Here is a 244,355-nt window from a genome sequence, read left to right as displayed (position 1 = left end):
CGACGCCGCATCGTCGCCGAGCTCGTGAATTTGTCACGGCGCTGATAAAATTTCAAGCTCGCACTCTCGTCTGATTATTCAAACTGACTTCACCCTCCGTTTTCCACTTTTCCCTTTTCCCTTCTCTAACCAGGGCGACCATCGTCTGACGAGAATTCGCGCCTATTATTACGGACGATCCCGTGAAATCCGCGAGGTTTGCCGTCGACGATCGTTATTACGGCCGTGCGCGCGTGTCTCTGTCATTGTTATCGCTCTTCTCATTGTTATTATTACCACCGCCAATTATCACGCAGGTTTTCATAGCCGAGCGGTTGAGAAGCTGCGGATTAATAAGCCAGATTCGCGTTGGCGCACGAGAACCCGAGGGCGTCTTCTCGGTGGCATTAGCGGGATCTGTTCCCGACAGTAACAGTAACAGGATCGCGGCGCCTTCCCTTTGAAGGAGCCGATCGGCGTGTGTGCGGAAGCGAGAGGCAGGACGACGGGGGATGTATATCCTGTTAATTACACCGCCGTCTCGGATTTGCCCATGACGTCAGATGTCCCGAGCAGCGCTCTGTCTGCTCCCTGACAGATCTCCAGAGTTGCCTTTCCGTCGCGAATTATGGCCGATTAATAGTAATCGCCTGCCTGCCTGCCTGCTTGCCTGCTTCTACTTGCCTGCTCGCTTTCCGATCCATAAATCTCGGACGAGATCGAGACAACAATAAACCGACGAGGACAATCGAGTTGGATGTCTCTCTCTCTCTCTCTCTCTCTCTCTCTCTCTCTCTCTCTCTCTCTCTCTCTCTCTCTCTCTCTATTTTTCTCTCATCTAGTAATCCCGCTCTACGATTCCGCTGGGTCAAATCTTACTGTCATATAAATTTAAGAAGAATGTTCTATATATATATTCGAAAAAGTATGTAGTCAAACGAGCCAAAATTTCTCTAATCTCTCCTCGCTCCTTTTTCTTCAATTGCGCGCGGCAGTTATGGCCTTTATCGGGCCATATAAATCGATAATAACCAGATATGTATCCTAATTTGACAATTTCGCTCGTCAATTGACCCTTTCGCGCGAATATCACGGTTCAGTGTAAAATAACGAGGGCTCATTATGGCGAAATAATTAGACAAATTCGGCTTTATTGGGCAAACGCATATCTCTTGATTCTATAAAGCGACGAACGCTCGCTCGCGCTCGCACGCGCACACGCGATCGATAAATCCGCGGGAGAAAAATCTGTAGGAATTCAATCGGCGCGTCGACAACGCGCGGACATTCATTCGCGCCAGACAGATAGGCCTGCGAAATTTATTCGCGACCTGAAAACCTCCGCGTCTGTCAGTCACGATCGACAAAATCGGGGAAAAATCCGCGGCACGCGAAGAGAATGCCGAAGCGACGTGACGCGAAATTATCCTCGGCGAAAAATTATCTCCGACGCTAATGCCGAAACGACGGCCTGTTAATCCGACGTTAACGGGGCTCATTATACGCGGACATTTCACAAGGAATAAGATCTCGACGTCACGTCGGGAGGGAATAGCCGCGCAGCGTGCCCGAGGCCGATCGGTGAATTACGTAAATTCGCGATTTTCGCGCGTATCCCACCACGCTATTTCAAATATTTGCGCGTGACTTTTCGCACCGCCTAATGTATCCGACGAGATCCGGAAGTGGCAGCAACGACGGAAGAAGAAGTAGAAGAGTAGAAGTAGAAGAAGAAGAAGAAGAAGAAGAAGAAGAAGAAGAAGAAGGAGAGTCTGTTGTACTTGCGAATTTGCGGCCGCGTAACTTTATTCGCGGCGAGTACCCTCCCTCAGCGACGAGGGCTTAAACTTTCCCGCGAGGAGAACGATGTAGGGGAAGGGGCAGGGAGGGGAGAAGGAGCACAGGGAAAACTTCCCTTGTGGAGGAAACGTTAACGACGGATTTCCCGAGAGGATCAATAAAAGAGGGTGATTTCCTTCCCCTCGCTCCCTTTTTAATCGCACGGCCGATCGATATTTCACGCTGCGTTTGCGTATTTAACGACCGGTTAACATTCTCCGCTTTTCTACAAGATTTCCGTATGTAGAGATCCGTTGTATATTCCTTGGGAAGGGGGAAGGAGAAGGAGACAGAGGAAGAGATAGTGAGAGAGAGGGGAGGAGAGGGGGGGGGGAGGAGGGAGAGAGAGAGAGAGAGAGAGAGAGAGAGAGAGAGAGAGAGAGAGAGAGAGAGGAATATTGTATCGTATAATTGCAACAGTAAATATAAAGTCGCTCGAGCTTTCCTCGATTTCGAGAAATATCGTGGAAAATTACGCGGAAACGAAGAGAGTCCCGCCAACTTTCCTTTGTATAAATGGACGCCGCTCCGTGCGATATCGATCTCAACTGATGAGAGAATCGACTAACTTTTTTCCAGTTTGAAAACGAGCGGAAACGAAAGATTTGCCCTCAGGCTGTCGTCGCGAGAAATCGGCGACGGGAGACGAACCTATCTCGATAATGAGGTTCACTGGATATAAATATCGGGTAGAAGCGTATAAATCGTGTGTAATCATGTAAGTAACTTATAAATAACACTCTTCATATATAAAGGTTCGAGTATACATTTTTTAAGACTTGACAAAGTTTTTTTTGATCGACGGCGTGGCAGGAGAAAGAGATTGGGCAGGAATGTTAGTTGAATCATTAGTTCGAAACTGTACTCAGATTGCAGTTTATCTTATTTTCCCTTTCGGTGCATTCCTTCGGATGCGTTCAGTTCTTTCGATGCATACCGATGCATTTGAGGAACGTAAAACATGCGTAGTAAAAGCATTCTTTTACAAAAGCTCCCTCGCGCTCTTCTTCACACGCAAACAAGTCTCACGCATACGCGCATATTCATATATACATACAATTTATGCTTAAATTCATCAGTTTGCGCTCGCAAAAATTTGCGTCTTTTATATATATTTACAGAAATCTATCATATTTATTTTTAACCCCTTAAAAGCCATGTCAGAACTTTCATTTAAGGCAATTATATTCAGATTTATTTAAAAATTTTATCAAATAATTCCCGTATTAATACTATAATTATTTAACAATCGATAATTTATTTATATAAATTTTGAAATTAGATAATAAAAAATAATTTGAGAGAAATTATTTGTGTTACGCATATATATATATATATATATATATATATATATATATTGCACTGATAAATAGAATATTCAATACACTAACACTTTGCAAGAGGTATATTGTGTATATTATTAAAGTCATTTTACTTCGATAAATATGTAATAATTAATAAGATCTTGAAAAATTTCAAGAAGTAGATTATTTCTATTATTAAAATTATTTTCTTATAATTAACATAACAAATGATAAAATTTGAAAAATATTCTGAGTAAATTATTTTACCGTTAAAGTAATGATATATATCCTAACAAATATTATATTATAACAATAAAACTTTTAGCTCCGTCAGAGAATGGCCGTTAATGAGTTAACGTAATTAATTTATTTACATTAACATCCATTGTATGCGCTGACAACTTGTGGTTTTTTTTTTTGATTATCACCAAGTCGCAATAAATATACATTTATATCATGTGATATATCTATATAAGTGACTAAATTATACTTATGCTTATAAATTCATTTATACATATAATATGTACAGTAGCCTCTTTGTACATTGAAAGTTCATTTATCAAAAGTGAGAATGACAATCGATAGTGTCTTTTGAACATCTTTTCTTTGTGAGTTATTTCGAAAATAATTACCGATTAAAAAATTATTACTCGAATTATTTTAAATTATATTCGATTAATCTATTATTCATATACATATATATATATACACATATATATATATATATATATATATAAATGATAATAATTCAATATAAGTTATTTGAAATTACTATAGATTAATTCCATATTAATGATAATCCGATAATCATACTTAATTATGTGTTAAAAATCAGATCATGATTTAATATCAATATCCAGCTGCGAAACCATAACTGTAATCCCTTTTGTAAAAAAAGAGAAGCGTAAAGGGAATATCTAAATTTTAAGCAATTATAAACTACATATCTCGTCGTTTTTTTGGTATTTCGCTGAGCAGTATTTCGTTAAAACTTAACGTCTACGGACCCTTAAACTACCGTTCGATCACATGTGGCAACAAACACGATAACCGGCAAATGAATTAATTAGCCCCATACCTAGGAGAGTACAGTAATAGTCTTTTTCCTTCTCGAGAGACGACTCAATTGCGACTTTTGCGTTAAGCTGCGCACTTAAACGAAGGGAAATCCTACATTTCTGGCCAATTTAATCGGAATCGCAACTGTAATTTTTACATCGATTCACCGTCGTGGGCGAGGGAATGCAAATTTTAGCTCGATTAATTGCAATCACAATTTCTTTTTTCACGCAATCGACTCGCAGTCGAGCGTAGAAGAAAAGGAGGATCGATTCTCCTCTCGCCCGATCAATCGCGAGATACTTCGCGGTACTTCGGGCGAGGGAGGAAATAAATTAATTCTCACCGGAAAGCTCGTTCAGAACACATCCATCCGTTTTCTTCGAGACGCACTTCCTCCTATATCGCCTCGGCCCGACTCTACGTCTTTGAAAACTACAGATTTCTAGATCGCAGCCGAAGGCTATAACTTCGAGTCCACTTTGTCGTTGTTCTGCACGACTTGCGAGGAGTTCTCGCGAGCGATACAGTCGCGAATGGCCTGCAGAATGATACCTATCCGGCGATCCAGCGCATCCAGATGGGGTTCCCAGAGCACCGGGGCCACAGGGTCCTTGGCCATGCTTTGACGCATTGCCGCGCTCAACCGTGTAGGCCCGTTGTGGAAACTGCAACCAGGTATCATGTACGTAAATAAACGCGCGCGCGTGCCCCACAAATTCTACCTGTGACGAACTTGAGAAAACACGTCGTCCTCAATGTCTCTTCGGTCATCGCGTTTAGAAGCGTGACATTTTTTTCGGATACTGCCGCGTGGAGATATAAGTTCCTTCGATTCTCATGATCGATTCGATCGCCGCTCGAACTCGAGGATCTCTCGCGTCTCTTCTTTTTAATTTCGCCGAGTCCTGCGAAGGACTCCCCGATGGCCAGGGCGTCGAGTGAGACGGAAGCAAAGCACTTCGAGAAAGCCCACTTTTATCCACGTGACGCGCCGGAATGTATGTATGTATGTGTGAGTGTATGTGTGGTGTATATCTGTGTATATGTGTGTGTGTGTGTGTGTGTGTGTGTGTGTGTGTGTGTGTGTGTGTGTGTGTGTGTGTCATCATATAAATAGAGCCGAGTGTCTGCTCGAGCCAATACTTTATTCATTGGCCCCGGCGACTCGAGGAGGCCTCCATTATCGTTCTGAAAGCTTCCAACCGCTCTCGCTTGTTGATCTAAAAACCCGTTTCCCTGCCTCCTCCCCTACCGTCCGTTCTACGTAACTCTGAAAAGCGTCTCGGCTCTGTTATCAATCCCAAAAGCCCCGGCCCCGATATTGTTTCTTTGAGAAACGTTCGATTACCGTCGGATAAACGGTACGTCTCTCTCTCTCTCTCTCTCTCTCTCTCTCTCTCTCTCTCTCTCTCTCTCTCTCTCTCTCTCTCTCTCTCTCTCTCTCTCTCTCTCTCTCTCTCTCTCTCTCTCTCTGCGTCTGTTCTTTTTTTTATTACCACTATGAACGGTTAAATAACTCAACGATCTATTATTACCCTGAAAGCTTCGAATCTTTATAATTTATTCGTCTGTTTAAAAGTGGCCCTCTAAAAAATGTGTCACCATGCTATTAAGAGCTGCTATTGCTTTCAAAAATGTCGACCTCGATTGTTTTCCTGAAGAATCTTTGATTACAGCCGAGCTGAAAATAGTTTGCTCGCCGCTATATTGGCAATTACAAAATGATAAGCTGTTTGAAAATTGTCTCTATTTGTCTATGGTGTTTTATCGGATCACAAATTATATGAATCAAATTTTAAGAAGAATTTTAAAGTTTCCGAAATCTATCATTTTATCAATGTTTCTTCAAAAATAAATTAATTACCGCCATCGAAATCATTTGAGATAATGATTCCTTCGAAACTATTCTTTAACGATGCGTCATAGCGTGTAAAGTTGATCCAATGTTATTTTCTGAAAAGTCTTGAAGAACATTCAAATTTATATCTATTCGAAATAAAATCCACGACATCTCTGTCTTCATTTTACGAAGAATAAGATCTCCCAATCAATTTGCATCTATGAAACTGAAGCGGATATTTGGCGGAAAGATCCTCCGAAAAGAAAATCCTACAAAAAAGAACGAGACAAGTCGAGCATTTGGTGAAAATTGCATTTGGATCAATTTCGCTTCATTGTTATCTTAATCACGCGGCCAATCGGACGATCTACTGCCATGCAAAGCATGGGCGAGAACATGAACTAACAGACGGAGAAGAAGAATAGAAGAAGTCGTGATCAGCGAAACGGCAGGAAGCAATTATCCCGCGTAACAACGCGCTTAATGGACGACGTGTGGGCTCTTTCGAGGCTGCTCTGCGCGCGCGTGTATGTATGTGTACACATGTATATGCATATATATATATATATATATATATATAGACGTGTGTAAATATATTTTAAAATCAAAAGGGATCTTCCAGCGTTACAGTTTCGACGTGTAGCGTATTCATAATCGCCAGCGTGTTACGAAGGGTCAAGGGAAATTTCGAGCGAAACGCGAAACGGGAGCGATTGTTTCAACTCGGGGGGGGGGAGAGAGAGAGAGAGAGAGAGAGAGAGAGAGAGAGAGAGAACAGCGCGATGGACGATGGCGGTGTCCGTCGATCGGCGATGAAATTTGCAATTCGGAGCAGGGTCGCAAATTCTTCGATCTCTCGAAAAAGGGAGGCAGCGGGTGCGAGTAGAAACTTTACGATAAGGCGGATATATACCGAATCCGCAGCGTTTTATCAGAATTGCCGGCCGCTCGTGAATCTCCCGCTTTGATGCGGATTCAGGGGGACGTTTTTACGGGCCACGATAAATTCGATGTCCGGCCGATCGGCCGGATTTAGCGGACACCCTGTACACACACGTATAGCGCGATCTCGCACGGGATCGCGAGAGATCATTCTTCGATCGAATTCAGTGGAAAATTTTGAGAAAGTTTCACCCCAGCGTGAGTTCTCGTCTCCGGCAAGATTGATCCTTCCAATTGAAAATTTCGCGCAAACCGACCGAGTTGGACAATGATAATATCGTTCGCCGTAATCTATCGGCTAGTTAATCAACCAAATTGTCATATCACCGTAATTCATTATTAATCGCGACATAATGACGCTGTAAATGATACTATTGTATGCATTGGCTTACCGTAGTAGGGTACCGAGCGTGCTCTGCCTGATGATGCAGCACTGCAGAAGCGGCGCCAGGATGGACGTTTCGTCGTGGAATGGTCTGCCGAAGCCGCGTCCGTGGTCCAGGTACAGCGTGAAGCTGTCGTTGCCGAATAATCGGAACGTCTCATAATGATGGCGATCCATGTTGCCCGTGAGGAAGTCAAACACCGACATGTCCATGAGGTCGAGCAGTCGCCGACCCTCGTCGTACGGCGAAATCTCTCTCACGAGCGAGCAATAGTCGGAATCTGCAACAAGTCGCATTGATTCTCTTGTTAGTAAGAACACTCGCTTTTCCCTCGTATACAATTAACCGGATAAAATTTATACGGAGAAAAAAGATTAATTGAATTAGCGTGTCAATGAACGAACAGAACGCATGTTGTTTTAAGGAGACGACTTCTGTTTCCTCAAACCGATTTCGCCTCACCGAAAGGATCGGAAATCGTCGTTTTCGTCAACCGGGATGCGTTTGGTTCATTAATCGCCGCGCATTAATTCGTCCAATCTTTTCTCTTCGCGTGTATAATAAGTAAATATATAAAATCGATATAAATCGAAGAAATATAATGGATACAATTATCCATTTAATTATATCTCATGTGTGAAATATTACATGTGACTAAGTCTCTCACCGTGTTCCCACTGAGCTTTCTTCCGTTTGTGGTAGCTTCGGCGCCAAGGATGTCGCCACGCTTTTCGGCTGGCGAGAATCTTGTCGGGCAGGAAAGCGGCGAAGCTACCCTCGAGACTGTCAGGTGTGCCGCACACGGCGTGCGCTGTATCGCAATAATAGCTGCACTTGCCGTGGAAGCACAGGTTACCGGCGGGGCTGACGAAGAACGTCTTCAGCAGCTCGCCATCGGCGATCTGGTAGAACTCCGTGGTGATGTTGAGCGTCCGGCCGCTCACAGGCATCGTCCTGCGGAAGTCCAGTAGCCTGCGGAGAGAAAAATGCGGGGGGGATTTAAAACCTTTCTGGAGAGGAAGAGAGAGAGAGAGAGCTAAACTTTCTCATATCGAATGCAAGCTTACCTGTCCAGGTGAAAGGACGCGATCTCGGCGTTGTGCCTCTCAAAGTCCGTAAAATAAAAGTGATTCGGCAGTGTCTGTTGTTCCCTCGGAAACCTGCAAGATCAACGACGATTCGGTTATAATCGCGACAAGAGGGTGAACGCGTGAAGAGCAAGCGAAGAAAGGCCAACGCGTAAATCTACGATTTTGCAAAGTCCCCCCCCCCCTTCGCAATTACGGTCTTCTCGACGAGGATGAGTCAAAGAGATCTACGAGGGTAGTCCCAGAAGTACCTGACCTAACAAAGAAAACACAAAAAATTTGGGAAAAAATATCTTTATTTCTCTACATAGTCTCCTTTTAGCTCAATACACTTTTCCCAGCGATGTTCAATAGCTTCGATACCCTTTTGTTTATAGTGAGGATCGTCGAGCTCCTCAAAATAGCCATCAAGCCACCTTGGTCTATTGTTTTGACTGTTCCTTCGTCTCAGGTGTGAAGTGATGGACCCATATTTCATCCATGGTTATGAATCGGCTTTATTGCTGCGAAACTTCGCCTCGAAACACTCGATTGAAACATTCTCACGACGCTGTTTTTGTTCCAATCGCGGCGCCCATCTTGCGCACAGCTTTCTCATGTCCAAATTTTCAATCAATATGCGATGTACAGCACTTTTTGAAATGCCTACCATGTCTGCTAACTCGCGCACTTTCAGTCGACGGTCACATCCAATACCAATTTGTGGGTTTTCTTCACCATTTCTGGTCACTTCATTTGGTCGACCACTGCGATGTTCGTCTTGGCAGCTCGTACGCCTCGTCGTTTAACCCCTTCCGTGGCACGAACGCACCGGTGCGTCCAGCCAAAATCGTGCCGTAAGTGGCACGGTTAAACATTTAGTGAATTTCTATATTTTGACCTCAAATTCGGCTTCAACGACCAAAAAAACTGAAGTATACAAATTATTGAAAAAATCCGCCCCGTCATTTTTTGTGGGACGGTTTCAGCGCATTTTACTGAATTTTGCTCTGCCACGGAAGGGGTTAAACTCTGCCACCCAATATTTTACTGTTGTAAACGAAGGAGCAGACTCCCCCAGAGTAGAATCTAGCTCCGCTTTCATATTGGTTGGAGAAATGGTGAGGCCTTTCAAATGAAAGTATTGTATCACATAACGATGACCAATTTTTTCCATGTTTACAAATTCACCGAGAGCGTTCACTATTGATGGCTGCCAAACAAATACTAAACAACGTAGCGTCGTCAAACTTCAAACTTAAGCTTTATAAGGTTGCTACTTTCTACCATAGTCATTCCTTTCAAACAACAACCGCTATCTGTACGTCAGGTCAGGTACTTCTGGGACTACCTCGTACAATGGTCTCGGGACACCCTGTGTAACGGCGGGAGTATGCCCGAAAGGAGCTCGCGTGCGTAATATTGCGGGAATTATCCGAGATTGCTATATTGCGGAAGATTAGGGCGAATTTTGCGGCATCATTCGGTCGCTCGATATATCCGTCGCGTGACTTGGCGATCGCCCGTATACGTAACGCCAATTGTTTATCCATCTCTCTACCAATATTATTTTTGTACAGGGTCCCGCTGCGGCTTCCCGAGTTATACTTCGTAAGACGGAAACTCGATTATCTTTTATGGGGATAAGTCTGATAACTGTAAGTCTCGAGAAAGATGATAATTGAGTCATTCGATTCTTGGCTAGACAGATAGATCCTCCTTCGTACTCTCGATCGCAGCCAGCCAGTCACAGCTCGCTCGCTAGCTCGCTCGCTCGCTCGCTCGAGATTCATGCGCTCCGTTCGTGCTTATTGTCCTGTCTCGTGTATACATATACATACACACACGTATATATACCGCACGCGACTCGTAAAACCCGCACGAAGATCACCGGGTAAATATTTGATCGCGCGCTGTGGAGTTTGCGGAACTCTCCCGAAGCTTTCTCTTTCTATCTCTCTCACTCTCTCTCTCTCTCTCTCTCTCTCTCTCTCTCTCTCTCTCTCTCTCTCTCCCACTTTCTTCCTCTCCCACCGCTCCCTCTCTTTTCCTCTCTTCGTCCTTCGTTACTCTTCCTCAGGAGAGCTTCTCGGGAGAGAAGCTCGGGACCAATAAAAGCTCCCGAGCTTTCGTATTGTCCCTTTGCCACCGCTCGCGCTCTCCTGCGACAAATAAATTCGTTTCTCTTTTTTTACGTTTTTTTCTCTCTTTTTCCCCCTTTGGTTCACTTCCGGCTGCTCCTGGAGATCGATCGAGCATATTATTCGACAACGCAACGCCATTGTATAAATCTCAGAAAAACAATTAATTTCATTTCCATCGCAGTTAATTTCGTCGCAGCGCGTTGCAACCGTGAGCGTTACAGCGGCAAACAGGCGATAATTATCGAACGATTTTGATAACAAGCGTGGATTCGTAACGATTGTTATATTATGTGCATTGTTTATAATTACATTTAACTCGTCCACTAAATAAATAAATAATTAAGCTGTACAGAATTGTATTTGGAAATTATTAGTAGAAACGATGCGAATAATTGCGAAGCTCGTTAAATCGTAGCGGTTAAAACGTACCGTTTCAAGCTGTAAGAACGAACATCGTCCCTTTCTCTCTCTCTCTCTCTCTCTCTCTGTTTCTCTTTCTCTCTATTTCTCTCGCGCTGCAAAGCCAATACTTATTTTATATCGACGATGCGCTCTTCGCTACGACACATCACACCGAGTATGAAAAAAGAAAACAGGAAGAAAATCGCGACGCAGCCGTGAAATTTAAACATATCAGAGGCAGCACGCGGCAAGCAGCACCGAGTCTCGCGACGGTACAATATAAAGGGATTTTCTTATTATCCGCGCAGGGCGCAATATCCTGAGAGGAGACCACGGGAAAGTCGGGAAAATTGTCGGACGAGCCTGTCGCACCGCATATTGCGACTTTCTCTTCCTCTTTCTCTCTCTCCCCCCTCTCTCTTTCTCTCTCTCTCTCTCTCTCTCTCTCTCTCTCTTCCTTTCTCAGTCGTCCCCCCGATGGTCCACGAGTGGTTGGGCCCTTTAAACTTCCGGTGGGCCGAAGACTCCACGATAAGTGGGCGCCGGCTTAAACTCCGGTAATAAGTTCGCCAATAAGTTCGCCGGCAAGTTTGCGAGAGAGAATTTCGGACGAGATTGCGCGCCAGCCGCAATAAGCTCTCGTTATACTCGCTCGGACGACTCGCTCTCACGCCTCTCTCCCTCTCACTTTTTCTCTCGTCTCTTCCTTGCGCGTGTGACGGGGAAAATAAAAAAAAATATACATGTTTATGTATCCGAGGACAAAGAAGTATAGGGGGTATCTTTCGAAATTCGCGAAAGCGAGGGCACTTGAAATTGCTCGTCATGTCACTCGAGGGTTGAATCGTCGTGTTTTACGAGCGAGAAACGGCTCGCACGGACGGATCGCACGATCGCGGGTCGCGACAAAGCCTAAGGAATCCAACCCCCTTAATGAAGAGTGTCATCACAGGCACAGGTTGTGTGATAAGGCATTTGGAAGAAAAGGCACGGAACAGGCACGCGCGAGACAATAGCTCGGTGTGTGACGTATCATTCGCGAGGAGAGCGACGGACGAGAGTGAGAGGAGAAAAAGATGAGGACGAAGGGGCGGGTGGGCGATAATGAAGGGGGCCGCCCGCCGGTTGCTCTCACGGCACGAGACGACGCTCGGGACACCACTTATGTAATTGCGCTCGTAATCCGATCCGCGTAACTTCGTCGAGTGGGAAAAAGCGACGGAGCGAGACGAGACAAGAGAGAAAGAGAAAAGGAGCGATTGAACGAGTGAGCGAGTGACCGAGTGGAGAAATTTATCCCACCCTCGAGTGCAATCTTTCGAGACATACGGGCAAAAAAAAGGATACAAACCGGATCGCAATATGTTGTGTGAACTCCGTTTCCTTTTCCTTCCTTTTTCTACCGCGGATGTGAGACAATTTGGGCTTAATATGATAGGATATTCGTGAGCTTTAATATCTCTCTCTCTCTCTCTCTCTCTCTCTCTCTCTCCGTGTGTCTCGTTTCATCCCTTCGTGTAATGCCTAAGCACGCGGCCCGTTTCCTCCCTCAGAAATACGTTATATACGATTTCGCGGCGTGCGAATTCAATGCGGCTCGACGTTTCAGTATTAATTTGAACGCTATCGGGACGTCGCGACGCTCGACGTTACCGGCAACAAACTGCCCAAGTAATTTCGCGAGCGCTGCCTGCCTGCCTGCCTGCAACTTCGAGATACGCCGAGAACTTTGCGACACCAGAAGCCCCGCCGCGCCGTGTCGTTCGCGAGTCCGAACCGACCTCTTCCTCGTAATTTCCACGCGATCGCCTCTAATTAGCGCCATAATCGCCCGCCAGTGTTCCATCACACCGCTAATTGATATCGTCCAAATGGGATATTTTCCCCCGAGAGGCCGACGACGGGGACGTACTTCTCCGTTGTATTATGTTAATATCCTTCATACTTATTATGTATGCAGTTGAAGACGACGGAAAGAAGGACGTTAATAGGATAAGAGTGATTAAATATGCATGCTTATATCGAGCGTGTGCTGATTGCACACTTACCGCATCGGCTTAAACAGCGCCTGCATGTTGTCGCCGTAATCAATTATCAGTTTCAACTGCGTACCGCCATCCTTCTGACCTGCAACAAACAAACGAGCAAATATTTAAGCAATACTGTAATAATATAAAAAAATATAACGCATATAAAAATGAAATATAGAAGTGACAAAATCGCCTTTTTCTAATGTAAAAAATATATTCTGATATAGAAGATATATATTTTACGATAATCTAATTACATTATTTTTTATTTTTGTATGTGGTAGTTAATCCGTTTATTCTCCACAGAGAGAAAATTTCAGTTCGTGCGACAGAATGGGGCCAAACGACGACGACGACGGTGACGAGAATGACGAACTTGTTATCGCACGACCGAAAATATTCGTCTGGACATAGGGACTCTCTTAAAACTCGCTTGAGATAACTGAGAACAATCGACCGAACAGGAATCTTTTACAGGAATATTTCTGTTCTTACAAACGAGTTCTCGTCTGATCTCCGGACAAACGGAAATCGGTTATATGAACTAAAACTTTGTTCGTATAAAGAATAGACGAGAGAGAGAGAGAGAGAGAGAGAGAGAGAGAGAGACCACGTATACAGAAATTAGAAAATATAACGGGTATAATTAATACGCAGAAATATTCAACATAAAGTTAAATGCAATATGATATAAAGTGGAAACCGATGTATTATTACAATAACGACCTTAATTTACTGAGAGAAACAATGATAAAAAAATTATATAATAATAACGATAATGAGCGATAACTTATATATTCTGGTAGAAGAAAAAACTACTGCGCGGATGGCTTAATTACCGTTAGATTATGACTTTTCGCGTTAGCGATACGGGATAATTAGGGCACTGCTAATAAAGCACCATTAAGTCATTACGTTCCACTTCAGCCGCGTCACGCTACGAGCAAGCTTTAAGTAGCTCGAGTCAATAATTTGCTCGACCAGGCCGATAAAGCGCGTCCTTCCGTCCGTCTAGCCGCCGAATTAATAGGTATATATATAATTTACCGTGTGTTGTTGCCGCCGAGCGACTGACATATACAGGTGTATTAAAATGATGCGAGGATGTCGATGGAACTGACATCTATCATATTTTGCGCTTAGATAATAAATGTCTATTTCTTCGAGTAATATGCTAATGCGGACGTCTATTCTAACATTGTACTATATAATATATGTTTATAAATTGTTTTATTATTTAAATATATATTTATCTCAAAACGAATTTAAAGTTTCTCTCTCTTGAGGATTTTTCACTCTTTATAATTTTACTCTTTGTAATTTTAGATAGATCTTGACTGTGAGTTACACTAAAGAGGGGAAAATAATCTCGCTTAAATTATTATTTTCAAGTGGTCTTCGTTGTGCTCATCAGCGCAAATTTGACACTTCGATCCTGCCAATTCAGCCGAATGATAATTTTTACCTTCTACTGACAGTGCGCTAACTAAATTACCATCACCGTGAATAATTAGATCAATCATAATGAGGAAACTAAACCCGTTGGTCTCCATTATTCACGATCGACGTGAATTAGGAGAGAGTCTTAAATATTTCGGCCGTTCCGAGAGTTCTGTCTTATTACTAGTTCAGCAGTATCTTTAACTTTTTAATGCGTTGCTATCACTGTCATTATCCTCATCGCCAATTGTTCCTCCCTTATAATTTTACAAAAAATCAGCAATTAATATGCCGCGAAAGAAACTCGAGAAGTAAGAATTTGATCAAGCGACGATTTCAAATAATGCGTGCGTAATCGTTCACGTAGTCGTTGTACATAGTGAATAAATTGACGATATTGTTGAGAGCGTTATAATTATTTGATGTACCGAGGAATATGTCACGTTCAAAAATTGCGATAAAATCGGAGTGCGGTAAAATCGGTGGGTCGGTCCAAACGATTAAGGAACTCTCGAGGGCGAAATCTATTTTAGATCCATATTTTACGTAGAACCCCATTTGTTTAAGCCCCTTAAACACACTTCAATTTAAACTCGCATTTATGCTTCACGCGCAAGAACCGGTACTCACCGACACGCAAGATTGGCTTGGTCGCCATTTCGTACAGCAACTGGTCCACGTACTTCGAGTCCTCGGGGTATAACTCTAACCTGGAGATCTGCAGGTGGAACTTCTCCAAGGTCGTGCTGTTTTTCCTGCAACGAGTCAAAATATTCGCATGAGATTCATCCGCATTAATAGGTCGCGGATGATGTACGACGAATTGCAAGAAAATACGCGTTATAAAAATAACATACAGAAACAAAGAAATAATATAAGCTCTCTCATTATAACGCGTTATTAATAACAAGACAATGGAATCAATTGAAATTAATGAAGATATTTCTTTACGCTTAAAATCCACCTATGAGATTTCCCGCATCGGCCCGCATCGCCCGCGTTAACAGGCATTGATTTTCCATGAAAAACGCTGTCACTACTTTATACATCCAATATACGCGATAACGTTACACAATGATATGAACGCGGAAGAAAAAAATAAGAAGCGCGAGAGAGACATAAACATCGAAATTTCATTCGTAATGTTCGATCGTTTCTCGCCAGGACGAACGACATTCCGCGGGTTATAATCGTCAAAACTTTATGACGCCGCGCACGATATCGAGCCCTTAGGGGTGGTAAAGGGAGAGTGCGAGGAAGGAAGCGAGAGGGGAGGGGGGAAATTGGAAAGGGTTGCGACGATCGTGAAAACATAATTCGTACGAGCTTTTAAAATGCATGAAACGGCGTCCGCGAGCCACGGCAGCCTGCGACCCTCGTTTTACACGCCGAGGGCGAAAGAGCCCTTATCTGCCTGTGTGTTAGGTTGCTCCTCTTTCTCTCGAGGGAAGGTTATCTCCGTAGGCATACGCACTCACGTATACGTGCGTAACGCGCGCTTTTCTTTCGAGACACTTCTCCTTTTTTCAGACCCGGAATGCGTTAGAATGACAAAAATCGTGTGTACGTATTATCGAAAAGCGCAAACGAGAAGACAACAATCCATCATTAAATCTCTCCCTCAAACTTGTCGATACTTTGTATGAAGAATTAATTTAGCCAACAATTTACCAACATTGGCGACATTATTAATCCAAAAGCCACGTACACGTGTTTCTATTGTGTGTGTGTATCATATAATATAATAATTACGCGGCTACCACATAATAACAAAATAATAACAATTGTTAACAAGCGTTACAACGAAACGTTAATAGCCTTGATCTTAATGTTTTCCGTCGATTAATTATTTTCCTTACTTCCGAGATTTTCGATCGCGTTTCGCGATATTTAATTAAAAAATTCACGTCATTTCAACGACGGGGACGAAATTCCTCGGCATAATTTTTCGTGTGCGCGAAACTTTCAGCGGTGGGGAAGCAATCGCGAAACTTAAATCAAGTAATTTACTGCCGTGCGCAGAGGCCGATTGCAGAGATTCTTTTATTAAAATTCATCTCATGACCTTTCGCCGCCTCCCTCTCGCTCTTCTTGTCGCGACCCTCCTCCATACCCCCTTCCGACTGTCAACCTAAAATCCGAGTACTTGTCGATATCCAGTTACGACGTGTTTCCAATAAAAATCCGCCCACTTTCGCTAAATAAATCATTATCGCGACGTCACCGAAACTCTCCCGGTCGCGTCTGAATTTTTCGTCGCACCTACCGGACGTTGCGAAAACGCAGGTGCGCAGCTAGACTTTACAATTAAGAAAAGACAAAGATACGATTGGGATAATTAGCATTTAAAATCGCAATTGTAATTCGAGGCGGCGTTTGAATCTGAATAATAACTCCAAGGTCCAAGGATAATTCGGAGAGATTTATATCATGCCACTGGATGGTTGGTATGCCGTGAGAACTTCGCTATAACGCTCCTCCGTCTTTTCCGAAGGAAAGTCGACGCGACACTTCCGGACAAACATTTTTCATCGTCGCGAATTATTCATCGGACCACACATCTTGTATAAATTACATACATGTATACGTATATATGTATACTTTTAGTTATATCTATACTGTACAATCGTACGTATGTACGTATAATTACAACTTTATAACTTGCTAATTTGCAATTGTGCAATTTATAATTTAATGTTATTCGTCAAATGATCATTTAATTAAGTTAGTTTAGTTTGATAATAGTGTATGCAGAAGGTATACGATAGAGAGAGAGAGAGAGAGAGAGAGAGAGAGAGAGAGAGTGTGAGAGAGAGAGAGAGAGAGAGAGAGAGAGTGTGAGAGAGGGGAGGAGAGAGGGAGAGAGAGAGAGAGAGAGAGAGAGAGAGAGAGAGAGAGAGAGAGAGAGAGAGAGAGAACGGAAAAGTACACGCGGGAAATTTTCGGATTTCAGTTTTAAACCCGTATCGTGCCGTCTCAATCGGAAGTCAAATATTTGACGATATACCTGATGGAATATTTGACAAGTTTGCCTCCAGTTCTTGAATATTTATTTAACAAAAGTCCCATCGCTCGTGCCGACGAACATGATACCGCGGATACGAAGCGCAAACAAACGCAATTATATTTCGTGCAATGCAATCGAATTACATTTAATTATTCTCGAGTCGCGTTGAAACCATATTTTTAAAGAGTAATTCCGATTTATCCAAATCGTCGTCTAACGGCACTCGTCAGTGTGATAATAAAAACCGCTAATTATCGACGACGACGACGTCGTCGTCGTCGTCCTCGTCGTTGCCGTCGTTGCTCTGATCAACGGATTATCAAGTTCGAACATACGACGGGCTGATTAGGCTTTTCATGATTAGGCCACTCTCTTTGTCGACGTCTTCGCGACATCGTCTTGTCTCGAACTGCGCAAACCGAATCTTGCGCCGTAGATTGAGTTCGGGAACACACGTGCGAGCGAAACTAATCCGCGACTTCTCTTTGCCCCCTTTCACCACCCTCTTCGTTCACTCATCCCCCTCTCCTCCTCTGCCATTCCTTTCTCAACGTCGACGTTGGGAACTCCATGGAGACTTAGATCTTAAGCCTGCTGCTTCTCATGTATAACGCGTAGCTATCCTGAAATTAGCCGACGAACGAACGAACCGTCGCGACCGACGGATTATTCCCGTACGTATTATTGGATTCGCGCGGCTACTACTTGGTTTCCGTCGGTTTCTGGTTTCCCGAATTCATGGATCTCTCGGGGAGAGCGTAGAGGGATAGAAAAACAAAGCGAGAGAGAGAGAGAGAGAGAGAGAGAGAGAGAAACTTTCGAATTTTGTTTCACACCAGCTCGGTATAATTAGACTGATAATATAATATTACGTGTGACAATAATAAATGTTATCTTGTTTACTTGCGACGCGCCATCGGCCGAAAATAAGCGTATCGCGTACCACAACCGTATCCCGTTGGAGAATTGGCGAATGATTTCTCCAATTATTACTCTCGATTCAGCGATTCAGCGATCGATTCGAATTCGTAGATCGTCGATCGACTCGCATTCGCATTAACGAGCTCGATTGATATAACGCGCCGTATACAATCTCTCTCTCTCTCTCTCTCTCTCTCTCTCTCTCTCTCTCTCTCTCTCACTCTGGTTTCTTGCGCCACGCGGGCACCGCGTATATACGAGCAATACGACCGGTGATCGCTAATGCAATTTCATGGTACATACACGTGCAATAACGAAGGCTTAGGTCACCCTTTCATGCGTTTGCGTCGACTGATTGCGTCTTGTCCACGCGCGATTCGCATTTAATTCGGTTTGCCGCTTATATTTTTGCGCACCCCTGCTCCTCCCACTGCGCTTCGCACTGCGTCCGTCTGCCGGTGTTGCCCGATTGCATTTCCGTCTCTGATTGCGTTTCCGTTTCTCCTGAATGTACTGGAGAAGCGAGAAAGGGCGAGACTGAGTTCCTTACGCGTAGAGATTACAGATTGCTACTTCGATGCCGAATGATGGAGATCATTCGACGAGTTAATTGTTACAGTAATGATCACATCGACGATGCTCGGGAGAAGGATATATGGCCTTTCTGATAGAACAGCTACGATTTCGCACAGCTCCCTGGTGAATGTAATGCCATTCTTTATATATATATATATATATATATATATATATATATATATATACAGGGTGCTAAATTTCAAACGTAACAGGTCTCGAAATCTCGAAAACTATGAAAGATATTAAAAAGAGCTAAAACTAATGCGTGTTCCATGTGTGTGTTTTATCGACCTTTGGAAATTTCAAAATTATTAAATTAACAAAATAGTTAGGGCACTCTATTATAGTAATATATCCTTGATAGTAAATGAAGTAAAAAAGTCTAGTGCTATTTTTTCTTTCGACGAATAGTTAGCGAAATATCGTAAGTTAGATGTTGAGAAAGTTACCAAGTTTTCCTTAAATATTTCAAAAAATATTAGGCAAATAAAAAGATTTTCTCAGACAAAAGTTGTTAAAATTAATTGGTAGAAAAAGAAGATGTGATAAAAAATTGGGCTTTCTATTTTAAAAAATTAAGTTGACCTTCAACTGACCTTGAAAATGCCCTCCAAATAAAAAACTGATAATGCCATTCTCTTTCCCCTTCGAAATCATGGAACACGTGTTTTAGCTTGTTTTAATATCTTTCATAGTTTTCGAGATGTTTTACCTGTTACGTTTGAAATTTAGCATCCTGTATATATTCCTGTATATATGCGTACATGTATATGTATATGTATGTATATATATATAATTTTCGGAAAATAACGCGGTCCACGTCGGGAGATTCTCAAGTGACGCTGACCGACCGTCCGGCGTGGACGGCGGCGATGCATAATGCATACGATGCAGCTTCTCACGCGATCTCGCGAGGAGGAAATATCACGGCGACGTGGAGAATATCAATCCCGCCGCGGATATCAATGGCGAATCGGAAGCGGAGATGTCGCTTCCTCGCGCCGATTCGATCCCCGGTATAACGGGCGTTCTGACGCTTCTCGATGTCGTCCGATTCACGTCGCGGTAGCGGAGGATGGTCTGTCCTTAAATTGCAAACAAATCGTTACATCGCGGTTGCGTCGCGGAGGGATCAAGAGTTTTCAACTTTCGACGAACGAGTCGTCGATCGCAGCTGCTTTGTGATCCTAGCCTCGTTGGTAGGCGAGTTGGTTATCGCGATATAAGATAGGAAAATTTTCAGTCAACCACGATTAACGTCGACCGACTTTTGCCGGGAAATTTTCTAATTGCCCCGCAATTAAATGATTCACAACGATGTAGTTATCAACGGCTCATATCGCGCTGTAATAGTTTATTACGCACTGTTGATAAATCGGGACATCCTCGAGCGGTATATCACATCCCGTCGCGAACAAGTACAATAGCAATAACGTCGTATAACGGAATAGGGACGTGTGGAAGATTTTATATCGAAAACAAATAAAAGATGAGCAGGCTTCCGCCCGATGGAGAATTGTCCCTAAAATTAGCTGCGGTCGACGCGGTAAAAGAAAATACACATTACAAAATCCAATAAATTATAGCGTAATTAAGCAGATTGAAGGTAAGGCAATTGCCATGTAATGACGGTAAAATTTAACATTTATCGGTAAAAATTATCATTTAACATTTATAAATCGCGGCGGAAGAGGGAAGTTGTTCCCGATGCGATTCGCGAGCGGGAAATCGCGGAAAGCGCAAATACAGGAGATGCGCATTCTCTCCCCGGTCCCGCGCCCTTCATCGTCGATTTCCACGCAGATGCGGATGCAGGTGCACGCGCATTGTCCACGGCGGCAATGCTGCGCGCGGGCTTATGAAAGGAAAGCTCGTATCGCATTCGCGGAGAAATAATTCAGCGACCGTGGACCCGGTCGGTCGCGCGGGCGAATAAGCGACAACGATCCGAACATTTAAACTCGCGCGTTCGTCCGCGCGAGTTTGTTAATGCGTTTCGACTTACCGAACGAGCGTCCTCTCGCGTCTATTCGTACGTTCTTCGAATTCTATCCCCGTAAAACAGAGACTCCAAATCCGATTTCCCTTCCTTGAGTTTCGGAGAATTAAGAGTTTTGTCGTCGTCGTCGTCGTCGTCGTCGTTGTTGTTGTTGTCGTTGTTGTTATTGTCGTCGAGTCGCGGCGCTTCGATCTTTCGACATTTTAAACGAAAAGTACCGGCTGTCTCTTCCCCGTGGCGAGTTCCCCCGCCCGCGCAATAGTATCGACCACCGCGTCACTGCGAAGTATCGCGAAAGGGCCGACATGCATTTCCCTCAGGAGGGTTACACTCCGTGTAAACGCTTTCGTGCGACCGTAGTCCGCGCGCTATCGCGGACGCCGCCGTCGTGACCCCGTGCCGGGGATACCAGCGGGAATAAGTCATTGTTTTGCGTAACAATGGCGCTATGTCGTTCCCGTCACCGGCTCTATTTCGTCTAATTGAATTTTTATTCGCTTGTCTTCGCAGAGAAATTGCGATCGTCGTCTCTTTTATCGAGCTTGCTTACTTGTTGTTCGCTCGCTCGCTTGCTTGCTTGCTTGCTTGCTTGCTTGCTTGCTTGCTTGCTTGCTTGCTTGCTTGCTTGCTTAGCGTGAATTTTTGTTCGTTTATGAAACGCGCTTTCATCGCGCAAAACAGTATCTCTCGACGTCGTCGATGTCGTCTCGACGACGACAACGACAAGGAGGAAACGTTATCGAATTGGTCTGACCGCGCACGTGATCATTTTCGCGAAAACTTCTTTGCACCGCCGAGTAACGAGGCATAAAAAAAATCGATTGAAACTGTTTCACTGATGCAGAGTACAAATTTTCTGTTTTTTTTTTTTTAATAACACATCCTATATATGTATACGTAATTTCAGAACAATATGACTTTATGCGACTTTCATATCGTTATATGATACGATTCGTATCCTAATCGCTGGAGACATGAGGACGAAGAACAGGAAGAGAAGGTAGGAGGGGAAAAGGTGAAGGAAGAGGGACCGGCTCGTTCCGCTCTGGAAAACGGAGACGCATTTCTCTCCCGGGGAAAAGCCATTTTCTCGCCTCTCGCTGTTTACCTCGGCTCATCTATAATTTCTATTCTCCTTGTTTACGGCGTCCCCTCTCACGACGCTCTGAGAATCGGCGCTCTTATTTCGTCGTTCGGCCCAATGGGACACACCCCGAGACATTCCTCCGTGGAAAATTTCGTAAATTCACGCGGACGACGATTTTCCCACCTTCGACCGAGCAAATTTCGGGAGAAAGATCCGTTTCATGCAGCTTAATTAAATGAGCGTCCCCCTGACTGGTACCGCGCGCTGCGCGATTATTAAGAAATAAGTTATTAATTTTATACATACACACATGAAATATGCCATTATGTATGTATTGTTATGTGTATGCAAATTTAATTTTTTCTACAATATAGGATCGTATAAACTGCAACTCTCAAACGCGAGCAATAAAGTCGTGTTTTCTTTTTTTCTTTTTTTCATAGTAACGTTCGAGAAAGCTTGATTAAGTTTGATAACGCGCTTCATAAATCTAAAATTTACGGTGTCCGTATTCCTGTAAATCAGTTTCAATATTAGCGAGGCCAGCAAAATCAATCTCACGTGTTTCTCTTCGCTTCAATCCACGATCGACTATGACAATTTGGACAGGGAATAGGCGGTTCTGTTTGCCGGAAACGGAATACAGGAACAGAGAGAGAGAGAGAGAGAGTGAGAGACCTCTGTTGACCTAATTTCGGCTCATTGTGTATAAACTGAAACTAACCGAGCGAGGATCCGGCGATCTATAGATCTATAGATCGCTGTCTCCATGCGTGCTCATGCCGTGCGTATGCGTGAGTGCACACATGCGTATAAACCAACAAGCTACCGTAAATGTAACGTAAGAAAACGGGAATCATAAATCATACGAGCGCCGAGTCCGTGGATTTGCGTAGATTTAGCGAACTGATATTTCGCAGCGACCTTCGATCGCTGCGACAAACAAAATTGAAATTCACGATCAAATTTGATTAGCGTACGGCGTCACGAGTAAAGGCTTGTCGGTTCGAACTCGGCCATCTTTCGTAACGCGAAGTTTGCTTCATATATCATACTGGCTTGCTCGTTACTTTTATCTTTCTTATTTGATAAGCCGTGATAAGAAGCGGTAAAGCTTGTTTACGACGTCGTTGCAACGGAAAATGCCATTTAGTTTAAGGCATATTCGCTATAACGGGATTTTTGTACATTATATTACTTTATATTATCAAACATCTTTTTTTTCTTTTGTATATCAATTACACGGCACCTCTGCAATTATAATTGCAACGTGTCACATGAATCGTGCATAATTTTTTTATAATTTAACTTTGCGTAAATATATTGAAAAATTCTCAAGTAACGCGGCGGCGCGGCGGCGGCGGCGACGGCGGCGGTGGCAACGCGACCCAATAACCGTGACACGATTTTCCCGTGGCTTTTCCACGCTCGCGTGCGAATTCGATTGTTCCTCTCTCGCCGTCTGTCGATACTAAATTCGCGCGCGTTCACAATTGGCCGGAACAAAGTAGCGAGAGCCACGTGTGGACAGACATACTTTCGCGACGTTGCTCGACACGCGACGCTTCGTTGGAAAATTATGTTCCCCCGTGCTTCCCCCCCTCTCTTTCTCTCTCTCCTCACCTCTCCCCTTCGCTATTGTGCACATATACATATCGTCGTGTATATACACTGCGTATATTTCACATTTTATTCCGACATAAAACACGAAGTGTCTCGTAAAATATTCACCTTTCGATGAACTTGCCTTCTTCTCCTCACAATGTGGAATAACGGGGAGAAATCGATCGATGTAAAAAAATGAGTTCTCGGTGATATGCAAAAAATGCGTGATAGCACGCATATGGATGTATATACGAGAGCGAATACATAAATATGTGCATCTTTGTGAAGCCTTTATTATCACGTGTAAAAATCTATCGCGCGACACAACTTCCGCAATTTTTCCGCGGAATGGGATGTATGTATAATATTCGTATATTGAGTAGAAGTACAGTTATGTAATTGCGACACATATTGTAGGATAAACTGGATTAACGTATCCGCGAGACTGGACATACTGGAAATACCAGTTACAGTTGTTTGACCAACACTATCGACGCGAGATATGATATGAATTATCCGATAAAGTAATTGCGGCTGATTTCCGTCGTTCGGAACGCGACTTTCTATTACGCGCCAATGTTTCGCACCGCTCGAAAGAATTATGGGATCGCACGATTCGATCGTTCTATATATTGTATTTTCATATGCAGATGAAGTAACTGGAGCAAAACAATCTTAGGAAGAGTTCACAACAGAATAGTTTCTAGCATTAAGGTCAAGTTATAAGATTAAGTTAAAACAAATTTAAGAACTAAAACAAAATTAAGAACTAGACTGAATCATATACTCGAATTCTAAACAGAGCGGATCCTCATAAGAGTGAAATTATATGGAAGTAATAAGTAAATAGGGTCTGATAGAAATGAAATATAATAAAAATGAGAATAAGCTGAACTTACTCGAAAATGAAGTGAAAGTAACGACTTAACGATAATCTCGATGGGAATTTAACGATGCAGCAGCAGGAATCGGATTAAACGATGTGCTCCGATTAATCGAATTCTGGCAAAAATTGGAATTCCCGTAAAAATAAAGTTAGAATAAATCCTAACGAAAACCAAGTAAAAATTAGATTGTATCGTGCTCACACATTTCACGGGAGAAATTTAAAATCTTCACAAAAATTAAATCATATGTATATACACACGAGAGTATAAAAATTAACGAAAAGTTTAATTAAGTTGCACTTGCGTGCAACTCTCTTCAAGATAGATAATATTAAGCGATTCAATAGCTATGAGAGTCCTAGTGAAGATTTCGAACAACTCCATGCACGAAGATTTCAGTAATAATTTAACGAGCGTTCGCCGAAGATTCCTGCGATCGTTATGCATCGCCTAACTAGCTCTTTCTTCACGACTCAATGATTTTACACTGGTCACCGATAAACGTGAATAAAGCAAGAAATTAAAAAAAAAATTCCGATGTGGTTTCACGATTTATCAAGGCACGAAGAGCGCTCATCGCTTTCGATTCATTTTTTATCGGAAAATATCGTTAGTGCCGCGCGCCATTAGAGCGGATGTAACACCGAGGAGGCTGGCTTTTACAATCGCGTTCTCGTTAGCATTGCGACCGAGCGAACGTAGCGTGAAATACGTCAAGCACATGGACACGAGCGATAGGAAGTGTTATACTTCGCGGTTGATCGACCAGTAGCTTCTTTTCAGCCTGTTTTACCGTTCAATTGGCCTGAAGGAAATTCAAATTTAAATTACGAGGTAAAACTGAACGCGAAAATCTAACAGAATAAATCAACTTTCTCTCTCTCTCTCTCTCTCTCTCTCTCTCTCTCTCTCTCTCTCTCTCTCTCTCTCTATTCTGCTTTTCTCGTAGCTTAATCGTTTTTTTTTGTTTTTTTGTGAACGATCGAAATATACGGAATATGATGGAAAAAACAACGGAAATCCCTTCTTCCGTGTATAATCGTATCGCTTCGTATTTTATGCCGACATATACGTGCGAGTTTTCAATACTCCCCGACCCGATATTCTTCAGTCTCCTCATCGATATAGGGGGTTTAACATCGCAGTGAGGTTTAACATTACGGCTATGCCATCCTCTTGGACTTAGAGGACGTAATGACGCCTTTGGGCTCGTCCAAGCCGTAATTTACCGCGTAAAGAGTATACGCCGCGGCTTTTTTCAGGGCTTTCAAGCGTCGTTAATAGGCCGGCGTTTTATCGTAAAAAGGATGGAAAAGATAAGGGCGGAGGGAGAGACGGGGGAACAAATATTTGAGGCGAAGAGAAAGGAAGAGAGAGAGAGAGAGAGAGAGAGAGAGAGAGAGAGAGAGAGAATGGATAAGCTATCTTCTGTGGAAATTCAGATCGCCCGCCGCTCGTCTAACGGGTGACGGCGAAAAAATCCCACGCTCTCTCGCTGGCACAACAGCGGCTCTGTGAGATCGGAAGCTCGGATCTCGATCTTGATCTCGATCGAGCGAAATACAATACCGATACCCAGAAAAATGAGAGAAATCGTCCGTCGCCTTCTCGCAGTCTGTCGACGGTTTATGATGCTGTTTTTCTTCGTCTAAAAGGTAATTGGAGCTAATTAAAATGCAAAATGCGCGACGGTGGTCCGTGAAGTGAGATTTCTCGATAACGCGGGATTCTCTTTCCACGGCTCTTTGTTTTTCTTCTTCTTACAGTTCCCCTTCTTCGCTACTCACTTATTATCTTGCGCTGACGTTCGTCTGTACAACTAAATATCACTCGCACGATTTATTTTTTTCCCCGAAGCGCGTGAGTCGACCGTTCAGTTTTTCGCTCCATTCTTTGCAGAATTTCTACAGACTTGATTTTTATGAGAACTCTTATGTTATCTTTCTTTTTAGATCGGAATCAAGATTACAGTATCGCGATGTTACGTTGTGTGCCTCTGCGAATTTTCGATCGTTATCTCGATGCGACGATGCAACAGGTAGGCATTCTTCCGCTGTTGCTATTTCGCACTTGCCCTGCCCTCGTCGCTCCGTCCACCGTCGCTCCGGGCGGGAAATATAAGCGGTAAGGTCCATTTAATTGTTACGAAACAAAGAAAAGTATAACGCGCGCTCGCTCGTCACACTTTACGAGATATTTCTCGGATATTTAACTTTGTATTTTACCTTAACACACATTTCGCCACTTTATTTATAGAACGGTATGTAGCGACGTAAAATGTTATTATCAAGTATGAGAACAAATAGAAATAACATCTTGATCGTTTTGGAGACACCAGATGAATTTCTCTTCATTTCGTTTATTCGCAACGAGCAACTTAAAGTCAAATTAAAGAGATATTAACATCGGAATTTAACGACTCGTATCATAGTCCAGGTAATTTTATTGATCGTTACCCAATCTGGGAGAAATTGAAATTTTCAAGGAATATATTTATAAATATAACATTATGCATAATTACAATACCGAATTGGTCAAATTGCCAGATTTGCCAGATTGGGCAAACGAAGAATGCAATGTAGGGAAAAAAAATTAAATCGCTTTACCAGCTTATAAATTACCACCGAGTTGGCAATTCGACGGCATATCGGTGACCAACATTCGATAATTGATTAATTAATTAGACATCGTCAAATCGCGATACGGGTTTGCAAATAATCACAGCCGGCAGGCCGGTTGGCAAACAAATGCACAAACGCAAACAAACGACGTTACGTTCCACGAATTTTAATGGCAAAACATCGACAGATTCCGTGTGACGCGACTTAAATATTAATTAGTTTATAAATTTAATTGCGTGCATTAATTCGCGCGGATTTTTGCGAAATATGTCATCGTCGGCGAATGCGTGTTGTTGCACAAGCTGCATTCCGGGAATCGACCGCAAGGTGACACGCTCTAACACAACGCGTGACGAGTGGACATATGCTGATGACGCATTTCCTCTCTTCGTAATTCAGCGTGTTCCAGCGCGATCCACGGTTTCGCCACACGATAACACAGCGCTACGTCGCGATATGATACGATATATTCCGAAATAAACGTGAGAAAATATCAATGGCAGACATCTATTTCTCCTTACTGTCAATTTTGCATTGACCGTTTCTCGGCAGACTACAATATCAACAATAATCATCAAAGATTCAAAGAGGGAAGTCGTAAACGCGTTGGAATTGCGATCGATGCGATTCAACGATGGGCATTTTTGGAAAAGGGAATTTAACATGGTTATTTTTCTCGGTGCACACACTCTTCCCTAACGTGGGTCCTTCGCCTAACGTGTGATTTTACTAGCTATCATTAATAATCGCACGCGTACATCATCGCGGAAATAGGGCGGCGCCGCTGCAACTGCAATCATCGTGCTTCCGCCATCGTCGCGTAATCACGCTCCCGATGCATCGGAAACTGAAGCGACCCTCCCATCTCGCGACATTTATACAGCGGTAATTTCGAGTCACAGACAGGCAAGTTCACCTCTCTCCGCTCTCGCTCTCTCGCTCTCTCTCTCTCTCTCCGCTCTCTCTCTCCGCTCTCTTTCTCTCTCTCTCTCTCTCTCTCTCTCTCTCTCTCTCTCTCCCTCCCTCTCTCTCTCGCTCTCTCGCTCTCTCCCTCTCTCACTGCCCTGTGCGCGATCTGTTAATGAATTATATAAAAGACTTTACCGTTCAGAAGAAAAATTTACAAAGTTCACGACAACGTGTCTGTCGACGCACATTTCAACGTCGGACAATATTAAGTTTGCACACAGTGACTTTTTTCAAGTATTAACAAACAAAATCTCTGTCTCTCTCTCTCTCTCTCTCTCTCTCATCGACATTTTCCATATTTAAAAATGTTTTCGCAAATTCGGTTAATGTTAATGTATCAGAGTGACGAATACTGCGGTAAACTGCATTCGGAACGGCGTTTTCAACGTTCCGAAGCTTAAGGTTAAAGGAGCCAGAAAATTTCGCCGACCAAACTCTTTTTTCCCAATTTCGTCCAGTTCTTCACTACGAAAATCGATCTGTTCTAAAAATATCGTTGGAAGATAAACTAGCGCATTAAAAATTGTGCGACCTATGTGGGACAGCGATTGCATGGAGCGGGAGACGAGGATTGTGCAGATAAAGAAGAGAGTTGACAAAATTTAGATAGCGAACGAGATGCTCTTGTCATCTCATGTTCAGTCTATACGTACTATCTCCCGACAACTCGACCATTTCGACCGAAAATATCGTTAGAAATGCGCCAAGTGGGAACTGAGCATTCCACGCGGAACAACCAATCGAACAGACCCGATAGGGCGATAGGGCATTGTGAGTATTCTTCAGCGCGCGATTATAACAAAACGTAATTCGTATGAAGGCGGCATGGAATAACGCGCACCTGTACCAACAGCACTTGTGTACGTTGTACGTTGTACACGAAGTGTGTACCGCGACAGGTACACACGCCCACACATCCACACACATACGCGCGTGCACGTCGAGATTACGTACGTTCGTCCCGACTGTCATCGGTATAATTGCGTTTGCAAACGGCAAACGCACTCGTGCATATGTGGCAACTCGCGCGTTCTGCAACGCGCGTAAAGTCGCGTTCACATCGGAGAAGGGAGACGAGAGCAAACGGACCGATCTCGCTATCGCGGTACGATCGTCTTTGACTGCACACGCGAATTTCGAAATTTCTGACGAATGGATGCGCAGCGCGCGGTGAAAATTAAAACAGAAAAAACGCTGATGACGGTCTACGTCATCAGCGATGACGCTGATGATGAGCTGAGCCGTATTCCTGCGAATTTCCTCGTTTAAATATGGAGACTTACTTCACTCTCCCTGTGTGAAAGAGAGATATCCACTCACCTGGGTGTCACCTTCCTCAACTCGGCGATCGTCGGGTTGTATTCGTGATCCTCGCCGCTAATTCTCGCCACGCCTTCGTCGACGTTTATCCCATAGCCGTTGACCACCAGATCGACCAAATCCGGAAAGTCATCGTGCTTCCTCGCGATCGACGACGACGACGACGACGGCGACGATGTCGGTGGCGTCGTGTCCGCCTTGCCGGATTTTTCGACGACGCCCGGCGTCGCGTCCGCCTGTTCGCGACTTCCGTTCATCCGTTGGAGAAATTTTCGCCGGAAGTTGTTGTAGACCGTATCGGCGTCCGGCCGCTCGCCCAGCTTGATGCGCGCATGACTCGCTACCAAATGGTGGCCGCTGTAGCCCAGGTCCATCTGCAGATCCATCACGAGCAACAGCGTGAACAGGATGGCGAATGCGCTGAGCGCGAGCACACACTTGTCGCGAATGCGAATCATCCTCATTTTCAGCTTCATCCTGCCGTCGTCCGTGGACCTCGGTCGGATAAACGGCGCACGTGGACACACAGGATTGCCTGACCGATTGGAAGACTTTTGTGAATCCTTTTGGCTCGCTCGTTGGTTATTCGAAGCTTCGGGATCACGGAGCACCTTCGAAGTGGACGAATGGTCGATGCCTGTGACGACAAGTGAAACGGTTAAGCTCCCTTCGGGGACTTGAAATTCGGTGGAATTCGGTCCCTTCAAGGTCCCCGGCGGCGGGATTTCTGTCTTGGAGACTGGTGTTTTGGAGGTTCTCTGGGCAGTTTCTAGCTCAACGACCAACCCTCTTCGGGTGTTATCGGAATCATCCGTCTCGATAGATGGATTCAAGGTTCCTTCGGGACTCTTCTCGTTATGCGTGCGATTGAGCACACGTTCCGATACACTTCCGGTAGACTTCACAGCAGAATCGAGTATCGAGTCTTCCGCGGAAGTGCCTACGAGCTGCTGCGCGCAAGAGGGAGTCCTCCCCTTCCTCCTCTCAGAGATCGTAATCTGCTCTTCGGGTAGTTTCACGATCAACTGACGAGGTTCCGCGTGTCTTCTCGAGACTGCAAGTCCGCATCTCGAATTGTACTTATCGGTTGACCCGCCGTTATCAGAGCCCGCTGACTCCCGACCCAGCTGATCCTCCCCCTCCTCCTTCACCTCCTCCTCCTCCTGCTTCTCCTTCTCCTCTTCTTCTTCCGGCGGTGGTGACCGCTTCAGTTTGTGTCCACGTTGCTCCCGCAACGTTTTCTTAGGATCTTGTAAAGCCCACTGCGAATTTTCCGGTGGAAGACGGCGTCTGTGAATAATCGCCGATCCATAAGAAAGACGATCTGTCGGTTGATTGCTTCTGGTCGTACGTTTAAGCCTCAAAGGCGCCACGGGCTTCGCACGGGCTCCTGTTTCTTCAATGATAGTTGAAGAACAAAGGTCCTTGGTAGATGGCGAATTATCTTGAACGATCTTTTCTGCCGGCTGCGACAACGGAATGTCTGTCTTTTGAGGTAAGAGGCAAACTTCCACAGTTCCCTCAAAATCTTCCTTTACCAATAAGCTTCTCTCTGCGAGGATACTCTTCGGCAAGAACTTAGCTTTCTCCTGCGTATTATTTGCCGTCAATCGCATTAGTTGGCCAATCGAAGTATTATTCTTCCTCGATAATAATGGACTCGTTCGATCATTCTGCTTCAGCAACGGTGGATTCTCCTGAATATCGTTCCTCGCATTTGCTCCCTCTTTTTCTGACGGTAAACGCCGTTGGTCGTTACTATCTGGCGGCAGTGCGCTTGGTCGATTACTCTTCTTCGGTGGCAGTGAGCTTCTTTCAACTAACGTATTTTCCCCGTTGCTCTTCTCCAATAGCGAAGAACTCACTTGAATATCTTTTCTTAAATTTCTCCTGATACCTTTTCGCCTTTCACCTTCTTTCTTTTCTTCTTCTTCTTCTGCTTCTTCTTCTTCTTCTTCTTCTTCTTCTTCTTCTTCTTCTTCTTCTTTCTTTTCCTCTAATATCAAACTCCGTTGATTGCTCTTATTGTCTAATAACAAACTTTCTCGAATATCCCTCTCCAGTGACAAAGGACTACCTTTAATATCCCTCCTTCTAGACCTTGGACTACAAAGTACGGGCTTTGGGCTTCTGTGACTGTGGACACTCTTCGGCGAATGACTCTCTCTGAAGCCCCTTAGCAACTTGTCGCACCTCTCACCAACATTCTCCCTCAGCAGCCTCTTGAGGAAGGATTCTGCTTTCCTAAATCTGCCAACAGCCCTCGAAGGATCATCCAGCCGATTCGACAGCTCGAGGGATCCGTCTATTAACCTTCGCTCGAGATCGCTCGACTCTTCTTCGTCATTATCTTCGTCATTATCTCTGAAACTGGATCCTTCGCATCTCGACTTCGATCTAGACCTCGATCCTCTACCGCGATCGTGTGCGCTATCTGTGGATGTCGGGCGGCCGGAAGTCGCTTTCTTCGCGTTGCCGGGGTCTACACTTTCGGAACATCTCCCGTCGGCCAGAGCTCGGGATCGCGAGAGACGATAGATCGCGGCGTCTCGACGCCCAGAAGTTAGCGCCTTGGACGAACGTGCTCGCGGACGGATCACTCGGCACACTCTCGATACACGCTCGCCTTTTGCCGTCGCGTCAAACACTCGTGAAAAATGCGGAGAAGCGAGAATTTACCGCTCCGTTCAGTTGGTCGAGCGCCCGATTAGACGTCGAGCGACTCGACTCTTTCTCGACGACCTGTCGTCTGAAACACAAAGAGAAAAATTGTCTCGAATATATGTTACGTTGCGAGAATTGCATTGTTGTTGCGTTACCGCGTCAAGCTGGCGCAATGGTCCTAAAATTAAATCTGCCTGAGCGAGATGCGCTCGAGATCTCTGCCGCGCCGCGGAATGCATGAAATAAACGCGTGTGTAAATGACACGTGTAAAATAATATATATATACATATTAATGCGTCTTTCCTCTGAATCGGCCTTTTAATTGCGAATTACTCGAGGATCGTGAAATTGAAAAATAATTATACCGCACGATGTACCTGCGCCACATGGTAGATGTGTAATTACACAAATTCACGTTCGATGCGCGGAAGCTTCGTGCTGCAACGTCGTTCTCCTTCGGTATTTAATCGGACACATCGCGTCGCGTTACGAGTTAATGCGTCGCATCGCGGTGCACCGCTGGCTGTTTCGCGTGTAATTCAAGTCGATAACGAGAGCCAGCGTTATTTTTATACGGTGCTGTCCGTCGCGTTTTTCCACCGTGTTATGTACCGTTACCGTAACACGCGCGCGCGCGCGCGCACGCACACACACACACACACGTGTGTGCGTTCACTTTGACATTTATATCGCACGTTATAGCGTGCGAAATCACGTTATAACGTGTGAAATCGGATAAGTGTAAGCATGCGGCGTGATGCAACTGTGATGTAACAAATGTATATTTTTACATTAGAAAACACACACGGGACGGATCCCGTAATCGGCGATACGACCGAGATGATGCTTCGATGAAGGGGAAAACAGCAAAAGGAAACGCATAACATAAATTCGAAGGTGCAGAGCAACGTAATGCATTTCCTGCATACCTGCTACGTGCCCGCTCGTTATGAAAGAAATTCAAGATACGGATACACGTGCGTCTAAACAAGATGGGTGGTATCTAGTTACTTATGTAAACTTATGTTCGGCGTACACGCACGCAACGCGGGATAGACGCGACGGGAAGAATCGGCTTTACGTAAGGAAAAAAATCATGCGCGGCTCCATTTGGAGAAATGAAGGCCGATGGTATCTCTTTGGTATCTCGGAAGTGACTTCCATCCATGGAAGTTATGCTGACCATGAGATCAGAAATCGCGATCGGAATTGGCGATCCGAATGGGCACTTACACCGTGTAACGCAAGAAGGCGAGCACGCTCGTTGTAAGTCGATGGCACGGCTGCATGTTGCATCCACGAGAAATCCGAGGCGTTCATTGAAATTCCGCGCGTCCCGCCGCCGATAATAAAGACGACCGTGTGTATGCGCGCGCGCGCGTGTGCGAGAATGTGTATGAATGTATAGATTGCGTACGCCGCGCGTGCTACGGAGATGTGTCTTCCATTTGATGTTTCTCTTTGCGAAAGAAAATGGACGCGCGGTCCCAGTCAAAGCTCCGGTCAGCGAACGCATGATTGCACTTTCCAAATGACTCAGCGAGCCTTGTTGCATCTCATTAGCGGCCGACAATTAATTAGCAATTATGTTACAGAATTGCGGGTTGGAATACCAAGGAGAGGTCGTTTTCGAAGCGAGTCTCGAGAGGAACATCTTCGGGAAACGAAGATTGGGCCGCGTAAAGCCATGCTCTCTCCATATATATTTTTTATACATCGATATACGGACCACCTTAGCATAAATAGTCTTAGCATCCAGCGCGCAATTATGTTGCTAATATTTTCTGTAACGGTAACGTACGTGTATTTGTTTCCGAACGTTAACATAAAGTTTAAGTATCACTGTGACAGACACGCTTTGACACATCGTTCTCGCTTCTTTGAATAATCAATAAATAATAAATCAATACTGCAAATTTCTAATAACCTAGTTACATGGCACGTTAAAGCTATTATACTGGCCTTTGTACGTTAGTTCGCTTACCTATCGTGCTCAAAAGCAATTTGCATTATCCTGGCAATATATATTTCAAAGTAAAGAGAAAAAGAAGGCTCACTCTCACACACACACACACACACACACACACACACACACACACACACACACACACACACACACACATATATACATGCACACTAACGATAGCGAGCGCGCGTGCATACCATCTCGGTTTTCCTTCTCACAGAAGCAAAATGGACCGATATAGGGATACTGAATTATGCAGCTTCGCTTCGATACGATGCCATTTGTGCTCTGTGTACATAATATATAAAACACACTCCCGCGTCTAGATATATATATATATACATATATATACGTATATCTATATATCTATATATAAAAGCCTCCTACCGTCGTTCCCGTCGCCTTTATGACACGACTCTTGCGATAACTGTAATGGCCACTCTCGCAACACGAAGCACCCCATTACCGTCACTCTATTTCACACTTGATATCCACCCCCTTGCATTCACTCCCCCCCGACTTCCCTCCGACCTCCCTCCGACCTACCACCCCCCTTAAAGAGCGCACCTTGACCCGGTGCGAGCGAGCGAGAGAGCGAGCGATAAAATGTCCGTAATGTCGCGCTTCTGCGCACGAATCCTTTTATCGGTACGCCGCCGTAGGTCCTCCAGGAGCCATCGATACAAGCCGGATTGGCTCGTTACATACACGAAATGTCGGATTCCGCGAGTGTCAGTCTTACAAAATCCAAGACTGAAAGCTCGCAATACGAGCGGCGTCTTTACACCTCACCGAGACGACGGCAAATCGAGAAGGAGATCGTAATTTTAGCGAGCCGTCAAAAGTCGTAGACGTCAAATTCCCGGCAGAGAAACATTCCCGTTGAATTTGGAACCGGGACGCGAATGGACTGTAATGTTGTGTGCTCTATCAAAAATTACTCGAAAATCACCGGGATACAGAAGTCACATACATTTCATATGCAACGATCCGATAAATGACACTACTGTTATATAAAGTCGGTCGTTGAAAACGATATTTTGGTCGCGGATGAACGCGACGCGATGTATTTCTTCGTGATGCAAAATACCAAATGCAAATGTAAACCATGAATAAGATAGTGCGTGAGCGCGATAGACGAACGGACTTCGCACTTCGTTCGTCTGTTCGTTCTCTCGTTGTTAAATAAAAGGAGTTTAATCTTGGGATCGACAGTTTGTACGACCTTCCACTCTATTTAGCTGAGCGATATCTCGATTATTTCATTCTGGATATATACTCTCCTCATCCTGTTTATATATACTTCCTCCTAAAAAAAAAAACAAAAAAAAAAAAGTGGATCACGCCACGCACAGATACTGCTTTCGTTACACGAGATAACACCCCGTAAAATCGCAGGCAACAAATGCAAATCTCATCGGCGATGAATGTTCCTAAAAAGCGAAAACAAATCCTATAAAAACAGAGGCAATGAAACGTTTTTTTTCACCGACGTGATTTTTAAGAGAAATTCGATTACGCGGAGAATTGCGACTCCACGAAATTTTCTTCCAGCCTTCTCTCTCTCTCTCTCTCTCTCTCTCTCTCTCTCTCTCTCTATCCCTTTCTCTCTTTAACTCGGCTTTTTCGCGCTTATTGAATCTTACGCGGAATTTGTTTCGTATATACGACGACGTAGGCAAAAAAGGGAAGAGAAAAAAAAAGCGGTAACCTCGGAGAGCGCAATTTTCAACGGGCATAACGAGCCTGCCAGCGGCACGCGCTATTTTACGCAGCAGTAAAAGAGAGGCAGATTGTCGGTAAAAAATCGTAAAAAACGAAATGAAACGTCGACGTCGTATGAAGAAAAAGGAAGAAGCGGACATGCCGCTGATAAAACTATTCATACATTATGCGTATTTACGTTCAATGTTACTACTACGTACGTGTGCGTTTGTGTTTTATTCTCAAACGTTTAACGGTGAATAACGATCAAAGAACATACGAAAGAGAAATGATATCTGTGAAAAGTGTACCGTTGCAAAATATCCAAAAAAGTCCAAGATACTCCTCCATGAGAATACGTAAATAATTAAATTACTAAAGTTATCGGAGAATGAAAAAAGAATTACCCCAAGACTGTTAAAGTCGACTGGAAAAAGCGACACGTAAAAACGGTTTGCGAAACAGTTCGGCCGCGAGAAAGAATTGTTCGCGCGCGCCAAAATTTCTTATCGTGCCCTTATCACGCAAATAAAATTAGGGCGGAGTAGCATGGTGGGTGGAGAGTTAGAGAGGGGGGATTAAGGCAGAATTTGTATCTGCGCTCGCGCAACAACACGAATACGAGAGGCGTTATCTTCCGGTATAACGGAGGGCGAAGATTGCAAGGAAACTGCAATTTAGAGCCAGCTCGAGCAAGACCGGCTCGTTAACGCCATTCGACCGCCAGTCGAACAAAAGATCCTCGCCTTGTTATATACAGGCGGTCATGAAAACAGCTAAACCTTCGTCGAATGCACTTGTCGGGACTGCGGTAAGTGAATACGCGCGCGGTATATAAAATTCAAATTTGTTAATGTTTATTTTAATGTCGCAGTTTTATTCCTCGCATTTTCATTCGTTTATAATTTTCCGCTCATCTTCGGCCTTACAGTTGCCAAGAGCAATGCTAGAAATTCGCCGCTGTGTGAAAGGGATCGCAATTTCTATATATACCAGGTATGTCGGTAATTACTTTCCGGTTTTTGTAACAGATGTCACTAGCCATAAGTATGCAATGTTATGATTTGATACATATGTCATTTTATTTTACTGACATTAACCTCAAAACTACACAAGCTACGTTCCGCCAAAATAACAGCGTTATAGATTAATAATTTTTTGAAAATGTCGAGTTTTGTGCCTGAAAACGTGCATTTCTGGCACGCATTACTTTTCTTGTCAAATCAAAAGAAAAAAGCCGCTGAAAGTCATCGTTTGCTGGTAGAGACTTACGGTGAGCATGCTCCAACCATAAGAACATGTGAAACGTGGTTTCGACAATTCAAATGTGGTGATTTCAACGTTCAAGGCAAAAAACGTCCTGGTAGGCCGAAAATGTTTGAAGATGCGGAATTGCAGGAGTTATTGGATGAAGACCCAACACAAACTCAAAAACAATTGGCAGAAAAGTTGAATGTGAGCCAAGTAGCAATTTGTGAACGATTACAAGCGATGGGAAAGATCCAAAAGATGGGAAGATGGGTGCCACATGAATTGAATGACAGGCAATTGGAAAATCGAAAAATCGTCAGTGAAATGCTGCTTCAAAGATATGAAAGGAAGTCATTTCTGCATCGAATAGTAACGGGTGATGAAAAATGGATTTATTTCGAAAATCCCAAGCGAAAAAGATCATGGTTATCACTTGGCGAAGGCGGCCCATCGATTGCAAGGCCAAATCGCTTTGGTCGCAAGACCATGCTCTGTGTCTGGTGGGACCAAGTTGGTGTCGTATATTATGAACTGTTGAAACCTGGAGAAACAGTTAATACTGATCGCTACCAACAACAAATGATCAATTTGAACTGTGCATTGATCGAAAAACGTCCACAATACGCTCAAAGACATGATAAGGTGATTTTGCAGCATGACAACACGCCGTCTCATACAGCAAAACCAGAAGTGTTGAAAGAAGTGTTGAAATCACTTGGATGGGAAGTTTTATCGCACCCGCCGTACTCTCCAGACCTGGCTCCATCCGACTACCACCTTTTCGCATCGATGGGGCACGCGCTTGCAGAGCAGTACTTCGCCGATTTCGAAGAAGTTAAAAAATGGCTCGATGAATGGTTTAGCTCAAAGGAGAAACAGTTCTTTTGGAATGGCATCCATAAATTGCCTGAGAGATGGGCAAAATGTATAGAATCAAATGGCCAATACTTTGAATAAATATATTTTAACTATCCATTGTAAATAACGTGTTTTCTTTAGCAAAAAAACCGGAAAGGAATTACCGACACACCTGGTAAAACTAAAATAAAATGTCTCTCTCCGTACGATAAAGATCAAAGTTCGAGTTCGACTAATTAATCGCGTCGGCAGGCATAAAATCCGTCGCGTTGGTGAAAGTAAGAGTCGCCATTTTTCGGAAACGCGTCGCCAGTTCCGTCTGGCTCATTTCCCTTTTTTCTCTCCTTCACGAAGCCGAGAGCAACGAGAAGCAAGACAAACACAGATTGCATTCGCTTGCACTTTTGCTTGCTTGCACTTCACCGCCTGACTCGCTCGGCCAGTTCGCCATCGCTTTCCTCGACGCGGAAACCTGTCGGTGCGGAATCTTTTCGCGCGCGTCTCGAGGCAAGTCTCGAGAACCGAGAAACCACGTTCGACATTTAGCAGTCTCGCGCTAGAGATCGTTTCTACCGCAAACAGGAGACCACGACGACGGATCGCCAATGTCCTAAGGCTCCAAGATTCCCGCCGAGCCACCGAGAGTCGCGGATGGACGAACAGACGGAGAGAGAAAGGGAAGGGCTTCTTAGCGCATATATTTCATTTCATTTTATAATAAATACCCGTTTTTCTTTTATTTATTTCTGAAAATTTATATGATTGAAGAAAAGAGAGATCTCCGCCGGATGCAAAATTATTTATGTACAACACACACAGCCTTCTCGAATTAATTTTACATCTGACACAACAAAAAACAGAAAAGAGAAATGTTTTCCATTCCAAAAAATGAAACATTTTCAAGAAAAAATATCTGATTGCACAAAATTGCGCGACAAAAGATTAATTGCACCTCTCTCTCTCTCTCTCTCTCTCTCTCTCTCTCTCTCTCTCTCGGCTGCATCGAGTCGAATGCACCATCCGTTTTGTGTTCCTTTCCCGAGGAAACCCCCTTTTTTCGACGAGGGGGTTGGAGGAAAGAGGAGCGGTTCTATCAAACGACGCCGGAACATCCCCCGGAATTTCACCCAGATGCTGTTTTTCTGCTCGTCGGCATTTCAATGAGGCACCCCGACGCTCTTATGGGATTAGTATGTACCTTCCCCTCCCTTCTATTCCCCCTGCTCATACCCCATATCCTTTTGCCGCCTCGCTAACGCGGAATCAAAGATAAATCCGAAGCCCTTTCTATCCTTTGCCCCGGCATGCGTTAAGGACGTGATTCTCGCGAGATCTCCTTTGTCACGTCGCTCTCCACCTTTTTCCAGTGAAACGGAAAAAAGGAACGGTTCGAATAATAAATTAATATTTGCGTCCGCAAAAACGACGATGAGCCCAAGCAGATTGAAGCCAGGTAAAACACAATTTCGCAATCGGAGTTTCTCTGCTCCCGTCCGAGTGACATTTCATCGAGAAGTGTTTGGCGGTTCGTTTATTTCCGCGATTGGATTTCGCGCGATCTCCGATTATTGTTCTTCGATAGTAATCGATTGCGTCGCGACCGACTAAGGTGCGCGCGTCTTTAGGCGCTGCATCTTAAGAGACGACCCGGTGCGAGGCAAACCTCTTGCATAATCCGCGCGATGCACACGTGCTCGCGCATAACAACGCATTATCCGCGCGGACTGCATGTATGCATGCATGCATGCATCTCTAGTCTTCGCCTCGGTCGGCGCTGCTGCGTTGCGCGTCTCGTCGAGCTCTCGAGGGCGTTCGCGAAAACGATTTCACCGGCGCGGAACGCCGCATCGTCGTTGCATCGCAGTTGCGTCTCCGTTGCATCGCCGACCTTGTCGCGTTTTTTTCCTTTTATCTCTCCTCCCCCTCTGTCTCTCTCTCTCTCTCTCTCTCTCTCTCTCTCTCTCTCTCTCTCTCTCTCTCTCTCTCTCTATCTATCTATCTATCTATCTATCTATCTATCTATCCATCTTCTTATCGTATTACTACAATTGCAACTGTTTAACGCCGCGAATTACGATGATAATTGCAAATATTTCGCAAGTCTCCCTTTCTCTCACTCTTTCTTTCTTTCTGGGATATCAAATCCTTACCGCGTAATTATTACTTTTATCCGTGCATGTACACGTTCTTTAAAGCATGAAAAAAGAGCGGTGAGAACAGAGGTTTCCAAGAACCGCGAAACTTTGGCGCGCAGCGTTTTCCTTTTAATTACGAGAGGCGCGAGGAGAGAAGGATTTCGCCTTAAGGATTTCCTTGGCAGAACCTTTCAACGGCGCGTCACTACCGCCTTGTTATTTTACCCCCCTTCTTTTTTTTCTCTTTCCTTTTTTTGACCGCGGGTCCTGAGCTTGTCCTTCCTCAAAGTCGGTCTCTAGATGCGAAATTATCTCTCAGTGTATACCCTGTAGTGAAGACGAGAGCACCATTTTTATGAGCGCAAAATAATACGAGGAAATGCGGGATATCTTCTAACATGTTGAGATGCACGAAGGTGCAGTTAAATGAACGTTCCATAGAACACACCGTATTAAAATTCATATCCCAAAAGTTGAGCCAATTTATAACTAAATGTCAAATTGTTAAGTCTGCAATGTTATAACATGAAAAATATCTCGATTATCGTCTCTCTCGATGAAAAATTTAATCATGTCAATTAGACGATTCCGCGTCATTATTATTAAATGTAGCAACTAGGACCGTCGTTTTCTTTGATCAATTTCGATCTTACTTTAGTCGATTAGTCGAATATTGCTTCGTCACTTTCTGGTCACTTTATTTTCAAAAAGAGATAAAGAATCGATTATTAAATTGATTTGTAATTGAGTAGATATGAGATAGATGCGAAAGCAATTAGTCGGCCAATATAAACGTCTGCACAATGTCTGAAAGACACATTAATAGCATGAAGACAAACTACCTCTCATTCTCGACATTTTCAGTAAAAGAGAATCAATCTCGAATTAGTCGATAGAGATCGGAATGGGAAAATTAAAATAGAATTCAGTGTTCCTTTGGAATATTCTTAATAATAATATCCTTAATAATAATAACAATTTAAGTTTTATAATGTTTTCAATTATGTAATCTACAAATTGTAATAAACGACTAGAGGATAATAGAACAGAGATACGAAAAATAACAGATAAATAAAGGAACAAATTGAAATATGATGTAGTAAAGCTCAAACCAGAATTAAAGCAAAAAATTATAACATGAAAAAGAACATTGAAAAATAAAAAAATAAGCCTCTTAGGTTAATATTTAAATTATTATTTCAAACAAAAATAGAGAGAATAAATTAATCATAAATGAAGAAAACAAATTAAATAAAATAAATGTCGCTCAAATAATTCTCGGTTACGTTACGCCGCTGCTAAATTTAAATAAAAACGGTATCAAGTATATTATTTAAAAATCGTGTTAAATGTTGTAAAATATGTACGACATCAATTGACTAATTAAACTAGCGCGCGTGTCATACGTTTGTTAATTATAATATTGTAACATATTTTAAGTTAACGTTAAAATTGCTAAATCAAATTATTGAGAAAGAAGAACTCACCAACTGTTCTCGACGTTGTCTCCCCCATGATTGGTCCAACCGCTTCGTCGTTACATGCTGTTAATTCGGAGTTAATTCAAACCGGTTAGTTGCACGCACACGTGTTAGTCATCTGCAAAACAAGAGCACTTGTATGTAGGACCGATAGTTACGTGGTATAATACAAGTTGTAGTTGCAAACCATTTCTCACCAGATCTCTGTTTCTTTCTTTTTTCTTTTTGTTTAATTAGGAAGCTACAGAAAGTTTCGTGACGCGCAATCTATTGTAAAAATTTTACTGTACTCGCTCAAACATATAAATGATAAAAGTGCACTAAGGTAAGTTTTCTGTCTTTATATATATTATAATTTATAAAATAAACACTTTCCTCTCTGCATGATAGACACGCAACGTAATAATAATAATGTTAGATTTATCGCTACAGACTGCGTACCCACTTATTCATTGAGATTATTTTTTATTTTTTTGAGAATTGTAATGGCGAGCCGTAATTCCTGTAATTCCGATTAATCATCGTCGATCCGAGTAACCAGTAGGCGATGGACCGAGCATCCATCACGGGAAAGTGTTTAATTCCGGCCGCCATGTTGCGACAACATCCATCAACGTATCGTTAAACAACGCGTTGGTCGCGCTGATAAGAGAACGCGACAAATGGCGATAAAAATCCTTTCACGCAGCACTATCTCGTCGTGATTAGAAACGAAGTCGGGCAGGAAATAGTTCTCGTCAAATTTAATTCAATGCGACTTGTTGGAAAACATAAAAATTGAATTAAACTTTGATTAAATTTTACGAACTTTATGATTCAAAACCGATTGAATTGCAATGTAGAGAAAAATTAACGACGAAAAGGACGATGAAATGATGAGAAAAGAGGGATAGAATTTCTCTCATGTAAAACTCATATGAAGCACTTTTAAGAATTAAATTTAAGATTATTTACAAATAAACTCTCTAGATGAAGTCAGAGTGTAGGAAAATTTTTATCATTATTGTACCTGTATCGCTCCTCGTTATGTACCATATATATTATCGCTTTTATTATTATTAATCGCTTTTTTCTTGTTAAAGATGTCCTTGTAAGTTGGTAGATGCCTCGGGCATCAACGACTCTCACTTTCGTGGAGTGTGCTTCGGACTTAGATAACAAATTCCAGCAACAAGCTACTCTAAGCTTATCCTAAGCACCATCTACTTCGCATCTTGTTTCAGCCTTATCTGCATAATACCAAGCGTTGTCATCATAATAGCGTTGTTTCGCATTGATGAGGCAAATATTACAAGTCGTCGCGCGAGAGACATCAGTCTTCTATCAAAGATTTTCAGATGTTCCCGAGAAGAATACACGTGCGCATTCAATAGAACCTCTAATGATATTCTCCACATTTCTCGTAACGCACCGAGTCGTCAGGTGGAAAAACCTGTGCTCGTTGCGTGTCTGGTAGAAAGAAAAAAGAAATAAATAAAAAAATAAAAACACAACGGCACGAAGATGGGAAAGCTGGTACGGGCGACGGCAATTGGGGTTTTGCTCCGGTTTCTTATGCAAACGACTAGTCCTTTCTTTCGTCCTGCGCGTCGGTTAATTGCATCGGCGCGTTTAATTGTCCATCCCGTAGAATGCAGCGGCCGTAAAACGTACGATTAAGCGCGCGGATATTCGTTTCGCCGAGACGCGCCTCGTAAATTCACGAGATCGCTCGTAAGGCAACGCGACCCTGCGAGAAATCCCATTGTCCCCATAAACGTAAACACGGAACGATCTTTTTTCCGATTTTACGTGGCAGTCGACTCGATCGATTTACACGGTTCACGAATTCGGCATTAAATAATTATCATGCTCGTTCGTTCGCTCGTCTGTCCGCCCATTCATTCGTCCGTTCGTTCGTTTATTCGTTCGATCGTTCGCCCGTTCGTTCGTACATTCGTTTCAAACATACTCTCCCCCCGAGCGATTAACTTCGTCTGCAATATCAATCTCCATTTACCTTCTGTCACTCCCTGATGATATTATTTCAGCAAATAATTTGGGAAGACCGACTCTTTTTATATATTCGGAACAATCTTTCTCCTCTTATTGTCACTGTTACGAAGCGCTTTTCAAAATAACTCATCCCGTTATAAACAGATCGCGTGTCCCGCCGCCCGCAGAGAGATTATAAAAGCGAATAGCGCATTTCTCACGTCACGCTCTCCTTCGCTGATTTGACGATCGATCGTTTTATCGGCCGGTTATTATTATCATCACGGATGCTGCCTTCGTCAGAGATCGAATTGTCTCTCAGCCATTAATCCTCAGCGCGATCCGTTACACTTTCTCGGTTTCCTGGAAATTCGCGTCTTCGCGAAGTGAGATATCCTCTACGAAATAAACATCGTCGTAGTAAACGTTTTTCCTCCTCAATGGAGATATGCGCTATGTACTATACAGTGGCATGTTTTAACTTGAAATTTGCGGTACTCGCCGAGAGAGGTGTTAAGACAGTCTGCCGGACGGCAAGAAAGCAACGTACTATTTTCGTCGAGCACAATTAGCGGTCGCGATTAAATTGCCGCGCGCGCATTGTTTCGCCTCGAAATAGCGCGCATTTCGCGAATTCGCGCAATTAAAACAGACGCTTTAGTAAACAAATAGCGACGAGCCGTGCTATTGCTTGTGTGTTTGGAGATACACACAACGGTGTAATGCGCGTCAACGCGAGCGCATGCGAGCCAATTATCATGCAAATATTAATAACGCAAACATTAACGTCGACTCGACTGACGTTTTGTCCCACTTTTCCTGTCTGTCTGTCTCTCTCCCCCTCTCTCTCTCTCTCTCTCCCCCTCTCTACTTTACTTTTTTTACCCTTTCACGAAAAATAAGCGCGGTTTATCGATCTTCCGACGCTCTAATAATTTCCATTTTATCTGTTGATTCTTAAAGAGAAACAGCGCATAATTGCATTTGTTTGTTTAGCTTGCTCTATATATATATTTGAACTGCCGTGTAACTTGAATTAACGATAAGTTTACATCAAGGTATGTGTGTGTGTGTGTGTGTGTGTATATAGTCGTGTTAATATAGTTATACGGTAAGAGCAACGTGCGATTAACCTCCTGCTTATATATGCGTATATAATCAAGTATAATACTGAGTAATTCTACTTAATTAATTAATGAATCCGCTAATTAACTCCACCGCTTATCACGATCGCGCTATTAGCACCAAGTCGTAGATTTTCTTCCTCTCTGGAATTCAGCGGCGAGTAAACGTAAGGGAAGGAAAAAGAGATGACCTTTCAAGGATCAACCGGCCGAGAAGAATCAATTTCTCGACGGAACGAAGCTTTTCCCCGGATTGACTTTCATCAGTTTCTCAGAGGGTCCTTGTCGGTTCCGAAAGGATCGACGAATTTGAAATTCGACGTCGCTAATAGACACACGTTCGTGCGAATTCACGTTCGCGTTTCTCTCAAAGTCTGTCGATCTGCCCGCGAACGGGAATTTTATTAGATCATCACATGCGACATTGAAGAAGGAAGAAAAATGGATATCAAGATATTATATCTTAATAGTCGCTCCGTTTGTCTCTCCCGACCCTCCTCCACGATATATACTATTCGCCTTCGGAAATTTCGAAAATGAAATGAAATTCCACGAGAATGTTAAATCTCTCGCGCTGACATAAAGTTCCGCGGTTCGATCGAAATGAACTACTAACTTTCGGTCTCGTTTAGCCAGACCTTGAGACGATCGTGATCCGCCTAGATGCTCGAGAAGGATAACTCGTACCCTTGACACGTCACGACGACAATGATAAAGTGATGATAACGGGACGAGAGACGAGAGAGATAGAAGATACGTCGCCGTTGTAATAGCAGCGGGTACAAACGCTGGAAAATAAGGAGCGTGATAACACGCACAGCGACATATAGTTCCGCACAACGGAGCTTATCAGAAGCCGGTGCAATGAAGAGTCCAATGCTTTGCAGCGACTTTAGAATTATAACATCGACAGAATTTAAAAACAGTTGTGTTAAAACAAATATGGAAAAATATAATATTTACTTATTATCTCACCGCCTCGGTCGAATGATTTTTATGATTTCGATCGTTTTTAAAAAGAACTTAAATTTTTTGCGAGTTATTTCGCTTGCACAAGTGGCATTCTTCGGACTTCTCAACTGCCAAGTGTACAAGGACATGTATGTGTAAATACTTATCATCGAGCCTTCGGTCGACTCATTAGCCAAAAGTTAATTAAGGCTATTTAAATTTGCTATCTTGTGTGTGTGTTTTTCTTTCTCGAATGGCCGTCAATCAATCGCCTTATCAGTCGCTCCCGCGCTCAGGCAACGAATTTAACCCGCCGCTCTTTTCTTGTGAGCGCATCGATGGCTCGAAACGGTTCGACCGCGGAAAACTGCAACTTTCTTATATAAGAAAAAGGAAACGACAAGGGAAAAAATAAGAAGCAACAGGAAGAAAATTCCAGAGTTTGAGCTTCCCGATTAAAAAATACCTCGATAAATTGTTTTACTCGAGTGCTCTCGACGCAACTTCCTCTTGAATTCTCTATTAAATCCTCTCCTCCCCGCGAAAAATGTAAGATCTCTCCTTTCAAAATTCCCGCGAAAGTGCTGAAATCCCTATTTCCGGTTCGATATTTAATTGGTGCTATCGCGCGACACCGCATGTCGAGTACCTGATGATAAAAAAAAAGAAACAAATATAATTGCAACGAATTGACACGAATCACAGTGCGACAAAGGATCGTCAGGTCCTTAGAGTGGGAAGGGGAGAGACAAACAAATGCTTATCGTTTATTTCTCTCTCTCTCTCTCCCTCTCTCTCTCTCTCTCCCCCCTTCCTCTCTTGGTGAGCTCACGATCGTTTATGAATTATTTATCGATCGTTTGAAACGTGTTGCAATGTCTTTGTCTGAATTGCTCGAGTAAATTTGCGTGCTAAAGGAGAGCGCAAATTGCAGGAAAACTTAATTGGGTGACTTGGCGAGAGTCTAGTAAAATATAGCCCGGTAAAGCGTGGCATTGCTTAAACCTCGGCCAAAGTCTTTGCGTGCAACAGCGAAACAAAAGATTCCGAACGAGACGATGAAATCGCATCTGCACTGTTCACCGAAATAAAGCAGAAGGCCGAGTGGAAAACGCGAATTTTACGCTCACTGTAGCATCGACAAGCGTTATAAGGCGCTTTTCCGCGCGCTCGCGCTCGCACTACTATCGTTGTTCTCGGCCGCTTTTCTTTCCTCTATACATATTATTCCGCTTCGATTCGCGAAAGGTCGTTCCTCCTTCTCGTTCTCCCGCGAAAAGTCGAAAAGTCGCAAACAAGGTGACGCGGCGCTTCGCGAACGAACACGAGATAATCCAGTCGCGCCTTTTCAGTTTTGAGAAAACGCAGCACCGAGTACTCAAAGAGTTTATATTATACAGAATATAAAAAGCAACGCAAAATTGATGTGAAAAATACGTTATAAGGATAGGTTGATGAGTTTTATCCGTACAAATACGTAATAAGGTGAGAGATGAAGAAATCGCGAACCGAGTCGAAGATCGCTGCAACGTACAGTATATATCGGCTCTCGCTAGAGAATTTAGCTCCACGGTGATTTCTTTCGCTTTTGCACTCTTAGAAAAGAGGTAAAGACGATGAGATATATTTTTGCTCCCCCCCTGAAGATTGGGTAAATTTTAGACAGCACGGCACCGGCGCGGCGCAGAGATAAAGTCTCCGAAACAACAGAGGCAATAATAACGGCAACACGAGAGAGACGAGAGTGTTTCTTCGAGGAGTCGTTCCTGGCGAACTCGTATCTTGACGATAGCGCTCCGTCCGCGTCATCTGCTCGCGCGAGCGAGAAATTGCGAGACGAGGGTAAACTTCTCGCTCCTCGCGCGGAAAAGTTTGTCACGGCCAACTGCGAGCGCGGAACCGAGAAATGATCACGAAACCAAGAAATGATCACGGAAGCAAGAAATGATCGCGCAACCGACAGAATCCACGAACGCTTACGCTTCTCGTCCCCAAGTCGGTCCCCAAGGATCCCAAGGGTCGTACGCAGCGTAATTAATTGTCGAACCGGAGTTGTTCGCGTTGTGGAAACGTCGCAGAGCGTAATTTTAAATAACGGAGATTGTTTTGAAACGATTTCAGGAATATATATACATTTAGGAGAGAGATATACATTTAGATTTTTTTCTTCTTTTCTTTTCGAGTGTACGCTTCGGGAATAAATTCTTCGATTGCGAAACGAATCGCGAAACAAATATGAAAGAAAAATAAATTTCCGAAAGAAAAATAGAATGTCTCTTGAAAAAATCGCACGCGCGTGCGTCGTACGTACACTCGGGTCCTCTTCCCTCTCTTTTCCTCGTTCTCATGCCCGAGTCCGAGTAAATGCGCGTGTGGATCGCTACAGTGGATCTCGCAGTTCCGCGCCTGTTCGTCTTAATATCCGTGTCGTCGTGGGTGGACGAGATAAAGCTTAATCAAGAAGGAGGCGCGCGCGACGGCCTTATCCGTCGCAAAGCGAGACACATTGCGGTCGCTCGCTCGACACCGACGATACGTGCGTCGCATAATGCCAATCATGCGAATATCGCACCACCGACCGCCGCCTCTGTCGAGTGATGATACTCGTAAATTCGCCCGACAACTTTGTTCATCCATGGACCTCTCGTTGATGATGATGGCCGTAGTGGTCAGGTGCTGGCACTCGCAAGAATCTCGCAGGTATCGCGCAGGAACAAAAAAACTCAAATTAACAAGATCGATTCGCGAACCGCACGCAAATGAGGAGAGCTTTCTTCCATTTTCGCTTAGAACAAAGCTGTAGTCTAGTAGTCTAATTCTTAATATTCGAGTACCCCTCAAAGAATCCAAGAGCTTCGATGCTTTGTTACGTTGTTAACAAATAAAAAAACCGAAGAAAAGAAAACATGGAGAAACGCGTTACGCGAAAACGTACGGACGATGAATTAAATAAGCGCGACCTTGGGTCGCTTCACTCGCTATAATGCGAGTAATTAGCTAGCGACTATAATCACCGTCTGTTCAAACAACGAGCGTTGAATCCGAAGCTAAAACGGCTGAAAATATATCACAAGTACCAGCAAGAAGTGCTGTCCCTAATTAACAAGCCACCCGTGAGCAAGCGCGAAGAAAAAGTGATGAGAAAAGAAGAAAGGAAGAAAGAGAGAAAGAAAGAAAAGAAAGAAGAAAGAAAGAAAGAAACGAGGAGAGGAGATACGCTATCAGGTGCCATTGTATTCTTTTGTATGCACAGGTGCGCGTTCGGTGTACGCATACATTACATGCGAAAATGTTTAGCGAGCCTCAGTCAAAGATGGAGCCCCTATTAAGGAGTCGCAGGTATCGTCAGTATCAGACAGATATGGAGTGAAAATATTGGATTGAGTCATAAATAAGTCGCGACGCAGATACGGCAAATATTAATTTGTTTTCTTTTTCTTCCGAGCACTCGCACGCAGGAGAGGTCGAGAATCCGCTGCCTACTGAAATGGAAATCGCAAGTCGTTATTTGCCAATGGTGAATTTATAATGTTAAATGCGTAGGATTAAACTCTCTGTATTGTAAAACATTTTACATGCGAAAATAAATAAAACAAGCGGGAAGGAAAAACGGTTTGCGAACGCAAATTTCTCAATTACGAAACGCACCGTGCGAATAAACACTGGTACAAAAATATTCCCGATCGATTCGAAAAAGTACGACCGACCGCGACTGTAATTTTTTTTTATTTCTCTTCTTTTTTTGCGCGCGCGCAAAGGTACACTCCGGACACAAGCATCAGGAATATTTAAGTAACGAAATCAAAAGTGAAAGCCTAACTGCAAAACGAACCACGTATGAGCGCGGGACGAGAGCAATTTGGAAAAATACAACTGACTGCGGCTACATTTTTGCGTGCACACACGTAGATGCGTGTGCTCACACATGCCCGAGCATTTATTGTAGCTCACGGCAAATAAACGCATATTGCTACTCCTACATCATAAATATTATTTTTCCTTTCTACGCACGCTCATTCTACGCGCGTGATAATAATTGTTGAGGCGCTCAATAGCATCCGGAATCTGAAATCTTTCTTGAATTTAATCTTCTATCAGGAAGGGGGATAATTACATTCTTAAACAAATGTCGTAACGTGATGGTTGACACAGAAATAAAATAATCGACATATAGTGCAAAGATTGTATCAATAACAAATCATTTCTAATACAGTAGAAGCATGTTAATGAATAATATAGTAATGTCAAGGAACTCGTAACTGTAGAACTGTAGAAATTAAATAAATACGTATGTCGCGTTAGAGGCACGAGTCGTTGGACATACGATATATCATTACGAAATTGTAATTATTATACTTTGCAAATTTTTTATCAATAGGGTATCACGTTGTAAGAACGTTGGAAGAAAATGCATTCTCTCTCTTTCTCTCTTTCCCTCACCCTAGGGAATCAGGATTCCGGCCAGCTGGAACTATTCTAGATCGCCGGTTCTATTTTCATAGAAGCTCGTGCTTTACACACACCCCACTCTCTTTCTCTCTCACTACGAATCTCGATGGCCGTGAAAAACTCGAAACGTCTTTTCGTGTCCCCGTGTTCGTCCGAATTCTCTCTCGAGAGACAAAAACGTGTTCTCCGCTTCGTTCGTAACGTCGAATATCGTGTGTACTTTTTTCTTTATGCCTGCATAAATCAATACCCCTAGTCATCTCGCGCGTGTAAATATTAAAAAGTAAGACCTACGTATGTACGTGTAAAAGTGTATGCTTCACGAAATGTCTCGTATCCGACATATATTTTATTCTCCGATACATTTTCGACATAAGGCACAAATAATAAGAGCGAGATTTAAATATAAAATACGATTCAAGAACGAGATGCGCGACTGATCGCTAATCGCAAAGAGCATTGCTCTCTTCGCGTCAGTATCGCGAACGTTACTGGGAGTATCGTTGAATTTAATGAATTATAATTCCACCCGATGAGTCTGATTAATTGCTCCTCGCTCGTGCGTACTCGTTCCCGAAGCGCGTTTTCCTTTCACGGACGACTCTTCGTTTTCCGCGCAAGAGCTCCGGCTCCATCGCGTCCGCGTTTCATTAATCCACGGAATTATGCAATCCACAAGTCGCAAAGCGATAAACGACCGACGCGTATTATTAGATTCCGCCCCCTGGGCCTCCCCCGAGCTCCGTGAGCAACGGAGAAATGGCATTTTAAACGTGGGCCGATTTTCTCTCGAAACTTTGTCCGATTGATTCCAATCGTGAAAACCGCCAAGAAATTCTCTTCAATTAACGTTACGAACTTAACTGCTTGACATACACTTAATTAACCTGTTCTCTTTTCGCTATTTGACCAGTTTCTATTTTTCATACGCAACAACTCTCCATTAGTAAGTCCGTCTCTTCCTCTCCCCCTTCTCTCTCCCCCCTCCCCCCCCTCTCTCTCTCTCTCTCTCTCTCTCTCTCTCTGTCTACCTCTTTCTACCTCTTTATCCCCTAAAATTTTCAAAGTTCCATAACTCTGCATCAACACCGTTAAAAACACATTAAATTTAAACATACTTTATATTAAATATGTCAACGTGCGCGATCGTGTGCGTTATTATAATATAAAACCATTGAGTCATTTATCGTATAAAATTGAATCAGATGATCACAATAACTACAATATTATGATAATGCGATGCACACAATTATAACATTACAAGTATGACGGCAATTGTGTGTCATAATATTCGTTATGACACACGTTATGACACGCAAAAGGTAAGTTCCATAAATTGAACGGTGTCTATATTAAAATGGAAAACACTGTCTCATTTCGAAACACAAATACTTGTTTCGACAGCCGCTTTGTGGTGACATGATGAACCGCATAATAACGTCAATTTACTTGACGATGACGATGATGACAACAACGAGCGATGATAAAAAAAAATACCGAACACTCGTTCCAATGTTTACTCCACGGAAATAATAGAACGAGAGATGCAGTTAATTATAAAATTTTGCCCTGTCAAATTGTCCGACGTAATTTAATCAGTTTCCTCCCCATCGCGGACTATTTACAGGAAAGTTAGTGCGACCTTCTTCGAAAGATCGTATCATAGAAATATTCCGTATAGCTTTGTTGTTATAATTGCTACGTTTAAACACAATTTTAATATAATATATATATATATATATATATATATATCTTTTTATATAAGTATCTCAGGATTCTTCATTCAAATAGAAGTGTGGCGCCAATGCCAATTTTATATGATTATCATTATTAAAATTCTGAATTTAAATAATTTTCAAGAAATTATTTCGAGCGGAATATTATTCTTGGCCGGGGTGAGATCTAAAATATACAAAGTGTTCAAAGAGAAGAGTGCCAACAGAGGGAAAGGGAAGGTCTAATTACTCTCGTAGAAACTATAACCGCGGCTAGAGAGGGGCGGGGAGAGGGAAGAGAGGGTGCTTAAAAAGGCTTTCGTAATTAAAATATGAATAAACATGCGTTACTTGGCGCTTAAGACGACTTTTCCATGAATTATTTATCGCACCGTATTGTTTTCTTCTTCCGCGAATTAGCGATGCAACCTGCATTTTGCGCGCGAATATGTAAAATTATTATTCGTGTTTGAAGTATGCATCATCGTTGACTTTATGACCGGAAAAATAAACCTCCCTGCTTCGAAATTTCGAATGTTATTATTGCTCTTGCGCTCATAGCCCGGAGTTCGTAAAAACAAATCGACTGGATCACCCTTTCCCGGAGAAGTATATGCTACCGAGATTTAATTTCCGATTAGATTTCCGCGGTAATTATTCCGCGGAGCACCGTACCGTAGCAATGTAGCCAAATGAAAATTTAGCATCTTGTACACAATTCTCCAACAAAGTTTCCGCTCTGGGAAGAGATGCCGATAGCCGCTGAATCAAGTGTGTCGAAACCAAGCGGAATGATCAATTTTTTCCACGAGGTGCCACTGAACGTTACAAACTTACTTCTCCTGATAACGCTGATCGTGCCAAGTCTGACTTGCCGCGATAGGCGCGCGTGTGCGCCTCCGACGAGAAACAACGAGAACAGCACACACAAATCTCACACTCGCGCGATCATCCTCCGGGCTCACCTGAAATTCTCGATGACGACAAGCGGCGTCGCGACGCCGCGAACAATCGCGAGACGCGCGGGCGTAATGTCGTACGGTCGTCGATTCGATTTGAATCGCAGCGAGACGAAACGCACGACCCGGTTTGCCGAGCGCGTCACGCGATCACGCAACATACAACGATGTCGCGAGAAGCGGAAGGCGAGCGGACGAGAACCTCCGAGGGGAGAGCACCACGTGGTCGTGCGGTTCTCGAGATAGACACCCACGTACGACAGTATCCTACTTGCGCGGCGACAGCTCGCTCCGTACTGGCGCGTGGAAATGCCGCGCGCGCGTTCTCGCCGCTCTCTTCACCCGCGCTCCGGCACGCCGTCACTCCCACCGTCACCCTCCCGTCTCTCGGTACCTCACCCGTACCTCACCATGAGCTGTACCTTACAGGTCCCTCAACCAGGGTGATCATCCCGCGAGGGTGAAAACCTTGCAATAGTTTAATTGTTAATGTACGTAATTTATTGAGTATTTCTGTCTCGAGTACGGTTTGTGATAATTAGCAGAGGCGCGGACGAGTTGACGGTCGAGTTGTGCACGAACGATGTGCAACGAACAAGCGAAATTTCATCGCCAATCCATTTTGCATTCTGCCGCCTCTCAGTTTTCAAAAACACTTTGCGTCTCTCACCGTGCGACTCTTTCCAATAAACAATGAACATTAATTGGAAACGATTTTCAACGCTCTAAACATGTTTATTCGAATACAAAAAGAACGAAGAAGAGAACTCGAAGGGAGACCGTTTTCCCAATTACGTTTCACGGCTGAACTTTACCGTTCCGTGAAATCCAGCCGGAGGAATGTTCATAGCTCGTAAAAAAAAAGGTATTACGCAGCACATTTGCCGGCGAGTCGAATTTCCAATCACTTTACCGTTTCGGAAACGCATTCGACAATGACAAATTACCGCGTTCGCTGCGCGAACTCCACGTTATTTCAAATCCCACTTTTGTACATCGTGATGTGCTACGAAATAATATTCCGTTCTACAGGATATTTGTTTTAATAATAACAGTTGTTTCCCATAATATTTGTAATATTCTCAAATTGTAGCTAGGCGTGTAATAAAAGTTGGAAATTGAAAAAAGAGATCGAAAATTAATTACATTTTTACTTGCGTTGTGGAAAATTGTTACGTTTTCTATAACAGGAAGAAAATGAAAGAACAATTTTCTATTTAAGAAAAGAAGAACAATCTCGCGCAACATTACGTGGAAATAACACTTCTAGCAATTCCAGTTACTTTTTTCCAGCAACACTTTTTTTCTACGTTTCTCGCAACACGATGCCGAAACACACTTCATTAGCGTTTCTCTCGCGAATATAACCTAAGGGAGTCAAGGCTACACGGGGCACGAAGGTATCAGTATCACGTGAAAATTTACGGCAAAGCGAGATATTATTATCGCAAAACGTGGAAATTGGTCCACGAGGAAAAAAATGATAAAATCGTATCTGTTTTCGCGTAAATTTACGCGCTGACATTTGCGGTTCTTTTTTCCTCCCCGTATCTCTCTTTCTCTCTCTCTCTCTCTCTCTCTCTCGCTCGCTCGCTCGCTCGCTCGCTCTCTGTCTCTCCCTCTCGCCCCCGCTTCGTTTCTCACAAATCTGACACAACCTTTTTCCACAAATATTTATTACCTGCAACTCGATCATTTCTATTTTCCATGTTTACAGGATCTATTTGCAGTGTCTATTTTCTAACTATCGAACGTTACGCTTTGCATGTTTTATCGCGGATGACGTTGCATCGATAAAGAGTTTGCCTTGGGCGCGAGAAATTTTTAAGATGAAACAGTTCATGGAGGTAGTTCTATAGTCGCAGCACTGCGATGTAAAGGTTCGTGAAAAATTAAACGACTAAAGTATTAGGTTAATCAGAAAGTTCATTCTATTTTCTTTAAAAGAATATTTTTTTTTTAGATTCAATTTGAGGCTTTAAGTAGAAGAAGTCTTCGCCTCTGTGAAAAATATTAAAAACTACATTTTACTATGAAAAGAAAAATAGAAGAAAAAGAGCGAGTTTCAAACTTCTTTAGGTATACTGAGTGAACTGTAATTACAGTCGAACTTGATAATTCGTTTTGAGGCCAGTATAGTGTGATGTTTGTATTTTAAGTCTGTTTCATCCTCTTTCAGTTTTCTGCGGACACTCATGTTTCCGTAACCGTGAAAAATTTATTAGTATTGACGTATGCTATATTGAAAAAATGATGAAATCGCGAAACGAAGAGAAATTTCTTTTTCAAAAATAAATAGAAAATATATTCAATATATATTCTCTCACACATATGAACTTGTGTTTTCTTTCACCTCTCTCATAAGTTTATTTAATAGAATGAGATATTTGTAAAAATACACATGTAAAAACAACATATGTAGAAAACGAAGAAAATTTTTCCAATACAGTCATTGGATAAATTAATTTCTTTATCGAATGATAAGTAATCACTTTTAGCATGGTGTTTAAGGTGGTTTTTAGAGAAACGAGTCGCTCATACCGTTGAAAAATTCGATGGATGCGACGCGACGAGACAATGGTCGCGAAAAAGTCGATTCACTGAGCAAACAGCCGAATGACCGAATTTTCGCCGCGATTTCCGGCGTATTTGCGCGGACTTATACACATACCAAGTACGTGATCGAGATTCCGCATTTTCCCCACGGTACATCCGAAATGCACGAAAAATTTCAAAGGTATGGAAATAAGTCTATGCATGAAATACGCTAGAGAGAGGTGAAAAAATTGTATTTATATGATAGTAATAGTTAACAAAATATAAATAAAGTGAAAGAAAATATATATGTATATGTGTGTGTACGTACGTGTGTATACATACGCGTAATTTTGAAAAAGAATGTCTGTTACGATTATATTTATATTTACCACAGGTTGCACTTACATTTATTTATAAAAATGCGCATATTATTTAAAAAAAAATTTTATTCGTTCGTTCGTTTACGGATATTCGGCAAATATTTTCATAATTTCTCGCGATATTTCGAAGAACGCGCAATGAAGAAATAAAGAAATTCACAAAATGAATTTACACAAATTGCACTGCGGAAAGAAAAAGAAAAATTAAATAATGAAACGAAGCACTTAGATGCATGTTCTGTTTGAACAGGTTCGCGAATTATTCTCGTACTTTTATTCTATTTGAAAAAATCTGTTTTTCGAGAAGCTTGCTCCGAAATATTGTTTTTCACGTCTCGCGGCGATTTATTAATTAAATATAAGCCAGCATGGCGCAAAATATTATGTAAATTCTTGTTCGAAACACATGTAGAACTTCCCAGTGGAATCTCGTTTCTCTTTGCCAACAAGGCAGATTATTTTGGAAATAAAGTGTGAACATCGAATATATAGCGTGTATCTATTATTGTGTAATATGTATTAATGTGAATTATATATTAATACATTATCTTTTATATGTGTATGTACGCGTAAAGGTAATATGTACGTGTATGTTTGTGTGTAATATATGTACATTGAGCAACATTTATGAGAGAGATGTTTCTGATAAATTTGAAGTCAGAAATAACAGATCGAATTAGAGGCGACTTTTCCTCAAAGAAAATGCTGAGATATCTCATTATATTTCTCAACCTTACAATATTTTTATGATCAAACTTCGAGTTTTAATTCTATGGAGGCATATTTAAATCAATGAGGGGATTTTCAATCTGTTTACATACTTGAAACTTGCAGCTCAAAGAGCCCCACATTTTCAATCGCTAATTAATTTCAGACTGTCGATGCTTGGACACTTTCAAGGTCAAGGAAAAAATGTAGCACTACGTTGATCGTTGAATTATCCTTTATTCGAGGATAGCGACATTCATCACGAGCAAATAACAGAGATATCCCCGCATCATTTAAACAGAACAACAACTCGAGGTCAAGAGGAAAAACTGACGTTCTCTCGGATGTAGATCGGCATATAGATCATCAGAAGAAACCACTTCGAAAAAGTAGGACGAAAGGGCTCGGGTTTGGGCTCGATCCCTCAAAAGCGTACAATCTTCGGATAAAAATCGCGAGCGGCCGTAAAAACGGCATTAAATTCAAATTGCTCGTATCCACGGCGGCGAAAGTTTAAGAGATGCCCTCGTCGTCGTCGTCATCAAAAATAAAAGACGGAAGAGAGAAGGAAAGAAAGAATAGAGAAGCGTCGTAAAGGCACCGCGACGCAATGTGTATATTACATCGATGTACAGAGTGCTTCAGCTAGAGAAAGCTGATGATTCTGCGTGAAAAGATAAACCCGGATCGTAGAATAAAATTTTTTTTTCGTACGAGGCTTTGTCTTCATTTTACTCCGAATAATTCACTTGTTGCAAAAACTAATGAGAAAAAATGATATATTACTATATAGTGTATTCGATAATACCGTATATAAAAGAGAGTATCTCTTGGAACTCTCGGTCGGAATATTAAAATACGATTTAACGTCGACTTTGAGATACGCCGATATAAACGAGCTTATTCATACGTGTATCGACACTAACTTTGTCGATGAATTTTTCTTCAATTTGGATAATTGCGATACAAGGAACGAATCGGTTATGCTTGCGAAAGAAATATTATTTCCATTATAAAACGTTTCCTTTCCTTTCTTTTCTGCTCCTTTCTAGGAAATTGAATGTTTCTAATATAGTAGCAATACATTACTATGTTTCTCGCATCTGTGATAATAAATATCATAACTAGTATGATTCATGGTAATTAGAGTCGCATGCGGTAACCGATAAAATTTTTTTGTAAATAAATATTTATTTTAATCGACGGACAAGAACTAAAATATAATTGGAGATAATTGGAGAGCATTGATTTTACCGACTATTCTTTCCAGTGATATTATCGCCAGTATCCGACATTAACCTCATTTGAAAGCAACCGAGATATTTTATTATATATACCAGAAAGGAATTTCTTATGCTTATTTAAGATTTACAAGATGAAAATATGAACAAATGCCTTCCAAACTTTACACATTAGTTTTACTTGAATTTATACCCAGACTACGTATTTTTTTCTCAACGTTCCAAGCAAATCGATCGTTTCATGTACGTACAATATGTATAACCTATCTGATATTCGTGAAAAAGATAATACATGCAACTCGGCGAGCAAGTCGCTTAACGCAGCCTCTATTTTATCGGTACTTACCGACTTATCCTGCGGCAGATCGAGAGCATAAAGTAGAAAGAGACCGTGGAAATTCCAAAAGTTGTCGTAGCAACTGCGAGCTTGCGAGCGATATCTTGTCCGACGCTCCTCACGATGTTTCGCAGACAATTCTCCTTCGACGAGACGAAAGCGCGAAGAGCACCTGTTTGAAGTTCGAACCGCCATTACGTGACGAATGTACGACTCGTTTTACTCGGCACTCCGAACGACCGAGGTTACGCGAGGTGTTGTTCGCTTCCGATAGCTGCCGACGATCGACGCACGAAATTCATTTCCCGCACTCGACACGGTTGCTCGCGCGCAAAATTTGCTTCTGACGAACCGAAATCGCGAAAGGCACGGCACGACTCTCAAACTTCGAACCGACGCGCCGCCGCCGCCATTCTTTTCAGAACTGGCCACCTCACGACGGGTTGCAATATTCAAAGTATGGAATGCGCGCGACTTCATTCGATACTGTGGCGCCGGCGAGATACTAATAAAGACCGTTGGGATCTTATGGGATTCAGCGAAAATCGAAAAATCTTTCGATTTTCGCTAAAATGACCTCGTAATTATAATCGCGAAAATTTAGCGGTTATATCGGTGTGCGAGCACAGGCGCGTTGCGGCGAGATGTAAGAGCGGCGAGGGGAAGAACAACGCGACACTGCATCGTGTGTTTACTTAAGCTCGCTGTTTAATGATATTTCGCAATAACACGCGCACAAAGCTCGTTTTAGACATTCCTGAGGACGATCATTTGGCCGTGGTACTCACTCGCACGATGCATCAAAATCGCGGCAGATGCGGAAGAGCTTCTCAAAGATGTTACGCAGCGCCATGATCTTTCCAATCAGCCAAAAGGCTGAACATTGCGGCGATGCGATTCTCGAAGTATCGAACGAGCGTGTCGCGCCAAAGCCTCCCTTTCGCGGTGATTGGTTCGTTTGTCGAAAGTGGCGCTGAACGTTGACGTCACACAGTCATGTCGATTCGGAAGGTAAATTAGTAAGTTAGATCATATTAAATAATAAAGAATGTAATAAAAGATCTTTCAATTAAATAATTATAATGCAGGGGAATATTTAGAAGCGCCTCAAATATATCTGGAATACGATTGGTACAAAAATCTACTTTTCAGTTCGTCGGTGCAACGTTAGATGGCGAGACAATCGCGACAGTATTTCTCAACTGAACCGTTCACGTTATATTTTTACACGATCTACGATCGAGAATTGAATGACGGTTCGGGCGGACAGATCGATTGTGGAACACGAAATGTGAGCAAGTAGGTAAATAAATGAATTGCAAATCTCAACAATACATGGAAAACTCGGGATAGAAATACCAAGCAGTGGATATATAAATGTACGAGACATGCTCTGTGAGATGAAATGTTTCTACATCATGTACGCACATATATGTATATACAGTGCGCTCGCATAACCTTTCACACTCAATTGATATAATCATGGCATATTGCGATAAGATACAAGTAGCGACAACAATTTGGCAAAATTTGAAAAATTTGTGATCTGCGAAGATGATTAAGGAACCCTATTGTATAAGGAACTTGTTTAATACGAGCGATTAATTACATAGTGTAGCTTCGTTGAAGTGCCGAGCTCTACATAACGCTTGTAACAATTTTTCAACGCTTACAACACACACGTAATAACAGGATCCAAGATGGGATCCGAGCAGAGCTCACAGGGTGGCAATCAGAATGCCAATAGTGGGAGAGCAAGGACAGGTCAGCTGAGACGAGGCAAGAGTGTACCAAATCGTGAACGGGTACCTGAAGATACCCCACCAAGATGCACCAGCCCTGGTGCAAGCATCTGTTCCGACTCTGATCTACCATACATCTCCTATACAGTCAACCGACCTATTGGAGATTCTCCAAAGATGACAAATAAGCAATCGTCACAGCTCTATCGTGGCAAGAGTCTTGGTGCAGCAGAGATCTCTAGACGGAAAAACAGTTTGGGTGGCATAAGTCACGGGTAAGTTTGAAGAAAAACATATAAAAATTCAGGCGGACAATGATAGGATCGATCAACAATTATTTCAGTGTCCTTTCTTGAGATTTTTAAATTTTATCGGTATTTCTCTGTTTCTACAGCCATAGACAGAAGAGTATGTTGCAGCAGGATAAAACTCAGCATAATATTGTTGTGGTGAAGGCAGCTCAGGCGGACCCAACAGCTGATAAAGACCCAGACTTGGTACGATTACAGAGTATACCAATGTTCCTACCAATCATGCGCGGCACGCTGAACTTACCGCCGGGTGTGCGCGACCCAGAGGTACTCGAACGTCTCGATCCCGTCGGCCTGTTCAATTTGTGCGCGCGTTATCAACATCACTTGAACACCAATGCGCAAACTGTGGCTGCCGAACAGGCTGCTCTGTGCGCTAGCATGGAGACTGACCTTGCCAAGATGTTGAATCAAGCAGTAGAGCGGCAAAAGAGGTTTGCCAGGTTCGCTGAACAGCTGAACAAGGTGCACGAACTTAGTCGTCAGCTCACAAGGTGTCACTCGCAACTCAACCAGACTCTTGAGAGCCTCGAGACGCTCAACAATCTGCTGCCAGTGGAGGAGAGACTGGAGCCTTTCGTCTGGACCACGGGTTAGGGAAGAAAGAATCGGAGCGCGAGGAACTTCCTTAAATGCATGGAATTTTTCCTTCGTGTTGTGTAAGATTGTTTCTTTTTTATGAAGAGATATTGTTTATATTTCGGATTACGTTAAACCCTTTTACGATTATTATATATTATTACATTTTAGTTCCATTTCTCTATAATCGAAGATTAAGTTTTGTTACATCTATTGTTATATTTATTATTTTTATTTTGTGCATTTTACAAGATTGGTTTTCAGTATAGAGTTTATGACCAAAAGTTAAGAGTTAATGATTGATTCATTTTTATTTATTTTTCTTTCTCTTTACCAAGGAATGTTGGAATCCTTTATCTTAGTCCTTGTAAAGAGAAAAAGAAAACTGCTTAGATATATATATTTTGCTGATCTTAGTTTTGTAATAAAATGTTGATCACAATCACACTATATAAAGGTTAAAAGGAAGGAAAAGAAAAGAAAACAGAAAACGTTGACTATTTCTATTGTTCTAACAAATTTGTAATTTCACGGAAGAAATTTGTATATCTGTGTATTCCTTATGCACAAAATATCGATTTCCGTGGGTTATAACGAGAACATGTATTATATTATCTATTTTTGTGTTAGCCCATGTAATAAAGACGAGATTTATTACGAAAGCTAACATTAAATTGTGTATAGGTGGTAATTATACGAATCGACATGAATTATACAAAGATAATAGAGATAAAACAAAATGAAAATTTGAAGCATAAGAAGCACAACCGAAACGGACAATATCTTCCTCAACGTACCCTAGTTGTTTATGTCGGCCAATCGCTGGGACTTAAACTGCCTGTACGCGGTGATAATTTCGTGTTGCTGTCTCTCCAATTTTCTCCTTTCCGCTATAGGCAATTTCTTCCTCTTCCCACTGCGATCAATTGCTTTAGAAGCAGGAGCGATTTTCTTAGGTACTTCCAATAGCGAATTCAGCAACAAGTTCTTCGGCTTCCTCTCCTCGCCAATGATCGCCTTCGTCTTGAACTTCAATACGGGAGGCGCGTGAGCTACTTCCCCGAAAGCCACCTTGTCCTGAAATCTTTGAAATTCATTGTCGTCATCCTTGCCCCTCCGCGTTTTCTCTCTCTTCAGACGCAACTGCAACTTGCGCTTTTCTTTCTTCGTTAGGACTTTCGCGCCCTCCGTCGTCACCTTCTTCTTGCTTATATTTTTATGCTTGGCACGTAATCCCTCTATATCGTCTTTGTCAACTTTGCACTTTGTCAGACCTTGAATTAGACCAGTTTCTGGATCACGTTCCACCTGTACCCCATACTTCTGCTCAAACGTTGTCTCTTTGAGGAACGCGTGCGTCTCCTTGTTCACCCGATGCCAAAATTGTCGTTTAGATTCTTCTGGTTTCTGCTGAAACACTGGCACAACTTTTTCCGGTCGAGCGTTTGGATGAGGATTCGCCTTGTTGTCTTGCGAACCTACGCAAATCAATGGGTTCTTCTTCTTCTTTCGTTTCTTCTTCAGGTTATCGCTGTGCTTGGCGGCTTCCTTCAGTCGAATCATGTGCTCCAAACTTTTGGGAATCGCCTGCTCGTCTACGTTCTTCGGTGGATCATTCGTGCGCGATTCTAACCTAAAATACCCACTCGGTTCGCTCAAAGTTCATTGCAGATTTTTCAACTTCCTCGCTTGAAACGCATTCGGGAAAAAACAATAGTTAGTCCGTTAGGGATCAATCGATATATAGAAAGTGACCGGTAAATGTCCTTTCGAACGATCCGCGATATCCCAGCGAGAACGGAGCACCCAAACTTTTCTAGATTGAGGTTAAGGACGACAATCGAAGATTGTTCAAACGAGCCAAGCTAATCGACAAAGAGGAGAACGGTACTCAATGCGAGGGCAGTACAGTTCGCTTATTATTTAACGTATGAAGATGCTCTCACTGTTTGTGGCACGTTTATTCCTCGTCGAACGTTCGTTCGATGCCGCATCGTGCGCGCTCGTTTCACTAGACGGTTGTGTTTTCCCGAACGCGGCCGTTTTTCTCTTTTCACTGACGGACAACTCACCCGGCCAGACGTTTGGCACGCTGCTTCTCGGGGTCCTTGACACCCCGGTGTTTCTTCGCCGGTATCTTGCGACCCATAATAACGCAACACGCGTACCACGATCGTCTCACGATTACAGTTTGTTTAACTCGACACGTGACGCGCTGAGTACCCAGCCGACCGCGCGCTCGATGCGCAATCGGATCACGTGACCTGCGCGCAATCAGCTGATTTTGACAGCAACCCAGGGCTTCCTTGTCCATGTGTATGATTTAAACTCCCTTGACAGGATGATGCGAAACTTTTGAACTTTTCATTAGTAAAAAAAGGGGGATCGAATCTGTGATATAAAATAATATACGTGCTTACTTGTTAACGCATTAAAAATAACAAGATCGTACTTATTTAAAATATAGACGTATCAAAGTTGACAAAAGAAATGGGATTTTCTTATCTATATTCACGGATCTCCGAAGAGTTTTTAAACATCAAATTCGGTACGTGAAACTCTATTTGCCTCCATTGTTCTTCTTTGGAAAATATCAATGTCGACTTTATTTAATATTCAACGGCACAGTATTTTTTTGTTGTTGTCGTACACAATATTTTGTAATAAATAACAACGACGAATCGAGCGAATCTCTATTTTCAGATGTGACGATCGAACAACCGTTGATCCGAGACACCCCGTGTGTAAAGACGAGTGGTGGGATATTTGATGGCTCGAATTCGGAGAAGCGACTTCTGCCTCAGTTTGCTCGCATCCGAGCTGGCGCGAGGTTGTGTTGTGTGCTTTCGCTGCAAGTTGCTCCCTTGAAAAGCATCCCTTTCACCTTCAACCCTCTATCTGCCGGTCACCGTGTGTTCTTTTCTTCGCGCTGTGGAAATTACACACACTGGTGTTTCTCGCAAGAAAACATCCCTCAAGAAACGTGCACAGTGAGACAGTGTTAAGTGAGAGAAGTGATTTTCGTGGCTGAATCTATTTTCGAGGCGAATCTCGAGGATTTTCGTGGATGGGTGATCATGACGATGACGAGATATTGGATGCTATTAACGTGGCTGCTGATAATCGGCTGCATCCCAGGTTCGTTTCATTCATCGGTATCGCGTGGAATTAGAACTGACGCTTACTTTGGAAGTATAATTGAAACATGTGACACACTTCTGTTTATTGAAGTTGTGATACAGCGAGAAATCTCGGAGAAGGAACGTTGTACAATTTATCCTACAAGTCATTCGTAATAAAGGAAGAGGAAGCGATTGTACGACCAACAGGAATTTTGTCGAAACTAAATTCACAACCCACGCATCGCTCCATTTTGCGCTCATTTAATTTATGCGGTGCCCCGTGCGTTTCTCCTCGAATCACCCCGTATATTAGAAAATATAACTACGTGCACTATTTCTGTCCACGTGCTTTTACTCGCTTAATATAGCGGTTACGCTGTATCACTTTTACACTGCTATCGTTCCGTTTCCATTGCTTGCGAAGAGAACACTCGTTCGCTCGCATTCTTATCGTTTATTATTTATTTACGTCATAAATAGATTACAGCAAGAAAAATGTATTTTACATTGCTCAAGTGAAGATTCCTCGCGTTGATTTTTAATCATTTGGATTCACATTTAACATTCGACCAATTTCAAGCTCAATTTTAGTTTAGTTAAATTAATTGTCTCTGCACCAGAGAGATGTGTAAAATTATCGTCTATTATTGGGAAATTCAATATAACGTAATTCGAAATAATAATTGGAGTGAATAATAATAATAAAATGAATAGAGTACGAGCACATAAGGGCACGGGAAAGAGTTGCCTTCGGTGAAGGCAATCTCGCTAAAGACATGTGCGAGAAAAAAACGTGACATGCGCGGGTTAATTATGACCTCTTCCAAATTTTATTGTAACGTGCACCACACGTGTTAACCAGATTGGTTTTTGAATATACGTGCACGACCCGGTTTATTTATAGGATCGCAGACGATCCTCTTTAAGGCCATCTGTCGTTGTTCTCCGATATCGGGTCACCGATATTTCTTTCATTAATGTATTATTAAAGATTTTTTTAATATTTTTTTTTTTAATATTTATATTTAAATTTTTAAATATTTATATATTATATAGAAACGCGCGTAGACCTATATGGCACATGTAGTATGTAAAGATCTAAATATTTATTATTTTGAATCTCGATATTAAATTGCCCACAGAAACATTCTATTTTAACGTTAAATTTTAGACAATGAATAATAAATTAATAATAAAAATGTCACGCGAGCTTTATCGCTCGCTTTGAATCGACTTATCCGAACATTTGCGCGAAAACACGCGCGAACTTTGATCCGAGAGGTGAAAATGCATGCAGATCTAAGTATGCGTGTAAATCTCAAGAGAGGGAGAGAGAGAAGACAGGGAGAGAAAGGGTGAGAGAGGGTGCTGCACTTCGTATGCACACACTTCTAAAAGCAAATAACCAAGGAAAAACGCGGGACCGGTGACCCACTTCGGACCTCCTTTGTAGCTCAAAGCCTTCAAAAACGCAGCTTCAAACGCATTTGAGGTTTTTTTATCCTTTCTGCCTTTCTGAAGTATTCGTACAGTGTGTACGGCAAAAATATTTGAGATATACGTACATTACACGCGAGATTTTCACGAAAGAAGTAAACATATTTTTATGGAAATAATTAAATAACAGTGAGATAAATCGTGTTTCTATCACGCGCGATTTAAACAGTAATACTATAATTTACATGTTACATCCTGCATTATGTATGCTCTTTATGCTTAACACATTAATATTTATTACCGGAATTTATATTATACTAAAATTTAAATGTCAAAATTATATAAAATTTAACATGTAACTGTAATATACAAATTTTATTAATTAATTTGACCTTTGACCTAACTGCTTTCTACTTTTTTTTCACAGGGTCACAGCAGCTCATCATCAAGAGTATCAACGTGCCAGCAGCGGTGAAAATCTGTGAGATTGATCATGTGATCCTCGATTGCGATTACGAGTTAGAGAACACGTCGAGGATGGGGTTGGTGGTCAAGTGGTTCTTGGACAGCGATAAGTTGGTGTACCAGTGGATCCACGGACGAGATCCTTTGGCCGCCGAGTCGGTCGAGAAGTACATTGATCTTACTTACAAGGCCAGCGATGATCCTTATACTGAATATCGAGCAATGAAGCTGAACAAACCGGGGGTTGAACTCACTGGTGATTACACATGCGTAATATCAACTTTCGAGGACGAGAAGACGGCAAACGCCTCCATGGTGATTTATGGTAAATGATATGTCGGATAATTTTCCTGATCTCCGAAATTAATATTCTCAGTTAATATTCTGTTTTATATTATTTATCGTCAGTTATGAAACATCTCTCTCTCTCTCTCTCTCTCCTCCTCCCCCCCCCTCTCTCTCTCTCTCTCTCTCTCTGTACACTGTCATACGGTGTCATTTATATTCTTAATTGTTATTCTGTTAAAGATTATCGCAGAATAATTATATTGTAATTTTTATATCGTAATTACGGCCTCTAATGAATTGATATTAATTACAAAATACATGTGAAATACACAATAAATATGCACAATTCTTGCGGTAGCAACGGAGGAAATTTTCAATTTTGGATATACGAAGAAGACTATAAAGGAAGATAAAGATGGTCTGGAAGCGACGTGCATGGCCAAGGGACTTTATCCGCAGCCAACTCTCGATATCTCGGTCAAGTGAGTAAGCCTTTTTATGACACTATTGAAAGATTTCGAGACTTTATCAGTTTCTTGTTTCGTTCTTTTTTGTTTGTCTATTGTACATAACAATAGACTGATTTTATTATTGCAGAAAATTTTTATGGTAAAAATATTTTGCAGACATAACGACTTTTTTCAGATAATAATATTAATAACAGATAATATTCACAGAGATTTCCTAGATAAGCAAGCAACAAAGCCCACAGTGACGGTACGAGAAGATGGACTTTATGATATTCTGTCACGAATAGAATTATTGGACGAGGAGTTACCGGAAGCAACTGTGACCCTCGAGTGCACCCTTGGCATCCCTCGAGCAAACTACAGCGTGTCCCAAATGACCGTCTACAACTCGGGTTAGCATTTGTGCTACTTACGCTCTAACACGTCGCATTGATGCACTAATCCTTAACGGTCCTTAACAAATTCTCAAATTAATTACAGTAAAATAATTCTCTGCGGTCTTTTCCAACGCGACGAAAGTTTGTTAATAGCCGCTTTAAAGAGCTTGTGCTTAACTAATAATACATAATTTACTTTTGCGCTTAAGTAGGAGCGACTATGCTTTATTGACAGGGTGCGAAATGTGGTGTTTGTTATGCAGGAACGGCTACCACCACTTCCGCTACGGCGATTCTGCAGCATAATACGGATATTCAGGCCTTAAACACCTCGAATCCCGATAATAGTGGTGGTAAGATCTAAGAAAATTAAAGGAAAGAGAATTTTTCACTTAACGCATCGCCATCATCAACCACCATTCTCCGCAATCAGACCCCGAGAAATATATTTCAGTCAAAACTCACGTGCTCGTTTCGTGTTCATCTTGTTCGAAAAATAACGTAGAGAAATAAAACTTCATTCATTATTTGCTAATTAACATCGAATTAATTCATTAAACTGTCGCGTTAGTTTTAATGTAGGATTTGGATATTCATCTGGCATGCCTGCTTTGCTTAAAGAATAACGTAATATAAGTTGAAAAATACATAATAAATAAAAATATAACAAAAAAATTACAAAATAGTATAATGCATGAAATTAACATAAAAATAGAAAAGATCATATAATATATATTAACATATATCTTAATTTGGAAGACATGTATATATAAACATATATATATATATATATATATATGTATATATGTATGTATGTATGTATGTGTATATAAATATATGATATATTGATTACTCTTTGTACAACGTTTGTATACTTATATACACACAATAATATATGCTTTCCTTTTCTTTCTTTTGTATTTAATGTATATTTTAATTTGGTTATAGGTAACTTCATGGATCACAAGTCGGTCGATTTTCTCCTGTTGCTGATGCACCTGCTTCTTTTCATCCAGTTTCATTAATAATTAATACGCTTAATAGGTAAGATTGGACGAATAATTGCGCCCAATTGTTGGTGCCTCCACTCGACTTTCGAGAAAAGTCAGTGTTTCTTTTTTTCTTTTCTTTCGATAACAGTTACAGTTTTTCTATTACAGACTTCATAGTTTTCAAAACTTGCAAGATACAAGTAAATATGTCGCATCATGGAATTTATTCGGCCTAGATTAATAATAATATTCTTCATAATGAACAAATCGTACATATATAATAATAATAATATAATAATAAGATAAAAGATAATAAGAAGAAGAAGATGGTAGAATGATGTACATAAATGTATACAGAACATTTTGTTGCATTTTTGGTATTTAAAACGCGACGTAATTTTATATTGGATGTGTTATATGCACAAATCGTGTAAATAATATTTAGATACATTAAAGTGATTGTATTCACATGTATATATACATGTGCATCATCGATTAATGTTGGAATATTAAATTTAGATATTATAACCAAAATGTAATAAAATAATAATGCATATCACAGTACTAATTATAAATAAAATATAAGATATATAAAATAATCTCTTCGATACCGAATTTTCCTTTTTTCAAAATTTATTTTCCTTTAAAATATTACCTAAATTATTCTCTTAAAAATTAATCAGTTCAACTATTCTTTGAATTAAATACGCAGGTATAAAAATATTAAAATTGCAATTTATTAATTTTTTATTTACACAATTAGTTATTTCAATTTGCTTAAATATTAATGCGACAATATTCAGCCGCCCTATGTACAAAAGTATTTCGTTCATTTCGAACTGCGCAGGAATGGCTCGTGTAATGCTTTATAAAGTTTCTGAGCTTTATGCAGACCGAATCCCGGGCACAGGGCCAAAGTATTCGGTTGCGCTCTCACTATATCGTCCAAGGTGCCAAACGTTGACAACAGAGTCATTGCGTCTGTTTTATTAACGGATCTTACTGTGGTTAAGGCACCGATCAACTGAAATGCATATAAACTCATCTCATAAACAAATATAAAATTCTATTAAGTAACATATATAAAAGTTATAAGTAAAATATTAAGTACATTTTTATTTCTTTTAGAAGTAACTTTTGTTGTACACTATTGTGTTGAAATATTTTTATTAAAATTGTTGTAAATGTTTATGAATTTGTATAGTGGGTGAACAATTAAAATAATTCAAATCTTTTACCTTTTGATGAGGTGCACTATCGCTGCGTTCCATGATATCGTCGGGTGGTTTAACTTCGTATCTTTTATATGTTTCAATAATTTTCCCAGCATCTTCTGCATTCCATGCCAACATTATCGTCATATCAGCGAGAATAGATATCCTTGTTAAATGTTTCAAGACATGATGAGGATCGGCAATATCTACCTGATTATATTAAACATTGTACAAAAATTAAGAATAAATGAAAAAGAAAAAAATTGTAATATGTATTTTTATATCTTTGTTTTTATTCATTTATACATTAATTTATGATTATGAAAGTTACAAATTTAATGCAAACTATATGTAGTTTGCATTAAATTTGCATTTAGACAAAACTGTTGAATATATTACAGTATTTAGAAGAGACTATTGAATATATTAAGTAAAAATATATGTAGACATATATATATACTAAGTAATATGTTTATATGAAGATACAATTACTTAATCATATTTACCTGTACCAAGAGTACTCGTAGATTATAAGCATTGCCTAGCGACTTGAGTCTTTCGTGGATATAATCAGGATTCAATTGATGATAACGGATTGATAAAAAAAGTGCACAAACAGTTCTTCCCATTACATAATCTGGCACAATGTTTGAAAATTCCCATGGAACATTGGTTATAAATTTTAATAATGGATTTCCTTTCTAAAAGTATCACTGGCTGTATATATGAATTAAATTTGGAAAATATTTGACACATAATAAAATGTCATTACCTGTTTTGGACTAACAAGAACAGCATTGGTTCTACCAGAAATTGTTGCAGTTGAAGTTTCAAGTGTAGAATTTGAAATTGGTTCTTTAAAAAACTCGGATTTTTTTAAGTTGCTAAAGGCAGCTAAACAAAAAATACAAAATTATTTAAAGTTAAAAACAATTATTTTTATTTAATATATAATTAAATAATATAATATAATACTCACACTGAAAGGGCGTATCTTTAATTCGTTTTGGCGGAGAAGAGTCATTACTACCTTCTGAATTCTCCTCAGCGTTATTCATAACTTACTTTCTTCTTTCTCTCGCTCTTTCTCTTTTACGTTCTTCAACAAATAATCTCGCATAAAACAATAATGTTGTGTAATTTTTAATAGAAGTAATTAATTAATTCGCTATTGAGTCACATATCTGAAAATAAAAATCGGTTCAACCATCGTCGAATCTACCACAACTTAACCTCACAAATGATATATATTTTGTGACTTATTATTCTTGCTCGATAATTCAGAAAATCAAGGATACAATCGTTTGCATTTACCTAATATTTATCGATATACGGTAATAATTGATATTTACTGACAACTGCTAACAACACGGCCCGCCATTACACACGCGATATCACATCTTGTCCTTTTACGTCATGTGAGTCATAAAAGAAACTCTGATATCGCACACCATTGCATATCCGTATATGTTCTGTTGCAGGGCATAACACGTTAAATGCATAGTGTCTAATTGAAACTAGAAATCTCTGAAGCAGTTTCCGCTAATAGCTTCAGTCTCTCGTGCTAATTGTCTCTATAACTAATATTCTAAAGAACTATTTTACTCCAATTTTAAGAACACCGGCGTATATATCATCATAATACTTGAGGTTATGAAAACTTAGAGCTACAAGATTCTGTCAAGTGTGTCAGCCGGTGTATCTCATACGAATCTTTTTATGAAAATATAATTAAGAGCAATATAATATAATCTATACACACAATGACTACATTAAGTGGTTTTATGGAATTCTTCCAAAAAGGAAAGGTAAGAACTGTGCATCGTTCTTAAATTACAAATAAGTTAAATTATAAGATATATTTACCTGAAATAAGCTTCGAATAATATTAGAATAATATATATTAACTTTCATATACGATGTAATTGCAGACATTTCGGCCAAAGAAAAAATTTGCCCATGGAACATTACGTTATTCTTTATATAAGCAGGCTCAAGCTTCCCTTAATTCTGGTATCAATTTAAGAGCTGTAGTAAAATTACCTCCTGGTGAAGATTTAAATGACTGGATTGCTGTTCATGGTAATATAAAACATAATGATGTAACAATTTCCAAAATGGTATTTTCTATTCTGAAAGATCAAATCATTTACTTTATTTTTTAGTCGTTGACTTTTTTAACAGAATAAATCTCATATATGGCACAGTATCTGAGTATTGTGATTCAGCATCTTGCCCAACAATGAGTGGTGGAGCACGTTTTGAATATTTATGGGCAGATGGTGAAAAATATAAAAAACCAACAGCACTACCAGCACCACAATATGTGACTCTCCTTATGGACTGGATTGAAGCTCAAATTAATAATGAGACAGTTTTTCCAGTATCAACAGGTTATTGCACTGTTTAATATTGCATATTTTTTATTTTACTTTCAGATATATATATATATATATAATATTTGATATTATAGATGTGCCATTCCCTAAAACATTTGTACCACTATGTAGAAAAATCTTGACTCGTCTGTTCAGAGTGTTTGTCCATGTGTACATACATCATTTTGATCGCATTGTAGCAATAGGAGCAGTGAGTATACCTAGTATTCCACAAATATTGTACTTTCACCTTAAAGATATAAAGGTTATTGATTAGACATACTATTATTCCAGGAAGCACATGTTAATACATGTTATAAGCATTTCTACTATTTTGTAAGAGAATTTGACTTGATCAATACTAAGGAGTTGGAGCCATTAGCTGAAATGACTGCTAAAGTTTGTAAGGATACCGCCTCTCCTACTCAAAGTACAGCACCATCAAACAATCATGCCAGGTAGTTATTTTATAATTCATTTAACAAAATTAATAATTACAAGTCACAATAAAACTACAGAATTATCCCGAGAAAATAAAATTACATCGCTTGGCGATAAAATATAGATCCTAACATTTTTCAAATCATGCATTATACGTGATAGTCATTTACTTCTGATATTAATAGCACTTTAGAAACATGATCTTAATATTGTTTTATCACTACAATTTAATGATACATCAATTAGTTTTTTTACTATCGACTTTTTACTTCAATGAAGTGATTTACGTCATGTATCAAGATTTATTTGTGCATTTTTACTATACTAGTAATGGATAATATGTCTTATTCAATTTTGTATTGCACTTTCTTTCATTGGAAGTAACATTTAAGAAAAGTAATAGGTTCATATCTTCAAATATGTAATTTATCATTTAAATACTTCAAAAAATAGTCCCAAGATACATACATGTTACTTTTCTAAAATTTATGTTTTAATATATTTAGCAATGTGCTTACAAGACAGTCATAAGTGCAATATCTAAGAAACTTCTGTATGTTATGTGATTCTATTTAATTACATATAAGAATTAACAAGTAACATTGATATTGTTTAAACTTTTAATCTAAGAAAATTTATTTCAATTTTTTTTTATGGAACATCAAGTATTTAATATTTAGAAGATAATATATTCGTGGATCCCAGATACTATGTTTTATCTAGTTTTCTCGTTCAGTATCTTTCTTTGTGTATATCAAAATACTATCTTAGATATTTAGTTTTTCAAAAGTTACTCAAGGATATGAGTACGTATTTCTGACCCAATATGATATGAATATTAATTACACGAGAAGTTTAAAAAAATTAAATTATTATTAAATTATACATAATCTGCGATGCACTTACGATTAGTACTTCAAGCATATGCTTACACTAAAATATTAGGCTCATTTAGATCTCTGATATGCATAATGGAAGTAGGTTTAAGGATGCTATTGCTCATTGTTGCTATAGATTAAGTATTTAAGCATTTGTGTGCAATGATATCAATATTATAAACGAGTGAAAAATATCCCAAATTTATATAAACACAAAGGAAATAATTTCTTCCTTTTTATCATAATTTTATATCTATTTATACGATAAATTTATTCTTCTTAATCGATACTTAATATAGGACATTTATATATTATATATCGTATGTTTTTTATACAATTTATACTTTATCGAAATTTATATCGAAATCTTGCTCTCTATATCAGATCTAAAAATGTCATTTATGCCAAAGCTTATTGTATTTATTATTGTATTACTAAGTAATAATAAACTTGTATAATGTGTATTAGTATAAATGTAAATATTTGATAATTTTGCGGTTTTTAAAGATTGCTTTTAATATATTTAAAACAATATGTTTACAAACCATAACCATAATTATCCATGTCATATACAGTCTACTGCAGAAATACAAATCTTGAAGTATTCAACTTTCTTTATATATATATAGTGTGATATACGTGAAAGATTCATAACAATATCAATTGTATGTATTATATAAATAAACATATATTCCTGATTATTTATTGCTTAAATATACACAATTTTGATTGTGTGAATGAATAATAAATGATAAAAAATTATTTCAAACTTGAAATTATTTTTATTTTTCATCATAGAACTTAACGACGAATCGGATGATCCCTCTTATTCTCAAATAGTTGACTCAAAAACAAACAATCGAATCTTTACACATTACGTATGACATTTTTGTATAGTACATACAAACATAATGTTGAATAATTATTCGAAACGTATTTTCGACTGTATATTTATTTCGCCAGGCAGTATACATCAACGAACATTCACTTCGTACAAGTATTTCAAAATAAAACTACAATTTCATATAGGAAAAAACAAGATTTATAACGTTATTAGACATATGCATATTGTAGTTTTATTTTATTTCTAATCGATGCGCTAAAATTTATTAGTAACTGGTGCTTGGAAATAATTACATTCTGAGCCAGTACATGCCGGAACGAATATTGTTATAATCTAGCAAATTTTCAACAGGACCAACTGCCGCGATCACTGGACAGTGATCGAAAATATATTTCATACCAACATCACGAACAGTTTCAGCAGTTACACTCTGAAAAATAAACAATATAAAAATTTATATCACATCTTTTGAGAAATGTATAATATTGTAATGGATCTCATTGAGTGTCTATGCATTTTATATAAATCTTTAATGCGTATAATTCAAACTACTTACGTCTATCCTCATTTCGAGCTCATGAAGCGGGATACGACGGTTATAACACAACATCTGACGACCAATATCTTCGCAAATTGCGGTAGTGCCATCTAATTGTAGAAACATGTTAGTTTTGAGAATATTTTTAGCGCGTGCTACATCTTTCTCAGTGACTGATGTGCATAATTTCATCCATTCATGCTGAATTTGGCTCGCCATATCATCACACTTCATAGGATCACATACAAAGTATACACCCCAGAGACCAGTATCCTACAAAATAAAAGGGCCATAAATTTATATCAATATACGTCAATTATTAAAAATCATAAATGATTTTTAATATTTTACATACATAATGACAAACATTCAATATATACCTTATAGCATGTGTTAAAACTTTGATAGCTATGACACAGGCCTTCCTCTGCGCAAGCTTTAGCTAAAGTGCTCGCGTTATTCACACCTCCGCCTTGACCACGATCCCATGCTCCCATAAGAGTATTCGCGACCATGAGAGGAATGTTGTCTGCATCAGGCCATCCAACACCTTTTGCCAAAATACTTATTGATTATTATATAAAGCATTACACTGAATTTATCTCGAATAAGTATTATCCAAGTACCTTCGACAGCGATCGCGATATGGGCAAGGGGAATCGTATCATCGCGAACCCTTATCTCAGAGCCAGTATAACGACAAGATTTAATGTAATCTGGAATATCATTATAATTCGGTTCTTTCATTTGACCGAAGTGCTTCTGAGCCAGTTCAATTAATTGTTTATGATCTACACCACCAGCACCAGCCAATACGAATCTATAATAAGAAAATTACACAACTGATTCTTCCAAAAGTTTTACCAGTATTTCATTTTAACTGAGTGTACTTCAACAGTCACACAGGAATAATTAAAATTTTACCTAGTTGGCCCGTAGTGAGTCCTTACATATTCAAGAAGATCGTTTCGTGTAATACTTTTGATATTATTAGTCGGACCCAATATTGTTCGTCCTAAGGATGTACCCTGATAGGCAGCAGCATGTAAATGGTCAAATACAACTTCTTGCAGGTTTGTCTCAACTTCCTGCATCTCGCGCAAGATTACACCACGTTCTCTTTCAATCTCAGTTTCACCCAATTTTGAATTTTGGATAATATCACTCAGAATCTCAACTGCTTTTGGTACATCTTGCGACAAGCATTTTGCGTAAAACACTGTTTGTTCTCGACTTGTGTAAGCATTTAAGTGAGCTCCCATGTTCTCTATTTCCAACTCCAAATCAGTCTGAGAACGTTTGGTAGTTCCCTATTAAAGAAACAATTTATCAGTATCGACAGGAGACACACCAATCTATAATAAGCGAGGCATAGTTGTATTATTACAAAGTTAAATATATAAAATTATGATGAAATTATATAATATATAGAAACACTGATTGTATATTAAAATTCAAACATTCTATCTATCTTAATCATAAACAGAATATAATTTTATATATATTGTTTCTCGTTAGTGACGCTGCATAGTCTACCTTAAAAGCCATATGTTCCATGAAATGAGCGACACCATTATTCTCATCTGTTTCATATCGACTACCAGAATCGATCCAAAGACCAACAGTAGCTGTTGCAGCTCCACTGTCTTCGCTGGCAACTCTCATTCCACTGTCCAGAGTTGTAATTCTGGTAGCTGGTTGATTGATGAGTGCTTCTTTTAGAGAAGCAGCAGTCGAACGCCATTGTTTTGGTATCTATGCAAGAGAATTGTTCATGTGTCAATACCAATATAAGTTTTCAATTAAAAATACAATATGTAGCAATTTATCAAACCTCAAGTTGTAAAGAGTTAAGTTTTGTTAATTAATAGCAACATATATATGTTTATATACATATATATGCATTGTTAAATTTTATTTGTATTAAATATCAAATATTAAATCAGATCTGTCAAATACTGTGAAGTTGATTAAGATGTACATGTAGTTACATTGAGGTTACAAGTGGATGTAAGTACTCAAGCGTATTTATCGATCTGTTCCACCTTAACGTAAGTAACTTAAATTGTCAGTCACTCACGTCGTCCTTGCATGTTACACATACTCTAAAACTATTATTTTATTCTTATTACGTAAGTAGCCAGTGCAGCTGACAAATCTCACTATTGCCTCGATCGAAATTCATAAGTAGCTCGGTCATGGGGATAAAATTGTATCACGGTACAATGATCACACATCATGAGGGTGTAATCCATTTTACCTTAACCAGACTGGTTTTATTGCTATATGTACGCAACGCGCTGCTAATTTTTAACAGACGAGTAGCCATCCTTCCAATTTATTCGATGAACCTGACGAGACTTATCTCGCTCACAGTGGAGAGAAAATTGCGAAGGTTCGATAAACGAGATGTCGTTGTATGCCAACTCGGAGTACGTCATCTCGTAGCGGTACTATTTACAATTCAAACGCCGATTAGTCGAAGTCGCGATCCTCAGCCACCAATAGTAATTCGTCGTGGATATTAAGCTGCAGGAGGGAACAGACGCGCCACCAGTTTTGCTCCATTTCGTAGTCGAAGCCTCAAGTATATACGTAACAAGTTTCGGTTTATTCTGAGCGAACGTCGCCATATTTCACAGACCCAAGGAGAAGGCGAGTCACGCCATTGTGCGTATCGTATGTAAGAATTATCATCGATTGCTCGAGCGTTACTCGTAATTGGGTGAAGTGTACCAAGTGTTGCGACTCTCTTCGACGGCGTCGTCGTCTCACTGAGAGTCTGGTGCTGAATAGTGGCGACGAATTACTGCAGCGGGTAATGTTTTTTTCTACAACGCGTTACGGCCATTCGCGCGCTCTCGTCCGCAATAAAGATTCCGCGTTGCAATCTCGCCGGGATATTAACTCACGAACACATGCTTCTATCGAAGATATATCATTACGGTCGAGATGTATTATTTTGCACAAGAAACGATCTACAGCTCGCGAAGCATGTGCCTGCCCTCTTGTGAAACAATACGTTTTTTGCATTAAGAAGCACGTTGCTGACACGATGCGTACAAAAGCTGCATAGAATCGATTCCTTTTCTTCCTCATTTTTTAACTTTCTTCCGCAGCACTCAATAACTGTCGGACAAAGAACTGAAATTTATGAAGGCAGGCTTTGAAGGCAGGAAGTTGGAAATATTCATGTATTGATGATCAATACTTTTCATGTTGCAATAATTCTTAACTAGTATATATAATACCTCTCCTGTTTTTCTGTTGCGTCGTTGCTGAATAAATAAATAGCCAAAATATGATGGAAGAAATCTGTGTGATTAAAATTTGCTACTACAAGAAAAAGAAAGAAAGAAAAAATGTGTACGCTGTCTCAGCTATGCAAGCACAAAAAATTTTACTTGTATTGAAATTTACTATCGTATATAATTCCATCGCATGCAACTGTATTCTATAATAATGTATAAAACAGTATGAAGAAATTTCATTGGTAATTCATAGGAGCATGCTTTTATTTCTTTTCAGGAATTAAATACGTGTACAACATGTATAACAGCAACATTGATCCCTGGGAGCCTGGCTATGGGCCGGAAAGAAGAAGTCACAATTCCGACTACGACTACCGTAGTGACTATGGCAGCAACAGATCCCCGGAATACACAGAACACCGCGACGTCGACCATCGCGATAGAGACCATCGTAGTCCGGAATACAGAAACCACCGTGGGAGAGACAGGGACCGCGAGAGGGATCGTTCGCGGGATAGGAGAGACCGTAGCAGAGATGATCGCGATCGCAGCTATAGAGACCGGGAAGATCGTTACGGACGGCAACGTGATAGAGACTCTGTGGAAAGGGACAGGGACAGGGATAGGGACAGAGACCGGGATAGAGATCGTTCTAGACGCGACAGGGATCGTGATCGAGATAGGGACCGGAGGGGAAAATCCGATCGAGATCGAGATCGCGATCGTGACGATGATCATAGCCGGGAGAGTTTGGACTTTGAGCATGACCATGGTCGTGCTTATAGCTCGTCCATGGAAGGAATCCACTACAAATCGCAATCTCCTAACAACACCATTATGATACGTGGACTCGCTCAACACATTACTGAGAATGACGTAGGTTGTCAACTTTGTGGCCTGACATAGTGGCCACTCGTGAGCAGGCGCTACCGAGAATGCTTCACTGTTATTATCTTCTGATGTGTGTATCACAGGTGCGGCAAGACATCCTCAACTGTGGTCTCATGCCCAAGGATATAAGGCTAATTCGAAAAAAAGATACAGGTAACTATTGTGATATGTTGGAAGCTTTAACATCCGTACGATGTACCTATCTTGCATATCAGCTGATTTGTTACTTGATGATATATTATTGCGTGCCATCGAATTTGTACGATCGTTAGCTTCTACTGAGTTCGCATTAACAGAACATGCGAGAGATTGCTTGAAGTTTGCAAGATACAGATAGATCCGACGAGGACGAGATGCAATGAACTACACATGAAGTGACATCAGTCGAATTCAAGAAGAATTTCAAGAGATCTCTCGCGTTCTGATGTGGTATTATATAGCTCTAAGATTTTTCGTTGATTACATTTCGATACCGATCGCATATCTCAAAATTCGTAGAATTTTATTAGTTCGAATATCGACCACATTAATTGATCATTAGTAGAAGGTAAGTTCGCAAAGAAAATGCAAGGGGAATTTTGAGAAGAGAAGAGCATTAGGTTACTTGCCAAAGCTGCATGAGAGATAGCTTAACGAGAAAGTTTTATTTATGAGAGCTTACACTCGACAGTGCGTACAATTTTTAAAACAAAATCTACCAACCAATCACACCTTTCTACACACTTGGTGACAAACTCGTAGCTTTTACGAGTAATGTCGTGTACAGGGATTGTACAGGGATATAATGATCCTCCGATTAGTACTCTAGTGCTTTACTTTAAGACATCACATCCGTCAAAGACATTACTTTAATAGCGGTACAACCCTATTATTGTTCCTCTTGCGATCTTGAAGCCTCTCAAAATGAAGTAAATGTAGAAGATTCAAGGGTAAACTCTTTAAGAAACAGATACACTTGTTAAGTAATGAACTTCCTAAAGATTTACAGGCTTGAATTTTCCTCAAATTGATTGAGTGAAGCGTCATATTCCAAGCAGAATGGAGATGGTTTTGCACCGCTGCTAAAGTAATTAATTTTCCCTTCCTTCTATCCTTCTCTACGCTCTCTCTCTCTCTCTCTCTCTCTCTCTCTCTCTCTCTCTCTTCCTCTCTCTCTCTCTCTCTCTCTCTCTCTCTCTTCCTCTCTCTCTCTCTCTCTCTCTCTCTCTCTTCCTCTCTCTCTTCCTCTCTCTCTCTCTCTCTTCCCCCCTCTCTCTCTTTTTCTCCCTTATTAATCTTTAAGTTAATTCGCTACCACACAGAAACTACGCTATGCAATATACAATGAAATACGATATAATTTTCACACGTTCGGGATCGATTTTTCTTATCGACGTCTTTTTACTCGTAAACGTCGTTCTCGTCCGGTTCTCGTGCGTAGAAAGGTAATTCGGAAGACCAGAAAAAGAAAAAGAGGAGGAAAATTTTGTTCCGGCTAGGTCTCTCTGTAGACGTTTGAAAAAAAAAAAAAAGAAGAATGAGAAAAGAAAAAAAAAAGAATTCGGTAATGCAAAATTGTGTGTATGGCATTGTCGTTTTTTCTTTTTTTTTTTCACGATCGGTGTACTGCGGTCTCTCGCACGGTGATGTAGAATTCGTTCTGCTGAGATTTAGGTAAATGGAATATGAAAGCAAGCGACGAAGCGAAGAGACACTTCGTTTGAAACTCGATCTGTCAATGGTGCTGTGATTGCCTGCCCTCTCAGAGTAGAGACACCCAGGCAAAAACGTGGATTAACTCTGGATATGTGTGTATTTGCTCTGTATAGGTGCTTCGCGAGGTTTTGCATTCGTCGAGTTTAACGCGACTCAGGAGGCCGCACGGTGGATGGAGATGAAACAGGTAGAAAGAAGTTCAATCCAGATACCCAACCGATGCGTTGCACGCGTGCCACCGACTGCCCCGTGGCGGCAAGGCACGGTAACGCAGCCCTCTGGCCCTGCCCGTGGCCACGGCTGTGCACCTCAAATCAAAGTCTATTTCAATCTTCCGTACCTAATTATTTATCTAGGAATCCCCAGATATTTTTGCAGACTTTTCTTATAACTCGCTCGCTCGCTCGCTCGCTCGCTCAAGCAAACACTCGCGCAATGTCGGATTATATAAGTTCGTTGTGTTCACCGCGCGCGCGCGCGTGCTTTTACCTGTTCTCTGTCTGTCGTAAAGAGAAAAAGAAAAAAAGAGAAACAAAAAGTAATATTCTCCCGTGGACTAACGATGAAGATCAGAGAGAAGGGTCATTCCAGTCGTCTTTATGTCGTTTCGATTGTATTACGTATCTTATCGCATTTTCCGGCATGATACGGTTCATTTCCGCGCCACGACTTTTTGCTACGCGCGTTCATCCGCTTCTCTGTTATATTACTATACTTGTAGTCTTTATTTCTCTTGTTTCATTTGGTTCTTAATGCGATTTGTATTGAAAGTACCTGCGAGACGCTCCCGAAGTTTGTCTCCAGACATGCACGAAACTCTCTTTCGCTCTATCTTTCTCTCTCTGTCTCTCTCTCTCTCTCTCTCTCTCTCTTTCTTTCTTTCTTTCTCTTTTTCTTTCTTCTTTTCTTTTCTTTATCTTATTCACATACAAAAGTTTACACGCGCAAGCGATCGTTGCGTTGCTTGCCTGCATTTTCTTTCTACCGGAACTTGTAAATTGTTCGATTGTCCGCGTAAAGTCGCGCATGAACACTCGGTCCACAAACGGTGTGGAATGGCCCACGTTTAATACGAGCCCACGAGGCTTTATTGAATATCACCGTTCGCTCGAGACAGAAAAGCTATGAAGTAGAAAAACTATAATTTCGTCAACCAAGAAGGAAGTTTACGGGACAAACAGAGGCCTCGAGAAGACGTTGGACGGGATAACACTAAAATTCTCTGTTTCAGGGAGTGCTGATGCTGCAGGACCAATATCGCGCCCTGATGCAGTACAGCATACCAAAAGAGTGCCATGTAGATAAACCGCCGGCGAAGAACACTCAAGATTGGCACTGCGTTAAGGTACGAGTCCCGTTTTTTTTTTTTTCTTTCCTTTTTTCTTCTTTCACAAAAAAATATTTATCGGCGAGTGCTACACAATGTCCTTTTGCTTCCTTTGTAGTGTGGAGCGCACAATTTTAAGAGGCGCGAAACTTGCTTCAAATGTTCCGCCTCGCGAGCGGAGAGCGAGGAAGGCGGAGAAGGTAGCGACGAGATCAGCCCACACCCCACCAACACCGTGCTCTTACGTGGTTTGGACGTGTTAACCACCGAGGACTCGGTTCTGCAGGCGATGAAGAATCTGTCATCGATGCCGATACGTAGTATTCGTATCGGCCGTGATTCTCTCACGAACACGTCTCGCGGCGTGTGTTATTTAGAAATGGGCAACGTGGTCGACGCGATGTACCTGCACACAGCGCTCACGAAGCAGGGGCTGGTGGTGGACGGCAGGAAAGTGGAGATAACGTACTGCAAGCTCCATCAGATTAATAACACAACCGCGTGGAAGTCCAACGATACACAGCCGCAGAGGTACACCTTGGACGACGTCGCGCAACTCGCCGAGTACAGCGCGAATCTGTACGCTAAAACGCCCGCGCAGAAAGCCCACTACCTGCAGTATTACACGCAGTACTATCAGAATCAGATAATGCAGGGCTCAGCGATCACGCTGCCCTCCCTGAATCAGACTGACCGTGTGAATGCGGCGGCGGCGGTGGCACAGTCCGCGATACAGCAGTTGCAGGCCTCTAGGAAGTTAGGTGAAACCGACGACGTGAAGGGACGACCGACGCCTACGGCACCATCCAGCACGACGTTAGCGAGCGGAAGGGTTCCCGCGCATTCCAGCGATGGGAAAGTATACTGTGAGTCCTTGAAGAAATCAAAACAAAAAAAGACAAAAGCGAGGGAAAGAAAAGAGAGAATCATTTATAGAATCATATTGTGAAATTTTGTGAAAAGTTAACTTGTGCGATATTTTATTCTTTTAGCCGTACCGGACGTCAGCACTTACCATTACGACGAATCGTCCGGCTACTATTACGATCCCAGCACGGGATTGTATTATGATCCAAATTCACAATATTATTACAACAGCCACACACAACAGTTCCTTTATTGGGACGCCGAGTCGTTCTCGTATCAACCAGCCAAGGTAATCGGAAGTTCAAACATAGAGAATCATGTGTCGTTATAAAACGTATAGTTGAAAAAAAATGTAACAGTTCTAACATGTTCTAACTTGTAGACTACCGCAAGCACGACTCAAGGAGCTACGAGCAGTACCACGATCACGGCAACGGCGAGTAGTACGGATACTGTGAGTACGGTTAGTAATCAGGCTACGACCTCGTCGGCCGCCAGTGCAACTCAGGAGGCGGCGAAAGAAGACGAGAGCAAAAAGAAGGACAGCAAGCAGGACAAAGTAAAGGTAGCGAAGAAAATAGCGAAGGACATGGAACGTTGGGCGAAGACCTTGAACCAGAAGAAAGAGAACGCAAAGAGCAATTGGAACTCGGAATTCGCCGGCGCGGATGGCAACCAAGGTGTCGGAAGCGGCGCGGCGGATGCAGGATACGCCATTCTGGAGAAGAAAACTGTCGCAAATCCTTATCACGAGGACGAGGATCAAAGCGGTAACGGCTTGGTAGCTGCGTACGGCGGAGGTAGCGATACCGAGGAGGAGATCGAGGATGTGCAGCAGGAGGAGAAGCAGCACACAGACTGGAGCAAGCTGGCGTGTCTACTCTGTAAACGACAGTTCCCGAGCAAGGAAGCGTTGATGCGGCACCAGCAATTGTCCGATCTGCACAAGCAGAATCTGGAGAATTGGTATCAAGTACGCGGTCTGGATCCCAATGATCCGCAACAGAGGAACAACAAGTACAGAGATCGTGCCAAGGAAAGGAGAGCGAAGTATGGTGAACCCGAACCGCCACAACCTAACAAGTTGAAAGAAAAATATCTGAAAACAAGAGTGGAGGAGATGTCGGTGTCGTATGAGGAACCCACGAGAGCCGGCATCGGATCCGACAACGTTGGCAATAAATTACTGCAAAAAATGGGTTGGAGCGAAGGAATGGGTTTAGGAAAATCGAATCAAGGTAGAACGAGTATAATCGAGGCCGAAAGACGAGTGCCTACAGCCGGCTTAGGAGCGAAGACTTCGTCGTATAGCGCGTTACCGGGCGACACGTATAAGGATTGTGTGAAAAAGATGATGTATGCGCGGTATCAAGAACTATCTGACACGTAATACGTAGGACAACACATCAAGGATGTATAAGACAGATTATATATATATATATATATATATATATGTGCGTGTATATGTGTGTATATACATATATATATATATATATATATATATATATATACATACATACACATATTCGATTTTTTATAGACATGATTACACGCTCATATATTATTATCGTACGATAATAATTACTGTAATAGCTACTTATACTGGTAACTGCACAGTGATAGCCAATTCTTGGGACTGCAGAAATAACTATACAGTTATTTCTTGTACCCTCATAATGCAGAATTCTGTTACATGCTTCACAGATGGTGATATTTATGCAGAATCCTATATATTACGAGAAAGAAAGCTCTTCTTTGAAGTGTATAGGCTTCTTGTCGGAATATAGACACGCTATTTTTTAATTTTATTTATACAACGTCAGAGTGTGTATCGCTCGAATTCAGTGATAAGTATCTAATATTTCTCGAACTACATTGGCTAGTTCGATTGGCTTTCTCGAAAGATACACCTTCCGCCATTATATACGGAAAAGATGAAACACTCAGTCAGGTAATGAAAATGCCGTATCATTGTGCAATGCAATAATTCTTGCCCCAAGAATAAACTATGTACAGTTGAGTACCAGTGGTAAAGTTAAGCGATTATGAAATCTGACTCTTTCAGTTAATTTTTTTCGATTCTGTATGTATGCCATACAAAACACAATATGTTGTAGATTAAAAATATCGCGAGACATGGTGTTATATATATATATATATATATATATATATATATATATATATATATATATATATATATTCAGTGACTTAATAAGCAGCTCATACGACAGATAACTAAAAAATACCACCTTACCGTGAACACGTTATACACACGTGACATAGAAATACTCGAATTTTTTTAATATGTGCTGCAATCAGAATAACATCACTTTCTTCGCAAAAGCATCGTTGTTAATACATCAATTTCACAGTGCTTCTGTTAAAAAAAGAAAAAGTAAAAGAAAACAGATAATTCTGTCTTATTGTTGTACGTCTGAATTTACGCGTTATGCACATATATTTATTATATCATAATGAAATCTTTCTAGTTTCATACCCCTATCTAGTTATAATAAGCGGGATATAAAGGTACACTGAACGAGACAATTTTATTCGTGTACTTTTTTTTCTTTTTTTAATCGTTTTTGCCTCATTTCGATGATCGTACATTGCACTTATCACACTATACATACACATCTCTAATATAATTCTTACAATTTATTGTTATTTTTCTAAAATCATCGTGAAGGAGAATCATGTATTAAATAAGAAATCGAAACAAATTAATAAATGTAAATGCGGCATTATTGCTTGTATATATTGCACGTATAATTTCTTTACACACTAAACTTTCCAAACTTGTTTCGCTAAATTAGGGCATCATTTTTATTCAAGACGTATTTTCCTTTTTTAGGGTGATCTCGCGAAAAGATTACGATATCTGTGAGCAATAAACTGCAACATGTGTAATTTATAATATATTGCGAATAAGATTTCGGGTCTTTTTTAAGAATTATAAGAAGAATAACTCGATTTAGTAGTGCTTTTAAGCAAACTTATATCTAGAAATAAACAAAGTATAAAATCTTTTTACATTCGTTTAAGATCTACTTGTCTTAACAGACATTATAACATCTAGTAAGTAATATCAATATGCAGGATCTGCAACTTCCATATTGCTGCAGAGAGGAATGAAGCTAGAAATAATAAATACTTAAATATTCAAAGATAACGGTGAACAAATTTCCATATAGAGTATATCCGCTGAAAAATTTCGACATTAAAAGTGCAGATTCTTAAAAGTATGTTCTCTTCAATTATTAAACATGTATTAATTTTACAATATATTTTATCGTAGTAACAATACGCTTAGATTATTAATCGTTATTTTATCACTATTATACTTCTGTTTACATGTCCAGGAATGTAAAACAAAATATTTAGTACCTACATATACTTTATTCGCGGGTTTTATAGAAAATCAGATTTGTGTAGTAATAAATTAGTGCTATAAGTATCAGTAAAGACTGAGCATTCTTAAAGAGTTCTCTAATCCAATCACATTTATATTTAAATATTTACAAAAAAATACTTCATCAAACTTTATTTTATCTCTAAACTCTTCGTAAAAACAATCGATACTAAAATCATTGCGCGTGAGTATCATACAACATAAGGAACATATAAGGACTAGTACGTACATCTTTGGTCATGAGGTAAGCATTTGTGTACTAAAGGCTATAATAACATACTACGTAGGCAGTCTGTGAAAAGTTCTCGACCTGACATACATGGCATTAGAAATTGTCAAACTACAATTGCATTGGAAAGTGGCATCCCTGATATAAACCCATGTAAAATTTTATCCGATCTGTCAAATCATTCGAGTAGTAGCACCAGTTGAGAAAGCTTTGTGCAAGATGGGTGCCGATGGATTTGCTAACAATTTACCAAAAACGCATTCGAATGCGTATTTCTCAAGCGTGTTTGGATCGTTTTAAACAAAGTAAAATGGATTTCAAGCGTCGTTTCAGAACTGTTGATGAAACTTAGATCCACCACTATATACACCAGAGCGGAAAGAACCTTCCGGAATCACACTTTAATGATGATGGTATTGAATTACTGGAAAAACGTTGAAATAAATGTATTGAAGTTTATATTGAAAATCAGTAGATTATATTGAAAAATAAAACATATTTCACGGCAAAAAAATTTTCTTTCATTGTTAGGCCGAGAACTTTTCAGACTGCCCTTGTATAATTTGTATAGAATAAGTTTGTACCATACCCTCTCTTATCTGATAAATGTACCGTGTGACCAAAATCTTATAAAATTAACTATATATAACTTAGTACAGTAATTATTTAGTAATTTGGACAGCAGTAGGTATCTCTGAATGATATTGCTTTCTCTCATTCTAATGAGTTACATGAAAAGAATGTTTCCTTATGATGATTACAGTCTTTAAACCTTATCACTTATATAATTATATTACGCATTCTTTTTCAAAGTTCTGTACAAACTGTTAATTACTGTTTATTGCTGCTACCATCAATATTGATGCTATTGGAAAAGCATTTGTAACTGTAGACTCACACGTACTACAAGATGTTTGTTAAAATCCTTAAATTGTAATTGTTTGACCTCTTCAATGCACAAAACTTTTGCAATACAAATATTTTCAGCAGTAGTAAGTATTGTTGCATAGCAGTTTAAATACAATATTCTGTCACACACAGCATACTAACAATTATGCGTGTTTGATTAAGCTAGCAGTTCACTCTGTTTCTAAAAAATAGTGTGATGCTATATCATAAACTTATAACCATAGCCTATTTAAGAAAGATATGTCATAATATATTGGATAAAAAAAACTTACATCTATTCTATAAGTTACACATCAGCCAAAATCCAAGAATACAATGGTCGTAACTGATGATTTAATACTCTGTACTCTAGATTATTCAGTCCATCAGTGTCGTATCTTCGTGCACCACTCTCTAAATTTGCGAATCTCGCAGTGCTAGGTGTCTCCTTTTTATGCGTCAACATGTAATACTGTGCCACGTTGGGTCCAAAGCGTGTGATCTGTCTCAAAAGCGAAAACAACATTGAAGAAATTAATGTTCCTTAAAGTAACAGCGCGTACCGTTGCAATTATGCTGAATTATATATCAGACCTGAAAGCCTCTGGACTGTAAGCGATTGTAAAAGTCGTCGTCCTCTCCGCCCCAACCATAGAAAACATTGGAAAATCCGTTTACTCTCTCAAACTGTTTCCTCGTTAACGATATCGCACCTCCGAACAAGCCGGTATAAGGTAGATTATATCGAAAGATATTTACACTGGAGCTCATGTGCCTGGGCATCTTGGTGCACGCATAGATATTGTCAGGATTTTGCGGTATCAAATCTATATCTTGAAAGATGAAACAGTGAAAGTCGTTGATCTTGGTAGCTTCGGCATAACCGACATTGAAGAGCTTGGCGCGATTGAATTCCCGCATCGGGCTCTGCTCGATGACGAATATTCGATAGTCCAGATTCTGAGCCTGCAGAAACGGATGTATATAATTCATAAAAATGGTAAGCTGACTCTGCCGATTGCGATAGGGCAGTATGATTGCCACGTTGAAGAGAGGATGGCAGCTGAGGGGCTTCCACTGACCACCCGGTAAGATGCCGAGACGACGAGCCATTGCCACCGGGTCTTCTTTGGGATGTTCCTCCGGATATAACAATTGCGACGGTCGTCTACCGTTTACGGGAATCACGCAGGAGTTGTCCCTCGGCGGATACGACCTCTCCATCTCCTCGTAGATGTTCTCGGTCTTGATGAAGGTGTAATGGGACGCGAATCGGGCCGGATGAAGACAGTAACACAGCACGAGTATCGTCGTCACGATGTAAGACAGCCCGCGCGCGTAATTGTAGAAAAACGCGACGAGCATCTTTATGACGTTGACTAGACCCCTCATCCTAACCTATACGTGACTGCCAGATAGACATCCAGTCAAAATAACCGGTACTCAGAGGGACGCGTCAGATACGCGTCGTGCTTCTCGAGCACGGTTTTCGTATGAGCACATGCGTGCCTGCCTGCTGGTCGATGGATATGTGAAGATTTGTATTTTTACAAAATTGACAGTCAAGACAGAGGATTCCACGACAGGTGGAAAAAATTGTGCAGACGACAGATGAGGTGCGCTGACACGCGTGCGCAGATGCTGGGACCGGGTGCGTAATTTAAATTTTAGTAACGCACGATGTGATGCTGATAACAAAGGCTTTTTATGCAATATCTTGAAAATTATTTTTACGTTTGCTTAACGAGCGATAACGACGAGTGATTATAATTCATAATTGGCACACAGAGGGACGTATCTGTACAAGTGATAAGTGATACTTTGATGAAAGAATCATACGACTATTTGTCTCGCATTGCTACCGTATGCACGCTTGAATTCTCTTTTAACGATTATCATCATTATTTCGTTTATCTGTGCACTTTTTGCTTTTAACGAATATAAATTATCTTAAAAAAACAACATATCGCGTATCTTACGACAAAAAATGCAAGAAATATGCACGAGTCTTAAGGGGGTTATCAGATAACACTTTATTTAAATCTCTGTTAGTAAGTTAACTTGAATAATATATAGATTTATATTGGCCATTTGAAATATTGGCAAAATAATAAAAACAAGCTATGCAAATAAACATCTTTGCACCAGTAAGTTAAATTTGTACGATGACGACCATTTGTTGTATTTACACATTATATACATTTGTCAATGAACCAGAATCGCTCGCGGCTCTTGGTCCTGTTTGATTTCCACCTTGGGTACGTTCAATCGGTGGAAAACGTTCAACACGTCTCGCACGAATTTATCCATCATAGCCTCGGTGTGCTTCGGGGTAGGTGCTAATCGCAACTTCTCTTCGCCCTTGGGAACCGTAGGATAGTTTATAGCTTGCACGTAGTGTCCTTTGTCCCTTAACAAGTGATCTGCTATCTGACTACATAACAGTGGATCTCCTATCTGAAAGACAAATGTAAATTACACAGGTATGGTCGCCGTCCCATTGATATTGCTCATCTGTTATTCTAATGAAGCGACTCGCTCACCTTTATCGGAATGATATGCGAAGGCGACGGCTCTAACGGAAGACCAGCGGCAGTAATAATAGATTTCATATAGGCCACGTTTTTTTGATGACTCGCCCTCAACGATCTGCCTTCGTCCGATGCCAAAATCTCAACAGATGTCAAGGCTCCGTATAGCACGGTAGGTGGCAGTGAAGTTGTAAAAATAAAACCAGCCGCGTAACTCCTTATCATGTCTATCAGATTCGACGAGCTAACGATGTAGCCGCCTACGTTGCCGAATGCTTTCCCCAAAGTGCCAGAAATAATATCCATCTTAGGCAGCACCCAGTCCCTTTCCCCAATACCAGCACCGGAGTAGCCGTACAAACCGACCGCGTGAACCTCGTCGATGAACGTTATAGCGCCGTATTTGTGCGCGATGTCGCACATCTCCTCCAACGGAGAGATATCGCCGGTCATGGAATGCACCGTCTCGAACGCCACGATCTTCGGAATACTCTTGTCTACCTTCGACAGAAGCTCCTCCAGGTGTTGCGCGTCGTTGTGCCGGAATATGTGCTTCGGCACGCCGCTGTTCCTAATACCTTGTATCATGGACGCGTGATTCCCAGCGTCGGAAAATATGTGGCAGCCCGGTAAAATTCTTGCTAAAGTGAACAAGGTAGAATCATTGGCGACGAAACAAGAAGTGAAGAGCAAACCGGCATCCTTCTGATGCAGCTTCGCCAGTCGCTTCTCCAACATCTCGTGGCCCATGGAATTGCCGGAGATGTTTCTCGTGCCTCCGGCACCGGCACCGAATTTATCTAAAGCCTTACGTACCGCGTTTGTTACCGCGGGATGACGTGACATTCCCAAATAGTCATTGGAACACCATACGGTGATAGGTTTCTCTCCCCATGAATATTCCATGGCTGCTGGAAAATTCTCAGCCAGGCGATTCACCTTCTTGAACACCCTGTACGAATGATCCCTCTTCTTCCGCATAATCTGCTCATGGAAGAACTCCTCATAGGGGAACTGCACTTTCTCCTGCCGTTCCTCCGTAGAACCCAAGTTGATAATATCTTCCTTCACTGCTGAGCTCGCCTCTTTGACAGCATCCATTTCTTTCGACAGGAATGGACATTGACTCTCTACACTTGGCTCTACAATTGGCTGGGGCTCATTGGATTCGACCATTGTACTGAGTAACCTTGACATTACTGGACAATGCTGTCGGTAATTCATAATCACTGATGATCCGTAGTTGCGAACATAGTTTGCAGGCAAACGAGTCAAGAATGGGCACGGCATGATCTTCAAAAGTTCTGAAAATATACCGAATTATGTAACAAACAATCAACATCATACATGATTAAAAATATATTATAAAATATTTTTTAAATATCTCACACACATATAATATAATAGTCCAAAATAATGTATAAACAAGTTATAGGCATAAATAAAATCGCAAAAAAGCATATATGTATGTGCACACATATCATATGTAAGATAACATACAATCATATATGCTGATAAAAATATAAAAACAACATGACAGTGCTATATTGAGTGCTCAAAGTTATCTCGACTGAATAAAAACCTTTGAATCGAGTATGATAGCAGTACTCTAAATTATCTTAGAAATATTACACAACATCTGCATGCAGACAGAAATCAGACAGTGGAAGCATAATGTTAGGTAACTGCAACAATCATTGCTTTATATTCCAATACGAGAGCTCTGCTTAGTGACCCTTGTCCACTTCGTGGGCAAAATGGAAGGAGGAAAAAGAAAGTGACAGGTTTGTAACATGACGTAGCACCTGTTCGTGCCTCGAAATGGTCAATGCATTACCTTTCACGACGTTGGCGCTATAGTAATTGTAGGTCTGTCGAAATAACTGTCGAGTCAGCTGAAAAGAAGATGCAGATTGTAGATATTTGGAAATTCCTCCGGTATGCCTCGATGACGGAAGATTCGAATGAGGAAGTTCAATTGGCTACAAGAGCGTGAGAGAAATCTTAACCTTAAAACAACCTCTCGCTCTGACAGCTTAGTCGCAACTGATCGCAGATTCGACGCGTATACGTAACTCGAACTAGCGTCTATCTAGCAGATTTCGATAAAAATTCAGGCGTCTCGATCGTCGTTTCCACTTGTTTAAAAGCAAGATGTAAAAAAAGATAATATAATTGTTTTTCTTGCAGTATGAAATAAAAAAATAAAAAAAAAATTAAAAAATGCGGAAAGGCCAATGAGAGTCTAAATTATCTATATATCAATAAGGCGGATGGTTCATTAATATTAATTTCTTGTTTTTTGCATATAATATACAACTAAACATCATGACATTGCATACGACCGATGCAAATTAATTCACCTTCTTTACCGCCACTTATTATGCGAAGGACATATGCTGACGATGCAGAACGAATTCTTAATTAACGAGCTCGGTTCAAGAATGTCAGAGTTTTTTTTTGTATATGATTTTATATATGACCTTTTTTATATATGAATGTCCCGCAACATGATATGATAATTCATGTTGCAGAACGTTAAAGCGTTATTGCTTACGTCACTAACGTAAGCGACAACGCTTTATGGTGACTAAACACTTTTATATTACGAAATTGACATATCAAATACCTCGATATGTATGAGTTACGCATTATAGTCAAACATTGATCACTCGACGGATAAATTCATATCAAAATTACTGTTTCAAAAGATGGAGTAACTAAACTTAAATTTATCGATGGAGTTCCTCAACTCGTTAAATTCATATTGTTTATGATTACATATTACGATTACGAGCGGAGCCTCGAGTAAAATTAAGTAAACGCGCGTAACATTGTCAATAATGACACACGGTCAGTATATGTAAATTAAACCCTAAGCACAGCACAGATGTCCAGAGGACGTCCAGAGTACGTCTTAAGGACGTCCTGGTGACGTTTCTTCATCCTCAGGACGTCCATATCGGACGTCCCCAGGAGATCATATGTTGTCTGGGAAGTGACTTACCATGCTTATTAATAAGAAAGGCAAACTTGATAGCAAGTTAATAATTGACAATCCTTTGACACGTACAAACACAAGAATGTCTTGCGGTCGGTATCATCAACACTTATTTTGGGTTAGTTTTGCCTCACGTTCTGCTTTCAACTATTAGTTTTAAGTAAGATTTTATGAAAATTTGACGTTTGAAACTAAATTTTTCAATATACCAAGGAAAATGTTTTTTGTAAAATTCTTAAGAACCGCATAATTTGAACTTTTTCAGATTTGGGAAAAAAACCGCAAGATCTATCCGCAAAATCCGCAAAATAGTTTGCGCGAAGCAACTTCTACCACGAAGCTATCGTGACTAACCAATTTTTCAGATGGTTCGAAGCTTTATAATATAAACGAAGCCTCGCTTAAACGTAACGACACTTGCCTCTCGTCGTAATTATTTTGTGATGATATAATACTGACGTTTACCACCAGCAACTGGTGACCTTTGTCATTGACCTTTGTTATTATGATTTATATCTCTATAGTTTATTTGTATTACATGTAATGTTCTTATGGAAAGTCTCATATTAGAGAAAGTCTAAATTTTATATTGACCCTACTTGAAAAGGTATAGTAATACTTTCTTTTCTTTCTCTTCTTAGAAATTTATTATTCTACAGAATAGAATAATAAGTCCACACGTATATGCATAATGACTAAGCATATTTTTGCAGCGTTACACAAAAGTAGGTGGAAATTAAAATGTCTCAAGATTGTGTCCCCCACAAAAACATACCATTGAATCTATGTGGAATGTACGTTGCATTAATAACGTGGAATCCATGTGGATTTCACGTGAACACAATGTTCCTGTTCTCGTGGGGTCTCTAGTGAAAAAAAAGCGCAGATTCGGCTATGAACGCGTACGAGAACAACATGGAAACGTCGGCAAATATATTATAATATTTCCTCTTTCCTCTTTGGGAATCCCATTGAATATGAGGAAATGACATCAATTGTATTGCGTAATCGTGTCCCCCGGGAAGAACCGTCATGATGAAAATAATATGGAAATAACAGTACATTTATGAGAATATTTCCTCAAAAAGAAAGTGTTACGAATATGTTATTTTATAACATTTTCTATATTTTTTAGAGTGGATATTTGTGCACATTACTATATCTTATCACTTATCATTCAAAATATTTGTTTCTCTCTATTAAAATATTTATTACAATAGTATTTATTTCCATCATAGAAATAATTCATAATAAATGCTTTATTGCCATTATTTGTATAAATGTTATTATTATTACGGAACAATTTCGATATTGTTTACCGATAACACAACAAATATTTTCACCAGTAATAGATAATCATATTTTCTTCATCTTGGCTTTAATATAATGACTCTTGAAGGGTAACAGCTTGCTAAGCCAACGCGGATAATAAATAATATATTGATTGTTTACATGGAAAAAAAAATATATATATATATATTTTAAGACGAAACGCAGAAGAACACCAGTCGCCATCTCTGTGTCCCTTTAACAATCCTATCTAAGTAGTTCGAGCACCGACGAGACACAAACGCCTGTCACACATATCTGATTACTTCCGGGCCTCTTGGGTCCCCTTTATCAGTACGAAAATTTATCCAAGGCTGACAGTCTTTATCATTACCTCGTCGGTGGTTCAAGTCTCTCTCTCTCCCTCTTTCTTTCTCTCTCGGCTCGAATGTGGATCGAGTCTCAGCTAAACTTCATGGAGACTGATAATTCTGGTTTGAAATTGAGCTAAAAATTTGATTTTACGTCTCAATTTTCTGCGTTGCTCGTCGCATCTATTTGTTGATTTTATTTTATTTATTTTACGAATTTACTGTGGTTTTATTCATATGTCGTTCGTGCACACGAACGAGATGAACGCTTATGCGCATACGAAGGTATTTATCGCTAAAGGTTTATCGCGCGAGAGATTTCCGTTTGAAAACTTTTGAATCGGATCTCGAACGCCTGTAACGCGCGACCGTAGTGCGGCTGTTGATCGAAGCGAGGTCATGAAATCTAGGGAAGAAGGATTTAAAAGGCTGCGGGCGCTTTAAACTCGAGATCGAATTTCGCAGATGCGCACGTGGTGGTGTATATTGGCACGCAATAAAGTGCGCGTCGTGCGTCGAGATTTGCGCTAGGCCAGACCAGGTTATGTTACGTTGTGTTTATCACTCGCGCGTAGTGGATATAACACGCGACGATGAAATAAATAGACAACACAATATGACCTTTGGACAATTATACGCGCTGACTGTTTTCCCTGCTGCGGTGCAGCGGTGCATTCGCGTGACGTTGCGATGATTTACTTCCCGTGCAACGTGATGATGACCTGTCGGGGAGTGCAATGATTTTAATAACGGTAATGATAGACTAATAGAAAGTTTGCGTGTGAGATTCGTCATGGCGAATGCGAAAAATGAGGTGAGTCCGTGAACTATGTTGCAACAGCTTTTATCTACGCCGTTGACGGCGTATTGCATGGGTGCGTGCCTGTTACGACATAACCTTCTCGTATGACAACAATTGAAACAATAAACTCAAGACACTTTAAAGAAATAACAACACAAATGGATCAATGGGTTGACAACGATGTACAGTCGCTGTAATATGAATGTTACGGTTTTTGAAGGTAGAATGCACGTACGCACGCATGCAATTTTGTGTACAATTTTCTTGTGTACATATCCCTCAAGAATATAACAAGAATATTTCGGTAATAACAATGACATTTGACAAAACTATTATTTTCGTTGTGTTTGTAATTGTTTTCCTTTCTTCCTGCAGGAGAGGACGGTTTTGGAAGCAGAAACAGTCTTTTTATTAATGAAAAAGGGTTTCCCCATCTCTCGCAATGTGAGGGCCCAGTGGTTGCTGGAACATTTAGATTCTGTGATAAGTACACAGTATCCGAGTGTAAAAAGTAAAGAAGCGCCAGAATTGGAGATTGTATCGGTGCTGCCAAAAGATAAGCCTATAACTTGGTCTATAGATACTAGCCATCAGTTTCTTTATAAAGTTATTTCCACGACTTCAATTATATTCCTTGGGCACAAGTACAGAATGGTCTTTAGTTTAGACTTAAGTCCGTCTCTTGCTACTGTTGTAAGTAATGCAAAATATATATATATATATATATATAATTTGTTGTATATTGCTTTCATGTTAAAGTTCACGTAAGTTTGATACTTCTTGCAGGATATACAACATGGGGAAATAGTGATTGATGAAGTGTGCCTGGCAACGAAGCAATGTTTGGAAGGTATAACCAGACCAGTAAGTAGCTTTTTGATACTCTGTAAATGTGTATAAAAGAAGGAAAGAGAAAAAGAGAGATAGATCTTAACTCACTTGTATCTATAGTTTACGATACCAGGCAGCAAGCGCGTGATGCAACCTGAAATTTATGTGACTGTGATAGCTCATACGCCATTCTTTACGAACCCGGCGCAGCAAGTACTGGTGCAAGGGTGGTTGATCACCGCAGATAATGTGAACTCTCTAACGCAGTACGTCGAGAAAAAGCTGTACGAGTTGGAGGAGAAAGTAGCGACCGTTACTGCCATAGCTAATCAGCAATTAGAACATTTAAGAGCAGAGAGCGAGCGTTTGGTGGGAGGGCTCTTCGAGGAGAGCGGTAACTGCTTGAACAAAAGTAGCAGTAGTTGTACAGCCAATATTTCCATGGTTTCGCCAGAAGCCAGTTTTGTAAATATGCTGAGATACGGAATGCTAGCTCTAACACTCTTACCTGAGCACAGCTGCGCACGTGAGTTTGCAACTTATAATTACATTTAATGAATCAACATGTTGTCCGTAATGCACGCATTATGCAAAGAAAAAGAAAAAAAGAATAACTCGATGAAAGGAGCAAAGAGTAAAAAGATCCTTACAAACTTGCAGATATGGTGATAGTCTCGGACGGTATTGTCGGAGTCAAGGACGTTCACGCGTTAGACTCTATCGTGCAACAACTGCGTGCAACTACGGTTGCGTGCAGTTTTCTGCACGTAGGCAGCGCGTATCATCCGCATTGCGCGGACGGTCTAGTGCCATACCAAGATCTGCTGTATTTTATCGCTGCAGCCACCCTCGGTAGTTATATGTCTTTCAACTCATACTTTGTACGTAAATCTCTCATCTGTTCACCGCCGCGATCCGATCGCTCGCGTAATGTTAAAGTTGTGCTAATTGTGCTTCCTCGCTCCCGCAAAACCACAGATACCTACGCATGGGACGGATATGAATCTTTATCACAGGAACTTTCTGTGCTGGCAATTATATCGAGATGTTCCCTACGATAGTACGCCGGATGGTCATGTCTGTTGGCGAACTGAAAACAATTGCTTCGACGAACATAAAACCGATCAGCTGCTGAGGAAAAAGCAGATCGACGACAAAGTTACCTGCACCTTGAGCAGCTTGCTGTGCTGCCGCCTAAGAGAAGGATACTTGATAAAAAGAGCCACCATACGAGACGACGTTCTTGAGATCAATTTCGTGCTGCTGTGGAAAAGCAACGTTTCGTTGGAGTACCTGGTTACATGCCCGTGGTCTTCGAAATCATTGTCGCAGTCCAATGTGATACAATACGTTATTACTATAGAAGGTAAGTACACGGCAATCGTGAACGTGATTCGTTGAGAATGCCGAGTCGCGGTCTCCGAGTACTCCGATCACTTGGACCTGGGCGGCTCAAACTCAAGCCCGTTTTGCTTGCAGCACCGTATGAATTTTTACATGACATTACATGCATGTCGAAAAAGCCACTCAAGTCGAATTATCGCCAGGGTGTCGTTTCTTGTTTCTGGACGGCATTGACATCCTTGACCGAGAGCGACAATACGTTAGCGCACTTCAGTTGGTTTCCAGGATCCGGTTGGACGTGGTACAGCGTTCCAGACACCATCAGAAGCGGGATGCCGGTGTTCTATTTGTCGTCTTACCCGTCACCAAGTACAGTACAACTTAGGTATCTTAATTCGCTTGTATAAGATTAATACGCGTGCATAACCTGAGTCTAATGAACATATCATCGCTGTGAGTCCAAAGTGAGAAGCGCAGCTACGACATAATCACGTTGACATAATTCTGTACTTGTCGTTTTAGCGACGCCGCCTGCCCACAATTTGGGCAGATATGGCAACCAGTCGTCTCTCTGGATCCGCTTCAGTGGGCACGCTGGATGCATACCCAGCGAATCACGTTAATCCTGTCGTACGACAGGCCGTTGCCGAGGCATCTTCACCAAGCGAATCAGAGCGGTCGTTTCCAATGCGTTCAGAGCCGACAAGCGGCGGCCGTCTTGTATGCCATGCTGAAAAATTGGGCGACTTTCGTGCTGATTGAAAACCACACGTACGTCCAGTTCATATACAGGGAGACGGAGAAACCACCGGTGTCGTTCTCGTTGATCCGCATTAATTGCAAGGCGCTCTGCGTCGTGCTCAATATAGCGTTTGCCGGCGGCACCGAAGGTGTCGTTCGTCATAACGTGGTGGTAGATCTCGTGGACAGATTGTCCAAGTTGGCGTTGCCGAACAGACCGACGGAGCAACGGGAAACTCCGTGTTGCACGATAATACACAAGTCGCTCGAGAGAATCCTCATAAGGTACGAGCGTATACCGAACGATTTGAGCATGGTCGTGTTCCCCGATGGCACTCAGCCAACATGGACTAGGACTGCGCCGATACTGGGTGGTAGTCTGACCACCACCCTGTCCAGATACTTGTATCACAACCGATGGCTGTGGCATGTGAAGCGACCGTTCGTGCAAACCATCCCGGGCATCACTTTGCCAAAATTGAACATCACTGCGATCGCGAGGATACTCTCCACGATCACAAAGTGAATAGATGTCACATTTTATTCGATTCATCTTGTCGGGATTGCGCGAGACATGACAAACGGTCAATATCAATCAATGTTCCGTTTTTCCGCAGAATACGTTTAACGGAGGGCTTCAATTTTGCGTATTCGGCAGCCGGCATCACAAATATGGTGTTGGAGGTGCAGATGCAGGGCTTCGGGGCAAACAAGGAGTCGTATCCATGTATCATACAATATATTTTGTTCCCGCCTCACGCTGTGTCGAGCACGACGCTGGAACGTGATAGCGGCTCCGAAGAAGATACGGAAGAAGGTATTGAATATTGTCGATCGCGATACATCGTAGATGAACGATGGAATTGTATATACGACTAATGGACGCTTGTTTCAGGCACCGCCGACGGAGAAGCGAGTATGCAGGAAGATTGCGAGAGCTCTAGCGAGTATCAGATTGTGACGGAGGTATGGATCGAACCTCAATGCGGCTACGTACAAATGCCTACGCAATCGACTGCTACGTATATGCATCCTCTGCAGTATTATCAGTTACCAGACGCGGTGAGTAGACACATTCGTGACAATTCCTGATAAAAATTTCAGTGTCATTTATGTTGAGTCATTGACTGACGGAGCAATGGTAACGGCAATGCGCGCGACTAATATGCTCGTTGGCGTTGTCTTTTTCACACGGATATTGACGCCATCGGATTCTTAGCGGATATCTTCATGACCCCGTTTGATAATTATACGTATTTGGTCGCGAGAAATTTCTACCACTGTGACATGTAGCCAACGTCTAACGTATAGTTCGTAGTCTACTATAAAACATACGTGAAACCTGCTTGAATTGATAAGGCACTGCTGATTCTTTGAATACGTCTTGAGAGCGATAAGATATCTCCATTCGATAGCTCCGCGATATATGATTTATGAAGGCGCAAAAATATTAAAAATTTTTACACCAATCTTGAAAATGTTTGCGTAACGTGTCTCTTCTATCTTCAACGACGTGTTCTTAATCATAAACAATATTCTGAGAAAATTCTGTGATACCATGTATTCGTGCTACAAATGACACGCACAAGTAGCTACTACTTGGCTGTATATCGCTCATCGAAATTACTCAATTAAGTTCATGTGAATCCTCGCTGCGTCCATAAAACTGATCGATATATCATTTTTGTGACTATCATAATCGGTTTCACGTTGATTTTGATTTCACAACTTTGTGGAACGCACGAGTGCTTTCACGCGTTATTCCTATATCTCTCTTGAACTAACTTGATAATGCTTCGTGTGGTAACACGAAAAAATTATTCCGCCGTAAGATTGTCTAAAGTGCTTTATTTTGCTAGGTACTGAGTCTATCTGACAGTAAACATCGTTCGGCTGATACCAGGTTCAGCTTGGTCTGTTCCCAATTCGAGACGTCCGTATCTCGTAATATTTGACTGCTATGCTTGTCGTCGTCGTTGTCGTCGTCGTCGTCGTCGTCGTCGTCGTCGTCGTCGTCGTCGTCGTCGTCGTCGTCGTCGTCGTCGTCGTCGTCGTCGTCGTCGTCGTCGTCGTCGTCGTCGTCGTGGCACCCATCCGCCTTTCTTTCAGCTTTTCGGCGGAAACGCGCTCTTTCTTGAATTCTTTTTTCCAGCGATGTTAGATATGAGCAAGGAATACCTTATTTGCTCAATGATACGTTAGGTCTAGTCAAATCCAGTTTCGTAGTGCATCTTAGTAAATATTAAAACTCCCCAATGCTTCTCCAGGTACGCACTTTGCGATTCTCATGAGGAAAGAAAGGAATATCATGTTGAGGCAATGCGCACAATAATGTTAGGACAATTCGCGTAAATATCTTGAACGTCTTGACTTCGAGGCGTAGCGCGCAATGTAGCTTTATCTTCAATCTTATCTTCCGATTGATAGTGACGCTTATAAAATGCTCGTATGCACCGTCATTCGTGAAGGACAATTAGGACTAAAAAACACATACTTTTATGTGTGGAGCAATTTTCTTACGTGTACTCAACCACACACATTTGTCACGCTGCGCTGTATTAATTATTAAATGATAATTATTAATTATTAAATGTATTAATTACATTAATGCATTTTTATAAAAAAAAAAAAAAAAAAGCTTTCTGTAGTTTCTGTATCTCTGCTATCTACATCTGAAAACTTTGAAAATAATTTTAGATTTCTTTCTTTTCTCTTCATTGCAGTCTTTTTTGACTAATTGATTTGATCTCATCTTTAGATCGCTGCAATATGCGGAGCATGTTCTGCAAATATGCTCGACAATAGATACATTTGCAATTTGCTCTCTCGTGGCGCGAAAACACAAGTCTAGCATAAATTCATGTTAACTAGATAACAGTTATCTGATTTGCTCGTTACCTGGAGAGCGTTGCTAATCAGAAGACCAAACTTCAAGGTACACCGTGAACTGATATTCCGAATTAAATTTTATTTCACGAAAAGAAATCGCTTCGTCAGTTAGCTACGATTTCCGTTTTACTGTTTAATCAATCTCAATCTTTCTGAAAAACGCACACAGCGCTTCCACTTGATCCTTCTCGAATAGCTGATGACGCATCAAACGCAAATATTCAACTCGTCTCTGTCTCTCCCTCTCCCTCTGTCTCTCTCTCTCTCTCTCTCTCTCTCTCTCTCTCTAACGGAGAGTTCAACTCGACTGAACAGTTCTCATTTAAAATTTTCTATCCACATCGTTTCAGATTCGCTCGCGATCTGTGTGCCAATTAACAATCACCGTCGAATCTACCCATCCCTATCTGTATTCGTAAGGAGAAGCTAAGGGGGAGCTGCGTCTGTCATCGAAAGTTGTTATCGTCACATCGCGAATACCGCAAACATTTGTCTACGCGCATTTCGCAAGGACGAGCTGCGGCAGGTGATCTCTCCTGTCATATCGTTTTTCCATCGCTCATTTGCATGCACCTCTGCCGCCGGAAGGATAATAGAAATAGCGTATACGAGGAGACTGTCGACGGGCTGTCGTCTCTCGTTAGGATCCGTCTGGACATCAGCGCGCGTATTCTCCTCCGACCGGCTTCCAGAGCCGACCGTGAGAACTCGCGGGAGTCTGATCGTACGAGAAAGACACGGCCTCTCGTTTTCGGCGATGTGGCCGTTCGCGTTTCCTGTGATCAGAGAGCGAGCAAAGGTGTCTATCACCACGTATCGTTATCGTTATCGGGGTGGGGCTTCGGTATCGATGAGGGTCCTCGGAACGAGGTTTTCCTATCAGTCGCCTCAGGTATATATAGGGCTCAATACTCGCCCTGCGCTCACTAGTGGATCGGGATTATCTTTTTCACGTAATTCGAGCGTCGTGTATCACTCCGAAGTCGCTTATCGCCTGGCTCCCTGGTGACGATCCTTTATCGTGCTCCGTCGCACGCAGATCGGAAGTGATCGTAGTTCTCATCGACCATATCGTGGCGCACAGCCACGATCCGCTCGACGTCGTCTTCGTCTTCGTGTCGCGTCTCGAGCTCGTCTCGTCTCAGTGACAGTGAGACAGTCCGCGAATTTCGTTCGTAGTCTCCTCCGGACCGGAGGAAAGGTACATCTCGGCTGGATGGTAACACCGTCTCGGCCGTTCGGCGAAGGGGGCCCGGCTCGACGGATTAAAGTCTTCGTTTCCTTATCATCAGGTGACTCCGCACGAAACGGGAGATTACGGCGGAGAGCATCATGGTCGGCCGTCTCTCCGACACGGAACGCATCGTCTTCACCGCCTCCACCACACGCACCTCCTCTCTCGCCACGGTTCTTCTGTCGGATTCTCATAATATCGCGCGACTCTCAGTTGGAAGTGAGGATCTAGGCATTGAGCGGTATAGCTCTCCCGATTTACTTGCCAGATCTAACTCTTCCAGCTCAGGGTCGCGCGGTTCCACGTCGTTCTCGCGTGGGGCGCAGTACTGTTGTTCTTTAGGCGAACGTCCTCCACGTCCTCCATCCGTCGAGTTTAGTCGCGAGCCAGTGGGTATCACGGTTCAAGTGGAGAAGTGGTCTCTACGCTTTGTATGAAAGTGAGATTCAACTCCTCCAACTTATTCCTGATCCCCGGTAGTCATCGCAAGCAGGAGACTCTCTTCGATCCGGTTGTGCTCGACCTGTGAACACCTTTACCTGCCTGCCTCCGTGATTATCAGTTGATCGCCGAGCGACTGAGTGCTGTTAACAGATAGACTCTAATCACGAGCTTCGTACGAACTTTTTTCTCTTTGTAACTAAATTAATTAACGTAAATCACGCAGAAATTAATTCTAAAACAGGGCGCATGATACTCAGAACCTGCGGCAGAGCTTAGGCTCTTAAGTAGAATTAGTCTCGAATGTTCAACGTGCACACGACACTTGCGCGGTGTTACGACACTCTGCATATGCTGTACTTTTTGTTGATTAAGATTAAGAATCTCGAATGTACAAATCATAAATTAAATATATTATCTTTACGGTGTGTGTGTGTGTGTGTGTGTGTAACAGTGATTATATGCGTTCTACACAGAATTTTCTTGGAATGTTTGTTTATTATCATGTCGTTTGTGTACTCTTGTCGCATGTCGTAATATTAAAATTGTCGATAGCTCATCATCAATCTCCTGTCTGATGCATTCACTGTCATTTCTGTCCGGCCAGATTGCCCGAGTAGACGAGGAGTGTATTAACGCTTTGATGACCTTAGAATACTTGAGCCTCTTGAGCCAAGTGGTCCCGGCGGAAAAGAGTACCGAGATCGTGTTCGGGCAACCGCATCAAGGAGTCAGGTATTACGGCGCCACGGACACCAGCGCGGAGCGTGCCTCGAAATGTCCCGACCCGGCCGAGCTCTTCGAAACGACGCCGATCATCGACGAGAGGATCCATCCGAAGTACTTCTCGTTCGACACTCTGAGCATTTTGCCCAAGTGTCAGCAGGCGGAACTGTTGTTCTCGATGTTCGCTGATGGTTAGACTTTTTTGTTTTCTCGAAAACGACGAAAGCGACTATAAAGAGGCTTCCCTCTTGGAACACACAGTAGAGATTAGCAGGTGAAATTAGGAAGAGGAAACAGCCTTATGTATTCCTGTCTTGCTTTGCCAGATTCGGTGCGTATCGACGAGGACAGAAATAGCGCGAACAAAATTCTTATGGGCAACTTCTTGGAGCATATCAAACAGTTGCACAACAAAGAGCTGCTGCTTACATCGGCAGAATCGCAGAAGTTCACTAGGATGCTCCTTAGCAGGCCGCGTGAGAATGGCCCGCCATTGCCTTTCTTTGTGCAAGAAGGTACAATATTAGACTCTTTAGGACGAAATATATTGCGTAGAGGGATCTACGAGATACGACGAAAAAGTTACAAATAAAAACCTACAAAAAGAATCAAATGTTAAGTCAAGGTGTGTGTAATAAACCCAATTATAAATCTCTGTCCGCTGCGATCCCTTGATTGAATGGACCGCAGGCGAAACGGATTTATTTCTAACGTTTGATTTTAGATTATGCCCGACATAAAATCTCTCGCCTTTGATTGCTGACGCTTCTTTTTACATTCTGGATTATCACATGGGATTGATATTATATTTTTTAATTTTTAATAAGAATGAGAACTAAAGTTGCAAAGCGCGAAACGTTTGTTATACATTTATAATTCACTATGTCTGACTTTTTGTTTCATCAAGCAGACATAATTTGTGTTATTACGCACTTTGATCTAGTATTTGACTTTTTGTTTTTTTTTCATTAGACTTTCTAATCACAATGCACTACCGCTGCATTGATTTATATCTCTGGTTATTGCGTAAATTTCACCTCTTTTAAATTACGTGCTGAACATGTGTGTCTTGTGCATTTTAGAGAGGAACTATCAGGACGATATTTCAGATATTTACCCGAGATGGAAGTGTTTTGTTAAAGGAATCAGCACAACGCACGTCATTCTCACGATTTTACCAGCGACCGAGAAAGACGTTCGCTTGATAATGTATCCCGCGTATGTGAGCGACAATTGCACGAGCAATAACTCGGAGAAGAATTTCGAGTCCGACATTTTCGATCTCGACATGAACGAAAAGATACTATCGCCGACTTTGTGCGCGAAGGACACGAACGTGTCTGACTTTCCGATCTTTGAGCGCAGAGAGTCGAAAATCTCTAGTCAATCCACCACTGCGGATAGCATGCCGAAGGCTAACGCGGAACAAAACTTTGCTAATGCCGACAACGGGGGGAGTCTCGTTATACCTGTATACGTGTACGATTGTTCGTTAGCGTTGTTAATCGACGCGCTGGTCAGCCGACTACAAACGCCTCAGAATAAAGACATCTACCAAGATCACACGTTCAAAATTGGCCAAGAAATTTGCGAGGACTTCATTAATCTCAAGCCGGAGGGCAACACGAAGCCTTCGTCTCCAGAGCCGAAGAGCGAGGATTCCGACAATATTTCTAGCGGTAGGACTAAATGCGTGAAACTCGTCGAATGTAGTTTTCACGCAAATACCTAAAGGGATAACGTGATGGTCGTATCGATATTAATAAGTTGACGTTTTTGACACGATTCTTTTCTGTACTAGATCAACGAAGTTTGATGGAGCACTGTAAATTATTGAGCTTAGCTCATTGTCATTGTTACGTGGTTGCGGTTTACAAATCACTGGCGCTGCAACAGTCCCTGAGCTATGAAGACATGGAGGCTGCTGTGGAGCAGTGCGAGGAAAACCTGATTGAGATTAACATTACGAATTACGTACGATCGGTCTGCAGGCACTTGAGCACGTTGCCAAAGGGCAGTCTGCTCGATCAGTTGAAGGTCTCCGCTTGCAATGACGTCAAGCCGTTGCACAATTTGATTAAAGACAAGTTCAAGAGAATTATGGCGGTCGCTTTTAGACCCGTACCCGTTCATCCGGAATTTTACTACTGCTTACCGTCGTGGGTGTCTGACAAAATGGTTCGTCTCTTTGTATGTTGTAACAACGTAATCGACAGGATTTGTGGATTTCGATGTTTTGTGAAAAGCACGTTGCTTTCAGGAGGTTGTGTCGCAAAGGACAGATAGCGATGAATTCACGTTTCACTCTGAAATATTAGATCCAACTCTAGATAATTCTCCTGGTCAAGGTAGATAACAAGTGGAAAATATTATATTTTAAAGATGTGAACAATTATATCGAGTTTGTATCATACGTATCTTTATTGTTAGCGAATCAAAACGCCAATATCACATGGCCGGCTGTAAATCTACACAATCCCGCGAAACTGTCTCACCGTGACTCCACCGAGTCGCTCATAAGCGATCTGCAAGAGGAAAATACATGGGACAAGGAACAACCGCTCTTCTTGCAACTAAGTTGTTCGATACATTTTCGTTCCGAGCTCTCTAGCATACCGGTCAAAGTGGTGCCTACTTGCTTCACCGAGATTATTCAGAGGATAGATGATAGCAAAGAGAAGGACCTCACCGAGCAAAGTCTGGACGATCTGAAGATTACTTTGGACATCATATGTCTGAACCTCCCGAGGGAAGTATTGGAAGTATCGCTGGAACGTTATCCCGCGTTAAGAGCGACGTCTTACTGTAGCGCATCGCCGTTTGGTAGCATGCGCACCGACAGCGGTGGCAGTCCGACCGCGAACGCAAAGACTGAACCGATGCAGGAGAGAATGCCGAACCTGCCGCTGTATCAACACAGTGCAATAATCAGCTTGAAGGACGAGATCGAGTGGCTGTTGCGAGATGAAACTGCGACGGCGCTTCTGGACCATCCGTCGCCGAATGCGGATACGTTGCGGTTCATAGCGCACCATGTGTCGGATTCCGCCGGCAGATCCAGCTGTTCGCTAGATAAAGTGCCCTTGCACTTTGTCTTCTCGTCGGAGAGCAGTGCGCCGAAATTTCTGAAGGAGTTGAGGAGCCTTCAGATCGATAAGTACTGCATCTGTCAGGAGAGCGATCTGTTTTACTTTATTAAGAAGCCAGAAGTAATAGAACCTGAAGTGAAAATTGAGGCAGAAACCGATGTATTGCACATAGACGTAGAAGAACCGCAATTAAAGGAAGGTATATAGTTTCATGGTTTAATTAAAAAAAATATACATATATATATATATATATATATATTCGAAATGACTTTTAAAGATGTAAAATTGCACGTTAGGTTCAATTGTAAATACTTGTAGCCAACAGCGTCGAAAATATCGAGCAAGAGGAGACATCAGTGGCTGCAATTCAAATCAACGGACAAGACTCTGGAGATACGCCAGGTTATTACTCTGAGATCTCGAGTATAGCTGAAGGGAAGCATGGGACGGACGACGGATATGACGGTGACAGCAGCAACTCCGAGGACGACTTCCAGTGGTTGATAGAGCTTGACAAGCGCAGAAACCGTCTGCCGAATTTCTGGCTAATCCTGAGCGTCGAGAGCAGCGACGTGAACGTTTACTTTCACTGCAGGTTTGTGCTCGTTCGTACGTTCGTACGCTCTCACAGCCTGTACTTACACCTGTTTTAAAGGCGAAGAATTGTTTAAATGGCACAATTTTGCTACAGGTTCTTAGAACTCTCTTCACCGGAAGTGGACCGTTATTCGCAGATACAAAAAATGCTGCTCGCCCAAATCAAGGCTATATGCCGACGAGTGAATCAGTTTTTGCTTTTACAAAGTCTTCACGATACTCGCATATGCGATCCGCTGTTGGAGCCAGAATCCAGCGAAGATTACACCTGGAGGGGTGAAACCGCCGGCGGCGAGACCGGTAATCTTTTCCAAAATCATGCCTCAGCTTCGCCAGGCATGTTCAGATGCCCTGTTATTTGGGAAGAACCCTTCAACCTGCATCCCCGTCTCAAGACGGGACCCGGCAGGTCCGGATTGTCAAGAGGGATCACAGCGCTGCACGGCGTGCTGAATAGGCTGTCCGTCAACAACCGAAACAACATGTTCGTGTATCAGGAGAATAACGAGAATGTCTTCTACCTGCGGCTTCATGAACAAACAAACGACGGGAAGTCTCTGCAGAATAAGCTGTCCGAGAGCGACGAGAAGTTGGTCGTTTCGCGCAGCAACAGCGTCGCGTCCTTGTCACGAGCTAAGGGCATAGGTCTGACCAACGATCCCGTGATATCGGACGACACTCGACCCAGAGTTCGTTCGTTTGGCGAGAAAGAGTCTGATATATTGAACAAGACCGGCGACTCGATCATCCTGATGGTACACGGTATATCGGACGCCGGTCCGGAAGTGAAGCGGGATCTGGTGCAAGTGTTGCAAAATCGCCTCGACGACGCGGTGCTGGAAGTGCTGTCTGTGATGCTGGCACGCAATCCGATGTGCAAGCTGACACCGGCGGACGTGCACTTCATACAAAAACCGTACAAGTCTCCCGAATGTATAGTGCAGCTGTCCGTGCAGCCGCACTGTCTGCCTCGTATAGACGCCCTGGGCTGCTATTTGAGGCAGAATATATTGCAGTTCTTATACACGCCGAAATACACGGACCTCGGGATGAATCATCATTTTCAGGATTACTCGCCGTTGGACGGCTCGAGGAAGACAGCCGCCGAGTCCGACATCTTTCTGTACAACCAAAGCTACAACTCGAGCGGCAGCAAAGGCATAGCTTGCATCGCGTTAGCTATCACCGTCGACAAAGCAGAGCCTTCGAATGGCAAGTCGAACGACAAGCTGGGTTTCCCCAAGTCGTTGAAGCCCGAGAATTTCGAGGATATCGTGTCGACCACCGTCTACGACCACAAGAACAGCTCCAAGCCAAGCGCGGAGACGTTGATCGAGTTCCGAATTTGGAAGCAGGGTAGGGTGAACTTGGAGTCACTGATCCTGAAATTGTCATCCGCTGTAAAGCACGGCACTTGGGACCTGGTCACAGAGTACAATCTCTTGGCGACGCCCTTGACGGAGTCAGAAGACGTCGCTGATTCTTCGTCAGTGGTCAAAGAGACTGCAGTGGAGAATAGGGAGACGCAGACACCGCCCGTGAAGACACCGCCGCCACAATCGCCGAAAACTCCTGACGATTCGACGATCGATCAGTACGAGCTTGGTGAGGAAGGCAAGTTGAATGAGATATATCACACCACGCTGGCGCGGTGGTTCCAGTTTGCCCTGGAGATGGGCGTACCTGCTGTCAAGAAGCACGAAGTAATTATTCATCACAGGCATGCGATCCCTGTGATAGTGAAGGAGCTGCAGAATCTCATACGTTGTCAGGATCCGGACACATCCAGTAGAGTCTTTGTTCTGCAAGATCGACAACCCTTTCTCAATCAATTCGTCGTTTCCCGTAAAACAGGTTCCGGCACACACAAATGGCCCGAGAGTATCCGGAATAAAGTGTCAACTGAAGGTAACGTGAATCGAGAAGGCGCGGATTCGCCCGTGTACGTGCCGCGTGATTTCAACAAGGACGAGCAGGCAAGCTGCATTAAATGTATCTTGATTGCGAGGAACTTTTGTCAGTGGAAGGCGTCTTCGAGTAGAAAGATAGATCCAGAACTGCTTGCTCCTAAGGGTTAGTTGAACGATTTCCCCTGAATTCACACAGATCTCGCTTGGAATTTTATTTATGATTTTATGTTACAGATCAAAAACAATTGCAGAAATTTAATCCGCTGATATCGGAATCGAATTTCGTGCCTAGGCAAAGGATACTGCTAGCTGAAATACAAAGCGACAATGTAAGTGCTCATCACACGTTAATATTAAGGTACAAGGCACGACGATTGTCACAATTCAGATAGTCGCATACGTGATGTGCTGTGTATTTTCAGATAATAATATACATATACAATTGGTCGAAGGAAAAGTCAGAGAAACTGATGAAACAAGCAACTAGTTTGGGCACGTGGCTCTCCTCCAGGTCCAGTCTATTTACCAACATCAATATGCAGAAGCTAGGTATATTCCACCACAAGCTCTCGCGAGACCCGCAACAAAGAGAACACGGCTCCCAGTATTATCAGATCACCGACATGGAGAGTCTCGCGAAATTTCCCAGCCAGTCGAGCGCCGACAGCAAGGACTGGACGCGGTCGAGCAACCGAGCGCAAGCGATGAAGAACAGCGCGTTCTCGTGGACCCAGGTTGTCGGGCAAGCGATGCGCGACGCGAAGCCGAGCGCATCTTACACTCTCAACACAGCGGATCCAATCGTGAAGGCTGCTTACGACCTACAGGACCTGCGACATCGCGAGAAGAGGGTTAAAGGTAAACTTTGCAAACTGAGCAAAAATATGTATATTTATTTGTAACAGATCTGTAGTGCGCGCTTGTGATAATGTGTGGTCATCGTGATAAGAGAAAGTTTCGTCGTCACACACATGAGTGTGTGACGCTTATGTGAAGCAAATGTGTTAACTGAAAGATCTCGTGGAAATTCGCAGAGGATCTGGAGAAACTGTACGCGATGTGGCAAAGTCGTACGCCTAATATACCGATATCGCTGAACGCTTCGAACACGTTCAAGCAGTACTCCCGCTTGATACACTTCTGCCACACGCCTCTGCTCTTCTTGCCGGCCTGGCGTTTACAATCGGCCGCTACGAGGGATCACTCGTTGACGCCGCCGTCGTCTCTCTTCAGTCTGAACAATAACAACAACGCTCAGTCACCACAATCACCACAAACGACGCAGCCAAAGCAGAAGGCGGCCAACACGATGTTGATCAAGTGGCATCAGGAGCTCTGTAAATCGATGTTGTCCGAGTACAAGCAATACTTGCAGATCTTGGGCTTTAATCCGATCCAAGTGGAGTCGTCGCATAAAATGTTCGTACGAATTCAGCATCGTTCGGTCGCAATTTCGCAGAGTTTCCACAGAGTTTCACTTTCACTTTCCTTTGCAGAGACGAAGAGCACGCGCAGCAGCAATCTTACTACCTGAAGAAGTCGATGTTGGGCGGTATTTTATTGTTCGAAATTCACCTTTCGCAACCGTTCTTCATCGTCAAGTTGAGCATCATCGAGTGCAATCGCTTGCAGACGAAGACCAGTAGCGGTATGGTGAATCAGGTAAAGCGAAATCGAATTGTCTCGCGAGCTCCTCCGTGCGTAGGACGTTTCACTGACGAATTAATGAACTCCTCGCAGTTTGTACTGAGCTTCGTAGACGCTTGCGACAAGATCAAGATCAATATGCACTTGCACTCGTTCACCTACGACTTTCATCTGCGTTGCATTCACTCTTACATCGCCGGGACCGGGCCGTGGTCCTTACAACAGGGTTATCATCTCACTCACTTCCTGGACGACTTCATTAAATACTACAGCAAGGCGCCGAATTACGCCAGGAATCTGATATACAGCGGTGAGCCTCGACAATTGCTAAAAATTCTCTTGGAACTACCCTGCGAGTAGTCCAGCAGGATTTTTCTTCATTTCAGACGTAATAACGATACGGAACATAGCGATACCCGCGCGCACGTTGTACTCGTATCTGCTGTCGCACGACAAAGTGTACGGTATGCGTGTGATGTCCAGCGAGCTTCAGGAATCTCACGACAACGAATACGTTTTGATCAAACTGCAAAGCACTCCGTTGGTTAGCTACTGTGACGCTCAGGACACTCGGTACACCGACGACTTTGACGTAGCGCTGATCGTATCGCGTGTGGAGCAGCCGGCGCAGTTGGAAAAGACCGAGATTACCTTGAAATATTATCTCATGTTAACGAGCAAGAGAGAGCTGTACCCGAAGAGAGAGGTGGAGAACAATAAGCTGGGCAAGTTCAGGACAGTGTACAGCGTAGGCAGATCCACCAACAGCTCGTACACGGACAGCCCGGTAGAGTCCAGTCCCGTCTCGCCGATGCCGCCGTTCGTGAGGGGCGATTCCAGGACGGAAATATGCGTTGATCAGCAGCAGATCGATAAAAGCCTCGATTCCAACGGCGGCACGGTCACCAAAGAGACCAACGAAACCAAAGACGCCGAGATTAAGACAGCCAACTACAACGTTCACAACAGTTTAGCGCCGACGCCACCACCGGTCCCCAATTCTCCTCTCGCGCAGAGCTCGAGTATCCCGAACGCGACGTCGACGAACATGTCGACGTCGTCGCCACATTTGGTGCAGATTCGCCAGGAATCGGTCAATTATCTGGGTTACTACTCATCGCACGAACAGCTGATGCAACAGCTGATCATGTCTCAGGCGCAAGCGGCTCGCCAGCACATCATGAGCATGGTGGACCGCGGCGCGTTACAATGCAGGACGCATTTACTCTGGGACAAGCTGTTGGAGAATAAGTCCACGATGACGTACGCCGAGTTCAAGGAACTTTGCTCGTTGGCCCACATCGAGTCCCTGCCGAATCTGGACCCCAGGCTCCGTCCGCTTGTTAATCAGCCGGTCTCATGGTACCAGACTTTGTCCAAAGTCTTGCAGAACAAGTATCAGGAGAATCATAAGCAGTTCAACACTTCCGACGGAAACATCACTCATCATCTGATACTGCATCCGACTCTTTTCCAGGCGTTTATGATGCTGACGATTGACTTGCACGCGTCGAGAGGAGTAAGTATTCCAAGTGCATCAAGGATGTCGTCAAGGATGCGAGTAGCCACAGCATGTAGATCCGATCGATCATGGGTTGGTTTTATTTTAGGATCTGTGCGCAGTTTATCGAAAATCCACGGAGATCAATGTGCCGATGAACATCGAAGACGTCTACACTCTGATCGAAGGCTTCGTGAACGCTTGTTGCTTCCACTTGTGGATGGGCCTCTGCAACCAGTGATAACATTCCTACCGTACGATGCGACGATGGCACACTGCTTCTCAAGTTTTTTGACGTACTTATGAAAATTTTAACGCGCAGCGTGTTTCATTCGCACTCGATTTAGCGAATTACCTTCCTACGATGTCGAACGAGCGTCACGGCGCACTAGATGCTAATATATTATGGATTATTACAACTTATACGAGAAAGACTTTGTAAATATGAAATATATATTTTCCTGTTACATACATTAATATTCTCATGTAGTTAATCGAACAATAATTTATTCGGTAATACACAAAATTAAACTATCTTTAAAGGGAGACTAAAATTGTAACATCGCGTAACATCATCGACGTCTGTCCATCAAGGGAACTGAAAAAGTTAGTAATTAAGGATTTCGCAATAACAAAAGAACGCAAATGTTCTTATAATCTTTTTTTTTTTATATAAGAAATACAACATTCATTTTATTCTGCGATTCCTAATCAATAATTCCCTAACAATTTCGAAAGGAGCTCGATAATTAATCTTATAACGGTGCCTGTACGTGTCTCGCCAATATTGTCCCGTTCGATGTGTTTATAAAGTAATGTCTGTTCAACTGTAAACTTTATTTCGTTAAATCTCAAGAGAAAAGAAATTACACATGTTTAACATCACATTTCGAATGATTAATATTAAAATGATATTTAATGACCATTACTATTAATTAAGAATTAGTTACAATTATTAATACTAGTAGTGTACAACCATATATCTTTTTTTTTCCTTTTACGGGGGAAGGATAGCGTTTGTATTGTGAAATTTTTTAGGCTCAACATCTCCACTAATTTTTGTTCTCTCTCTCTCTCTCTCTCTCTCTCTCTCGCTCGCTCGCTCGCGCTCTCTCATTGTCACTTTCTCCTTCTCTCATTCTCTTTCACTCGCACAGGCACTCATTCACTTATGCTTTTGTTGCTCTTTTTCGGTAATTAACCAGGCCACCGTTGCCGTTGCCACCGTTGTATCACTATTCAAACTATCGAACCGGTTAAAACATATCGCTGGTTTTTAAAGTGCAGTATATTACATTCTCTCCGTCCTATATTACTCCTTATGACAAACTAAAGTACCTAACTATTACACTTATGCGTGAATCTTATCCTTATCTTACTCATAAAAACTAATCCTCCTTATCCTTCCTTGTAGGGAATTATCGTTAAGCTCGGCGCTTCTTCCAAGATCCTCCACAACAAAATAAACCCTAGCTTCGGGTATCATTGAAACGTTATTCTCACGTAATTACACCATAATAATTAATTATACGTATATACATATTCGTGTATCTATATGTATATATCGAGTTAAACATTTTCCGTTAGATCTTGATTGAAGACCAAGCGTGTCGCCAGAATGTCACCGATTGGACTGCATGAACGCGCAATTATACAAGACCGAACTCTCGCAACGTACTCTGAACAGGCAGGACAACACATGTACGATAAACTGCTTAGTAATATACGACAACAGCGTTTCGCACGAACTTGTGCGAATCCGAGTCCTTACTAGTGAATTGCCTTCATAAGAACGTACCAGTGACAACTTATGCAAATCCGAATCCTTCGCTGCACTCGTGAATCGCCTTCAGCAGATTTGTTCGCAGTTTATCATACGTCTCGTATACTGGCAAATCCAGTTGATTGAAACTGCAATTTAATAAGTTTAGAAATATCGTCACGCACGCTCACAAGGAAATGAAGAAAGAAAAAAAAAAAGCATCTATTTCTATAGTTACCAAGTATGGGCAGAAGGAAGCCTATCGGTCGACCTGTCCTCTCTGTGGATCTGGAACTTCTGCACACCGTTCATGCCTTCTAACGCGGCGAAACCTTGCAACGGCACTTTGGACGTACCAGTAACAAATTGCAAGAACTTTGCACGGTCCGCTTGATCAAAACCGCGTAGTGCACGCCAGAACCATTGAATCTGCGCAAGGTGAAAGTGACAAAACAAACGTTAAGTCGACGAATCGTTCACGTGTAAAGTGTCGATTAAGATATAGTAATAAAAGAAATACAAAAGCGTACCTGTAGAGACGTAGCACTATACTTATGATACTCGGTGTTCGCTTTAAGATCCTCGATATCTACATTAGGCAAGCCGCTGATTAACAGTTCAAGTTCTTGTTCGTTAAATATAGAGATCAGTCGTTTGGGTATAATATCGTAAAAGCCTTCCAAGAATGCGTTCAATCTACGGGGAGGAGAGTATAACAAATATATAAGCACAATACGTAAAACGAGGCAAGTTATCGAAAGTGAACACTCTCGACATTAGAATCTTGAATTCACTTACTGTTTCCGAATTGCTCCAGTCATCTTCATTTGACACACCAGTCTAATATATTCGAGTTTCGTCTCTTCCGTAACAACTATATTATGTCCATTTGGTATTAAATCTCGTACGTCGTTGACACCGAATTCATTGACCTGAGAGCAAATAAGAAAGTATCTTTAGGGATATCTCAATGTGAAATGTGTACAAATCAAGTTATACTGAGAAATAATTGTCACGTTACCTCGGTGGAGAATGTTAGTTCGTATCCCAAGTCAGAAATGTTATGCTCCGTAAGATAGACGAGTCCTTTGTAAAAACTATAATCTTCGCTTTCCATGTCTGTATGTTTCACGAGTATGCCGAGTATATGTTTGTAAAAACTACGCGTGAAGTAGCATTCTAATAATTTGTTATCATAAATAGCTTTAGCTGTAACAAGTGGAGCAAGTTGTTAAAGCCATTCTTTTATACAAACGTTGCGTTGCAAATTGCACCGAGAACTTACCGATTACTCGACCTACGAACTTATAATAGCACAAATGATTAGGATTACAGTGCGAAGAGGAGTTAATCATGTACGTCACTCGATCACCAGGGCTGACCGTGAACAGAGCGTACATAGGGTTGAAAATTTCCCTCGAAATGATCACGTACCACTCTCTCAACAATCCTCCCGCATCTTGACCTTCCTCGCCTTTCATTTGAACGGAAGAATAAATATTTTATTTAATATTTGCCGATGTTTGTGTGTTGGCTCGTGCAATGCAGTTTATGCAGAGCGTCGGAATAAACAAAAGTGTGTACCTTCAAAGACGATGTAGAAACGATTTTTCCATTCGTCAGCGTTCCTTCGATGAAGTTCCCTAAAGGAATCTTCGAAAACATGACTCCTACGAACGTGAACCGCCAATTCCTCCCTGCGGATACCCTCATCCATTCGCTCGAGTTCTGTTCTGAAATAACGTCTCTTCACGTCGAAATCTAATACCCTGGTGTGATCCACCAATACGGAGAATGGACCATCTGCCAAGTGTGTAGTTGTTTGTCGTAGGATTTGATTCAGTACAGTCCTGTGCGTTTCTGAAAGTGGGGTATATATACATAATGTTAGATCATTAATATATACTTAAGCAGCACAAACGCATAAGTTTTGCTTATTGCTACAATCAAAACACATACCGGCAAATTTGAGGAACTTCAACTGATCCGGAGGCAACGTCTTCTGTGGTGCAGGGGTTATATCCCAGGATGTGCTATTGGTGGCTTCCGTTTGTGAAGTACCTTCATTGTCTGAATATATCGGTGATACTGGCGCCAACTCTGGTACAACTTCTCGAGTCTCGCTATTCGTATTAAGGTGGCGATCGCGAGATGTACTCGACGAGGAGTGTACCAGGAAAAACGCTTCTACAGCGGGCTGCAATGTCGGATACATAGACATGCGCATGGAATATATGCAGAAAAAGATTCGCAAATAAACGCAATAAACGAATATATATAATGATACAATGTGACGATAAAGTTCTTTTTTTTTTTTTTTTCGAGAAATCAACATCATGTTTTACCTGTAAAACAAGGACGGCATGGTGATCGGGCGTGTACTCCAACTCGAGCAAGCAAGCACTAAGTGTTTCCCATAAATTGTCTAATACTAAACTCTCACTTAAAAGAGGAAGTGCGGCTTTCTCCTCATCTATAAATAACGAACAACGAATTTAATTATATACAATAGTAACAACAAGATTTTTAACTTACCATTACGAGAAGACGTCTTCGAATTGTCAAGATTTGAAGAATTCGCTTGCGTTGTATCCATAGGAATGTCAACATCCGCAACATTCTCGGCGGCTATATAGAAAAATATAAATTTCCGATATAAATGACTGATTTCAGATAAGTGATGCAGAAAAGAAATAGAAACGTTAATCACCACCTGTTTCTGGTGCATTACTCGTTGTGCCTGTGTCCATAGCTGTTTCTGATGCTTGGTTGGCTTGAAAAGGAAAAGAAGTTTTAATTAATTTATTTAATTTGTAGCATATTTAATATAAAAAAAAAATGGAGAAATTTAACAGATTCGAACACGCAACACTAAGCTATAAGGATTTCGTTTCTATGTAATACCTGTTTTCTTTGTGTTTGCTAAACGTACAGCTTCTCTAATTTGCACAATGACTTTAAGTATTCTCAAGAAGAATGCCTGACTAGACGTTTTGCTAACAAGAGCGGCCATTGATGGCAATTGAAGGTCACTTCCGGCTTTAACTTTGCTTGGCGCAGTGACAACTACGTTCTCGTTGGTGAATCTAGAAAAGAACCTTTCGTGAGTAAACATACAGACGTATGTATATTCGACGTGCTTTTTTTACATTTGAACGTAAGATATTGCGCGAGTAAAGCAAAAATGCTTTACCTATCTAACAGAATCCCTCGGCCACCGTTTCCACCGGTACTAGTAGATGGTTGGTCTTCCAAGGAATTCCTTCGACTTAATTCACGATTCAAAACTTTCAGCTCCATCATCAAATCATTGATATGTTCGCACACCATATTTGCCAGCTCCATTGCACCCTCCAGAAGTAACTTCAATATCTAATGAAAGAAAAAAATTGATGTCCATGTTACCTTTTGCTCAACGCTTTTATATCATACGAATTTACGTGATACAAGAATGTCGTACCAATTGTCTTGTAGGATCTGGACAATGAGACAGATTAAGTAACAATGCTGTCGCATCTTCCAAACCCTCCTCAGAACAACTCTTGCTAGTCAAAACCTGTACAGCAAGTTTCAAATGGCCTTCCGGTGCGGCGACGCTGTGTTCCTTATTGACTTCAGTTTTCTTGTTCTTCGTGCCTTCTTGCCGCCGATAAGGATTCACTTCCGTCAAGCCGATGGAGATTAAGGACAGAAGGCGCAGCAGTTTGTCCGTCAGTTGACTGCTTCGTTTAATCACGGACCAGTTGAGCATCGAGATGAGTTGACCAAACGCGGAAGCCTCGAACGTTGTTATTCCGTGTTCCGGTTCGTTTCCTAGATTCGTATTAGAGTGAGTCCGCGCGACCGACTTTCCTTTCTTGGACGCGCACGAATCTAGTTTCAGTAGCATGTCCCAGAAGTCCGGAAGATCGCTCCTTCCTATCTTTGACGTCGACTTGCCCTTCGCACCGCCCTCCTCTTTGCTAGCATTTACGTCTTTCTCCTTATTACTATCTTTATCATCTGACTCTTTAGATTTTATTGGCACAAAGTATCCAGGGAAACTCTTAGCTAGTGATATCAACAATTCTAAGGTATGCCTGTGATTTAACAGAACAAAACATAAAATTGTATATTTCAACGTTTATCTGTATTCAGCAAGCTCAAATAAAGCTTTTCAAGTTAACACACTAACCTGCAAACTGTAGGCGCTGCCTGTGGGTGAATAGCGATAATATTACCCTGCCGCTCAGACTTCTTACCAGCGTGACGTATTATATGAAACACATTAGCTCTGCAGCCGAGTGCAGCGTCGATACTGATATTCAGCCACGATTGCGTGTTGTTTCTTTGGTCAAATATCTTTGGAGAACTGTAACGCGATTTGTTAATACTTATTTATCGTTGCAAAGAACATATCGCATTTGAGAAACAAAACAAAAAGCGGGCACATCTATCTTACCATAGATCCATGGAAGGTAATAGCCCTTTTCTCTTAAATTTTCCGCTAAGATCTGCTATAATATCTTTGTTTTCGTCATTACTTCTTTCCATGATATTCAACAGAGCTTTTACTACCCATTCTCTCGTACTGCCATGATAACAGAGGTTTCTGATTACTCTATGTAATCTGAGCGTATTAATTTTCGGCTCATCTACAAAGAGTAATACTAGCAAACATGCCATTGACTCGTGATCGAGTAACTGTCGCCCTCTCAAACGTAGGCCAGCACCTTGGTGCGCTATGTTTGCATCGCCACGAGTATTCCAGGCGCTCCACTGAGACCTCTGCGGTACTGCATGAATAGCGTAACGTGTACCACCACCTCGAGCTGTCGAGACAAATGTTTCGACTTTTGCATAACGTTTCAACGCGAAACCGTTTCATTCATATATTAATACTGATGGTAACGTGTATATTTTGGACTTTGGCAACACAGTACGTCGTCTATCGGACATATATATTGCCAAAAATCTTTATTTAAAATTTATTAAAGTACTTATTGCAAGCTGAAATTGTTCTCTTTTTTTTTTCTTTTTCGTGCATAATTTTGAACTATAACAGTGCGCCCGCTTGAAAGACGCTTGGTGTTACTGTCAGAATTAACGTATTATCATACCCTTGTATCTGATGCGATATAAACGACGCACGAAGACTCACCTCTACCGGAATTCCGCAAGATGCTAGAAAGAGCAGTGTTGCCTTGACTAACATGGTTAAGAAATCTTTCTTGCATCATATGTCTGTTACGTGCTTCCCACTCTCTTCTCAAATTTTGCGCTTCTTGAGCTAATTCTGGCGGTAAGACGGATATTTGAGATTCTTCCATATCTGTCAAAATCTGTAGAAACAAATATAACGTTGGGATTAGCAATCGAATGTCATTATGGAAATCAAGGGAAATAAATTTCATTGACGAACTGTACTAACAGCTTGTCGAAGGGAAGGTTGTAAATTTTGGAAGAATGCTGCAGCGTCCACAGGATCCTCTGGATTCGCCGAAGCAGCTGCATGTCGTTGTTGCTCCATGCGTTGCTGCGCTAAGACTTCCTCCTGAATAGCGGGCGGCAAAGCGGCTAGAAATTCGGGATTTACTTCAACCGGTCCAGTGAGTTCCTCGACTACAGCGGCACGTTGTCTGATGCGCTGAAGCCTGTCAACATATCGTTTTAATTTTAATACTAAGACATTGACACGAAATTGCCAGCCAGTCTCAAGTAGAATTAAAGATCTTTACCTGAGTTGCTCGGCAATGACTTCGTCACGCATATCTTCGGGTAAAGCAGCCAGAAATGATGGATCTACACCATCTGGCAGCTGTTGCTCCTGAGGTTGCCAATTGGGTGGCGGAGGTTGTTGTTGTTGTTGTTGTTGTTGCTGCTGTTGCTGTTGTGATTGTTGTTGCTGCTGCTGCTGCTGTGGCTGTGACGGTTGTTGCTGTAGCTGTGATTGTTGCTGCTGCTGCTGCTGCTGCTGCGACGATTGTTGCGACTGCTCCGAGGTCTCCGTGTTGGAGGTAGTAGTGGTGGTAGTGGTGGTTTCGGACGTCGAGCACGTAGGGTCTTGACTGACAACGTTAGCACTGCAATGGATATTCGTGTTGATAATCTGCCTGCAGTCAAACTTGTGCTTTAAGCCTTTATCACTCACTTTCGTTCAACGCTAGACTGATTGTCGTCCGTCAAGAGTCTACGGATCCAATCGGCCGAATCACTACTTTCCCTCGACAGATCCTCACTCGTTTCCTGACCAAAATCTACTACAATCGGTGCAGCGGCGCGATTAGATGACTCGGTGGTATTTGTCGATTCTGCGCTACGTACAGGCTGCCCTGTTGAAATGAGATGCATCGTGTGTAATGGTTATACGATTTTGATATTCATGGGAATATAGACAAGTCGCGAGCAGCGTTGAAGCTGACAATATTCTAAAAAGAATCGAGATAGAATGATTGAAAGAGAAACGTAATTACAAGACAGATATGTTCACGCACAATAACCAATTCGAAACAATTCGAACGTTCTTCACCATGACCTCCTTTGTACTGACACACGCGTGCGTGCATGCACATATATATATATATATATATGCACATATGTATGTATATATTACTTAATCTGATAGTTGCTTCCGACGTACACGGTCCCAACACTGAATCGACGATACTCTCTGCGAGCTCTAAGGTAGGATTACGATTTGCTGTACGTGGGTCTCTGCTCTCGGACGAGGACGATTGGTCTTCTGGCGGCGGCGGCGGCGGCGGTCGTTCCTCGTCCTCTTGAACCGTTACTTCCATTTCACCTGTTACATCTAGTATGTAAAAGACATATAGAAACACGCCATGTATGTATTATCGAGAAAAAAATAAATAGAAAAAAATCGTGTGCTCTATTTCTTTCTTTTTCTCTCGAATATTGCGAATATACCGATTATGTCCTCTTCCGGTGTGCGTTCCTGCCTCGTTGTTTCTACGGTCGTCTCCTCGCCTGCTACGAGCGGAGTGGCGTCGGTTCTTTGTGACGTGGATGCGGATGATCGTTGTTCGTCCATCTGTATCAAACTGGACGAACCGGCTGAAATATTGAGAGAGCATAACTTGAAGAGCAGTGTGAACGAAAATTTAAATAAAAATACGTGCATAGAAAATGCATTTACATTCTGTAGTATTTAAACGTTCCTTCTCGTCTTTGCTGTCCTTCTCATTATCCTTTTCAGATCCATGTTGTTTCTTACGCTTTTCTTTACGCTCAGCGAGCTCGGCGTTCCTGTATTTCTCCAATCCAGGTATCAACTTATGGACGACACCTTTTCAACGAAAATTGAATCAGTAAAATCAGTAAAATTATACGAACGCACAACGTAAAAATCGCGCATCTCGTTCTTACCAACGCAACAGTCTGGTTGAGAGTCCCCGTCTAATTGCTTGCTCTCTTCGATCCACCAATGCAACGCGGTTGGTATATTATTCAAAGTCGCGGCAAGGCTTGGTCCAAAGAGATATCCGGATTGATCCTAACAATCACAATTTTTAATTTTAGAGAAAATATTTTTTTTGTAAACAGTTGTTTTGTAAACAGCTGTCATACACACATGGCGATGCACATATTATATATACGTACGACATAATCGATTTGTTCCTCCTCTTGATTAGTAAATATTCCTAGTCCGTTATCCATGACGACAACCCGCGTGTCTCTGAAGCTCGATGCCAACACTTGACTAGCGGACAAAGGAAGAGTCTGCGCGGCTGGACCCAAGAGCCTAAATCATATTAAAGAAAAGAAGGTACAGTTAGATGTATCGCAAGTTAAAGTAAATACATTTAACATTTTTATACATTACTACTATTAAGTATTATACATACTATTAAGTATTCAAAATATATCAACGTACCTTTGCAATATTACAGGAGGATTCGGGCTGCGCGGATTAGACAACTGGAGATATTGATATCGTCTCTGTCGTAGAGCACGTTGAGATCTGTTGCTTGCGGTGTCCAAACTTCCTTGCGATATCAATAGCGGATGAGTACTGATACCTGCGCACACGAAGAGACATGATTGTTCATACAAGAACGTGTGTACGATCACACAAGAATGAAATTTCTTGAGAAAACTAATATACGTAACACTACTCTGTTTCGTTCTCTTACCGTTGTTCTCGGAAACAGTGGGAGGTTCTTCAAACAGACCCAATGGTAACGGGAATGTGGTGTTCCATGTGGGAAGACTCGGCCTCGTAGTAACCGGCGTAGACGTATTCGCGATATCCTGATTTTCGATATTGTGCTGTATCATAACAACATTGCCACCATCACGTTCATTAGACGGGAACATACGAAACACGCCACCTTCCCCGGCGTCCTCGTAAAATTCTATTCCATCCTCTTCATAATTGGACGAACCTTCCTCTTCCTCCTCTTCCTCCTCTTCGTTCTCCTCACCTGCGATAATAATATAAATGGGATTAAAAGATATACGATCTTTCTACTTCGGCTGGCATTGTGGTGTATCAGGCTGCTTTATCTACCATCGTCTTCCTCTTCCTCCTCCTCGTCCTCGTCGTCCTGCACTTCGTCCTCATTATCATCAGATGGATTGCTATCGGAGTCTGAATCGGAGCTCATTAAGTCCTCCTAAAAAAAGAGAGACTCATTCAAAGTGAATTCAGAAATTAAGATAGGAAGGAAGCAGCAATTATAAAGAAAAAAAAAAAAAAATGAGAAAAAGCGACGTTACTCTTACTGTAGTATCTCGAGTGGGATCAAAATCGCCCTCTGCATCACGCATGGCAAGGCTCTCGTCGTCAATGTCCATTGGCCTATGAGGGCGGGAAGATGGTTCTTCCGCCACGGCTGAGCCGTCCCTGGAAAACATTACACTACTTGATTATAAGTACTGCAGCCTTCATCGATCTAAGGGCCTATCAAATAAATGAAAGATTCGCAGAACGCGTGCAACACATAAGGCAAAAGAATTCTCACTTAGAAAAAGAACTCAGAAAAAGAAAGGCATTTCGTGTTTAAATCATCATGAAAAAGTCCGCACGTAGAAACACTCAGTTGATAAATCGTATAATCCAAAACAAAAGATTCGGTTTTAGGCAAACACACACATGTTACAAAAGAAAATCGCATAAGATGCAACCTGTGCGCGCCAGTAGTGTTTCATTTCTAAAATTAAATGAAAGAGTACATCAATATATTCAATTTACTAATGTTTCATTTCTATTAAATCAATTTACTAATGTTTCATTTCTATTAAATGAAAGAGTACATCAATATATTCAATTTACTAATATCATTCGCCATATAGAAATTACTGTTAGTTACGGCTACAGGCACAGGCTTGATCAAACTCAAAGAGAGGCTCTATGGAATTGCATGACGTTCGTCGGAATCTGATTATTTTCATTAATTTGGGTGTCGCGTTACCTCTCGAGAAGTTGGTCCATAATGTCTTCCAAGGCCGCCTCGTCGCCTTCCTCGTGCACTTGACCCTCGGAAGCCGGCTCCAAACTTTCCGCGGTCACGGAAATGTCGTGCTCGGTATTTTCCGCGTCCTCGTTGGCCTCTTCGCCCACGGCGTGCGTAGCTTCGGAGGTCGTCGTGCCGGTCTGTTCTCCGATCGGTTCTTCCTGGACTGTCCTGTTCTTCGGTTTGGTAAATTTGTTGTTAACCGCTCCTGGCATCGGTTGATTGATGATGCGCGATAAAGTTTCCAACGGCTTTAAGGCAGCGTTGATCGTGGCGGCCATGTTTGGGCTGGAGAGATCGAGACTATGTGGAATCTTGGCCAAGTCAGTGATGATACCTTTCCTCAGCATTATCCGGACAATATAATTGACATTATTGTACTGGTGGGCTTTCAGAGATGCCCTTAGCTGAGTATGCGACGTGGGTGGGCAACTGTCGATCATAGTGGAGATCAAGCCGATCAGCAGCTGTAATTGCGCGTGCTTCTCGGAGCTCTCGGGAAGCGCGAGTGTCCTCGTCAAGGCTGCCTTCACCTCAGTCACCAGAGTCGTTTGCACATCCGGCGAATGATTGCACGACGCGATAGCGGCGATCAACATTCGTGCCATACCGCTGCAAGTTCGATCGCTAGAGTTCTCTGGTAACATGGGTAAAAGCTTGTCAAGCAAGAACGCCAAGGCTGTTGTATCCTCGGCCACCATTTCGCTCTGCCCTGCTCGATACGTATGTTCAGTGATAAGACTAGCCACTGCGCCGTAAGACCTAACAGCTTCCGCCAATATCTTCAATATTGCAGACTTCGTCAGCACGGGCTTCTTCGCTTCCTCCGGCTCGACCTTGCTACTACTACCGATGTCGGTGTATATCTTCAAGGGAATAATTTGTGACACTTGATCGTCGTCGTCCAGAGGATCGTTGGTAGTCGTTGTGTTGTTTCGCAGCACGTCTCGCCGTGAGGATGTCGACGACGTCGCGTTGCCTATCGCCGAGGAGGATGTCGAATGCGATGACTTCTTCTCGGGGCTCGTAGGGGTTATCGTTCCGTCGTCCGACGAGATGGGCATCGGTTTGATTAACGCATTCAATAGGTCACGGATAACACCCACAGATACTTCTTCCACCATCGGCAATGCTGGAGAGTGACTAGGAGGTAAGGCCTTGACGACCAGTCTATTGTCGACGTCATCTTCTGAAAAACGGCGAAGATACAATCGGGATTTCATCGGGCTTGATCGATCTCGGTAGCCTGTAGAAAATCCGAATAAACGCGAAACTCACTTTTCAAGACGCTTATGTCGACTCTGAGGATATTTTCGCACACTTCTTTGTACACTTCCGGGTTACGGCAAACAGCGCTACTGATCTGGCGAGTCATGAAGAGTATCTCTTTGTACGCGGGGGGTATGTTGATCTGCGTACGGGTGCGAATAACCTGGAACAAGGAAGATATAAACGATACATCGTTACGCGCGTCGTTAACATTAACATGGCGTGCGCGCAATTGTGCGAGCAAATACCTTCTCCATGGCGAGACGAAGCGTACGCGGCTCCTCCAGAGTATGCCGTATCAACAAAGTACTGAGATTTATGCAGCCAGTGAAGCTGCTCATATGCGTCATCTCGAGAAGCAACTTTACACCACCTTCGCGCGCGAATACCTCCGCATTTTTGTAATCTCTCGTTAGACGCAAACACACTTTCATCAAAGCGTGTAAAGCGTCTCGATCGACGGGGATTGCCAACAACTTCACACACGCACTGTAACAACGTTCATAAAGTAAGACTACAATTTATTTCATCGTGCCCGGCAACGTGCACGTGTTTTACAACTCTATAGGCTCTCTCTCTCTCTCTCTATAAGCTCAAGTTGACCAAAGTCATTCCGCTCTACGCTCTACGCTCTACGAAGTATGATTTTCTAATCACGCGTAACAGAGATCTCTCTTACCGTACGATACTCGGCGCTATGCTAGGATCCAATCCTTGCACCACTGTGTTCCGTTTTTCCTCTATCGGGCTCTCATCGGTGTCCATGTTGGAGTCGGAGCCTGAGCCACCGTCCTCGTTGTTTCCAGTGTTCAGTTTGAAGCACATCGTGATAGGACGTCTGTTGTCAGTATCCTCATTTACCTGCGTCATGCAGGAGAAAGTGATGAGATAACGACGCCGACTACACGAAATCCGCACACTCGACTCGCCAGCCCAATACGCGTCGTTGATGATGCGATTGTTCATCGGTGAATAGAGAGTCCATTTGCCGGTACTCAAGTCAAACCATTTCCACGCTCTGGTTGTGACCTTGTGCATCAATTGCTTCCGCTTCGTCAGTATGGCCACTTTTTCTAGACGGTCTATCAGCAGTAACAACGGTGCCAACCACTTGGGCGTCTTTACGCCGCTCGTCGTTGCACCACTATCCTTGTTGTCCTTTGCGAGTCTGTTCTTGGTCGCGGTTAGAGGACCCTCGCTTACAACCAACAATCGCACAAGTTTATCCAGTATCGCGCACTCCTCCACTATCTGCGCACACGGCACTCGCATCTCCTGGAACGTGCCCTCGAAGAAGAGGGTGTAAAGGTAGATCCGACCAGCTACTTTGTTGGCCTCCTCACATTCCACCAGTCGTGTACCGGCGTTTTCGTCTTGACCCTCGGCGATCTGGATCAGATGATCCACTAGAATGCCGATTTCGCGTATCAGTTGCCGCAGCATGCTATCCCGCCACTCGTCACCGTTACGCTTCGTGATGGTCACCAGGAGATCGCAAATTCGATACACCGTGTCCGGCATGAGGTCCAACAGATGTAAACACTGTTCCAGGGCGCTGTGCGTAAACTCGTCTATATTCTCCGTTATGGTGGTCTCACGACCGAACTCTTCGATTCCCACGCCGATTTTGTGCGCGTCCGGTGAGTCCAACGAAACTGCTATCGCATGCATGAGATCGTCGTCTGTTTCTACATCCATTACCTGTCCACCAACGTCGTTCAGTGCAGCATCAGGCCTACGAAGGGTTGCAGGGTTTGTCAGGAGATAATCCGTCGCCTGTTCGACCGTCAATGTATGCATCAATGCTTCTATACAGTGTGCTCTGCTGAAGCCCATATCCATCAGTTGTCTGAGGTACTCTGGATTTACATCTGCCTCCGGCTCATCTCTACGGTCGGAAGTGCCGCTTCTAGCGATACCGCTCGTTCCGCCGCTGCCACTCGCTACTGCACCCTCTACGTTCTCCTCCTTCTTCTCGGTGCGTTCCTTAATGATCTTCTCTCCTCGCAAGATATGTCGTAAAATAGACAAGATGGACTCGGTCATGCGAGCGCCGTAATTCTTCAGTGGTTTCTTGCCCCACATGAGCATCACCGCCTCAAAAGCCTTCTTGTGTATCTCAGTGAGATACTTGATCGGCTCAAAAGGAGGCTCTTTGAACATACCGCTACATTTGGCTGACACGACGTGAGGTGAATCCAGAATGGCTTTAGGATTAACCATTTTCTCGAGCAACATCAACCACGCGTCCAGAAATTCACCAGTACCATCGGGTAAATTTGGGTGTTCCAAACCCTCTGTTAACGCAAATTGACCACCGCCGGACAACGCCCAGTGGAAAGTTGCGAAGAACGAGCTTTGGCCGTCCGAAAGAACAAACTTGTGAAGCATCAGATGATAAGGATGTCTCTTTTCGTCGAACAGCATCGGCGAGGTAAATCCAACCGAGCAGATGAGAAAAGTCAACTTGAATTTCGGTATCGGCGACGGAGGTAATTTGTCCCACGACAAACCGCGTGTTAATAGACCATTCAAAGAGGAGGCAACGTTCCTCGCGGCCTGTGACGGAAGAGCGGGCGTCAATGGCATTTGCTGTCCTCTGCGTTGTCTAACTGGAGAACCCATACACAATTTGACAAGTAATCCAAATAGTTCTGCAAGTGCTCTGCCAAGTCGCGACGACGCTCCAAGAAGTGGCTTGATATATTTCAATTGATAATTATTTGGTGATGCTCTCCCGGTGCTCACGTTTGGCTTGTCGTCTACTTCCATCGGTACTGGTGGCGGATCTGTGCTGAGTGCCTCCATCGCTGTGGTCATTCCGTTGCTGCCCATATCCGCGGACGCTGTGCCGGACCATGTGGACGATTCACCTTCGGTTTTCAATTCTGGGGGCATCAACTTGTCCATATCTTCTTTCCCGAACTCGCATCCAGCTGGGATAATGTCTTCGCTACATAACGCGAGTAGCAACGTACTTTCCCAAACGAGGGACATGTACAGATCGGACAAACCATCAAGGACGGCTAGACCAACGTCGGAACCCCAGTGATTCATGGAGAGGTTTCGTATTTCGCTTTGGCTGGTGCGACAAACGTGAACAAACATTACCACGTAACCATGAGCAGCGTTCATTGCGTGCAAAAGAGGTGTCGCGGTATCGCTCGTGAACGCTGTTTCAAGATTCGGTGCTGACGCAAGTTCATGTAGCAGGACAGAGCCGCCGGGTGACTCCATATGACTATGAAGCGGCTTCAGTAAGGTCAGTACTTCGTTCAATTGGGACAAACCCGTCTTGAGAACTGCTGGCTCATGTGCAAGGTTCTGCCAAACATAAATGTTGTCATTCATGATACACAATTTACACACGTAAAAACGCTTCAACTTCAAAATAAAAAATATATATGAACTGAACGTACCAGAATACTTTTACACACTGATGCTACAGACTGAGCTGCTTGAGCGACAGGGTAATCCACAGGTAAATTAGGTAGACCCAAAATCGAGAGCAGCGGTACAAGTCCTTTTTGACCAACAAATTCTCTACAGTGGTCATCGGTCGAATTATTGCTAAGAATAGCATCCACAAATTTCATAACATTGTGAATGTATTCAACTAAAGCAATAGGAGTTTTTTCCCTTGGTTGAGGCGGAGGCCCAGGTTGTGCGGGCGACGGCGATGGTTGTTCCTCGCGTTGAGGATGCGAACTGGTGCTTGCTTCCTCTTCGTCTTCCTCTTCCTCGTCACTGCTACTACCACCACCGCCACCTCCGGCACCACCGGAGTCTCCTACTCCGACGCCCACTGACTGACCGGAGGATTGACGATTTCCGGTGGTGATATTCGATGGTGAATTGTCAGATTTACTAGCGGCACGCCAGCATATGTATCGAGGATCGCAGCCCAAAACGCATAATTCTTCAAGTAACTGGAAAAAGCAAACGCAGACGTATTTAGAAAGTAGATGTAAAGTTGAGGTGTATTGAGGAAGCGCACACTTGCTACTCGCCACAAATAATACCTTGATAATAGCCTGAATGGCGTCCACTTTTAAACTTGGTTGATGCCTCATCAGCTCATCCATTGCATTGCCTAAATTAGAAGCTGTATCACCTAGTGGATCGGCACTTCGTCGTCGACGCATTGCTGACAGATAAACCGGAGAAAGAAGTACTTTGAACAGTCGTTCGAATGGTCGACGCTTCACAAAAGATTCGAGACCGCGCTGATTTAAACATAATGCACTGAACACATTAGGTAGCGAGCCCAATACTTCTCTAGTGGCAGGAACCTGAAACATCAAGTTTCGACGAATTGTCAGATGATGTTGATGTACTCTTCTCGACAACGACAATTCAACACTCACTTCTTTTATGAGCAGAGCATGGAGTACTACGTCAGTCAAACCGTTGTCTTGTAGAGACGACAACAAGGAAGGTTCTTGGAAAACGTACACAGTCACGACATCAGTAGCGAGTAAGAATAACGATGGCCCGTAATATTCCGAATTACTTATGATGTGCTTCAAAGAGGACGGTAGCGTACCCTCCATGACATGTCGTATACTGTCAGAGAATGCCGGATCTTGAATTGCTTTTTTGAGGAAATTTAGCATTGACTTTAATAACGCTGCTCGTTGCGGCAAGCACGTCTTGCCCGTCTTAGCGGCAGAATAATCCGGTTGCTGTTCGCTTTTTTCATCCGTTTTAGAACTCATATTTTCATCTTCCGAGAATTCCATAGGATTAGAAGACTCCTCTCGCTCGTCGAATGTCTCGTGTACGCGTCGTGAAGTGGACGATTCTTCTTCCCTGTCCACTGATCTCTCTCGTGAAGTTTGCGGAGTGTCTTGATACAGCAACGGTTCTATCTCAAACGGTTGTTCTTTTCTACACACATTGACTTCCATGTCTAAACGGTTAATGAAGCTTGCCAAACCGCCATGTGTTTGAAAACCTTGCATATCTATATTGGTTATCAAATCAATGACGCGTACTGCTCTCGTCACAAACTGTAAATGAAAATGAAAAAAATGCGATGATCCGACGTTGTACATAGAATGAATATAAATCACAAGTTGCGTAAATGATTTCTTTCAGTCAGTTACAAAATGCGGAGAAATATTGAGGAAATACATTACCGAATCTGAATCAAGTATTACCGTAATGTGTTCCAGTTCACTGCCCGGCCAATTTATGACTTTCAAAAGACTCTCCATCATACCGCAACTAACAAGTGCTTCTCCACCTGCTTCATAACTAGCGAGATGATACAAGAAACTAAATAAGGCTGTCGCAAGGGGCAATGGAAAAGGCTGTCCGTCCGATTGCGGTGAGGTCAACGTCGTTATACATGTACGGACCAAAACCGGGAGGAATCCATGATATGAACTGGCTCCAGTGACATCTATTATCATATTTAAGCGCGAGCCTGGTTTCCTGAAAGTAAAGGTTGGCATCATATCACAGACGAAATAAATTTGTCACCGTCTGGATCAGAAGTATCTATACTCACTTGGGAAAATGTGGATTACGATCCAAATGTATGATACTTGTAAGGGTACGCAAGGCTGCAGCACGAATTTCAACGAGATGGGTGTGTGGGAGTTCTAATAATTCAACCAGTTCCTCAAGAAGTCCAGCATGAAGGAGACTATGTGCATTTTCCTGCAGCGCATTGCTATATACAAGCACGGATAATGCTTGAAGTCGCGCTTGCACGCATTGCAATCGTCTCCGGTAATCCGAAAAACTATGTGCCAGCCTTATATGTGTCAATAAAGCCATCTAAAAACATGTCTCGAGATTAAAAATACCATCCAGTATGTCATATCCAATGTTTTTTATCTCTTTCCAGTTATGCAGGAGAAAGAGTATCTAATGGATATTTTTACCTGTCGTTCCTGGGGTACGTTGTAGACTTTCAACAAGTCATTCATGATCTGTGCTGGGGTTTTTCCAAGTTTGTCAACAGCTTCTATATGTATATATGTTACAAGATTCGCTTGACCAACTTTTTTTGTACTAGGAAGCGATGTACCGGTTGTTGATGGTTCCGATACGGTCGGGTTTTCCGCATAAAACTCAAAATGTAGCGTGGTAGCACTTGTTGGAAATGGCTATAAAATTAACAATGATAACAATATTAAGTTACATCGCATTTAATAATATCATTTTGCATACAATTTTTTTTTTATTATTTTGTAGCATATATCAATCACTTACCTTTTCTGGATATTCCTTACAGCATTCTGCTAAGCCAAAACCATTTTCCTTGCCTCCCCAACTCTAAAGTAACCAATTTATTGTATAATCAATTAACGTATCTTTAAAATACAAGTTAACCTAAATTATCACTAACCTCGGCCAGATGATTAAGCCTGCTGAGCAAAGCTTGCCGTTTGTCACTATTTAGACGTGTAATAAAATTACTGCGTTTACTAAACATGTACAGGAGATTTAATACACCGAGAACTACATGCATGTCACAGCTTGATAACAAAGTAACCAAGTGTTCCATGCTGTTGTACAAATGCCGTGAGAATGAGTGCTCAATCAACAATGTTGTGAAGTGAAGAACCCAGAGAAGCAGTTCCTTTGCCTGTATTAAATTAATAATCATATAAATATATATATATATATATATATACACAATACACATTGAGTACATATACATATACATATGTATATATACACAATATTTTTTATACAATTGTGTATATAGTTTTAGACTATTATACAAAATAATATAGTACATATTTTCCCATCGGCTCTTATGCTAATGAATAAATTATTTATTAAACAAACCTCTCTATTTTGAGGAAGATCACATGCTAATTCCCATGGATTATCTGGACTCCTTGCTGCAGCCTCTTCTAAAATACTGTCACTGAGATCTAAGACATCGATCCAATGAAACAATTCACATTTCCCAAAGGTCCATGCATCTATTTGTTTGAGCTCCTCTAACAGCTCTGCATGAGAGCAGGAGCGTAGCTTGTTTATAAGTGTTTGACATTCTGTGGGCTAAACGTTTATTATATTATTATATCATTAAGAAAATAATCTAAAATATTAATCTAAATAAAATATAAATAAATTTAATCTCCCTCCCATCCTTAGTAACCTTTGTATAAATTAGTGACACTGGAACAGATATTATGCAAAACACTTACCACTTCAGAAGTGCATTTTTTCAGTCTGCTGCGATCAATTTTCATCTTGATGTATTAGTGTATTTTTTTCCAAATTTAATATCTAAAATACAAATACATTATTGCAATTAATATAAGTATGATTCAGTCATGTAATATTGCAGCCTAATAAATTATACTTTTACTGTATTCTATAAATATTGTATGATCCTAAATTATCATAAGTAAACAGTGATAAAAGTAGTACACACGTATAGACACATAATGAGTTATTCAGTTAGAATATCCTCAAATTCATCTATTGAAGTATACAAGAAGTATATAAATATAAGATGTTCTTGGATACAAATGCTGTTATGTACATTTATTTGATCCTTACAATAAAATAGAACATCTTATAGATTATTAGTTCTTGAAAGCAAACTTCTCTGTTTGTACATAACTAGACGAACTACAGGAAGATTTATATACTACAAATATACATTCTGAAACTATGTCTTTATATATCTAAAAAGCAACCAACAAAATAGCTTCAAATTATAATTAGAATCTATTTAATATTATTATTTGCAGTTAACAGATAGAACATCACAAAACAAATTATACATGTTTGATTTTATGACCTTAAACTTTCGTGACTTTCTTATAATATTGTGTACATACTAAATACAGAAGGGCAGAATCAATAAACAAAAGCAAGCTAGGACAGGATCAAAAATACAGGATCAAATAAATTGAATTATATAGCTGGTAACAAACAACCACATTATATGTACCATTCTTGTACAAACTCTTGTACAATTTTGTCTCTAAAATGCGAATGTGTAAGCCAACATTACGAAATCAGTTGTAATATAAAACTTGGGAAAACTTTCTTAACTCTGTAACACTGTTCTTACTTAAACAATAAACCAAGCTCATGACTTTCTCTCCCCCTCTTCCCCCCTCTCTCGCTCACTCTCTTTCTCTCTCTCCTTGTCTCTTCTATTAAAGTCACTCCTCGCTTAAACGCTCCTATTTCTCGCGACGCTTACACTGCGGAAAAAACGCGCAACGCGAAGGACGAGGTGACGCGTAGATTCGGCAGATCGAAATCACGCTTAATCTGCACAGTCATCAGCGAGGATGCGCCTAACCTATGCGAAGCAAACGGTAAAGTAACAACAGAGCCTCGGCGGCAGTCGCTCGCACTGCTACATCTCGTTCGTGCCCTCGTAAATAAGCGCTGAAGGTGAGAAGAGGCGTGCGCCGTTTCGAACAGTTAAACGGAAGAGGGTTTCTCTCGCGCGAATCGAGAGAGAGACAGAAAAAAACGTCGTCTCGCGCGCGCTCGCGTACATGGCGAGAGAGAGAGAGAGAGAGAGAGAAGATAGATAGAGAAAGGCGAGAACGAGAGAGAGAGAGAGAGAGAGAGAGGAAGAGGAAAGAGGGAGAGAGAGAGAGAGAGAGAAAGAGAACGAGATCGAGAACGGGAAGGAGAAAAAGAGGAAAAAGGGCGAACCAGCGACGTATCTCACCTGGCGACGAGCCGCCGTTCCTTCGTATCGCCAACTTTACTCTGTGATAACGCGGTGCTGCTTGCACTAGTCTCGTCGTACGTCCGCAAGTTTGCGTTGCCGATGCGCTTCTTCACGTCAAGAGCGTGGCGATGCGGCACGGGCATCGCGGTCGCGTCGAACCCGCGAGCCTGATAGTACTTGCTTCTCCTGTTGCTGTAGCTGTAGCTGCTGCTGCTGATGTTGCTGCTGTCGTTACTTCTGCCCTCGCTTCTAACGTCGCTGCTGCATCCACCGTCGTAGATCCTTGTCTCGTCAGCCAGCTTTTTGTCATTAACGACTCGCGCGGTCGCACGTTGATACGTCGCGCGACTCCGATCTACGACCCGACAAAGACGGCAGGAGGAACGAAACAGAGAAGGAGTAGGCGAGAACGATCGCCAGAGAGGGGGCCAGTGGTAGCAAGTCAAGGAGGCAGGGGGCAGGGGGAACCGGCGAGATCGGGGGTGCGCGTCGAACGAAGAAGGGCCGATAGCCGCGGCTCAGATCTCTCCGCGAGGCTCGCGGTCACGGCCGAGCCAAAACAAAACCGCGAACGAGCACGGCCTGCGAAGGCAGGCGGCCACCTCTTTTTTTCCTCTCTAGTACCGCGCGACGATGCCGATCACCGCCATTTTAGCGGGGCATTCCACACGACGGATCGTCTCCTCTTCTTTAACCTTGGCGCACGGACTGGTCCCCAAGAACCGACGTTTCTCTCTCTCTCTCTCCCCCTCGCTATCTGGCTCCTCTCTCTCTCTCTCTCCCTCTCTCTCTCTCTCTCTCTCTCTTCCTCTCTATCTCAATCTATCCGCTCGGATGCTCGCGCGATCACAATTTTTTCTCAGCGTGGCACGGTCACTCGGTGTGATCGCGATTGCTGTTGCACCGTTGCCGAAGAACACACGCACGCATGAGATTCACGCTCGTCGGAACGATGTATACGTCAATGCGTGTTATCACGCTGTCTCTCGCGTTCGTCGCGCGCGCGCGCACGCACCAACGCACGCACTCTCGTTCACTCGCTCGCTCGTGCCGTTAAACTCGTGCGCACCTCTTCACCAACGATGTTATTCACCTCACCTCACCTCTTCATCGTGAGCACACGAGTAGTCGCGTAGTCATTTGCATGCCGCCGTAACAGTCGATATGCGCGGTAATCGACAACCGCCCACAAAAAAAATGAGCTATGGAACACGACAAAACGCCTCTCTCGTCGCGTCGAACGATACAGAACAATCTTCGAGCTTGCGTGTCAACCTCTTCGAATGCGACCGCGACGATGCGCGCTACCGCGATGCTTCCGAATGGTTACCATTTACGTGCGAATACGACGAACCCGCCGTGTACGATTGCGAATCGGCCGTAAGGTCACCGACGAATCAGCGCTCACCTCCGCCACTAATGATGAGTTTGAATTGCGCGTGACACCTTACACGATTGGGACGCGTCACCATGTCTGTTGCGTCACGTAACATGTAGCCAATTAACTTGCAACATTTTATGAAAAGGATTACGCGCTGTATGAATAATCGCTCAAACTCGCCATATATGAAAAGAATGCGCTAACATTGGTCATTTTGCTTCGTTACACAAATAGAAGCAATTCTGAAAAAAAATTTAGCACATCGGAGGTATCGGATATTCAATCCGATATTTCACGGTAATGACATACTGATTGAATCTTTAAACTTAGAAACATATTTATTTACTGAGTTTTAATATTTCACTAAAAATTTATACATTACAGTTAATACAATCTGTATTATCAAAGAAATAGGCAAAATTAATTTATTTATTAATAATTACTAATAAAGATAAATTATAAATTAATAATTATTAACAAAAATAAACGAATAAGTTTAAATATGAGAATCACTTTTTTATTTTATACTTATCGATAGATTCAAGAATAATGTCAATTATGGAAATGCATGGACCCAACATATAAGATGTCGTTTTAGAGACTGGATGCAATGTCCCCACACCATGTAAAGCACAGTGTATTTTATCCAGGTAAAAGTCTACGTTACTCGCGTAAGATGGACCATCTCGTTCGTACGTTAATATTTCAACTTCGGTTAGTTCGACTAAACGATTTAAGTACCGTGCAATATTCACTATTCCCGCGATTTTACGTATACCTGGAAGCTCCATGATAGGATCAATTCCTACAGTCTTCCAAATTAAAATTATATGTATATCCGTATCTGTATACATATTGGAAGAATCCGAACAAAATCCTATAAGCTTCTTCGGCAAACTTTTTACTGTAGAATGAATATACGTTGACACGGAGATTCTAAAATATGGTCTTATGAGTCGTAAAAAAGATTCTAGAAAATAAATAGGATATTCGGGGTCGCAAAATATAATGTGCCCTTGTTTAGGAAATGCCTGTTTTTTCAAAGAATATACTGTGGTTTGCTTGATCTCCTCTTCTTGATAGGATTGATTTTTAATCAATCCTATTTGCTCTTGTTTTTGTGTTTTTTGTTGGAAACATGTCTGATGACTAGTTCTGTCATGAAAGTAAATTTAATAATTAGATATTACAATTAGTTTAAATTGTAACACAGAGCATGATAATTTTGTAAATAGATAACATGTAATATCATTTAATTTTATATTTGAAAGATAATTTGGTAAAATATTTTAACTTGTTACTTCCACAAAAGGGGATACGCTTCAACATAAATACCTCGATAACTTAGAATGATATTTACTTCTCTAATCGACATATAGGATTGTTGTGAACCATTTCCATGTCCACTTTTGGCCCAACAAGATCACGAATATTATTTAAACCATATTTAATCATGGTTGGCCTAAAATCCAAAAAAAATGTTACATCTTGGTATCAAAGTGTTTTATAGCATGCACTTATTAATTTTTATACCTTTCTAATGATAAACCCCATGCAATGACATTGACATCATGAGGTAGATTCATCGGCAGTAACATCTCAGGTCTAAACATACCACTATTGCCAATCTCTATCCACTTCTCCAAACCAGTATGATAGCCAAATATTTCCATGCTCGGCTCGGTATAAGGATTATATGCGGGTTTGAAACGAAGCTGTGTAACGCCGAGCTTCTTAAAGAACTCGTACAGTACGCCGATAAGATTACCCAGTGTTAGACCATAATCGGCAATAACACCTTCGATTTGATGAAATTCCGCAAGATGCGTCGCATCTAATGTTTCATTGCGAAATACTCTGTCAATGCTGAAGTACTTGACTGGCTTAAACTCGCCCTATAAAACATCTTCCACTGTAATTTACTATCCTTAAAGGAGCAACCTGTGTGCAAATTTTCTTTGACTCTACCTCCTCCATAAGTTTATATAACATCCGTGCGCTGACACTTGTCGTGTGAGTACGTAGTAAATTCTTTTGCGCTTCTTCTAATTTCCAGTCATATCTGTAACCTCGAGAACCATATCCTCCTTTGCTATGAACATTTTTTACTCTTTCAAGATACTCCATAGGGAACTTTGTACTAATAGATGGTTCTAAAATATATAAAGTATAGAGATTAATAATTTCTCAGTTTTATCTCTTTGATTATTATTTCACCAATCTTTGATGAATTTGATTATTGATTCTTAATGAATTACCAGAAACATAAAATGTATCGTGTGCATCACGAGCAGGATGTTGCTGTGGCTGAAAGAGAGCATCAAAGTTCCAGAAAGAACTCTCCAGATAATTGTTTGATGGCATCTCTGTGAATCTACAAAGTAATGATTCACACTCTTGCAATTTGAATAAAGAGTTTATCTTACTTTACTCTCAATAATTATAAGAATTTTTTTTATTCTATTATATACCCCATTTCCAAGAAGATTTTTCTAAATTCATGTCTAACTTTTAACAGTGGATGCAAGTGACCAATTTGAAGAGTTGCACCTAGAGCATCAAAGTTGTATGGTTTAAATTTTTTGGTTTTCCAAGCATTGTGTGCTAATAAATCTGATGTCAAATCAGCTTCTAACTTTTCTACATTTGTAGCAAAATTTGATCCTTTTACCACATAAACCATATTAATCACCCTATTACAAAAAAGAAACAAAAAGTAAAGTAAAATAAGTACCTAAAATTATTTTACAGGTTTTTAAATGTTTTTTATTTTACAATCACATACTTACACCTCTCGCATAAGGTTTCTCTTTTTATATTCAATTTTCACTTTATCTGGGACGTTTTTAATGTCCTTCAAGTGTTCAAGTACAGTATCTACAATGGATGATACTTTCTTTCGTACAATAGGAGTACCAGTACTATTATCCAATTGAATCCATCCAGCAGCCATTGCTTTGGAAAAACCTAATTTAGCATAAGGACTCAATTTTATAAGTTCCTTCTGAGGTATACCCTCATCAGGAACAGAATTGTAAACAACCGCTTCGTGGCTGCCGTGTTTTAATATGTGTTGTCCTTCTGGTACAATTTCCCATGTCCTTTTAATGGCAGGTTTCGTAGTAATTAACTATCAAAAGTAGATCATGATTGGACAAACATTTAACATATTTGCGACGATTTCATGACTTGAACAAATATTTTACAAAAGCACAATTACTTAGCATCAATTTTACATGCAAGTTTACGTGTATAAATAATCGGTAATGCAATATATAGTAGTACATAATAATTTGCAAATGATTAACTTGAACAAACTTACATTGTCGAATGTTAAGAGGCTATTGATGGCTCCTATAACCAAATCATGATTCTCTCCTAACTCAGTACTCAGGTCTAATGAATTCACTTCATTATGCTGGTCTAAGTATTCTAAAATTCTATTCGGTAATTGTTTTACCATTTCGTCCTTTACTTATTGCAATCTTCAATCAAGTTATAAAATTTATTGTAAGCGGTGCGTACAAGCATGTGGAATTGCATCATGTCGCAATTTTACAATATTACGGAGCTGCACGCATGCGCCATAAAACCTGAAAGAATCTAGTAACGTAACATATGAATTTTAGGGCCGTCCACACAAAATGACATTGCTCATTGGTCGAAACGATTTTACGTTATACATATGCATCTATGTCATTTTGTGTGCGATGGCTGTTATACTGTAGATAGACCACGTGATTTGCAAATTTTATAAATCTCGAGAATGTTTGTATCATCGACGTGATGATGTGATGGTTTGTGATAAATAAATGTTTATCAAAGTGACAGCGATTATGTTGAAAAGTCACTATTGTGAACCGGTCGAGTTTGTTGCTGAAGTGCAAGGACTGAATCAAATCTCATCAGAATGGAATTATCAATGCAAATTACTCAAACTTCAAAGGATCCAGAGACGAAAGGGTTTGATTTGTCAGCTGGAAATACTTGGGTTTATCCGGAGAATTATCCAGTTCGCAAATATCAATATAATATAGTTGAGACTGCTTTATATCACAATACTTTAGTTTGTTTACCTACTGGTAAGAAAAGAGATACTCATCATTGTGTTATTATTAGCATAAGACTAAAAATATAAAGTTTTAAATGTGTTCTAGGTTTGGGAAAGACATTTATTGCTGCTGTTATAATGTACAATTTCTGGAGATGGTTTCCATTTGGAAAGATTGTATTTCTTGCACCGACAAAACCTTTGGTTGGTCAACAGATTGATGCATGTTATGAAATAATGGGAATACCAAGTGTTGATATGATAAAACTTACAGGTTTTCACATTTATTATTTTTTGCTAATAACTTTTAATATGGCATATATGTGCATATCTTGAATGTTTTATCATACATTATATAATATAAATATATTGTTTAATTTATAGGTGCAGTTAATCAGAAAAACCGTCAAATATATTGGTTCAAAAAGAGAATAATATTTGCTACTCCTCAAGTATTTCACAAAGATCTTGAAAAATCAATTGTACCCAGCCATTTAGTTAAATGTGTTGTTGTGGACGAGGCTCATAAAGCTTTAGGGAAACATTCATATTGTGAGGTAAAGAGAAGTATGGAAAATATATAAATTATATATATATATATATACACTATTATGTTTACACAAATTGATCAAATTGTGGCTTATCACTTTCAGAGTATCAGAATATTATCCACACAGAATAAATATTTTAGGATATTGGCACTTTCTGCTACACCTGGAAATAAAATAGATAATGTTCATGAGGTAGATATATTATATTATTTATTTTGATTGAGAATTATGTGATTAGAGAAATAATTAAGATTTAGAAGATTATAATATATATTTGTTACACAGGTAATACAAAATTTATATATCTCTCATTTGGAATTGAGAGATGAAGATTCAATAGATATAATACCATATGTTAATAAGAGAAAAATTGATACTATCTTGATACCTCTCAGTAATGAATTGGCTCAGTTCAAAGAAAGATATATTATTATTATGGATCGTCATGTGAAGTTTCTTATACAATATAACGTACTGCGAGGACATACTGCAAACATATCAAAAGGAAGAGTAAGCAATTTAGTTTACAAAGATTTATAATAACAAAGAGAAAATATGTAATTTTAATTTTGTGAACATTTAATTCCAGATATTTCACTTGCTAAATGAATTCAAAGAAAGGACAAACAAATCCGGAAATTATGGACAAATTATGAAAACTTTGAATATATTATTAACTATGTATCATGCTTATGATCTTATGATTAGACATGGATTGCGAGCCTTTTGCAAATTTTATCAAAGTATGCTTACAATTAATAAATTATTATGTAATATGCTTTTACTAGTTGACAACTTTTTATCTAAAATGGTTATGAAAACATAAGTTATACAAATATAATTAAATTTTAGATCATTCTGATAAATTCTGGATGAATAATGAAAATCAGTTAAGACAACTACTTTATGACATAGAAACTTATCTTGGGCCATTTCCAGATATTCTTCCCAATGGTCATGTATCTGAGGTTTGTAAGAATTTGATAACATAGAAGAAACCTAGAGGAAAATAATATATAAAAATTAAACTATTTTAGATGCCAACGAACATTATGTTTGGACATAATAAATTTTATAAATTGAAAGAGTTACTTGAACGCCATTTTAGAAAGAATAATGGCGAAAATGCGGACACAAGAGCTATAGTCTTTGTAGAAGTTTGTATATCAATCTTTCTAATTACTATATATTTAATATTTAAAAAAACAGTTTGGTATAACATTTTATAAATTTAGTATAGGGATATAGTCAATGAAGTCTACATTTTGCTTCTACAATCGAAACCATTAATTAGGCCGCAAATGTTTGTCGGTCAAGCTAGTCAGAAACAGAAGCAGCAAATAAAAGCATTGGAAGATTTTAGAAATAATCACGTGAATGTGTTGATTTCAACAAGTATAGGTGCGACATATTAATCTACAAAATGCTAATTTTACTAAATCTATAATATATTAATCTTTCAATATACATATATATATATAATGTAGGTGAAGAAGGATTGGATGTTGGTGAAGTAGACCTAATAATATGCTTTGATGTATCACAACATTCTCCAACCCGGTTAGTTCAAAGAATGGGAAGGACGGGACGCAAACGAGATGGTCACATAATTATTCTTGTTACAGACGGAAAAGAGTACGAGGTAATCGAAAAATTTACATGTTTTTTTGTATGTAGGCATATTAATATCGATAAAACATTTTGCAGAATCTGAAATCCACACTCTCTAAGAGGAATTCCATAAACAATAAGATATTAAATACAAGCAATATATTTTCCTCCTTATATCAAAGCAATCCTAGAATGATACCGAATCAATTCACTCCAGAATGTCACATGATGCATATTACTCCAGTACAGAAGACACCAAATGTTAGTAGTAAAAGGAAAAAGAAAAGAGTCAACAAGGAAAACGAAGCATCTAGCATAAAACAAAAAGAGAGTGAGTCTTATGATTAATTTATCTTTGCTCAATACTTTGTCCTTATGTTTTACTAATTTATTTAAAAATTTATATATGTTTGATATTCGTTCATAGCAACATCAAATAATGCAGGTGAATCATTAATGATGAAATTTCTTACCAATAATAAATATGAGCAAAAGCAAAACGGTGCGTGTAATATCTACACATTAACAACACAGAGTGGTAATGTACATAATACAATAGATCCCAACCACGTCAAACTTTTATCCGATGATAACGCAGGAATCGATTTCATGACGTTATGTGCAGTTAAAAAATCAGAGGAAGAAATATCTTCCGAAATTGTGCGTAAAATGGATACAACCTACATTCCTGCAGCAAAACCAGTTAAAGATCCATTCAACTTTGTAATACCTGATATACAAATTCTCGATTCTTTACCTCTCTTAATAACAAATTTAATTAATCATCTACCAAAGACAGAGGAAAACCGTGAAAACGAAAATATTCAGAATGATAATAATCACATTAGTATCGACGATGATAACTTCTGGTGCACTATTCCAAACAAGAGAAACATTGATACCGATGAAGTAAGATTCGAGGACATACTGGATGATAGTTCCGACTCAAATATAACCATAGTTTCATTCGTGAGTCGAGCAATTGATGAAATTGAGATAGATTCAGTTGATACAAGTAAAGTTCTTTCATCTAGTATAAAAGATAACAATGACATTGTGATTGATCGTGCAAAAACAGAACTATCGGATGATATACTCAATAAAATGGAACCCGGTATGTTTGAAAATATTTTAGATGACTCGTTTAGTTCAACTGATGATGATTTAGAAACTAAAGATACAGCGCACCCAAATATAGTATCTTCAAACTTTTCAAACACCTCTGATAAAAATACAGATGATATCAATGCAGCTTCTGAAAGTATTGCTGATATTTTTCTGGACGACACGAACGCTGATGAATTTAATCAAAGCTTATTGGCACCTGCGAAATCAGTGGAACTCGATCAAGCAAATAAACCGACAGAAAACTATATAGATGATATAGACGAAATAGATCTTATTTTCAGTGATGATGATATCATGGCTGAATTTACATCTGATAAATTTAATAAGAGTAAATCAATACATAATTCAAAACCGGAAGAGAGCTTCTTATCCATAACTCAAGCTATCGAAGAAATAGCAAGGATAAAAAAAAATGTAGAGAAATCGCCGGAACTTTGCGTAAGTAAAAGAGATAGTAGTCCCGAATGGATTTCAACTGATAACAAGCGTCAAGCTAGAATCGAAAAAAGAAACACACGTTCGGGATTAAAGGATAAACTGTCTCATATCAATTTCAACTCTATCACAAAGTCATACAACGCGAAACGGCACTTGGACTTTCAAGATTCCGATGAAGACTTCATGATCACAGAGGATAACGTAAAGAAATTCGACGAACTTGAAAGCAGTTATTTTTGCCGTACATCGAAAACTTCGAAGAACGGAAGTAATCATTTGCACAAGACGAACAACTTGGTAAACAATAAAAACTACTTCGGTGATACATCGAAGAGCTTTGCAGCTGGAAATAGCAACTTTTACAGCACGTCGAAAGAAGCAAAACTGCTCGGTAACCCGACATTAGTCGATAACAAGCGTTCCATGTTATCTCTGAAAAGAAGCAAAAATCCGTGTTCGAGCACGATAGATCTGAGTGCTTTTAAAGCGCCTAGCAAATGCATTAACAGCAGACAAGAACAGAATGCTTTGGGATCCGACATTAGTACATCGAAGCAAATATCCTGCCTGAATAGAGAAATTACGCGGAAAATCAGCTTTAAGCATGAGAGGAAAAGACAGAAAAATGAATTTATAGACGACGAGGCGCAGGCGAGTTCTAACGACAGTACTTCGGACGAAAGTACTTCCACGATAGACGAGGAACTGCGAGATTTTGTAAGCTACACTCAAAATGTAGAGAATCAAGTGGATATGGAGGCGCATTATTTGCAAACTGTTAAGAGTCCGATCAGAAGACCCGGTGCATTCCATTTCAAGAAGCCGCGATTACCTGATCCAAATGTGGAGATCTATTCGCAGTCTTTGTCACAAGTGCATGACTCGTATCTTTATGTACGTAGAGTATCGTGTGTGCACATTTTAAAATAATAGAATCGAGATAATAGAATGTTTTCCATTTTCACTTTTTTCGTAGGATTCGTTCTGCGTAAGAGAAGACGCTGAGGAAACGAGTGTATTTCATAACGAGTCGATATTGGAAGTAGCCGAGAGGAAATTGGAATGCAATAAACGCAAGCGTCTCCATTTGAATAAGGATAGTGCGAAGCAAATTAACAAAAGGAAAAATATGAACATCTTGAACAAGTCCGTAAGCAGCGAGGACGAGATTGAACAACTACGTATAGAAGTGCAAGAAGACTGATTTCCGGTGTTGTGAGTTAACGAAATTGTATTGAACTATGGTCCTTTTTGATGATATAATTATGGTGAGAAGCTTATTTTCTTATATACAAAGCGTGTATATATCTCGCGTGAATATCTATTAAAGATTAAAGATGTATTTTTATGCGGTAATGTTTATATAAAATAAAATTGTTTATAACTTTATTTTTAAATCAGCTTATCTTTAATGCGATGATGGTATTTTTAAGAAAATATTAACTATACTTTGGGATAATGATCTTTGTAATTCGTCTAGTTCAAATTTTTGTTTCATCTAGCGAGTTGTAATGTTGTCCGATTTATTTGTTGCTTAGTGCACAATTGATATATTGTAGTCCCATCAATGATATTAAATTAAAGCTGAATAGCCATGTTGTTTGTTGAAAAAAAATGAATATTTACCAATATCTGTGGTCAAAATCAGAGGAGCAGGTATTCTCACTTAGTCGGTCGAAGTAAAATGGACCGAAATTATCTTCTGCAGATATAAAAGGACGAAAGGGCCAATAATAGATGCTCTAGTAGACCAAAATGCTCCCAATCCTATCTGATTTTGTTTATGGCTAGGCACAAGCAGGTATAAACAAGTATAACGGCGTATATACATATATATAGGTAGAAAGTGACATTTTTTTTCAGTCTTGAATTTTCTTGCCAAGCGAGGAAACTGCGCCACTTCAGAAACCCGCGCGAAAAACGGCATAGTGTTTATAACTAGTGTACAAATACAAAATTCTACGAACATCTGAGCCGATAGTTAAACGATCAAGAAGAGCACCTTTTTACGCTCGTAAATATACAATAATAATGTGCAATCATTGATTGTGATATAGATTTATCAACTATCCGCTAATCATTCGTGTTCTGTTTGTTTTTTCTTTGTCAGATGAGTTACGTTTCCCAGGCATCTTGCAGTTTGAAACCCCGGTTTTATAAAGCGAAGAAAGATGTTTTACCTTGGACTCGTCTTGTTTGCAGTCGTTAATGTTCACAACACGGTAGCGAGGCATATGCTTCGCAGAGAGCTTTTGGAACAGCAATTGTCATCTAACGACCCAGTTTATCAGCCGAATAGTTCTGTTAAACTTTTTCAAGTAACGACAGAATCCGCGCTGGACGCAAGTGTAGCCACCACTGTAAAGAGTATCGTTGACAGAAACGACGTTGAATCGACGGCAGTGAGTTCCAGAGCAAATCCAAGCTGGTGGTCGAACATCTACGATGCTGTAGTATCTACATATAATCTACATATAATCTACATATAATATCTACATATAACACAGTGACTTCTTACACCGCTCTGTGCCTGCCAACAAGTTTATTGGTCATACCTGTAATCGGACTTATTAACACCCTGCTCTGTACCTACACTTCCGTCTGCAGCAACGCTATATCTGCAATGCGATCTAGCGCATCACAGGCAAGTCATCATTCTTCTCGATACGTAAATCTTACCAGGATGTATTTTCCAATCGCTTCTGTAACCATTGTTAGAATTAAGCGGTATAGTGTTTAATCGTAAATGAATAATCACGATCGGTATGTCAGCCTCTTGAATCGTTGAATTTTCGATCAGTCATCCTTTCGTACTTCTTTCTCTAAGATCCTTCTTCAACAAGAATGGGGGTGCAAGCATCGTCACATACTACGAACTTTGTTTTTCAATTTTATTCACATTATCGCGTTTGATCAAGCGGACATTTCTACTTTCATATCGTATAGTATTGATTTCTGAATGATTTTATATTAGACAGGATATACACACATATATACTGTTAATTCATACGTACAGTACTTCTTGAAAACGAATACATATTTGTGAGCGCCTCAAATTTTTGTTAGATAGTTATTTATATATATATATATATATATATGTATATATAGTATATAACTTATACATTTGTTTGAGCAGATGAGAAAACGAATGGTGACATTAGCAATTTTGTATCTTACACCAAGGAGGATGTGGAGGAACTCTCTTCGGCGATTGACACAGCAATCAAAAAGTATTCCAATGCAGAGAAGAAGAAAGCAGAATAGGATGCACCAGCAACTCGTAGGAATGACGCGATCTATGCGTTTTTAGCGAATTTTTTCGTTAGACATAATTACACTAAAGACTAATAGTCAACTTTTTTTTTCGCAGTTTTTGTTTTAATAAATAACATATTCATTTCTTTTATTTTATATCTTTTACATTTTGTTAGCTATGTTTTATATATTTATCCGTGATTTCCCATTGCGTCAACGTAGAATAGTTCGATAAAAATAATTAACAAATAATTTTCTATAACGTAAGCCGATCGCTGTGTGGTTTATCTTATCGATGATGATGTCATCATTCGAAGTTTAATGTCCGCTGGTTGTATCTCATTTTTTATTCGATGACGTGAACGAGATGCTGATATCATCGTACGCTCGCCGGAATTTAAGGAATTGAAACTATGGATATTTCCCATGTATTTGCTTACATCGTCACGTCTGATTAAATTGTATTATCGGACAATCTTGTTTAATTGTACAAAGCTCGGGGAATTATACAGAGTCCGGAGACGGAAATACAGGCGTCATAAATCAATGTTATCCATTGTACATTCCATGATTTACGTTTTATCTCAGAAAGTTTCCGAAGGATTACGGAAAACGTCAAGAAGCAACACTGATGTTGATTCTCAGACGCGCATATATTTAATTGACCATCAAAGATCAAAATAATATCGCGGCCTTGTTTTGTTTCTCTCTCTTTCTCTCAATATTTGAAATTTTATTTTATATTTTACCAACAAAATCAAACTAGGTATTGTTGCGTCAAAACGACCGTCGAAAACGACAATTCGGTGTATTCGCTATATTCGCTACTCAACGTTCTTCGTGAAATCTTCGTTCTCCGTAAATCTTAACAGCAAAATCATTTGTCACACGTCAACGATCCCACAGACATTTATACATTTACGAGTGCACATTATCGCGTAAATAATTTTATAAATTTGCACGTGTAAAATTGCTCACTTCTGAGTCACGCTCACCACCGTATTTCCTTCTCCGTCTGGGTAAACCCCCCGTGCGTCTCTGCCGCACGCGGGTTACCACTTCTCTTCCTCGTGAATAGACTATAATCTACCGGATTGTCGGGCTGACCGGTTTTACTCTTTACCGTACACCGAAGCATACACGCTCGACCTGTCGTCCTATCTGCGAGCGTCAGTTGCGAGACCAAAAATCACACTAGTTTGAAAACCAACATCAACGAAATCTGACTTTGCGCAACGTGAAATCATTGATCATGCGGCTCCAATTGGGTGAGCAATGTATTTTCCTTCGTAAAAATTCATTATTGACAAAGAAAAATTTTTAATTTCTACAGGTACACTTTAGAAACAGGTACACTTTAGAAAAATATATATGTCATCATTTTTCCAAGTTAAGAATCATGGTTTTAAATATGTATAAGCGTGTAATTATGTTTCGTTAAAATTGTGGTATGTAAAATTTGTCAAATTCAATTTTTATCAGCTTTTCTCTGCTTTACGAAATTGTTAAAAGATGCGAAAATTTTGGATATACCGTCAAGTGTCATGCTATATCATCGTTTACTTCTTTATATATGTATCGAATCCTCTCTTATATATATGTATCGAATCCTCTCGAGTAAATTTACCGTGATAGAATACGCAAATGAAATTCACGAGAGTCGCACAAGAACATCGAAGGTCAATGTTAAAATCCTTGACATTCTTTATCATTCAGAATATAAAAAATTCAAGGCTGTTTACCAATTGAGGTTGCTGACTGCCAAACAAAAGAATGGTTTCCTCGAGGTTTCCGTTCAGATAAATATCAGTGCGTATGGTTGTTATTATCGAATTAGATCATCTAACCGGAAGTGTCGTTGATAGTACACACTGCAGAAAATAGATAGAATTAAAAAAAACCGGACGTTTATTATTATTGAACACATAATTGTAGGAAAAATTCTTAGAAGTGGAAAACTCGTTATTCCTCAAATGTCAATAAGAAACATTAATGAAAAGAGAGAGAGAGAGAGAGAGAGATATTAATTGACTGCATGATACATCGATTTAATATTGAAAAAAGAAACTGTGAAATTGGCATGACATTTAACATTAGTTATTCAATCCGTGTATAAAAATATTACCTCTACTCTCTCATCAATGCCACATTGGATAGTGTTGTCTTCATAAAATCAACGTTCATAAAATAACATTATCGTCCCGGAATGTGCCTTTCAACGTATAAACTCTAAAGAAAGGAAACTTTCAATTACGTAGGATATCTACTGTGTCTCTCGATCGCGTTGCTTCTCACGAGAAAAAGCATCTACGTCGTGGCGCAAACATCTGCACAGGCAAACGTTTCTTCACCAGTAAATTCTGGCGTGGCTCAAGTCTCTGACGATGACGATTTCGTGCCTTATCAAGGCGAGCGTTTCACCATATTCGATTGGATGTTGTTTAAGGTATTTACGCTCGTATTACCTATCGTAAATTTATTAATGATACTGATACTGAATATCTAAACGAGAGACGAGAGGAAACGCGAAAGACCACTTAAACGTCTTCTCTAAATCGTTTTTTTAAACAATGTTATCTTGCGTGATTATGAGCTCACAGTTTTGACACACTTTGATTTTGATATTTCCAGAATCTCGCCAAAGCAAATTCAGGCAATGTATTGATATCGCCGATTTCTATCAAATTGGCATTGGTGCTCCTTTTCGAAGGAGCGCAGGAACAAACCGCTTACGAACTTGCCAATGTTTTGCAACTTCCGGTTAGCACGTCGGCCATTCGGGAGAGATTTAGCGGCATCCTACGATCACTACAGGTAAATCAATAATTAATATATCTGATTTTATTATACGTAATGTGAATTAATTTCATAAATTCGTGCCTTCGCTCGCATTGAAAAATTATACATAATTTTTTAAAGTATACAATCATACGACTTTTATTTGAAACATGTAGTTTATACTGTGTGTATTTACAAAGCTACGTACGACATTCTCGTTTACAGACTCCGTCCCCAGCGTACACTTTGAATGTCGGTTCGCGTTTTTACATTGATAACAACGTACAGATCAGACAACGCTACGCGGCAACTATCAAGAGCTTTTATAATACCGACGTGTTCAACGCCAATATGACCGATGTGCATGCTGTCGCATCGAAAGTTAACTCTTGGATCAGTAACATCACCGATGGGCACCTTGAGAAATTGATAAGCAATGGTGAGTTGGAACGCACTTGGATTTCAATCGAATCATATTTGACGTATCTGCCTTGAAATCCAATTTTTTTTTAAATTGCAACTGAAAAATTAAACGAGTTATGCTCACGTTTGCTATTTTGCACCAATATGTATGCTTGCGTGTCTAATGTATATTTGATGTTTCAGAAAACAGTCTAGAGGACTCGGTGATGCTGATAGCGAACGGACTGTACTTCAAAGGCGCTTGGCGTCGCAAATATTTCGCGCCCGAGCAGACTCGTGTTTCTAAATTTCACATCAACCCTAACGTCAGCGTGAACGTGCCGTACATGCATAGCGTGGATCGATTTTACTACGTCGAATCCTCGAAACTCAATGCAAAGATTCTCCGGATCCCATACGACGTACGTAAAGATCCCTATGCGATCTTATGAATATTGACTGTAATATATGTCGTCAAGATCAACGGTTCAAATTGCTTCGCTTTCCTTGGCTTCAGGGCTCTAAATTCGCCATGTACATCATACTACCGCTTACACTGAACGGTTTGGACCACATTTTGAACGAGATCAATCCGTTCATGCTGTCAAGAGACATATGGGCCATGCAGGAGTTGCCGCTTAACGTCTGGATCCCGAAATTCAAGTTCGAGTTTACGAGCCACTTGGAATCTGCTTTGCGAGAGGTAATCTATTCACATTGTTCATGAAAAATGTGATTACTATCGTGCGATACTGATGCGGTTATTTTAGTATGCCTCTTCTTTCTTTCGATAGATTGGTATTCGTGACATCTTTGACGACACTGCGTTGTTGACGGGTATAGCAATAACAAAACGGATTTCCAGACACCTGCAGGTATCCGACGTGGTGCACAAGACTGGAATAGAAGTGAACGAAAACGGCACAATTGCTTACGCTGCTACTGGTAGGTTTTCTCTCCCTCTTTCTCTCTCTCTCTCTCTCTCTCTCTCTCTCTCTCTCTCTCTCTCTCTCTCTCTCTCTCTCTCTCTCTCTTTCTATCTCTTTCTGATAAGCTACACATATAAAATAACGGAAAGATTAATTAAGAAATATTTTAAGCATAGTTTGTCCCAATTATTTGTGTGCAATTCGTCAAATTACAAACTGAAAATCTGTTTCTTTTTCGACGATTGTTATGCTTACGTTTTCTTCCCGCACAGAGGTGCAGATTGGCAACAAGATAGAAGAAGGCACATTCCTTGCTAATCATCCGTTCATGTTCTACATCGAGGACGAGTCCACGGGTACTATCCTCTACATGGGCAAAGTAGAGGATCCGCTAGACACATCTGGGATAATAGAGAAGGTGGAACAGGAATTCCCGTCGCGAATTAATCTGGACACCACGACTTTAACTCCTAAGCCTGGTAAACAATTGTAAAGTTATCTGTTAACTGGTGAATGGTAAAAACGAATTGTCGCATAACATATTTCCCTTTTATGATAATGTGGTTTATGATAATTTGATAGTAGCGCTTATAACGTAATTACACGACACAATTTTAAGAAGCTTTGCTCTTTACTTTAAGAAGCTTTGCTTTTTAAAAGAGCTCATTGGTTGCTTAATTACGTTAAATGAAGTATTAAAATGTGCGTTATTAGTATGCAAAATTAAGTTTCCTCTTCTAATATTTAACAATCACTTGGTGGTACATCTCGAATTCGCGCATTCTAAGATGTATAAGAAGTAACAGAAACAATTATTTTCGTTTAAATACAAAGTATTGCTTTGTAGATGAAAAATTGTTTCATCTGTTATATGATATATTAAATTTTTTTGCTTTGCTATATCGTATATTTTGCTATGCTATATATATAATATAGATTATAAAATCCACGCGAGCGTGGAATTTGAGATGAAATACCTCGTACAGGTAGAATCCACTTTGAATTGCATGAGTTATTACATACTTATGTAATGGATAATTGAGTATTATAATGTGATGGAAAGTCTGACGTAATCGCTTCTCTGATTTGGTCGCAAGTCCTATTTGCTCGGGCATTCGCTGAATGACTATCTTTACCTGATTCATGGTAGACAAAAAATTGCTGCGTACATTTCATAATTTAGATACGGCATGTGATAACGATATTTTTTGAGTACATTATCGTCAAATTATGTGAGTGTGTATATATGTGTGTTATTACAATATTAGCGAGTATTCTATGGGTAGTAAGATCGCACATAATCTATAGTCGTACATCATTGTCATTGCGAGTAGGACTTGGTATTTTTGGATGTAGCGTTAAGTTCGCGCGAATCTTATTTTACGTCATACATTTGATATACTCGAGACGATTTGAATGCGAATTGTATCGAATACCAAAGTCGTTATACCAAAGAATAAATGAACTTGTTTAGCTGCAACATCATGCATTGTCGCCAACATATGTATACGTGCACTAAACTCGAAGATTTAGACAAAATTTCGTCATTTTTTCTTCTTCCTGACAATCTAATAACATATAAATTCGCAAGGAAAATTTAGCTTCGTTATTTCTTTTCGTCTCATCAAGGTCATCAGTCAAAATTCCGTTTCTCTCTACCTCGACTGTGTGAATTTCATAAAAGTAGCTTGTTCGTTGTTCGTCTCTCAAGGATAATTATTGTGCATGTGATAATTGGTGAATAAGCAGCAGAATTAACAACTACGCTGGATTATTGGGATATTAATCGGTGCTTTTTCTTCACATGAGCTTTCTCCGTTTCATTAGCACGAGAGTGCAAATTGCCGCGCGACATCGCCATATAACTATTTGTCGGTGGACACGCGCGATTATCGGCATTTCGCTAATCGTGGGCGGCTATTCACTTCGTATAGGTGTCACCAGCTGTTACGATTCCGCGAACCGTTTGTTTCGATTTGAATAAACGATTGAACGTTTATCTCCACATGACCGCAAATATAGCATTTAAGACGTGTCTTCGGTGGGATATCCCGGTGACGTTGAACATGGAAATTCCGTGGCAAACCTGCTTTCTCATGCTCCTATCTGCCCCACAAGTCGTGTTTACGTTTTGATGTCATCGCGATCAGTATTGCTTTAGCACCTTATCACGACGATGCAAGTGAGACGTGTCACTTCAACTTTTGCTCACAATAATTATATTCACGATAGATAATCAAATTCATAGAAATTTGCAGTCGTGTGCTTTTCTCGCTCAGGCTCCATTAAGGAAAAAGTATATATTAAATTTGTTTATTGTAAAAAATATGTTAGATTATCTATTTAAAAGGAATATGAGTACGAAAGAAGTGTGTAGAGCCAAATGGAAAAATTATCACGCTTGGAGCGGTCGCACAATCTCTTACGAGGTTCTCAGAAAAACGAGACGCGTTTCCTTGAATTGCACATTCGTGGACGAACAATTGTATAACACTACGCTCGATAAATGAAAGATAATCTTTCCTGAGAAGAAAATGGCTGTTCGTTACCTCGGAAGATCCATGCGTGTCTTCGGTAATCCAAAAAGAAAGAGAGAGAGAGAGAGATAGAGAAAGAGAGAGAGAGAGGCGTTTTTAACGCAAATTTCTATTCCGCACGCGAATGGCTGCTATGTGCCAACATATCGGTCGGTTTTGTTCGCGTGTTGCTGCGCATTATATTCGCATCGTGATGAGGCAACAAACCAGCATCCAGTTGTCCTGAAGTGGGGACGACCGCCAGCCGGAAGTAAAGTCGTTAGCGGCTCCGAGCATCACTCGCATAATTTCCGTTATTCGTGTTCATTCGTACATCGTGCGAGTCACGCGAAATACATATTCGTCCAGTCAGTTTTGAGTGCGCGCGTCTACTTTCATATCACGAAAATGCGGTCGTCCTCGGTGTGGATCCTTTGGTATACCTTCGCAGGTATACCTCTCATAAAGAAGAGCAAGAGAGAAAGTCGTCGCGGAGGATATTTTAAATTTCTTCCCGAGACGCCACTCGAGACGCTTCTGTCGGTCTGTCGCCTGGTCGCCTGGTCGTTTTTATCTTCATCCTCATTGTCGGATAATCATCGGGAGGTCTCATTCATCAGACAATGACGAGTTCTAATGTGGAAAGATAATCAGTCATTTTCGCATCTTCACGCTTAAATATTTTTACTGTGGTCGTCCTGGGAGTGCACGTGGAGACATCGCGCGCCGGCCTCTCTCGTCTGTCTGAACCTGAACCTGATCGTAAATCAAAATCGAATGGCCGAATGGCCTCTGTCGAGTGGCGTCCCACGTGCAGTTACATAATCATCCGACATCAGCTAGACGACAGGCATTCAAATCACTCGGCCGGTTTTACGATCGGTCCCCGACGATATTCTTTATCGTTTCTTTGACATCTTCGCTTTCGTCTTTCTCGAGCGTACGAGGGAGACGCGCCTTATCGTCAGTTTGTCGGACAAGGAAAATCCTTCTCAGTAGTCGGCGAGGTCACGTGGTAACCTTTAGTCACGCTTTGTGCAATATTCGTACGATGATGAGTCTGTGCGTATAATTTTAATATCACTGGTGATAATCGTACGTCGATGCGCATGCTTTTGCAGCTGCTTTCAGAGGTGATCAGCCGTCGGTGTTTTTCGCGGGATCTACGCGCTAATTTAATCGCAATTGGAAATAAACTCGAGGTGGAATTACGTGAATTGTGATAGCGCGATTGCGTACACACTATACTATGTATAGTCGATGATGCGTATAATGATGAGAAGCGTTAATACGCGCACGGAGCGATAATTATAAGAACATAAACGAGCGTCTCGTTGTCGTAAGAAGTCGCGTTCGTAATTAACGCAAAGATGTTTCCCCGCAGCCGTTCCGATTTCCATGAGCGCCGAAGACCGATACAACTTCTTCAACATCGACCTTCTACAGGTGAGAGAAAGATCTTGCGCGCAAAGAGACGCGAAACAAAAGAAGAAGGAAAACGAGATGAGATCGTATGGAAGATTACGTCTCTACTGCGGAAAATAATTGCAACCGAGAACATGAAATTTACGTAATCAGAAATTTCGCTCGTTGAACCAAGTTGAGAGACATATTAGTATATAATATAGTTTTTCGCATACAGTAAGAGTATTTTTTTAACGAAAAGATCAAGATGTATTCCAAGAATATTCCAAAAATTTCATAACCATACGCAATCCCTAGAGAGTGAGCGAGAATGCTAATGGCAACGTGGTAGTGTCCCCATCCAGCGCAAAGGTCGCTCTTACGAGTCTGGTGGAAGGCACCGGTGGTCAAACGCGTCAGGAGCTCTTGTCGGCTTTGAGATTACCGCCGGAGGAATACGCAATCAGGAGAACAGCTAGGCTGACTCTAACGATTTTAAAGGTACTTTGACCTTTCGATCGATGAAGAAGACCCAGGCAGAACAGAAAATCACGATGACGTCAGAATGACGTCAAAATGATGAGGAAAACTCATTTTTCCGTCATGATTCGATCGTTTTCTCGTCATTTTGATGTTATCCTGATCTTCTGTTCTGCCTGGGAGATTCGTCGAAATTACTGATTGATTTCGATGCTGTAAACATCGCGGAAACAGTTATTATAAATTTATGCACGTGAGCACAAATCGATAATACGAAATCGATGCAAGTTGAATCTTACCGGAAGTATGTTGACTCTGAAAGTCTGAATTATCCTCTTTCTCTTTCTCACGCTTTTCTCTCCCGAAAATTCATGCGATTTTGTTTTTTTCACTTCTCACTTTTAATTTCAGAACTCGCAGAATGGCACGGAGATCGACGCGGCCACTCGCTTATGGATTAATTCCGCTCTTGTACCGTCCGCTTATTACATCAATGCCTTGCAACGGCATTACGATACCAATATCCAGCAGTTAAATTTCGCAGATGCAAACGGTGCGGCGCAGACAATCAACAATTGGGTTAGCGATGCCACCCGGAACAATATCAATTCAATCGTGCAGCCTGGTAATTGACACCCAAGTTCTATCGAGAATAGCGGAAAGTACTTTCCTTTAGACGGGGAATTTCGGATGGTCGTGTTAGAGCGGAAGCTTGTCTACTCAATTTCAAGGAGACATAGGGACACCGACTCCCCGCTCGTAGAGATCCCATCACATGTCATCGTTTCAGGCACCCTTGACGCTGACACCCAGTTGCTATTGACCTCAGCCTTGTACTTCAAAGGACGTTGGTTGAAGTCCTTCGATAAAGACGCAACACGTATGCGATGTTTCAACGTGCCTCAACGTGGCTGTCACAACGTCCCCATGATGGAGAACACCTCCAAGTATCGGTATGCTTACATAGCTTCTCTCGACACCGAAATAGTGGAGCTCCCGTATTCGGTAAGGGATCCTGATCCATGCGTTATTCACCCCGCGAAACATGCGTTTCCCCAAAAAGGTATTATCTTATCGGCATTTCAGGACGGCAGGACGGCTATGTTGTTGTTCCTCCCGGCTCATGAGAACACCGATCCGTATCTTCAGATTCTCACTAAAGATCTGTCATATGTGCCGATGAAAACGCTGCTGGCCAGCCTCGTGGAAACCGAGATTTCGGTTTTCATTCCGAAATTTAGTGTCGAAAGCAAACTGGATTTGCGCACACCCTTGATGCAAGTGAGTAGCTGTCAATTAAACTTATGGAACGGTCTATTTCTTCTGTTTACGTCGTAACTAACTCGTTATTATCGTTAATATTATAATAGCTATTACCAATTTTATTAATATTATTAATTTTAACTATCGTTAACCCTTGTGTGTAATGTATAATAATATTCGTTAAAAATACATTCTTTCGTTTTAGATGGGTGTACTAGACATTTTCACTGCAGCAGCAAATTTCACGGGCATCATGCATAATAATTACATGCGAGTAGGAAATATAATACAAAATGCTAAGATACAAGTCGACGAAGAAGGAACGATTGCTGCTGCCGTGACAGGTAATATTCTTGGGTATAATTTGTAAGATTCCTTTTAACATATCCTTGTTTATGGACTGTTTTCAACGTTATGCCTATTTATTTTGCAGAACTCACAGTTATACCCCTCATGGGAATGGCACAAACTTTCGTTGCAAATAGACCATTTATCTTTGCCATTGTCGATGTGCCAACAGGTGAAACACTCTTTGCTGGTCGCATTCTGGATCCCGTTGTGCAGAATATCAGCAACGTTTAACAATAAGTCTAATATTCAAATATGATACATTTTACACTTAAGATGCTTGCAATACAAAAGACTATCGTTTATGTATATAATATTGCTTTGTGATGCAAATAACATTTGTACTGTGTTGTTATAATCATAGAATGAATGTTTCTTTTATACCTATATAAAGGAGAGAAGTGATAAAGAAAGAGAGAAGAGAGTATGTTAAATTAATTCTAATGCAATAGAGTACGCAATAAGTATATTATGAAGAAATGAAGAACTTTCTGATGTCGATTTGTGAATTTCTTATTTATTTACATGTCTGGAGGCGGCATATATATTAAGGAAAGCTAACATAGAATCTCCCAAAAGTATTCCATTCATTACTCGTACTTATGCTTGATGTCGTTCCATTGTTTCTGAAAAGAGAAGAATTATGTGATTGTTATGCAATCAATATCATTCTTAGTTGTCAGAATGTGAATTGGAACATGTAATTTTCATGCAATATAATGATAATTTAATAATAAAAATATCTAACTACGAATGCTCCATGTGTTGTATTATATTTTTTCGCCAATTATGTAAGTTTTCATAAAATAATTTTCAACGAGACCTAACCTTATATTGATCAGCAAACTTTTTAACATTAAAAGCATTAAACTCACAGGTTAAAAAACGTCGAATAAAATACAGAAGTATAAAATCAATGTAATTTATATTTACCCCTTTGTTAATACTATCGAATATTTTATCCGCTGCTACATCAAAACCTCTTTCAAACATGAACGCAGTAACTAAAATAGCCAACGTATAGGTAGACGTTCGCCTGAGAACGAGATTGTACAATGTTGCGGAGAATTTAGCCATTTCGATTTTCACCACGTTTCTCTTTTAATTTCGGTTTTTACAACTTAACAGTCGCGTGTAAGCCGAAGTTGACGCTTACAACTTGCCAATAAACTGCGAGCAAATTTCACAATGGCTGACCTTTAAATTTAAGCCATCATCGATTTTACCGACCCTGTTATATTGAGAAATAAGGGGTCTAATCAAAGGCGTATATTTAGACCCGTTATTTTTAGAATTTAGTTCCAAAATCTCCGCTACGAGTCACCACTTTCTACTACAGTAAAAGCGATGCTATCGAGGCGGTTCGAAAAATATTTTGTAGCTTGAAGTTTCTAGTTTTTAATCATTTTAATGTCATAATTTTACCGTTGTTTTCATTTTCTAATGAACGTCATAAATCTCGATTAGTCCTTCTATAATTAGTCAAAGCCAAAAAATGCTTTTCGCTTTAATAATTTGATAAGTCAGCAGAAAATAAATTGCATCGCAACCTGTGAGGATGGAGATTCGTGCTTTCAAATAATTTTAACCGCTTTTACGTATGTTTTTTTTATTATCGTGCCGTAACTTTACAAACTTCATATAAAATTTGATCATTTGAACATTGATGAATTTCAATTTCTATTCGTGCAGTATTCTAACAAATAAATAAACTTTTTATTTATAAATAAATAATTCTATTTATAAATTCTATTTATAAATAAATAAATCTAACAAATAAATAAAATTTAACTATATATAAACTGGAAACTGTAGACTTCAAGTTGTAAAATACTTTTTGTCATGATTTTTACGGGAGATAATCTGCTGTATGTATACTTTGTCGAGTACGGCGATATCCGAGAGAAATGAAGTTTTAATTTTTGTATGTTACTAAATGAAAAATTAGTAAATAGCTTTTACTAATAGTAACGCATGAAAATTTATAGTAATTGTTGAACAATTATTTCTCTTTTACAATTATGCGAATATATTTGGATTGAGGTTACGTTTATAACCATATGGATATATTGAGATGCTATTGCAGAGCGATATATTTGCGTTTAGCCAATATCGTTGATACCTTCGCAACTGCAAGAGCGTAATCCAATCATACGAGAAGCAAACATTGCGATAACCGCAAGACATATCTATAAATATGTAATCACCTGCAACGACTCGTCAAGTATTATCATATTTATCGTTTTAAGTAAAGCGAATACATAGATAACCCGATCGCTTGGCATTGCTTTTGATCTATAAGCTTTTGATCTTTTTATAAAAAGTTTTATTATATTTTTAAGTTCTCGTTTTATTCATTCGTTGATATTATATTTTTCTATCTAAAATTTATACATCATGTGACAAATTATTGGGAAATATCAATAAGGATGCCTTCAAACTTTTTTATGATTTATCTATACAAATATCTTTAGTATGCACGTTAACTTAACATAATCCTATGGAAAAATTTAATTTAAAATATAATAATGTAAATTGTGGTTTATTTATGAATTTATTTAATATCGCCCACTATTATAAAAATATATGTGAGAGAATAAATTTTTAATTAAATAATTTTTCTCATGCAATTGCTAGATTTAAAAGTACAATTCAAGTTCAAAATAAGATTTTACTTTTAATTATCTATTATCTCTAGTATGTTGTACGCTTTGTATATAAATTAGTATGTATAAATATTATATTATTTTTGTTATAATTTTATTGCAATTGCATAGTAGTAAAATAACAATTTTCTCATACTACAGGTTCTTTCCTGGAAATTTGCTGAAGTGTGTTGAATAAATCTTATTAATAAAGTTCGTACTTCTTAAAGAAAATTAAAATATAATAATCAATATATTACAAATTAAATGCCGCAAATTACATAAGAGTGTAGTTCATGAGATAATGGTCGAGATAATGGTTATCAATGTTGACGTACGAAAAGCTCGAAGAGAGTGAAGAAATGCAGGAGAAGATGAAAAATAAATTCTTTATTTGATATTTCTTATGCAGGACTTTGTACACGTCTCTCTTTTCATGTATTGCTTCATGCAGATTTCTTATGCAGGACTTTGTACACATCGCTCTTTTCATATATTGCTTCATGATAATTATATCATTAATTATGTCATTAAATATATGGTGGTTTCATATCCTTAAATAACGGTAAAAAGGATGGCTAGAGAAAAAAATATAAAGATCTCATTGCAAAAGCACGACCCTTGTTTAATTTGAAAGTTTAATTTGAAAGTTCATTTATTTTTCATTTCAGGATAATATATCAAGAATTATTTATATGCAAATATAACGGAATTTATCACTTCGACTCACTCACTTCAGGGGGAGAAATATCAGGATATCGAATGAGGAAGCTATGTTCTAATAGAAACGAAATGGAATTAACTGAGAAGGAAAAGAGATGGTAAATCGAAACCGAAATTAAAAATTCCGTAACTGGTGATGCAACGACACGCTTCAATCGGTGCTATCATTATCGTCGCTTAACCTTCGCTGAGTTGCAATGATCCATCCGAAACAGCACGGGGTATCGCATGCAGACGGCGAAATCTTACGGCGACATTAGGTCAACAGGTTACCGATAATGCTTTTGTTCGATATAGATTTTGGTATAAAAGACCGCACCGGTCCAACAGACGGCATGCGGCAAACAGCATTGTATCAACAATGAGGTGCGCAGTCGTTCTATTGGCTCTAGCAGCTTTTGGGGCAGCTATACCCCAAGTGCCGAAACAGCGAGCTGGTAAGTGTGCAATCCTTAACGGGACTCTGTCCCCCGAAATCGAGTCAAGTTCTACTCAACTATCAATTTCTTCGTTTCGACTCTTCATTCTCTTAGAGGAACATTTGAAATATTACCACGGTCTCTGCCGAATCTCTCCTCTCGAGTCGGCTTGTTCACGCAGTTAGAACTGCTATTATTCCGCTCGACGGACATCCCGAACAATTGCGGGACGAGATCCGAAGAGATCATCATATCTGGACGAACGATAAAAATTTTTCTCTATTCTTTCTCTCCTTCTTCCCCAGCCGATCAAGAGCTCCTGAAGAAGCAGCAGGATTGCATTCTGCTGTTGCAACAGATCACCCAACCGATCCCGAACGAACAACTGCATATCCTCGGCACCAGCTATGACATCGAGAACAACTATCATCAATTCGAAAACCCGATCCTTGTGAAGTACTATGTCGGCGCTGTACGAGCTGGCTTGGTTCAGCCCAAGGGCACCGTCTACTCCAACTCCGTCAGCCAACTCCGCAAGGAAGTTGCTCTCTTGCATAGAATCTTGCTGGGTGCTAAGAACTACCAGACGTTCTTGAACACCGCCGCATGGGCTCGTGTCCACGTCAACGAGGAACAATTCGTCAAGGCCTTCATCGGAGCTGTGCTCCAGCGTCCGGACATGCAGGGCATCATCCTGCCGCCTTTGTACGAGATCATTCCTCATTACTACTTCGACTCTAGAATCATCCAGGAAGCTCAAGACGTTGTCGCTCAACAACACCAGAACGTCGGACAACACACTTACGTACAAAACGGTCAGACTTATGTTGTCATCCCGGTGAACTACAGCTCGCATTTACCCCATGGTGAACATCAGCTCTCCCATTTCACGCAGGATATCGGCCTTGCCAACTACTACGGCATGGTGAATCTCGCTGGATACTTGCTGCAGCAGGTGATTTTAGCAGTTTGTTAGATTTATTATCATGGTCTGGCTAGTGCAACAAGATGTAGCAGAATCGTCCCGAATTACATCCAGAATGTTCTGGGGGATTGTCCGGGGTGTGTTCAGCACATTCGAAACGATATCGATATGTTTCGTGCTATCTAGCAAGCCGCATGATAACGAAAAATTCCGAGAGATGAAATGTACGCTCGCGTCACTTACACATTAACATCCTTTTAAACGCAATTCCAGCACGGACCTCAGCAGACCCCGGTGCAATACCTACAGCAAGGCATCTCCCAGGAGCAGGAAGATAACAACGGCCAAGGATCCCGTTACTACTACATCCACCGACAGCTTTTGGCTCGCTACGAACTGAGCCGTCTTGGAGCTGGACTCGGCCCGATCTACGACACCGACTACACTCACGTAAAGGCGCCGTATCAGCCGCACTTCCGATTCATGAACGGTCTCGAGTTCCCTGGACGCCCTGAATACCTTCAGCTCTCTGCCACGAAGTCAAATCATCTCGTCAAGCTCGTAAAGCTCATCGAACAAAGATTGACCAACGCTATCGACTCCGGACACGTTCTCACCCCGCAGGGCGCTTTCCTCTCTCTCTACCAGCCACAAGGTCTGAACATTCTTGGAGAAATCATCGAGGGAACCGGCCGCAGCATTAACCCAAGGTAAATCCCCTCGCCGCCAGATCGAATATCGTGCGACATGCTGATTTCGTTGTCAGTAATGTGATGATCGAATTTACGACGACGCGTATATTTCTATCACAGGTACTATGGCAGCTTCCAAGCTATCGGTCGTCAACTCTTCGGCAACGCCCCCAAAGTACAAAACATCTACGACTACACACCCTCCGTTCTCGAATTGGGACAGACCGCTGTTCGCGACCCTGCCTTCTACCAACTCTACAAGAAGATCATCGGTTTGTTCCAACGTTACCAGGACTCTCTGCCCGCGTACCAATACAACGATGTCCTGTTGCACGGCGTCAAAATCCAGAACGTTCAAGTCTCTCAGCTCATGACCTTCTTCAACGACTACTATGTTGACCTCGACCAGGCTACTCCTCATAATGTGCAGCAGCAACACCAGCAACAGCAGCCCGAGACTTTGAAACAGCACGTCCAAGGACAGGTTAAGAGGTTGGATCACAAACCGTACGAATACACCGTTACCGTTCAGAGCGAGAGAAACATACCTGGCTGCGTTGTCCGCGTCTTCTTGGGACCGAAGTACGACTACGACGGCAAGCCTATCAGCATCTCTAAGCATAGACAACAATTCGTTGAGCTCGATCAATTCGTGACTGACCGTAAGTTTCCTGATTTGACTAAGCGCAATGGCTGGTTCTTCTTCAACAGATTGAAACTTTCTTTCTTTTCATTACGCTGTACAGTTCAGCAAGGACAGAACGTCATCACCAGGAACTCCCACCAGGCACCAGGCCTGAGCTTCGACTACCCGTCTGTTCAGGAGATCAAGCAATGCGTTGGCAACGCTATTCGCTCTCAGGCACCGTTCTACGTCACCGAGGTGATGATCGCATGTGTTTATTCGTAGAGTCCGATCGATGAAGGTATCTCGAAGGGCGACTAAAGCAACTAAACATAAAATATCTGTTCTCGCAGCCCCACCAGGTCTACGGATTCCCAGCTAGGTTGGCTCTTCCCAAAGGTCACCGTGAAGGATACCCGCTTCAGTGGTTGGTTGTGATCTCTCAGCCCGGACAGCAAAACGTACCCTACGGACCAGTGGTACCAGAGCAATACCAAACCTACCAGCAGAGCGAATACCAAGTAGTTGATGTTGAGAATTATCCTCAGCAGATCCAACAACACACCACCAAGGTAGTCGGTACGAAACCGACCGTGGAGGTTGTGCCTGAGACCCTTCCCATTGGCCAGCAACAAAGCCAAGGTGCGTTGTTGTCCACGCCAAAGAAACAAGATCGTTTATTATCGAGTGAGACCAAAAGAATCAATTATTTTTCCTTCGCAGTCGTGAGAAACCACTATGCTAACATCTACACTCAGCAACACGGACAGTACCCATACACGCACACCCAATACAACGTCGGCCAAGGCCAAGGCCAGACCGTATGGCAGGGCGTGCAGACCGGCATGCAGGGTCAGCAGTACTACGGACAAGGACAACAGCAATACGTTCAAGGACAACAGCAATACCAGACCCAAGGAATCTATCAAGGACAACAAGGACAAGTACAAGGACAAGTACCGTACCAGTACCTCGGCGAACAAGCCAAGGTCGGACAGAAAGTCCAAGGTGGAGTGCCTACTAGCGTACCAAGCGTACAAAACGTACAAGGAAGAATGCCAGGAGTAGAAACCGCAAGACATGTAGTACAAACCGAGGGGATACACAGCGGCTTACACGGCGACGTTCAGCAAGGCAAATACCAAGGAACCTACCAAGGACAGAGCCATCAAGCACAAGGATACGGCGTAGGATATTACGGTAGCGGACTGTACCACGCCGGCGGCTACCAGAACATCTTCGGTCAGGGACAGAAGGTACAGGAGGGACAAGTGAACGAATACTACCAGGGCAAGCACATCTCCGAGATCATCGGCGGTGCTGTCTCTCTCGACGGCAAACCCTACGGCTACCCGTTGAACAGACCGCTGACCCCTGGCGCTCTCTTCGTTCCCAACGTCCATATTCAGACCGTCTACGTTTACCACGAAGGACAACCCACCAATGAGGTGCTTTATCAGTAATGTGTTCCTACCAGACTAGACGGCGGCATCGCGTAATCGCTGGCGACGCCACCGTCGAAAACTATTTACTGTTTTTTTTTCGTTCAATGATCAAGAAAAGATTTATCGATGTGTCAAAGTAGCAAATGCAATTAATAAATTGCTCTAAAACGCACATGTCTCGCAATCGACTTCTCTTCTCGTCTCGTCCTCCTCTGCGCACTCTTCTCCAATCCTACCGACGGAAATCCGGCATCCAACGAGTTGGGATTAACGCAATAAATAAGACAATCTTTTTCTCTCTCTCTCTCTCTCTCTCTCTCTCTCTCTTTCTCTCGCGCGCGCGCAAATACAAATATTATTTCATTAAAGAAGTTTACGGATTTTCCCGGGCGGTCATGACCAGTGCGAATTGATCGCGACGCGATAACCTGCGGTAGCACTCGTCGTAACCGCTCGTTGCCACCGTCCGAACGCACGCTTATTCCCCGGTCATCATCTCCATAAATTCTGCGAATGAATCGAGTCGTCAATTAAACCCACAATCGCGTCTTCGTTGTTGCTTTCATCGCTTTGTCGCACCAACATGTTACGTACCGTCAAAGTCCACCGTGCCGGAGCCGTCGGTGTCGATCTCCGCGATAATCCCGTCAAGATCGGAGCTGGTGAGTTTGTCGTCGAGCGCCGCCAAGATCTCCTTCAGCGTCGCCGTGGTGATGTATCCGTTACCCTCGCGATCGTACATTCGGAACGCCTCCTTCAGCTCCTCCTGCATCGCCTCGGCGTCCTCCTCCTCGAGGAAGCGACCGGCGATCTTGCAGAAACCGTCGAAGTTCACCTTACCCAAGCCCTCAGGATCGTTCTCCTCGATCAGAGAGTTGAGCTCGCCGTCGTCGAACAGCTGGCCCATCGTGTTCAAGATCGTCGAGATCTTCATGGTGTCGATGAAACCGCTTTTCGTCGTGTCGAACATCTGGAAGGCCTTGCGCATCACGGCCACCTTCTGATCGTCTTCCTCCTACGGGCGTTCGATGACCGATGATAGGTTCGCGCCGACATTTCGAATGTTTCGTCGGCTGCGACGCGCTCTAATTCGCGATCGAAAGCTCGACGCGAGAGAAAGAGAGCCGCGAGGGTCTCGAAGAGATGTTGCCCTCCGCGAGTAACGCTTTCGTGGAGCGTTTTCTCCGGAAAGCGCTCTCTTAGATAACGCTTTTACATAACGTGATCCGCGCGGATACGCGTGACACACTCGCTCGTTCTTTCTTTCTCACGTGGAGTCGATTCGATCGGCGCCCGGCTCTTATTCCTCGACGAACGAGCAAGCTACAGAGAGCTACCCGCGGCTTTACCTTCCTACCGATCTTACCATGTCGATTGTGAGTGAGCGGGCCTTCGCACCGTATTCGGCAAAGCGCGAGTGACGAACGACGGACGACGGACGACGGACACTTGGAGAGAATCGGTTCTTCCGTCCCGGTATAAAGACTTCCTGCGCGTCTGCTAAACCAGCTAGAAAGCCGGTGGACACAAAAATAGAGCACGCCGACGAAAAATGAAATATGTTATAAGTGAATACCGCGCACGGCTTCTCCACGTCGTCGTCTTTCACGCGAAGGTCGACGCGCGTTGTATATATCGCGCGTTCTAATTAATTGCCTCGATCCGCCTCGATGTTCGACGTGCGAACAGTTCAGGACAGACGTTCTTCTTCTCGTCGAGAGCTCTTCCACGTCGTACAAAAAATAGTCCTCGCTGTTCCTACGTATCGATTTTTCCAATCGCAGCTACACACCCGCGCATATCCGCTACATATCCGTATTCCGTATTAAGCGGCCGCGAAAAGCCGTCGAGAAATGCCGTCTCTTCCAATTCCTCATTATCCGTCGACGCCGATGACGTTTCGCGCGTTCTATCGCGGTGACGACGGAAGTTATTTCCAAGGTGCCGGCGGATTATGGCGTCACAGGCGGACAATGCACGTGGGAAAGGCGTGAAATTAGCACATACATGCCTGCCTTTGCGGTATCCATGAATGAATTCACGCGCGCGAGAGAGAAGGCGAGAAGAAAACGAAGAGGCTCATCGAGGAGACATCAGGGTGTCACACCGGCCTGTATCTCGTTACGGTATAAACGTTCGTCACGCACGTATGCGCGCGTAAAAGCTTAATTGTACGTGAAATTAAGATCTATATTACGCGACAAAAGTAGATCGGTATAACAACGTCAAGTCGCGCGTATTTCGGAGTCACCGATAAGCGCCGGAGGGCTCCGTCCCTCCGCCTCGCCTCCTGTCCCCTTGTAATCGTTTATCGAGTGATATTCCAAGTTTGAAGTAGGACAGTGGCGGGCCGTATTGCCGTTCTTAGGCCCGGCTGCCTACGCGTTCCGTGAGTTGCAAACCGTTACAACACGACTCTATCTAGCATGCAGCTAGAACGGTGTAAAAATATATTTCGGGCCGCCGACATCTCGCGCCACGCGCGAACACGATTCATCGACATGTTTCGCGGAGGGGGGGAGAGAGAGAGAGAGAGAGAGAGTCCTCTTCCAGTCGAGGAAAAAATAGGTCACAGAGACATCTTTTCCCCGTCGATTAGGATTAGATTGTGTGACTAATCGCGGCTAACTGCGAACGGAACGCGGCGGGCGCGGAACGCCTGCGGCACGATTACACCCGATACAGCGGCGGTTCCTCCAATCGTCCAATTTACATGTGCCGAGTGACGGAAAGAGATGAGGAAGAAATTCTTCGAGAGAACTGCTGAAGATAAGTCAAAAGCGATTTTCGACTCGACGCGATACAGATTACCTTTGTACCGAGATCTGTAAGAGTTTTACATAAATTTTCGGGATCTGAAGAACGAGCTTGAAAGCAACGACGAAGTGAACGGACGAAAAAGTACGTCGGTCTTTAAACTTGGTGCAAGAAGATGTGTTGCTGAAAAGTGACAACTTTTCTTAAATATGAGGAGTTTGAATCTCCATGCGAGATATATGCCACTTGAGACGTATGGAACATCTTCTCGCAAAGTACCTCCGCGCTCCTCGAAGATCTTTATCTTTAATTAGCGTAATTAATCTAATTCCTTCATTTCACGCGTGGGACGACAAATCGCTCGCAGAATTGGCGGTCCCCGGACATTTCACGGCTGTAACGCACGCTAAATAGTCTTATTACACATATTTTCGGTGTATCCACTTTGGCGAGCGAGGTAAACGCGATGGCTATTGCACGATCGTGCCAAATTTTGCGAGGCAATTTAGCTCGTGCTAAATTAACGCGCCGTGAGACATAATTCTTAACTCTACGTCATGCGCGAACATTTTGAAAATGTAAGCGCTTCCTCTATAATTGACACGTGAATATAAACGGAGCTATGCGACGTAAAAGAAAGACATCGCTGTTGCTGAAGACTCGTCGACCAGTTGCAACATGCTTGATCGATGTTAGTGATCGATGACAAATATCGGATTTGTCGAAGATTCGTCCGTTCGTTTTATCGTTGTTTTCAAGTTTCTCCGCTCGTTCTTTAGATCCCGAATTACATAAGGGAAACGAACAGACGAACGTTTCGTTTGTTATCGTTTAGACGCGGGAATATCGCGAACGTGTTAAAATTCGGAGCATTACGTCTTCGTACCGGACAGGAGCGTGTAGTTGGACATGTAGTTTGGCGGAACGAACGAACGAACGCCGATCGTACGCATAACGTCGAAGCGTGAGAATACCAGAAACAGATGCTAAGAATAAATAAACACACGACAGAGTCGTTTCTAAAATCACCCCGACTAGATTCCGCTGTTTCGCAAATGCGACAGCTCGTGGCGGCTCGTCGGATTTTTTCATCGCGTTTTCAGAAATACGTCGGTTGGATAGGCGAGGCGCGGGTTACGCTAATAGCGGTCAAGTTCGCTTTAGCGTAACGCAGCGCTCGCTGGTACGTGGAGGTTGTGACAGAGACGGATGACATGTTATTTTGCGCCGGGGAAATTTTCGGCAACACGGGAGAGTCGCACACCTATTCAACAGGAAATAAGTACGTGTGTTGGTGCTAATAAATAAGTTTAAACGCTGTTTAAACTTATCAGTTCACACTGAACGAGTAGTTACAGCCCGAATTAAACGCAGGGATAAATATAAATATGTTTACTGAAGATTAATATAGATACTAGGGGAGAGAAGTATTTTAAACTTTAAATATTGAAAAGATGATGCAAGTGTGTGTGTGTAGAAGCACAATCTCCTGATTGCCTTGAGCATATACGCGATGCACAGATAATACAATATCTATAAGAAAAAGATTTTATATTTTTCAATCTTTAAAAGGCGATACATCTCAAATAAATCAATAGCAAAATCCTCTGGGGAAAAATGACTACCGCACGTATTGCGTATCAAAATGCCGATATCGTCCGTGTTCGACGCTAAAGCCCCGATACAATCGCAGATAAATTTTAGTATACGCAAATTCGAGAATTCAAGCGATACTTTGGTGAAATCATCACTGCTGCGATTGAGCAGCAATATCATTCAATTTGATCGTTTTTATCTTATATAATACAATAATTATCTTAATGACACACATCGTTAGATATACAATAAACGCATCTCCGCCACATCAAAGCGATAAACAACAGATAACGAAGCGTTTTGTATCGCGTCATATTTACCGAGAATAGACCCCATTATCTGTCATTATTACTTGTGAAAACATTACGCCTTTCACGCTTAATTATACTTGTCCTTCAGTAGGCCGACAACCAAACATTTTCCCTTCAAAAACGGATATAAAAAGTTAAATATCGAAAAGAGTTAGGTCAGAGACGCCACGCACACTATAAATTTACCGTTAGAAAAGTATTGGTAAAAATACCAGAAAGTTTCGTGTTATTTCTTCACCGTGAAGACTTGATAACAATGCGTAAAATTCGTTTTAAAGTCTTATCGTTAAAGAATTACAAACATTCCTTCACTACTACAGTAAAATGTATAAAAAAAGACAAGATGTGTGGCACTGTCTTTATCGTACAAACTATAATTTAGATTTTACTTTGAAAATCGGCAGTACTTTCTGACTGACGCAGACTGTTATATGAAAATCTAGCATAAATATTCGCTCGCAAGCCGATAACAAAATAACCACCCTATTGACGCACGTTGTGCCGTTCTTTATCGAACAATTGTTGCAAGTACTCTCTTATTTTATCGTTATTATAAATGTGGCATGAATGACATGTACGGTTTTAGAAATTGACGTTCTTCCTCACAATGGTAACTAAATGATTCGTTGAATCTCGAGTGGGCAACTACTCGAAGTAGAGATGATACATTGTATAATCACATCGAAACACATTTCTTACAAATCTTTAAGCGTTGAAACTGTAAACACCTCGATAAAGCATATGCAATATTGTGTCAAATCAGTGTGCGGTATGCTGTAACGATAACAAAATTCTTCCACAAAAAAACGCGCAAAAGTGTAGGAGACGACTAGACTGATTACGTTATAATTGTCGTTTTGCAAACCGAGTATCGTGATGGCAAGTATCTGTAACACGACGGCGATATCGGTTAGAAGACGGAATTTTCGTACTTGACTTTCTTTCTGTTTCACAGCGAACGGAAATAATATTGGTATTGTACCGAGAAACAATAACAACATACGAATGTTGTCATCTATTTGATATGCACTCAATATACCAGACGTCAGTAATGCCAGAGGTACAATCTCAATGCCATAGGAGTACCAGTCGTAAAAGCTGCGAAAACATCTTGCCGTAACCGTCGATGCCGAGGTGAATGGGATTCCTGAAAAGATTTAAGATAATGTTACAGTTACAGGTGAGAAAGTACGTATATAGTAAGCAATGTACACAGCACATTTAGCCTGAACATACACACTAGAAACAACTACAAGATTCAATGTTATAACTGTGCTATAATTTGTACAGGAAAAGTGTTTGCAAAGAAATGCAATTTGATCACACGATTATACTACCTATCAGATCAGATCGTTACTTGTTGGAACATGTAAGAGATATTGTACTACATAGATATACAATACTCTAAAAAATATATTGGTGCTCATTGAAATTTACAGCGGATGTAAGAAACCCTACATTGTTGCGAATGCGTGTGCAAGAACACTCTAACTGAAATGTGTGCATGGAGATTTCAAAGTTGCTAACCATTTGTGCATAAAATGATCTAATAGTACAAATAGCTTTAATCACTGTTTTATAGCATAAAATCTTAAAATATCATTTATCTTCAAAAATATTTGAGAGATATTAAGAGAGAAGATATAAATATCTATATCAATTTGCAAGTTGTATAAAAAACTGGAAGCTGTAGAAAATCCAAATCCTTTTAACATGGCTAAAAATAAAATGTTAAGCAAATTACAAGTGTTATCTGCAATACAATTAATCTTATCCCATCAAAATGGTTCCTCACTTGTTCCAACGACAGTACATAATTTGTATAAATTACCGTAAATCCGTAATGCTGATAAACAGAAAACATCTTCCTCTTCCATTGGAGATTTAGACACAAAAATTAAATGCCACGTATGGCTATGTGTCATTTTGTATCAACGGTTTCTTGTTGTACCCCCTCCTACCCCCTACATAGTTATGACATGGAATCTTGGGTGGTCCATATCTATAAGTTATTATGCTTTGAACAAAGAAAATAATGGCAGAGAGAAGATCGTCAAAGGAAGATACAGATATGTATCTTTGAATTACTTGTGAACAAAATAAGTACACATAACTTATAAATAAGAAAGATTAGAAAGAGATCGTAAAGTAGTAATAATCAACGATAATATTCATAATAAATTGAGAATAAATTGAAATAAAAAATACATATTCTCTCTCTGAGACTAATTAATTTCATCGATATATCTTAGATATAAGACACTTGTTTGTTCTTGCAACAGAAGCAACAGGTAAATACGTACGTTTACGTACGTAATAACAGGGCACTGGCCTTACCGAATCTGAAAATTCCCAAGATCGAGTGCATAAAGAGAATGCGGAAGGCACTCAGACACCACGTAGTTGGCAAGACCTTCGCCCGGTAAGGCTCGGTGAGATATCTCATGCATACCGCAGTCACCAGCAATTTCACGAAATGCGCCACCGCGCTGCCCGCGTTCACCATGATCACCGCCTGATCGCGAAGCCCGTTGCTTTTCGTCGAGATGATCCGTGATCTCCCGCTCGAGGAGGATCGACGGAGTTTCCCATCCGAGCCGAGTCGTCGTCGATCGTACGTTGGAATTACTTTAGAACGAAATTGCGCATCTTACCTCCTCACTTGTAACAGGAGCCCGAATCTAGTCGGGCGGAAGCAGAAATGCATGGCGCTGACCGAGGTGGCATTGTAGACGAAGAGGTGAGGCGATTTCGAAGTATCTCGAAATGTCACGGCCACGGGAACCCGGAATCCGCACGCAGTGAGCCCCGCTGAAGAACGAGGAATTCGGCGAGACTCTGTAGAACGAAGCCTACATTGCGCGGCGTTTCATTACGATTTAAAAGATTGAAACGCGCGCACACACACACCTGACGCGACTCGAAGAGTGAAATGACTCGCGCGGTAGCCAATCCACTTTCGCTTTTCCGGGAAATAATACATTTGTGATGACGCGCTGATTGGTACACCAATCGCCATTCTATGCGCGTCAGCCATAAGAATTCGGGAGGTCAGTGACGAGACAACAGGCGTGCACGTGTACATACGTCCCTGTACCATGCGGTACAGCAGTGATGCTGACGAGCCGGATGATGAATGAGACGAAACAAGGACGATGAATTGTGCTCGAGGGAAATTCGCTTTTTAGCTGTCTTGGACTTTGGATTCGCACGCGAATTCGCACGTGTCGGTGTCTACACGAGACGTGATGTGTCCAAATTTCGTGATGAACACACGACAGCATGGAGGAGAGGAGAAGTCGACACCCATGAGAAAGAGATTGAATTACGAAAACAAGCTCATCCTGGCGCCGATGGTGCGAATCGGCACGCTTCCAATGCGTCTACTCGCCCTGGATTATGGCGCGGACATTGTTTACACTGAGGAACTGATTGATTGGAAGTTACTTCGTTCGATTCGTCGAGAGAACGGTGAGAGAGATCGTCGTTTCTTCTTGCTTTCGGTGATTAGGGCCGCGAGGTCTGTGTTCACGCGAATTGGTCGAGTCGAAGAAATTTGTACGATTTTTTTTTTAATTATTCTCGCAGTCTTAAGCTCATGTCATCTAACGCAACTTGGCTCTGACCTGTCTTTGGGTTCTCATTTATTCGTCCGAGTTACTTATTTGTCGCTTTACTTGCAGATGTTCTAGGCACTATCGATTATATCGACAAGACGGATCGCACTGTAGCGTTTCGTACCTGTTCCCGTGAGCGAGACAATGTGGTTCTCCAGATTGGCACTTCGGATCCAACAAGGGCCGTCCAAGTCGCTAGTATGGTGGAAAAGGACGTTGCTGGCATCGACGTTAATATGGGCTGCCCCAAAAAGTTCTCCATACTCGGGGGAATGGGTGCTGCTCTCCTTACCAACCCACAGCAAGCAACCAGCATTTTGCGGAAGCTGATTGAAACTGTGTCAATACCAGTCACTTGTAAAATACGCATTCTACCCAATCTGGAAGAGACTTTTCAGCTTTGCGATACCCTCACCTCTACTGGTATCGAGGCCATCGCTGTGCATGGTCGCACAATCGACGAAAGACCGCAACACTCGAATCGCAACCATGTTCTCAAGCTGATCTCTGACAGATTGTCGATACCAGTGATTGCGAATGGTGGATCCAAAGATGTACAGAATCATTCCGATATATTCAGGTAATGCTGAGGCTGCCTTACTGATCCTGATTCATTTTGTAAAACTGTTAATGTGTTTCTACAGGTTTAAAGAAGAAACAGGTTGCAGTAGTGTGATGCTCGCTCGCGCAGCCGAATGGAACTGCTCGGTATTTCGTAAGGAAGGTCCGCTCCCGATGGAGGATGTGATAAAATCGTATTTAAAGTACGCTATCGATTACGACAATTCGCCTTCTAATACGAAATATTGTGTACAGAATATATTGAGGGAGCTGCAGGATTCTCCGTTGGGCAGAAAGTTCCTTGACGCGCAAACGTTGGAACAAATATGGTGAGTTTGTTTCTTTTTCTTTACCCTATTTTTCTCTTTTTCTTGCTTTTTTCTAATAAATATGTTCTCTTCAGTGACTTGTGGGGATTGGGTGACTACTGCCGATCCAAGAGAAAAGAGTTCCTAGAAAAAGGCTTGTTGGGTCGGTTTCAAGTGACGCCAGTGATCTTCGACGAAGATACAAAGGACGATTGCATTTCTCAGAAGAGAAAAATGCACGACGAGGAAGACGTCGCTCTGATGCGTTGTGCCTTTTTGAGAAGCAGTTATACAACAGACTCAGAGCTGCCAAAAACCAGATTATGCAAGTGGACCAAGGATCATCATAAAAAGATGCCAGTATATGATACTCGAAAAAACGACAAACTGTTCTGTTCTGTAGTTACCGTCGATGGCAGGAAATATGGTTCCTCTTTTTGGTAAATTATACTCGAGAATGTTGGTTTCTCTCTCTCTCTCTTTCTCTCTTTCTCTCTCCTTTCACATCTTCATAGTGTGTCTTTTTTTTCCAGGGAGAAAAATAAGAAATGGGCCGAACAAGGTGCCGCTTTGGTATGTCTGTATTTTCTAGGGATCATCGACGAAAAGAGTCTTGCCACTGGCGGTAACGTTCTTTCGCGATGATATCCGATTTATCCGACCTATTTAACGTGTCGACAAGTACTTGATATAAACATCGAAATATACATATATGTAAATATTATTTTTAACGAATAAATCGTTCTTGTTTATACTTTATTTGTTTTGAAGCACTTATTCTACGACCTTGTTTCCTATTTACTCGAAGCAATGCTGTTTACTACAAATGAGGTAATGTCATTGCAAAATATATATATATATATATATATTTTTTTTTCTTTCATATTTGTATATTTTTCTTTTATATCTGATATTCGTGGAAACCAAATGTAATTTTTCGTTCGAAATGTACCGTGAAATATATAATTAAAATATAGCACACAGTCGAGCACTACACATGCTTTGAGATAAAATGATTAATTTGACATGTTTGATTTCAACTTCAAGTTTTGTAGCAAGCTGTTTAATATATTGTCGTTCATCTCACGCACCTGACAATTTAAGACTCGTCATTACATGATGTATCTTAGGATTAAGGACAATAAGTAATGTGCACATATATATTTCCGATTGAAGAAATGCCGAACGCATTCATACATACAAAATACATCACAAGCCGTCAATTAGCTTTGACTGTGCGTAGAACAATCGCTAGAATATGTTAAATCAAATGTATTTAAATGTAATTTTCTGAAAGCATATGATTTAATTATTACAACATATAAGCACGCGCAAAGAAGTATACAACAATGCTGACACATTCTTTGGTACAATGATCAAGATGTAGGCTTCATAATAGGAGATATTGTAACATTTGATTATACAATAATGCTCAAGAAGCCAATTTGTACTAATTATAATATCGTTATGCTTATAGATGCGCTTCCCTCGTAATTGTACCGAGAAACATTAGTATTAATATATAATTTCCTTGCTCTCCACAGCTGACAAATCCTTTAATAAATATAACAACATGCACTACTAGATATTAGAATATATTTCGTGTTTTTGTAAATTCTGCATTATCCGTAGTTATTCTTGAAATGAAGAAAAAAATATTCGTTCAAATACAATGAGCTTTTTGGATCTTGATGGAACACAGGTTAAATCGTTATCACTGCCTATATCTGTATCGGTATCATTATCTATGGTCTAAAACATAACACTAATGGATTTTGTGTCATATATAGCTTTACTATAATATAAATGGTAAAAATTGTTTTTTTATTCATTCTTTATCATAACACGCGATAATGTCTCCATATTCAGGAGAACATACCACAATAAGTACCATAAATAATGATACCAATTGTCAATATGTGCAATATAATAATATTTCTCTATTGCGTATCCTTATATAGAATATAAATCTGGTTAAATAGGCCTCCCCCTCGATGGTATTGATTAATATATGTTTCATATAATTGTCATCTTATATATCAATACATACATACATATACATATATATATATATAGTGTTGTTTTAGGTAATTAGGTGTAAATCATGTTTTTATGTAAAATCAGATTAACTGATGTATATATCAGCGTCCGTGAGCCACTATTAATAGAATAGAATTTTGATCGTTAGTGCACATTATATTACGATACACAATATATATTAAACGAATATAAAATAGTTTAAATAGAAGTGCCTGTCCTTTCCCGCTTTATCACTCTCGATATAATTAATATTACTTAACATAATGATCTCATGTCGTGCTGCATAAAGTGGGAGACAAGCTCGCTAAAATTTACAACATAATTAAAGTTAAATTATATTATTCATCATATTAAAAATAAACATAAAATACCTTCTACAAATAAGAATCAAGAGAATTCAGCTATCGACACAAAATAATATTTTATGTTGAAAGAATAAAATTATTGATCGATATGCGAAAAAACGAAAATAATCAATAATTTGGTCGCTATAAAAAAGAATCAAATTTACCAAGAACATATTGAGAAATGGCGCAATTTTATTCATATATTTCATTCTTTTACGACTTTGTAAATAAAGACTTTATTATGCCTTGTACGATTTTAATGATGTATAACATTCTCGTCTTACAATAATCCTATGTATTATGATGTGTATAAGATTACTGTAACTAATAAATACATCAATTGTCATTTACCTCATGATACGGCATACGCACAACTAAATTGTACAAAGTGTTCAGATTAAAACGAAGAGCAGGAGTAAAGGGTCAATTCAGATCGCAGAAGGATGAAGCGGTGGACAGATAAGCCCCAGCCCCTAGCAGCACCCACCACCTTGCGCACTACCTTGTCCACCAGTACCTGGTAAACCTCCGGGACTTGTCGGCGAATGTTGTGGTCCAATCTTAATACCATTTGCCTGTGCAATTATTAATATTCATATTTAAAAAATTTTAACTGCAAATCCTAGACATTTATAAATATTATTAAAAATATATGAAATAATAGAAATACGCGATATAGAGGAAAACAATCGGAGAATTGTGTACCCCTGTTATTTTTTAACCTCTCACACATGTTGATATACAAGACCAGCAAGACATATGTATTTTATAAAATATATTATTTTATAATACTTATAAAATACTTTGATATTAATAAAGAATAATGTTACAAAGTTATGGCTATATTTATGTAAGGTCTAAGTAATTTTTTACTCACGTGTATGCAAGGTATGCACAAAGTAATTGGAGATATCATACCTCGTTATTGATGTCAAAGACTCCTTCCTGTATCTTTTCATATATCTCTTTTGCTGTATTAATGAATGCTTCTTCTACATTGGCTGCAGTTTTGGCACTGGTCTCCATAAAGACTAGACCATGTTCCCGTGCAAAAGCTTCACCTTCTTCTCTCCTGACTTCTCTTCGGTTTTCCAAGTCGCTCTTGTTACCAATCAACATGATAACCATATTGGAATTTGAATGTTGCCTTGCATCTTCAAGCCAAGTTGTAAGATGACTAAAGGTTTCCCTACGTGTAATGTCATATACCAATAGAGCTCCAGCCGCTCCACGGTAATATGACCTTGTTATAGAACGGAATGCCTCTTGACCTGCCTACAAGTAGAGTCACGAAAATTAAAAATTGATATTGACAGTCAGACACATACACAAGTCAAAATTTTATTTATATATTTATGTAATATTTAAATAAATAAAATTGTTAATACACAAAAGATATACATCATGTGTATGTACATATATATATATATATATATACATATTTTTTTTTTCATTCAGAGATTAATCAATATGGTAAAGAATTTGTACCTGAAGATTGACTTTTAACTAATAACTGTTAGTAATAATTCAAAGTAAGATGTTAACGTTCAAAATTTATGAAATAAATAATTACAGTATCCCATATCTGGAGTTTAATTTGCTTGCTATCAATGGTAATCATACGAGCTCCAAACTCAACTCCTATTGTCAAGTCATGGACTGGCTGAAATCTCTTATCCGTAAACTGAAGAAGAAGACAGGATTTTCCAACTCCTGTGCAAAAATAATATCATAATGTTTATTCCACTCATGTCATAACTTTTGACTGTAGAGTCCCGAGGTAAAAGTAGTCTATATTCTATTACACAAGACTCTTCTATACTTGTGCACTTGGTGTCTTACTTTAGTGTTTACAAGTATTTATATACATGTAATAAATTTACAATATATTATGCTTATTTAATTTAATTTTATATCTATTATTTAACATAATTTCCATTTGCAAGACACAAGCTATCGGTGTTATTACTTAAAGAAAAAAAATTAAAACATCTTCATGCATATTAATAAATGCAGTATGCAAAGTGCGTATCTATCGGTGACATAAATAATTTCATTATAAAAGACACGATGATATGCTATTTATAGCCGCCAGCGCTGAAATCAACGAGAGAGCTTATCGAATATAGTTGAACACGCATTGTTGAATCAGCGATCGCTTTTGTCAAAGCAGCAACAGATCGAGATAATGATGCTGAGCAGAAGGAATGTGAAAACTTTCGTATCAAACAACACAGTTCAGAACAACGAATATGACATCGGGACAAAGGGGGGATCTTCGCAACGAGGTGTTCGTCCCCGTAACGTCGATATTTTTTCTCGGCGTTTGCAAATAGGAAGTATCGCAACATGCGTGAAAATGAAAACAATGGGCTCATGTCGCAGACGACGCAGAAAGCTAGAGAGACGAGGAACTCGTCTCGGTATCGTTGCCATCGCGCGATCGTACGTCGAGTACTTTTACCTGTGTCTCCAATAATGATATACTTGAAGAGGTACGCGTACGACATTTTGGGATACGCGTGGCTCGATAAAATTCGCAAACAGTTCTCTCGACACACCAGGAAACAGAGCTGTCGCTTCTTTTCACCGTCTTATCTCTTCTGCTCCAGCATAACGTCACGGACACGCTTCGGCAGGACTCGGCTCGCCTCGCATTCCCTTCGGCTTTTCAATATTACTCGTCGCTGTCGTCACGCGTGTGAGGACACGTCGTCGTCGTCATCGTTGTCATCGCAGCGTAACGTCGCTCGTTGATTGGTCATATCCTGGGACCAATCGAAACCGAGCGATAACCTCCCGCGATTCACACAAACATGGTCGCGAGCGGCTTTATTCAACCGAATTGAAACCGGCTGCGTTCAGCAGAACAAAGTGATCAGTGAATGCTCAGTGATTCTCGCTCCTGATTGGTAAATACTTCTGGGTCTATGAAGAATCTAAAAGAATGCTCCAATCACAGACAATAATCATTAAGCGCTCACTGATCATTTTGTTCTATTGAACGCAGCCACTATCACTTTTCATCAGAGAGGAACGTGAGAGCGGCCAACACGGCGTTTTCGGCGACACCGACACTTTCCGCACTGTCAAAGGGCGCCATCTGCATCCATTTTGAGAGGGGAACTACGATGCTGCATCTAATTTTAGGTTTCGGCGGTAAAACCTACATGTACTGGCAGTACATACTACATCCGTTTTCAGGCGGTTTATGTCCGTACTACAACCATAATAGCGTACTTAACAAGAACGGTCTCGCAAATTGTTAATATCTCCGTTTCTATTGGGAATTGAAAGTCGAGCTTTATGGTAAGAATAGGATAGATATAGGACTATATTGTGGTAAAAGAGTGTTCATGTATCTTGAGCCGTTTAGGAGACAAAGGCCCGTTCCTATATTTTTAACCGTTTAAGAGATATCGAAGGTTAAAGTTTTTAACTTGTACTGTTAATATCTCCGTTTCTACTGTGAATTGAGAGTCGAGCTTTATGGTCAATATAGGGTTGATATAGAACTATATTGCAAAAGAGCGTTCCTATATCTTGAGCCCTTTAGGAGATATCGAAGGTTAAATTTGCTATCGATCAGGTTCGCTTATAACTACAATTATCTCAAGAGCGTTTCTCGGGAACATTCCGTTCGAAGGGTTAGTCCGCGATAGAAAGTTTCTTGCAATCGGGGGCCGAACGAGAATACCTCAAGCTCGGCGTGCGCTGGCGCAATTTCTGCGCGCATTATCTACGCTACTCGAGACAATAGGGATCGTGATGAATGGACAATATTGCCAAATAATTCTACAGCCTGTTTTGCAAATAAAAGAAAAGTAGCCAACGGTATCGGCATTTATGCGTATGAATATATTTTACACAGACAATTGAATATTGTCAAATAATTAAATCGTTAAATAATTCTGCGGCCCGCTTGAAAAATAAAAATAAAGCAGCTGATGACGGTATCGCGTTTGTACATATTAATATCTCTTATTGAGATAACTGAACATCAAAAGAGAATCATTCAGTATTTTAAATCTCGTATGTGATGCAGGCTGTCGATCAAGTAATCCTCTGATTGTTTCGAGCAATGTATTTTATTAAACGTCACAAATACACACATGCAAGAATCTATTTGCAATTCGCATTGACTCAAACGATATTTTTCAGTCCCACATCCGTCATGCAGAATTTTGTTTCTCTTTTCATTTTGACTCACCGAAACGACTTGCAGTCAGAGCCGGCCACGTTCCGCTTCAACTCTGTAACAAAAAATTCACATTTGCTCATCAGATCAACAGACCAAGATTTTGACCAACGAGTGCGGGCGAATAAAAGAGTGGTTTACCCTCTGCGATCGTAATTCAAGTCGAGCCGGAAATTATATCCCAGCTCTAGATCGCCAAGAGTCAAACAGAGGACTATAGTAAACTTGTAAACTTACCTTCAAGCCGACTCTGCTTGGCCCGAACCAGATCCTCCGGTGCGGCATCCGCGTCCGCCGGATTGCTGTTGCTTTCCGCAACAACTGAAACAGAAAAATAATTTTCTCAGTTGATAACCTGCGATAGAGAGAGAATATCTTTGATCGGGACGAATCGAAAATACGGATATATTTTGATACGGAATTTTTGTTCCAACATTGAAAATTTAAATGAGACTTGAAGCTTTCAAGAGAGCTGATGAGGAACAAGTTGCAAAGGCAAAGATCGTAAAGGGTTGAACACAAATGTATAGCAAAACTTGTAAACTTTACCTTCTGACCGACTCTGCTTGGCCCGAACCGGATCCTCCGCTGCGGCATCCGCATCTGCCGGATTGTTGTTGCTTTCCGCAACAACTGAAATAGAAAAGTAATTTTCCCAATTGATAACCTGCGATAAAGAGAGAATATCTTTGATCGGGACGAATCGAAAATACGGAAATATTTTGAAACGGAATTTTTATCTTTATATTTTTGTTCCAACATTGAAAATTTAAATGAGACTTGAAGCTTTCAAGAGAGCTGATGAGGAACAAGTTGCAAAGGCAAAGATCGTAAAGGGTTGAACACAAATGTATAGCAAAACTTGTAAACCTTACCTTCCGACCGGCTCTGCTTGGCCCGAACCAAACCCTCCGGTGCGGTATGCGCGTCCGCCGAACTTGCTTCCCGCAACGTCTGGAACAAAAATTTAGCGTTCCTGGTTGGTAAGCTGCGGTAGAGAAAGAATGTTTGGTCGGGATGAGTGGGGAGAATATTCGCTACGGTTTTCTTTCTTCATTGACATTGAAAGTCTAGATAGGACTTGGAGCTCTTGAAAGAGCTGACGAAAAAAAAAATGACAACAAGAAGCGGAGACAACGGTTGTGTGCTCTCTCGAAAATACTCTTTTACGAATGGACATTTAAATTTGGATCCCGTAACGAGAGTAAACAGACTTGAAAGAAGCGCTGACCGAAAACAAAAAAGCAGTCTAAGAAGCGGTATGACGTTGAATATTCTACACAAGACCGGTATACTCACACAGTTGAGAATTATTCAAAATGTTTGATTGAGAACATAATGAATTAGAGATCCGCGTTCATGGACCGTTATCCGTCTCTGTCTGGATCAATATCTCTTATATACAACAACGCGATAAATAATTAGACAGACAGAGAGAGATTGACGAGAGTAATTGCAGATTCATAAAGTCATGATTACTAGTCGGATGATGACAGATTATGAATGCCGAGCGCGAAATTCCGACTTCTTATTCCCGGAAAATTCGTGAAACGTACGCTCTCGTTATCGGAGACCTTCCGCATAATAAATGATTCCACATACCTGGAAACGTGACGTATCGCTGCCGGCGTCCTGCTTCCCGACTGCTGGAATCCTTCGGATTTCATTTGCTCACGCTTCTAATGTCGGTACTCGCGATTCGACCGTGTGGTTAATCAACGCGATGCCGACGCGATACCGATTGAGTATCTCGAGGACCGACGAGATATATTTCTTTCAATTACACGAGACGGAAGTGACGAGCGCGTCGCGCACGGCTGCTGTTGATGGAATGAGGTCGAATACACGAAATGTGCGAGTATTATAATACGAAGGGTAAAAAGTGTCGTCGCTCGCGACGCGATCAACATAATCGGTGCGATGTAAATGTTGCGGGCCTCGGCAGCGGCGGCGGTTGAAGCAAGAGAGACTTGCCTTTGGGCGTCTCTTCTTTTCTCGAAGGTTTCGAAACGACGAAGGGAATGCGAGGAGGCCTTTCAACTGTACGCGACGTTGATGCACTCTATTTATTGATTACTGAAAATAAAGAAAATTACTCTGTCGAAGCATCGGACATTTGTTAGCTTGATGTTAATTGAAGAGGAATGTGCACGATTAGAAAATGTATTAGCAACTAATTGTACAGAGTGTCAAAGTTGTTGTAACGCCGTTTTCGGAGAATAATTAAAGGTCATGATAGCGTTAAAGAGTGAAATTTCATCCCATGCGAATTTTGTCTCGTTCTTATTTGATATTAGATTATCCGCTGTCCGCAAGAACTCTTCTACTTTTCATCTAATATTCAATGATGATAAATAATATTTAATTGCATTTGTTTGGCTTCTTTTATTTCGAAAATAAAAGAAGCTAAACAAATGCAATTAAATGTGTCCAATCGTTTATTATATACAGGAGACTTTGATACGACAACATGTATTCGAGGATTTAATATTTAATACGTACTTTTATTTTTCCTGCTCCGCCCGCCCCCCTCCGCCCCTGCTCTTTTTAGACCTCCGGACATAGTCTGGCATAGAGATTGATGGCAACTGTGATTGCAGCGCGGACGTAAACCGTCTGAAGGTGGATGTAGCACGGACTTCCACCACATACAGATTTTACCACTGAGATCTGAATGAGATGAGAATGGATGTAGCATTGTAGTTCCCATCTCCAAATGGATGCAGATGGCGTCCTTTCCCAGTGCGAAAAGTCGTTGTCGCAGAAAATACCGTGTTGGCCGCCGCTCTCAGGTTTCTCTCTGCTTTTCATTTACCTCGGTGGAAAACTTATCGTTATTCTTATTTTCTATCCCACGTTATTCGAAGCTAGAGAGAGACATCTCCACGTCTGTCTCATCTGTTTTATCTATATTTCGTGAAACTGGACTCGTTGCGGTGATTTGTGCGCGACTGCCTTTATCGGGGGCCGTGATTTTCGCTCTCGTCCGTTGGCGACGCTGTTCGTTGCTGCTGCTGCTGCTTGGCGTCGCTCCGCTCGCACGCGCGCTGCGTCCGTCGCGCAATTCGGAATTGTTGCAACAAGTACGAGCGCGAATGTAACGGACATTTTTCAGCCGCTTTAGAAAGGTCGGTGGAATTCGTGCGAGGAATCCGCGCGTGTCGTCCAATCGTTTTCATCGTTAATTCGCGAGCGCGCGCGAACCGCGCCGCTGACCTCGCCGTTTCGCCGTGGCACAACGACGCAGGAATATCGGCGAAGTGTCTGTCTCACGTAAAAGTGTGCGAATTCGAGCGAGAGAGGCCTCGACAAAATCAGGTAACGCGAGACTCGAAGAGCCTTCTTCTGGCGATCATCGGGCGAGAAAAATCGACTCGATTGCGAGCGACGGTCGACTCCATCGGCGTCGGCTCGTCGCGCGAGTGTCGGCTCGCCCGAGCGAGCATTGATTTATTTAACAAACGTCGCATCGCCGTCAGATTCGGCCTGGAGATTCTCGATCGCGCTCATGTCCAAGGCCGATTTTTTTCCTGCCCGATGCCACTTGTCAACATTGGCATTCGTCGGTACTCTCATTATGTAGAATTTGACTCTATTTCCAAACTAACCTTTCGCTCTCAGATGTAACTCGAACGTGCCTTGCTGTGATTTCAATTGCTCGCTTGAACACGTATATGAGCAAAAGTGGCATTAAAGTATCAAATTGTTGCAAAATGGAAGGCTAGATCTCTCTATGTAGTCGTCGACGTGATGTGAACTATGTAAACAGAATAGGTTAATATTAAATCATATGTGTCAAATATCCTTATATTCCACTAGATGAATGCTAATGATTTACGTGATATTATGATTCAATCAGTGTGTTTGTAACATGATGCTCTTGAGTATAACGTATACTTGTATAAATCTTTGATAAAAGGAGCAAAACCACTTGTTACATCTAAATGTAGCATTTTTAAAAACTGATATTTCACCCGTTAAACATAGTGGCCCATATTCAGAACACGCTTGTAACTATGTCAGTGCGCTATTAACTAATGAAAAGCCACGTATTATGCCTTCTGATTAGTTAATAACGCACTAACATAATTACATGTTCTGAATATAGGCCAGTGTCCCCATACAGAGTTTTTTTTTTACTAGATCTAGACTCAACTTAATTTATTGAGAAAACTTGTTGATATGTGAATAATTGTTTTATGTTCTTTTCACAGATTAAAGAAATGCATCGGAGGAGATAACAAATCTAGAGAACAGGATCATGGCGAACAGAAGGGAGAAGCCTGCTGGCTTTGTAAGTAGAGTCGTTAAATCTTAATGTGTGACAAGAGTTGAGTCAATGGCAAGTTTGTATAGTGGTCCAAGGCGTTGAACTGAGAGTTCTCTGGAGATCTCTGATCAGAAGCAAGAGCCATTCCAAAAATTAGACAGCTCACTCTGCCATTGTGATGCAGTAATTAAATCGCTTTAGAGTTGCATATGGTAGCAGTGTCATCAATCAAGTCTGGAATGTCTGTTGTTGTTTCCAGTTTGGAAGGCAAGATATCAAATAACGAATTCTAAGTGTTTTCAGCCGTAGCGATATATTTCAACTTGATGTGAACACCTCTGTGTGCTGCTTATCTCTTATCTTGATATGTTTTGCGATGATAATCGGCATTAGTTGTTTACCGTTCGCTCGGCAGTGCGACAGTCGCATTGCCAGTAACGCCGAGGCGTGGTCGGACTTCACGGGTTTTCACTCTTCTCCGAGTTCGCGTGCATTATCGCGCATATCGCACCGTCGATTAATGAGAACGTCACCTGCACGCTGATTCCGCGATATGGCGTCGCTGCTCGAGTAAATCCGTGAAATAAAATATGCGCATGGATGACGTAACTGTGAAATAAATTTTGAAAGAGTGATTCAGAAAAGTGTGAAAAATGTCGGCTGTCAAGAGGAGACAGACTTGGTATCGTATGAGCGATGCTGGCAGCAAGGTAGGGATCGACCCTTCGGCCCTCCGGACAGGTATTGCTAAAAAATTGCAAAGTCGCCGGAAGTGTGCGACTGCAGGAGCCCGATTATTTCGTGATTGTCTTGTGACTCAGAAAGCTCATACATTTCTTCCTCGTTAACGTTTTCTAGCGTAAAGAAACGTCACTGTGTCGAGAGACTCTCAGTGCGAAAATAACAGTGTGCGCATCACTCCCGCGGTGAGAGATAAAACATGTAACGAGTAGGAATTCGATAACGATACGCGGTGGGTATAATACGTGGGCATAACGTCGGATTTCCTCCTGTGTTATCGTATCTGTCGCAGTTTGTCGCAGTGGTATTTGTGCCGGCGACGTCGCGCGCAAGCACACACACCGCAAGCATTTAAAGTGCCACCGTTTCAACATTCACGTAAAACGATATTTTTCCGTTCCGCCGTAGCCGGCGCGGTTCTCTTATTTCCGCACGCGCGTCTTTCGCGCGTAAGTTTCGCGCTGAATATCGCCCGTGTCCGCCTCGCGGTTTCTTCCGCGATATATAACGTACGGCTCTTCTTTAAATTTCGATATCGTCACCTTTGCGACACTCACCACGTCACTTTCGCTCTTATTTTTAGCGCGACCCGCGCGACCGAGGCGAGGAGTCGCGTCGAATCGCAGAAAAAGAAATTATGTCAATGCTGAAGGCATGCGTGTCTGATCGCGACGTATTTACGTGTTTCACGAGACGCATGAGACGCTGTGAAAATAGAAAATAGAAAAAAAAAGATGGAACTTGGGAATCACTGCGACGAGTACGGCACACAGTCGGCCTGATAAAGAACGATACGAGCGCATGTAGATACTCGATAACGCGTACGAATTCACACGTATTCATACGCACGCACGCACGCACGCACGCACGCACGCACGCACGCACGCACGCACGCATACGCAGTTACTGACCTTAGGTGCAGCACAAATTCGAGCTCCGCATCGCACCGCGCGCGTGCAAAGTCCACCGCGCAGTGCAAATTCTTCAGTTTTATCGCTGCGATCGTGAGTCTGACGATTTTACGACATTCTCCTCGTAATTTCAATCGCACGCTTTTTCCTTTTTCTCCTCTCTGCGAAGGAACGAATCGGACGCGCGCGCGCCTGCTGTGCGTGCGGGAACCGGGCGATTGCGCTCGCGCGCGCACTTGTCGATACGCGCGATTATGTAGCATTTAGCGTACGGTGAATAGCGAGCGAGGTTTGACGCGAGATAGTCGGTGCGTGACGTGTACGATGCGTGTGATAAAAATCGTGCATCTGTCGGTAGCGATCCTCGAGAATCGAAGCTGCGTTCCCGAGTTCTCAAACGTATAATCGCGTAAGCGCGCGTTGAAGAAAGGTCGGAGTTAACGTCAACAGAGTGCCACTTATCATCTCCGAGCCTGTTTTTCCAATAATTTAAAATTTTCACACATTTCTTTAGCATATTTGGCATTGTTGGATCATTAAAATGTTCCTCTAATACGTCAACTTTTAGAGTCACTTGAAACAAGTAATTTGTTTGCTGATAAGCATATACTGAACTAAAAACTGTCGTTTTTAGAGAATAAATTCGTTTACATGAAATTTCAAGTAAGCAAGTAAACGTACACTTCGGAATCATTATCCTGAGAGTTCTTGGGGTCGCTGAATACAAATTCGGCGTGAAAAATACAAAATTCAAAACGACGGATCTCACATACGGCCAACATAATTATAGAAATGAGACAAGCTGACACTGCGCTTGAGAAGCGGGCAACTCGACCGGTGTCAACCGAACCTTGCTGTATACATCCGCCATAGCTCTCTGGCATTTCTAATGTTCGATAACGAATTTGTAATTAGCAACCCCTCGGAAACCCGATAGATAACAAATTTCCAGGGAATTCGGCTAATTTTGAAAATTCGTGCGCCATATTGGGTCCGCCATTTTTCATTCGTATTTTTCACCCTGGATTTGTATTCACCCTACCCTAAAGAAACCCCCGAGTAACAAAATTATATTCAGTTGGAAAAAGACGTGCAACAAAGGCTTAAATGCGAATGCACGTCCAATATATCCGCGTGATATTCGAGAGTAACGCTGCATCGCCGCCGCCGCCGCACGGGAGGCTCAACACGCCCGGGAGATCCCACCTTCTCGTGGTCGTGAATTTTTCGAATTGCAATTCGCGTGACACAGGAGAGGCCTCGTTCGAGCGGGCGCGGGGGGTATCGCGTGCGAATAAAACCACCGAGAGACATCCAATCCCTCACGCAAGTCTCGCAACGTCGCGCCGGCCTGTGACGCGTCACACACCAGAGAAGCGGCGAAATTTCAAGAGATATCGGGCGTTTCTAACGAGCTGAGGACGTTTCCTAACGTCTCGAGGATGCGGAGGTGCTAAATCGACTTGCGCGTCTCGCGCAAGGACAAAGACGCACCACCTCTCAGGCCGCGCCGCGGACATCGTCTTCGTCTGGCGACGGACGAGCGCGCGCGCGTAGGTCGAAACCGCGGAAAATAAAAAAAGAAAAGGGAGAAAGAGAGGACTCGCGCGCATTCGGCCTCCGCGTGTATACCTAATGGAATTTCGCGTGACACCGTTTCGGTGTCTCTCTTCCTCTCTCCCGCGGTAGAAGGTCGGTCAGGCCGCTGGCGTCATCGCCCGACTGCTCGCTCAAATGATATCATCCGTAGCCGCGCGTGTGCGTTTTTTTCTTCCGGTTAATCGGGAATAATTAAAACCACCGGTTAGTTCCCATCTCCCGCGGAAGACTCTCGCGGAAAGGGCTGCGGTCCTTCGTTGGCGTGTCACGCTCGGGAAGTCTGGATGAAACGACGCGAGGAAGGAAGGACGGATCAGGGTATGCGTTATGCAATGCGAGATATATAATCGCGACGGGACAAACCGTGTGATGTTCACCTTTTGTCGCGGCTGTTTGTCTCCTTTTTTTATATATTTTATTATTTTTTTACTATTTTTATGTATTTTATTGTTATTATTTTTTTTCTCCTCGCCTCGCGGAGCAAGCTTCTCGCACTCCCGCTGTTCGCGCCAACGTGCTGCGCCCTGATCGTTCAACGGCGGCGGCGGCGGCGTGGTAGAACAGGTGGTCGTTTGTGTCCCGCGTATGTAGAGCGTTACGTAAGGCGACGGCACGCCGAAATACGCGGCGCAGAGCGCGAATACGCGAATCCGCGGCAACTCCGCGAGAGACTTCGTCGAATGCGACGGCGGAACGCTGGCGCTGTCGAACGTCACCGCGACGACGCACGGTTCGACGCCCGAAATAGCGTCCGCGAGACACGACGGTGTCCGCCGCGTCGCCTTTCTTTCTCACGCCAGTTGTACCGTAATGCACGCTTCATTCGCCGCGTGACAATACGCGACACGATACGCGACGCTAACGCGCGAAACCGGATCTTTAGATCTCGCGTTTAATCATCTGGGCCTCGTCGATCTGGACCGTTCCCTACCGACGGTCCTTAATGCCAAGGATAATGCGCAAGGATCGGAAAAGGCAGCGCGTGTATGCTTTCTTATCGAGCGCCAACGTCCATATATATACGCATGCCACGCGCGCTAAAGACGGCATGTCTGAGGACACATCGCTCGTCTCGAGTCCCCCTCTGTCTCTCTCTCTCTTCCCCTTTCTCGTCGAATTCGTGTCAAGTTTGCGCCGAGTATGGTCGCGACGGGTCATGGGGGGTTCGAGAAAATGCGTATTATCAATCGACGCGATCACCACGACGAAGGCGTGTGCCGTATGTCAACGTCGAGAATAACCTCGCGACCACCGAAATACTCTCTCCAGAGCGCGTTCAGCGCATCGAAGTACACATTGGAGGGCTCGCAGAGATGGCACGAGACGAAATCGCTGGCTGTATCGCCTCGAAACCGCCGAGGGAGAAATCAGAAGCCCTCGAATGCGATGCAAGGGCCGACCGACCCTTGGTCGGATGAGAAAATCCGTTGATTAAATTAAATCAATAATGAACAAACACGCTCGTAGAGAGCGAAACTGCCTTTCGCAGCGCGCGCGCGCCATTAATGTCTCTTCGACATATTGCCTGTTTATTTTACGTCGTCGTGGTATCGATGGCTATGTTGTTATCGCCAGCAAGAAGCTGGCGACGTCAAAATATTTCTCGCTTCGCCTCTCCCACATGACAACACACATGATGATGGCTGACAAATGTCGTGAGTGTTTTTATCGAAGTTGTCGAAACCTTGGTCTATTCGGAGCCGTGACGGAGGCCGACCGGGCGCATTCCGAGATACGTAAGGATCCGCATGATTCACGACGACTGGTCTATCCTTTCGGTCGGGATTGAATGCACAGTCGACGTGGCGGAGAGCGAGAAGAAGCCAGCCGGTGGCGGGCGGCGGATGCTGTGGGATAGTCTGAAAGCAAATGTCCGAGATGTGAGAGAGAAGAAAATAATCGCTCCTCCGCCGAGCTCTGGCCGAGCCTCTTTTCATTCTAGGATGTTTTCGTGCTACCTGGTACAGCAGGATAGTTTCGGGGCAGGCGAAGCGGAAGAATTAAAATAGATCATCCTGCGTAGCGCTGACGTCGTAAGACGACGACCCTAAAATAAATGTATCTCCTTTGATCGGGAAGAGGATGAAAGTGAGATAAAGGAGCCGAAAACTCGTTCGCTTTCGAGGGCCGGGGAGAGGAGGAGGGTTGCTGTTTATTGGGATTGACTTCAACAGTAAGAATAAATCACTATTTGAGATTGTAACGTGTCACAGGGGTGGGGGGGGGCACGCAAGGTAGAGCAGTAAGTAAGGGAGAAAGTTCCTCGCTCGACTTGAGCTCGCGGTATGTGCGGTGCACTTTGTCGCGAAAATTCCGTTGACAAGAATTAGCGGGAAATTAGGACGGCGTGTGAAAAATTCGTCTAGCGTCGATCGTGATTGGAAATTACTGGAGTTTGAAGTCGGCGAGTCCGCGGATATTTTCTAGCGAATTTTCTCGCTGCTGGCGTGATGCTTGAGGACGATCGGGGATGCCGATCTCATGCAACGTTTGCGCACATCGCCGACACGGAGATCACACGTCACAGGACGATGCAGAGGACACCTCCTCCTGTGTGTGATCCTGGTCCTAGTCCTCTCGGAATCGAGCTCGATTCACACGCGGCTCTCGCACTGGCCGGCATCGGACGCGTGTTCGCAAGGGGGACCAGGGGAACCTTTGGAATTGGCACACCTCTCTTACAAATTTCAGGCCCGGTGAGCTCGTGAGCCTGATAAGCGATCAGCGTGGAGGAAGAGTGAGGGAGGGAGGGAGGTTCCGTCGTGTCGCACGATACGAAGGAACACCGTAAGAGCTCGCCGGGACGTCCGACGCGATCTTCTCTCCTTTTGGTTTCTTTAATTCCACCAGGATGCCGTTATGTTAATCTTATGTTACGGCCTAACTGTACCGACTGCGCGCGCGCGCGAGTAATATATATGTATATGTATGTATATACGCGGACGCACCTTTACGCGCGAGCAAGTAACGCCGAGGTAACGAGGCATCGATCGATTTATTACGAAATCGCGAAAGGCCACCGAAATTCCGCGCGTTACCGGCGAACTAGGGATGCCGATTTTAAATCGATTTAATCGGAGCCTAAAAGATCGATTTCAAATCGATTTTCTGGCACTGAATCGATTCAAGGATCGATCTGTAAATTCTGAAAATCTTTAACACGATTTTGTCAGTTTTTACTAATAATAGTTTTTCTTTTTTTTTTTTTTTTTTTTAATTCTTTTTAGTTGTAATATTTGAACTCACTTGATGGCGCTACTACACGATACATATTACGTTGCCTTTAGGCCGATGTCCCCATGGGCGAAAATTTTCAGCGGAACGGAACGCGCGAACCAATCACCATATGCATATAGTATGCATATAGTAAACGTAATTTCTTATTTAATAACGTTTAAAAACCCTTGATTGATGTTTAATCAAATTAATTAAATCCTCAGCATAAAGATTTAAAGACCTTTCTCTATCTTGTTGTGGCCATACACAACACAACCAAAACAGTACCATCTGTTTAACTTCTGTAATTCATATTAAACTTTATATGAATTAAACGAGGTCTACTTTAGAGTGTAGAAATTTGACAGATAGTATACCTTAATGAGTGGTTCACTTTACATGCATACCAATTCAAATCGATTTTCTGAAATCGATTCTTTACAAACCGATTTTTTTCTTCGTGATTCGAATCGATCTTTAAATCTGTTTGAAAAAAAAATCGGCATCCCTACGGCGAATTTGGATCGAGTCCGATTTCTCTTCCTCTTTCCTCTCGCTGCAATCTCGCGTGATCGAGTCGAGAATTCGCGAGGAGAGCCCGCCGCGGGTTTCCCGCGTGTCTCTCCTGCAGTCTCTCGGCTTGGTAAATTAACGCTCTGCAGTATCCCGAATTGTATTTGACCCCCGATATCGTCGAGACGATATTGAACGATGTTGGAAAGGTGTGCGAGGAAATGACATTAGTATGACATTTTCGCCGCGAGAAATCGACCGCGAAACGAGCGGCGCGGAAAGAAAAAACGAGGAACAATCCGTGGAACTGTCGGGAGAGACAGTCTCGGGTCGTATAGAAACGAACGGTACAAAATACGAGATCGCACGAGCTGTGACAGTAATCTTTCGCGAGGGATCAAAGAAGCTCGTCGTCCAGATTAGCCGACAAACTTTCTACAATTGCGGTAATTTCGCGTCGCGTGCGGATTCAACCGCGAATGTGCCGCTACGGCCGCCACTGTGTTTATATCAGAGATAATTTCCGTCTTTTGCCGCGCAACGCTTGTGCGCGAAATCCGTGAAAAAAGCCGTCTAGGAAGCGGCTCTTAAGAGCACCTCGCTAAACACGCACGTAATCGTCGCACGCAAAAAATTTAGATAAATGCTAATAATAGCGATAAAAAAATCATGACAAGTTGCAGTAAGAGATGATCGTTTAATTACTATTTTCTATTATTATTTTAATTTATATAATACATAATACTATTTATTTTTTATTTTTATTTTTTTATTTTTATTTTCCATTTTTTTATTTCGATTATTTAATTTTTCTAATTTTAATTTATTTTTTAGTTTAATTACTACACTATCGCGAGCGAGTGGAATGCAAGATTCTGCTCTTTTGCAAAATTCCGCTTATGAGAACGCGGCAATAATGAAGATTTGTTAGGAAAAAATCAAGTCGATTTATTTTATGTAACCTGGTATAACTTTCCTTCTCTCTCTCTCTCTTCCTCTCTCTCTCTCTCTCTCTCTCTCTCTTTCTCTAATGCGTTAATCGAGCTAATTGAGGAAAGCGGAGGGGGGGATCGCGCCTCGTTCGTATTTTCCCTTCTAGAAGGGAATGCCGCGCGTCGCTCGAATTCTTCGGTCGTCGAGGATCGTGTCGGACACGTCGCGGACAAAGATGCAATAATTAACTCAATCTGGTGTATAATTTACGCGCAATGTTCACCGGTTCACCGGATCGCGCAACGAAGGAAGGGGATGGATATCGCGTGCATTCGAGGCGCCATGGACTGGCGCGGCATATTCGACGAAATCACCGGCCAGTCCAGTCGGCCGCGGTTCTTCATCGGGTGTAGTTCTCGCTCACCGCGAGCTTCCCGTTCGTGAAGCGAGTTAAACGCTCCTTTGACAGTTCGCGCGAGAGTCTGCCGATTGCGTCATTCGCGCTGAGAGCGGGAAAGTCTTCGTCGTGAAGAGAACGCTTCGCCGGTGAGAAGATTGCGATGATAACGGACGAAATGGTGTTTATCGCGGACACTTATTATCTCGCTTAATTATCTCGAGACATTCCTTTATTAATCACGAGAGATACATCAGCCGGAAAGCCGGATTATCAGTGATACCATATCGGACATTTGACTCTGTAATCGCCGACGATTAACGCGGTCTATTTCCATTGGAAATGACGTTCTCGCAAAACTAAACGTGTCGCGAAGGCATTTATCCATTTCTTTAGTCTTGCTCAAGTTGCTTCATTAAGAATGTAAAATGCGCCGTTGTACAAGTCTGAATAATTTTCACAAGATGTTACAAACCGTGTGGTCGCGCTTGGTAGCTCTCTCTCTCTCTCTCTCTCTCTCTCTCTCTCTCTCTCTCTCTCTCTCTCTCTCTCTCTCTCTCTCTCTCTCTCTCTCTCTCTCTCTCTCGTGTTGAGGGCACGTCGCTGTCATTTATTATCGCGTCCGCAGTAACGCCCGCGAATTGATTATTTTCTCTCTTTCCATTTCTCCGCGACAGAGCGCGGTCATCCTCTTCGCACCTGCCGATTGCTTCACCGAATGTTGTCCAACGTCGGAGATTCCATCTGTCGCCGCGACGATCATCGACGGCTTATCGACTCGACGGCCACCCGCCCACGCTAATCACGTCTGACGGACGAGACGTCGATCGCTCGCGGGCGTACGCGTTTGTTGCCGCGTATTCATTCTCCGTCAACGTTCCTTCGTGTCCTCCGTCGGGACGGTAAGTCGCGTTCGTTGCAACGTGCGCGATTTACCGAATGAATCGCGCGTCCGCGGCGCGCGAGTTCGCGTCTCCGCAAGAGAGAGAGAGAGAGACAGAGAGAGAACCGTCGCTCAGAGGACGTCGACGGACGGAAACGTCAGGCTGCGCTTCCGTCAGGCTTCGAGAGGAGTAAAAGACACGACGTGCGCGCGTGATCGCCAATAAAAGCTCCTTCACGCGGCGGCGGCGACGGCGGCGGCGGCGGCGGCCGGTGGAGCCGGATGACGCTTCCCATCTCGACGACGTCCCGACGACGCGACGCGCGATCGACGGAAAAGTCGACGGAAGAGCGGGAGACGCGGCGCGATTGAGTGTCGCGCGCCTTTTTTCGTCGCGTGACACTGCCTAAAAATAAAAGGTGCGTCCGCGTTCCGAACCCTCTTCGACGGCTTGGACTCGCGACCTCGCGGGCCCGAGTGTCGAGCGCCGCGTGTCCACGTCGTGACGTGAGTCATTCGCGAGTCACGCGAGTCGAACGATTCCTTTCGAGGTGTCATCGCGACGAACGAGCCACCCCGCTATGATCACGGACTGGGTAAGCCCTCTCGCATGAGTCCCACGTTACAATCTCTTCCTCGCGGGCGTCTCGAGTCGAATCGAGACCGCTAACTCTGTTAACGCCCGGCCGAGAAAGCAAGAAGCGCTTCGCGAATCTCGACTCGCCTCGAGTGCACTTTGTGCGCGAGAGAGCCTCTCCGGCCTCGCGCGTGTCGACTCCTGGCGTGTCGATTATTAGCGGGTAGCTCTCAAGTCCGTAGATGCCGCTAATTGGCATCGCGTTAATCGGCAAGTTTCTCGATCTGCCGGACAGTCATTCTCGATTGTTTCTGGTTCTTGCAGTGGTCAGTCGCACAGGAAAGCGGCAATTCGAAGTCTCGCACGATGACGTCGCGAAGTCTAACTGACATTGTCACCGCGAAGTCGATACGACGAAGCATTCGACCGTGCAGCATCGAAGGCTGCTCCGAATGGGAGGACAAAGTCTCTCGAGTTTCGACGCGAAAGAATCGCGAGTCGCCCGCGCAGGTGTCTCCATCCGGCGATCATGACGAGCCGCGCGACGTGTTCGCAGCGCGTTACCCAACTAAGACGCTGTTGGAAAAGCGCTTCTAAGAGCGCTTTTCCAACAGCGTCTTAGTAGCGAAAAGAGTTTCTAAGAGCGCGCGCGCGCGCGCGCTCGTCGTTACTCAATTCCATTATCCAACGTTCGCACGATCCGAGAATCGCTAATGACGATTATTAATTTCGAGCGCGCGCGCGCGTCACGTTCGTCTGCCTATTACGGTAATCCGTCGAGCCTAGCCGAGTTAGCTCGGTTAGCGCTCCTCCCTGCGGATTTGCTGAAGCACGGCGCAAGCCCCCCCCTCCCCCACGGGCGACGTGGCGAAAACTTCGCGATGTGGCTTCGCGCGCCGTCTCGGACTTGGCGTCTCTCGTCGCGGATGTACGCGCGTTCAGCTACCTTGCGGTAAACGTAGCCGAGGATAATTACTCCTGCCACGGCCAGGAGTCGGGGACTCGCGGGGAGAAAGAAATTCGACCCTGTACTCACCTTCTAGGCGTGCGGCGGCGACCGCGAGCGCCACGACGAGGAGAGCGAGAGACGCCGACTTGGCGCGCACGCGTTACCTCGCGCCCGAGGAGAAACGACGTACAATGGGACTCCCCAGTTATCGGGGAATGTAGTTTATCGGAGCGATCTCGGCTCGATGAAATTTGCATTAGATCGCGGCAGCGGCCGTTTGAAACTCGCGTTAGCGCAGAGCGTTGCTCTCGCGCGCGGAGGAAACCCCCCTCCCCCCCGCCCTACTCGGGGACAAATTTCTTTGGTCTCGAATCGAGATCGCGCGGTATACCCGCGCGATCGCAGCACGAGCTATAGTCTAGACTACGACGGTTATCACGAATTGAGACGAATTGAAACGAGGATTCATTGTTGCAGTTGGACACATGGTTCGGCCGGCCGAAAAAATCCGGCCGCGGGGGCGGGATGCGCAACAACTCGGGCAGCAACACCATGCCCCGGCCCCATTCCGGCGACGATATCAACGAGATCGAGCAGCAGCGTTCCATCATCGAGCGGATGGACGAGGAGACGGTGAACGACAAGTTCGAGGAAATGCTGGTGAGCACAGTGATCGATCCACAAGTACTTACACTGCACTTGTGCGCGCGAGAGAGCTGACGAGGTCGATCGAGGTCGTCGGTGCCGATCACGCCGATGTAATCACCGTCGTGTTGCGTGTTCTTCGCAGGCGAATATGAACCTAACGGAGGAGAAGAAGGAGCCGTTGCGCCAGCAATCGGACTCGAAGAAGAAGGAGATGCTGGTGCTGCATTACAAGGGCAGCATACAGGAGAACCGGTCGAAATTCGACAAACCGGCCGACTACATACAGTATCTGGCGCAGCCCGATCTCAGCGTCAACAAGATCTACAGCTGCATCGAGTCCCTGAGGATTGCGCTCACCAACAATCCGCTCAGCTGGGTGCAGGAGTTCGGCACGAAGGGACTCAAGCAGGTCTTGGCTACGCTCAACGAGTGTTATCGAAAGTAAGTGGTGCCTTTCGCGAGCTGCGAGAGTGCCGAAGCGTAGCGTTTAAGATTCCAGTTACACGTTGTACTACGCATTGAATCTAACGTTGATCTTGTTCTATTGCAGTGCCTTCATATATTACGATAGGTAATCCACGCTAAAATACTACTCGCTTCTCGACGTTTTTTGTTTAGCGATCTCTCGATCTCGATTACGTTCGTATCTAACCGCTTAGTACAGTAGAGCGCATTTTTACTTAGAGTTACTCTTGGCCTGGTAAACGTATATTACTTTCGTAACGATCTGTTCTCTTACATTGTCGCAGAGAGTTTAATCGTTTAATCTACGTACGCGTGTATGCCGCTCGGTTACGAGACACGAGACACACACGTAATCTCGTGACTTAGCTGTTACGGCGTATGTTGAGTTTCTGCATGATGCACATTACGCTGCGTGCCGCTCACGAGAGAGAATCCGTCACGACAGCCGCGTTATTCCTTACTGATGAGAAATCATTCCTGTTCCCTTAGCGACAACCGATACGAGCGAATACAGTACGAATGCATTCGCTGCTTAAAGGCCATTATGAATAATACCGTTGGTATCAAGGAGATGTTGGCCCATCACGAGGCTCTCACCATCGTGGCCAGATCGTTGGAGCCGACGAAACCGTCCGTAATGTCCGAGGCCGTCAAGTTACTCGGCGCGGTCTGTCTCATCTCGAGTGACAGTCACAAGAAGGTTTTGGACGCGATCACTATGAACGGCGAGTTCAAAGGTCGCGAGAGATTCCTACCGATTGTGCAGGGATTGATGAACAAGAAGAATGAAAACTTAAGGGTACGTTTCGTTTCGCTACTCAATATTCCGCCTCTCGGTCGCGCGCGACGCAATTTCTACAGCTGAGGGGGGCGGGGATGTCGTTCGTTTTTTTTTACAAAATGGAATGTTCCGCCGTAGGTAGTGTGCCTTCAACTTATCAACTCGATAATATCGTCTGCCGAGGATCTAGACTTTCGCTTACACCTGAGGAACGAGGTGATGCGAGTCGGTCTGGCCAATATTCTCGAGACTCTGGAGAAAGACGAATCGGAGGACCTGGCGACACATTTGAAGATCTTCAACGATCACAAGGAGGAAGACTACGAGGAATTTGTACAGAGATTTGACAACGTGCGGTTAGAATTGGATGATATGAACGATTGCTTCGAGGTGCTGAAACACATAGTGCTGGACACCTCCGCCGAGCCGTATCTCCTATCTATATTCCAACACCTTTTATTTATCAGAGATGACGTTCTAGTGCGGTGAGTGCGTACAATCGCGCGTCATCAATTTGAACCACTATGCGGTTTTATCGATAAAAACACAAGTACTTTCTTATTTGCTTGTTGATTAACGATCTCTTCTTTGATCTTTCTTTGCAGGCCGGCCTATTACAAGCTTATCGAGGAATGTATATCACAAATAGTGCTACATCGTTCTGGCTGTGATCCGGATTTTAGCGCGACTAAGCGCTTTCAGATTGACGTGCAGCCGTTGATCGATAACCTAGTCGAGAAGTCACGAGCCGAGGAAGAGCGACGGCTGATGGAGATAACTCAAAAGTTGGAGGAAGCCATCGCCAGCAGGCAAGAGGCCGAGGCGAAGCTTCAGCATGCGGAAAATAAAATCAAGGAATTGGAACAGGGAATCGGAGGAGCGAGGCCGACCGGTGGTCCCGTAAGTATACGACGCACGTAGTACAGATGAAATCTTTTAGTCGTACGCTCATCTCCCGTGCCCTAATATGCATTATGTTTCATCACATTTGAAATACACAGAGAACTACTGCGGGCCCACCGCCGCCGCCGCCGCCGCCGCCGCCGCCGCCGCTTCCTGGAATGGGTGGACCACCGCCTCCACCACCTCCTCCTCTTCCCGGTGGCGGCGTACCGCTTCCACCGCCGATGCTCACGTGTCCACCTCCACCACCTATGCCTGGATCGAGAGGTCCTCCGCCTCCACCCATGCCTGGCGCACCTGCGCCACCGCCTATGCCAGGAATGGGTCCACCACCGCCACCGATGATGGGGGCTGCGTTCTCGCCAATTCCACCGCCAACACTCGCCTTGCCTCCTGGCCTAAAGCCGAAGAAGAAGTGGGAAGTGGACAGTCGACTGAAAAGGGCGAACTGGAAAGCGGTATGTGTGCGATTACTTCGATAAAGTTATTGTTATCGACTGAAGACGTGATCTTCGATTGGACACGTTAATTGCTTCTTGAGATACAGCACATTTTCTACTATGTCGAGATGTATGCTGTTTCAGATTTTGCCTCATAAACTGACGGAAAAATCATTCTGGATGAAAGTGCAAGAAGACAGACTGGCCAGTCCGGAGATACTGGACGGTCTCGTGCAGAAGTTTTCGTCGAAACCAAGTGGAAAGAAAATGGACGATGTGGTCGATAAGTAATTGCTTATTCGTAGCATAATGACTCTTTAGTCCTCGTATTCTTTATGTCGTGCACACGTGAGATGCTAATTATTACTTCTTTCACGTAGGTCAGCTTCAACGAAGAAAGTGAAGGATCTCAAAGTTTTGGACAGCAAAGCGGCGCAAAATATCTCGATACTCCTCGGTGGAACACTGAAGCACATGCCTTACGCGGACGTGAAAACGTGCTTGCTCAGATGCGAGGGACCAGTCATCTCGGACAATATATTGCAAGGATTAATTCAATATTTACCACCGCCGGATCAGTTGACCAAGTTACAGCTCTACCAGGATCAATACGACAACTTGACCGAGGCGGAACAGTTTTGTGTTGCGGTAATATATATATATACTTTTCACTCGCTCCTCGCTATATGTCTCTCAGGTTAATCGTAGTGGGCGTAGTGAAATGCATGGATATTAATGCAATATTACAGATATCTACTATAAAGAGGCTAATGCCGAGATTGAGATCTTTGAGCTTCATGTTGCGATACGAGGAGCTAGTGCAAGATGTGAAGCCTGACATAGTGGCGGCTACAGCGGCGTGTGAAGAAGTGAAGAATAGCAAAAAATTCGCACGGATCCTCGAGCTGATTTTATTACTTGGGAATTACATGAATTCCGGCTCTAGAAACGGACAGGCGTTCGGCTTCGAGATCAACTTCCTCACGAAGGTATGCGCGGTATGATGATTCGCCGGTATTACCGTCGGGCTTCTACAGTGACCAGGTCTGTGATGAATCGCATCTATTTCCAGCTGACTGGTACTAAGGACGTCGACAACAAGCAGACCCTCATGCACTATTTGGTAGATACGATAGAAATGAAGTTCCCGGAGTGTCTTAGTTTCGTCGAGGAACTGGCTCATGTGGATCGCGCAAGTCGGGTGTCTTTGGACAACGTCCAGCGAACTCTGCGTCAGATGGAAGCCAACATCCGCAATCTCGAGCAAGATCTCGCGAACGCCAAGGTTCCGCAGTGTGACGACGACTTATTTATAGACGTGATGAAAGTATCCTTTGCAAATCTTTGACGTAGTCGATAATCGACCGCATTATAGAGAGATATTTCCTTGACCAGATCACTCTTGATAGCCGTTCGCGAAGAAAGCTAGAGAATCCTACGAGGTCTTGCAGAATATGTTCAAGAATATGGATAGTCTGTACACTGAAATCTCCGAATTCTTCTCCTTTGACAAGCAGAAGTACATCATCGAAGAATTCTTTGGCGATATTAAAACATTCAAGGATGATTTCACGGTAAATACGCATGAACATGAAATGTAATAATATACAGCGTGACTTTGTCGGAGCCTCATTCAACACGGCAATTGTGTTTTCTCGCAGCAATCGCAGAGGGAAATATTGAAGCTAAAGGAGGGCGAGGAGAAGCAGAGACGGGCAAGGGAAGCGCGTGAGAAAGCAGAAGCGGAAAAGGCGGCGCGAGCCGCTCGTAAACGCGCGCTAGTCGACATGAATGCACACGAGACGCAGGAAGGTGTCATGGATAGTCTGATGGAGGCCCTGCAAACTGGATCCGCCTTCAGTCGACCGGACCAACGACGCAAGCGACCGACGCGTGTAGCTGGTGGTAAGTTCTATAAGGCCACGTACATCTGGAGGCAAATGGCGAAGAAGGAGCAAGCTACTCAGCGATATATACTTGGTAGTAATTTATACGAGTCCACTAAATTGAAGTCTGTTAATGTAACGCCTCGCGGAATAGCACAACGCGACGTATTCCAGAGAATTGCGAGAGTACGTACTACTACGAGCGATTCTATGAGCTACTTCACGCCGGAGGAAAATCAAGAACTTTATAAGCAAATGTTGATAAATGAGGCTAAGAAGACGCCCAAACTAACGAAGCACATGTCTAGAATCACATACTTTCAGAAGAGAAGGCAGTGTAGTAACTGTAATCGTGCGTATTTCACGACGCTACCGGTAGACGATGACGAGACGCCGAAGAGAAACGTCTCGCTAAAGACATTCGCGAATCTCGAGTCTAGATGCATCGCCGATAAGACGGACCCGAATATGTGTGTCGACGAGAACGTTTTGCTTCTCAATGAAACGCGTATACTCAGTCCGGTCAAACAGAGACGCGTTGTCGTCAGTAAAATACACAAGCGGAACAGCATAGTGCGCCGCGCCATATCGAATCGCAGACGTATGCGGGCGAATCTGAAGCGCCGCAAGTCACACAGCTGCGCGCAAAGTCCGTCTAGTATGAACAGTAGTATGCCTCCGGTTGTGAACTGCTCAGATTCAAATATGAATGACAACGCAAACGCAGAAATGTCAAAGTCGGTCGACAATATTTTTACCAAGTTGAACAAACGAGCCTCCACTCCGATCAAGCTCCTCAGATCGAAGAACTACGAGAACCTGACGTGGTTCAAGGACGAAAACTCAAACATACAATTTGGCAAGCCTAAATCCTTAAACTCGAATACGTCGATTGAGATGAGTGGAGTTGCGTTGCTGTCAGACTGTAGTCAAGCGTCACTGTACAGAGTGAAGTCGAGTAATTCTATTATTGTTGCGAAAAGTCTGAACGACTCGTTCGACGAAGCGTCCGAGAAGTTATTGAGTACACAGGAGCAATGTCTTTTAGATGCGAGCATTCTAAGTAAAAGAAGCAATTATAATCAATTTAAAGCGTCGAAGCGTAAGTCGCGGAAAAAGAACTGGAAGTTTTGGCAAAAGCCTAAAAGTATCGGAATATAATTATTGTGATCAAGTATAAAATTGTTGTTGAAAATTCGGAGATTGGCTGAGAGTAAACGGAAAAGAGAGATATATATTTTCGTATTAGTCATATTGTTGCATAAATGCACCGTAAGAAACGCGTTAGAGCGCAAATTTTAGAAGAAATCGTCGTTCGAATTTTCTATCGTTTTCTCAACGTTATCGGCGGAATGTACGTCATGCAAATGATTTCTGCTAAACGATTCCTAAATTTAGTTGCTCAATGCTTGTGCTGAATTTGTTATATACCTGCAGCTATTAAGACTGAAAACTGTGATGCAACACCTGTTGATCTGTGATCTTGCGACATATTCACACATATGATATTTTATTTAAATGCATCGGATGTTCCAGTCAAGAATATATTTAACGGAAATTTCAATGTTTGAACGTTCTTTGGATTTGACACATGTAAATGTATACTACTTAGTATAAGATAATTGTGCAGAAATCATTGTGAAATATAATAGTAAGATGGAGGAGTAAAGTCAAATCGAGATGTCTCTATCGAGCCGTTTCGATCATATGCAGACTGTAAATTTCAATAATAATAATTTTAGGTGAATATACAATTTTGCGGCAACTTTTACTGATAGTGATATACATTATACTGCGATGTTATGTAAGATACCAAATTTTTTTTTTTTCTTTTTTCTTTTACAATCCATGTTCCGTGGAATGCAGAATGGTCAAATCATGATTGCTAATTTATATCTTCGTTTCGATTCCAAGTTTTAAATGTGACATAAAGCAATAAAAAGTATTTTTTTTTTTTTTTTTTTAATGTATTATAGACTGTTTTTGTATTTAAACATATGTATATCTGCAATTAAATGTATACAAGTTACTCGCTTGTCTCTGTTGTCTTCCTTGATGTATTCAATGTTTTGTGTCGTTTTACCATTTTGCATTATTCCACGCTCTTTCAGGATAAACAGCGTTAGCAAGCCAATAAAGTACAAATTTGGCGCGTGCCTCTGTTTTTGTAGTAAGTTATGTAAGATCGAATGCAGCTCCCTAACATTCTCCTGTGTAAAGGCGGACATTCCCATTTCGAAATACTCTAACATCTCGTTCCGTCAGCACGCGCACGCCAGTTCCGCAATCGTCGAACGATATCGAGTAACGAGCTCAATCCTGTTTTAATTTTACAGCGGAAAGGAGAGCGCAACTAAATAGGAGTCGATCGCGTACTGGATTAGTCGGATCTGGTTTACTAGGGAGAGAACTTTCGACGTAAGTATACCCCTTTCGTATTAAACGCGAGGAATGCTCGCCGGGCGAACAGACTCGTTGGAATCGCGCACGCTTCGTCTCTCTTACATGTATAGAAATACATATGTTATAGAAATAATATTTCCGGAATGCGGCTAGCATTCGTTGCCAATTCGATGTTGTACTTTTTCATTCGTACGCGCGTTATTGTTGCTCACATTACCGGCCAACACGTAACTATCGAGTAGTGAGCGCGTAATTTTGATTTCGCTCGTTATGTCCCCATCCTCACATGAGTGATACCGTGCTCGTTTGCTGAAAATAGATAACGATCCCCGGCAGTTCTCGACAAGATAATGACAAATAATTGCTCACCGCTGAATAGTCCGTTCTTAAAGACGCAAATGCTATAATTGATTTCGTGTGCTTCCTGTCTAACCGGTGTTCGCGACGATTAGAGACCTCTTACGCGCGCACAAACATACACGCAAGAAACGAGCGTAGAAACACAAGCCTGCCTCGCGCCTGCCGCCGCGGCCCATACCTCACCTCAAAACCCATTGTTGTTGCAGAGAACTTTTGAGTTCGGCCTAACCTACCGGAATGTATCCTGTTTCCGTCCTAAACTCGTTGCTGTGATGATCTTGCACCTCGTGTATCGTTGGAACGGCAGTGAACGGAGGAGAACATCATGCGGCACGATAAGTCGAATATATTTAGGGAAGGAGACCGAGGAGGAGGAGGAAGCGTGCGAAGCGCCGCGTCGACGCTGTCGCGAATCGGACGTTCTTTCGCTAACGATTTCACGTTAAGTTCGAGTACCAAGTAACAGAGAGTCTTCCTTTTACGTATTTTCAATTCGGATGAGCGGATATGAGTGTACGTATTGTATCGCACTGTACAAATATACAATTAATTAACGCGACTGTCTATAAGTGAAGCTATACCTTTCGCGCCGGTCGCTCGGCGAGGAGGAGCGCGCCGTTCACGAGTCTAGAGTACAAAAGAGAGTATTCGTCGCGCCACGTGAACCGCACTTGTAAATATGCATGTAAGGCGAACGTCGAGTCGTGGCGATTTATCAAAGCCATTCACAGCGACGCGACACGCGCTCCCGTCGCTCGAGAGCATTTTTCACTGCCGTCTCTACGAATCGAACGATAGACTTGCATTTATTTATATACGTTGCTGTAAATATTCCATCTCGAGAATCGCATATACGTATGTATATACGTACGCCACGCGACTCGTAATTATAATTGTCGCGACATTCGAGAATGAGAGAGAGAGAGAGAGAGAGAGAGAGAGAGAGAGAGAGAGAGAGAGAGAGAGAGAGAGAGACACGTTTGCGAAGAGGATTGTTTACTTGGGGAAAGCGCGAATGATTGTTCGTGCACGGAAGCACGCGGTGAGATGCGAAACCAAGTGTGTTTAAAAGGCGGCAAAGTGTGCGCACATTTTCGGCGCAGCATCCTCGTCGCATCGTCACGCGAAGAGGAAGCGGGGCAGCGGCTCGTATAATTATGCGCTTATTTCGAGATTACGAAATGCAAAACGGTAGTGGTAATTTACCGTAATGATCCCGTCGCGGCGTTCCGACAGGACAACCGCGAGGCGTGCGTAACTGTTTACGTCAGCCGCGGCTCATAATTCTCGATAGGGACACTCTCCGAATGTATCTCGGAGAATGTTCGAGGCACACTTTGCCGTTTATAAAGAGTGTGACCTCGCACATCGAGCCGACGCGCACCGTAACAGCGGTAGCGGTAGTGATAAACACTATCTCTCGTCCCCATTACCATACGTATCCTTTCAAGCGCGTCTGATTTTCACTTTTTATACGCGGAAGTACCTCGCCACTGCGCGACGTGGCGGTATGTGTTGGCGTGAACGACCAAAAGGACTGAAATTACCTTTAAGGGAAACGACGTGTCCGGCGCCGACGCGCGCATTTTGTGATAAAAAACGAGCCTGGCAGCGGGAGTTACGTGTGGACGTTTCAGTAGTTTCACGATACTTTCAACGGCGGCGGTGAAAGAACTCAGGGAGAGCAGCGAGAGAGCGAGAGAACGAGAGAACGAGAGAACGAGAGAGAGAGAGAGAGAGAGAGAGAGAGAGAGAGAGAGAGGAAGTCTCCGAAAATGGATATACGACTATACGTGAATACTATCGAATCCGAATGCGGTAACAGATAGATCACGCGTCATTTGTCCGCGCCCTCGTGCAAACGAACGAAAACACAAGAGGATTGACGTGTTTAGCCTTACTAGAATTAACGAAACGAAATTAACGAGCGCGACGATGCACCAAGTCGTCGCGTGACGACCGAAGATTGTCCGATGTTTCGTGCTCTTTACACGCACCGTCGGTTCCCCGCAGTGTGTTGACAGAACGTCAATTAACGTTCCCGGTGACAGGCGATGTTTATTCGCGAGTGGACTCTGAGTAGATACATATTTTAAAATCGCCGCCACATACGCGAGACTCGTGTAAATAAAACCTGTTGAACGCGACGCGGCATATGTTTCGTCCTTCGTCGTTATTGCAAGGGAACGACGAATAATAAAATAGTCGCGCTTGGAAAATTGCGTTGCATGAACGGCAAGGGGCAAAGGGGGGGGGGAGAGAAAGAGAGAGAAAGAGGCGACGTCGCGTCGCTCAGTTAGCACGAAGAAACGCGCACCGCGCGGTGGGGTCGGTATGCCAGGCACGTTCGAAATGTCTAGCGAAAGGCGACGTAACGAGCCGGTTCTTGAAGCCGCGTAAAAGTCGCGGAAGTATCCACAACGTCGTTGCGTATCGCCGCCGCCGGTCGATTTTCGGACGTCATTAGGGTCTTTTAGTCATTCCGTTGCGCGCGCGAATAAGCGCGCGTATTTTTGTACATTATTATCGGCGACGAAAGGCCGCGGGCCTTTTCGCTCGCGCGGCCACCGTGAACGCACATGTACATTCTATAGCACGGCTTTTGTACGTATTGAGCGATTTTATCGAGTGAGAGAGCGAAAGGAATTGCGTGTGTGTGCGTGTGTGTGTGTGTGTGTGGGTATGTGGGTACGTGTGTATGCGTGAGAGAGTGTCAATTTCCCCGCTCATTTTCTCAAAGTAATTATTACATGTGCCTGCGAGACACGACGGAAACTTAAGTCATTTGCCTATCAACCGAGAATCTCGTGGTAAACGAATATTTGTTAATATTGTAGTTAGGACTACATTGTACAAGTATCGATTGTATCTATATTGTGAATACGCGAATATAAATATTAGTGCATTATTATTATTATTATTTATCGGGTGTCTGTTATTTCTCTCAGTACTTTCAATATTCCGTTCCGTTGCGAGGCACGTTTGCAGGCTCAACACGTTCGGTTGAGAACGTGTCGGTTGAGGACTTTGTCGGCATGATGCATCTTTTCTATTGTCTCACGCCTATCGAGAGGGATTAGAATTATCTGTTGAATTTTTCATAATATTTCTGACGGATATCTCAACGACGTACGTGTAGAGGAGATTAGTTTCACGCGAGTCCGACGGTTCACCGTCGACGACATTGTGTCCGTGTGTAATGAAATACGCGGGACGCGATTAATTTTATACCGTGTAAAATTGCATGAGTGACCTGCGGAATGCGAATCAAACGAGAGCGTAAGAAAAATCGAATCTGATATTACTTGGTCCCGTCGGGCGCATGTAAGTTCCTCGGTTCTCGCAGACGCGATCCGGAGTGCATCGCGGCGTCGAACGTGTTAACGCCATGAATACCGAGAGAAATCGCGGGAGCGTGAGCGAAACCGGCGATCGCGCGTCACCGCGACATGCAGTCACGCGTAGATTACACGTGATATCGATCGATCAGATTGAAGAAACATACCTCGATCGTTTCGCGCCGAGGAGGAGGTACACCGCCGTTCCGGGGTATTTTTCCTCGGCACTTACGAGGACGAGGACGAGGACGTGGTCTACATCGCGATCTCATTTCTTTTGCTCGCTTGCGCAAAATCCTTAAGTCGTCCCATCCTGCTCCGATCCGCACCTGCCGCAAAAACCGTTTCATAAAATGTAAAATCGGTCGTCGCATGTGTCGACTGAAAAACACGGATTAACCTTTAGAGGACCGGCATTTTTCTTTTAAAATTTGCAATTTTTTTCGTGGAAAAAAAAAGAATGAAAATTATTTTATTTCAAAAACTATTTCTCTGTATATTTTATACTTGTTTGTTACTTTTAGAGTATTGTTATCACGGATTACTTACGGTAACGTTTCTTTCGTGTGAAATTCTTCGAAACAAGGTGTGACGCGCACAATGCAGTATCACTGTGCTGATTTTGTATAATTTTGAGAGAAAGTAGGTCTGTCATAAATAAAATCGTACCGAGATGCAAATTACTATGCTTAAGTTAAAATGTGTACTTGTTGGTAGATGTTTATTTGCAAGTAAGGTAAAAATCACACAAACACATACGCAAATATACTTTAAGAGCACATAACATCGACATAAATGCACAAATATAACTATAATGTAATCTTTAAGAAAAAAAACTGAATGCCGATTTATATCGGTCCTCTAAAGGTTAAGACGCGAGTGAGACGATAACGTCTCCGTCGAAAGAGAATTTCTTAAACTCACCTCTCGACATACGTTTAACCGCAAAGTGATTGGAAAACCTCGCGACAATTATGACGCGTTCTCCTTTTTACTCGATGCCATCTTGTCGCCGGGGAAATGATTGATACTTCGATCTGCGGCGCCGAGTGACGCAGATATCGCGCGATAATGGCCGTGACGCTGCGATTCCGCGCGAAATGCTCAATTCCCGTCGTCCAGACGTAATAGCCGGTGATAATTGGCACAATATATCATACTTATCGTCGCGTGGAAGGACGAAGGATTGCATCTCGATGCAAACCTCTTGCCTCCACCGAGAGCCTCCGCGAAGTTGTGTTGTTGTTGCCGCTGTTCTTTTCTGCCTCCGGACTGCATTCAGCTTTGTCCATACGCCATTTCCCCGTAGTTAAAAGAATGAAGTTAAAAGAAAAACAGGGACAACGCGCACGCAGTCCCCACGATCGAAAAATATGCGTAGTTACAGGAACCACATCTCCAACCGCCACGGAGGCGAACAAAAGACAGAGCCGTGAAGTGAGGCGAGATGAGACGACGAATTCGAACGATAGAGCGGATCGATTCGCGAACTGCGAGACGTGTAACGCGAGTATCGATGCGCCGCTAATTCCAACCGCGCGATGTTCGTGGCGCCGAATTCTCTCGCACGGCGGTTTTCCCGCCGCCGAGCGGCGGACCAAGACTTGCGCAAGACCGCGGGATCTGTGATCCGGCGGAGCATAAATGCATATTCAACGACTCTCGAGTGCGTCCTTTCACCGAATTCGAGCGCGCTCGTCTCGCCGTAGGAATGCCCGCTTCGTGACACAATCACGCCGATAACGCTGGGGCTCCGCTATTTCGAGTACTTCGGCGGATCGGTAATCTTCACATCGTCGCGCGCGCGCGTGCCATCGATTCTCCACATACGGCGAAGAAGGAAAGGCCGGCTCGACCTTTCCCGACGACGATCGTCCTCGCTGATGCCTGTCCCCCGCCGAGTACGCCACTGCGATCGCGGGGTGTCGCGACGGCGGCGGCGGCGGCGGCGGCGGCGGCACAGTACGCTGCGATATACAACTGCTGTCGCCGAAAGGGAGCGCTGTGACGTAAACGGTCCTCTTTTGCATACGCAATTGCCTGTCCTGCAATTCTCCTGCGTACCACAGGTGAGCATTTTTACTCGTTGCGTCTGTCGTCGAATATTTGCCCGAAACTCGAAAGCGATTCAGCGCGAGACAGCTGGGCTTTTTAAACGACGTCTCTCCGGAAACGCGCGAAACGTTTGAGCGAACACCTTGTGTTCGGGAAGGGTGAAATTTACAAGTGTGTCTCATCGACGTGTGTTTCGACGTATCGTAAAACACATTTATGCCATTGTTGTCGGCTTTTTCTCCCGTACTCTCGCTCGGAAGCCCTTACTCTAGAGAGTAACAAAGTCGTCACATGTCGCTCGACCGATGAATAATCGAAGCGAATCGCACCTCGCTTCGGGCGCGTCGTCGTCGGGGTGCCAGAAGGCGGGCGGGATTACAGGATGAGTGTTTCAAACACGCAGGTGTATTCGCGACGCGAGTCGGAATAGTCGGAATAGTGCGGCATTAAAATCGCGACACACAAGCGAGAAAGCGTTTCCTCGCGGCATACAGACTGAAGTCGATTCGAATGCAACCGGCAGTTGGGTCATTCTACGACCGAGGCACGCGATATCGGTTGTCATTCAACACGACGTACTGTACACAGCTGCTATGTGTGCTATGTGTGTGTGTGTGTGTGTGCTACCTGCGTGTATGTGTGGTGCGCGCGTGTGCATCGTGTTGTGTATGCGCAGTACCTTCGCGCGCCACGGCGCTCTGACCAGTCGAGTGCGCGACAGTCCAATACGAGCGTTCGCGCAGTGCGCGCACGAGAAATTTGTCCCCCGTATACGACGCGTTCGCTCGAGCGACCGACGACGACCGACGACGACGACGACGTGGGGACCCGCGGTCCCCGGCTCGTCCGTACTTCCCCCAGTGGGCACGGGAGCAGTCGTCGTCGCGATCCCGGGACACAGTCGAGCGTCGTGGCCAGCGGTGCGTCGCACTCGGCGAGTAAGCGTTTACACACAGACGCGCCGGGTTTGTAATTCCGCCGGTGGTGTTAGTGTCGCGCCGCAGAGGCTCGCCTTCGATAATCGCGCGCTGTCGTGCTCTCGATCGAGACTCGCGCTCGCGTTCAGACAATTCAGCGCCGTGGTCGTCGTCGTCGTCGTCGCCGCCGCCGCCGCCGGTCGACGAAATCGAGAGTCCCGAGAGTGCCGGAGAGTGCAGCTCGCTTTCGGAGGCAACGTCGTGGAGACAAGACGCGCGAGCGAGAAAACGGGTGAGTGAGCGAGGAAGAGAGAGAAAGAGACAGAAAGGGAGAAAGAGCGAGAGGGGGAGAGGGAGAGAAAGAGGAAGAGAGAGAGAGAGAGAGAGAGAGAGAAGGAGAGAGAGAGAGAGAGAGAGAGAGAGAAAGAGAGAGAGAGAGAGAGAGACTCTGTGCCTTCTCGGATTCGGATTCCGCGCGCGATCGATCGTTGTCCGCCGCGCGTGGTGCGTCGTTTCGACGGTTACTCGACGCTGTAATTTGAACTCTCTTATGTGGAAGGCCGTGGATCACATCCACGCGTGGAGTCACAAGGTTGCTCTCGTTCGACAGGTTAACGGCTGCCTGTTTCGCGCTTCGACATCACTCCAGTGCACCGAGAGAGAGGATGCTCGACGAGCGCGACGAATCCCATGCTGCGGCGGTTCGATGGTGAGATCGCGGATCGATTCGAGCGGAATGGCGAGGTGATGCGACGGCTACAATGAATGTTCCGATCGTCGCAGGGGACGTCGTCGACGACGGCGGGTTCCAGCCTCGATTCGTTCGGGTAAGTGCCACTTCGTGTCTGGTAATCTGCCACCGAAATTTCACGGTCTCGTAATTTTGAATTGGTAATCTTATCGCGCGCGCGCGCGCGCGCTCGCTCGTCCATCCGTCCATCCGTCCATCAAGGACGGCCATTAATGTTTCGCCTGCGCGCGGCACGGATCGGCCCGCGGAGCGCGGAATTCCCTTGGAATTCCGGGTGTGACGATCGACGACGAACGCGCGTGTCGATAGTTTCCATCGAGTCATCATCTGTCGGATGATCGCCGCGGAAAATCGCGCCGCTCGTACTTTCACTTTCGCTCTCGCATTTAGCGGACCATTCAGGGTCGCGCTCGCCGTTAAACGTCGCCTTAATTTCGGTTTTGATTCAACACTTTAGCTTAACACGAATCTCGCACAATCCGAATTTGCATGTCGCACTTTTCAGTCTCGATGCTGCGTGATGGACGCTGCGTAACGGCGAACGCGGCGAAGTTGTTTGCGCTTTAAACGCCCGACACGAAACGTCGAGACGAGTGTCGAAATATCAGTCACGTTCGAGAGAAAAGGGGAGCGAGACGAGTGAAAAACCGATGTTTACGCGATATCATCGTACGAATGAGTATACCATGACAGAGAGAGAGAGAGAGAGAGAGAGAGAGAGAGAGAGAGAGAGAGAGAGAGAGAGAGAGAGAGAGAGGGGGGGAGGGAAGAGAGTACAGGTGTGATATCATTGTGCAAAGAAACGCGCGACACATTAAACACACGCGCGTGTTGCATGCGTAAGTTGAAATTTCGTCGGGGACCCCGACGTTCTCCTCCTGCGATCAGGCTTATATTATGCGATGAGCTCACGTATCTCGTGTCAGCCTCGAGATCCTTGGAAAATAAGGCTCGTTAAGCTGCATGTTGACCGGATCGATAGCGAAGCGAGCGAAAGCTGTCTCAATCACGCGGAACGCTCTTATACGCACGAACGTTCGTATGTGTCCCTTCGTAAGCTCCGAAGAATTCGATAAAAACAGCCGACATGTCCCGTCGAGATTGCCTTTTTCTATTTTTTTTTTTTTCCTTTTTCTTTTACGTTTTATCGGACGGTACGTGACGGTCGAACAAGGAAGATACGTTAATCACGCGTTGAGACCACGCCGTTGTTCTAGGAGGGTGACTGTGCGCCGCTATCTCTATTATCGTGGAATACATAAGAGATAACGACACCTATTATATCTGGGATGGCTTCTATGTTCAAGCAGGAGGCACAGACACCATATTATTCGTATTTGCTCGTTAACTTCGCGTTGTGTGTCCGATAACGAGCCGTCGTAACAGATGTTGACATCTCAGCTCAGCAGTTGATCGTCGTTTAGAAAAGTTCCCGCGATGAGAGGCTTCGCGGTCGAAAATCTCGTTTGATGCATTTCGATGACGCATCACTTAAGGCGTTTAAACGCGTTAAACGACGTGATTTAAGACAAGACAAGATACGCGTAGAGGAAGCTTCAGCTTATACGCGTCAAAATAACACACTCGGGTTCGCAGTGTAGTACGCGGAATGAAATCGAATTCAGACCGGCGCGGCGGCACGAAATTCGAAGCCTGTTTTGTTGCGCGCCTAACTAGTGACCTTTAAATTGAATACATGCGTAATTCCTGCTCGATGTCTAAACGAGCAAATGAGCACTGGCTGAATTTTTATTATATCGCGATAACGACGGGAGATTGTAACGCGTGCGCGCTCGCCGCGACGCTCGCCTCGTCGGCTCTAAGCTTCATCCAATTCGCATAATTGCTTTAACGAGGTGCTGCACACCGCGGAGGCACACGTGCCCATTGTTATCTGTGCGTTCCTAGGAACGCGCGCGCGTTCCTACGCGCCTTCCTACACGACTTTTTCTTCTTCTTCTTCTTCTTCTTCTGGCTACGGACAATAAAATTATACCTGCGTGGACGATGATTAGTCCTCGATTAAATGCCATTTGATATTAATCATCGATAGATAGACGGCCGTCCAGCATTTCAGAGACTTTAGTGCATTTGATTCGAGGCTCAGAGGGTCATCATATTCGTTAGACTATAAACCGCAAAGTCTGGCTAGAAAAAGAAAAAAAAAGAATCAACTTTACTTTCTGACATTTGTTCATCCGAACTATTTCTTAACAGTCTCTTTCTTGTTTTTCTTTACTTACTAACGGCTCCGATATATCGCAGAAGAAGAAAATGACCACAAAATTACAAAAACGAAGGAAATCTCCATTCAACAGTTATTATCGTTAAATGTATTAAATCATCAAATAGCTATTAAATAACCGTTAAAAACTCGCCTTAACTATATTGATCTTTTTACAAATGCAGTGCGATAATGCGAGATGTCGAAATAAAGCAGCGTCATCGGGAATTATCTTACCGATTAGTCGTTAATGAGTACCCGAGTAATAAAGGCTCAGGGAGCACTAATGAGTTATTAATACAGACTATTATTCTTCCGAGGGCTCGTCTCGCGGATGCACGTGGAATATGAATCCCGCGTTCGGCCGCCGTCATATCGTAACGTCTCGTTGAAATATTAGCCGAGCATGAAATTATAAGCGTCTTAACCATGAATTGCGCGGTTAACAGATTACTCCCGCTCGACAGCGAATCTGAAAATAATTCCGACAGCGCGGCTTGTCGCACGGCGGTATGCGCGCAAATATCGTCGTTATAAATGACGATTCTTCTTCCCGTGCGGAGACATCGATCCGTGTCATTGCACGTGGACTCGCGGAGGCGACGAACAAATTGAGAAATCCCGCGGTGAGGAAAAGCGATATGTTGCGTATACCCGTGCGGTTGGCTTCTGACGGCTAAATGACGCATACACGTCAACCGCGCGCGCATCCACGAGCAGCTATCGAACGCCGGCCCACACAACAAGCACTTGCCTTTTTTATTAGGTAAATCGGAAAGTTCCGTCCATCTAGCGGCAAGTAGGCTATAGCTAGAACTGTCGCGTTAATAATGCTCTAATGTCTAAACGAAGCTCAATGGTTTGTTTGTTTTGACATCTGTCAATAACATTCGGTACATAAAGGTATACGTTTGCATCAATAACATTGTGTTTTGCTACATCGAAAATGTCGAAAATTTGAGCGTCAAATAAGCGCGTCATTTGCGCGAAGTGTCAATCTTTTGCTTCAGTTGGAAGAAAACTGCAGTTGAAGCTCATGGAATGCTCGTAGAAGTTTACGGTGATAATGCTCCTTCCGATAAAATATGCAGAGAATGGTTTCGACGGCTTTAAAAGCAGTGATTTTGATGCAGAGGACAAAGAGCGTTCTTTGGACGGCCAAGAGTATTCGAAGACGAAGAATTGCAGGCATTGGTGGACGAAGACCCGTGTCAAACGCAAAAGCAACCTGCAGAAGCATTAAATTGTGCTCAATCTGTCATTACCGATCGTTTGAAAGCCTTAGGAAAGGTTCACAAGGAAGGAAAATGGGTCCCGTATGGGCTGAAGCCAAGAGGAGCCATTGAAAGGCGAGAAACCACCTGCGAAATTCTGCTTGCTAGGCAACAAAGAAAGGGGTTTTTACATCGTATCATCACTGGGGATTTATTTGAACAACTCCAAACGTCGAAAAACTATTTGCGATCCCGGCCAACCCTCAACATCGACGCCAAAGCGGAATATCCACGGAAAGAAGGCAATGTTCCGTACTTGGTGGGATCAGAAGGGTGTGCTGTACCATAAGCTGTTGAAAAGTGGTCAAACGGTCACAGGGGATCTCTACAGAAAACAAATGATCCGTGCCGAGCCGAGCATTGCACGAAAAACGACTGGATTATGAAACGAGACGGGTATAAAGTGATTTTGCTTCATGACAACGCTCGGCCTCACGTCACAAAATCTGCTGTCAAGGAAACGTTAGAAGCACTTCGCTGGGAAGTGTTAGCCCATGCGGCTTATTCAGCAGACTGTGCCCCTTCCGACTACCACTTGTTTCGGTCGATGGCACACGCACTTGCTGACGAATGTTTCAATTCTTATGAAGACGTCGAAAAATGGATCTCTGACTGGATAGCCTCCAAAGATGATCATCATTCTTTCGTCAGCCGCGGAATTCGCCGCTTGCTGACCGAAAGATGGAGAAAAGTCATCGCTAACGATGAACAATATTTCGATTGATGTACTTTTTCATTTTGTGTTTCTTAAATAAAGCCATACATTTTGCAAAACAACGGACGGAACTTTCCGATTGACCTAATAATTGCAGGCGTGTTATCGCGTTATCTCCGCGAGAGATAGCGTAAATTTTCCTATCGAAGGCCGGCGCGTTTATCCGCGAAATTAATTTACCGCGCGCGATAATCCACGGCCGACTCGATCGCGTCTTGTCCATTTCAATTTCTAAGCAAACCTCCGAGACAATCCTTTCGCGCGTTGACGTATCTCCCTCGGTATCTCGAGGAAGGAACGAGGCGATTAAATTCGCTTATCGTGCGACCGAGACGGTTTCGTCACCACCTGCTCGAAATCGCCAAGATAATTAGAACGCGTCGCGCTCGAGTCGCGGAATAATTTTCCACCCCGAAGAACTCCCGCCGCATGGAGACAAAATCTGCTCGGATTCATGCGACAATCAACAAACACCGGACGTATTTCTTCGCTTTGCAGAAAACGCAATTTCCCACTTTGCAACGAAGCAAATTCAAAATCGTAAGAAGCCAAAACTCTGTCACGCGTCAACTTCGTTCATTACCACGTTGATTCCGCCGCTCTTCGCCCGCGCGAATCAGCTCGCGAACCGATTGGCTCCGAGCCGATCTTGTAATTCATCACGTAATTCGTCACGGGAACCCACCGTAGAAGCAACATGGCTCTTATCTGCGGGGCCATTACGACACCCTGCCAAGCAAGTCGGACTCTTCTTCGCTCCCCGTGCTGCTGGCCCGGCGGCTCGTGAAGGAGCTCGCGGTCGCGCGCTCGACGAACGGAAACTCTCCCCGTCCCCGACGGTGGATTGTATTACGCATAAGAGGGTTGAAGAGACCTTCTCGTCGAACGGCCGCGCACGCGAAGGTAAATCGCCCCGGCACCGGCACCGACACCGGCGCTCGCCTCCGCGGTTAGCCTCGTTCGAAAGTGGCGTACGCGCGCAAGGTCGGCGGCCGGCCGCCGCGTGCCTCGCTCACGTCGTCGTGCTCCGGGTCGTGCTCCGGGTCGCGGCGAACGTACTCGTACGTGCGATCTCCTTGCCCTCCCTTTCCCTTCTCTCGGACCGTATCGGGAAAATAGGAGTAAACTCGGGCAACGATCGCGCTCCGGCCGCGACCGGAATACGCTCGAGCGAGTTCACGCCGCTACCATCACCTTCGCCACCGGAAATCGCGAGATGCGTAACGCACACCTGTCCCCCCCTCCGTCTCCACTCTCGCCCTGTCTCTTTTGCCTCCCTCCCCGCCCCGCCCTCTCTCTCTCCCTCTCTCTCTCTCTCCCTCGTTGCGTGCTTCGCGTCGGATTTGTGCCCGTCCTTGGCTTCCCGTCATCTGCCGGAGCGCGTGCGAGGAGAGCACACCGTTCGATTCGATTACGTGACTCCCAGACGCGGGTATTGATACGAATAATTGGATAATCGGAATATTCCATCGACGGCCGTCGGATATGCGATGCGGTTATTTAATATATCGACCCGGTGGCGAAGACTGTTTCGACAGACCGTTCAAATATATCGTCCGCTTGCGTAACGAGCCGCTGATGAACGGCGTTTTCGACTGAGATGTTATCAAGAGGCGTATCGGAAGAGCAGGTCGAAATTTGCATTTGAAGAGTTCCGGAATTCACACGCGTGTGAACTCCTACGCGCGTCGTGGAATCTTGAATTTTTCCGATGGCTTTCCTGTGTTTGCCGCTTCTGCCACATTTGCAATCGTTGGTGGATATGTTAATCGGAATTATCGTTGTTGTTGTGTGTTTATGCAAGTTAGCTCTCCCCCTTGCCTGTTAATATCGTACTTATATAGGCATGCTAATTTGGAGTTAGGTTCGGATTCCTGAGCTTTTCGTATTTAAATTTCAAGCCCCATTCCTCGCCCTCTCTCTCTCTCTCTCTCTCTCTCTCTCTCTCTCTCTCTCTCTCTCTCTCTCTTTCTCTTCCTCCTTTAATGTTTCCGCTTCCACGAGGTCGCTCTTTAATTACGAGTTTTATTCCCTATTAATATCACGAGCGATGTAGTGCTGTGTGTGTAATGGAAACCCCCATTAGACATCGACGTGCCAACGTACGCCGGTCTCTCCTCGCGTCGGCGGCGGAATATGAATAAAGATAAAGATAAAAGTTGCGGCGGCATCGTGTTCAGCGTTCACGCGAACAAGATTTTCCACGTAATCTACGCGCGAAATCATTCGCAACCAATGGAATTCGCGGCACGCCGCGGGATCCGCGATGCCCACGTCGTACGACGCGAATATAGACGCGAACAATGAGGAATAATGGAAAATAGGACCTCGCCCGTCGTAAAGAAATCTCGCCGGTTCGGATCCGACTGGAAACAAACGGAAGTACGTCGAGACGACGTAAGAGGAGAGACGAAAGATCGCGAAAGGGCTAATTGCGCACGTGCGCGCGCTGCGTCGAGGACAAGGGCGCCTTTATTGTCCGGTCTCTCGTCCGCCTGTCGTCCGACGGGACAGGATGGAACGGGACGGAACGGGACGGGACGGGACGGCGAATCATCAGCGGGGCGAGCACGTAGCGACGGCAATTACGAATCGATGAGTCGGCACGTGCTTCCTCGAACAAGGTGGCTGACTCGATTCGACAACGGACACGGCTGATCGGAGGGTCCGTCCTCCCTGCCGACGTCGCCGTTTCTCCCTCGAAAGTTCCCGTGATGTAATCGAGTAAGGGAGGTTAAACAGGATACCAGCGTCTGCCTTCACGACACGGTGAAACAGTCGCGTACAGCTAGGTATTACACATCGACTTTGCAGGCAAACTTGTCGATATTCCGCGTACGCGTATTTGAAAAATACGCGTCGGAAAGATTGCCGCGTCCGTCGTGTCCACAAGCGGCACTCTCGGCGCGCGACCGTCTGCCGCGCGTCCGTCGGTGATTTCGTCCGCCACGAGACGGCACGTCAAGTGCACACAATAGAAAGCGAGACGAGGCGCGACTTCTCATGGCACCCCGCACGATCGAGCGTTCTAATAACGTATTCCGGCGGCGCGGCTCGCGTGAGTCACGAGCGCGCAGCTGTCGGTTCTTCCGGTACTTCCGGGCGCCGGAGACGACGGCTCCTTGACGTCGTCCTGTTCCTCCTCCCCTCCGCCGCCGCCGCCGCCGCCGCCTCACGCAGTCAAGGTGGGCGCCGAATGAAACAACACACCGTGAATTACGTGTCAGCGTGCGTAATCGCGCGCGCGCGCGCGAGTCTCTAAACGCGAAGCACGATTCGCCTGCTGGCCCGTCGCTCACCTTGCCACGGTCCTCGATTTTACCGCGCGTTCGAGGTTCCCAGCTCGGAAGACGACCCACATTCCTCCTGTCAACAAAGGTCAGGTGGAAGGTGATTTCTATTCGGTCACGTGAAATTGCAATTTCTCGCAGGCCTCGTCAAGCGCTGCACGACTGCACGACTGACGACATTGACGAGGGCACACGCTGATTCCTTCTCTCGTCGCACCTTGTGGAGCGAGGTGTGTGATAAGACGTTCCCTCCGAGATGTCAAGCTGAACGCGTCGAGCCGCAAAGAGCTGACGCGAGACTCATTTGCGACGGCGAGCGCGATCATCCCGATCGAAGCGCGCTGAGGGCGCGCGTCGAGAGACTTTTTACGCGACTTACTCGCGCGTTTTATTTCGCGCGGGCGCGACAGGTAGAAATCGATCAGCTCTTTCGCAAGCGATTGCGTAAGTGGCCAGCTTGACCGGCGTGTTACCCGGAGCAACGGCAGCAGCCACTTTTTCTCGGTGCGAGATTGAGTTTTACGATCCCGGGCGGCCGCCCGGGAGTAGAGGCGATTTCGAGAGAGAGAGAGAGAGAGAGAGAGGGAGAGGAGAGAGAGGTTCGCGCTACCGCGAGCGTGTTACAACGGCTGGCGGAAAAGTCAGCCGGCGAGATTTCGTCGTGCCCATCTGTTGTATGCGTCTACCTGGGTAAACTAATCATCGCGCGAGCGCCTTTCTCTCAGCGCGCGCCGTTCTCCCAAGGTGCCGCGCGCGCGACTTGGTCCGTCAGCTTTCCATCCCAAAGCGACTTTCGATTCGCAGCGCCGCGCCGGACGGATTTTACATATCGCAGCGCGAAGCGCTGCGCACGGCGTGCGGTCGCTTGAACGCTTTAATTTCCAAAGCGAGTCGGCAGGCGCGCCCTCCGTCGAGATCGGAAACCGAACCCCGGAAACGAACGAGAGAGCTGGAGGCCGTTGACTCGGACAAAAGGCTCGCGCGTCAATCGCGCGGTGTCCCCTTATTGAAAAGTGATTCGTTTTTTCTCCTTTCTCTCTCGCTATCATCGGCGTGTCGTATGAATATACGCGCGCCAAATGGGCTTTTCTTCAATCCCGGGCTCTGGGGGCTACCGCGACGCCGCGTCGCGGGCTTTTGTACAGCGCACAAAAGCGACGACAGTCCGGCCTCTCCGTCAGGCTGGCACGTCGAAGTGCAAATACTTGTGCAGAGCCACCTACGGAGAAAAAGGTCTCGCAACCATCTGTCGCGTTCAGCTCGATCATCAGCGGCGGCTGAACGAATGCCGCGAGGTTGCGCGTTCTCAGGATCGGGAATGGTCGCCGAGTGTGTTCCGGATAGTACTTGAATAAACAAACACGAAGTAACACGGGTGATATAAATCTTACGTCGCGGAAACGCGATCTCGTCGAGTGGCGCTTTGCTCGGGCGCCAAATCGAATGATACTCGTCGCGATGTGTTGCTCAGGGAAAGAAAAAAGAATAACGCGATCCATTCTCGTTACTCGCATTCGGACGCTCGGACGCTCTTCGGACGCTGGAATATCGGCCGGGGTTGCTCTCGTAGATCTGGGATCTCGCGATCTCAACGACGATCCCTTCGGCTTTCGCACGACATTTGCAATCGTGACGGTGTAATGCTGATACACACACGTGACGGTGTGGTAGTGCGTATACTCGATGTCGTGACTTTGATTAGTGCCGCGCGGCGATCAAAAAACGGCATTCTCATCGTGTAGTTTCTTGCGCGACGACGAACCTATCGTGTCGCTCGGCGTTCTCTTCAAAAAACTCGAGAGTTAATTCGAGCTTCGGAATGGGCGTTGAAAAATCTAAGCCTTCTGGCATACCTCCTGGTGGACAAAAAAGCGCTATATGCCGCGGCGTAATCTCCGTGAATGACGACGACTCTCTCGTGTCGTAATCACGCACGACAAGTTACGTTATGCCGATTCGGCTGCTCCGCGCACGAAAAAGCCCACAGGCGATCCACATGCGACGCACGTGAAAAGTCGAAATCACACTGCTCTTACAATTACATTATCGTGGCCGTTTCACGTTGCGTGAATACGCGATGAAGTATACTTTTCAACTTAGAAATTAGATGCGTAACAGTGAACGATGAAACCGTATCCTGTCCATATCCTGTCGGCCGTAATTACCGACAATTATTCCTCCTATTATAACCCTTTGAGGCACGTATTTTTCAGAAAATCCGAATCACATGAAAATTTATATACGGGGGGGGGGTTGCTGATGACGAATCCGTTATCAGATTTTCAAAATTCACGATGGCGGATCTAAGATGGCGGACGCAAAACTGAAAAATCCCGACAATTTCGGTGACAATGAGTTTTGGACCTCGGATTCGTAATCAGCGACCTCAAAAACTGACCAGAGTACAATTTTAGCTGATTTAATAAAAATTCTATGATCCGCCATCTTGGAGGATTAATTTTGGAATTTGGACCTCAGATTCGTATTTAGCGACCCAAAAAAACCTCCAAATCTTGATTCTGAGCAAAAAATTCACTCATAGTTCGTGGAAAATGATTTTTTTAAAATGTAAAAATGTGTATTTTTCACACTTTGTTTATTTGTAATAAATGGACAATTTATGCAAAACACTTTTCAACCTTTCATGCATGTCCTCATATGATATAAGAAGCTAAAAAACCGCAAAAAGCCCGACGCAAGATGATCCCTCAAATATGAAATATTTCATGAAAATGTGAGAATAAATAGGTGATAAGTATACTTACTACCACTATGCCTTAAAAGGGTCAAATGCATAATCTTCCACGAACAAGGAAGCGGGCAAAAATTACCTCGAAAAGAATTACTAAAAATTTCGCCAAAATGTTGAGAGCGCTCGTATTCTCCCCGAGGATGCCGGAGAGCTAACCCGGGAACATTTTCCGTCGCCGTATCGTAGCACAATCACGCGGTGAAGCGTGCGGTACCACTCGCTCGCCCCTTTCTCATCCCGCGGACGCCGCGCTCTCGTCCGCGCGGTGGGTCCCCCCCGCATAACAGGCCCATCCTCGTGAACCGGGCCTCATCCCTACTCTCGCACTCACCACCTCACCCTTTCTTTTTCCCTTTCGCCGAGCGGCACCGATCGCTGCCGACTCGAGCCGAGCTCTAGGCCGCGGTTGATGGATCGTCTACGTCGCGATCGGGAAGTCGCGTTCGCCATCGCGTCGGTCGCGTCGTCAGCGTGAGTCCCAAGGCGAATGCGAGATTCGCAGGATTCAAACTGTCTTCGTTTCCGCTGTGTGTGACGAACTCGGCGAATTTCCTTCGGCTTCGGCACGTCCGCCCGACAAGAGAGTGTCTCGCGTTCTCGCGTCGACGCGAGGAACACTCCGCCTGGAACAGCCCGGAAACGCTAGCCGCGAAAAGGCCCGCCGTCTTCCGCTCGGTAACACTCTCGCGAGTCCTCGCGAGAGGATATCGCGATTATCACACGTAGACAGTGCGCGTGATTTCGTCTCTCCTTTTTCCCGCGGAGTCCACGCGTTTCGTGGACAGAGGTGCTCGCATCGTCTCGTACTCGCGTCGTCGACGAGAGGCCTTTGCACTTCCGGTCGACCGTGCGACCGACGCGACCGCGAGCAGCACTCTGTTGGAAAGCTCGCGGCATTCCAGGGAATTCTGACGACGACGGCGAGGAGAAGCAGGCGGTCCTGCGTTTTAATCCTCTCCTCGTCCTCCGAGGACGACGTACGTAAGGAACGCGCGGACGTAAGGGACCCGGCCGAGGACACGGATCGATCAGTGAACTCGGACACTCGCGGTTCGCCCTGGCGAACGGACGCGCGAACGATGCTGATACTTCCGGACATCAAGCTTCAGGTAAATCGCTCGCTCTCTCGGGTAAATCGGCGCAATGAAGCGCGTCCGCGATAGCGCGGAGCCATTCGCGCCGTTAACGAGCGAACGCGCTTTCGCGAGGCCCGCGAGCTCCCTCGAGAAGTCTCGGTGAATTTCTCGGACGCGACGCGAAGACCGCGAAGAAAACATCCACGAGGTTTGCAAACGATTCTGATATTTTAATATCGGTTCGTTGGACGCTTGGTGGTCTGTTGTCGTGTTGGCCGCAAGCTCCTGCAGCGCTACTTCCGTTCTCCTCTTTTTTCCCCAAGCAAGTCTCGACTGGTATCTATCTGTCTCTTTTTACGTTTCGAAAATGTTGAGCAGCAGTCGAGCGTAAATGGACTGGCCTTTTCTCGCGATGTTAGAATCCGCGTTCTCGAGTTCTCGCGGCTGGAAATATCGCCGAGCACACGGCGCCTCTCGCTTCTCGGACTTCTTCGCGTCCGCGTACCATAAATTATGCGAGTAACAATGCTTCGAATTGGGCCGAGTTGCGGAACACACACTCCGCGGACTATCTACCGCGGACCCAACCTTTACCACCGACGGGTTAAATGCCTCTCTCGGTGCATCCTCAATACAATTCCCCTCGACTCGACTACACCATAACGACTACACGCGCGCACACACTCTTTCGCCACGCACCTCGCATCGCCTTTCTCCCTTGGTCGGTTCCCTCGTGTGGTAATATGTCGAGCGTGCGACGATCGCGAAGGACGCGACAGCCTTGAAGCCTGGGACGTGCCGTTTCTAATTAGACCGAGGTGTAAACCGGAACGACTCTGCCTCTCGCGACGACCCATAAATAAATTTCTCCTGCCCCTCCCCTCATCCCTGTTTCTTTTACGATCATGAATTCTCTCCGGTCGTCCAGCATCTGATCGATCGATCGATCGATCGATCGATCTCTACCGTATATTTATGATTTCGCAATTTCAAGATACGATCGTCGCCCCGCACACTTGGCGGACTTATCGATAAGCGATCTCAATCCATGGTTGGATCCATGGCTCTTCGTCTCTTTCTACAGAGTTCTTAGAAATCTGTAATTATTAGGAGGAAATTACACGTGGCAGGTAATAACGTGAGCCACACGAGAGCTTCTGGAAGTCGCTCGACTCAAAAGCGCCAAGATATTACGATCTAACGTCAATTAGTTGAAGATTGAACCGAGAAAGATGGAGCGCGCGCGCGCGCGTGCAAAAGAGATTCGGATAAAAACGATTAGTAATAATGAAAGTCGAAAGGAGGGGGGAGGGGAGAAGGGATTATCCGTGGAGCTAAACGTAGCTTTCAGTTGTCGGCGGGTTACGTTAGAGGCCCCAATCAGATAATTGTAACGGTGGTTCTCTCGAAATCCGCCCCCCCCCCATGATACATAAATTCGATAGAAGGAGGAGGAAGAGGAACCGCTCCTGTGCAGCGTCCTCGTAGACGAAGCGTCGCGTATCTCGCGACGGATTTTCGCCTCGAATCGCGCTTTGTTCTCCCTTAATCGCGCGTCGCGCTCTTCAGCGCGTGGCAGCGAAGTAAACCGCGTAGCCAGCTGGGCATTTCCACACACACACACACACACACACACACACAGCTGGTGTACTACGTAATTTCAATTACAACGTAGCCGTAGCGTTTAATACGTTTCGGAGTCATCGACCGACTAAAAATGCGCGTGAAACGCCTCGACGCGAAGCAGTTCGTCGGACGTACTTGGTTGCGTTTCCTGCTGCGTGATGCCCGTATCAGCTTCTGTTACGCCACGTTAAGACCACCGGCGCAAGCACGGAAGGGCGACGCCCTTGCTCGCGGATTAGCGAACCGAACGAACGGACGTCTCGATACCTGCTTGGATCGAGGAGTGCTCTTCATATCGGACTGCTCGTACACACTTGTACACCTCCTAGAAATAGGATAATCATATTCTCTCTTGTGTGCAGTTATGATAACAGTTCTCTACCGCGCACGGGGAACGGAGAACGGAGAGGAGACGAAGGAACGTAGAAACCTGCGCACACTCTCACGTTCTTTTGCTCCTCATAAAGGCCATCACACGCCATACGAACTTACGCAGTAAGACGTAAGCAGTAAGCAAATCGACCAATCACAATCGAAACTTAAGGACGACATTTTAAAATTTACGAGAATAATTGATTGTGATTGGTCAGTTTCTTTTGCTGCTTTACGTCTCACTCACTGCCTAAGTTGATTTGTGTGTGATGGCCTTTATCAAGAAAATGTTGTTTCCTTTTATTAACGGTTTGTTTTCGCCAATTCCATAGCACGCATCCAACGTACATGACGTCTGACGCTTCGTCTCTGCCTAAATATAGATCGATCAAGTTGTAGCGAAATGCCGCAGCGTAGAACGTTACGAGGGCGGTCTGAAAAGTTCTCGGCCTAACAATGAAAGAAAATTTTTTTTGTCGTGAAATATTTATTTCTCAATATAATCTCCTTTTATTTTTCAATATAATCTCCTGAAACTTCAATACATTTATTTCAACGTTTTTCCAATAATTCAATACCATCATTAAAGTGTGATTCCGGAAGGTTCTTCTTTTCGCTCTGGTGTACGAGGGCGGTCCGATAAGTACTTAGCCTCACCGCCCGATGGCGCCACTATCGCAAGAGAAATTTACTATCGTGTAGTACATTCTCGTAGACGGCTACTGTCGAAATTTCAGCCGAATCGGACTCGTAGTTTTGTTTCGACCGCGTGTGGAAGCGGGCGTGTCCGCGGATTTTAGAAAAATGGAAAAAGAGCAATATCGGTCGGTGATTCGATTCTTGTTTTTGGAAGGGAAATCGCGCAGCGAAATCAAAGAGCGCTTAGATGCTGTGTACGGTGACTCCTCTCCTTCGATGGCGACCGTCAACAATTGGTTTAACGAGTTTCAACGTGGTCGCACGTCGGTTTTTGATGAGCCACTCCCAGGTGCCCCGAAAACGGCTACCACGGAGGATAACATGACAAAAATCCACGATCTCGTATTGGCAGACCGCCGATTGAAGGTGCGCGAGATATCTGAGACAGTAGGCATCTCAAAAGACCGCGTGGGTCATATCCTGCATGAAATTTTGGACATTTCATGAGAAAGCTGTCGGCGCGATGGGTGCCGCGTTTGCTCACTCCGGACAACAAGCGCAACCGTGAGACCACTTCAGAGCAGTGTTTGACGCTGTTTAAGCGCAATCCGAAGGAGCAATTCTGCGTCGTTTCGTGACCGTCGACGAAACATGGATCCACTGGTACACACCAGAGACCAAGGAACAGTCGAAACAGTGGACTTCACCCGGCGAACGAAGAAGGCGAAGACTGTCCTATCGGCCGGAAAGGTGATGGCTACCGTTTTCTGGGATTCACAAGGTGTGATCTACATCGACTACCTGGAGAAGGGCAAAACGGTCACAGGGCTGTACTATGCCGAATTATTGGGCCGATTCGACGCCGAATTGCAGAAAAAACGGCCCCATTTGGCGAAGAAAAAAGTGCTCTTCCACCATGACACCTCCGCCCTCGCCACGGTCAAATTGGTCGAATTGGGCTACGAACTGCTGCCCCATCCACCGTATTCTCCAGATTTGGACCCGTGTGACTTCTTTTTGTTTCCAAACTTGAAAAAGTCACTCGCCGGGCAGAAATTTGAGTCGAATGAGGAGGTCATTGACGCCACGGAGGCCTGCTTTGCAGACCTCGAGAAAACGTATTTTTCAGACGGGTTAAAGAAGTTGGGAGCATCGCTGGGTCAAGTGTATCGAGCTAAAAGGAGACTGTGTTGAGAAATAAATCGCCACTTTTTCAAAATTTTCGTTTTTCTTTTGTAGGCTAAGTACTTATCGGACCACCCTCGTATATCTCTGGTGTATATTCTCTGGTGGTGGATTCAAGTTTCATCAACAGTTATGAAACGACCCTTGAAATCCATTTTATTGTGCTTAAAACGATCCAAACGATCCGCTTGAGAAATACGCATTCGAATGCGTTTTTGGTCAATTGTTAGCAAATGCGATACCCATCTTGCACAAAGCTTCTTCAACTGGTGCTACTCCAACTCGAACGATTTGACAGATCGAATAAAATTTTACATGGGTTTATATCAGGGGTGCCACTTTCCAATACGATTATAGTTTGATAGTTTCTAATGCCATGTATGTGTCAGCTCGAGAACTTTTCAGACTGCCTGCGTATTATCAAATAGTGATATTTAGGTAACGTCAAAGTTCTAATGTGATAAAGCGATAAGCAGGCCGGAGCGAATCCGAGCTGTTGAGAAGTAGAGCGAGCTGGAAGAAATTTTAATGAACCTGCGAGAGAGAGAGAGAGAGAGAGAGAGAGAGAGAGAGAGAGAGAAGAGGGAATTTCTTTTCCACGCGACACTGCGGCAACTCGAAATTCGCCCGCTCCAAGAGAGCGTACCTCCTTCATAAACGCATCCGCAACCCGTGGATGAGCTGTTTATAATTGCAATCTTGCTTCACGAACAAATCGCGTGCCCTTGTTACCGGAAGAGGAAAGTGGGCCCCGATCGAGGGCGCGTGCACAATTAGACATTCCCGTCGTATGTGCGCGGTAAAAGCACGTTCAGTGTTCAGTACCACGTATAGAGCGAGGGAAAACTGCATCGACGGAATCTAGCTCCGCGTGCACGGTGTTATGCGATTCGTGAATTTGCAGGGAAATCTCAGGAATTTCGTGCACGCCGTATCCGCGATCGTATCCGCAACTTTCTCTCCTTTTCGTACATCTTATTTACATTTATATTTTTCCTCGACGTTGCCTGCTCATTGTGGTGTCTTTTGCTGCTTTTGTTACTTTTCACTACTTTTCACCTACGTATTTATTTATTACGTAATTCGTTCTCACGTATATATTTATCGTATAATTTAATTAAAAGAAGTTGAAACGCGCGGCGATTGGGACGAGACCGTTCTCCCAATCACCACCGCGATCACGCAAATCTCGCGTATCGGTACATTTTCCAGATCACATGCAGGTGTGATTTAATCACGTCCGTTTGTCGTGAATTTTACGCGGGACTCCGTTAGCTCGCTCCTCGTCATCCCGCGTAATGTCTCCTCGCGGTGATCTAGGATTGCTCGCATGTGAATCCTTTGACCGTCGTACGTGCGCGCATCTTTGGAAGGCACACAGACGCATTGTGCGCATCGCAGCGGTCAAGTCGCAGCGAGGATCGGGCCGACAGTTGTGATCGATAGGTGCCAACGAGCAAAATTATGAGGTACTCGGATTCACAATCGATCGCTTCGCGTCGCGTCACGTCGTCCTGGCGACAGGTGCGTGTTACGGGGCCGCGAAAAATATGAATGTATCTTATTTCCCGTTCGTCCTCCGGTCCGTACGTTCGACTACGTCTATGGCATGCGAAAGAGAGAGAGAGAGAGAGAGAGAGAGGGTAGGGATCATTCTCGACGGATACCGTTATCGAGTGCTCCTTCTTCCCCCTCCTTCCCCTCCTCCTCCTCCTCTTGCTCTTCCTCGCTTCATGTCGACATCTTCTCGTCGTGTTCCTGGACCACGCGCACGCGAGATCGTGTTGGTTTGTGTACTCCTTTGGGAATTCCGTTCAGACATCGTCGGTGTTCCCGATCCTGCCGTTATCGCGTGACATAATTAAATCCTTTTAGACGAGAAGAAGCGACAGGTAGTCGAGTTGGATTACGTTGTTGTCGTTAGCACGAGCACCTTGTGAAATAGGTGTCTGCGAATCTGGTCCTTTTGCAGAGAGAATCTAGTCTTCCTCAGCTCGTCCAGGCAGGAGGCCTGGTCTTCCTTTCGAAAAAGGAAGAGCGTGAAAGAGCGCGTTGTCACCTATCGGTTCCGCGCGGAGCCACTTTTACACGGGTGTGCTTCTCGTCGCGTACCCGTACGTGGTATGGGGGAGAAAAAGCGAGAGAGACAGACAGAGAGAGAGAGAGAGAGAGAGAGAGAGGGAGAGAGAGAGAGGGAGAGAGAGAGAGAGGGAGAGAAAAAGAAAAAAAGCCGTCGTTATCCTCCCCACTATTATTTACAGAGTTTCTCTCCTTTCACCAAGCGCCGTGCGTACACGGGACCCATATTCCGGCGACCTCCTCGCGATTAGTCGTCGGGCAGATACGCGGCTGGCCGGCCGCGAGTTGGACGTTGCGTTCCCCCCGAGGGATCGCCGGCGCGAAAGAAGGCGCGGAGGAGAAGAAGGTTCCGCGGGAATCGCGCGAGTGGAAAAATCCACGTGGCATCGAGTGTGAGAGAAGATTATCCCCGCGATTGAAAAATCGCGCCGCGATATCGCCGGGAAGATACAACGGCGACCGATCGCGCGCGCGGGTTCGGTTGCGTCCGAAGGGGCCGATCGACGAAACGATCGATTCCTCTCGGTAATCGAGCACGATTTGCGGTAAATTAACGCTGACGATAGCAGGTGGAGCCTGAACGACGCGGCCGTCGCGTTGAACGCGACTCCGCTTGCGATCGCTTGCGACGATCGCGCTTAGCCGCGCGCGTCTCTTTGTTCGGCGAATTTGCCCAGACAAGGTCTGTCTCAAACGAGGTCGCATAAATTAAACGGTCGCATAAATTAAATGAATTAAGTGCGGCACTGGGCGTCGTCTGCGCGCAGCCTACGCGTCGAGTGTACACGTTACGCAACAATAACGAGTTAACCACGCGGTCATTGTTCCGAGAGAATGAGCATTATGCTCGGTGTGTAGGAAATCATGAAGATGCAGAATGTCCTCCCTCGCGCGTGATTTTTATGCATTGTGTATCATTTGTCCTCGATCGGCCGACGACGTCGTCAGGGTTCGCGTGTTCGGTTTGCCGGATTATCGTCGGGACTGTTTTAGGCGCATGTTTCGCTCGCACGGCTGACTGTGTTGGCCGACGAGAGAGACAACGGTAGCTTTTCGTTACGCAATCGTTCCAATCGCGAACGAATTTATGTGTCATAATTTGTCCGCGCCCAGTGGGCGGGTGATAGCCGGGAGCCGTCATTTACCGCCAGTTCCTGCATCCTTTTTCGACGATCCGTCTTGGATTATACACCTGATGGAAGCGTGCCGCGCGGATGTCTACGGTACAACAGCCGAATTACCGCCGTGTCTACGCAATTTCAGCGAGCGAATCCGCCGCGAGGGAATCGCGTATCGTATCGTGTCATTATCCCGGCGCTCGAGTACGCTGGTCTCACTGGCGCGATTAAGCGCGCGTTCTCCTGCACGATCGATTAAATCGATCGATCGTTCTCATGCACGCGCACATTTTCACGTCGTGCGAAACCGACGCGCGATTGAATCGCGTCGATTTCATGTAGGACAAATCCCGACGAAGAGATCACATATCCGTCGATTGCTCCCTACGGCGAACTACGTAAGTCGTTCACGCACGGACGCGCGATATGGGATTTAGTCCACCGATGCCGATTTCGATCACCTGCCGGCGTCTCCGATTCGCCTGCACGGCAAAACAGTTACGCGACCGGCCGGCCGGCCGGCCGGCTACTGGGCCGCGAGGTTTAATAACGCGCGAGTTACGGTAGATTTAGCGCGCGATAACATCCGGCAGTCGTTAACGTCGCGTACGCACCGCGCCGCGGCACACTCGGTGTCGTCGAAGATCACACAGCTCCTCTCGGAATCGTTGCTTGATCACTCGCCGATTGTTCTCCTCTCGCGAAAACTCGCTCTATCTCCGTCTCACTTCTGCATCTACAGTCCCATTTGTCTCTCATACTTATTTTTAGCTTCTTCTTCTTCTTCTTCTTCTTCTTCTTCTTCTTCTTCTTCTTCTTCTTCTTCTTCTTCTTCTTCTTCTTCACGTATTTTATATGGAAATCTTCTCTCGGGTGTAAAGAGGTACCTACCCGTTAATTGAATAAATAAATGTACGAGTTGAAGGCCTGACTTCGCGTATACGCTCATCGAATGAATCCGAAAGGTTATTCGTTGTAATTGTGTCCGCTTTGCTTTCTTACTGAAATCTGCAGAGTCCCATCGCTCTCTCGATCGTATGCGTTGTTAATATCTTTCGACACGTCGCGCACAGTGGTGCGCTGAGGCGGGAAAAATTGATTTTGTCAACTTTCAAATTTTTGTTTAATTGTACTACAGAAATAATGTTTAAAGATCTAATATATCAATACTAAATGATTTTTTTCTTTTAGTCTTCCACTTATTAATATTTTCAATCGACAAAGTTTCGTAGTGGCAATCGACAAAATATCGTAGTAAGTAGTATTTGATTTTGACGATTGTGTTTATATATTTTTTGATCAATAAATCATAATTATACTTATTATAAAAATTCAAATTAACTTTGAATCTTCTTTAATAAACAAGAAATAAATTTTTGATTATATTTCTGCAGAAATATTGCTTAAAAAAATGTCTTTTAAAAAGAAAAGAAAATAAAATTGGACGAAGCATTTCCTTGTTACCCAGAATGCTTCCCCAAAATGAGATGTTTGTCTAAAATGGAAAGTAATCTTTCTAATCTAAAGAAACATCAACATCCAGCTGCGCATATTTGCGCAACTGAAAGAAATTCGAATTTATATTCGGAGATATTATGCTTGAATTATAGACTTATACATACACATAGGCTATCATTCAAGAAAAATTATATCATTCAAGAAAAATTATATCATTCAAGAAAAATTAGTCGTTTAACTACATATGAAGACATACTGCATCAATTATTAATCTCATCTGATCCATTTAGTTTACGAAAGGAACCAGCAGAAAATATTTTGCCATTAAGTGAGGATGCGAAATCTCTTCTCGAAGACGAAAAAGTTGATTGAGATAGATTAAAAAATTTTTTAATTTATATATATATATATGTATAATATAATATATATAATAATATATAAATATATTTCAATAATAAATATATATATATATATATATAAATAAAAAGAAATGAAAAAATAAAAATAAAAACTTAATTAAATTTTAATTGACAAATTGTTATCTTTAAATTAAAAAAAATCATAATTCTATCTGTTTAGATTAAAAAGTTACATAATTTTTTCCGAAACTATGGCGCCACAACTGTGCGTCGTCCTGTGCGTGAAAATTGAGAAAGCAATCTCGCTTCAGTGCGCGGTACCTGTCGTTCGGAGAAAGCTCTCGTTAGTCCGTAGACACCGTGTATATGACGGGCGTATCCTCGGCACATATATAGTACGTACGTTTCGCGAAACGCACGTACCGGCACCTGTGCCAGCGATACTTACGTTACCACCGGGAGCACCGACGTTACAATTTCCTACCGAACGAGAAAGGCCGATTGCAATTTCTGCTTGACCGAGTTAGCTCTTGCGTATCCCATTTAAATCAACGAGTGTTGCCCTCGCGGGGAAGAAAAAGAAGATGTTACGTGGTGGCTCGCGTCTGAGCGTGGCGCCGTGACCATTAAGACCATTAATTCGCTCCAGAATGGTCAAGGTCCCGCGAAACGAGGTTTAAGGACCCGCGATGTTCCGTGGAGGCGCGCTTTCGCGCTTTTCTCCTTAATGCCAGGTTCACTCGTATGAATCGGAGGAAATCGTGGCCGACGTGGAGTCTCGCGACATCGAAGCATGGGAGATCTCGCTCGGAGTCGTATCTCCTCGCTTGACGGAGAAACGAAAGGAAAGCAAGTTCGACAGTTCGCGCGAGTTCAAAGTTCGAGCTCTCAAAGTCGAACCCAGTGCATGGAGTCGAACATGGAGGAGGTCCTCGAGACGTCCTTGCGCGCGTTACGTAAGGGAGAAATATCGACGCGAACGCTCGGGGGGGGGGGGTCTACTCGCCTCTGTTCGGCGGTGCGCGACGTTATGATGACCGTAACCACGCGAATTGACATTGCGCCGGAAACGCGCGGAATTTCACGTAACTGAAAACTGTAACGGAAGCAACGGAGGTAATGGAGCGGGCGGAGGAGATGGTGCAGGAGGCGCTTGTCGGAAATTTTTCTTTCGGCTCGCTTCAACGACAGCCACGGATAACCCATCGTTACCTTCGAATCGCGCGCTTATCGCATTAGCGAGATGGCTTATTAACTAGAGTGGAACGGAATTACGGTAACGCGAACGCCTAGTCCGCCGTTACGTCTAACCGCGCTTAAACTGCACGAGCCTACCTGCCCCCGAACTCCTTTTCCCCTCTTCTCTTTGTCTTTTCTCCCGAGCGTCATCGATCGCCGACCGCCACTGTGTTTATCAACGCTGCTTGTAATATCGCGTCCACGTCGATAATCTACGGTCGTCCTACTCGAAATTTCCCCGCTTGAGGACACACGCGGGAGAAGAAGCTTTGGGGGAAACGCTCGAGAGGCGTAAACCGCCGCGCGTAAAATATTCCACCGCGTGTTTTACATATTTTCCCATGCACGACGAGCGAAGCGATTGGTTTGTGTCATCGTAGCGACGTGTCGAAGCGTTCCGTCTGTCAGAGAAAATCATCTTTCAATTTAGTCTTAATTTGAAACTCCACTCGATGTCCTCAATTATGTTTTCGTATTTTTTTTAATATAGAATGAGAACAGCATCGGAAAAAGAGGGAGAGGAGAGAGAGTTCTAATCTCTGGTGGATAACAGTTTCATCAAGTTCCTTCTCTCTCTTTCTCCCTCCCTCCCTCCCTCTCTCTCTCTCTCTCTCTCTCTCTCTCTCTCTCTCTCTCTCTCCATCTCTCTCCTCTTCTTACGAGAGACTAATAACCTAGATCCACCTACCACATATTTTCCTCGTGATTGACAATTATTTTATGTATTCGCATTAGCAAACGGGGTCACGAGGCCCCCCGTCGCAAAATTCGGAGAATCGCATTCTTCGGCCAGATTTATTCTCCCGTTAGCGTCGAGAGACGCGAAGCCGCGAGCCGCTGCAGCGATTTTGCGCCTCGCGGCGGCTCTTTCGCAAAATTTCGCTCGAGAATACGAAGCGTCACGTCGTGGCTACGCTCGGAAGCCGCGTTTGTTTAAAATACGATAAAGCACGGTTATAGGTGCCGTCGGTCGTGCCGTATCGTTTGGTCAACGTGAATGATTAGCGCGCTGATCCTCGTGCTTCTCTAACAGCTTCGGCGACTCCAAATTGTCGCGCTCTTGAGAGCCGAGGGAGTTAGAAATGGAGCATTTGGTGCAGGACAAAACGAAAACAAACACGGAGAAAATGAAAACGACACCTGTGTGTAAAGTTACTCCACTTCTGATGTACTTTTCTGCGCGATAGGTCGCGAGTCCGATGCTGAAAAAGGACGAGAGAGTCGCGCGTTTTTACGTCGCGCGTAAATCTCTATTGGGCTTTTACGGCCGTTCTTTCGCGCATTGAATTCTGCAAGGCGTCGCATGTAGGCGAGATTGCGAGATTGCGAACGTCGCGTCGCAAGGAAGGAGCGGACTTTCCTCGGACCGGTATGATATTCCTGGATTTATAATGCACAGAGAATCGCAGAGTTAACATTGCGAGAGTTAACTTTCTCTCCTCTTCTCGCCGTTTTCAAACGTTACGAAATTATGTTAAAACGTCGCGACTCCGATTAGTCCAAGAAACGCGTATTAGTCCAAAAAAATATCCCAATTTGCGCGGATCATTATGCACAGGAGACCTCGTAATGAACGTTGCTTTCCCTCGTTCTCTCGTCGCTCTGAAACGTTATGAAATGACCCGTGTTTGTGTGAGAAAACGTCGCAACTCCGACTCGCGCTCGCGCTCGTTTACTCTTACAAATATCTCAAGTCGTGCAAATCGACACGGATTCGAATCCCCGAGTATCTCATCGATCGACCTCCCATTTTCGGACGTAACAAAAAAGAAAGAAGAAGGAAAGAGAGCGGTCGACCGGCTAGGAAGTTAATCGTATCTCCGCCCGCGGCGAGGACAGTCGCCGGTTTTCTGATGGTACGATCGAGATCGCCGTCGATGCACCGGCGATCATGCTGAAGTGGGTGCATTATTGCCCGTTGCCGAAAGATCGTGAGATCGCGTCCGAGGACGCGAAGATGGTTGTACCAGGTGGTGGCGACGCGACGGAAGAAAAGGCGGACGAAAGAAAGGCGAGCGAGCGAAGAAAGGACGGCGGCGGCGGCGGCGGCAGCGGCGGCGGCACGGTGCGAAGTGTGCGAAACGCGAAAACCGCCACGCCGGACGCTATCATGAGGAGATGCTTCCGGTTCGGGGTAAGGAGCGAAGGAAGTCGAACTTGACAGTCGGCTGCACACACCGGTCGGTCTCTCTCTCTCTCTCTCTCTCTCTCTCTCTCTCTCTCTCTCTCTCTCTCTCTCTCCCTCTCTCCCTCTCTCTCTCTCTCTCTCTCTCTCTCGAGGTCGGCGCTGCTTCCTCCGACACGTTCGCGCGTGAACGCCGAAAGATCGGCGGGAGAGACCGCGTTCTCTCCGCCGGGAACGAAACGGCGAATTAACCGTAGCGAAACTCGTCGTTCGTCGTTCGAATCTGCACGATACACTCGCGTGCAACTCGCGACTTGGCGAGTCCATTTCTCGGGACAGTAATAGATTCATATTTAAGTGTCATTTCTTTTCTCAATCTGGTTGCATCTCCTCGTAAAAGGAAGAAGGATAAGGATGAATATATTCGACAGTACTCGTCGAATAAGTGTATTTCACTTTTGCTTTTTTAGTGTAACTAATCATTTATTAATGACGATTGCGCGTCCTTGACTACAACTATCGAGTGGCAAGGTTGAAATTGACTTAATCAGACTTGATTCCTAATCGATGTTGGAATCGCTCTCGAGTCTCACTAGCTGTAGCAGCCGGTAACAATAGACACACTCTCTCTCTCTCTCTCTCTCTCTCTCCCCCCCTCTCTCAAGATATTATCGAGAAGAAAAGAAATTCCTGGGATAATTTGCATTACGCACATACCTCGGTGAGATTAACGTGGATAATAAAAAAGATTGTCTTGTCATCGTGTCTCGCGTACCTTTCCGTATTGCGACTTGAACTCTAATACGAAAGGATAGATAATTCGCCAGCTGGAGACTGCAGGCGGCTGATGAACGTGGTTAGCGGAACTAGCCTTTATCGTCGTGGCGATCCTTACGGATTATGTGATTACGCGGCATGCATGATGCGTCGGAGGCATCGCTAACTATGCGTCTCATGGTTCGCAGGGTTCGGATCCGAGGGTAGCGACCTGCCGAGGAAAGCTGCAGAACAAGCGAAGTAAGCTCAATCAGGAGATCAACAAGGAGCTGCGGCTGCGAGCGGGCGCGGAAAATCTCTTCAAGTAAGCTTCGCTCGAAGATCGCGCGCGCGCGCGCGCGCGACATAACCGCAGCGCGCGATCGTCCGATCGTCATTAATCGTGCCACTATAATCGTGCGATCCCCGGTGCGTTGCAGGGCGACGACGAACAGAAAACTGAAGGAGACGGTCGCCTTGGAGCTGAGCTACGTCAACTCGAATCTGCAGCTGCTGAAGGAACAGCTCGCCGAGCTGAACAGCTCAGTGGAGCTCTACCAGAATGTCGACGGGTAAGTACACACACGGCGAGATATGCCAGTGCGGGAGAATGCATATGCGCGCTGCATCGAACGGTATTCTCCTTTCAGCGACGAGCCCGTTATGCCGATGATACCATTGGGACTGAAGGAGACCAAAGACATTGACTTTCGGGATCCGTTTAAGGTGAGTCGACGCGCGATCGCGCAAACTTTTTCCGAGTCTAACGAGTCGCTTGACGTCGCTCGTCGAGCGCGCGCATTCATTCGAGCGCCGGCACGTCCGGATCATCTTGGAAATCTTCCGCTGTCCTCTCCACCTCTGTCGCTCTGACGCTCCTCTGGCCTCGTTTCGCAGCAGCAGCAGCAGCAACGGCGGGATCTTCGGTTATCTTGAAAAGATCCAAGATATCCGTGGGTGGGCCGATCTCGAGGAGAGCGCGTCGGGAGGTCACCGGTGGCCGAACCGTGATGACCTTTGACTCGCGTCTGCCTGGCTCTTCTTTCTTTCTGGCCGACGTCGGCTCGGCCCTGCTCTGCGCGATTATCATCGTGGACGGCGTCAGACGGGCCATGCTGATCACCAGGCTTCCGGTGCTCGTGTTCCGTTGGACCTTGCTTTTCTCGACCGATATCTCGCAGGGTAGGCTTAGCTGTAGAATCTTTCCTTTCACGGTAACTCGCACGTAGGTCGGGTTTACGTCTACGTCGATGTGAGAGGTGTCCAAGTACCTGCGAATTCGAGAAATCACCGATTCCGAGCTATTTGAATGAATCCTCGAAATGACACGTGGAAAAATTGTGTGACGGCAGAAAAAAGAAGAAAAGAAACAAAGATCACTCGCTACGGCTAAAGTTGTCTGTCTCTACCTGTAAACGGCGACTTCGAGCACTACGACATTCGGATCGTCCTCGTCGTTTAATTTGAACGGAACCTTCGGCTGATTTATATTGTAAGGTCTTCCGTCCGGAGCGAACAACTTTGGCACGCGTTTGGGGAGATCGGTTTTCGGCTTGTCGGAAGAGCGGCTCTTTCTCTCTTGCTTCCTGCCGAATCGTTCGGCAATAGCAATCCTGTCTTCCGGTGTATGGTAACTAGGCTGCTTCCAAAAACGTTCATCCTCCGATGATTCGTCATCCTCTTTTGTGTCTGCGTTTCCGTTCCGCTTGTTCTTTGCGCACTCCGGTCGCTCTTCCTCGTTCTCCTTTGCAGCGCTCTAAAAGGAGATATTACGCGCTCTAATTTACGTCTTTGCTCGATTCGAGCGTCTCGAATGTTTCTCGCAATATTAGAAAAATGTCTCGCATAAGTTGCTTATTCGACGTTCAATCGTCCTTGCGATTGAAATGAAACAAAAGTCTGCGAAAGAGATTGCAAAGATATGTCGATGTGCAACTTCCCTAAGATGGCGGCACGTTCCACGATCGCGCACGAATAATAATAATTCGTCGGCGGAAGTCGTTTCTTCGTGCTGCAAATTACACGCCGGTTCAAGAATCTTGAATCACATGATATGACACGGCGCGGCGCGGCGCGACATTGTCAGATTCGTGACGAACGCTCGCCGGGAGAGAACTCACCGTCTCATTTATCTCGGTGATTTGGAGTGTAGTGTCACGACGGCGACGCGCCTGTCGAAGCAGTCGGTTTTTCTCGTAGCATCGATACGCCTCGATAACGTCGTCTCGCGCTCGCGCCTCCACTTGCAACGCCTTGATGCGCTCCGATCTTTCAATCTCCTTCATGTCGAGCTCGCGCAATTGCGGCAAAGTCGCCACGACGTACTCCCTGTAGTATTCGTAGTCCGTGCACGGGTTGCCCATTAGGATCAGCTGCTCCAGGTTCTCGTTGCACCTGGCGCGTGAGACGTGAGGCCGACGAATCGAATGTGATTTATTGCTTCTGCGAGAACGCTGACGAGTGTCATAATCATGCGAAATCGGTGGAGAGCGGCGCGTTGTGTCGATTGTCGATGCGGAAACGTTCACGGCGCTTGCTGCTTGCTGCTTGCTTGTTACGCGAGACTTGCGAGCGATTATGATTACGAGAACGACAAATTGCGAGCAAGCGCGCGTTTGACAGGCTGTTTGACGATCAAATATGACAGGCGGGAAAACGGACGAGTGCTCGTGACAGTTTAGTATCCGCTTGATACTCCGAATATGTTCGGAATATAAATTGAAGAGCGTTTCGTTACGCTTCGATCTTAGATGAGATGCCGACACAGTCAGACTTCAGTGAATTACCGAAGCCATTAATCCTGAGAATACTCATTATCGAGATACGGGATACAACGATAAAAATGTACAAAAGGAAAAGATGTAAAAGGATATATACCTGAGCTTCTCCACGCTTTGCAGATTTCCGATAAAATTGACGGTGAGATCCAGCTTCTTCAAGCTCTCCAGACCTTCCAGATTCTCGATAACCTCGATGTTATTGAGAGCCAGGTTCAAGTACTCCAACTTCTTCAGCATATTTAGATTCTCGATCTTCGATATGAGATTGTGCTGCAGGAGGAGGATCTTGAGATCCCTGCAATGCCTGTCTATCAGTTCGATTTTATCGATATTCTCTTGGTGCAAGGCTATCTCCTCCAGCGTGGATATCTCGCCCTCGTTGTGCTCCGAGCGCTTTCCTATTAGTTCCAAAGTGATCTTCACCATCTCTGCGTCACGTCACGTTGTTACTTCCTTTTACAACGAGAGGCCAACTCGCAATTTCTCCGGGTTACCTCGGCTCGAAATGCGCGTGCACGTTAGCCAAGAGCCGCCTGGCAGTTGCTAGGAAGATATCGATTCAACAATGTCAGTCGCGCGCCACGCGGCTCCACGTGTTACGTGTACGGCGCACGTGCCGATCACCACGAGATACATAACCGGCCCTTTTCCCTCTTGCAGGACTTCATCTTGGAGCACTACAGCGAGGATGGTGAAAACTACGAAGAAGCTATAGCCGACCTGATGGAGACTAGACAAGTAAGGAAATGACGCGCGCTATTTTTCATCGCAAGAATAATCGTTATTAATTGCAAAATTTCTACATCTGAAACGTCAAATTCCCTTTTCTCTTCAAATTCCAATTTCTCTCTTTTTTTTTTTTTTTTTTTTTTTTCCTTTTTAAATTCACTATTTTAATGTTTGCACACAGGCCACGAGAACACCGACCAGGGACTCGGCGGGGATAGCGCTGCTGCTGCGTTATTACAATCAGCTCTACTTCATAGAGAGGCGTTTCTTTCCGCCTGACAGGAGTCTCGGCATCTACTTCGAATGGTTCGATTCGTTGACAGGAGTACCCAGTTGCCAGCGAACGGTTGCCTTCGAGAAGGCCTCGATTCTCTTCAACGCCGGCGCGCTCTACACGCAGTTGGCCGCCAAGCAGGATCGCGTGACCGCTCGCGGTCTTGATCAGGCGGTCGACGCTTTCCTGAGGGCGGCCGGTACCTTCCGATATATCCACGAGAACTTCACGAACGCACCGAGCATGGATCTGGGCCCGGACATGCTGGAGATGCTCGTGCAGCTCATGCTTGTGAGTTTCTCTCTCTCTCTCTCTCTCTCTCTCTCTCTCTCTCTCTCTCTCTCTCTCTCTCTCTCTCTCTCTCTCTCTCTCTCTCTCTCTCTCTCTCTCTCTCTCTCTCTCTCTCTCTCTCTCTCTCTCTCTCTCTCTCTCATTACATTCTTATGTATCGCGTCATATTCAATATTAATTATTCATTATTGTGTCTTACGTTTCAGGCTCAAGCGCGGGAGTGCCTCTTCGAGAAGCTGGAGCTGCAATCGAGGGACGGGAGGAACGTTGACGTTTGCTTGGATCTTGCTCAAGAGGCTGCTCAGGTGGAGTATCTTTCTCGCGATAATGATTTTCGAGACGAACGAGTGCGAGTGCGAGTGAGTCGCTATAATCATTAATGCAGGTTGCGGCGATATACAACGACGTGCACGGATTGATATCGCGAGAGCCAGTTCGTGACTACGTCCCGGAGACTTGGATCTCGTTGATACTGGTGAAGCGCGAGCACCACCTCGCCCTTGCTCACAAGCATATCGCGGTCGGTCTGCTGGACAGACCGATCGCCGAGTTTCGCGTAGAAACCAGGCTCACGTTGGAGCACATTCAAAAGAGCGACGGGAAGACACAATTGGACGCCACCGTTCCCAGGGATGACAATGAGAGGAAATTGTTGGGTACGTTCGCGTCCATCCAATTTAATTTGTTTAACACACATATTGTTTGCAATTAACCGAGCCGGCTGTATTCAACTTTCTTCTTGACGTTCATTTACGCAGGCAAGGCGCATCTCAGAGAGGCTCTTGTTCTGCACGATGAGAGTCAACGACTGCAGAGAATGTGCCGCGATCTGAAAGCCAAGCAAGCGCTGGCGAGGGTCTTGAAGAAGGTGCAAGAAGCGACGCTCGATAGCTACAACAGATTCGGCAACGAGGACGACTTTCGAGAATTGCTGGATCCGCCGGATATTATCGGTAAACGGATATTTTATTTGAAAAATAATCAAAATCACAGTTTCTTTTAAACAGCCGATAGAAAATGTTAATCTTTAGTACTGTAATTCTCTTTGTCTTCTTTTTGCAATTACAGCTTCCACAAAATTCCAACTTAGCATCACTCATCCGGATTTCGGGCAGCACGGAGTGGATGATCTCTTCAGATCGTTGGGACCCGTAGCGATATTCTCGGCTAAACGGCACTGGACCGCGCCGCGATTGGTGCAGCTTCAACGAGGTCCTGACGGCGAGGGCTTCGGGTTTAGCGTACGGGGCGACGCTCCGGTTATAATAGCTGCCGTCGATCATAATTCGCTAGCTGATGTAAGATCGTATTTATTAACAACTTCATTTACGCTAGACCGTAAAATATATTTCTACGTGATATGCTCCATTTGTTTTTCCAATTTTATTAATCTTCTTTAATCGTTATGGCAACGAATTTTTAACAGATAAAGATCTTCTCTTCGTTTCGCAGGTAGCTGGAATGAAAGAGGGCGACTTCATAGTAGGCATCGGCGACAAGGACGTGAAGTGGGCGTCCCACGAGCAAGTCGTGCGGATGATAAAGCAATGCGGCGACTTTATAAACTTGAAGCTGGTCACACCCATGGACAGGAATTATTTAAAGGTGAACAGTCGCGTCTACAGCTGACATGTAACGACTGAATGTAAAAGTACCACGTTAGAGACTAATTATTTTAGAAACCAGGGAAACCGAACAATCACCACGACAAAGGCAGCGTCTCGGCGAGCAGCTCCTCCGGCGTCTCTTCGGGGCAGCCGAGCCCGGCGGGATCCGTCACTACAGCGCACGTAGTCAGGAGGCTGCCGTGGAACCCCTTCAAGAAATCTGGCGTTCAACGCGAGAACAGGGATCTAACCTTCGACAACGTTATCCTCAGATGATCGCCGTGCTGCAAGTTTTTTCAGGCGTCCGAGCTTAAAGCACGCCGCGACGACGAGTCTCGTTGACGGACTCACGCGTCGAAGATGAGATTCGCGAGAATTTATCTTCCAACCGCCGAGTATCGAGTATCGTTCAGCGATTGGTAATGGTATCAATTATTCGCGATTGCGACACGAGTAACAACAGTCCGTGACGCGCGTTTCTTACATCGCGTATATCGCGTCGATGTATTCGCGTTTCACGTATTTATACGCGACGAATATATATCTGCGCCGACATACGATGATCGGAGTCTTGTATGTACTCGTGTCGTGACACATCGAACGTTCAGCAATTGTTTATCCGTTATTAGTAAAGTTCGTGTAAATAATTATCTATAATAATATTCTCTCATCTTGAACAAACGTTACTTTCAGATTCAAGTCCGAAGAGTCTGCGGTTCGAGATTCAATTTTCTAATAGAACGCTGACATTTTTCGAAATTTCAATGATGTAATATTACAGATCCTTTGCTGACGAGTTTCTTTCCTTACGAACAACATAGTGCCAACACAGGCGTAGTACAAGCGACCCAATCACGTTGCAGGAAAATCGCCCGCAATTATGCGTCATGCGGGACAAGCATGTTTGGCACGACTGAATTAAATTACGTATTGCTTCTTGTCAGTTCGTTTATGTAAGTTTGTTTGTGCAGCGGTGAGAGGTGGATCAATGAAGAGAAATAGACGTACTGGCAAATGATCGCGTACCAGCGCGAGGCTGAATCGCGATAGCTTCGCGACTCGGTCGTGCTTGTACTTGGATTTTCGTTAAGTCGCTGGTAAGCGGGTTAAATATAAATCGGTCCTGTTTATGCAGCGTATTCGCGCTCGTGCGCGTCTGTACATTTATACATAGCATGTAGTATCGGTAGAGGCGTGTACACAGCTTTTTACTTTATATATATATATGTATATGTATATGTGAATATATATATATATATATATATATAAAAAGTATTATATATGTATATCAAAACGATCAATTATATCGCATACGTTAGTATGTGAGGAGCGATTTTTATTTCAACTTTCCCAGACGCGGATCTCTCTTATAATTATGTATATACGAGCAGCATGAATCATAGCACGACCGCTAGATCTTTCGCGAAAGCGAGTGTCGTATGAAGCCGTATGAATAACAGATACCTCGCAGGAATTTCTAATTGTAGAACGCTAATCGAAGAACGCGCAGGAGGAAAAACGTGCATTTTTTGCAATCGATAAACCGCACGGCGATATTACGCGCAGTATAATCGCCGCCTGTTTACGTGTCGTGAACCGTAATCCTTTAAGATCGAGATATAATTTCTCAAAATCGCGTTCTCTCGTCGTCCCTTGACCGTTGCAAGAATGAAAATAGCCGAGAGCCGTCTTTGTCGGGATGAACCGACGCTCGATACATTTCACGAATATGTAATGAAACTATCTCGCCGAGGTCGCGTCGAGGTCGATGCACTTTCGTTCCAGCGAGCCGCGCTGGAAGCTTTTAAGGTCGTCGGAGAAAGTGCAGCGCGGCTGGAGCGTTCTCGGAACGCGTTCTTAGCCGCTCAAACGGTACGAAACTTTCGACGCTCCAACTCGTACGACGGCCACGTGTTTCAATGACACACACACACACATCGACACGTGTTTCGAAGCACACTGACACGCTCAAAATTTATACTCCATAGTGCTTTCGAGACACGTGCACTTATTTTTATTTCTATTTAAATTTCACTGTAAAAATTATACGAAGCTATCGGCGCATTGAAGTAGCTCCTAGGTTCTAAGCACCCAAGTCCTAAAACTGCCGCATAACTTGTGTGTTTAACTGCAAAATTCTGCAAACATAAAAATTCCAACGATTCCAAGTGATCGCTTGCTTAAAAATGTTTGCTTGATATCGCTTGCTTAAGAATGTACTAACATGAAGCGTCTCGAGTGTCCCAAAGTCGCATGTCGCAAGTCTGTAGGGCACGACTTACATCCAATTAACTAATTTTCCACGTAAAGTAACACCTGCGTGGAAAAGCAGTTGTCAAGTGTGCCGCTAAGAAGCAACGTTTGTCGTAGCGTGAAGAAACTTCCCACTTAAAAATAGCAACGAGACGCGCGTATTTCTTCCGCAGAGCGATCGATGCCTCAAGCGTCACGCTACAACCGCGCGTTTCGCGCCTGGATGTATGCATTTTCGAGCAGCACCCGTTCCGCGCACCCTCCATTTTTGCGGCCTTGCGTACGATCGTCTATTTCGGGTCTTAATTAGCGCTGAAAATCTCACCTGTATCGCTCGCCGTCACGAGAATGCGCGTGTAATGAATCATCGCCTGGAAACATCGCGTTCCGCGCGAATTTCCTCGGTTCGTCCTATTTTTCGCGCGATAAATTACACCGCGCGCGCATTGAGCTGAGAGACAGCCTCACTCGACAATCCGCGCGCACGTCTAATTGGAGGAGGGGGGGAGGGGGGCTCTTAAATTTCCTATTAGTCACGGTCTCGTGAAACAGGCCCGTCGAGATTTCTACTTTCGTAACTCGGAGACGCGCGTGCACAAAAACGCCTTGTCGAGTCACGCGACGAGCACGACGGAATATTCGTTGCGATTCGTGGCGATACACGCGTCCAATAAGAAGACGAGATACCGACCTTAATATCGGAAAATCTTAATATCGCAGGGCGAAATAGAAAGGCGCGTTTCCCGATATAGCGCGCGCGGTGACTTTCAGCGGCGTCAAGAAACGTTGTTGTGAAACCAACGATCGATTGCGCAATAATTTACGTAGCCATCATGGCGGCCAGGCATGCGGCACGTCCGGCTTTAGTATTTGCGAATTAATTTCACGGGATAAAAGGCGAAATCAAATCAGCCGAGCGGCTCGACGGGCGAAGCGACATTTACTCGCTTCCGGATTGTCGCGCTTCCTTGTGTGTCTTTGTGGCGCGCGACAGGGCATTAAATTTCCAACGATGTCGTAACTATTCCCATTTTCACTTTTATTTATATATTAACGAACGTCAGTCTGTCTTTCTCTCTGGCGGCTCGAAGTCAGCCGCCAGAGAGAAAATGAGCGGAAATGAGCTCGAGAAATTTTTGTTTAGGCCAAACTTCGCGAACGTTACGCATGCAAGGGAAAGAAAAGTATTACAGAAGCGAGCGTTCCGAGGCGAACGCTCATTTGCTAAGACAAATTAGCGGAGCGGAGGCATGTTTCTGCACGGTTGAGTGCCCGCATTTCAGAACACCGCGAGATATCCTCCGCGAGTTTAGGCACGTCCAAGGTCCCTTTGCGGACGCTCGCATAATACTTTTCGTACGCTAAGCGAGCAAGTTCAGTCAACTCGTCGAGCGCGTCGTTCTCGATCTCTCTCGGCTTCGTGAAGAGCGTGCGATTCCACTCGCGGGGGTCTTCTTCGTGCCTGAGGCCTGGAACGATCAGCGTCGAAGCAACGAGAAGGAGACGGACGGAAAAGTCTCGGCGCTTTTCGTGCCGACTTGAAAGGAGCGAACACGCGCGGCAGAGAAGAAATTCTCCGATTTTCGATCGACAATCGCAAAGAGGCTCGCAAAGAGCCTCCCGGAAAGACGAAGGAGCTGGTCTCTCGCTGGACGACGTAGCCGGGGTGAGAAACGACGGTGATACTCATCGGAGCGCGATCCCCATTCGAAAGAACGGTGAAAGCAAAATGGAAGATTACGAGAAGAAAGTGAATCTCCCTCAGCGTCGCTCGGCGCGACGTTGCGCCTCTTTGGCGCTTTTTACGCCGAGGAAAGTAACACATCCCGCCGGGTCGGTACTTCGATTCGAGTCGCAGTCGCCGAGAGACTTCCATGTGAATTCGCGTTCGCAAGACGCGTCCGACGTTGAAGAAAGAATTCGCGCGGCGCGGCGCGGCGCGGCGCGGCGTGACTCGAGTTGCGACAGAGCTTTCTTTCCTCGTGCGAAAACTCGTTGGATTTTTCAAGTCACGTGCGCCGCTGACGCGAAGAAGGGGACTCTCATGAGGTATTATTTCAGGGCGTTCAAGAGAGAACGAAACTCAAAGGATTGCGTTTACGCGTGGGCGCTCAAGATCGGAGCATTCGTATTTCGTTACGCGCGATGTTCGGCGCTAAGTTACGACCGCCCGATTCGCGCGACTCGCTTTATTTGGCTTTATGCGAGTATCGCATAGGCGCGCGTGCGACGCGTGGAAATGCGCGTGCTTGGTCGACGTCATCGACATTACACGCGCGCGTTGTGAGCTAGTACTCGTTGGCTTTGACAGCTGACACCTTACGTCCGACTAATGTCCGTCGGCGCAGTCGCGCCTTCAGGTCTGTCTTTTGCGGACACCAACGACGAAGTGGATGACGAACGAGGCGTCACGGGTTGCTCGTTAGTTAGCAACCAGCGCGAGAGCCGCGCTAGTTTACGAGCCGAGTACTTTTAACGGAGGAATAAGCAGCGTTAACAAAGCAACTCGGACAGGAACTGTCCGAGTCGAAATTGCTCACAGCGCGTCGCGCTTTATTCCGCAAACAGCGTGTCGCGCTCGTCGCCATCCCAGACGGCACAGGAAGATGCGTGGAAAAATAGTAGAGCGCCTTTGAAACGTTCTTCAGAAGTTTGTGCCGTCTGAGACGCGACAACAGGAAAAATTAAGCTGAACTCGTTTCCGTCGCCGACGATTATCACTTGATGAGGCTCTGACCGACCGACGATCTGAAAGATCGTCCGACATTTGACTGCTCGATTATTTCGCGCGATTACTTCGCCGCTCGATCGAACTTGAAGTCAAGCTAACAGATAAGTGGAACTCGCGACGCGCGTCGCTTCGTCGTGTATCAGCTTTGCCGCGCGCTCTCGGTTGGTCGCGACTGCAAATTACGTGAAAGAAAAAGGCAAGCAATCCCGCAAATGATGACGCGAGACACATAAATGAATGAGACGTAATAATATTATTACCAGAGTCACTCTCCGCTGACCGCTCCTCTCCGCGGCAGTCAAGGTGCCAGGCGGCGAGTGCTCTCGCGCGGTCCTCTCGTCGAGATCCTCCGGTTGATTGTCGATCATCCCGTCGATCCCGTCGCCTGGAGGATCTTCTCAAGTTACTCGCGCATCTACTTGTGCGTGCGCTTCTACGTAGCAGCGGGCAGAAACACTTCTCGCGCCGCGAGAGAGAGAGAGAGAGAGAGAGCGAGAGAGAGAGAGAGAGAGAGGGGGAGAGAGAGAGAGAGAGAGAGAGAGAGAGAGAGACGGAGAACGTCGTGCCAGGTCGGGATGTAGGTGAAGGTCCTGAGAGTCTCCGTCCGCCGACGGAGCTAGGCACCACCGCCACGACGATCCCTCCTTAAATTGACCAGCCGGCCGAGCAACCGGGTTACTTCGTTGCACATCGTCCGACGGTTCACGTCTCTCTTTCTCTCTCTTGCTCTCTGTCTGACGTCTCGCACCTGCTGGTGCTCGTCGACTCGGTGTGTCGCTGCTAGATCGCTCGCCGCGTCGCGGATAGAACGCGAGTTCTCCGAGTCACCGAGTGCGAACCGAAAGCAGTGCGGAAACCGAGTTTCGCGATCCGAGAGAGAGAGAGAGAGAGAGAGCCGAGTCGAGCTTCGCTGATCTCGGCGAGGTGATCTCTCTGAGCTGAGCAACGTCCCGCTGGTACCAGGAAGAGGACGGATTCGATCGCCGAGGCGGGAAGACGCAGGAGAAAGTAAATCGAACAGACCCATTTGCTGAGCCGTCGAGTGCGCGCGATACTTTTGTGTCGATCGAGAACTCCCTTTGCGTATACGCGGTTGCATGCGAACGATTGGTCGAGTAACGCAGGACAGATATGCGCGAT

The 244,355-nt window shown here is 43.3% G+C and overlaps 23 protein-coding genes across 53 annotated transcripts in view; 10 read left to right on the top strand and 13 right to left on the bottom strand.

The window, feature by feature from the left end:
* Nucleotides 1-3,935: 3,935 nt before the first annotated feature.
* On the bottom strand, nucleotides 3,936-58,019 carry LOC105182826 (extracellular serine/threonine protein CG31145). Of its 3 annotated transcripts, none has more exons than XM_025304914.1 (9): nucleotides 57,873-58,019; nucleotides 41,494-41,605; nucleotides 29,428-32,176; nucleotides 15,066-15,190; nucleotides 13,014-13,092; nucleotides 8,420-8,512; nucleotides 8,020-8,324; nucleotides 7,359-7,632; nucleotides 3,936-4,849 (listed from the first exon to the last, which is right to left on the bottom strand). In XM_025304914.1, exons 3-9 carry the CDS (start codon nucleotides 31,041-31,043, stop codon nucleotides 4,645-4,647), a joined length of 2,697 nt encoding a protein of 898 aa, XP_025160699.1. In that variant the 5' UTR covers nucleotides 31,044-32,176; nucleotides 41,494-41,605; nucleotides 57,873-58,019; the 3' UTR covers nucleotides 3,936-4,644. The 3 variants fall into 3 exon arrangements, with proteins under 3 accessions (XP_025160699.1, XP_011138837.2, XP_011138841.2); XM_011140535.3 differs by lacking the exon at nucleotides 57,873-58,019 and adding an exon at nucleotides 52,538-52,959; XM_011140539.3 differs by lacking the exon at nucleotides 57,873-58,019 and adding an exon at nucleotides 52,666-52,959.
* A 1,045-nt stretch (nucleotides 58,020-59,064) lies between these two features.
* On the top strand, nucleotides 59,065-67,917 carry LOC105182824 (uncharacterized). 5 transcript variants are annotated; one of them, XM_011140533.3, is made up of 7 exons: nucleotides 62,981-63,043; nucleotides 63,199-63,633; nucleotides 65,482-65,844; nucleotides 66,166-66,289; nucleotides 66,485-66,669; nucleotides 66,918-67,007; nucleotides 67,603-67,915. In XM_011140533.3, exons 2-7 carry the CDS (start codon nucleotides 63,573-63,575, stop codon nucleotides 67,677-67,679), a joined length of 900 nt encoding a protein of 299 aa, XP_011138835.1. In that variant the 5' UTR covers nucleotides 62,981-63,043; nucleotides 63,199-63,572; the 3' UTR covers nucleotides 67,680-67,915. The 5 variants fall into 5 exon arrangements, 2 of the variants coding, with proteins under 2 accessions (XP_011138836.1, XP_011138835.1); XM_011140534.3 differs by lacking the exon at nucleotides 66,918-67,007 and having other exon boundaries at nucleotides 62,978-63,043; nucleotides 67,603-67,917; XR_003113847.1 differs by lacking the exons at nucleotides 62,981-63,043; nucleotides 65,482-65,844; nucleotides 66,166-66,289; ... (1 more) ...; nucleotides 66,918-67,007; nucleotides 67,603-67,915 and adding exons at nucleotides 59,065-59,162; nucleotides 59,556-59,880; nucleotides 60,000-60,575 and having other exon boundaries at nucleotides 63,199-63,570.
* LOC105182822 (coiled-coil domain-containing protein 137) lies at nucleotides 60,985-62,748 on the bottom strand. The gene is made up of 2 exons (XM_011140532.3): nucleotides 62,568-62,748; nucleotides 60,985-62,128 (listed from the first exon to the last, which is right to left on the bottom strand). The coding sequence occupies exons 1-2, from the start codon at nucleotides 62,642-62,644 to the stop codon at nucleotides 61,294-61,296; spliced, it is 912 nt and encodes a 303-aa protein (XP_011138834.2). The 5' UTR covers nucleotides 62,645-62,748; the 3' UTR covers nucleotides 60,985-61,293.
* A 467-nt stretch (nucleotides 67,918-68,384) lies between the features above and the next one.
* Nucleotides 68,385-70,256, bottom strand: Ercc1 (DNA excision repair protein Ercc1). The gene is made up of 6 exons (XM_011140530.3): nucleotides 70,175-70,256; nucleotides 69,840-70,044; nucleotides 69,633-69,754; nucleotides 69,367-69,561; nucleotides 68,885-69,070; nucleotides 68,385-68,670 (listed from the first exon to the last, which is right to left on the bottom strand). Exons 2-6 carry the CDS (start codon nucleotides 69,916-69,918, stop codon nucleotides 68,476-68,478), a joined length of 777 nt encoding a protein of 258 aa, XP_011138832.1. The 5' UTR covers nucleotides 69,919-70,044; nucleotides 70,175-70,256; the 3' UTR covers nucleotides 68,385-68,475.
* Nucleotides 70,257-70,321: 65 nt separating this feature from the next.
* Nucleotides 70,322-72,802, top strand: Mob3 (MOB kinase activator 3). Its single transcript, XM_011140529.3, has 5 exons — nucleotides 70,322-70,668; nucleotides 70,792-70,942; nucleotides 71,026-71,253; nucleotides 71,334-71,449; nucleotides 71,533-72,802. The coding sequence occupies exons 1-5, from the start codon at nucleotides 70,624-70,626 to the stop codon at nucleotides 71,698-71,700; spliced, it is 708 nt and encodes a 235-aa protein (XP_011138831.1). The 5' UTR covers nucleotides 70,322-70,623; the 3' UTR covers nucleotides 71,701-72,802.
* Nucleotides 72,803-73,491: 689 nt separating this feature from the next.
* Nucleotides 73,492-76,351, bottom strand: UQCR-C1 (Ubiquinol-cytochrome c reductase core protein 1). 2 transcript variants are annotated; one of them, XM_011140528.3, is made up of 7 exons: nucleotides 76,200-76,351; nucleotides 75,476-75,694; nucleotides 74,864-75,249; nucleotides 74,566-74,759; nucleotides 74,320-74,489; nucleotides 73,958-74,212; nucleotides 73,492-73,831 (listed from the first exon to the last, which is right to left on the bottom strand). In XM_011140528.3, the coding sequence occupies exons 1-7, from the start codon at nucleotides 76,266-76,268 to the stop codon at nucleotides 73,691-73,693; spliced, it is 1,434 nt and encodes a 477-aa protein (XP_011138830.1). In that variant the 5' UTR covers nucleotides 76,269-76,351; the 3' UTR covers nucleotides 73,492-73,690. The 2 variants fall into 2 exon arrangements, with proteins under 2 accessions (XP_011138830.1, XP_025160656.1); XM_025304871.1 differs by lacking the exon at nucleotides 76,200-76,351 and adding an exon at nucleotides 76,072-76,188 and having other exon boundaries at nucleotides 73,645-73,831.
* Nucleotides 76,352-76,525: 174 nt separating this feature from the next.
* LOC105182817 (RNA-binding protein 5) lies at nucleotides 76,526-83,419 on the top strand. Its single transcript, XM_011140527.3, has 8 exons — nucleotides 76,526-76,757; nucleotides 77,468-78,066; nucleotides 78,165-78,234; nucleotides 79,890-79,963; nucleotides 81,008-81,121; nucleotides 81,222-81,969; nucleotides 82,096-82,259; nucleotides 82,353-83,419. Exons 2-8 carry the CDS (start codon nucleotides 77,488-77,490, stop codon nucleotides 83,358-83,360), a joined length of 2,757 nt encoding a protein of 918 aa, XP_011138829.1. The 5' UTR covers nucleotides 76,526-76,757; nucleotides 77,468-77,487; the 3' UTR covers nucleotides 83,361-83,419.
* Nucleotides 83,420-86,117: 2,698 nt separating this feature from the next.
* Nucleotides 86,118-88,089, bottom strand: LOC105182815 (beta-1,4-galactosyltransferase 1). Of its 2 annotated transcripts, XM_011140523.3 has the most exons (3): nucleotides 87,094-88,089; nucleotides 86,793-87,001; nucleotides 86,118-86,701 (listed from the first exon to the last, which is right to left on the bottom strand). In XM_011140523.3, the coding sequence occupies exons 1-2, from the start codon at nucleotides 87,889-87,891 to the stop codon at nucleotides 86,807-86,809; spliced, it is 993 nt and encodes a 330-aa protein (XP_011138825.1). In that variant the 5' UTR covers nucleotides 87,892-88,089; the 3' UTR covers nucleotides 86,118-86,701; nucleotides 86,793-86,806. The 2 variants fall into 2 exon arrangements, with proteins under 2 accessions (XP_011138825.1, XP_019696840.1); XM_019841281.2 differs by having other exon boundaries at nucleotides 86,118-87,001.
* Nucleotides 88,090-88,508: 419 nt separating this feature from the next.
* On the bottom strand, nucleotides 88,509-92,214 carry Alas (5-aminolevulinate synthase). Of its 2 annotated transcripts, XM_011140524.3 has the most exons (4): nucleotides 92,038-92,214; nucleotides 90,868-90,925; nucleotides 89,043-90,334; nucleotides 88,509-88,956 (listed from the first exon to the last, which is right to left on the bottom strand). In XM_011140524.3, the coding sequence occupies exons 1-4, from the start codon at nucleotides 92,038-92,040 to the stop codon at nucleotides 88,705-88,707; spliced, it is 1,605 nt and encodes a 534-aa protein (XP_011138826.1). In that variant the 5' UTR covers nucleotides 92,041-92,214; the 3' UTR covers nucleotides 88,509-88,704. The 2 variants fall into 2 exon arrangements, with proteins under 2 accessions (XP_011138826.1, XP_011138827.1); XM_011140525.3 differs by lacking the exons at nucleotides 90,868-90,925; nucleotides 92,038-92,214 and adding an exon at nucleotides 90,663-90,846.
* A 1,878-nt stretch (nucleotides 92,215-94,092) lies between these two features.
* On the top strand, nucleotides 94,093-111,897 carry LOC105182812 (KICSTOR complex protein SZT2). Of its 2 annotated transcripts, none has more exons than XM_025304895.1 (25): nucleotides 94,093-94,485; nucleotides 94,849-95,166; nucleotides 95,260-95,337; nucleotides 95,425-95,830; nucleotides 95,965-96,185; nucleotides 96,283-96,670; nucleotides 96,784-97,033; nucleotides 97,171-97,911; nucleotides 98,007-98,206; nucleotides 98,285-98,451; nucleotides 102,561-102,870; nucleotides 103,006-103,194; nucleotides 103,762-104,358; nucleotides 104,481-104,857; nucleotides 104,940-105,027; nucleotides 105,110-105,967; nucleotides 106,087-106,363; nucleotides 106,460-108,438; nucleotides 108,510-108,604; nucleotides 108,698-109,133; nucleotides 109,310-109,694; nucleotides 109,772-109,937; nucleotides 110,016-110,232; nucleotides 110,291-111,441; nucleotides 111,533-111,897. In XM_025304895.1, the coding sequence occupies exons 1-25, from the start codon at nucleotides 94,465-94,467 to the stop codon at nucleotides 111,662-111,664; spliced, it is 10,047 nt and encodes a 3,348-aa protein (XP_025160680.1). In that variant the 5' UTR covers nucleotides 94,093-94,464; the 3' UTR covers nucleotides 111,665-111,897. The 2 variants fall into 2 exon arrangements, with proteins under 2 accessions (XP_025160680.1, XP_011138817.1); XM_011140515.3 differs by having other exon boundaries at nucleotides 94,096-94,485; nucleotides 110,309-111,441.
* Nucleotides 111,898-112,241: 344 nt separating this feature from the next.
* HUWE1 (HECT, UBA and WWE domain containing E3 ubiquitin protein ligase 1) lies at nucleotides 112,242-133,909 on the bottom strand. 7 transcript variants are annotated; one of them, XM_011140518.3, is made up of 44 exons: nucleotides 132,581-133,909; nucleotides 131,085-131,166; nucleotides 130,717-130,935; nucleotides 130,271-130,510; nucleotides 130,135-130,197; nucleotides 129,804-130,028; nucleotides 129,425-129,696; nucleotides 129,072-129,348; nucleotides 128,277-128,921; nucleotides 127,932-128,201; nucleotides 127,329-127,838; nucleotides 124,589-127,233; nucleotides 124,158-124,398; nucleotides 123,919-124,072; nucleotides 122,599-123,829; nucleotides 121,910-122,045; nucleotides 121,695-121,800; nucleotides 121,318-121,608; nucleotides 121,059-121,203; nucleotides 120,785-120,926; nucleotides 120,551-120,677; nucleotides 120,321-120,470; nucleotides 120,092-120,238; nucleotides 119,778-119,975; nucleotides 119,316-119,496; nucleotides 118,903-119,247; nucleotides 118,596-118,818; nucleotides 118,326-118,506; nucleotides 117,627-117,996; nucleotides 117,360-117,536; nucleotides 116,646-117,264; nucleotides 116,379-116,557; nucleotides 116,090-116,271; nucleotides 115,899-115,958; nucleotides 115,721-115,813; nucleotides 115,531-115,658; nucleotides 115,145-115,382; nucleotides 114,770-115,045; nucleotides 114,471-114,659; nucleotides 114,207-114,394; nucleotides 113,984-114,117; nucleotides 113,716-113,881; nucleotides 113,424-113,614; nucleotides 112,242-113,334 (listed from the first exon to the last, which is right to left on the bottom strand). In XM_011140518.3, exons 2-44 carry the CDS (start codon nucleotides 131,127-131,129, stop codon nucleotides 113,232-113,234), a joined length of 12,702 nt encoding a protein of 4,233 aa, XP_011138820.2. In that variant the 5' UTR covers nucleotides 131,130-131,166; nucleotides 132,581-133,909; the 3' UTR covers nucleotides 112,242-113,231. The 7 variants fall into 7 exon arrangements, with proteins under 7 accessions (XP_011138820.2, XP_025160679.1, XP_025160677.1 ...); XM_025304894.1 differs by having other exon boundaries at nucleotides 117,627-117,960; XM_025304892.1 differs by having other exon boundaries at nucleotides 119,805-119,975.
* A 546-nt stretch (nucleotides 133,910-134,455) lies between these two features.
* On the bottom strand, nucleotides 134,456-137,529 carry alpha-PheRS (phenylalanine--tRNA ligase alpha subunit). Of its 2 annotated transcripts, none has more exons than XM_011140511.3 (8): nucleotides 137,287-137,529; nucleotides 136,754-137,094; nucleotides 136,436-136,657; nucleotides 136,223-136,338; nucleotides 135,933-136,117; nucleotides 135,498-135,859; nucleotides 135,325-135,426; nucleotides 134,456-135,119 (listed from the first exon to the last, which is right to left on the bottom strand). In XM_011140511.3, exons 1-8 carry the CDS (start codon nucleotides 137,425-137,427, stop codon nucleotides 134,474-134,476), a joined length of 2,115 nt encoding a protein of 704 aa, XP_011138813.2. In that variant the 5' UTR covers nucleotides 137,428-137,529; the 3' UTR covers nucleotides 134,456-134,473. The 2 variants fall into 2 exon arrangements, with proteins under 2 accessions (XP_011138813.2, XP_011138815.2); XM_011140513.3 differs by having other exon boundaries at nucleotides 135,086-135,119; nucleotides 135,300-135,426.
* Nucleotides 137,530-137,685: 156 nt separating this feature from the next.
* Nucleotides 137,686-143,544, top strand: Fancm (FA complementation group M). 2 transcript variants are annotated; one of them, XR_003113845.1, is made up of 14 exons: nucleotides 137,875-138,046; nucleotides 138,122-138,289; nucleotides 138,400-138,572; nucleotides 138,669-138,758; nucleotides 138,852-139,076; nucleotides 139,156-139,309; nucleotides 139,419-139,534; nucleotides 139,604-139,723; nucleotides 139,802-139,967; nucleotides 140,054-140,208; nucleotides 140,274-140,508; nucleotides 140,605-142,637; nucleotides 142,720-143,011; nucleotides 143,452-143,544. XR_003113845.1 is itself a non-coding variant. In XM_019841280.2 (13 exons), the coding sequence occupies exons 1-13, from the start codon at nucleotides 137,875-137,877 to the stop codon at nucleotides 142,945-142,947; spliced, it is 4,035 nt and encodes a 1,344-aa protein (XP_019696839.1). In that variant the 5' UTR covers nucleotides 137,686-137,874; the 3' UTR covers nucleotides 142,948-143,334. The 2 variants fall into 2 exon arrangements, 1 of the variants encoding a protein (XP_019696839.1); XM_019841280.2 differs by lacking the exon at nucleotides 143,452-143,544 and having other exon boundaries at nucleotides 137,686-138,046; nucleotides 142,720-143,334.
* Nucleotides 143,545-145,746: 2,202 nt separating this feature from the next.
* LOC105182809 (uncharacterized) lies at nucleotides 145,747-155,535 on the top strand. Its single transcript, XM_011140508.3, has 15 exons — nucleotides 145,747-146,266; nucleotides 147,257-147,444; nucleotides 147,630-147,812; nucleotides 148,002-148,215; nucleotides 148,383-148,600; nucleotides 148,696-148,881; nucleotides 148,973-149,123; nucleotides 149,380-149,586; nucleotides 153,008-153,069; nucleotides 153,346-153,528; nucleotides 153,919-154,132; nucleotides 154,298-154,512; nucleotides 154,594-154,788; nucleotides 154,976-155,114; nucleotides 155,204-155,535. Exons 1-15 carry the CDS (start codon nucleotides 146,251-146,253, stop codon nucleotides 155,350-155,352), a joined length of 2,520 nt encoding a protein of 839 aa, XP_011138810.1. The 5' UTR covers nucleotides 145,747-146,250; the 3' UTR covers nucleotides 155,353-155,535.
* A 108-nt stretch (nucleotides 155,536-155,643) lies between these two features.
* ox (ubiquinol-cytochrome C reductase complex subunit oxen) lies at nucleotides 155,644-156,337 on the bottom strand. Its single transcript, XM_011140507.3, has 2 exons — nucleotides 156,052-156,337; nucleotides 155,644-155,744 (listed from the first exon to the last, which is right to left on the bottom strand). The coding sequence occupies exons 1-2, from the start codon at nucleotides 156,193-156,195 to the stop codon at nucleotides 155,709-155,711; spliced, it is 180 nt and encodes a 59-aa protein (XP_011138809.1). The 5' UTR covers nucleotides 156,196-156,337; the 3' UTR covers nucleotides 155,644-155,708.
* A 2,463-nt stretch (nucleotides 156,338-158,800) lies between these two features.
* Hex110 (hexamerin 110) lies at nucleotides 158,801-162,764 on the top strand. The gene is made up of 7 exons (XM_011140506.3): nucleotides 158,801-158,923; nucleotides 159,211-159,860; nucleotides 160,104-160,540; nucleotides 160,643-161,184; nucleotides 161,269-161,405; nucleotides 161,501-161,789; nucleotides 161,871-162,764. Exons 1-7 carry the CDS (start codon nucleotides 158,848-158,850, stop codon nucleotides 162,608-162,610), a joined length of 2,871 nt encoding a protein of 956 aa, XP_011138808.1. The 5' UTR covers nucleotides 158,801-158,847; the 3' UTR covers nucleotides 162,611-162,764.
* Nucleotides 162,765-162,910: 146 nt separating this feature from the next.
* Nucleotides 162,911-164,138, bottom strand: TpnC25D (Troponin C at 25D). The gene is made up of 3 exons (XM_011140505.3): nucleotides 163,959-164,138; nucleotides 163,187-163,607; nucleotides 162,911-163,099 (listed from the first exon to the last, which is right to left on the bottom strand). Exons 1-3 carry the CDS (start codon nucleotides 163,959-163,961, stop codon nucleotides 163,071-163,073), a joined length of 453 nt encoding a protein of 150 aa, XP_011138807.1. The 5' UTR covers nucleotides 163,962-164,138; the 3' UTR covers nucleotides 162,911-163,070.
* Nucleotides 164,139-166,883: 2,745 nt separating this feature from the next.
* Nucleotides 166,884-170,188, bottom strand: LOC105182804 (uncharacterized). Of its 2 annotated transcripts, none has more exons than XM_011140500.3 (2): nucleotides 169,594-170,188; nucleotides 166,884-168,403 (listed from the first exon to the last, which is right to left on the bottom strand). In XM_011140500.3, the coding sequence occupies exons 1-2, from the start codon at nucleotides 169,760-169,762 to the stop codon at nucleotides 167,952-167,954; spliced, it is 621 nt and encodes a 206-aa protein (XP_011138802.1). In that variant the 5' UTR covers nucleotides 169,763-170,188; the 3' UTR covers nucleotides 166,884-167,951. The 2 variants fall into 2 exon arrangements, with proteins under 2 accessions (XP_011138802.1, XP_011138803.1); XM_011140501.3 differs by lacking the exon at nucleotides 169,594-170,188 and adding an exon at nucleotides 169,088-169,258.
* Nucleotides 170,189-170,315: 127 nt separating this feature from the next.
* On the top strand, nucleotides 170,316-172,501 carry Dus2 (Dihydrouridine synthase 2). 2 transcript variants are annotated; one of them, XM_011140503.2, is made up of 5 exons: nucleotides 170,316-170,727; nucleotides 170,940-171,453; nucleotides 171,518-171,763; nucleotides 171,838-172,201; nucleotides 172,276-172,438. In XM_011140503.2, exons 1-4 carry the CDS (start codon nucleotides 170,505-170,507, stop codon nucleotides 172,184-172,186), a joined length of 1,332 nt encoding a protein of 443 aa, XP_011138805.2. In that variant the 5' UTR covers nucleotides 170,316-170,504; the 3' UTR covers nucleotides 172,187-172,201; nucleotides 172,276-172,438. The 2 variants fall into 2 exon arrangements, with proteins under 2 accessions (XP_011138805.2, XP_011138804.2); XM_011140502.3 differs by having other exon boundaries at nucleotides 170,323-170,727; nucleotides 171,838-172,182; nucleotides 172,276-172,501.
* Nucleotides 172,502-172,888: 387 nt separating this feature from the next.
* Nucleotides 172,889-176,822, bottom strand: Rab2 (RAS oncogene family member Rab2). 2 transcript variants are annotated; one of them, XM_011140499.3, is made up of 5 exons: nucleotides 176,594-176,822; nucleotides 175,703-175,842; nucleotides 175,048-175,404; nucleotides 174,481-174,704; nucleotides 172,889-174,086 (listed from the first exon to the last, which is right to left on the bottom strand). In XM_011140499.3, the coding sequence occupies exons 1-4, from the start codon at nucleotides 176,637-176,639 to the stop codon at nucleotides 174,603-174,605; spliced, it is 645 nt and encodes a 214-aa protein (XP_011138801.1). In that variant the 5' UTR covers nucleotides 176,640-176,822; the 3' UTR covers nucleotides 172,889-174,086; nucleotides 174,481-174,602. The 2 variants fall into 2 exon arrangements, with proteins under 2 accessions (XP_011138801.1, XP_025160684.1); XM_025304899.1 differs by having other exon boundaries at nucleotides 172,889-173,900.
* Nucleotides 176,823-180,886: 4,064 nt separating this feature from the next.
* dia (diaphanous related formin 1) lies at nucleotides 180,887-204,114 on the top strand. Of its 10 annotated transcripts, XM_025304884.1 has the most exons (16): nucleotides 182,654-183,307; nucleotides 193,794-193,976; nucleotides 194,107-194,405; nucleotides 194,515-194,535; nucleotides 194,919-195,228; nucleotides 195,349-195,695; nucleotides 195,816-196,110; nucleotides 196,212-196,571; nucleotides 196,698-196,840; nucleotides 196,934-197,201; nucleotides 197,303-197,542; nucleotides 197,626-197,880; nucleotides 197,963-198,127; nucleotides 198,215-198,458; nucleotides 200,776-200,857; nucleotides 201,409-204,114. In XM_025304884.1, the coding sequence occupies exons 1-16, from the start codon at nucleotides 183,251-183,253 to the stop codon at nucleotides 201,428-201,430; spliced, it is 3,291 nt and encodes a 1,096-aa protein (XP_025160669.1). In that variant the 5' UTR covers nucleotides 182,654-183,250; the 3' UTR covers nucleotides 201,431-204,114. The 10 variants fall into 10 exon arrangements, with proteins under 10 accessions (XP_025160662.1, XP_025160663.1, XP_025160660.1 ...); XM_025304877.1 differs by lacking the exons at nucleotides 182,654-183,307; nucleotides 200,776-200,857; nucleotides 201,409-204,114 and adding exons at nucleotides 180,887-181,645; nucleotides 182,542-182,621 and having other exon boundaries at nucleotides 198,215-200,376; XM_025304878.1 differs by lacking the exons at nucleotides 182,654-183,307; nucleotides 200,776-200,857; nucleotides 201,409-204,114 and adding exons at nucleotides 181,931-182,101; nucleotides 182,542-182,621 and having other exon boundaries at nucleotides 198,215-200,376.
* A 26,282-nt stretch (nucleotides 204,115-230,396) lies between these two features.
* The window catches only part of LOC105182845 (rhophilin-2), a 17,555-nt gene continuing 3,596 nt past the window's right edge, over nucleotides 230,397-244,355 (top strand). Inside the window, exons 1-11 of the mRNA XM_025304885.1 lie at nucleotides 230,397-231,803; nucleotides 232,760-232,875; nucleotides 232,991-233,122; nucleotides 233,201-233,276; nucleotides 235,991-236,068; nucleotides 236,241-236,624; nucleotides 236,831-236,929; nucleotides 237,010-237,280; nucleotides 237,383-237,577; nucleotides 237,693-237,922; nucleotides 238,077-238,229. Of these exons, the coding sequence (XP_025160670.1) occupies nucleotides 231,561-231,803; nucleotides 232,760-232,875; nucleotides 232,991-233,122; nucleotides 233,201-233,276; nucleotides 235,991-236,068; nucleotides 236,241-236,624; nucleotides 236,831-236,929; nucleotides 237,010-237,280; nucleotides 237,383-237,577; nucleotides 237,693-237,922; nucleotides 238,077-238,229 (1,977 nt within the window). The 5' untranslated portion in view covers nucleotides 230,397-231,560. The remainder of the gene's footprint in view (nucleotides 231,804-232,759; nucleotides 232,876-232,990; nucleotides 233,123-233,200; nucleotides 233,277-235,990; nucleotides 236,069-236,240; nucleotides 236,625-236,830; nucleotides 236,930-237,009; nucleotides 237,281-237,382; nucleotides 237,578-237,692; nucleotides 237,923-238,076; nucleotides 238,230-244,355) is intronic.
* On the bottom strand, nucleotides 233,258-235,983 carry tilB (touch insensitive larva B). The gene is made up of 4 exons (XM_019841271.2): nucleotides 235,428-235,983; nucleotides 234,671-234,944; nucleotides 233,960-234,306; nucleotides 233,258-233,821 (listed from the first exon to the last, which is right to left on the bottom strand). Exons 1-4 carry the CDS (start codon nucleotides 235,754-235,756, stop codon nucleotides 233,353-233,355), a joined length of 1,419 nt encoding a protein of 472 aa, XP_019696830.2. The 5' UTR covers nucleotides 235,757-235,983; the 3' UTR covers nucleotides 233,258-233,352.

The sequence above is a fragment of the Harpegnathos saltator genome, unplaced genomic scaffold, assembly GCF_003227715.2.
Source record: "Harpegnathos saltator strain DR-91 unplaced genomic scaffold, Hsal_v8.6 scaffold657, whole genome shotgun sequence".
Taxonomy (NCBI): Eukaryota; Metazoa; Arthropoda; class Insecta; order Hymenoptera; family Formicidae; genus Harpegnathos; species Harpegnathos saltator.
This window is presented reverse-complemented; position numbering and strand designations above follow the sequence as displayed.

Coding starts and splice junctions, on each gene's coding strand:
- LOC105182826 (XM_025304914.1), bottom strand. CDS start 31,043: ATGCGATTGACGGCAAATAATACGCAGGAGAAAGCTAAGTTCTTGCCG. Junction 15,191..29,427: donor TTGAGGAAGGTGACACCCAG/GTGAGTGGATAT, acceptor GACTCGTTGCAG/GAAAAACAGCACGACCTTGG. Junction 8,513..13,013: donor GCGCTGTTTAAGCCGATGCG/GTAAGTGTGCAA, acceptor TTGATCTTGCAG/GTTTCCGAGGGAACAACAGA.
- LOC105182822 (XM_011140532.3), bottom strand. CDS start 62,644: ATGGGTCGCAAGATACCGGCGAAGAAACACCGGGGTGTCAAGGACCCC. Junction 62,129..62,567: donor CGTGCCAAACGTCTGGCCGG/GTGAGTTGTCCG, acceptor TGGGTATTTTAG/GTTAGAATCGCGCACGAATG.
- LOC105182824 (XM_011140533.3), top strand. CDS start 63,573: ATGACGATGACGAGATATTGGATGCTATTAACGTGGCTGCTGATAATC. Junction 66,290..66,484: donor ACTCTCGATATCTCGGTCAA/GTGAGTAAGCCT, acceptor TAATATTCACAG/AGATTTCCTAGATAAGCAAG. Junction 67,008..67,602: donor GAATCCCGATAATAGTGGTG/GTAAGATCTAAG, acceptor ATTTGGTTATAG/GTAACTTCATGGATCACAAG.
- Ercc1 (XM_011140530.3), bottom strand. CDS start 69,918: ATGAATAACGCTGAGGAGAATTCAGAAGGTAGTAATGACTCTTCTCCG. Junction 69,755..69,839: donor TAAAGATACGCCCTTTCAGT/GTGAGTATTATA, acceptor TTTTTTGTTTAG/CTGCCTTTAGCAACTTAAAA. Junction 68,671..68,884: donor ATAGTGCACCTCATCAAAAG/GTAAAAGATTTG, acceptor TATGCATTTCAG/TTGATCGGTGCCTTAACCAC.
- Mob3 (XM_011140529.3), top strand. CDS start 70,624: ATGACTACATTAAGTGGTTTTATGGAATTCTTCCAAAAAGGAAAG. Junction 70,669..70,791: donor AATTCTTCCAAAAAGGAAAG/GTAAGAACTGTG, acceptor ATGTAATTGCAG/ACATTTCGGCCAAAGAAAAA. Junction 70,943..71,025: donor TGACTGGATTGCTGTTCATG/GTAATATAAAAC, acceptor TTTATTTTTTAG/TCGTTGACTTTTTTAACAGA.
- UQCR-C1 (XM_011140528.3), bottom strand. CDS start 76,268: ATGGCTACTCGTCTGTTAAAAATTAGCAGCGCGTTGCGTACATATAGC. Junction 74,213..74,319: donor GTTTTAACACATGCTATAAG/GTATATATTGAA, acceptor TTTATTTTGTAG/GATACTGGTCTCTGGGGTGT. Junction 73,832..73,957: donor AGCTCGAAATGAGGATAGAC/GTAAGTAGTTTG, acceptor TTTATTTTTCAG/AGTGTAACTGCTGAAACTGT.
- LOC105182817 (XM_011140527.3), top strand. CDS start 77,488: ATGTATAACAGCAACATTGATCCCTGGGAGCCTGGCTATGGGCCGGAA. Junction 81,122..81,221: donor AAGATTGGCACTGCGTTAAG/GTACGAGTCCCG, acceptor CTTCCTTTGTAG/TGTGGAGCGCACAATTTTAA. Junction 81,970..82,095: donor CAGCGATGGGAAAGTATACT/GTGAGTCCTTGA, acceptor TTATTCTTTTAG/CCGTACCGGACGTCAGCACT.
- LOC105182815 (XM_019841281.2), bottom strand. CDS start 87,891: ATGAGGGGTCTAGTCAACGTCATAAAGATGCTCGTCGCGTTTTTCTAC. Junction 87,002..87,093: donor TACAGTCCAGAGGCTTTCAG/GTCTGATATATA, acceptor CTTTTGAGACAG/ATCACACGCTTTGGACCCAA.
- Alas (XM_011140524.3), bottom strand. Junction 90,335..90,867: donor TAGCGCCAACGTCGTGAAAG/GTAATGCATTGA, acceptor GTATATTTTCAG/AACTTTTGAAGATCATGCCG. Junction 88,957..89,042: donor CGCATATCATTCCGATAAAG/GTGAGCGAGTCG, acceptor TTTGTCTTTCAG/ATAGGAGATCCACTGTTATG.
- LOC105182812 (XM_025304895.1), top strand. CDS start 94,465: ATGGCGAATGCGAAAAATGAG. Junction 95,167..95,259: donor GTCCGTCTCTTGCTACTGTT/GTAAGTAATGCA, acceptor TACTTCTTGCAG/GATATACAACATGGGGAAAT. Junction 106,364..106,459: donor AACGTTTACTTTCACTGCAG/GTTTGTGCTCGT, acceptor ATTTTGCTACAG/GTTCTTAGAACTCTCTTCAC.
- HUWE1 (XM_011140518.3), bottom strand. CDS start 131,129: ATGAAAATTGATCGCAGCAGACTGAAAAAATGCACTTCTGAAGTG. Junction 128,922..129,071: donor GTGAACTGGAACACATTACG/GTAATACTTGAT, acceptor TTTCATTTACAG/TTTGTGACGAGAGCAGTACG. Junction 113,335..113,423: donor CTTCCTTCTGCCCATACTTG/GTAACTATAGAA, acceptor ATTAAATTGCAG/TTTCAATCAACTGGATTTGC.
- alpha-PheRS (XM_011140511.3), bottom strand. CDS start 137,427: ATGGTAAAACAATTACCGAATAGAATTTTAGAATACTTAGACCAGCAT. Junction 137,095..137,286: donor GCCTCTTAACATTCGACAAT/GTAAGTTTGTTC, acceptor TACTTTTGATAG/TTAATTACTACGAAACCTGC. Junction 135,120..135,324: donor CCTATATGTCGATTAGAGAA/GTAAATATCATT, acceptor CTTTCATGACAG/AACTAGTCATCAGACATGTT.
- Fancm (XM_019841280.2), top strand. CDS start 137,875: ATGGAATTATCAATGCAAATTACTCAAACTTCAAAGGATCCAGAGACG. Junction 139,535..139,603: donor CCAATGGTCATGTATCTGAG/GTTTGTAAGAAT, acceptor AAACTATTTTAG/ATGCCAACGAACATTATGTT. Junction 142,638..142,719: donor TGCATGACTCGTATCTTTAT/GTACGTAGAGTA, acceptor CTTTTTTCGTAG/GATTCGTTCTGCGTAAGAGA.
- LOC105182809 (XM_011140508.3), top strand. Junction 147,445..147,629: donor TCGATTGGATGTTGTTTAAG/GTATTTACGCTC, acceptor TGATATTTCCAG/AATCTCGCCAAAGCAAATTC. Junction 153,070..153,345: donor TCAACATCGACCTTCTACAG/GTGAGAGAAAGA, acceptor CGCAATCCCTAG/AGAGTGAGCGAGAATGCTAA.
- ox (XM_011140507.3), bottom strand. CDS start 156,195: ATGGCTAAATTCTCCGCAACATTGTACAATCTCGTTCTCAGGCGAACG. Junction 155,745..156,051: donor TCGATAGTATTAACAAAGGG/GTAAATATAAAT, acceptor TTCTCTTTTCAG/AAACAATGGAACGACATCAA.
- Hex110 (XM_011140506.3), top strand. CDS start 158,848: ATGAGGTGCGCAGTCGTTCTATTGGCTCTAGCAGCTTTTGGGGCAGCT. Junction 160,541..160,642: donor GGCCGCAGCATTAACCCAAG/GTAAATCCCCTC, acceptor TTTCTATCACAG/GTACTATGGCAGCTTCCAAG. Junction 161,185..161,268: donor CGATCAATTCGTGACTGACC/GTAAGTTTCCTG, acceptor TACGCTGTACAG/TTCAGCAAGGACAGAACGTC.
- TpnC25D (XM_011140505.3), bottom strand. Junction 163,100..163,186: donor CGGCACGGTGGACTTTGACG/GTACGTAACATG, acceptor ATTCATTCGCAG/AATTTATGGAGATGATGACC.
- LOC105182804 (XM_011140500.3), bottom strand. CDS start 169,762: ATGGTGAACGCGGGCAGCGCGGTGGCGCATTTCGTGAAATTGCTGGTG. Junction 168,404..169,593: donor CTTGGGAATTTTCAGATTCG/GTAAGGCCAGTG, acceptor AAATCTTTTCAG/GAATCCCATTCACCTCGGCA.
- Dus2 (XM_011140502.3), top strand. CDS start 170,505: ATGTGTCCAAATTTCGTGATGAACACACGACAGCATGGAGGAGAGGAG. Junction 171,764..171,837: donor CAAACGTTGGAACAAATATG/GTGAGTTTGTTT, acceptor TGTTCTCTTCAG/TGACTTGTGGGGATTGGGTG. Junction 172,183..172,275: donor AAATATGGTTCCTCTTTTTG/GTAAATTATACT, acceptor TTTTTTTTCCAG/GGAGAAAAATAAGAAATGGG.
- Rab2 (XM_011140499.3), bottom strand. CDS start 176,639: ATGTCGTACGCGTACCTCTTCAAGTATATCATTATTGGAGACACAG. Junction 175,405..175,702: donor AACTCCAGATATGGGATACT/GTAATTATTTAT, acceptor CTCTACTTGTAG/GCAGGTCAAGAGGCATTCCG. Junction 174,705..175,047: donor TCTTTGACATCAATAACGAG/GTATGATATCTC, acceptor ATAATTGCACAG/GCAAATGGTATTAAGATTGG.
- dia (XM_025304875.1), top strand. CDS start 183,251: ATGTCGGCTGTCAAGAGGAGACAGACTTGGTATCGTATGAGCGATGCT. Junction 193,977..194,106: donor ACAAGTTCGAGGAAATGCTG/GTGAGCACAGTG, acceptor TGTTCTTCGCAG/GCGAATATGAACCTAACGGA. Junction 196,111..196,211: donor CGAGGCCGACCGGTGGTCCC/GTAAGTATACGA, acceptor TGAAATACACAG/AGAACTACTGCGGGCCCACC.
- tilB (XM_019841271.2), bottom strand. CDS start 235,756: ATGGTGAAGATCACTTTGGAACTAATAGGAAAGCGCTCGGAGCACAAC. Junction 234,307..234,670: donor TCACCGAGATAAATGAGACG/GTGAGTTCTCTC, acceptor ATCTCCTTTTAG/AGCGCTGCAAAGGAGAACGA. Junction 233,822..233,959: donor CTCGAAGTCGCCGTTTACAG/GTAGAGACAGAC, acceptor TCGAATTCGCAG/GTACTTGGACACCTCTCACA.